This window comes from Monodon monoceros, unplaced genomic scaffold (genome assembly GCF_005190385.1).
Source record: "Monodon monoceros isolate NGI ecotype Baffin Bay Population unplaced genomic scaffold, NGI_Narwhal_1 Super_Scaffold_9, whole genome shotgun sequence".
NCBI classification, from domain to species: domain Eukaryota; kingdom Metazoa; phylum Chordata; class Mammalia; order Artiodactyla; family Monodontidae; genus Monodon; species Monodon monoceros.
The window spans coordinates 52,513,562-52,792,991 of NW_021703786.1; the positions used below are offsets into that span (position 1 = coordinate 52,513,562).

Consider the following 279,430-nt stretch of genomic DNA (forward strand, 5'->3'; position numbering starts at 1 on the left):
GTTTTTTTTTAGCATATGTAGTTTTTCTTAGATGTTAAAGGTATTTCAGAAAAATCTTAGATGAGGATAAGAAGGGCAACATAAACCCAAAAGTCACCCTGCCTCTTCCCTTTCCTTTTGGTTCCATCCTGCCTTCCTGGGCTTGATTCACGGAGGGAGGGGCAAGCCCTGGGGAGTGAGAAAACCACAGAATTTGAGTCAGTAGATGTGGTTTCCGTTCCTGGTTCACTCCCTTGCTGCAACTTTGAGAAGTTTGCATAGTTCTGATCCTCACCTGACCCCATCTATAAAATGAAAATCAAGAGACCTAGCTCACAGGGTTATTGTAAATAAAAGTGTATATAATGTATATTATGCGCCCTTAAGGGTTATTCAGATATGGTTCTCATCAAGCCCCTCCTGCAAGGCTACCCAGAGAACACACATGCATGTGCCATTCAGTTCCTCTAGCCACTGCCTTCCGCCACCAACAGACACACTAACTGTGTTAGAAACTGGAATGGAAGTGTCCTGGAATTTTCTGTATTGTGATGTTTCCTGAATTTTAAAAACGAAAATCTAGTGCTGGGGGTGTCACTTAGGCTGCTTTCAGCTGCAAGTAATAGAATATCTTCATCAACTGGGATTTCAGCAAGAAGCAGCACACTCAGATTATATGGGGAAGACTTTATAAAGGGACTGTTTACAAAGGTGTAGGACTGTAGTGGAATCAAGGAACTTATATCAGCAGGGCTGTTTGGTAATAGCTCCTGGGCCCAGAGAGGGATGGTGCAGTTACTAGAACCTGGGCGGAGACTCCTGGAGAAAAGGCACCTTCAGAGAGGAGCAGTAGCCTTCAGTCAGGGGACCCAGCCAGCCAGAGTGGCCCTGCGGGGAAGGAGCTACAGGACTAGAGGCCTGCCTTCACTCTCCTCCCTCCAGTCTCCTGCTGGGGCTCCCCATTAGCCAAACCCTGTGGAAGTCCAAAGACAAGGGGACCAGTGGAGGCGGTTCATACGTCAGTCTCCAGGGCAGAGAGCAGGGTAGAAAGGCTGAAGAGTGCATCGGCAGGAGCCAGCACCCAGCTGTAGGTAGTTAAAAAGTTGGACCATTTACCTTCTTTTGTAGCAAGAAGCACCGAAGTAGACTGTAATGGGCTCGGGGATGTAATCAGGGACTTTGGTGCTCTCATCTTCCTGCTCTACTTTGTGTTCTCCCTTCCTTAGTTAATAGCTTGGTCCTTGAATTTGCCTCATGATTGCCAGATATCTGCCACATGTCTAGGCATCTACATGTAAATTCCACCGCGTCTGGCTGAAAGAAAGGACATCTCAATTAGAAGAGAAGACTTTTCCCAGAAGCTCCCCACTAGACTGCCACCCACCCGCCCCACCCCCACAGGACCACTGACCAGGACTGGGTCATATTCTTAAAACCAAGCACAGGGTAGGCAAATAGAATTTCCTGGACTGGTTAAAACAAATTCACATTCACTCTCTGGTGCTAGGGAAGTGCCACATTCCCTGAAACTGTGGGGCAGTGAACAGTCAAACCAAATCAGGCCTCTGCCAGTAAGGAAAAAGAGTAGGAATGCCTCTTGGGTATATAGCTGTTAGGGTCTGCAATCTATGATGTGTTGTCAAGAAACAGCACTTGTAGGCTACCTGCCAGGCTGACTGCCGAGTAGATTGGGCCTCTCAGACTCTTGCCCAGCCCTAGAGTACTGCTCCAGGGTCTGTCTGCTTAGAAGAGCAAAGAAGGAGAAGCACCAGATTCCTGTGACGGTCTGAAGCTCTGTCAAGTCTTGCAGCTTAGGTCACCAAGAGAGGAAAGGCCTTGGGAAAATCCCACTCATTGTATTTGCAAAGAAATTCCATTTCCTCTCCAGGTGCTTAGATATCTTGTATTTCATATCTTCTCCCAGAAGGCACATGGTGGTTTTCCCAAAGAGATAGAGCTCTGATCCTAGCATTGTCAAGCACCATTGGTTGTCCAGAGTGGCACTGGGTGCTTAACGTGAGGTGGCAGCCCTCTGTTTGAGGGTATTAGCTTGGTATTTTGACCTCTTGGTAGAAGAAAAGTTTAACAAAGTGACTCTAGGCCCCTGTAGTGATTTATGAATTGGTTACAGTCTCTTAATCAGAATGTGAGAGGGTGGACCAAACAGTGACAGTCCCTCTGAAATACAAGAGACTTTTTGCATCTTTTAGTATGTCTTTAAGCCTCAGGGAGACTAATATTTAATAGTCTCCTTTAGACCTAAAAGTGAGGGTATCATAAAGGCACTGATACTGTTCATATCTAATTTTATTTTTTCTGTTTTTATAGCCGGGGGATGGGAGTGAGGGCAGGAGGAGGGGTGTGTGTGTGTGTGTGTGTGTGCATGTGTGTGTGTTGAAACCCTCCATTAAACTACCAGCAACCCTGTTTGTTATTCTGGAGTTGGATCGTTTAGATATCTGGCAGATTTATGTTCCATTAGACAAGTTCAGATTTCATGCATCTGCGAGCTGGACCATGTGTCTGAGATATTAGGTTCCAGTGTATAAGGGGCAAGGAAGAAAAACTGGGTGGTGGCCAGGGAGAGTTCGTGACACATGTCCTCATAGATGTTAGTTTTGATTGTTTGAATGTCCCTGTCACCATGGCCAGAGGAGACAGAGCTGTCTTTCACCCTGGCTTTGCTGGTGAAGACATTGAAGCCTAGTTAGCTGGTACATAATGGTCAGCCAGCAGGAGGGAACCCGAGAATGAGAGGACATGGATTCCTGGTCAGGTGACAGCCAATCACGCGTAAGGTTTAAAGGATTTTCTTAACAGCTTTTCAGTGAAATAATCTTCAAGTATTTAGGACCATGCACAGTGCATGAAAATGCTCAATTGTTGATGCTTCTTCTCTTCCTTCTCCTCTTCTCTACAGGCTGCCTAATGCCCTAAGAAGTAACCATAAATAGTCTGATTTTACTGCAACTGATACTCCATTTTTAGCAGTATTTTCCTCTATATAATTTTCTCAGAGTTGGTTCTTTACCAAACATATAACAATAAGAAAGAAAGTGGAGGCAAGAGAATGGGACATCATGTGCATCCTGTCATTTAGCTTTCCTTCTTGCTCATTTACTAAGTAAAAGGCCAGATTCTTACCCAGAATGGCCCAGTCATCTCACGTGTGTCAGTGTGTTTATGTGAATCCAAATTCAGGTCAGAGGCCACTCAAGGAGGACAAGAACCTGAGACTCGTTTGCATCATCCAGGCCACAAACCAACTCTGAAGTTCTTTTTGGCACTTGCTGCCTACCTGAAATAGGTCGCGGGAGTCAACTAAATATAAACATTAACAGTTTAAAATAACAGATATGATCTAATGTCTTATACCTATTCCTACCAGTGACAGAGCATTAGAATAAACTGGCTTGAGAAAGGGCTTCATTGGGGGACAGTTTGGTGATACCGAGTAAAACTCATGATGCACATATGCCTTGTGACCCACCTTTTTCCCCTCCTATATTTAACACCTTTGTGAAACCAAAGTGTGCACCAGGCACAAGAATGTCCATGGCAGTGTTGTTCGTAATAGCTAAAACTGCTTATCAACAGGGTGGATGAATAATAAATTGTGGCATATTCACTACACTCTATGAAATTACAGCTACACACATCGATGAGTCTTAAAACATGTTAGGCATAAAAAGTTGTAGAAGAATACATACAGTATGATTTCATTTATGTAAAATTCAAAACATACAAACTAAGCTATATATTGTTAGAACAAAATATGCGATGACACAATAAGGAAAAGGGAGGGAATGATAAGCACAAAATTCAGGTGATTGGTTACTAACCCCTGCACTGGGAGGAGAAGGGGGAATCAGGAAGGGCCACATGGAATAGCAGTGCTTCACAGGCTGTGGTAATGAGTATCATGACTATGTCAGAGAGCCGCCTGCCACTCTCCCTGCAGGTTTTACTGCAAAAATGAAAAAGGCAGCAGAATCAGACTTATTTTTGGATTGGGATTTTTCTTTCTCCTTTACAAGAGGTGTCAGTTTAATTCCAGAGCCCTGACCCAATACTTTCTGATGAATATCTTCCCCAAGAAGAGAAGGAAATCCCTGCTGGGTAAAGCAGCTATGACGTCAGCTACTTTCTCTGAGACTTGCACTGTTGGTGCCTATTAGCATAACATCAGTCTCTCGTTCTCTCTCAATTTATTAGTGATTTACAGGCAGTTTTTTAAAAACATACTTTGGAGGGTTCTCGGGATCATGAAAATTTCCCGTTTGCCTGTTGTCTGATGAGATAAGCTGTTCTTTACTATTAGGGTGAGAACAGCTACTCCCTGAGATATCTTCCCAGTGATTTGCATCACAGGACTTGTCCTGCCTTGGTGGGTGGCTGAGAGGACTTGGTGCAGGTTTGAACATCCTCATGATAGGTATGGGATGGAAACTGGAGAACACAGTCCTATTTAGGTCAGGGAACAGGGTGTCAGATGAAAAAGAAGAAGCTTTAAGGGGAGCACATTGGCACCCGTTGGTCACAAAGTACAGTTCGGGCCCACCTATCCAACCAGTCAGCTTGCCCCTCCCCACAGCCACTCACTCGTTTGGGGTGTGTGATACGTTGTCTCCTCCTAGGGGTGGCTGGAGTTCGTGCAGCTTGGAAAGGGGGAAAACCCCACCTTACACCCAGCTACTTGATTATAGCTTGTCTTCATAAACAAATTGACCTGCGCCCTACCCAGAAAAGCACCCTTCTGCTGGGCAGGCCTGAGTCAGAGAGAGCCCCACCCAAGCAGCAGGCAGGCGGGGGAGCTGAGAGCAGGTGCAGAGTTGAGCACAAACAGGGGTTCACATTAGTGCAGGCGTGTGACTCGGCAGAGATTCACAGGCAGCCAAGGCAGGTATGGCCCTGAGCCCAGGGTTAGTTGTTCTGGGCTGTTTCCATTCCACCCTGCGGCGAGGTAGCTCTTCATCAGCTTGTAAGTCATGGAAACCATACCCCCAAATGCCACATTTAGTGACCTGTTCCCTGCCCAGCCACAGGGCCACCTTTCTCTTTTTCATTGGAGCTTTGAGAACTGTGCTTCCTTGTTAGAGTGTGGTTTGAAATGAGATCTCATCAGACCTTCTCTCCATAAAATCAACCAAAGGATGGATGTGTGCATATAGTCTTTTTGGCCCACCTCCTTTTCCAGGGGTCACTTTAGCTTGATGGTTTTTATCCACAGATCCTTATGAAAGGGCCTGTACTTTACGTTTATCCTCTTCCATTGTGTTACCAACCTTTTTCTCCAGATTTACTAGCCTCATCTTTGCTTTCTCTTTTTTTTTTGGCTGCGCCGCATGGCTTGCAGGATCTTAGTTCCCAAACCAGGGATTGAACCCGGGGCCATGGCAGTGAAAGCACTAAGCCCTAACCACTGGAACGCCAGGGAACTCCCTATTCTTTGCTTTCTAATTCAAGAAAGATTACCACCCTCCTCACACTTCCACATCAGTGATTAATCCTATATCAGCTCTTTATCCCAATTATGAGAACTTATAATGGGCTCCAATTGATTATTTCTCTTTGTATTACTTGGATAATGTTTTGTGTTTTTTCCCCCCAGTTATTAATATTAATCAGGCTCATTTTTTTAATTCAAAAATTGTAGACATACTACAGAGTGTAGAATTGTAAAGCCCTCCCCAAAAGTAAAAGCCCTGCCTTCCTTGAAAGAAACACTGTTACCAGTTTGGTGATGTTCTGTAGATATTTCACTATACTTACTCTAATATGGGAACTATTCCAAGTGTGTTCAACATGCTTTTCACTTAATAGTGTACCTTGAATATCATTCCACTAAAATATTTGGCTGTTGTTTTTTTTTTTAACTTTAAAAAATATATTTATTTATTTATTTTGTCTGCACTGGGTCTTAGTTGTGGCACACGGGATCTTTTAGTTGCGGCATGAGGACACTCTTAGTTGCGGCATGTGGGCTCTAATTCCCTGACCAGGGATCGAACCCGGGCCGCCTGCATTGGGAGAGCGGAGTCTTACCCGCTGGATCACCAGGGAAGTCCCCTTGACTGTTTTTAATAGCCTCATATAAGTGTATGGACTATAATTTAAATAAATTTTTTTTGGTGTTGCAGTATTACAGTAAACATCCTTATATGTATAGCTTTGTGCACTTATGTAGTAGTATTTCTCCAAGTAAAAATTTTAAAGGGAGAGTTGCTGTTTAAAGGGTTAGATTTTGAGAGCTATTGCCAGATTTCATTCTTTAAAATTCTACAGTTCACACTCCTATCAACTGTGTATTATGAGAGGGCTAGTTTGACCAAACCATCATCAACACTGGCTGTTAACAACTATCTTAGCTCTTATAAGTCTGATAGTAAAAAATCAGATCTCATATTCATTTGTTTTTTTTGTTTGCTGTTAGTGAAATTGAGCCTCTTTTCAACTGTTGATTACCTACTTCCATTGGGCATTAACAAAGCATCTTGCAGGTTAAGTTTTAAGTTTATCTGGGAGCGGTTTCCTGGGAGGGTATTGATTGTTTTCACAAACCAGAGTAAGGCATTTCCTATGTATGTCCTCCACAGCAAACAGCGGCATAACAAGCTCTGGCGATCTCATTCAGATAGTGACCTCTCGGACCACCACGAGCCCATCTGCAAAGCAGGACTAGAACTCAACAAGAAGGAGATCACCACCTCAGCAGACCAGATTGCCGAGGTCAAGACCATGGAGAGTCACCCACCCATACCTCCCGTCTTTGTGGAACATGTCGTCCCACAGGATGAAAATCAGAAAGGCCTGTGTACCAAAGAAAGAATGATCTGCTTGGAGTTTACTTCTAGGGAATTTCATGCCGGACAGATTGAAGATGAATTAAACCTAAATGACATCAATGGATGCTCATCAGGGTGTTGTCTCAATGAATCAAAATTCCCTCTTGACAACTGCCATGCATCCAAAGCCTTAATCCAACCTGGACAGGACCCAGAAATGGCCAACAAGTTCCCAGACTTAACAGTGGAAGATTTGGAGACAGACGCACTGAAAGCAGACATGAACGTCCACTTACTGCCCATGGAAGAATTGACATCCCGCCTGAAAGATCTCCCCATGTCCCCTGATCCTGACTCACCGAGCCCCCAACCCAGTTGCCAGGCTGAAGTCTCAGATTTCAGTACAGATCGCATTGACTTTTTCAGCGCGCTAGAGAAGTTTGTAGAGCTTTCCCAAGAAACCCGGGCCCGATCTTTTTCTCACTCAAGGATGGAGGAACTGGGTGGAGGAAGGAGCGAGAGCTGTCGACTGTCAGTGGTCGAAGTAGCCCCTTCCGAAGCGACCGCTGATGACCAGAGAAGCAGCTCTCTGAGTAATACTCCCCATGCATCTGAAGAATCTTCAATAGATGAGGAACAGTCAAAGGTAAAAACTGTCTTTATGGTTCTATGCCTAATGAAGTTCTCTTTAATGACAAAATATTTGGGACTCTGCTATGTTCTCTCTATTTTTGATGTTGCTAAAGATTTAGGAAGGCGATGTGAGAGAGACAGTCTGGCGTGAAAATTTAGGGTTTAAATATTTTTCTAAATCAGTTGCCTTTCAAGGAATTTATCTTTCCAGGCTTTTGGTGTCATTGGAAGCACTTCTGAGAGGGGATGAGGGAAGAAGGGATTAGCCAAAACAAATGTCCTGCCTGACCAAGGAGAAGGTCCCCTGTGGACCTCCGCAGTTCAGATCAAATCTCACCAACAGTGAGGTGCCAGGGACTGATCTGTTGCCTGAGTGAGACGTGTGTCTCTCTGAGAGGATGGATTTGTTTGGGAAATTCTTTCTGCCTCAGAAAATTCGAAGACTAGACGTGTGTTAATAGTTGTTGGAGTAGCAACTGATTCCCATGCTGAGTTCTTGCTATTAATAACATCTCTGAATTGTTCCTCATTGCAGACGCTGTGGTATTCAAGAATTGAGGGGTGGTTTGGGGAAATGATTTGGGAGCAGACAGAATCCCAAGATTCGTCTCAGTGGCATGAGTTCTTATGAGCCGTCTCAGACCAGGGAAAGAATTACTATATATCATCAACTCTAAGACTCACACTTATTCTCATTTTGACTTTTGAAATGGGGTTGCATCTTAAACAATGGTATCTTATGTCAGGATAATACAGTAATTGGGAAGCAAGTGGGGACAGATTTACTCTAACATAAATGAAGTCATTTCACGATTTCAGTGGAGCTGACTAGATTCTTGACATCTCCTGATTGCTGTCTACTTATATTTACCACCTCGTTCAGTCCTCATCTGTTCTCTCTCTTCTTAACTACCCCAGGGCAGTTGTTGCCTCTGCTTCTGTCTTCTCCTCTCCCCAAAAGCTATGCCTCTATTTCGTTTCTACTGGGAAAATCAGAATGCCTGAGCTGTCCTTTGGACTAATGGATGTAGTGGCTCTGACAGAAATAGCTTTTCTGCAAAGTTCTGGTCATATGAGCACTCTCTCCGCAGCCCATGCACACACTGGGCCCGCTGTGGCTTCTCTCCCAGCCTTGGCAAGTTTGCCTCTGCCTGATGTCCCAGCAGATTTCTCCCAAAGGCATAACTGATCTTGTTAGTTTGTACTAGCTCTGACTCTTTTTGAAGGAGAAAGACAAGAACAATTCCTAGGGAAATACTGTACCTTGAAGGTTTATAAAAATGTTAACAAAGTAGATTGATGGTCATAATGATGTTGCTTTAAGAGATGTCCAAGGGCCATTTCTAAATTTTGAAATTCTTATTTTTTTACAGTAGGACTTGATTTTGCATTGGCCAGTTTTCTTTGGCCTTGTTCTAAACCCATCTGGGAATATGTAACTGGTGGAACACTAAAATGTCAGATTCGCAGTTTCTAAGTTTGCTCAGGCACGTGGCTGCATAAGCCAAGGAAGAAGCCATGTGAAACCTAGGAACTGTGCAGTCAGATATAGAGTGCCCCCATGTGCTGGGATGCGGCTGCTGGGAGAAGCAGTGGGAGGATGTGGACGAAAGCTGGCAAGACAAAGGACAGAAGAGAGCAGTGAGTCTCCAAATCAGACATCCAGCTTCCTCTAACACTGGGCATATTTAAGGTGGCCACTGAGCCCTTCAGTGGAACTCTTCCGCTTGAACCAAGTTAGGATCAAACTGGAAGGGGATAGGCTAGAGAGGAAAGGTTTCATTTACCCCAGTATGGCCTAAATCCTGAAGGCTTATGTTCTTAGGAAAATAAGGATTATAGGAGCCTCCAAGGCTACTTGCTGTTTACTTTTGGAGCAAGATACTGGATTAGAATCCTATTTGAGTCAACAGAACACAAGTTTACTAGACAGTGACACAACCTATGACTAATTTTGTATCTCTGCCTTTGATGAATCTGGTTTTTTCTTGTACAACAAAACAGAATACAACCCCAGGCAGAGGACAGTCCCAGGCACTCCATGATTTGTGTCCTCAGAGAGCCAGAAGGTTCTCCTGGATCAGAGGATTAGTAAGCAAAAAATCTGGCATTTTCAATTAGATTACAGTTTGCCATAACCATCTCACTGTTTTCTCTTCTTAGGCAATCTCAGAACTGGTCAGCCCAGACATCTTCATGCAGTCTCACTCAGAAAATGCAATTTCAGTCAAAGAAATCGTCACTGAGATTGAATCCATCAGTCAAGGAGTTGGACAGATTCAAGTGAAAGGCGACATCCTATCCATTCCATGCCATACACCAAAGAAGCACATCGTCCATGAGCTGCCCCTTGAGAGGGCCCAAGCCGCAGAGAACAAACCTGGAAATCTGGAGCAGAGTGGAGGTTCCTGCACAGCCCAGCCTGAACTAGCCAAAGACTCAGGGAAGTGGGAGCCAGAAGGGTGCCCAGTGGCACACTCATCCACCACAGAGTTGGAAGAAGAGGAACCAGCTGAGGGGGAACTAGAGCTCTGGGGCCCAGGGATGCCCCCGGGTGCCAAGTGGTGCCCCGGGTCCGTGAGGCGAGCCACCTTGGAGTTTGAGGAACGCTTGCGGCAGGAGCAGGAGCAGCACGGTGCTGCCCCTGCTTGTGCCTCGTTGTCCACTCGTAAGAATTCCAAGAATGATTCTTCTTCTGTGGCAGATCAGGCATCAAAAGGGAGGAGTGATGAAGCCACCCTAGAACATGCATTTGTCCCCAGGGAACCAGAGATGAGCAAGGGCAAAGGGAAATGCAGTGGGTCTGAGGCTGGCTCCCTACCCCATTCTGAGCAGCATGCCATCGTTCCAGCACCCGAGCTGCCGGAGTCTCACCTGTTGCCAGCTCCTCAGAAGTGCCCAGGGTCAGGTCCCAGAACACAGCAGGAAGGAGTCCTGAAGGAGCAGAGGACTTTGGTCTCATGCCAGGGACCTGAGACACCAGCAGTCCCTCTGCCTCTTCCCAAGAAGATAGAAATCATTGAATACACCCACACAGTCACGACACCTGATCACGGGCCAGAGGGGGAAACAGCCACCAGCGAAAAGAGTGGGGAGCAGGGACTGAGGAAAGTGAAAGTGGAGGAGTCCATCACTATCCTCTGTGCGCTGGATGAAAATCTGAACCAGACACTGAGCCCCGACCAGGCTTCTCTGCACCCCAGAGCGCTACCTCTGCCTCACTCTTCCTCTCCCGAGCCTGAGCACGGCAGGCCCGCCCACCCAGCCCCCACCCTGAGCAGCCCTGGAGACTGGGGCAACAGCCCAGCAGCTGCCCTGGAAACGGCAGCGCCTTTTGTCAGTCACTCAACCCACGTACTTGGTGACAGCTTGGCTTACCTGCATCCCCAGACAGTGGTTCACCTGGAAGGCTTCACAGAGCAAAGCAGCACCACAGACAATGAGCCCTCTGCGGAGAAGGGCAGCTGGGAGGAAAGTCAGGAGGGCCCCCTCTCCAGGGGCAGTGAAGTGCCATATCAGGGCTCCCAGTTAAGTAGCGAAGACCTGTGTTTAATTAGCAGACTCGGTAACAGTGTTGGGGAGCAGCAAGAAAAACTGGACCCATCACCTGTAGCCTGTCAACTCCCACACAGCCCTAGTAGTGATGGTATAAAGGGTCTCAGTCACAGCCCCAGTGGGGTGAAGGAACGCGCTAAAGAAATCGAGTCCCGAGAGATTTCCCAGGTAGGGCTCCCCAAACCATCGCAAATGAGGCGTTCAGCTTCCCTCGCCAAGTTAGGTTACCTGGACCTCTGTAAAGACTGTTTACCGGAGAGGGGGCCTATCTGCTCTGAGTCCCCTCATCTCAAACGGCTTCAGCCCTTCCTCAGAATGGGCTCGGGAATGGAGGCCCAGGAGCCCCCAGAAAACCCAGATGCTCCCCAGAACCTAGAGCCCACCAAGTGTTTCATAGAGCAACTCAAAACAACAGAGTGTATCGCACAGAGCAAGCTGGTGGAGAGGCCCCTTGTACAGTATGCCAAAGAATTTGGTTCCAGTCAGCAGTGTTTGCTCCCCAGGGCAGGACCTGAATTGACTAGTTCTGAAGGAGGCCTTCCTTTGGTACAGACCCAGGGACTGCAGGGTGCAGGCCCAGCTCCAGGGCTGGCTGTAGTGCCCCGTCAGCAGCACGGCAGAACTCACCCCCTAAGGAGACTGAAAAAAGTAAATGATAAAAAACGGACAACCAACCCCTTCTATAATACCATGTGATTCTGAGCCTCTACATGTGACTTTCTGAAAGAAATGTTTGTAAAAGGGGCAGGTGTAATATGTAAGGAACATGCACTTTATTGGTTAATTTTATAATACTTTGGTCATTTTACTGTTCCTGGCGCATGCAGGGTTTGGTTTTTTCCTCTGTGTGTGTGAGAGAGAGAGAGAGTTTGATTTGGACGGCAAGACCATTTTATCATTTTTTATTTTTGGAAAATGCAAACCTCAAAAAATACTCATTTTCAAAGAACACCTTTATCAAAGGCAAATTGCTGTTTTTCAGTCTACTGCCACCTGCTCCTCATTTTGCCCCCTGAGGGAAGGCATGCTTGCTTGCTTGAGGAAGGAAGCAGATGGGGAAGGTGGGGTTGAAGCTGGGAATTGGAAATGCTGCCCCAGGCCTGTGTGATGATGGTTAGGTCTCCAGACCTGATGCATTGAATTCACTGAAGGGGGCAGCCCAACGTCAGCGTGCTCTCAGACTTGGTCCCCAGCCCCAGCCCCAGCCCCAGCCCCTTGGAGTTGCCGAAATGGGCAGGTTCTGCTTTGCTCTCAAAGAGGGTCTTCCAGAATTCATTTCTCCTGGTCTCCAGAGTGTATCATTACAAAAAGGCATGATTGGCTGGCTTTGTAAACTTATCAAGCAAATACTTTTTTACCCCAAGCAAATAATTTTATTAAATTTAAAATGAACTCCAAAGGATTTTTGAGAGGTCCTCTCTAGAGGAGAGCAGAAGAAGAGAAGGAGGTGAAATTGGGGGTGGAGAGGCCACCACTGCCCAGTATCTTCCAGGTGGATGGGCTCCACACAGGTGGTCATCCTACCCCACCCCCCCCATCCCCTGGAAATGTGCCCTGCAGCATTCTCCCAACTAAAACACAATAGGGACAAGTTTGAAAAACAGCAGTTAAAAGTCAGTGTGTTCTTGTAAAATGAATACATATGTAGGGTTTTAACCCTTTCGTTACTTGAATAATTCTGTGGGCCTTCTAAGTTTAATGGCCATATTTTTTCCAATTTATTTTCCTCCCTCATGCTGTTTCTCCCAGTGCTGCCTATTTTTTTTAATTTTGTAGGTATTTGAATTGTTACATTACATATGTATAACCTCCATTGAATGCAAAGTTTTCTTTTTAATATTATCACTGTTAACACTTGACATAAGTTTTTGTTTTCCTTTTCCTGGAAGATTTGTCATTTCTCTAGTTTATACACAGTACTTATGTACATAATGTTGTCACTTTCTTACATTGTTTTGTTGTTAATGTTGTATGTTGTAGGGTCTTTTTGACTTACCCATTTTAAGAAATAGTAAAGCTGCAACTGGAAAACATACGGACACCACAGAAATAAGGTTGATGGGTGTTGGTAGGAATCTGCAGAGTGTATATTGATGGTGGTTTTTTTTAAAATGGAGACTTCTAATCACCAGCTCCTGCCAAATTATGTGTTAGTAACTTCCTCCTCAGAGAAACCCCTAAAGGCTCCCATTAGATCACAGTTTGACTGAAGGCTGATTTCTCTTTGAGACTGAAATCCCAGAACGTTGTTCACCACTAGCTGAACCAGAGCCAGGGAGTATATGTGAGTGTTACCGCTGCCCAGGGTGGAAGCTCCTAATGGATTAGGCTGAAGGGCTGCAGGGAGGCCTTGGCCAAGGGCAGGCACCCTTAAATGACCGCGTTTAGGATGCTGTTGCTTTGCTGCTATTGTGGAGGTCCTTAACACAGGAGCACCTGCCGTAAACAAGCCTATTTCAGCTTCTTACAGAAAACATATTTAGCTTGGAATGGAACACCACTGCAGCTCATCAAAACTGAAGAGGTTTGCAAATTTGCTTCCTGTTTGCTTTGGTGGTTGTCCCCATTGCTGAGAGGTTGACCGAGCACAGACCTAAGATTTAGGTTTGGGGTTCATCACAGCACTTAGAGGAAAAGGATGCACAGACTGTCAAAGTGATGTCAGAGGCCAGAGTTCGTTGAGGACAGGTGGTATGGTGACCCAAAGGAGAGAGAAAAGGTGGACTGAGGCCACTCGTACGTGTTCAAGAGGAGCTGTGAACCCAGTTGCCGGGTGGAGGCCGTAGTTGGGTCTGACATCGCTGCCAGGAGGCAGATTGGACAGAAACCTCCTGCTCTAAGTGTTTTTATGGTGTAGTAATGATATGTACCTGTGCTGTCCCTAAATAGTTTCCTTAAATGTTCAAATGTGTCATCCACACAGCTTTGTGACTCCAGGATATTTAATGTGTTGTAAAACGTTTTACTAGGTGGCATGTTCCAGTGTGAGGAGGCTTGCAGGACAGGGTTATGAATTTCCAGGGCTCATCCATCTAAACTGCCCTTTCTTGTTGAGGCAGTTCTGTCACCAATATGTTGGCGAAAGGAGAGGAAACTGTGGCAGGGGTGGGAAGAGGAGGCTTTGCATGGAGGTTAAGAGAGTAGCGTCCACTCAGTTAATCCCTTGAGATGGTGACATCCCTCACATTAAGAAGTACACACAGGGTCGACAGTGTTGCACTGTTCTCTCTTCTTTTCCCGGCCACTGTGTTTAATGCTCACTCTCACTGCATTAAAGAACAACAAAGATTGGGAGTGGGGGAACCTCAAACGCTGTGAAGAAAAACAAAATCTTTTTTTTTTTTTAAAGAGTAGAGGAGGTCTTGCTCTGCCTTTTTTTTTTAAATAATTATACTTTTTATCATTTAATTTACCTGCCTAAATAAACATTCTCTACACAAGGTCTGTAATTCAGCCATGCCATAGGGTTTTGCTAGCCCTCAGACTCCCAAAACTGTTCTTGTGCTATTTATGTAGCTGAGCACTGTCCAGGGGAAGTACATGACGGCCTATCAAGAACTTTCTAAACTTGATTCTCTTCAAACGGATAATCTCAGGTGGCCTGTTTCCCTTTTCTGTTCATGGAAAAGCCAGGCCCGAAACAGCAGGTCTGGTGGATTGACAGAGATGAGTAGGAAAAGTTTGGACCTCTCGCTCAGTGCCTCTCTTTATTTTGAAAACCACCATAGTCTGACTCAAAATTATTCTGGAGGGGTGCGTGTGTGTGTGTGTGTGTGTGTGTAAAAAGTAACACGGTGGTGCATGGGGTAAAAGCCCCAGGAGCACACAGATTTTGAGCTGTAATCTGGATGGTTACCTGGTCAGTAGGAAGGAGAGAAACCCCCTTTTTGATTTTAGAAACACTTAGGAGTAGTTTGTACTATAGCAGATACACAGTACCGTAGTGTAGTAATATTCATCTCTCCTCATTTTGGTTGCCTTTCAAATTCCGAATGTTTAGGATCATTCCTAACATCTCAGCCGCTTCAGGCTCTTTATCTAGCATTTTCCTGGTTCTGTACCTTTATCCCAACTGGTGTTTCCTCTTTCTCATTTTGGGAACTACCAAGAGCCCCAAGGACAGCCTGAGGAAGACAGCCCAGGCTCTGAGGTCCCTTCCTGCTAAAGGGCCCCAGACAGATGGCTCTTGGATAGACCTGAAGCTTCTGAGACATAGCAGCTCACAGAAATCTTCATTTGTTCCATCTGAGGATTTCAGTTCTGAAGTGATCTAGCCATGTTTGGTAAAGATGTTTTTGTGGGAACTGTTTCTCTCTCTCTCTATTTTTTTTTTTTTTTAAGAAAGCATTATGCAAAAAGGGTCTCTTTCAAGGGCATTTTAAATTTTTTAAATAAAGCCATTCTTTGGCTTTTTTGAACTGTTTGTGGATATTTTGTTTACATTGTGAATATTAAAACGTGCATCATCTTGATGGCCACTCAGATTCCTCCTCCAGGCACCCAGCCCTGGCCATCCTGTGAGTCCTCACACTGAGCAAGGTCAGCCTTATGGGTAAGTGGGGAAAACCTGGAGCTGACTTCCATCTGTGTCTTGCACTCCCATCCAACACTCTGTATGGAAATATTCATCATTTCCTCAGTGATGGTGTGTCTTATAGTGATGGTTGTAATGGTGAATGGCTAGTGTCGTTTTTGTCTAATTTTGTTTTGCTTTTTGATGGTAGATGAGATGAAATTTTAGCTATTTCAGCACCAATCCAACTTAAAAACATCTTGGATTTGTTTTCCCTTCCAAACTAAAAGATTAAGGCATGTATTAGGCATAAGTGTATTTGCTGCCACGACTCATCCGACGGCTATATCAGGAAAAAGCCTCCTGCTACCAAAGCAGGAAGCTGCACACTCCTAACCCTTCTCCAGGGCTTGGGGTCCCTGGATGCCATGGAGAGCTATTGCAAGGTGCTTCTGTACTTTTCTGGCCTGGAAGTGGAGGGTGCCTGCGCCTGGCTCCTGCTATGAAAAAAGAGAACCAGCCTCACTTTCTCAGTGCCCCAGAGATCTGGGACAGGATTTCTAAACTGGAATCATCCCTCATCAGCTTGAAGATGTCCCAAGGGGTGTATGACTAGTGCTGCCATCTGTGTCCTCACAGCAACACTGGCGGCAGCATCCTGTGCACACGTGGAGAGCTAACGCCCAGGGCTTAACTCAAGCTGGTGACCCAGTCTGGAAGCTGGGTAACTGGCCCTGAAGTGTTTCCCAATCAGTAAACCCACAGGGAACTGTTTGGTTTTTATGTTTTATTGGAATTTGGTTTGCTTGGCATAGCTTAAGGTGCCTTTTCTTTCTTTCTTTCTACTTTAATTTTGTAGGACTTGTTCTAAATGTAGAAAACAAGTCCAAAAGACTCTCCCACTGACTGTTACCTTTGCCCCAGGCCACCCCAAACTTTTATGCTCACATTTTATTAAATAAAGCAGGTGCTCCCTGGAATCTCTGGGACCTTTTTGAGGCATTTGAAGCAGAATATAAAGAGTGGTCTCATCTCCTTCCTTAATCTTCCTGGTGGTTGGGATGTTCCACTTGTATCATAGGTTTTTTTTATTACTGATGTGCTCCGCTGTTTTTAAATGTGAACTTGTGTGCAAACGTGCAGATTCAATGTTCTTGTTACAGATTGAATAAATTTTTATTTTGAAGATGAAACGTGTACTTGATCAAGTGCAACAAAAGAGGGGGTTGCTTAAAGGTGGAGGAATTGGAAGAGAACACTGATGGTAAACATGATGCAATTCCCATTGATTGATCTCCCTCCCTTAGGAGAGAGCTGAGCTCTGGGAAAAAATATAACTTTCTACCTCTCACAAAATGAAGACTGAATGGGAAATGGGATCACTAAAGATTATTTCAGACAGTGTGGCTCCAATCAAGTGACCACGCTGGGAACTTGCCTGGTCAAAGAGGCTCTTGCCAAAGCCACCACCTGAACGTTAGGAGAATGAATAAGCAAAGGGACCAAAATTCCGCCACCATCTGTGGTACAAAGTGTTCTGGGACAGCTGCCGCGACGCGCCCCAGCAGAGACTGGATTTCTTGGGTAGGTGACTTCTCTGGACATTAACAAGATAGAGTTCACAAGCTTTCGGCACAAGGCACCTCAGTTCACTGAAAGGTTTCTAGAAACAGGGCATGGCTTTCCAAAGAAGTATAAGCTTAACCCTCTCCCATCATTAGAAGAGAAGAGAAGCACTTGATGTCAGTGGTAGAGGAAGAGAGATGGGGCCAAACAGCAGTTCCCTAAAACGGGCGTGGGGGGGCGGTGCGGATTCCCTGGTGGTCCAGTGGTTAGGACTCCGTGCTTTCACTGCCGAGGGCGCGGGTTCAATCCCTGGTCAGGGAACTAAGATCCCGCAAGCCCTGCGGCATGGCCAAAAACAAAAACAAACAAAAACAGGCTGGGGGGGAGGGGTCTCCACTTCTCCCACCCCTCCACAGACCCATCATGAGATATTTAGTGGTGCCATCCATCACATATAAAGCAGCCCTACTATCTAGGGAAAGCTCAGTTTCCAGAGAAAACACTGCCTTGAACTAAAATTAAGTCAGCCTGCTTCAGTCTGGATCGTCCATATCAAATGAGATGGGCACACCACTGGTCTCTGGCTGGAGTGCCAGAGTGCATGATGGTGAAGGCAAGGTCATTTCACAAAATATTCTAGGGGTGCCTGGAGTCCCTGACCCTGATCAGTCATGGCTTTCTAGCCAAAGCAAATGGACCAAATCATGTCTAAGTTGCCAGGCCACCTCTTCCAGAAAATGGCTTTATGAAAGATGAAGTCTACGCCTATCTTTTATGGATTGCTATTCAGATGGGTAACAGTTCAAATGCAAACAGCAAGGGAAAGCACCAAGTCCAAGTAGCTTCTTCCACTGATTGGCTCTTTGTGCCTTGGCTCCACCTACCCCCAGCTCTGCCAGGCCTTGGCAGCCAGAAGAAGGCTAGAGGGCAGGGCTGAGCCATGCCAGCTCTAAACAACACCTGTAAGTTCCTGCTCTTGTACCTGGAGAGCAACCACCCCCCCACCCAGGTCATGGAACTGAAGGCAGAATGGATTGAAGGATTCCTGCTTCTGGGCTTCCCTGGTGGCGCAGTGGTTAAGAATCCGCCTGCCAATGCAGGGGACACGGGTTCGCGCCCTGGTCCGGGAAGATCCCACATACCGTGGAGCAACAAAGCCCATGCGCCACAACTACTGAGCCTGCGCTCTAGAGCCTGCGAGCCACAACTACTGAGCCCGTGTGTCACAGCTATTGAAGCCCGCATGCCTAGAACCGGTGCTCTGCAACAAGAGAAGCCACCACAATGAGAAGCCCACGCACCACACGCGTGCAGCAACTAAGACCCAACGCAGCCAAACATGGACGGAAGGGAGGGAGGGAGGGAAAGAAAGGATTCCTGCTTCCTAGTCCCAGACCCTTACCTCTAGAATGGAGTACCTGGCTCTCTTTAAAGAGGAGAAAAGGAGATGGGAGAAGAAAAACTGCCGTTTCAGGGTAGGAGACAGCATGTCAAATCCCTTCTCTGCCAACAAGTGGTGCAGACTTGAAAAGCACCTGACCCAGCCCTTTTCGCTTTACAGCCCAGAAAAGCTGAAAAAATAGGGTGACTGAGCAACGGCTGAAACTCCAGCTTTGTAATCAGCATAGGCATCCTTTCCTCTGTGCCACAGCGTATCTTTCAATATCAGCACTTGTGAGATAAGGTGGCCTTCAGGGAGAGACAAAAATGCATGGTGCTGAAAAGCTGGACACAGACACCAGACCTCTTGGGTAAGAATCTCAGCTGTACTACCTACCAGTTGAGTGACGCAAAAGCTATTTAACCTCTTTGTGCCTCAGTTTCCTCACCTGTAAAATAGGGGTAATAATGGTACCCATCTCAGAAGACTATTATCAGAATGGAATTAATATGTGTAAAGCCCTGAGTACAGTGTCTAGCTATTGTTATTAAGGAGCTACTGAGTCACTCAGGTCTTTTCCTCCTAATCATGTGCCTGGAATCTTCAGGTAAAAGGGAGATTCCTCATCTACCCTCATGCCCCCCCCCCCACCAACGCCATAATTATCTCTGGGGCACCTGTAACAGTTTCTGGTTCTGATCCCCACAAGCCACTGAATACTTGGACTCTTCCTGAGAAACAAGCCTTGTGAGGGCCTTTGAGGTTCCCACCACCTTCCCTCCCTTTACCCCCAATGCTAATCTCTACCCTCTGGAAGGCTGTGTTCCATTGATTTCCAGGTGTGTCCTGGAGAGTGAGAAGTAATAACCGGTCCCCTGCTGCTCTCCAGGGCCTTATGATCCAAAGGAAGAAATCCAGGCAGTGGGTGAGCACTGGAAAGACAGCAGCTACAGGGACTAGCTCTTCACTGGCTGCATTCTGATCAGGTTTCTTTTTGTCTCCTCCTTAACCCTGGTCAATACTCAGATCCGCGGGTCTGGAAGGGAGTGGGAGGGGGCAGGGGCTTCCCTGGAACACAGTCGGGCACCAATTCAAACAAGGCCCTCAAGACTTTAGGAGTCAGGCTGAGTGTCTAAAAGACCCGTGCCAGGGCTCCCCTGGTGGTGCAGTGGTTAAGAATCCACCTGCCAATGCAGGCGACATGCGTTTGAGCCCTGGTCCCGGAAAATCCCACATGCCTCGTGTCCACTAGAGAAAGCCCACCCAACGAAGACCCAACGCAGCCAAAAATAATAAATAAATAAAATAAATAATAAATTTATCTAAAAAAAAATAAAAGACCCGTGCCAGCCGCTTTCCCTTGAACCTGGTGTTCACTTTTTTTTCCTCCCACACCCCTATCACCGGTTTTTAGGCTGCTTTGTGCCCTGTTCCGTGGAATCCTCTCTAACGGGGTGAAGTGCCTAGTACAGTGTCAGTGGTCGCTATTGCTATTAATAACAGTAACATTCACAGGCCCCTGTCGGGTACCCTCACAGCTGCCCTGGGCCAGCCTAGGCCCTCATCCAAGGGCGCCCAGAGCATCTTCCAGGACCTCTCCTCAGGGGTGTCTGGACGTGCAGTCCCACAGCCCCGGCCCGCCGGTATGGTCTAAATTGGGAGTGTGATTGCAGCAGGCATGCAGCGTGAAGGCATCTTATCTTGCTCGGCCGCCGGTTCTGAGGGGAGCGCGCCCCCTCGTAGGCTCCCTCTCTCAGCGCCCAGCTCTGGGTCTGGGAACCTGGGCTTCCTCAGCCCACCCGCTAGGCGCGGAGCGCGGAGGAGCGCGCACAGCCGGCGCACACACGCAGAATTACTTTTGACGCTTCTCGAAGGCCCGCGGACTGGCCGCGCAGAGTCTGCAGCACTCGACTTTCCCGCCGCTGGAGGGGGCGGGGCCTATGTGACCCCGCCCCTGCCCTAAGTCCGCCTCCGCAGGTTGATGGCAGCGGCAGCTGGGACTGCAGCGACGCCCGGCCCCGAGAGTCGCAGGCAGAGGCCGGAGCGCGCAGCCGAACGCCCGGGCCCCAGACGCCGCGGACACCAGGAGAGGCAGTTCCGGTGCCCTGACGCCTCCCTTGGTCCCCAGCGCAGCCCCAACCCCCTCCGCAGAGAAGTCGCAGCGTGAGCGCCCCTCGGCCGGCTCAGGACCAGGTACCCACCCCCCCACCGCCGCCACCGCAGCCAGTGAAGCGGGCGGGGTGTTTGGAGGGGACAGAGGTCTGCGCCCCCTCCCCCCTACCCGCCGCCAAATTCGGTCCCGGGCTGGGCGGACTTGGTGTCTATATTTGGCCGAACAGCGGCCCGCGCGCCCGCAGGGCGCAGACACCTCGTCTCGCAAGAACGCACTGCCAGGGCAGGAGGCCGGAGAAGGGTGCGGGGAGGCCGGGCCTCAGGCCGGGAGCCGCAGAAGCGTCTTGAAGGGCACAAGGATGCCCGGGGCTGGGGAGGGGCTGGAGTCAGTCGCTGGGGCTTTGGAAGAGCTCGGTGTGTCTCCTGGGGAAGAGCTTAGCTCAAGCCCCAAGCGGGAGAAAAGGCACCTCGCCCTCCCTACTCCACTCCTGAAAATCTGGCTCTAAGCCGAGGGGAGGGGGGTCGAGGACCCCACCCCCAAGAGAATTTAGTAGGAGAGAGGACCCAGAGGAGAAGGGGGGCTGAAATATGGCCGGCAAAAGCCAGAACACACTGGTGAGGGCCTCTTAGAGAAGCCAGTGCAGAGAGAAGTGGGAGGAGGAGAGATCCACCTTACACTGTGTCCCCCCCCCCCACTCAGGGACCAATTGGGAGGCTCCATTCCTCAGTCAGGAGGGCAGTCTATGTGGACTGACTGCTCCCTGCTCCCCAATCACTCAGGGACCAATTGGGAGGAAAATGATGAAAACAGTAGCAGGAAGAACTCAGGTGAGCTAACAGGAGGAACTTCTCCTTGGCAGATTTTTAGAAAAAGGCAAAACCCCATCCACCTAAACTATGCCACAGATGCTGAGTTTAGGATCTTGAGTGGCTGCAGTCCTAGCCCCACAAATGGCCTTAAAGAGCCAAAGCCTCTGATTCTGGACGAGATGCCTCTGGGAGATATACCACTTCCGTGAAGAGATGCTCATCCAAGCCTGGCAGCGGGAGGGCAGCCTGGCATTGAGGCTCCTCCCCAAACCACTTCAACTTCCAGGAAGCTTTCAGGCCCAGTCAGGCTCCACTGTCCCCCCAGCCTGGCTGTCTAAGGAGAAGTCAGGCCCCAAATCCTAGCCCCTCGAACTAAGCAAAGAACTTTCCCATACATCACCTTGAAGAAAACTCCCTGCTTCTAGGACCAGACTCTGTATTAATTTATAGCTGACTCTTGGTCAGATAACCCTTCTCACTTGCCACTCCCCCAACTCTTCCTCCCTCCCTCCCACAGCTACGGGACTAAGGACCAAAATTTGGGCACCGAGATCCTCCATCTCTGCCCCCAGCTATGAGCCGGCGCGTGGTTCGGCAGAGCAAGTTCCGCCATGTGTTTGGACAGGCAGCAAAGGCTGACCAGGCCTACGAGGACATCCGTGTGTCCAAGGTCACATGGGACAGCTCCTTCTGTGCCGTCAACCCCAAATTCCTGGCCATTATTGTGGAGGCTGGAGGTGGAGGTGCCTTCATCGTCCTGCCTCTGGCCAAGGTGAGAGATGAGGGGAGGGAAGCAGGTGGAGGACACTGGCTGTGACTCCTGGGGACTCCTGATAGCAGCCTGTGTTCTCACCTAGTTCCATTCCTCAGTCAGGAGGGCAGTCTATGTGGACTGACTGCTCCCTGCTCCCCAATCACTCAGGGACCACTTGGGAGGCTCTGTCACCCCTCCTAGAACAGCAGCATCACATCGGCCCCCACCTACTCACAGCCCATCCCTTCTCCATGCAGCACCCTGTTCCCAGCAGGGACCAGGAGCGGGTGATGGATAGTTGGGAAGCAGTGGAGACAGAAGCTGGCCAGATTCTGTTCCTATCTCTCCTGATGCCACACCCCTTATGTTTTTGGTGTCAGGATTTTTGTATGCAGCCCAGGGTGAGCATTGGATTAAATCACACCCCGGAGCAGCACACTGAGGACAGGGTCAGGCTCTATCTAAGGAGTTCTTGGCCATCTCCCCCATTCTGGTTCTTGCAGTGAGGTAGAATGAGAGCAAAGGGCCAGGGGACATGACATATAAGGCCAGAGCCCCCTCTACTCCAGGGATGGGGGCCAGGCAATGACCAGCACCTTTACTGAGTAGCCTCAAGCCCCTCAGCCATCTCTACCCACAGGATGGCCACTCCAAGGCATGACCTTGACCTGGATTCCGGCTCCTACACCTTGTTAGGGGAGGCCCCACAGGTGGCAAGGTCAGGATGAGGCCTGGCAATAGCCAGTGACTCACTCCAGGACAATGCAGACACCATCCAAGGACATCATCCCCTGGGCTCAAATTTCAGCTGGAGCCACCTCCTCCCCCAGTACAAGTGCCATTCCAATGCCACACGGCCACCCCTCTCCCCTACTGCCTGGTCTGGGTTGATGCCAGCCCCTGCAAAGGCCTCAGAGCCCCCACAAACATACCATAAAGATTAAAAATAGATGGGCCCCAGCTCAGGTTGGGAGACGGCAGGCACAAGGAATGCCTGCTGCTTGTGGTTCCAAGGTAAAGCCATTGACAAGGGGGAGATCTGCCAACTGTGGCTGGGAAAGGACTGTCAAGCACTGCATTGCATCTTACCTTGACCTATTCCACCAGGGGCTTCCCCTGGACATTTCAGTTGGGGGAACAGGCCCAAGAACAGTCTCCTCCAAGTAGATGTTTTTAGAAGAGCGCTGGACTAAGTCAAGTCTTGGCTCTACCAGTATCTTGCTGTGTGTCCTTGGTTAAGTTATCTTACCTCTCTGTGTCTGATTCCCTGATGTGAAATGACTTCAACTCTGTCTTCCGTGAAGTAGAGGAAGTGGGCCGGATGGGGTTGGAAGAGCAGAAAGGGGGTGGGTTCTGCAAAGAGAAAACAGAAAATAGAGAATTGAGATGTAAACAGATCCACTCCCCACCCCCTGAAAACACACAGGACAGTGGCCCCACATCTCCCTCTCTGACCCCTGCAGACAGGGCGAGTGGATAAGAACTACCCACTGGTCACTGGGCACACTGCCCCTGTGCTGGACATCGACTGGTGCCCACACAATGACAACGTCATCGCCAGTGCCTCAGATGACACCACCATCATGGTAGGAGCCAGGCGGATGCTGCTGGGCTGTTGGGCAGGGGAAGCAGGGAGGGCTGCCTCGCTTTGCTGCAGAAGGTGGTGAGGGAGGTGCTGAGTTCCAGGGCCCTGCCCTGTCCAGCTCCCAGGCTATTTTTAGCTACATGTCCGCCCCCTCCCAGGATGAACTGCTTAGGACTAATTTTAGCCATGGCTACCTTGGGGCCTGAAGAGCAGGGGGGCAGTGCTTTGAAGTCTCCCTGCTCGTGTGAGTAGGCAGGTCTCTGGAAAGCTGACAGTGCCACCTCCTGGCTCCCAGCTGCTTCTGCCCCATGTGGGCACCATCACATCTTGTCCTGCACTTGACCCTGGGGAAGGGGGGTGGGGGAAGTAAGGGAAGAGCAGAGTGACAAAGTGGGCTCCTCACCCCACCTACCCTATGCCTTTTCCTTCTATCTAGGTGTGGCAGATTCCAGACTATACCCCTATGCGCAACATTACAGAACCCATCCTCACACTCGAGGGCCACTCCAAACGTGTGGGCATCCTCTCCTGGCACCCCACTGCCCGGAATGTCCTGCTCAGTGCAGGTCTGGGGGCCTAGGGAGGGGTCCCTACCATAGATCGGGGGGTGTGGGGAGTGGCAAAGGCAGGGCCAGGTGACGGTGCCTGGCCATTCTGGGCAGGTGGTGACAATGTGATCATCATCTGGAACGTGGGCACTGGGGAGGTGCTTCTGAGTCTAGACGACATACACCCGGACGTCATCCACAGCGTGTGCTGGAACAGCAATGGGAGGCTGCTAGCCACCACCTGCAAGGACAAGACCCTGCGCATCATCGACCCCCGCAAGGGCCAGGTGGTGGCGGTGAGTGTCTAGCCTGGCTGCGTCCCAACCCCTGCCCCAGGAAGCAGCTGTCAGGCCTCTGTACCCACAACCCCCTGAGCCCCTCGTCCCAGCTCTCACCTCCTCCACCTCAACCCCAGACACCAGCCCTGCCCCGCCGTGTCTGCAACCACAGCCCCTGCCCTAAGTAAGCCCCCAGCCCGCAATTCTCAGCCCCACTCCTGTTCCCTCCCCTCCCCTGCATCTCAGAAGCTCAGAGGAGGGCTGCTCGATTTGTGACTGAGGAGGGGAGAAGCTGCAAACTCTACCCTCCCACCAGACCTGCATGAACCGAACCTGCGCCCCCGGACCCCTCTCCTCCCAGCCGGCACCCAGCGCCATCTTCCGGCGCCTGAGCCTGACACTGGCTCGCGGGCAGGCCCCTTTCCAACCTAGTTGACCCGCTGGGCGGGAGATTGGAGGCAACCCTCGCGCGTTGTTTGCCCCAGCTGGGTGCCCAGGGAGGGCGGCGGCACCTGCCTCACCAGCCTCAACTTAAGGCGGGGCGCTGGATGCGCGGGGCACGTGCACGTCTGCGCGGAGTGCGCGCGGCGGGCGCGGCGGGAGCGGAGCGGGGCGGGGCGGCGCGGCGCGGCGGGCACTCTAACCCACTAACCCCGCGAGCAGGAGCGAGCCCGGCCTCACGAGGGCGCCCGCCCGCTGCGGGCCGTCTTCACCGCAGACGGGAAGCTACTCAGCACCGGCTTCAGCAGGATGAGTGAGCGGCAACTCGCGCTCTGGGACCCGGTAGGCCAGGCCGCGCCGGGCGCACGCGCTCGCTCCTTCGCTGGGTCAGCTGGGAGCGCTCTCTCGGACCGTGGCCCGCGCCCAAGACAGCTGAAGCGGAGCGGGGAGCTCCCGTCTGGGAAGCGCCTCTTTGCTCCCCTGGGAAGCCCGCAGGCATCCCCTGCTCTGAGGGCGCTTAAGGGCTCAGAATCTGCAGAGAGAGGCCCGCGCTCTCCAGGCCTGGGGCCAGCCAGGAGACGCCAGGAAACTGAATATTTAAGACCCCTTTTGTCTCCGCCCCCCACACCCAAGTCAGCAAGTTGGTTGCCCGGCCCTCCAGGCTCCCCAGGGCAGGCAGCTGGGTGACGCCTCTCCCTGTCTCCCCCTCCCCCCAGGAGAGGTTTGCGGCCCACGAGGGAATGAGGCCCATGAGGGCCGTCTTCACGCGCCAGGGTCATATCTTCACCACGGGCTTCACCCGCATGAGCCAGCGAGAGCTGGGCCTGTGGGACCCGGTAACGCAGCTGGACGTTTGGGGTGTGTGCCGCGGGGACTGGCATCACGGGAGAGGGGCCAGGCGCCCCCCACCCGCAGGGCATGCCCACCTGGACAGGGCTGGAGGCTGCTGCCCTCCTTGCAGCGCCTGCCATCCTCACACCCACCCCTCTGCCCAGTTTTGCTGCGTCGCCTGAAGGAGCCCACGCTGGCGCCCCCGCCTGGTGATGCCGAGTCCCTGGGGGTGGTTTGCGGTGACTGCATGCGGCGGTGCAGGGGATATAGGTGCGGGGGACCGAGAGTGGTGTCCAGGTCTGGGGTCTGCAGCTCTCTTCACCAGAGTTGCCTTGGGAATGCGTGGGTTTTGGGGAGGGCACGAAGCGTAAAGGAGCTTCAGGGGATCCAGAGCGGCACGGCGAGCGGGACAGGGCTGGTCACGCCTCCTGTGCTCGGGCAGAACAACTTCGAGGAGCCAGTGGCACTGCAGGAGATGGACACAAGCAACGGGGTCCTACTGCCCTTCTACGATCCCGACTCCAGCATCGTCTACCTGTGTGGCAAGGTGCTCGCAGCCGGGAGGGGAGAAGAGGGGGCTGGACCGAGATATCGGGGGCCCGCCCAGCATATCTCCGAACCGACTGGTTTTGCAGGGCGACAGCAGCATTCGGTACTTTGAGATTACCGAGGAACCACCTTTCGTGCATTACCTGAACACGTTCAGCAGCAAGGAGCCGCAGAGGGGCATGGGCTTCATGCCCAAGCGGGGACTGGATGTCAGCAAGTGCGAGATCGCACGGTCAGCAGCCTTGCCCTTCCCGCTCACCTGCTTCTGTTCCCAGGTCCCATCCGGGAAGACTCGGGGGCTTCCCCAATAGTGTAGTCTCTGGAAAATAGTGGGTTTTCGGGGGTGGGGGGTGTCATACGGGCTTGTTTCCAGTGCCAGCCCCAATGCTACAGGCTTGACATTCTCTGAACTTCAGTTTCTTCATCTCTTAATGATGATAAACACCCCATCAGAGGATGTTTAAAGTTCAATGCATGGTAGGCGCTCAGCAAGTGTTGGCCTCTAACCCCTTGGTCCCGGGCAAAAGTTAAGGGAGTCGGAGCCTGAGCGTGTGCCGATCCCCGCTCCCTTATAGGTTCTACAAGTTGCACGAAAGAAAGTGTGAACCCATCATCATGACTGTGCCCCGCAAGGTGAGTGGCTGGGAGAGGGGTTGGGCAGGGCTCCGAGGCGGAAAGGAGCGGAGCAGGCCTGGCACCCTGCTCGTTCTCGTGTCCTCCTACACCTGCAGTCAGACCTGTTCCAAGACGACCTTTACCCAGATACGCCGGGCCCCGAACCGGCCCTAGAAGCGGATGAATGGCTATCCGGCCAGGACGCCGAACCCGTGCTCATCTCGTTGAGGGACGGTTACATGCCCCCCAAGCACCGCGAGCTGCGGGTCACCAAGCGCAACATCCTGGACGTGCGCCCGCCCCCCGGCCCCCGCCGCAGCCAGTCAGCCAGCGACGCCCCCTTGTCGGTAAGGTCCCGCCCTGCTCCACCCAGGCCCAATCTTCACATCCCCCTACCGCACCCCGCCCAACGCCGCCTCTTCCGTCCTCTGCGTCCAACAGCAGCACACCCTGGAGACGCTGCTGGAGGAGATCAAGGCCCTGCGCGAGCAGGTGCAGGCCCAGGAGCAGCGCATTACGTCTTTGGAGAACATGCTGTGCGAGCTGGTGGACGGCACGGACTAGCGCATCGCGGCGGGGAAGCTCCAAGCCGGGAGGGCAAAGTGGGGCGGAGCGCAAGCACTCCCGCGCCGCCCCGGCTTTGGGTCCTCTGGACCCCGCCTCTCTGGGCCTGGGCCGGGACTAGGGGGGGAACTCCGCCCCTCGCGGGAGTCCTGGACAAATGAAGCGTTGCGGACACTCGCGTCCGTCTGGCGCCTACCGGGCTGTGTGCCTCGTACAGGACTCAGCAGGAGCTGGCCTTGGAAGGCCCAGGGTGACGGGGGCCTCAACAATGGTGCTGCACGGCAGGCAGTGTCCCCTTTGTTTCCCTTCCCGCCCACGGCAGGGAAAGTGCTTAGTATTAGCGCAATGCTTGGGGATGTTGGGGAGCTTGGGCTTGACCTCAAAGGGGTAGCGATTTGACGGGTCTCCCCAGACTGGCTGGGGAAAATTACAACGCTTCTCCCTCTAATCAGCTCACTTGACTCCACCACCCTGAGTGGTAAACTCAACGGGCGTCACCCGAGTTCTACGGACATACACAAACGTTGGCTGTACAGCCGGACCCACGGGCTACACCCAGCAGTCTACGGCAGAGGGCTCTCTTCCTTCTCTCCATCTGCAGGGGAGAGGACGGCTTCCTCGCGGCACTCCCGCAGGAGAACCAACCAGAGAACTGGCACGAGGAAGCAGGTTCACACCTCCCCCCTCCCAGACACACACACACACACACACACACACACACCAGCCCTCTGTTGCGGCCTTGACTCCAGGAGGAAAACAAGACGTACTGAATGAAACATTTTACCAAGTGCTCAGTCTGTGCCTCCTGCATGGGTGGGGATGCTAGACCCCCAGCCTCTGTAAATGCCACCACCAGACTCCTGGGGGCCCTGACAAATGCAACACTCGGCTCAGGACCCACCAGACATCCTCTTACTTCAGAGCCCTCCCCACACTGAGGTTCAGAAGGAACCCTCAACCCGCAGATGGGCGTTCTTCCCCAGTAAAGGCAGGTAGGAAAAGCCTCGGGTTTGAAGCCTCTTTTATTTGTGCCTCAGAATCAGTCTGGTGCCCCTGGCATCAGGGAAGAGGGTGAGAGGAACAGCTTCCCTTTGTTGTTTTCTTCCATCGCTTTCGTGTCCCTTCCAAGCCTCACTGGCTGAGCCAGGAAGGCCAGTCCGAGAGAACCCAGACAAGGGTGTGCAGTGGGCCCCTGCCCCTGGCGGGGTCTGTGCTTCTCTGGGTGGTGGGGTGGGGCAGGGGAGAGCCGGGGGTTAGCACCATTGGATGAAGGGTTTCGGAGTCAGCCCCTGGGTGGAGGGAAAGTAGGATGCACAACCACAGAGGGCTAGCAGCAGCTGGTGGGAAGGGATGGATGGTGGTGCCAGGGCCCTGGGCGACCCCTGTGTCCAGTCTGGTGTTTGCCCCACGCCTACTATGCCTCCCCATTCGCCAAGACACCACGAGGGAGCCAGGCCTTGCCCAGACCCGGGGCCACCTTGGGCACCCTCCCTGATCACAAAAACGTGCCTTGGGGATGGGGACTCCAACCTCTGGTCACCCAAAGAGAAGCTGGGACCACCCTGAGACCCGGGAGGGGTGTGGGGGCTGGGGGAGCCGGGCACCCCGCTAAGTGCACTTGACGCTGAAATGCCGGGGTGGGGGAGGAGCTGGGCCCTTGACGTGCTGGTTTGTGTCTAGGACGAAGCAGCCACACAGCACGTGGGGAGCTCAGCTACCCCCCAGGGGTGAAGAGCGGAGATGCAAAGGCTTCACGGGCAGTGTCCTGGAGTGGGGTCAGTGAGCAGAAAGGAGGACCGGCCAGAAGGAGCAAGGGATGGAGACAGTGCTCCTCTAAGGACCGTCTCCCCCTCAAACGGCTTGGCTCCGCCCTTGGATCGGTCAGAGCCCAGGGGAGTGGGGTGGGGTCAGGATACAGCAAAGCAGGGGAGCCGTGCCAGCTGCCTCCAGGAAGGTACCCCACGGCCGGGCCGAACCCCTCCCCATCTGGTGCCGGGTGCGCCGCTACGCCCCCGAGGCGGCGGTTCGGGTCTCCGGACTCAGCTCGGAGAGCGCGCAGGAGGGGCGACTCTCGCTCCGGGGCGGATCCCGCGGGGCGTGGCCAAGGGGCCCGGCAGTGGGCGCTACTGCTCAGTCAAAGAGAGCCGCAGGATGCGTTCTAGCTCCTCCTCCTCCTGGCGCGCGCGCCGCCGCCGCTCCTCCTGCTCCTGCGCAGACAGCTCCATGGCCAGCCGCAGCTGCTCATCGTAGCTCCGGAACACGTGGCCGCCTTGGCCTGGGCGCGGGCTGGGCCGAGGGCTGGGGACCGACGCCAGGCCCGCGGGGGTTGTGGACTGGCGCTGCGGCGTGGGCGGAGCGCTCCTGGAGGCAGGTAAGATACGTCGAGGGCTCCGGGCGCCCGTATGTGGGGCGGGAGACGGTGTGGAGGCCCCGGGACAGCGCAGGCCTCAACACTCTCCAGTGGAAGCGATGAGTCCCGCGTCACCTCCCTGGCTCCCTCCCACCCGGTAGGAGCTGATGCCAGCTCCTACAAAGCCCATCCTCCCAGTCTTCTAGAACCCCAGCCCCGACATTCTGTCTGGCGAGGGTCTGTGAACGCTCTAAGGCCGCGTTTGGAGTACTGCTCACCCACCCCTGAGTCAGGAACGGGTGGTGGTGGTAGACGCCATCTTGAAACCAGTAGGGTCCCTGATGGCGGTACCACGGTTCCTCTGGGCCAAGAGGGGTGCTCATGCGGCCGTGTCCATACGCACCGTGACAGGGCCCTGGTGTTCTCTGTGCACGTGTATGGGAGGTGGGGGAATAGGCGTCTCCAAACCCTCTCCGGACGGGCGGGCACTGACCTGTCCTGTCGGCGACCCTCGTAGGACATGGGGTGAGTGCCCGGTTTGCTGTTGGTTAGCGCCTCCCAGATGGTGACCTGGGCGGAGGCGGGGGTGAGCCAGTTAGCTGTGGCGGCACCGCAGTCCGGTGGCCCCGTGCGGCCGTGGGGACGCACCTGGTCATACTCACTGCCCGCCTCAAGCAGGCTCTGCTGGATGGCGAACTGCAGCAGGTCGTCATCGTCGTCGCGGGTGGCGGCCTCTCGCTGGCCGCCCAGCACACTGTAGCCGCGTGGGGCCTCGAACAACGCGGGGGAGATCTCGCAGCCGCGGCACGAGGCTGGGGGCGCCGGGCTGTGGGTCAGAGTGGACCAGACCTCCCCTCCCGGCCACTCCCGGGGAAGTGCTCGGTGGGGAGGGGAAGTGAGGGCGGGCTCAGGGCGGGACAGGGTCTCACTCGTGGAACTGGAGCTGCTGACACTGGAGGAGTCACTGCCTGGGGAAGGGGTCTCGCTGCTGGGGCTGCCTCGCACCAACGGCACCGGCTCATCGCAGCCATTGAGGTTCCCGAAGGTGATACGGGCGTTGAGGATGTGGAAAATCGGGATTTCTGAGGACGCAGAAACCATCAGGCCCCACCACCCACTCCCTCACACCTTGGGTACCCACTCTTTACCTCCTCTAAGCCCCATCCTCCCAGTAGCTGCTCAAGGGGAATGGGGGTGGAGCCTCACCAATCTTGACAGGGAATCCTGGAGGCAGGCGCAGGGTAATGAAATCCCGGAGCTTGGCAAAAAGTGCATTGCTGACGGCCATGAGGTCAATGATGGGGGCCACCTGCTCACACAGGGACAGGGGATGCTCCTCACACAGCCACAGCTTGGCCTTGAACCTGCACCCCAGATCCCAAGGGGTGAGGGACATTGTAGAAGCCATGGCCTCCCAGCCCTGCCCACCCCTCCCCAGCACCACCATGGGGCCTCACTTCTGTGTCTTGGTGGTCAGTTCCATGGGTCGGCCCATGTCACGGTTGCCAAGCTCAAAGTTGGGATTGAAGTACTCTTCTGCGGTGATGGCAGTGGGGTTGGCTTGGCTCAGAGTCTGAGTGATCAGGGTCTGTACCACACAGGGAGGGGCTTATGAGCCCTTCTCAGTCCCTGAGGCCAGGCCAGCCACTTGGTATTACAAGCCCCGGATCTGTCCCCCCGCCACTGTGGAGCTGACAGGGCCTTGGGCATTGTGGAAAGAAAGGAAGTCCCCACAGGGTGCCTCCCAGACTTCCTCCTGATCCCCATCCACACCCTTCCACAGAGGGGTACCCCTTGAACACACTCACCCCATTTTGGGGGCCCCCATGCTGCTCAGCAATTCCCAGGAAGGACTGCAGAGGTGTCTTACAGCCTGCAAGAAATATGGCATTTCAGAGGACACTACAGTCCTCAGAAGTGACAGCACCCAAGACCCAGGGAGGAGGCTGGTCCCCGAGGGGAGGGAGGATTGCTCGCCCACACCACACACCCAGGCACCTTCACCTGAAGGTGATTGAGGACTCCAAGGGGCAGGGGCAGGACCACCATAAGCACAGCTGGAATAAAAGTAGGCCTGGGGCTCAGGAGAAACTTCCAAAAGTATTTTGGGGTATGCATGTGTATGTGTTTTCCTTCAGGTGCATCCATGTTAACTTCATTTTGTTCTCTTGTGAGGTGGGAATTATGTCTATCCACTTTAGACAGACTAACTGGTGCCCAGAGAGTCAGTTGTAGTATCAGTGGGCACAGAGAATCAGTGGCAGGGCCCCTGTCCTTCTGCCTAGGGTATGTCCCACTAGACTAGAATGGCCAACAAGCAGTGTACATGACATTCCCCCCTGCCCCAAATCCAATGCAGATATTAGTAATCAATTGTAGCATTCCTTCCTGTTGAGCCCAAATGTTGCCTTAGAATCTTAACAGCACTCTAGGCAACCACTACCAATCACTAGGATTTGGCACTTGAATTGAAACCTATTTGCCTGAATAAGCTATCCTGGCTCTTGCTAGGATGTCAGAGGAAACACCGATGGAGGCGCTTGAGTGGGGCTGGTTCCTCCTCCCCACTCCCCCATCCACCTCTGCCTCATTACCTTTGACCTTGCCCTTGTGCTGTTCTGAAAGATGCTCTGTCCGTGTCCGGGTGATGAGCTCCACATTGGATGCCCCATATACCTGGGGACAGATGAGGAAAGGACTCACAGACAGCTTTGGTACCCCTGCCCTGCCCCTAAGGGCGTTAGGAACACTTCCTACAAAGAACGGTCAGGGGAGGGGGGTGCTGTCAGTTCCAATCTCCAGGCCTTTGGGCAAGTAATTATATGAAGTTATTCATTCAGTTCTCTTATTCATTCAACAAACATTTTGTGAGGAGCCTTTATAAGCCAGGCACTGAGGCAGCCATCAGGGATACAGTGGTGAACAAGCATGGCCAGACATGATCCTTGTCCTCTTGAGGCTCACAATCAAGAAGACAATGGACAGTAATAACACAGTGTAATACATGCTCTAATGGGGAGAGCACAGGACTGTGGGACCAAAAACCAGAGGCCATAGCCCAGCCTGTGAACCAGGGAAGGCTTCCAGGAGGAAACAACAATGACACAGAAACTTGCATTGGTTAGACCCTTCACCACATGGCCCCACATGGGTGATACGGGGGTCCCAGAGTGACTGCTGGGCGTCCCCCACAACAGTCTTCTTAGGGGTAAAGGCCTGGCTTTGGAGTCAGCCAGCTGGGTCTGAAGTTTAGCTCTGGGCAACCTTGTACTGGCCACTTAGTCACTCCAAGCCCCCGCTTCATCATAAAATGGGCCAGTACCCTACTTCACAGACTTGTGAGGATTAAATGGGAAATGGTGGAAAGGGCTCGATAAACCTCTGTAAAATGGGAATAATAATAGCATCTACCCGAAAGGGTTGTCGTGAGGATTAAATGAGTGTGTGTGTGAGAGACATACACACATATATACATAGGCGTGTGTGCATGTGTACACAGACACACACACATACATACAAGTACATACATTTAAAATGTCAGAACAGAGCCTTGAGCATGAACATAATATTTGGTGCCCAATAAATGCCGGCCGTTCTCAGTGGTTGCCTCTCAGTCTCATGACCTTTTGCCTCCACGCTGCATTGCCTCTGCACCTCCAAGGCCGAGAAAGCATGGTCAGGAAACCCCTGCCCAGCTCGCTGTAGGCAAGAGTGTGGTGGGGCTGGCACCCGGGACCTGTGACCTCACCTTGGCTTCATACCCATTCACCATCTCGGTCTTCTCGCTGCGCCAGCCCAGGATGCCGGTCTTGTTCCTAGGGAAGCAGCGTGGTCTCGGTGAGGGGGCATCCACTGGGCTGGCTCCAGGCTTCCGAGGCCATGCCCACTCACCTCTCAAAGGAGATGTTCTTGGTGTCGAGCTGCGTGGTGACGACGGGCGCGGTGAGCCGGCTCAGCACCTGCTCCTCGGTGGGCTGGGCAGCAGCCAGCAGTAGCTCACGGTCCTGCCCAGCCAGAGCCAGGGTCTCTGTGTACACCACCCGGCGGTCGTGGTCAATCTCCATGACCACGGCGCTCGTGTCTGCCAGCCGCAGAATAGCACAGGGGGTCAGGGGTCTCAGGGGGCTGTCCCCAGCCTCCCCACCCTGCCCCATCTCCCGCCTGCCTGACCTTGGCCCCTGAAGACAAAGCTGCGGTTCCCTCGCTGCCACGTCATGTGGTCAAAGCCCAGAAGTGTGGTGTCTACCCGAAGGTTCTGCCCACTCTTCCACACTTTGTAGGTGTCACTGGGGCAGATCTTGGACACCAGGGGCACTAGGTTGAAGAGAAGGTCAGAGGTGGCTTCAGTTTGTCTGGCCCACCACCCTCGGCCACCTCAGCACGGGGGTCAGGGTCAGGAGTGTGGCTGGAAAAGGGTAAGGGAACCGGTGGGAAAGCAGCCCCTGCCCCAGTTCCCCCCTACAAATGTAGACCACAGTCACTCAGAAATGAACAACCTGAGGCTGGGGACAGGCATGACTCAGCCACCACCAAGTCCCTAGTATCCACCATTTAATTCACTCACTCAACCTTTCATCTAGTCTTCCAACAAATATTTATTAAACACCTGCTGTGTGCCAGGCACTGGGGATACAACATTGAACAAGACAGGACCCCTGCCCTCTTGGAGCTCACCTTCTAGTAAGGGGTGACAGGTAACAAACAAATGAGCCAGTTATTACAAAGTGAAGGAAATAATGGAATCAATAGAGGCATTGTGGAAAGGCCTCAGGAAGAGGTAGCAATGAGCTGAGAGCTAAGAGGTGAGAAGGAGCCATGGGAGAGCGATGGGAAGAGTGCTCTAGGCAGGGAAGCAGCAAGTGCAGAAGCCCTGAGGTGGGAGAGGCCCCCGTCAGCCCCTCTTACCCCAGCTAGTGAACTCCCATTTCATCTCCACGTAGAAGTCCTGGGCCTGGAGGATGAAGAGGAGAGTGGCTAAGCCTACGGTAGAGATAGTGTTCAAAGACCGTGGTGGGGAGGCTGAGAAGCTGGACCTCACCTTGCGCAGCTTCTCCAGGAGCACAGGGATGCCTGCCAGCCGCTTCACCACCCGCTGGTAGTCCCGGTACCGCAGCACCAGCTGCACCAGCTCCAGGTCCCGGGTACTCACAGCTTCCTGAAGCACTGGGGGCGGGGTGTGGGCAAGAGGCGATGTCACAGGGCAGGACCCTGCCTAGGGCTCCCTTCAGCCAATCAGAGGTGAGGATATGATGCCGGGAGACCCAGGCTGTGGGGTAGGGGTGAGTAGGGGTGCCCACCTGTCCAGCCGCTGCGATTCTCCCTGCCCACATCTGCGCCGTGTGCCAGGAGCACGCGGGCACACTCGAGGTGCCCCAGGGTGGTGGCCAAGTGCAGGGGAGTCCGCCCACGGGGATCCAGCTGCTCGATGTCCACCTGGAAGAGGTGAAGAGGTTGCCCTGGTCACTTCTGAGGTAGCCCATCTAAGCCTAACAGCCGCTAGGCAGGCAGCAACCACCTAGCTGTCCTGTCTTGCCCATCTCAGAAGGCAATGGAAAAAACAGACACAATGAGCTGGGGTCAGGTGAAGGGAAAGGGGCTTGCAGGAGAGGGCAGGAAGTAACTCTGAGAAAGGGAAGGACTTCCTTTCCTGTCCACCTAGGTGCCCTGACTGGGTTCACTCTTCCAAGGCCCAGCGGGCTGCATGTGAAGAGTAAGCCTGGGGCCAAAGTGTGGTCTAGAAAGACCCTTGGCCAGGGAGGGCACCTGAGACAGGACCTATCCTAGGGGTCCAAGACCACACCTTCAGGAAGGGCCACCAATTTAGATCATTGACATTATCCCTGAGAGGTTTAGCAAACAGTTGCAGTAATACATTGATAAGAATGAAAGAATATGTTCATGGTACAACTTCAAACCCATGTCCTATGCCTATGGGACACTATGTATTAACATTTTTTATAAATACTATTATTGTTTTGTGAATAACACGATTATATTACATGAGATTTTTGTTGCATGATAAAAGCATATGTTTGTTAAACATAAATATTTAGATATATTTCAGGAAACTAGGACTTCTGCTTAAATACGTGAACTGACCACGTGTATGTAACTCCTTTTCTCCTCCCCAAAACTTGATTAAAATGCCAGGAAAAGGCTTCTACTCCAATATGATGAGATAACTGAATTACCCTCCCACCAAACAGAGAAGACTATTGCTTCAAAATATATGAAATAATTGTTTTCAGACATTAGGCAACAATTAGTCCAGGACTGTGATCCCTGAAGTAAGAGAAGCAAACAAGGTGGGCTCTATGATTGCCTAAGTTTCTACTTGGAGGAATATTCCAGACAGCAGTTCAGGCAGGGGAATCCCCAGCAGAGCATGATAGTCTTGCTGAGGAGTTAAGGAGAGAGATAGGAGTTCAGGGAGGCTGAGGTAGCTAGAAGTTGCAGGGCAGAGTTCCAGGAAGAAGTGAGCTATGTAAAAAAAAAAAAGAAAAAAGAAAGCTCCAGAAATCTGCCTATGGTCCCTTTGAGTCTTTGCTGAATACTAAACTTCACATGTGTGGAGTGAAACTCAACAAAACCAGGCAGAAAAGGAACAATAGGCTGATAAATTCTCAGAGCTCACCCATGGCAGGGAGACATTCAAGCTCCAACCTGCTAGAGTAGAGAGTCCTTGTTGATTACCCAGGGTATTCAAGAGACCCAAGAAGGGTTATACCTTAGGAGCAGGAATCCTATCCCAAGAGAAAAGGCTCACCCAGACCTAATCTAGTAAAGATTAAAACTAAGCTCCAAAGGATCAAACTGATTTGAAAGTAACTTAAGTTAGGCTGCCGGAACAAAGTCTAACACTCTCTAAAGGAAGACAACAATATCCTGATGCTTAACATCACAACATTTACAATGTCTAACATCCAGTTAAAAATGACTAGACAAGCACAGAAGTAGGAAAATATAAAACCCATAATCAGGAGAAAAATCATTTAATAGAAACAAAGATGAATGGCTCAATATGCTCAAAAGTTTAAAGAAAAACACAACATTCACAGGGAAAGAAATGGGAGATAAAAAGTACAATATCTGAAATGAAATTTTCACTGGATAGAATTAACAGTAGACTAGACACTACGGAATAAAAAGAAAATCAGTGAATTTAAAGATACAGCAACAGAACTGTACAAACTGAAGAACAGAGGAGAAACAAAGTATTGAAAAACATTCAAACAAACTCAGCAATCTGTGAGACACTATAAGGCATTCTAACATATGTATAATTGGAGTCCACAGGATAAGATAAGGAAGTGGAGGAATAAGACAAATTTAAAGAAATAGCCAAAAAATTTCCAAATTTGATTTTAAAAAAACTGTAGTAAGTTGAATGGTGGTGATCCCACAAAATATATGTCTGCATCCTAACTGCTAGAACCTGTGAATGTGGCCTTAATTGGAAAAAGGGTCTTTGCAGATATAATTAAGTTAAGGATCTTAAAATGAGATCAGCCTGAATTATCCAGGTGGGCCCTAAATCCAGTTTATAAAACACACACACAGAAGTTCCATGTGAAGATGCAGGCAGAGACTGAAGTTACGCAACCACAAGCCAAGGAATGCTTGGAGCCGCCAGAAGCTTGAAGAGACAAGGAAGGAGTCTCCTCTAGAGACTTTGGAAGGAGTGGAGCTGATACCTTGAATCTGGGCTTCTGAAATGATGAGAGAATACATTTTTGTTGTTTTAACCCACCCAGTCTGTGGTAATTTGTTGCAGAAACTAATACAATGATAAATCCACAGAACCAAGGAACTCAATGAATCCCAAGGAAGAAAAACACCAAAAACCTACGCCAAGGTCCATCATAATCAAGTGCTGAAAACTAATGATAAAAAGAAAATCTTAAAAGCATTTAAAAAAAATCTTTATTGGAGTATAGTTGATTTACAGTGTTGTGGAAAGCATTTTGAGAATTGAGACATGCTATGTATATAAGGACAAATATAGGAAATACTACATACTTTTCACCAGTAACCATGCAAGCTAGAAGACAACAGAATGAAATCTTTGAAGTGCTGGGGAAAAAATTGTCAACCTAGAATTCTATATCCTGTGAAAAATATACTTCAAAAATGAAATGGGGGAATAAAGACTCTTATGGAGAAACAAGAGCTAAGAGAATTTATCACCAGAAGACATGCAAGAAATGTTAAATGAAGTTATTCAAGTGGAAGGAAAATGATACCAGATGGAAACTTAGATCTATACAAAGTAATGAAGATTGCCTCAAAAGGTAAATGTGTGATGGACTTCCCTCGTGGTGCAGTGGTTAAGACTCTGCACTCCCAATGCGGGGGGCCCAGCTTCGATCCCTGGTCAGGGAGCTAGATCCCACATGCATGCTGCAACTAAGAGTTCGCATGCTGCAACTAAAGAGCCTGCCTGCTGCAACTAAGACCCGGCACAACCACATTAAAAAAATAAAGAAAAGTAAATGTGTGAGTAAGTATAAGAATGCCAATAAAATATTTAAAACCCACAAGAAAGTGGCTGGGGCATCACAGTTGACTTAAGGGAACAGCAGGTACTAGAACCCAAGCATTCACAGAGGGAAACCCCGTGATTAGCAAGCTAGATTCCCCCCTTAGCACCCTTGACAGGTGCAGAACATGCAGGCAGTAGGAACAGCAGGGGTGGGAGAAAGGCTCAGGACTGAATACAGGGGGGTCTGGTTAAAATTCAGAACCCCCTCCCCAATCTTGTAAAGCTGGGAGATGTCCCCCTTCCTCTCCACAGGATGCCAGGGGTGTATTCTTTATAGAAATTGAGCTTCAGATGTACTGAACTCGGACATTGGTCTGAGGATGAGGTCACGGGACTGAAAACTGGTGAACAGCGAAAACCCAGTCCCTTCCCTGCCTCAAGTCCTGAACCACGGGCAGCCAGACTGCACATAACACTGCCCCTATCCTACCCCTAGCAGGAGACTGGAGAATTCTTTCTTGCAGGAACCAGAGGCACCACAGACCTCTGGGTACAGAAATTTGGGGATCCTAACAATAAACAGGCCAATCATCTTAGAGCAGCACCCATTCGTTAATAAGCTCCACACCCCCCATCCTTAAATATGCCCCAAGAGCCGAGGGTGACTGGACACTTGAGGAAAGCTGCCAACCTGAAAGATACCAAAACATGCAAATAGATGCTAAAAACCCAGAGGAAACAACTGTCAATGCAGGAAACAGAAGAAAAAAAATTTGGCCGGGGGGGGGGGGGGGACAGTAATTTACACCCTGAGAAAAATATGGAAAGGAAATTGAATTCATGAAACAAAATGGGACGTTCTGACCTGTGACTTCTTTCCCTTGCTTTTTTTTTTTAAAATTAAGGGTACTTGAATTAATTAATTATTTATTTATTTTTGGCTGTGTTGGGTCTTCGTTTCTGTGCGAGGGCTTTCTCTAGTTGTGGCAAGTGGGGGCCACTCTTCATCGCGGTGCGCGGGCCTCTCACTGTCGCGGCCTCTCTTGTTGCGGAGCACAGGCTCCAGATGCACAGGCTCAGTAGTTGTGGCTCACGGGCCCAGTTGCTCCGCGGCATGTGGGATCTTCCCAGACCAGGGCTCGAACCCGTGTCCCCTGCATTAGCAGGCAGATTCTCAACCACTGCGCCACCAGGGAAGACCTCCCTTGCTTTCTTTATGCCAGCCATACCTGGACAGCTTTACCTGCCCCAGTTCTCCCATCACAGTAAACGGCACCTCAGTTCACTCCCTTTCCAGGTAAGAAACATTAGGACTGTTTTAATCTCTTCTTTTTCTCTCACCTTCCATATCTAATCCATCAGTAAAATTTGACCTTTCAGGCTCTAGCTTCAAAATAGATCCAAAGTCATCTTAGTTTTCACCACCTTCAGGCTACCCTCCTGGTCGTGGCCACCCCATCTATCACCTCATTCCGCCCACTCTTCTCTTGGTTCCTTAGGTCTGTTCTTCACAGGGCCCATCATAGGTGCTGTCATTCTGTGAAATATTCCTCAGGTCCTGACGCCCCTTAGCTCAAAATCTCTCCATGGCTTCCCATCCAGTTGAGAAAAGAATCCTGGACGTCTCTTTGAACTCACATGCTCTCCCATCTCTCCAAGGTCCACTCCTGCATATCAGCCTTCTCCGGAACCATCTTCTCCTGGGTACTAGGAGCCACAAAGCTGCTTCTCTCACTTCATTCAGGCCACCGCTCAAATGTCACCTCCTTAGAAAGGCTGGTCCTGACAACCCATCTCAAATGTCAGTTGCTATTTATCTATCTATTGTCCCTTATCCTGCTCTAGTTCTCTCCCAACATTAAAGTGCTTATTTATTTTTTCATTGTCTCCCTCTCCTAGACTGTAAGCCCCACAGAGGGACGGTCTGTCTTGTTCAGGGCTACATCCCCAGTCTCTGGACAGCATCTGGCACATAACTGGTGCTTATTAAACAAATGCATAGATGACTTTTTAAGGGACATGGGGAAGGAAGGCAAGGCAGTAAAGTGTAAAATTGATTAACCGGTAAATACTTGTAGAGGTATATTGCTTATAATTATGGAGGCAAATACCAGAACAGCCTAAAGAGTTCAAAGTGGTTGCCTCTGAGAGGAGTGGGAAAGTAGTGAGGACTGCTACCTTCTAGCAACAGTTACATATTTTAAACATGAGTGGGAACTCCTTCGTCAAAAATAAAACATTTAAAATAATTCAGATTTATATAATTTTTATAACCCTGTGTTGGCATTTCTTCATTTCTAAATATACTGGGAGCCTCAAAAAAACCCCAAAACTGTGCGTGGCCCCTGTGAGCGGCCCTCCTGCTGCTGCTCTACATGAGCTCCCCAGAGGGGAGGAGAGCCTCTTACTGGTTGAGCTGGGCCCCTCAGGGTCCGACCTGGGTGGGGTCCTGAGTCCTGGGGTGGGAGTGATGCAGGATCCATAGACCCTGAGCTGGCTGGGTCATGGGGGGTGTCAGGAAGAGGCCTTCCCATGGGGCTGCAGCCCAGCCACCCATGCCTCCCACCGGCCCCGCCCCAGATGCTGCTGCCGCTAACAAGGCCCCAGGGAGCCAGCAGGGCCCGGTCCCAGGGCTCCAGATGCCGCCTGCCTCCTTCCCCCTCAGGTGCCCCAGCTCCAGGCTCCACAGGGAGGCTGGCACTGCCTGCCAGGCAGGGGTGCCCTCCCTAACCCCACTCCACAGGAGCTCTCCCGACTCCCCAGGGTCCCCAAGACACCGCTGTCTTCCAGGGCCAACATCAGCCCTGCATACTGTCAGCCGAGCCCCAAAGGAGTTCCCCCTCACCCGTCCAAAGCTGGGCCTGCAGTGGCAGAGGCACCTTGCTGGGGGCCCAAGTGGGAGAATTCATTAATTTCCTCGGCAAAGGCCTGCTGCTATTTAATTGCTGGAATGAAAAGGTTTCCCAGGAAACCCAATAGCCAGCCCTCCCCACCAAGAGAGCGGAAACTCTGCACCCCAGCTGGCCTCAGCTGGAGCCAAAAGCAGGGGTCTTTCGAGCTTAGGAGCTGGGGCTCCCTGAGCAGAGTCTCCCTGCTTCCACTCAGGCACCTGCCTGCACACACACACGCGCACACACACACACTCGTACAGGTACCATAAGGACACACACTCCTGCCTCCACACTCACTGTACATGTGCACCCCTAAGTGTACAAGCACATGTGTGCCCAGCTGGCCTCTACTCATGTAACACACGTATTTGCCAGCACATTTGCACATGCACACTCCTTGAACCCACATGGGCTAGCAGGGTATTTTTCAAAGTTGTTTAGCATCAGTAGAGTCCTTTTGTTAGGTGAAATCGTATAAGAACATTTCCAAATGTATAGACTAAACACAGGTGCTGGAGAAGTAAGGTGAGGGGCCCAGAGCCTGGGGCCCCTTGCCTGCTCAGCCTGCGTCTCCGTTCCTTGCCCCGCTCCATCCCCCAGCCCCAGGGAAGACAGCCAGAGTCTGGTATGGCCACTGCTCCTCTGCTCTCCCACCAGGCAGGCCTGAGCTCACTCAACGGGGGGAGGGAGGCAAGATGCTTCCCCAAGTGGAGTTGGGCCAGTGGGGGTGGCACCTGCTGACTCCCCGTCCGCCCATGCCCTCCACCCGCCCCTCTGCCCACCCCCTCCACCTGCCCCTCTGCCCACGCCCTCCACCCACCCCCTCCATCCTGCCCCACACAGCCCCTCCCCCTCATCCCAGACACATTGATATTTGGTTTCTAGGGTTTGTGGCTCCCTCTCCTGAGCTTCCCAACTCATCAGCTGTGGTGACAGCCCATACCCAGGACTGCCTACTTTGCGAGGAGAAGGGATCACAGGTGCTCCTGGCACAACAGGTACTTAGGGTGAGGCAGCCTCTGTCTGAGTATCCGGGGGCCCCACGATCCCATCTCACCTGCCTCTAGGTCAGAAGGATGAACCAGGGAAAGCAGGAAGGAGGACCATGGTGGAGGCAGCCGCCGGAAGAAAGAAAATGTTTCTCTAGGACCACAGTCCAGCCCCCTCCAGAGTGCCTGTTGCCTGGGAAGAATCCTGCTCTCCTTGGCCCTCCCACAGGGAGCTATTCAGTCTAACCTCCACCTCCCACCCCCAGGGAACACCAGGGACGCGTGACTCCAAAACCAAGGCCATGCCCAGCTGTCTGGACCTCAGGCCTTGTGCCAGCCAAGGGGGAACTGGCACATCCACTACCCTACAACCCCCTGCCCCCTCCCAACCTGGCAGAGCAGGTGTGTGGCAGGAAGCAGGGCGCCCAGCAACCATTGTATTGCTGGGCATTGGCTAGGGGTGATCATGGACTCTTCCCTTCACCAAAAAACACCCGCTGAGCACCTCCCATCTCCCCGCCACTCCCTGCTTCCAGGCCCCATGAACCTGCTCAGAAGCCTGCCGTGCCATCCCCCTCCTCCTTGGCCAGCATTGCCAAGCCTGCCCACGGGAGGGCTTCTGCAGGGCTTTCTTGGAGTGAAGAAGAGGCAGCTATGACAAGTGAAGACCAGGGAAACCCAGCTGCTGTGTGTTTGAGGAAAACCCAGCTGTTTTCTGTGACAGTGGGTGCCAGAAGGACCAGAGATCAGGGACCCCCAGATGAGATGCCTGGTGTCTACCGGGTTTCATTATGATGTTAAGTGGCTGCCCCCAGGCCCATCACTGCAGGAAATGGCTGGGGTGGGCATCCTCAGTTCTCCCTGGGAGTCTGAGGCCCTGGGGACTGAGCAGTGCACATCTGGATGCAAGCATCACTCTGGGTCAGTCCTGGAGTCGAAATACAGCCAGGGGGCTCTCCCACCCAGACTGACTGGCATTCCCCTTCTTGGCACCCCTGACTCCTTTATGGTTGAAGAAAGGTTTAATCTCAACCAATGCCCTATATTCCCCCTGGCCTGGATCAGGGCAGGCAGTATCCGTTTCAGGAAGACAAAAACTCACCAGGGTGAGGGGATGAGTGGGTGGGGATGGGGTGAACCTGGTCCCTGGTTTCTGTGGCAGCCTGAGGGGAGCAAAGAGGAACACACTCAGTGGTCCAGACCACCCCTACCTGCAGCGGGTTCCAGTGCTCCCCATGCAGCCTCACCCCAGGAAGATGACTGCTGACCTGAGGACTGTCAATCAGAGAGGCCTGGGTGAAAAAGCCTTTTCTTCTAAGGCATTCTGCCTCTCTCCAATCTCTGCAAGAAAAGGACCACCCACCCCTTGGGCAAGGGAGTGTGACTGAGGTGATCCGGACATTCAGCCACTAGCCTTCTGCCTAACAATTCTTCGACCAACCATCAACCATCCCATTGGGAAGTTCCTCTCAGATCATACTTAAATCCCTCCAGCTGTAACCTCTATCAGAGGCTTGTCTTCTCTTGCCCTCAAGGGGAGGAAAGCAGAGAATGAGCCAGAAGAGGCTGGACTGTTTTAGCACCCTGCACATCACACTGTACTTCCCTGTTCACACTTGCTTCACCAGAACGGGGTTTCCTGGAGGGCATGGGCTGTGCCTGGTTTGTTCATCTTTGTCCCGCAGGATCCGCCACTCTGACCTCGCTTCCTTTAACAGTGGCTGCAAACCACTTCCTTTATGATGGATAAACAGAGATGTGGTCTGAGGAGCAACCTGGAGCATCCTTGTGAAAGCAGAGGTAGAATGGAAGTGGACACCCCGACCAGAGATGGAGGCTCAGGTCACCCCAACACTTCCTGGGACTGCTATGCAGAGCTGGGTGCTGCACTGGTCTGAGGGCTCAGTGGTGGAATTCAGAGACACACTCTGACCCTCACTTTGCTCACCATCTGGGGATGTCCTGCTCTCCACCTCACTCTTCCCTTGGGAAGCAGACAGCTCCTCAAACTGAACTTCCTGTGACTCAGGAAGTGGCCCTCAAAAGGCATATTCCCAAAGGGACAACGCCTTAGCAAACCACTCCCAGCCCAGGGCCCCAGGATCTCAGATCTAGGCCAAGTCTGCAGGCCTCAACTGGAGACAAACCAGGGCAGGCTGGGCCCAGCTCTCGCTCCTGCCTCCCCACCCTGGAGGGTTAGTCGTCCATGCCACGAGTGCCTACCTGTGCCTGAAGGCCAACGGCGGAGTTGGGAACTACTTGTGACCTGTGCCTGCCTGCCCTGGTCCTAAAGAACGGCCAGGAGACCCCATCCCTTACCTTATCTTCTTGGAGGCCACCGCCCAGCCAAAGCTGGCTGACCCACTCATTCTCACTGACTAGAGGAACCTGGTAGCCTGCTCTGTGTGCAAACCCTCGAATCCTGCCAGGGGCCAAAGGGCCCCTCGCTTCCTCAGCGCCTAGAAGCCAAGCCCCAGCACCAGAGGGCAGGAGAGCGCCTTTCAGCACCTGGACAAGGCCCTACAGGGCTAAACCCAAGAGGGTCTCTCTCTTTACTCCCCATTCCTGAGCCGGGTCTGAGGGATCCAGGGGCTCTGCCCAGTCTGAGCAAACAGATAAGCGCTCATCGTGAGGGTAGAGGGCACTGGGTGGGGCTGGAATGTCTGGGAGTGTCACAGCCTCTTGGATCCTTGACCCGTGACCCCCTCCCTACGCAGGCCTTGCCCACCTCCGCACACTCACGCGGGAGGTGTTGCTGCCGAGCTGAGCGGGGCGGACTCTCCTACCGCGTGGAACACAGATGGAGCCGGCAGCCCCTCCCCGCAGCCCTCACTGCCCCCGCGGAGGAGGGGCACGGCGTCCCCTACCCCAATCTGGGAGGGTCCGGAGCACGTGTGGGCCGCCAGTCCGGGCCGGAGGGAAGCGGGCGGGGGCCGCTCCCATCACCCTCTCCGGGTCAACAGCACAAAAGCGGCGGCTGCGAACAAAGAAGCGCTGCAAACTCGCCAGGGGGGCGGGACAGCCCGCGCCGCGCCCCCTCCCCAAGCCGGGCGGGCGTGCCCGGCCATGGGGTCCTCGCGGCGCCCCGACGGCGCTCTTACCTGGCCGGCGCGGACCTCTTTCTCCAGCTCGCGGTGGCGGTTGTGCCACACGAGGTAGTGCAGCGGGTACTTGCCCTCGGGCCCCTTCCTGGCGGAGGCGTTGGCGGGGATCATCGCCCGCTCCTCATGCCGGGGCCGCGGCGCCCGGCCCGGGAGGAGGGACCGCGCCAGAGCCAGGGCCCGGAGCCGCGGGGCGGGGGGCCAGCGCTGCTTGCTCGCAGGGCTGCGGCTCGGGCATGTGCTAGCGGCGCCGGCGGGCGGGGGTGGCGCGCCCGGAACGGTGCGGGCGGCGCGGGCCGCGGGCGTCCTCGCGAGGCGGCGGGCTGCGCGGAGAGGCCCCCACCCGCCCGGAGAGGGCGCGGGCACTCGGCGGCGCGGCGCGGACTCGCGCCTCGCCTCCCACACCCCCGCGTACAGAGACGCTGCTCGGCCGAGGGAGCAGGCGCCCGCAGCGGGCGCGGGGGCGCACGGGGCGAGGGCCCCAGGGACGCCGCCACCGCCGCCGCAGGGACGCGCGCCCGCAGCTGCATAGCCCGGCCCTCAGCCCGAGCGGTCGGCTAGGGATGCGGGGATGCGGGGGAGAGAGGAGGGGGACGTGGGTGCCCTGGGCAGTGCTTGTTATAACTCGGCCCCGCGGCATCATGGGGCTTGTAGTCCGCCTCGTGGAACTGGGGGTGGCGAGTGACCGGAGAGGGTCCCGCAGTGGCCCCCTGATTCACTGAGAGAGTGGGGAGGGAGTCAGGCCTGGCCGGAACGGAGGCAGTGTCCTGACGCCAGTTGGACTGGGGCGCACCGCCACCCGCTGGCATCTTGCCTTTTGCTGGGGAAGGAGGGGGTTACAGGCCTTGCTCAAGCCTTAGGGGTCGCGGGAAGGTGTGGCCTTCAGGATTGAGTTTGGGTCCTAGTGGAACGTGAGCAGGATCCAGATTCCAAGAAAAGAGTGACCGATGGAAGGAATCCTGAGAAAGGTGCGGGGCATTAGTAAGGGTCACTGGAGCAACCAGGAATCTGGCACCTGAAATATTGCGTAGGAGTCTTCCCTGCCTTCTTTCAAAATTCAACTCCATCTTCCACATTTGACGTTAGAAAGAGAATGTCTATTAAGGCTGGGAGAACAGACCCCTCCCCCCATACTCTGTCCTCTGCAAGGACCAGAGTGGGGCTGGGCAGAGACAGCAGCAGGTGGCAGCTCCCCACCTCCACCCCATGTGGTCCCCTCTGGAGAGGAAGTGACTGATTCCAGAGACTAACTCCTTCCTGAATAACCCCAGGGCAGAGAAGTCTTTCCAGAAGGGTGCCTGCAGATGCCGTGATAAAAGTGGAATTGCCCTCTGGGGCAGCCTATTGCAAGGGCTGGTAGGACCTGGAGTGGATAGGGATTGGGGTGTCTGAGAGAACCTGAGTTTGAATTCCTCCTTACTATCTGCCTGACCTTACGCAGATTGCTTAAATTTTCTGGTTTCTCGGACCACTCACCTCTAAAATGTGACACTAAATACTACCTCCTCGGGTGAGCTAAGGATAGTGACTGCCCTGGAAATGGCGCATCCCTCCCCCAACCAGGCGGACTGGGACAGGTGGCGGGACCAGGCACAGAGTCTTCTTGAGCCCACCTTATAACAAGACAGGAATTAGGGATTCCATACCAGCCCTACTTAGAACAATCCAGGAAGCATTTTTGTGGGAGGTGCTAGCAAAAGTTTGCAAACTCTCCGAGCCTCTCTCAGGTTTCTTTGTGTGGTCTTCCGTCCTTCCTCCTCCACACCCTACAGTGCCAGGCCCCGGCGGGAAAGGATGAGGGAGGAGTGGACAGCCTCGCCCCTTTCTCCAGGCTGGGAGGAGCCAGCTGGCGTCTCCCGCAGCCGGAGACCGCTGCCCACCTCCACCACGAGGGGTCAGCAGAGTGTCGTGGCTGCTGCCAGAGTTGGGGAGGAGGCGGGAGCGGAGAAGGGACGGCTAGGAGTGGCCGGGAGAATGCCTGTACATTTCCTCATTAAATTGTTTTTAGAGTCTTTTTGTGATCTCTCTTTAACTGTCCTGCTTCCTGAGGTGGCAAAGTCTCCAAAGGGAAATTCTGAAACCCTTTTATCCCTAGCCCCAGACCCAGAAGCTCGTCTGTGGCGGGGCTGGGGGCTTCGGGAACAAAGTTTGGGGAGTGGAGCCCTGCTTCGGCCACTCCCAGGTAGTCCCAGGGCCAACCAGGAGATGGGGCTAGCGGGGTGGGGGGAACGGGGTGACTTATCCTTCCTCCCCTGAAAAGGCTTGGAGCTTAAGGAGGCGGGGAGCTCAGCCTGGATTGGGCGGGCGGGGGGGGGGGGGGCGGGTGGCTATCCTCTGGGCAGCCGGAGTTTCTCTTTTTGCCAAGTGGCCCTGGACTCTAAACTCAGGTCGCTTTTCCTCCGGCCTGCGCGCTCCAGCTGCCACGTGCTCGAGACGCGCCCACACAGCAGAGAAACAAAGACAGCCAAGCAATGGGGTTGCCAGCAGCCGCCTCGACTTCTAATAAATGAAATTCCATAGCTGGGGGTCGATCGGGGGTGAACGGGCGGCCACAGCTCGTGGGCTGTGCGCCCAGGAAGAGCGGACAGGCCGTTCCTCCCATCGCCAGGGATGGGGCCACCAAGCCCATGGACAGACTCCTCGGTGGAGTGCAGCACAGGGCGGCAGGTGGTGTTCTCCCGCCCCCCCCCCCCCCCCCGCGAGGTATCTTAGCTCGCAGAAACCCTGCCAGAGGAGCTGCTGGCTATGGGGGGAGGGGTGCCTGCAAGAAGATTTTTTTTTTAAGGTGCGATTATAAATATACCTCGTGGATCGCAATCTCAAACAAACTTGTCAATCTGGGCTGCAGCGAAAGGCGATGGAGGCAGCTTTGCATATATTTCGGGTGGTGTGACTCATGAACATTACTTGTCTCCCCCAGGGAAGCAGCCTGCCACCCACAAGTCACTGCTGCTCTGGCACCGCTGGGATAAAATCAACCAACTCCTGCACCCCTGCCCAAGGACTCCCCTCCTGCTCCCTTGTTACACAGCAGGACTACATGCCGATGGGGAACCCTCCCCTAATCTGGGGAACCGTCCCTTAATCGTGTCACCACTGACCTGGCCCTTGGGCCTGGGCCTGGGCACCCCTGCCCTCTCCCCACAGAGCTCTGGCCTTTTGCTGCTGCAGGGATGGGGGTTGGGTGCACGTGGGGCACACGTGTATGGGGGAGCATGCTCAGTCCAGGGGTGCACCCACGTGCGGCCTGCGCCTTCTCTCCCTGTCCACCCCCGCCCACCTCCAATGAGTCTCAGTGTGAAGTCCAGGAAGAAAGGCCACCACAGTAAAGGTCCCTGTATGTTATATGCACACGCCCTGGACACACACACCCCTGGTGGCTCAGAAACACCGTTGATATATACAAGACCGATGCGAAGTGGATATTACTGCACACAGGCACGGTGGTCACTCCTCAGGAGGTCTTCAAAAAAAATTGCCCAGATTCTTTCCTCTCTGGATGAAAGCATGGAGGAGGAATAGATGTCTTTTTAGCCCGGTGGCAGGGGATACACTGCGTGACCTCTGGCACCTGGGCGTCCATATTGCTGGCGGTGTGCGTAGTCAGCAAGAGTGTGACCACGCATACACCTGGACACACAGGCGGACTCATGGGGGACCAGGATGCACAACTCACCCCAAACAGAGACAGGTACCCTGAACCACAGCCCCTTGATGAGGAAGGGGAGCCCGGGCCTCCAGCTCCTTACTCTCTTCTCTGATCCCCAGGGGTCACTGTCCCCGGAAATGAAGGGGATGGGGCTGTGAGGCAAACTCACACCGTCTGGGGACAGGGGTGCGCCGGAGCCGAGGCCTGGGCCGTAGGAGGCACTGCCGGCTCTGGCCTTGCGGCGGCCGTGGCCCCTTTAAGCGCCCCCGCCCCCTCCCGCCCGCGCTCTCGGCTTCCTTTCTCCTGGAGGCGCGGCAGGCAGGGCCTGGCGGCGGGGCGGGTGTGCAGTCTGCCCCTCCCCCGGTGGGACGGGCCTGCGCCGCTTCCTGCAGGAGCGGCCGGGAGCCGCGCAGGGGGCGGAGAGAGAGAGAGAGAGAGCGGCGAGCGGCGGCGGGGCTGCGCGGGGCGGCGCGGGGCGGTGCGGGGCGGAGGGCGCCCGAGGGCGAGCGGGCGGGCGGGCACGGCGGGTTCCGGGCCAGCCTCGGGGGCGGACGGTTGGCCGGGCTCGCGGAGCCTAGCCGAGGCCTTGCCGGAGCTGGGCCGGGCTGCAGGGGCCGTCGCCGCCCGGGCCCGCCGCCCGCGCCCCCCACGCTGGCCCAGAGGGCTGCGGCCGCGTCGCCGCTGAGGATGTCCCGGAAGGGGCCGCGAGCGGAGGTGTGTGCGGACTGCAGCGCCCCGGGTAAGCGGGGCCGGGCCGGGGGCGGGACCGCTCACCGAGGCACCGCCGGGCGGGCGCCGGGGCCTGGCGGGAGCGCTTTGCGGGGCCGGAGGGCGGGGCGGGGCCGGGCCGGGGGCTGCGGCCTCCGGCCTCCGGTCTCGGCCCCCGCCCGGGCCACTGCGGAGCCGCGTCCTTGGCGGGAGGGAGGCCTGGGGGGCCGCTGTTTCCTCGCGTCCGTGGACCGGCGAGGAAGGACATTCCCGGCGCCGCCTCCCACCCCTCAGTATGAGGGAGGAGGGCAGCTGGCTGCTCCCCCTTCCATCTCAGTATCCAAACGGAAGCGCCAGCCTGGGGTGGCAGGAGGGCTGTGGCAGAGGCCGGCCGGGTTTAGGAGGTGGGGGCGAGTGTGGTTTTGTGTCATCTCAGTGCCACCCCCGCGTCTTGCACCTGCTGCTCGCATGGTCTGCGCGCCCGCTGGGGTGGCGGAGGGCAAGGGGCAGAGAGCTGGGCAGATGGGCCAGGGGGGCCTGGATACTGTTTCCTCGGGAGCAGATGACGGGGTGGCTACTCCTAGGACTCCCTGCCCCGGGTTCCCAAGGCTCCTCGCAGGGCCTGGTGTTCAGGGCCACCACGAGCCTGGGCATCTTCCCCCGAGGCGTCCCCAGGCCTGGTGACTGGGAGCAACGAGACAGCTTTTACTGGGTTCCAGTAAGGCCTACTTGGAAGGTGGGCTTGGCGTTACCCCAGCCTGGGCACAGACCCCTCCCCATCCCCTAGCCCAGTCTGGCCAGAAATGGGTAGGGAGCAGTGCCGAGGGGTGCCTAGATTCCTGGGATCCACCTGGCTTCTTGGCCTGCCTCTTGGCTATATTTACCGTGGTGTTTCCCTTCTCCTTCCCAGCAGAGTCAGGTCCAGGCTGATGTAAACCGCGCCCCCCCCCGACCTACTGAGGAAGTGAGGATCAGTGACCCAGAGAGGCTGCTCCATTCTGATGTGGGAGGACACTGCCAGTGATGGGGCTCAGCAGCTGGCCTGGGGAAAGGAAAGCCCTGGCCCTTGACCGGCTTCTTTTTAGAAAAGGCACCATCTCCCTGGGAGACCTCTGGGCAGGCTCGGGGGAGGGTGGGGTTGTCTGTGAACCTCTGGGCACAAAATAAGTGTGAGAGTGTGGGGTGCTGTTTTGTGGGCCCGTAACTTGCAGCCACCCTTTGGACAGGACCAGGACCCCAACAGGGAACTGTGGGTGCCTGGCAGAGGCACGGTGATCTGGGTGGTTTTGACCCTGAGGCCTCCTCTCAGGGCATGTAATGGTCTAGAGGGCCTTGAAGAAACTATCTGAGGGGGGGGTGAGGGGAGGAGAGAAGGGGTGTCCCTACCCCTGATTAGTTAGAAACTCTCTCCTTACCCCAGCTGCAGGCAGGTCTGGGGATGGAAGGGCTGGGAGGAGAGCTTGCCTTCTGTCTGTCTGTCTGAGGCTGTTCTGCACCTCTGCTGGGCAGAAGTAGCAGTGGGGGAGGGCAGGTAGGACTGGGAGGGGGTTGCTTAGTAAACACTTTATCAGGGAAGCCTGGATTTTGGTGTTGTCTTTGTTTCCAGCTTACTCTGTGACTCATGGCAAGACTTTCCTCACTCTGGGTCTCAGTTTCCTCAACTCTGAGGCAAAGAAGTTGGAGTAGAAATGGTTTTTGAGGACTGTTCCACCTCCAAGTCTGTGGTCCGGATTCTGGGCCAGGGGGACACTGGGCAGCATTAGCAAGGCAGTTGTCCTTTCTCTGCTGCATTTGACTGTTTGGCTGGAAGCCTCTGGATGTCCAGTGGGCATGGGCAGGAGTGGTGTGTATCTGTTGTGTTGGGGTGCCCAGCTCCCTCCCTAGTCCTCATCCCACAGAGCCATTTGTGCCCCCCTGGAATCTCCGTTTCCCCTGATCCAGAATACAGATCAGGAAGAGGCAGGTGGTGAGGTCAGGATGGTGGGGCGTGCAGGGTGCTGATGAAGTCTTGCTCATCCCCCCACCCCAGCACCTAGCATGGTGTCTGGCACATCGCAGGCATTCTTCAAGTGTCTGGATGCTTCTCAGGACCCCAGCTGACTCTTTGGGGCTACCCCACACCCCGACACTATGATGCATGGCGTGGCATTTTCAGTTTGGGACCTGTAGCAGCCCAGGTAAGAGGCTTGAGGGAAACCAGCAGTTTGGAGCCCAGGCCCAGAGCCACCTCCTTGGTGTATGCTTCCTACCCAAAGTCATAGGCTTCTCACTGTGATAGGAGCCCTGCAGTCCCAGCCCTAGGAATGGGGTCGTGGCCTTTTTGTGGTTGGTTAATTTGCAGGGTCATGGAGGTGAAAGGTAAGATGCAGCCCGACCCAGAAGGGCCCTGTCCTCCCTCTGCTCACAGGCCTGGGCACTCGGGACAAGTGTGAGTATGCTGTGAGACGGCTGGGCATAGCATGGCTGCTCTAGCAGCTGGTGCCACCTCGTTAGGCACCGTCTGTGTCCCTGCCTGCCTTGGGAATCCAGGAGAGGGCCAGGGGTCAGGGAACCCTGGAGAATGTTTCCTGCCCCTCCACTCACCCTGCCGCACAGTCCTGGCTTCTCTGTCACGGGCCTGTGCCTCACACCACAGGCCTTCAGGCAGCCTTCCCACTTTGGCAGCCCCAGGCACAGGCGTGAAGACCTCAAGATGCCCATCCTGCAGGCACCTTGAGTGAGCAAGGCTGGCCACCAGCTAGGGACATTTGGGAACCTGCAGGCTCATTTGTCTTCATAATGTAGATTGTGGGGTGGGGTGAGTGATGGGCTTCTTCTTTTACTGAGGTATAACTTATGTACAGCAAAGTGCCTTTTTCTTAGTGTTCAGCCTGATAAGTTTTTACCTGTGTATATACTTGTGTAACCACAGCTCCGATCAAGAGGTAGAGCATTCCTATCACCTTATAGAGCTTTCTTGTGTCAACGCCCCCCAAAGGCAACCGCCATTCTGACCTCTATCCCCATGGATTACTCTTGCCTGCTTTCAAGATGGGGGGGCTTCTCCCTCTTGTCTAGTGAGGATCTGGTCCCTAGATAAGAAGAGGCTGGCTCCGGGCCCTGGAGGTCACCAGTGGCTTTGGGTGGTGACATGTATTCACCTTAATAGAGGCCTCCATGGGGTTGGTGCTGGGGAACATTATCCCAGGACCCCTCCTGCCACTTGCTCACACATAACCAGACGCCCCCCGCCCCACGACTGAGGCAGAAGCCCAGGGGGAAGGTTGGCAGGGTACTGAGGAGGAGGCCACATCCCCTAACCCTTCTGCCCCCTACCCTTCTGCCCTGAGTTTGGTCCTGGAAGCCTATTTGGGGGCAAGGTCCCTTAACCTTAAATTACAATAGCCATTTGACTTTCAGAAACCCTTCCTGGCCCTTTGGCTTAGGAACTGGCCTAGGTGGGCCTTGGGGGCTCCTGCTTGGGTAGGCCCAGGCCCCTTGGACATAGGGAGTAGGTAGTAAGGTGACCCATTTGTGTCATCCAGAACTGAGCTGGCACCAGTGTGCCCCAGACCAGGACAGTGTCCCCTGCCCACCCTTCCTATTTCAGGTCACCGTGGAAGAGAGGGAGAACCCCTCCCCCAGGCTGGGGGAGTGCTGAGCAGAGCCTTGGACCCCTTTCCCCAGATCCTGGTCACTGCCTCATTCAGGGGCTCACCGTGTCTGGTCTGGCCCTGGATATCTGGCCAGCCTTCCCAGGTCTGGCTTCTCCGGTAGGGCCACGGGCTTGGGGTGGAGGCCTTAGAGCTGCCCATTTATGATCCTGGACTGGGCGGCTCCCTCCTGACAGGAAACCCCACCATTTCAACAAGAGGAATTCAGGCTGCGTCATTTCCAGTTTCCTGCCTGGGCTGGCGGAGGGGGCTGGCAGGCAGACCCCTGACCCAGTGGTGTTTGGGGGTGGGGGGGAAAGGAGCTTTCCATGCCCCGGGGAGGGGGGGGCCCTCACCGTTTGGGTAAAGCCAACACTAAAGTTTGCTCTAGGGCTCCCCCTCTTGGCACAGATGGCGGGTCCTTTCCTCGTGGGCCCCTCAGCCTCCGAGGAAGGTGTATGGCGGGTACCTCCTGCATCCCTCTGCCCTGTTTTGGGGGGATCCCTAAAGAAGTCCAGACCCAAAGAACTGAGCCCTCCTCCTTTCACCTCCTGTTTCCATGCCATGGAGGGGACACTCACCACGGCAGAGCTCAGGCTGTATCCTGACTCAGTTTCCTCACAGTTCTCTGGCGAACACTGGTAGAAGTCCTTGCAGGGAAGGGTATGAGAATTGCCTTCTGGTTGGAGAGGCTCTCATTACCCCAAGCCTGTCCCCTCCCCTGGTGGGGGCCGCTCTGGACAACATGAGCACTAGGGGCGAGGCAGAGAGCCAGTCCCCACCCCCTCACCGCCCGCCAGGACGGGGCTTCGTGAGACAGGCCGGGGGCCTGGGCAGAGCACAGTGTCCTGCAAGAGAGGCTCCCTGCCCCCACTCTCCAGTGGCACACAATGGCTGCTTTCTCCCCCGTGACCTTTCTGCAGCCTGAGCTGTATGCAGCTGTCTCCTCCCCCTCTCCCAAGGGGCCTGGGATGGGTGGCATCTCCCCTGCCCTGGAGAAGGACCCCAGGAGTTCCCATCCTGCTCTGGTCCCCCTTCTTGCTTCTAAAGTTCACTTCTCCCCAAGGAGTGGAGAGTGGCTCCCATGGCCCTTGCCCACTTGGGGCTGCAACAGCAGCTGGTGTGGACATGGCATGGTCTCCAGCGTCTGAATGCCTGGGTTCACATCCCAGCAATCCCACTCATTAGCTGTGTGGCTTTGAATAAGCACCCTAACCTCTCTGAGACACTGTTTCCTCATTGGTAAAGCAGGGGTAGCATTTCCCACCTTGCCTGACAGTCAGAGGTACCATACTTATGGCACCCAACTGGTACACAGTGGGTACTCAGTCAGTGTTAGTTCCTTTGCTCTCTCCATCCCCCTTAAGAGGGGCTCCAGCTCACCCCATCACTGGTGGTGTCAGGAGACTCGGTCATGAAAGGGGCTCTTACCTGCCAGGATGAGGACAGAGGCGGGAGCCCCCAGAGGGGTGTGATGGGTCAGGCAGGTGAGCTAGTGGTTCTAAAAGAAGCCTGAGTGTAGGAGAAATGTGGCACTGATCCGGACGCAGGAGTGCCTAGAGATGTGTGGCGTGCAGTCCTTGGGAACTTCTGCCTCCCTGGGGCAGGGCTAGGGTGGCAGCCTTGTTCCCTGGGGAAAGGCTGTGGAACTGGTCGCAGTGGCTGCAGGACAGGAAGCTTTGCCCGCTGAGTAGGCCCTGGGGACCACACCTCCCCAGAGGGGCAAAGACATGTAGGAAAGGGCTTGGCTCTGATGGGAGTCCCTCCCACCTCCAGAGTTCAGCGTCCTCATCGCTGGTCCAGCTCCCAGAGCCTTGGGGGACTGAGTGAGCAAATGCGCGTGGAGTTCTAAGCGTAGTGCGGGCCCAGGGCGGTGTTCAGGAGGCCTCACCCGTGTCTGGCTGTGGCTGACCCTTACCCCCACCCCGGCAGACCCCGGCTGGGCCTCCATCAGCAGGGGTGTGCTGGTGTGTGACGAGTGCTGCAGTGTGCACCGGAGCCTGGGACGCCACATCTCCATCGTCAAGCACCTTCGCCACAGCGCCTGGCCCCCCACTCTGCTGCAGGTACGGGCTGTGCCGGGCCGTGCTTCCTTCCCCGTAGCGTGTGCTGAGCGCTGGCACGTTTCCCCCCCGCACCCACATACACAGCTGTCTGGATCCCGCAGCTTCCGGGGGCAGCACCCACCCAGGGCAGAACCCAATCCTGACCCTCTCCACCCGGGCGCCGGCCCACACGGAGAGGAGGCTTCCAGGACCGGAGTCACACAGACCTGGGCTCTCACCCCAGCTCTGCCACCTAGTAGCTCGGCCATGTAGTGTTGAGTTTAACGTCTCAGAGCCTTGGTGTGCCCACCATGTCACCCGAAGTGCTAAGCAGGACCCGCATCCTTGGCTGGGATGGCCTGACTGGGTAGGGGTGCAGCGGTGCCAGGCACACAGTAGGCCTTTTAGTACTGTGTCCAGCCTGGTGCTCGGAGGTGTTCCCCAGCGCGCAGTGGGCATTCTCACTCTGGCACCTCTTCCCTACAGATGGTGCACACGCTCGCCAGCAACGGGGCCAACTCCATCTGGGAGCATTCCCTGCTGGACCCCGCGCAGGTGCAGAGCGGCCGGCGCAAAGCCAACCCCCAAGACAAAGTCCAGTGAGTCGGGCTCGAGGGGTGGTGGCTGAGGTTGTGCACTCAGGGGCAGGAGCCTGGGAGGTCGCTGGGCAACTGGCCTCTCCCGCTCTGCTCCCCATTTCCTCCTGCGTGCTCCATACAGCCCCATCAAGTCAGAGTTCATCAGAGCCAAGTACCAGATGCTGGCTTTTGTGCACAAGCTGCCCTGCCGGGACGACGACGGAGTCACCGCCAAGGACCTCAGCAAGGTTTGCGGGGCCCCACAGCGGACGGCTGGGCCTCTCCTCTCCTCACCCACAGTGCCATCACCACTGAGCCCTAGGCCCCCAAGGCAGCCAGGTCAGGCAAGCATGGCGGGCACAGTGGAGGGACGAGATTGCATGGTCAGGCCGCGTGTGAATAAGGCCCCTCCGCTCCCAAGTGGATACACGAGGCTAAAATTCTTCAGCTGATGCCCGAAAGGCAGAAAACTCTGGGCAGTTTCTGAGCCTCCCAGAGCCTCGGTTTCCTTATCTGTAAAATGGGAAAGAAATAGCATCTACCACAGAGTTAACAGCTGTGGTAGGTGGTGACTGACTGCAGCTGTGATTAATGGGCATGAACTCCTAGTGGGAAGCCCTCTGTCTCCTCGACAACCTAACTTCAGCTGGGCCCCTTGGAGCTGGTAGGAGTCCCAGGTGGGCCTGGACCAGGGGCCGCTGGAGGTGGGACGGGCCCCCCCCCACACCCGTTTGTGGCACACTCTGCTCCTCACAGCAACTCCACTCGAGCGTGCGGACGGGAAACCTGGAGACGTGTCTGCGCCTGCTGTCCCTGGGTGCCCAGGCCAACTTCTTCCACCCAGAGAAGGGCACCACACCGCTGCATGTGGCTGCCAAGGCAGGGCAGACGCTGCAGGCCGAGCTTCTTGTGGTGTACGGGGCTGACCCTGGCTCCCCTGATGTTAACGGCCGCACACCCATTGACTATGCCAGGTGAGGGTCCGCTGAAGGGTGAGGCTCAGGTGGGTGTGGGGAGCGGGCTGCGGCTGTAGGGCTGAGCCATGCCCCCTCCCCACAGGCAGGCGGGGCACCATGAGCTGGCGGAAAGGCTAGTCGAGTGCCAGTATGAGCTCACTGACCGGTTGGCCTTCTATCTCTGTGGACGCAAGCCGGGTGAGCAGTGTGTGGGGCAGGCTTGGCTGGGCCAGGCAGGTGGGACCCAGACACACCCCAGCAGCAGGTGCCATGGTGACAAAGCCGGCTGGGGAACAACGTTGCTAGGCAACTGGCTCCTGTGAAATTGCTGCAGGCTCTGGGCTGCAGCGTGTTGGGGTAGGGAATGGGGGTGGGCATAACTTCCAGCCAGTTCCCAGGGCTCTTGGGGGTGGCCTGCCCTCCTCCCTTCCCCTGTCACTTCTGGGTGCCAAGCCCTGCTCGTGGCAGTGAGGTGGGCTCCCAGCTGCTAAGGCCACCCAGCACCAGTGACTTGGCATTTTTATTTTTATTCAGATCACAGGAATGGGCATTACATCATCCCACAGATGGCAGACAGGTGAGTGCCCACCTGACACCCCTTCCCAGAGGCGGCTGGATGCCCTGTGGGTGACTGACCCCCAGAGCCGCCCCCACCCCCCAACTCTTCAGCTTTAGGGGCCTGGGACCCCCACCCCCATTCCCCTTCGGGGCTGGAGGCACAAGCATATCGCAGTCCAGTCCTCACTCCCTAATGCTGGGCCCCAAGGCAGGTAAGAAATGTTGACTCAGCACACGGCCAGCACAGCCTAACCCCCATGGCTGTCAAGCACATGGGGTTTGAGTACAAGAAACAGCCCCCCCCCCAAAAAAAAAAAAAGAAACAGCCACCCTAGGAGCAGCGGATCACTGAGTTCTGTTCCCAGTGGCACTGACCCCAACTGTAAAATCTTTAGACAAATTTTTGCTCTTCAGTGAAAAGGTGGTGGGCCCCGGGAGTTTGACTAACTTTGGGATTCTGCCAGGCCAAAATTGGGCAGGGGCTGCGGGCCCAAGGCCAGTAGAGGTGTTTCTGCCTCTTATCCAAGAGGCCTCGGGAGCTCAGGCTCGGGGTGGGGGTGGGGGGTGGGGTCACCCAGCTCACAAGATGGATGCTGGCGCCACCTGGTGGCTGCCCGCGATGGCCAAGCTGTGCCTGCTGGCCTGGATCTGGAGAGGAGGCTCCCTCCCTCTCCAGAAGCCAGTGTGGCCAGGTGGGGATGGTCAGACCTGGGCACCTCGGATCCCTGAACGCCCAGATCTTCTCTCTGCTGGGACCCCAAGACACCCCGCTACTTTTCTGGTCTGATTTTGCCTGATGTGTCTGCCTGCTTGCGTGTGTGTTGTAAACGTGTTCTCAATGAAATGTTAACCGACCACCTTCCCAGTGCCAGCTGTTCTTGCCGCTGGACCCAGAGGTAACTCAGGCGTGATTCCCTACCCTTAAGGAGGTCACAGCCAAGAGGAGAGGCACCCTAGTCAGTTTGTAGTCCATTGTGGGGAGTGCAGCAAAAGAGGCAAAGGCATAGACGTCAGAAATGTTGTGCCAGGAACTATAGGCAGACTGTGTAGCTGAAGCATGTGAGAGGCAGGGAATCCCAGGAGCAGGACTGGAAGAGAGACGGGGCAAGAGAGTGGCCGGTCCTGAGCCCCGACAAGAGCTGAGACCACCCCAAGACCCCAAGAGCAGAGAGGTTCCAACACAGTCATGTGGAGTCTGCTCTGCCGCTTACTGGCTGTGTGGCTTCAGGCAGGCTCCTTAACCTCTCTGAGCCTTAGTTACTGCTCCTGGAAATAAGGGTGACTGTACCTATCTTTCTGGGCTTCTGAGAGGATTAAATGAGATAGTGCCTGCAAAGCATTTAGCGTTTTTATTTCGTTTATTTTTTTGGCCGCACCACGTGGCTTGCGGGATCTTAGTTCCCCAGCCTGGGCCCCCGGCAGTGAAAGCACCGAGTCCTAACCACTGGACCGCCAGGGAATTCCCTAGCATATTTTTAAGTGAGCTTTTTGTTGAAGTGTGCCATACATAACCTGTTACTATTGAAAAGTTCTTAAGGCGAGCGGTAGCGCAGCCAGATGTGTCAAAAATGCTTTGGCTTCTGGGTGAATAAAGGGGTGCAGGGGCAAGACTGAAGCGGGAAGATGGGTGAAGAAATGTTGCAAAAGACCAGGCAGGAGGATGGAATGGCAGAACCTGGGGAAAGCCTGGCTAGGGCTTGAGGGTGAGGGAGGTTGCAGGTGACCCCCAGGAGCTGCCGCTGGTGCGGTGGGTCACTGAGAGGAAGAGCGAGCCGGCCGAGGAGGGGCTGGGGGGAAGATGAGTTGGGCTTGGTACACTCTGAGTCTGAGCTTGACGTGGGAAGGCGTTTGCTGCCCTGCTTCTGGGTAATTGCTGCCTCTGTCCTGTTCTTCCCTCTGCTGCCTTCCTCTGGACTTAGATCTCGGCAAAAGTGCATGTCTCAGAGGTATATGGTGCCTGCTCGGGAACAGGCTCTGGAGGTTTGGTGGGGCAGGGAGGCATTTGGTGTGCAGCACCTGGGGTGTCGTCTCCCTGGGATCCCTGCATGTTTGGGAGGTCACTGGCAGGGGCCTGGCCACTGCTCACGTCTGGCCTCTCCCCTCTTCCCCATTCCCGTCTCCCTCCTTCGTCCACAGCCTAGACCTGTCCGAGTTGGCCAAAGCTGCCAAGAAGAAGCTGCAGGCGGTGAGTCTACTCAGGCTCCTAAGGCTTGGAGCTGCCCTCCATCTCTGACCCGCCCCCGTCCCTGCGATGGCTCCCCCTTTCTCTGACCTGGTGCCCTCTTCCAAGTCTTGGACCCGCCCCTCACTCTAGTCTCCTCAGTCACCTGTCCTCCACCTCCGCACCCCTCGCCTTTGACCCTGCCTCTGCCCTCCTAAGGCTCCCAGGGCACGAGGCGCATCTCTAGCTACCTGGGCACTAACCAGTCTGCTTTGGTCTCCCTCTGCCTCTCCCACCTCGGAGCTTGGCAGGCAGACCCCTACCCCAGTTGCCAGTTCTGAGACTGGGGGGAGGGCTGGGCGGCACAAGGGACACACAAGTCGTTTTCGACATCTTCTAAGATCCTGGTGAGCTGGCTTGCTTGGCACTGGGGGGGGCCAGTGGATCTGACAAAGCCTGGGTCCCCATCTCCGCCTCCAGCTCAGCAACCGGCTTTTTGAGGAACTTGCCATGGACGTGTATGACGAGGTGGATCGAAGAGAAAATGACGCTGGTGAGCCGGGAGGGGATCGAAGCCTTGGGCAGAGGGGACAGCGCGCCTGCCTGCTGGGGAGGGGCCGGGACCTGGTGTGGCTCTGGGGTCCTTTTACTGGGACTAGGAAGAGGTACCGGGGGCTGGTCTGCTCCGTAGGCCTGCACGTAAGCCCTGGCCAGCCGTGAGCCCAGCCCCGCAGGCGGAGCATGCTGAGCTGGAGGCCGCCAGCCTGCTTCTCCCCCAGTGCCCTGGGCTGGGGCTCCTCTGCTCTGGCTGCCTCCCACTTCGGCTCTCTCCCCAGTCCCACTCCGCCCCCTACATCCCTTCTTCCTGGCCACAGCCAGATTCCAGCACAAACTCCCGGTTGGCAGGGGCTGGCGGGAGGGAGTCGCCTCGTTCTGTTTGTCAGTCCCCAACCGGCCTCTCCCTGACCCAGCCTTACTTCCCCTGTCCGGAGACCACCCCTTTCTTGAACACCAACAATCGGTGGGCATGGGGAGGAGCTCGGAAGGCTGTGCTCCTCGCTTTCCCACCTCCACCCCGTGGGCCTGGCCACTGTGGACCATCCGCTCCCTGCCCCTCCCCCCCAGTGTGGCTGGCAACCCAAAACCACAGCACCCTGGTGACAGAGCGCAGTGCCGTACCCTTCCTGCCCGTTAACCCTGAATACTCAGCCACGCGGAATCAGGTGAGTGGGCTGGACCGGCGTGGGGGGGGGTGGGGCTGGGGCGACGATCTCCCCTCCTGGGGTCACCAGCTCTATGGGTCCTGCCCTTCCTGGCAGGCTGCTGTCTGGGCCGAGTCTTCCCCACTCCTGGCTGCGGCCTCTCCCTGGCCCCGCTGGCTCTGGGATTTGGGAATGGGGAGGAGGCTGTTCTTTGGAGCATTTGGTGAGCAGCCCCCTGGGGGGGGGGTTCCAGCCTCTTCCTGAGAGCTCCCCTAGGCACCCCGAATCTGTGTCATTCCCCACCCCCTGCCCTGGCCCAGCGAGCTGGTCTGGCACGTTTTAGCTGTGGTTAAGTCAACTGTCGGACGGCCTGGCTGCTTTGTCCCCATCTCTGTGTGTCAGCCCTAAGGGCCTTCTCACACCGGCCTGGCCCTTTCTGCCTCTCAGGGGCGACAGAAGTTGGCCCGCTTTAATGCCCGAGAGTTTGCCACCTTGATCATCGACATTCTCAGTGAGGCCAAGCGGAGACAGCAGGGCAAGAGTCTGAGCAGCCCCACAGGTGGGAAGGGCGTGGATGGGGGCGCGGTGGCGGGCACTGTTCCAGGATATTCTCTCATGGCTCCCTTGTGGGGGTGGCATGATAGATGGGCCGCGTGAGCCCTGAGTGACAGGCCTGTGCCCTCAGACAACCTCGAGCTGTCTGTGCGGAGCCAGAGTGACCTGGACGACCAGCACGACTACGACAGCGTGGCCTCGGACGAGGACACAGACCAGGAGCCCCTGCGCAGCGCCGGTGCCACTCGGAACAACCGTGCTCGGGTCTGAGCGCTGCCCCTCCCCACGCCTCCACCAAGGCCCTGCTCCATCCTCTCGTAGCTCGGGCCTCGGGGACCAGGGGACTGACTGACGGGCTCACGTCTCCTTCTGCAGAGCATGGACTCCTCAGACCTGTCGGACGGGGCCGTGACGCTGCAGGAGTACCTGGAGCTCAAGAAGGCCCTGGCTGCCTCTGAGGCAAAGGTGCAGCAGCTCATGAAAGTCAACAGCAGCTTGAGTGACGAGCTCCGGAGGCTGCAGCGGGAGGTGAGGACGGGGCCTCCCAGGGCCCCAGGGCGGGGAGGAGTTACTCCCTCCTGGAGGTGGTGGAGCTGCCTGGACCATCCGGAGTGTCTTGACACCACTCTCACCCTCAGATCCACAAGCTGCAGGCCGAGAACTTGCAGATCCGGCAGCCGCCAGGGCCAGTGCCCACAGCCCCACTCCCCAGCGAACGAGCGGAGCACGCGCCCGTGGGGCCTGGCGGGAGCACCCACCGCAGAGACCGCCAGGCCTTCTCCATGTATGAACCGGGCTCTGCCCTGAAGCCCTTTGGAGGCCCACCTGGGGATGAACTCACCACCCGGCTCCAGCCTTTCCACAGCACTGTGAGCTGCCCACGGGCCTCGGGGTGGGGGGTGGAGACGGGGCTGGGACCACTGCAGGGCCCTCCATGACGCCCACTGTGCCACCCCCAGGAGCTGGAGGATGACGCCATCTATTCAGTGCATGTCCCTGCTGGCCTTTACCGGGTAAGCAGGGCCTGAGGGAGGTGGGTCCGTTCCCACAAATAGATTGTGAGCCCCAGCAGGTGCCAGGCTCTATGCTGGACGCTGGGCACAGGGATGACTAGACACACATGGTCCCAGCCTCACTGCAGGGAAGCCGCAAGGGGGGTGGTGGGGAGGAGGAGACTGACTCCAGCCCTGCCTGGGTTTCAGGTCCGGAAGGGGGTGTCGGCCTCAGCTGTGCCCTTCACTCCCTCCTCCCCACTGCTGTCGTGCTCCCAGGAAGGAAGCCGCCACTCGGTAATGTGCATCTCCAGGGCCCGAGGGATGGGCTGAGTGAGATGTGTGCTTGGGAGGTGATGGGCGGAGGGGGGGCGGGGGGGGTCTGTGAACGTGCACCTTACCTGCCACCCCTTCCCTGTACCCCTCCAGAGCAAGCTTTCCCGCCACGGTAGCGGCGCAGACAGTGACTATGAGAACACGCAAAGTGGGGACCCACTGCTGGGGTGAGGCACCCGGGGGAGGGGGGTGAGTGGCCCCTGAGCGTCTGTGAGGGTGTAGGCAAGCGGCCTCACGGCTGGAATGCCTCCCTCTCTCCTCTCTAACCCCAGCCTGGAAGGGAAGAGGTTTCTAGAGCTGGGCAAGGAAGAGGACTTCCACCCAGAGTTGGAAAGCCTGGATGGAGACCTCGACCCTGGGCTTCCCAGCACAGAGGATGTCATCCTGAAGACGGAGCAGGTCACCAAGAACATTCAGGAATTACTGCGGGCTGCCCAGGAATTCAAGCATGACAGGTATGGAGGTGGGCGGAGGCTCGTATGGACTTCTGGGGTGTTGGAGAGGGTAAGAGAGGGACCAGTGTTCCACTGTCCCTGGGAACCTTCGCTGAGAGCCCTCCTAATTTACCCTCCCCTCCCCCCATAGCTTTGTGCCGTGCTCAGAAAAGATCCATTTGGCTGTGACTGAGATGGCCTCTCTCTTCCCAAAGGTACAGGGGCCAGAGAGGGGAGCAGCCTCTCTCTTCCCAAGGGTACAGGGGCCAGAGAGGGGAGCAGGACTGGGCGGTACCTCAGGGTGGGGCAGGGCCTCAGGGCGGGGCAGGTGTAGAGGATCTGACAACTACCTGAGTGGAGCCATGGACACACTGGGCCATATCATGGCCCGTGGTTTGAAATCCAAGGCCCAACTCCCTCTGCCCTCCCTCCAGAGGCCAGCCCTGGAGCCAGTGCGCAGCTCCCTGCGGCTGCTCAACGCCAGCGCCTACCGGCTGCAGAGCGAGTGCCGGAAGACGGTGCCCCTGGAGCCTGGCGCCCCTGTGGACTTCCAGCTGCTGACTCAGCAGGTGATCCAGTGCGCCTACGACATCGCCAAGGCTGCCAAGCAGCTGGTCACCATCACCACCCGAGAGAAGAAGCAGTGACCACTCTCCCTGCACCCTCACCCGCACCCTGGGACCTCACTGGCCATGGGAGCTGGGCCCCTCCAGACACTAATCCCCACCCCAACAGAGCCGCTGGCACAAGTGCCCTTAGTGCTGCCACTCTCACCTGGCAGCCAGGTGCCCTGGTGCCCGTCCCCCTCAAGCCCCCAAGGATGGGGAGGTGAGGTGGCAGGAGCTTCTGTCCCCTACATTCCATGCACCTCTCCCTGTACATAGCATCCCCTCCCCCTCTAGTGTGCCGGGGCCTACAAGGCGTCACTCCCAGCCCCTTGCCCTCTAGGGCACCCTCAGCAAAGGGTCGGGTGGGGACACTCCGAATGGGGTGGTTCCCTTACATGCACCCCACCCCCATGAGCCAGTCCAGCCCTATTGGGGGCTGAGCGGGGGCATCCCCCCCCTTGTACATAATACCTGTGGATGTCCCCACCCTGTAGCCACCAGCCCCCTGCTGCTCTCCTTCAATGCCAAACGGCCCCAGCCTAGGGCACAGGCCCCAACCTGTGCTCCTGGGGTCCCCAGCAGCAAACACTGGAAAAGTCTTTTTTTCTCTCTCTCCTCTCTCCCACCCCTTAACTTTAACGTTGTGGTAACTGAGTGTCCCTGCGTGCCTGTGTGTGAGCGTGCGGGGCGGCAGTGCCGTTCCGGAGGCCTGGCCCGACTGGAGTTTTGTGAGGGGGTGAGGGGACCAGAGCAGCGGGACCCGTGTTGGGCGTTGGCCCCTCCCCCCCCATCCTGGGGCCAGGGACTGCCGGGTAACCAGCTGGGGTCCTGCCCTCTGCCTCCCCTCATTGTTCCCCCCACTCATACCCTTTCACTATGAACGTAAAAGGAAAACCACTTGGCTCCATCTCTCTTCCCCTCCCTTGTGGAGGGGGATTGTGCTGGTTGGGGCAGAGAACTGAGCACCTGAGCCTGGGGCTGGCTCCCCGGGGTCCCTGACTCAGCTGAGAGCCCCCTCCCTGTAACCTCTGAGAGGCCAGTGCCTGCAGTATCTGGGTCCCTGGAGCCTGGGCTGCAGCCTGGGAAGGCTGAGAGGCAGATGGCAGCGCCCACCAGCTCCTCTCCCCGTCCCGCCTCTGTCCCGGGGGCCAGGCTCTACCTGTGTGGTGGTGGTGGTGGGCTGAGTGTCAAGATGTGTGTCATGTACATTTGTATCAAAAATAAATAAGTGACCATGTGCCCTTTCTGATGCTTAGGGAACAACTGTGGGAGGGATTGGGGAAGTGGCAGACGTGAAACGGAGAAAGACCAACCTGGCAAAAGTATGAAGCAAGTGAAGACCACGACTCTTCCAGCCCCTGTACTTGAGGGAAGGGAAGCCCCTGTCATCTCTTAGAGGAGTCCTGGAAATAACAATGTTTCAGTAAATACCACCACCATCCCCACCACCTGCTCACCCCTGGTGGTGGGAGGGGTCTATCACGCTACTAAACCCCAGTGTCCGAGGCCAGGCTGGCAAGAGGAGACAGGCCAGTGAGTGCCCAACTTGATACTAGAAACCCCCTACCTACCTCAAACACGACCCAAATGGCCTAGGACAGTGCCCTGGGTGGGAGGGAGTCTGTGTGGCAGATGCACAAGCTCAACTCCAGGCTCTACTAAAATAATTTAATAAGAAAAACGGAGTTTTTGCAACGGAGGCTGAGACAGCTCCTTTTTCTCTCCTCCCTTTCCCCTTCATCCCTCCCAGCAAACCACACACTAAGGACCAGCCCTTTTACAACGCTTAGGCAGGACTGCGCCATCTGGCCACCAGGGGGCGGCCCCGCGCGCGGTCCACGTGGCGCAGCCTCCCGGCGGGAGGAGGAGCCGGACCTGCCACAGTGGCAGGGCTGGGGCAGGTCACTCGGAGCTGTCCCCATCCGGGCCGCTGTCCGGCGTGGGCGGGAGGAGGGGTCTCCGGCGGGAGCGCTTGACCCGGCGAGGGGGCATCTGCAGCCTCCGCTTCAGCACCGCTAGGGGCAGGGTGGGGAGCTGTCAAGGGTAGGGAAGCCATCGGGGGCGGGGCGGGGCGGGGCAGGTGAGGAGGGGAGCTTCTCACCAGCCACTGTGTCCTGGCTGTCCACTGTGGGCTCCCAGTAGATGCTCTCCCCACGCCTGAAGTTTCGGTGCAGCCGCGTGCAGAGCGTGGCCAGGGTGAGCAGCACCAACAGGAAGGTCAGGGCCATGGCAGCCCAGGCGGCCTCCTCCGTGCGCGGGGTGGGGCCCCGGGCTGCCGGCGGATGCGCTGCTGCCCGAGCGGCCGGGGAAGCCTGACTTGGACAGGCACAGACCCCTGGGCTGCTTTGCCCTTTGGGCACCTGAGCCTCTAGCCTGGAGCTGACACTGCTTCCAGGCCCCCCAGGCAGCAGTGGGCCAGTGGGCACAGATGGGGCATTATCCCTTGCACCCTGGGGTCCCAACATAGGCTGCTTGGCCTCCATGCTCCGTGGGGAAACAGAGCGGAACCTCAGGGCTGAGGGGGTGGGCTGGAGACCAAGGGCAGCCCGCAGCCCACGCCTCTTGGCACCACTAGGAAAGAGCTGCCTAGGCCCTCTAGATGCCACCTCTATGCCTGGGGGCCTCCAGCTCCGCAGAGTAAAGGCCAAAGCCGTGGCCTAAGAGGAGAAGAGACAGCAGTCACCCCTTCCCTGCCCAGATTACCCAATGACACCACCACCCTGGGCCACCAACCCAATGACCATCAAGCCTGGCCAGCACCCCTCACCTGCACACACCCTCTCCGGCACAGCCTCCCTCTGCCCGGTGTTGGCACCAAGAGATAGGGCCCAGAAAAACTGTCAGAGCGAAACCATGCTTTCTCCTTCTTTTGCTTCCGCCGCCTCCTCCTCTTCAGCCAGTGGGCAGCCCAGGCTGGCTCTACCCATGCCATCTCCAGTGCCACCCCCCATGCTGCCAGTACCAGGGGCTATGAAAGGAGGTAACTGTTAGAGCTAAGACAAAGATGGGGAGCAAGCAAGAGGAGGCCCTGAATTCCCCTTGCCCTGCACGTGGGGCTGCAGCCCCTGCCAGTGCCAGACAACCACCTTTCAGCAGCCACTCACCCGATCCTGGGTGAGGCTGGAGTCAGGGACCAGTAAGGGCTGGGCCATGCAAATGTGGGCCAGGAAGGCAAGCTGGAGCTTCAGCCAGGGGTGGGCACAGGGATGGTAGAGGAAGCTGACATCCTCAGCCTGGAGGAAAGGCATGGAGACATCAAGCCAGGTCCCTCCCTAAGAATCCCAAGTTCTCCCATCCTGGGGAGCCAACTTAAAGGGACTCCCAGGATGGCCAGATGACCCTTCCACCTTCAGGGCTCAGGAAAGGACAAAGGGCCCTGGATACTGGCGTGCACCCCCTCTTGCCTCTGAGCATTCCTTTCATCCCTCCTCTCCATGCACTGCCACCCCTCAAAGCTCACAACTTCTGTGACAGCATGCGTGGTTAACCCTGCCAGACTCACACCACACTCTTTAGCTGTATTTCTCTGGACCTGCCACGGTGGCTCTACAGGTTCCCAGTCTAGACTGTAAGCACCCCCCAAATAGAGACCAGCTCTTCTATGTATTGCCCCATCTATATATTCAATCTCATCTCCCCAACGCATCCAAATACAGGGCACAAAGGCAGCAGGTGCACAATCTCAGGATGGAAACGCTTCATCAATTATTAATTATTCTTTGATTGAGCTGACCTAACGCTCAGCACTTGTGCCAGATGCTGTAGGAGATGCCAAAAGAGAACTCCTGGACTCCGCTTGCAGGGAATGCAAAGGAAACTCAGGGGAACAGAGCTAATGCAAATGAAAGCGCAAACTAATAAAACTCAAAGTGATTAGTTGTTAAATTACAAGAGATAGGTTATAAGCATTACACAAATTTGGAGAAGGTGATGAATAAATAAGGGCTAATATGATCAGGCAAGGTCTCAAGAGAGAGCTGACTCCTGTGCTGGGTTTTGAAGATGGATGGGGATGGATGGCGGGAGGGCAGGGAGCTGCCCCCTTCAAGTCAGGATACGCCAGGTGTTGAGGGGAGTAAGCAGGTGCAAAAGTACAGGGGTGGGAATAAGCCTCGAACTCATATGTGTGGTGAGCAGACCAACAAAACGAGAGGAACCAAAGATGTGGGGAGGTTGGATGAGGTTTACTTAACGAGGTAGAGCCTGAAAAACTAGACAGGGGAGTATGGCCATGATAAGGGGAGAAATAAGGAGCCACTGGTTTCTGAACAGTGGAATGAAAGGGCTGTTTGGGAAAAGGAATCAGGTGGGTGGCATGAGCTCTTTTGGCCTGGAGCTATTACAAGGATCAAAAAAAATAGATATTTCAGAAGGAAAACCAAAGGGACAGAGAAGCTATCCAACCACTGGCAATGAAAACAGGCAGCCACACAAGGTGAACCCACAGTTTGGTTGGTAACCTGAGGTACACACACTCCTTACAGCTTCCTATTTTCCAAAGTGCTGTCCCACACTATTTGTTAACTCCTCATGGGGAGGGACGTTACTAATAACCTCTCTTACAGAAAAATGAGGCCCAGAGAAGTCAGGAGACTTCCAAAGTCACACAGCAGAGCTGGAGCACAGGTTGTTTTTTCCTACTACCCTCAGAGTTTCCCTTGCAGCCTCCTGCCCACACAGCCAGCTACTCAACAGGATGCCTGACAAGCACTGCAGAGGACCAAGGCCTGTGGCTCACTGTCCTGGGACTAAGAACATTGCCTCTTACTGGGGGGAGTGGTAAAGAATGGAGCTGGTGAGCAGAAAAGGTGGAGAAAGCCTGCGAGGAGCTCGCTGTTTCCAGTGCAGACACTGAGGATGCCTCCTGCTTGTACTTACCTGCCGTGGACTCACCCGTGTGTAGGTCACTCTTGGCGACACCTATACAGGGGGAGAGAAGAGAGCTTAGAGGCCATGGGGGACTCTGGGGGGTGGGGGTGGGGAGAGAACAGCAGGCCCGTGCCGTCACGTTGGAACGGAGACGTTGGTGGCTTGAGGGCCGGAGGAACCGGCAGAGGTGCTCAGAGGGTGGCTGTGGAAGGTGCCGCGAGGCCAGGGCGGGACTGGGCTGCCCCTTCACACTCCTTTCTCCCACCGCCCTCCAGGCACCCACCTGTGGGGGCAGAGGCCATAGGCCCTCGGGACAACGGGCTCCCGCCTCCTCCGCCGGCTCAGCCACCACCTGTGGGTTCAAGGCGCAGAAGAGCTGGGGCGTTTGGCCTCGGCGCGGGCTCTGCCCTCTCCCTCCCAGGCCCAGCCCTCCAAGGGGAGAACTCCTAGTCCCCTCTCCGCGCACCACTCCTTCCAGCACGAACTTTTGGCAAAGCGCTTTGAGATCCCGGGCCGAAGCCTTCTCGGGAGCGGGTCGCCTTACCTCACTGGGACCCAGGAGCCCCGCCAGGGCCGCCAGGAGCAGCAGTTGGGGCGGAGGCGGAGGAGGCGCCATCCCGGCCCGCCCCAGCACTGCCCGCAGCCCAGCAAGCCAGGGAGCGCGCGCCGCCTGGCCCTGCCCCCGCGCACCCACGCCGCCCGCGTGCCCACGTAGACCCCGGGCTCGCGCGCGCCGTCCCGCCCCGACCCCAGACCGCGCGCCGCGACTCTCCAGGCTCGCGCGCCCCTCCCCTCGCCTCGCCTCGCCCCGCCCCAGTGCCCGCCCACAGCCCGGGACAGTGCGCGCAAGCGTCCTCAACCCCAAGCCGGAAAAAATTGTTCGGAAGCCCGTCTTCTGCGCGCAGCGCTGCGAGGCAGGCGGGACCACCTCCTTCGCCCGGGCACTCGTCTCAGCGGGTCTCCGCGGCCTGCAGGGCGCAGCTGCAGCTCCTGGGTGGATCTTGGAGCGGGGAGGAGGGCGGGAATTGGGATTCCACTGTGAACTGGGTGGCGCAGGAGGGGAGACGGGTCCGCTCCTTCGGCAAACCCGCTTCAGACTTATCAATGTGACCTGCATCTAGAAGAGGGACCGAAGCCTGAAGTCCGAGCTGCAGAAGGAAGAGGGTCCCCACTCTAGAGCTACACCTTCATCCCATCCCACTCTTGCCCTCGCAAATAGCGCCCGAACCCGGAGGAGTCTCCAAGGTCGCCACGCTCCCCAGACCCAGAAGTCCCAGGAAGCTGGAGCCGGGCTGGGGGCTGCTTTCTTGCCCACGTCCGCCTCCGCTTTCGTAATTAGCCCAGCGAGGACAAGCAGATGCCCAAGGAGACTTTGGTCACCGTGAGGTGGAGTCACAGGCCTCGCCCCCAGCAGGGAGCGCTGGCCAGACGTCACCTGCAGCGGGTGCCCGCTCTGCCGCCCTCTCCCCGGTGCCCTTCTCCTTGGCCCGGCTCAGGATTTTGAGGAAAGACGGGAAAGTGGGTGGAGGATGAGAGTTGAAATGCCCAGCCCAAAACTTTGAAATAGAGCAAGACCGTCTCCCACATAGCTGTGACTTGCAAGGGGTATTTCTTACCCTTCCCCCATTCCCCGGTAATTGCCAGTTATTGAGCTGATGAAGGGACTGCCATCTATCCCCTGACACGGCCGGGTCGCGGGGTGATAGGCATCCCCCTCCAAGGGCACCTGAGTGCGTCTTTTCCTCCAGCCTATTCTCGGAGGTTTGGGGCTGTTTCTTTTGGGGAAGTCCTTCCTGGGGAGCGGTGGTGAGGATTTCCTCTACCTGAAGCCAGGTTCCAGGGGAGACCCACGCTCCCGGGGTATCGGCACAGCGCACTAATGCAGGCAAGGGAACGAGCATTCCCCGGCACTCCAGCCTCCCGCTGCTAACCCGCGGTCGGGGCACGACGCCGGCCCTGGCCCTTGCTGGCCCTGAGCCGGACCCCCGCCCGGCCGGGTTATTGCGCAGTTGCGGGTGCCCGCGGGGCCGAGACAAACACCGAGGTCAGAGAGCACAGCCGAGCCTGGCGACGGAGGTGCGGGTGGTGGCTCCGGCTGCACTGCAGCCGCCCCGCGGAAGCCCGGGAGCCCGCGCCGGGAGCTGCGGTTTATTCACTTCTCCCTTTTGCTACTTCTCAACAGCGGCCCCTGAGGGCGCAGCGACGCAGGTCTCCCCGGTAGCTGCACACCCTACACACCAGGCGGGACGGAGGGGGTGGGGGCAGAGGATTCTGAGACTCATCCCCGTCCCCCAAGCCTCGGTCTCCAAGTCTCCCCACTTTTCTGCCCCCCACACCCCACTCCTCGGCTTGCTGCCCTCCCCGCTCCCTTCCGTCTCGCCGGCGCGTCCTCGCTCCCTCCCCGTGGCCTCCGCTCCTTTCACCTCTTGCTCCTGCTTGTCGCAATCACTGTACAAAGGGCCGTGGGCGGGAGTGGGGGGCGGGTGAGGGGAGCCGGGACCGAACTGGCTGTCTCTGCGGGGCCGCGGCCAATCCGGAGTGCACCCCCTCCCTCCCCGCGGGAGGGCCCTGGGCAGCCGCCGCGGCCCGGCGGAGCCGCGGCCACAGCGGGGAGCTCGCCAAGGGGACCTCCCCGCCGCTGCCGCCCGCCGGGGGCTCTCCGGCCTCGCCATGCCGCCGTGGGGCGCCGCCCTCGCCCTGCTCCTGGCCGCGCTCGCCCTGCTTGTCCTGCTCGCCGCGCTGCTGCGGCGCCCCGGGAGGCGCGCCGTCGGAGCGAGGACCCTGCCGGGGGCGCAGGGCCAAGACCACGAGGAGGAGGTGGACGGCGCAGGCCCCGCGGACCAGTTCAGCGACGGGCGTGAGCCTCTGCCCGGCGGGTGCAGGCTCATCTGTAAGCCGTCGGCGCTGGCCCAGTGCCTGCTGCGCGCCTTGCGACGCTCGACAGCGCTGGAGCCGGGCCCGCGCTCCTGGCTCTCCGGGCCCCACCTGCAGACCCTCTGCCATTTCGTGCTGCCGGTGGGGCCGGGGTCCGATCTGGCCCGGGAGTACCTGCAGTTGGCGGACGACGGGCTGGTGGCCCTGGACTGGGTCGTGGGACCTTGCGCCCGGGGCCGCCGGGTCACCAATGCCGGGGGCCTCCCGGCGGTGCTGCTGGTGATTCCCAATGCCTGGGGACGCCTCACCCGCAACGTGCTCGGCCTCTGCCTGCTGGCCCTGGAGCGCGGCTACTACCCGGTCATCTTCCACCGTCGCGGCCACCACGGCTGCCCACTGGTCAGCCCCCGGCTGCAGCCTTTCGGGGACCCGTCTGATCTCAAAGAGGCCATCACTTACATCCGCTTCCGACACCCCGCAGCCCCGCTGTTCGCGGTGAGCGAGGGCTCAGGCTCGGCGCTGCTGCTGTCCTACCTGGGCGAGTGTGGCTCCTCCAGCTACATGACCGGTGCAGCCTGCATCTCGCCGGTGCTATGCTGCCGCGAGTGGTTTGAGGCCGGCCTGCCCTGGCCCTACGAGCGGGGCTTTCTGCTCCACCAGAAGATCGCCCTCAGCAGGTGGGTAACGGCGGCTGCAGACGAGCAGTGGGGGAATAGAGGTTTGGGGCTGAGAAACGGCTCTGCCTGGTTTTGAATCAAACAGGTTTAGAGCAATTTGGGCGAAGTTTTCCTCACACACTTCCTGAAGCGTCCAAACCCTCTAGTCTGGACAGAATCAGGGAAGCAGGTTTAAAAGCCACAGACGGACTCAGCATCATTAGCTAGAGCAGGGACTCCTGACCTGGGGCCCTCTGGCCTCACTCACCTCAGCCCCACCCGTGTCCTAGCAACCTGAGCACCTGCCCCACCCGCCACAAGAGGCAGCACCTGACACGTACATCGCTTAGTCCATAGCTTGTCAAATCAGCAAAGAGGGCTCTGGAAGCAATTGTGACTGGTTATCTGTCCAGAATGTTTCCTCTGAGCCTGGAGGTGACAGGAATCAGAAATTTGGTGGTATTCGATTGATTAAAATTCTTTAGACCTGACAGATGTTTTGCATATTCCCAGGTATATACTCAATATTTAATGCAAAAATTTAAGAGTATTTAAACATTTTTTTTAATCTCCAAAAAGAAAAGAATCTACCACCAGGGTGATGGGAGAATTTTCCACTGAGAAGGCCTGAGTGACATTCCCACAGCAAATAACCAGGCCTCTGCTTACGCTGTTGTTTTCCTAGGAGATGGAAGAACGAGGTCAACGACATGATGGCAGCAGTGTGGTGTGGCAGAAAGACCTGGGATGTGGGGTCAGACCCACCTGGGTTCAAATCCTGAATTTCCAGCAAGTTAGCTAACCCCTTTGAGCCTCACTTCCCTCTTCAGTTAAATGGAGTTTATAATAACCACTTCCCAAGGTGGTTATAAGCATGAAATAAGATAATGAAAGTAAGGGGCCTGGCACCAATACATGGTGACAATTGTGATTTCTCTTTCCTTCCTTGCCCTATTTTGCCTCCTGTTCTAAGAAGGTCAACCCTGAGCTCAGCAACAGCCCATGTGCTACCATGGCAACCCAGAGCCGCTGGAACAGTCCAGGGGCAAGGTACTCTCACATGGCTTAACTGCCAGTTTCCATCCCCAAATGACCACCCTCAGTACTGACCCTGGGCACCAGCTGGAGGATAAGGTAAGGGAAGTGGAGAGGAAACCTGGGCCTTTAGGAACTGCCCTGCCCATGGAATTTTGGGATTGCCAACTTGGGGCAAGCCTCTTTGAATGTTTGCAGGAAACACCTATCCAAATTCAGCTGGCTAAGGCTGAATTAATCCAAATAAAGGACTGAGCTGCCCATCCTGGCCTCCTGGTCAGGGTGCCAGGCCCTCTCCAGGGAGGTGGAAACAGCAAAGATGTCCCTCTTTCCCAGAGCAGTTGCTCTCAGGCTCCCATTTGGGGCCTCACCCAATTAATTACACTCCCAGTCACTTCCTCCGCCACTCAGTCCTCTCTAGGAATACCTGCCCCACTGATCAAGGACACACTCATTTGTCATCAGCTGGATAGCATATTATCTTTTAAAAAAGCAAACAAACTAATACAACTTAAAGTAAGATGTTAATGTTGGGGGATGTCACTTGCTGGTTTGGATAGTCTGAGCCACTGAGTTCTTCCAAGAGAGGTTCAGGAGGTGACATTTCATAGCAGGTTCCCTACAGAGGGTCTGAAGATGAGGTCTGGAGGAGAGCTGTTGCAATAACTCAGCAGCTGTAAAGTCAAATGCTGCCCCAGGGCTGGGGAGGTAATGCCATGAATGACTGTCCTGGTAGAAACTGTAACACAGGAAGGAGGGAGGAAATACCCTGATTGTTGCCATGCCAGCCCATGTCGCCAGATCTCCCCAATCCCCTCGAGAAGCCAGATAGATGCATTTTACGTGAAATCTCCTGATTTTAAATGATGGCAATGACATGGAAGTTTTTTAATACATTATATGGCCAAAGAAAGCCTTTGTGGTCAGAATCTGGCCTGTGGGCTGCCATTCTGTAACTTCTGCTGTCAATTTATTTTCCAGTTCTTTCCTCTCTTTCCTTCCTTCCCCATTCAACTTCTTTCTGCCAGGTACGCCACAGCCCTGGAGGACACAGTGGACACTGGAAAACTGTTCAGGAGCCGCTCCCTGCGAGAGTTTGAAGAGACCCTCTTCTGCCACACCAAGAGCTTCCCCATCAGCTGGGACACCTACTGGGACCACAACGACCCCCTCCGGGATGTGGACGAGGCAGCCGTACCTGTGCTATGCATCTGTAGCGCCGATGATCCTGTGTGTGGGCCCCCAAACCACTTTCTGCCAACTGAACTCTTTCACAGCAACCCCTACTTCTTCCTCCTGCTCAGCCGCCATGGAGGCCACTGTGGCTTCCTGCGCCAGGAGCCCTTGCCAGCCTGGAGCCACGAGGTCATCTTGGAGTACTTCCGGGCCTTGACTGAGTTCTTCCGAACGGAGGAGAGGATGAAAGGGCTGAGCAGGCGCCGAGTTTCGTTCCTAGGGGGCCGGCGTCGCTGGGGAACCCTGCCAAAGCGGGAGGCCTCTCCCTCTTCCAACCTGGAGGAGATCTTTAGCTGGAAGAGATCGTATACAAGGTGAGACCTGACCCAAGAACCCACCAGCCCTGCGAGGAAGAAAGAGCTGGGCACGGCTGAGTCCTGAAAAGGCATTGAGGACTGAATGGGGCAGGCAGCTTCAGCTCTTTGCCCCTGATTCAGCCCCTTCTCTCTTAAACTGGTCTGTGGAAAGAGATGGAACTTCAGCAAGCTAGCGTTCATTAGCCCCTGAGCAGAACTCCTGCCCAGGCCCTGCTCTACACATGCCAGCTCATCCTGGTTCAGCAGCTGGGCATTCCCTGTCACTGTCCCCTGTCACCGACTTCATAAGCCAAAGAATATCTCCATGTATGTCCCTGGACTCAAGAGAAAATGCTCGCTCACAGCAAAGATACAAAGGAGATGAGTTTTGTGAGCCATTGGGCAGGTCTGTGCCACATAAATAATCAGCTCTGTGACGCTGGTTCTCAAGCTGGAGCCACTTGATGTAGTGAGGACAGGATGTTTGTGTCTCGATGCTACTTCCCTCGTTTTTTTCTGCGGCTGTGGCGCTCTGCTGACTTCATGTGGTGGCAGACGTGGAAGTGGCTCACAGAGCTAACGCGTCTTGCGTTGACTGTGAGATAGGCCCAGAGGCAATAAGTGCTGTGCTGAGACTGGGTTGGGGAGGGCAACCAGCTAGACAGTGTGAACGCCTGCGTCTGGAATACCAAGGGCCAGTCTTTCGGTTGAGTTCTGCAAGTCCTGACTGGGAGTGGGGCTGATCTGGGGCTTCAGCCTAGGACCTCAAGACTCACTAGAGAGATCCCAAGGATGATTTTAGGAAGAGGAAATCCTCGCAGGGTCTGCTTGACCATGGCTCAAGGAGCCAGGCTCTCAGACATTCTAGCTGCTCCCTCCAGTACCATTTCGGGGGATTACTCCAGAGAGTTCTAGCGAGAGGTGTTTTTCTCCTGAGATGTGGGCTTTCTCTAAGTGGTAAAAGTATAAACCTCATATCTTAGGTGTTTTTTTGGTTAGTTGCCCTCTTTTCTGACACTACTACTAGCCTTTCCCTCTCCAGACCCTGGAGAGACATCTGGGACCAGAGAAAGCAAACAAAATTTCCAAGAGATTGGCTAGAACTGACTCAGTGATTTATGAGTATTTCACATTACCATGCTTTTTCTGCTCAGTTATTCAAAAGGCCATCCATGTAGATGCAGGAAAAGCTTCCTCCTGGATCTGACCACTCAGTGACTGATAGGCTCTTTGGTTTTATGAGGACTAATGCTTAAGATCAGAGTAAAATAAGGCATTGTACAGATTGACCCACACCTTGGTTTGGATTAGGCCATTAAGCAATACAATAGGACATCCAGTTCCTCCCAGAAAATCTTTGCCCTGAAATTTTAATTGGTCATCAAGAAAGAAGGCACCTGTTTTGACAGGAAGCTCCATACTGGCCTCACAAATAGCAAAGCAATTTGAAGAAGGAGAGATGTTTACCAAAAGCCATATCCTAAGGCTTGGTATGAGGAATTTCTGGGGCCATGATTTTAGGTTTGGATAATTTTAGCCCATCCTTGTTCCTCTGGATCAAATAAAAAGAAACTCTGAACTATCCAAGAATCTAAACTGAAATGCAGACAACATTCAATTGTCTAAGGCACATTATCCTGTCATGAAAAAATTCCCTCCCTCCTTTCCCCACTTCTTGTTCCTCCTCCTCTATGTTCCTCATCTAACATTCTCTCACCATTTCTGAGCAGGAGAGATAATAAGGAAGTGAACCCTAAAGAAGCTGTTCTACTTCTGGTTAACGCCTGGGTATAAGGCTTGGCAAAGAAGAATTACTGACATCTGGCCAGCCCCCTCCCCCAGCATCTGGTACAGTGGGGATTTCAGCTTATTAGGTTTTGCAGTCCCATATGCAGGACCCTATAATCATTCAGAACTCACTGCAAAATGGGGAGCAGTCCAGTGGTTTTTAACCACCCCCACCCTCACCCCCCAGGATTAAAGGGCCCCTAAGGGCTAAAATCCAGATTGTTTCTCTAGGCCAGATACCACGGGACTCTGGTTAAGATAATAGCTTTGGGAGAAATCATGGTTCCTTTTTTACAGGAAAGCCAGCTTGTGGGGTGGGGTGGGGGAGGAGATATATATATATATTTAAAAAAAATTTTTTTTCCAGTTATAGTCTTAAAGCTCTGTGAACAGCAGAACAGCCCTTGTCCCTTGGATCCACAGCCCTAATGACCTAAACCCTAAAGTATTTCTCCTCCATGCCCCTGTGCCAGAGGTACTCATAGCCATTCTCAGGAAGCTACCTCTCTCTCATCTTCTCATCACCATTTGGTGACATCACTGCTTTTCAAGCCATTTTTGCCAAGAAAGCGTAGTTCCTGTTCAAGCAGGTCTGGGTGACCCTGTCCTTCAGTCTAACGATGAAGGAATCACCCAAATTGGCTCTGCTTTGGTTAATAGCTAATTATATGAAACCAGATGGAGGAACCCCAGACACACATTCTGAGAGAAGGCATGGCCCTAAAAACGAAGTGACAAATTATGAGTTTGGGGAAGCAAGAAACAAACAACAAAACAAACAAAACCCAAAGAAGTACCACTGAGTTGGGAGTTTTCCAGGTAGCAAGTCTTTAGCAATCCTCTCAGGTCTCATTCACTTGCTTGCCTCCCTTTTGGTCTCTTCATTATTTATAAACACCTTCAAATGGTAAAGGGGGAAAAGAAAACACAATCCAATTACAATAAAGGAGGCATAATCTCAGACCTGAGTTATCTGTCTCCACCCACTGGATCAGAATGCAGGAAGCAGACAACTGCTTCTCAAGGTTTTCTTGAGTCCTACTAAGTTCTGACCTCTGATACCAAAGACTGTGCTAAGCTGTAACTTAATTCTCTTAAAGATTTAGTATTTTATGTATTTATGCATAGGTTTCCAAGGTGGCTTGGCCAGAGATGACAATAAAAAAACATAGCACCAAATCCTCATTTTGAGATGTCATCTCTGTTTTGAGTGAAGATATCCTTGCTAAGACTTGAGTACTGTTAGAAAAGAGGTCTTGACACAGGAAGTGTCATCTTAGCTTTATATATAACCTCAAAACCACCCCAGAGTCAGAAGTTGCTCTGTACTCATCTTCCACCCAGACTGCAGGATCCTTTGTCAGTCAGTCACCCTCAGTAATGCCATGGTTTCTTCCTTTAGAAATGAACTTTAGTATAAAGTTCCCACCCTGCTTAAACAGGCAGAGATGCTTGGCCACTTTGGCAGAACTTGCCAATGATACCAATGATTCAATGATACCAATGATACCAATGATCCTACAGCCAAGCCACAAAAGATGGCATCAGAAACTGTTTTCCCTAGTTATGACAGTTTGTAGAGTTAAGATTAAGAAGTTATGCCTAGGGAGTGTCCAAGTGCCCAGGGATGGAACGAATGCCTTAGGAAGCAGAAGGTCCCACATCATTGGTGGTATACACAAGCTAGACTGCTCCGAGGCACATATCATGGAGGGGACATGTGCTGAGAAATAAGGGTGGCCTACATTAGATATAACGTCTCTTCTCAACTGAGAGTCGGTGACTGGAAATAATGCTAACGAGCTCAGTGGGCTGTAAAGACTTCTGGTTGGTTTATGGGCTTGAGGATCAGATCATAGACCTGATCCAAATTCTGGGAGTTGGGAGATGACATAAAGGTTTTAATGAAAATAACCCTACCAAAGTGACCAGAGGATGTTTTAAGACATCTAATAATTATGCTTTGAAGTATCCAGGAAGAGCTAAAAGTTTAGAGGAAAAGTAGAATTTCATTAAAACAAAAAAGATATTAACACTTAAAAAACAAATGTCTCTGGCTCCTCCAGCCTTCCTGTGTAATAAGGTATCTTGCTCTAGTGTCTATCACTAGTGAGACTGAAGAAAAAATTCTCTCAGCTTGTTTGCCTCTGAATAATAAATTGCAGTCTCCCTGCAACAATGGAATGTCATTCTTTTTTAAATCTCCACAAACAAATGTGCTGTTTGTCTTCTTCTTAAGTCCTCTATGTACTGAGCTGTGCTCACCTACCTGTGGAGTTAACGGAGCCTCACTGCACATTCTCTATTTGCTGGTTGTTGCTTCACTTCTATAGATCTAGGCTTGTGTCCCCTAACATTAACCAGCGGAACCTCTGTTTAATCAACAACCAGGCCTCCTGCTCTGGGCTAATAATTTCCCAGGAGGCTCAAAATTCCCTGATCATCAGTGGTACCTACACAGAGATATCTTCCAGTGGGCAATTAGTAATTTGTGTGTTGGATAGAACACTGAAATAGTTTGGAGATGTGGGTTCTAGTTTCTACTTCATTTGTGACTCGTATGAGTTTGGGCAAGTTATGAGTTGTTCCATATGAAAAGACTGAGACTGTGAATAGGCCTTAATTAAGGTCTGTTAGGCTATGATGAAATAGTAAAAGCAGATGGATCCCATTCTTCAAGCCCATTTAATTCCTCAACCAGAGCTCAAAGACCTCTATAATGAGGTGGCATCTGCTTTCAGATCAGAGTCTATATTCTGATTCTTGTAAGGCCAAGGATTTCCAGTTATTAATTCCACTGCAAAGTTGGGAAGGGCCTGGAAGAGCAGCACCTTTGAGCCTTACAAACTGGGTGCTGGGTTGCCCAATTGAGGACAAACTCTCCCCACCCCCTTCCCAAACACACACACACACACACACACACACACACACACACACACGTGCTCTCTCTCTCAGATAACCATGTTATGGCTAATAGGTTATACATTGGTTCATTTGTTCCAGCCAAAAGCTATCTGCTTTCCTGTTTCTTGTAAGTGATGGTCAGAAAGGATGTGACTTTTAAGATCTCAGTTAGCAGTGATGGGGCTAAAGACCAGAACCCTAAACCACTGCTCTTTATGCCATACTTTGCCTTTTCCTAGTCAATCACTGGCTAAGATGACAGTAAATAATGCTCATTTTAAACTCCATAATGTAAAGGGTGTTAACAAAAGGAGAAAGAATTTGTCTTCAGAGCTGCTGCACAACTCTTGTGGCAGAGCCAACATGAATCTATAAATGGCACCCCTAAAGTTATTACACAGCCTGCAATAAACAACACCCTCAGCAGCCTTGTCTCCCTCCTATCCGTAAGAACAAGTATCTGAAAGTATAATTAAAGTCACTAATTGCCTAGGACATATATAGGAAAACCCTGGTTTGGCAGCTGGCATCACTGAGATGTAGATGATAGCACTAACTTATAACCCTGGGGCTGTGGAGCTAGCCAACCACTGTGGTGATTTTTTAATTTATGTTAAAATTTCTTTTATAAAAAAAAATTTCTTTTATAGTCAGGTAGGATAGGCTTTAAACCCTAAGCATAACTCAGAGCATCTCTGATGTGTTTAGTCAATGACAGCATTTGTTTTGGGTTGCTGACATGGTAGAAGCACCTAACTCTCCATCCACTGTAGTTTGAACTGCTCAATTGTGGGGATAAAGCAGAAAGAAATCTTGTTTTTTAAACCCCCTTTTTAACTCAACCAAATTCAAGGTGGGATGTTGGGAAATGCTGGAGATAAAACACCTGGAATCAAATCTTGGCTCTGCCACGTAGTTGTTTGACCCAGGCAAATTAAACACTACATAAATGCTAATTAATCTCAAAATAGCTCAGCATCAACATTCTAGGAGTTTAGAAGCTATGTTAAAAAGTTAAAAGTGCCATTTTTCTGATAGTCTTCTATTCAATAAAGTAGGTAATCTCAACTATACTTTTTAAAATGACAACACTTAAAACTATTTTCTAATAGAAAAAAACATATAAACCCCAGCCCAAGAAACTCCTTCCCTCCAAATTAAGCCTTCTGACAAAGTCATTTTAACAGGACTGGATTAGATACTCTACCCCATTCAGGGCTAAAATGTGATGATTTTCAAATCTGGGAAAACGAACCCAGGTGAAACCACCTTGTGAAGCTTTGTACAAGGTCCAAGAACTGCATACATCTATGTGTCCATGTGTCTGGGAGGAACTGTAGTTACACAGACCACAACATATGTCTATATAAAACTTAAGAACCTGCAACAAGCCATTAGAAGCTAAAGTAGAATCATCTCACGTCCACAGCACAGTAGGCTACTTCACTGTCTGGGCACACAGAATTCGAGGCAATTAGTCTAGAGGGTTTTAGTCCACACTAGGGAGCTCATTCTTACCCATATCTTACTCATTTTTGTAACCCCCAACGTACAGCACAGTGCCTGAGATTCAGTAATTACCCAGTAAATAGTCACTGAACTGAAATATACTTTATCTTTATGGGAATACAATTACTTAAAAAAACTGAGCAGACACTCTGTGTACTAAAATTACTTTATTACAGTTGATTTTTTAAACATTTCCTTTGCTATGATACAAAGGATACTTACAAACAAAATATTACATATGACCTTGTTTTCGCTCTTATGTTCTGACAACTTGGTAACAGCTTTAAATGCACAATCTATACAATTAATACAGGTTATATGTGAACTATAAGGTATGTTGAACCAGAAGAATACTGACAATATACTGTACAATAAGCCTTACCAATTAGTGCTGCGGACCATTTCTACCAAAAGGAAAATGCACATCTGTACAGTCACCTTTACCAGCTGGTGCTGACAGTGAGGGAGAGGCTTCTTCCCCATTGCAACCCTTGATAAGCCTCCCCTGTGGGTGTCTGTTTGGTCCGAAAATTAAGAGGACTGTGTATATTTAAAATTAGTCTCCGGTAAAGTGGCAGAACATCACTTTCAACATGATAATCTCTTGCCAAAAAAATCAGTCCTAGTTTTAAAAGACCACAGGTCCTTTGTCCACCATGAAAACCCTACAGGCTCAAGGGCTTTAGGAGATGAGAAGATGAAGGCTGCCAAAAAAGGAGGCAAGAAACCAAGCCAAAATCTAGGTCTTGCAAAATCATCATTTTTCTTCCCTTCACCAAAGGGAACTAGAAATGTACAAATTCATTGATGAACCTCAATGATAACATATCAGTTAGCTGATAACCCTCATTTTATCTGGACCCCTGACTTGTGGGAATAACTGAAAGAGATTGTGAATAATATATACCACTTTTAGAAAAGAACCTCTTGCTTAGTTAAAATATTCCCTTTAGCCACCAAAGCTGGTCCTGGGCTATTACAGGTGTGCATTCATCTCTCAATGGTCTACTCAGAAATGATAAGGTTACAGCTTTTTTTCTTTTCTTTTTTCTTTTTTTAAATAAAAAAGCAATTGACTGAAGCATTTTTCTTTTTTTAGGTAAATAGCAAAAATAAAAATAAAAACCAACCCTGGCATTTGCACAAATAATGCAAATGGAGCGATATGGCCTTTAAGGTAATGGGTTAGTAGAAAGGAAGAGAAGTGAAGAAAATCCAGAGAAAATGATGTACTGATGTTTCTTTTTAAAAATTTCTACAATACATGTGCAAAAAAATCATGCTGGTTGAGGAAAACAAAAGTAAATGAGTATATAAAACTAAAATCATAAATAATATGTTTGGATGACTGGTAAAAGCAGAAACCAACCTGGGTTACAAAAAGGATTATACATTCAAGATGCTCTTAAACCCAGTGGGATAACTTATGTTAAAACTGTGTTAATAGTTAACGTTAAAAATCTCAAGTTTGTTTTTAAATCTTCACAATACAAGCAAAGCTGTTTTAAAATATACACTATACATATTTCTCATAGTCTCTCCAACCTCATTAATGCGCATTAGGCTATCTTTTTCATGTACTAAAACAAGGGGGTTTTGAAAGCTAAATTGCTCAGAGTAACTCATCCATTATTTAAATGTTTAAGTTTTAAATGGGTTAAAATTTTTAGCAGACTTATATAAATAGGATTTAGCAACACAAGTGTTAATGAAAAAAACTCTAAAGCATTTACAAATTATCAGGTTGAAATAGTCTCGGGAACTTATGTGCACTATACTTCAAAATGTTATTTACATCAGACCATCACTTTTGTAAAAATTTCCCTAAAAAATAAAAAACAAAATAAATTTGGAGAATTAACCCACTCTAACCTAGCAGAGAAGGATCATAAAAGGAGAGGTAAAACAATAACAAAATTATCTCTTAATAGAAATCCCACATATCCCTCTCTACTTGGATTTTGCCCTATGAAACCACCTGCAATTCCTAATAGGCTCATTTATCAAGTGGCAAGATAACGTGGTAAAATACCTTGTCAGATAGATTACTGGCCTCGAGTGGACTTCCTAAAAAAAATTTTCCTACCTGTGTCTCCTGCTTGGATTATTTTAGGACACGTGTATGTAATTAATTGGAGGGGCACTCTAAGTAGGCACAACTCCCATTTAATGTGGAATAAAAGGTCTGACATAAAATGCTGCTGGGAAGAAGGGGTGGTGGTTTCTTTGATATTATGAAATGCAAGAAAGCACATTTGGAATAGGCACCAAAAAAGAGCTTTCTGGCAACATACCAGGGGCAGCCAACATCTTAATAAACTAAATATACTTGTCTATGACCAAAAAAGGGTTAGAAGGGTTCCAATATTTCCCCCCAGGTTTGTTTGATATGTGCCCAATAGTCACATGGCCAGCTGGAATCTGCAAACATTAAGCAGTTCCATCCTTTTAAATCACATAATTCATTCCATGACCATGTGTAATTTATAGAAACAATAATGTTCATGCTGAGGCAATGTATTTGAGGGCTCAGAAAAAGCAAAATGTGCCACTGAGAGAAACCTGTTCCCATACAACTGGTCTTCATGCTTTCAAGTAGCCCAAATATACCCTTGATGCTAAGCCAAGCCATGCAAAAGCAAAGAGTACACACTTTTCATTAACACTGGTATCTCATTTCTAAACTTCACTGACCTCAGAGTTGCCAAAGAAACATGAGTAATGAAGGCATACAAATGAAGGTTCATGGATTAAAAAAAAATGCAATTCCCTCATCTATGTTTACCAGCTTTAATGACAAAGGAATTGTCAAAGGATTGACAAAGGAATACATGTAATTCTGGAAATAGGAAAATGCTCCAGAAATGGGATCAATGTGCCAGTAATAAGCATAGTTCATTTCATTTGAAAATTCAGCGAGAGCCCAATAAACAATTCCAAGCCATAATGTTATCACCTGCATAATTTACATAAACATTAAAACCCTTGCACTTTATAGACAAAACACACTTCTGTAAACATGGCCACTGGGGGAGGGAGGTTCCCTACCTCATTCATGATTGAGGACATGTAATCATTGTATTAAATAAAATGACTTTGCTTCAAAAGATTTTAAACCTGACCAATGGTTGAGCTTAATTTCTCCCTGTTTAACAACACTGAAGCATTAATTCTAAAAATGTTACCTAGGATGGTTTCAGGGTTAGATGCTAGGACCACAACTGGCAATGACAGCAACTCCTCTCTAGCTGGCACAGACTTATAAACTTTAGTACAAAAACAAAAAAATACAGAAACTAGGTCAATTTGTTAGCTAAATATTTACAGATAATTACATGATTTCTTCACTCACAATTGCTAAAAACTATGAGTGAAAAGGAAACTGTGCAGGTTGAATTACCCGTAATTTAGGGGGAATTCTGGGGTATCAAGATACCCTTTTCATTCATTCACAAGTCTCATCTTCTCTCTACTTTTTCATGGCAAACTACCTACAGATGTCCAGATTAGTATATCCAATGGGCATCCTGTTTCAGAGAGGATTAACCTTTTTCTCTATTTAAAGAAGACTCTCTTGTACATTTAAAAACAAAACAAACCCAACACAATCAAACAGATAAACACACAGATAAACACACACACACAGACACATACACACACACACAAGCTCTGAAACTTCAAAAAGTTCTGATTGCTGGGTAACAGTTAACAGTGATGGTGACATAGTAAATGGCTCCCCAGTTTTAATTCTCTGCCTTTATTTTCTTTAAAGGATATCTATTTTGGGGTGCGTGAGGGGGAAGTGCAAGTTTAAGAAACCCACAACAGGCAGATAAGGTGCATGCTAATTTACATATTTCTTATGATCTGAAGACTACCATTAGGCCAAATAGATTCTCTTCCCTTGCATGAGTGAAATTTTGGAAATCTGAATATAAACAAGGGAAGAATTAGTTAATGTGACTTTAAAGGGGGCTACCAGAATTCAGTAGAAAATATAAATGCACAATAAAGGAAGAGTTCTCAGCTTCACTTTCTTTTTCTAGACAGTGTTTAATAAAACTTCTTTACAAATTAAGTCACTTCCAATGTAGACTTACTGTAGTGATTTAATAAAAGTGCAGACAACATAACCAGACACACAGCAAAATAGACTTCAATCAGTAGTCCTTGCATACAAGAGGCAAGTCTGCTAAGTGTACAGCACACTCTTCATCCTTTAAGGAATCTGAGGATGGAAAATTTCCAGTTCTTAACAACTAAGAGTAAGTGAGTGCCTTTTAATAGGCAATGCTACAACCTGGTTGGGGGGCACTATCATGATAGATGAGGGAAAACAGAGAATTTGTTTCTCTTTAATAAGGATCTGTATTTTGGTAAGCAGCTCCAAGATGACAGCCCAAGTTTTAGATTTGTTCCTTAGAGAAAGCAGTTTTCTAAGAAATAAGAGCCTCCTCTTCCATCATTATAGGAGATTCACACTTATACACCTTAAATATATTATTTCCTGACTGGAATATACACTAGACACTTCACATTGTGAGCATGGAACAAAACGCAGGGCCATATAAACTACTTAGGAAAGGGTTGCAGTGTTGGGCCAAATCTGTGCTTGAAAAGTAGTGCCTCCGAAGGGGTGGAAGGTGCATGAAGAACTTACTATTAGCAAGCAAGAAGAGGCAGCTAAAAGGAGAAAGCCCCTTGCCAATACCAAATCCTTCTCTCCCAGTGGCCATTTCCTGTCGATTTTATAGTTTAGGAGAACCTTAGATGCTTTAGCAGTAATTCCTTTCTTGGATGTTTTGGTCCTTAGCAAAATTTATAATAATTATTATCAATGGAGTAAAAAGGGTAAGAGGATCAATGGCACCACTACTAAGAAATATGCATGGAGTGCACATGAAGATTATGTGTCTTATTGGTTCTTTTTATCTTTGCAGAGGAATCACCACCAGTGTTTTTAGTTTCCATGGTTCATTTCTCTCTGCATCACCTATCTTTCATTGCATCATGACACAAACTCACAGAAACACTAACTGGCTCCTTCCCCAGCACTATTTTACTGCATTGCAACTTATGGTTCCACATTTTACTTAACTTTCTTTCCACCCACTCAAGTGCTAAGAGGAGATTAAAATAGAAAAGATTGCATCTAATGACCACCTTCTCAAAAATATCAACCCAGAGTACTCATTGTTAAGAAACACATGCATTCTTGCCTTAACTGAGGACTAAAATAATGAAACAAAATAACAGAACCTTAAGTGCCCTGATGGAAATGTACAGTATGAATTATATTCATCAATCTATACACACATATAGACACTCATATGTATATACAATATATACATACAAATGGTAATAACTATACCAAAAATGTGCATATTTAACACAGTTTTTAAAAGCCAGTAGATTATGGTATAATACAATTTATTTCCACTAGTGAATGGCACAAATGGAGAAATGCAAAGGAGGTGTTTCAAGTACAATAAAGTCATTTTTCACACTGTGAAAATAAACAGTATTATTCCAGTGTCCAACACAATGTATTCTATAAAAGTTTAAAATGCCATTTAGTTAAAGAAGTAGAAAGCTACTAAAGTCTGCCTTATGGTCTGAAAAAGACACTCATAGCGTTTTCAATTTTTGAAAAGGGGGTGAGGAAAAATAGGTGGGAGTGGGAGAGAGTCAAGGACAGTTTCTTTAGTGTACTGAATGGTGTTTACCCGATGTCTAGGCAGCTGAAAATCATAATGACTATGCTAAAAAGTTCAACTTACCAATAAATCCTTGGCCTAGAGTACGAAGCATATCATATCTGTGGGTGTGGCTTCAAATGCAGGACTACTCATCTCTAGGCACAGAAATTACTAAAAAGAATGGCAGCTCTGAATAAAACTAATAAAAACATATTTTCCAACTAACTTTATCTATATAATGAAAATACTTTGATACTTTAATTCGGGGTTAGAGCTGACTTTAATAAGGGGAAAAATATGTGCAAAAGGAAGGGAACCCCATTAGGAACAATATATTTCAAGGTATGAGGTTTTGCATTTTTCTAATGCTAACTTAAAAAAGGGAGAGACAGTGAACACAAGAAACTTTTACTGCCAAGCTCTGGATACCAGACATAGCATTTACGACTTTCTGATATGCTGGACAAATATCCCATACTTTTAATTTTCTTAAACACATATATATCAAGTGAACACCAACAATGGGGAAGAGGTAGTAGTAATTTGATCAAATGTTGACGTCTGTACACTGATTCAGAAAGTGCCTGCTTCTTTCTTCAGAATCTCTCAAAACCTTTCAAATTTTCCTGCTACAAGCTTTACTCTTTGATAATTCCTACCATGTATGATATTCCTCAGAAGTTAGATCTTGCAAACACACACAAATCAATTAAGTTGAACCATTTTTGCAAACTATATATATTTTAATTAAAATGAACTTAATGGAATAATCCAGGTATAGTCATGGCCTACATGTAAAACTGGTTGCCACACAATTAAATCAGATACAAAGACCTACTGGATAGACATTTGGAGTCAGTATTCAATCACAATTTTACAAGTACATATGATCTGCATGAACTCAATAACTCAATTTGACTAATTTAAGTCCACAAGTGGACTTTAACATGTATTATTGGTAGTATTTTTTATTTTAAAGAGTTTTGTACGTAAAACTGAGCTGCACTCCTATTCCATGCCTCCAGTAGTATAGAGGGGCCAGACCTAATAAGAATTTTTTTAAAGGTATCAAATTCATTATATTTTTGGACATTAACTTTAAAGCTCTCTCCTATCATTTTCCTCCAAATAGGTAAATATCTCAATTTGTTTGAAATACTGTATAATAGGTGAATGCAAAATGACAGAAAATTAAAAGCTCCTTTCATTAGATAGACAAGAAGTACATGTCACGTTCACCTAAAAACTGGTGATCTCAAGCATGGCCAAGAGGACAATGTACCGGAGTGCTACCTGAAACACTGCCTAAAACTGTGTGTGAATTCTACTGTGATCTTGGTTTTTAAAAGATTTACATTAAAATATTAATTTTTCTTCTAGTTACCTTTAAATGAATGCCAGAAACTCCTAAAGGGGAGGATTCATGGAGATTAGACTGACATACCTGGGGAAGACTTAAATTTTGTTGAGAAAGCCAATATTTCAACAATTATAGATTACTGTTTGGTCATTAGCCTGGTCTAGGTGAAGAGTATCATTGAGAGGGACTCAGAAAATTCTACCTTGGAGTCCTCTGACTATTACAAAAAGCAGGATCCAGAGTCAGCAGCAAGGGTTCTTCAAGACAAGGGAGGGGTCAAGACAACTTGTAAGAAACTCTGATTTATCACTGAAAGGAAAGTTTTTTTCCTTCAAGTCATACTCACAGCTTCCTACCCACCTTCAACTCAATTTCCACACTAGCAGTGGAATACCAAGTAACATCTAACTTTCAGCATTGGGTTGATCCTTCATTGCAAAACAAAACAGAACAAAACAAAACAAAACACGCCCCTCTGTGGGAAAAAAAAAAGTTAGCGTTTGTCAAGAGATTCCCTGACCACTATAACTTACTTTACTTTTTTTTTTAAATTTGCCAAACTTGCTAGTTCCTTTTCAGTAGTACTTTAGCACTGAGGCTAGAGACTTCTGGAAGTGGTGTTTCCTGTTGTGTGATGTTAACATGATGCCAAATGGTCACTAAGTCTCAAGGAACTAGAAGTTTGTAAAGTATTGCAGCAACAAAAACAGCAATTAAAAAAAAAAAGAAAAAAAAAAAGAGGACCTGCACATGCAGCAAAATCTACAGTGGTGATGAGCATTAGTCAGCAGCTGGTAAAGTCATTGGCTCAGTGACTCCTGGTTCACTATGGCAACTAAGCATTTAAATAATTGGCTATTCTACTTGTAAACAGGAAATCCCATAAGCCAAAAGGGGTAATCAAATTATGTCTATGTAGTGTGGTGAGAATTCCAATAGATGGCAGTTTGCAAATATGGCATCATTCAAAACTCTCTGGCATTTGATTTGTATTGGCTCTATGTTCTTTGTTTCTGTACAAAGTAAAAGTACTGTTTGGGGTCTTGGGAGTTATAGAGCTTAGCTAGGATAAGATATCACAGTATAAGCAACAAAATGTCAGGATATAGAGGCTTCATCTCCTCACTATGCTGCTGAACATACCCACCATATGAACTTTCAGGGGTCTCTCTCACCCTTCTGGTCTTCCCCTTTAAAGGCTCACAGGTTCGTTGATGCAATTCCCACACAACTTGTGATCTCCTTACACCTCCCATCTCACCATGCCACAAAAAAGGCACAATTGAATGGACAAAAAAAAAACAACAAAAATCACTGACAAATCTATGCAGCATTCAGAAAAAGAACTAAATTGTTTTCTACTCTCTGAAAAAGTCAATGGAACCCTTTAGTGTTCATGGATTTCCACATTCTTTTTCACTCCAAATGAGGCTGAGAAGTCAGACCAATTTAATAAAGAAAATACATTGGTGAGGAGACACAGATGTGTTTCCATAATAACTTGTTTCAGCATATGCTGCCTGCTGTGAGTAGCTTATAAGAATTTGGGGTATGGAGAAAGGCTTTAGGTTTTTTCACGACCTTCTTAGGATATAATTGCCCCAAAGGGATGACTCAAGACACATTCCTGCATTCTATTTTTGCAGTGTTCAGAAAATACCCCCTAACTAGCCAATTTCTTGTAACCACATGCTTGAGATGTGTGTGTGTGTGTATGTGTGTGTGTGTGTGTGTATGTATATGTATACACACATACATATCTATTCCCCTTTTCAAAATTTCTCCGAAAGTTAAAAAACAAAAACAAAAAAACAAAACCCGGCAGCCAAATACTATGACATCTCAATTAGTAAACACAAAACAGAACGCTTTACAAAAATGAATAAAATATACCATATGCACTCAGCTTCCACACTGTAGTACCCAAGTGAGGAGGCTGCTGTGACGATGTCTGTAGGCAGTTTCTTTTGGCAGACAGCTCCAGCGGAATTGCCACTCTCAATTATTAAGTTATGTATAAGACATGTGTGACCCATTGGATATTTGTGAAGTGACACTCGTGCTTCTGCTCATGCCCTGCTCCGTCCGTCCCCCAGAAGCTGTCCGCCTTAGAGCCTGAGGGCTATTGCGGACTCCCATACTGCTACCTCGAGGTACCCCTTGCATTGGCCCTGAGGGGTGACCCCACGGCTGGGGTCCACCTTGCATTGGATGGCCCCAAGCCTGTGGTGGGCCACCCATGGGATGACCCCAGTGAGGTCCTGGACCCCCAGTAGGATTGTGAGACCAACCAGAAGCTCCTGGGTAGCTGTGGCTGAATGCCTCAGGGGAGAGATTAGAAAGGACCATGTTACTAAAACCTAGTCTCATGCTTTCAGAGTCAAAGGCTTCAATTTCTCTGGCTTGACGTTCCAGCAGGCTGCGTATTCGTTCTGTGCGTTCATTCTGCAAAGCCAACATTTCTTCTTCAATCTGATGGGGGTTAGGAGGAGAGAAGCAAAAAGAAAGCCGATTTATTTTTTAAAATCTACAAACTAAGGAAGTGATAATTACTCAGCTTTGAAGTAAATCATAAAAAAGTTCCCTCTGGCTATTTTATGGCTGTACATTCAAAAATCAAAGAGATGTACTGTAGAAATAATCCATAATTTATATTTCTAAAATGTGTAAAATCAAGTTCTTAAAAGCAAAGGCAATAACCTCTACTGAAATAATAAATCAAGGCAATTATCATCAATGGCTACTAAATCATTAGGTAAAACACTGAATAAAAAAAAAAGTGGGTGAAGGGAAACTAGCTTCATCAGACACAGCAAAATCTCACTCTAATAAAATAAATGTGGGGGACTTTCCTGGTGGTGCAGTGGTTAAGAATCCGCCTGCCAATGCGGGGGACATGGGTTTGATTCTTGGTCCGGGAAGATCCCACATGCCACGGAGCAACTAAGCCCGTGCACCACAGCTGAGCCTGCACTCTAGAGTCCCAAAGCCACAACTACTGAGCCCACATGCCACAACTACTGAAGCCCGCGCGCCTAGAGCCCGTCCTCCGAAACAAGAGAAGCCACCGTAGTGAGAAGCCCACGCACCAGAACAAAGAGCAGCCCCTGCTCGCAGCAACTAGAGAAAGCCTGCGCACAGCAATAAAGACCCAACGCAGCCAAAACTAAATAAATAATTAAATAAATAAGATTAAAAAATAAATGTGGTATTGGTGTAGGGACAGACTATTAGTGAAACAGAAATAAAGATCTCAATTTGTAGGTTTTTAAAGCAGGACAAAAGCATTAATTAATTAATTAATTCAATGGGGGAAAAGATGGATTCTTAAACAAATGACACAGGCACAACTGGCCAACCATCTGGAAGGAAATAAAAATGGCACCCCATCTTATACCACATTCCAGATAGACCAAAGCCTTAAGTGAAAAGCAAACAAACAAAAACTAAAATTTTCATTAAAAAGTTAGTTTCTAGGGCTTCCCTGGTGGCGCAGTGGTTGAGAGTCCACCTGCCGATGCAGGGGACATGGGTTCGTGCCCCGGTCCGGGAAGATCCCACATGCTGCGGAGCGGCTGAGCCCGTGAGCCGTGGCCGCTAAGCCTGCGCGGTCAGAGCCTGTGCTCTGCAACGGGAGAGGCCACAACAGTGAGAGGCCCGCGTACCGTGCAAAAAAAAAAAGTTAGTTTCTATATACCTAGAAATTAGTGGTTGGGTAGCCATCATCATCAGTTCTGAAAAACTGGAAGGTATTACAAATAAATGTAGTTGACTATACATATATTTTTTAAAATGTAAAATAATTCATAATAAAGTCAAGAGAATGAAAAAAAGTTGACGGAGAACTTTTTTATGACTGATCAAATTGATAATTGCCTAAACCCACTGATCAATATTAATGTCACTTAAAAGGGGGACAGCTAGACATTATGTATCTTTTGATGTGATGCAAAAGGAAGTACACAGTAACCCTCATGAAAATTCCTTGCAAAAATTAAAAACGGAATCTAAATATAATCATGCCTCTGGATCTCATTACCAGTTTATATAGGAAATATGAAGTAAAAATGAGAATACATTAAATGACACCATGAGGACGCAATCAGCCAAATCCAGATTTTGAGAATTCCTACAGAACAAATGATCCAATCCAAACGGGGGGAAAAAAAAAGTGTAGGGGAGAGGGCCCTATTATAGACTAATTAACTTAAAAGACAATTAACCAAAGCAATGTCTGGACCTTGTTTGGGCCCCAATCCAAATAAGCCAACTTAAAGAAGACATTTCTGAGATAAAAGGAGAAATTTAGGCATAGACTGAGTATGAGGTAATATTTAAATTTTATTATCAATTTTGTTAAATATTATGATGGACTTATGATTATATTAAAGTAAAAAAGTCCTTATCTATATTTAGGAGTGAAATGATGCTATGCTAGAATTTGCTTTAAAATATCCCAGACAGAAGGCAGAGGCAAGGCACTGAAGGAAAGATGGAAGACTACCAAGGAGACTGCTTTTGTTGTTGATGAAGTGAGCAACATTGTAAAAGAGGCCATAGAAAGAGCCATTGGTGGCAATGCCTATCAGCACAGCAAAGTGAATCAGTGGACCACAAACGTAGTGGAGCAAACCCTAAGCCAACTCACCAAGCTGGGGAAACCATTTAAATATATTGTGACCCGTGTAATCATGCAGAAGAACAGAGCGGGATTACACATGGCAAGTTCCTGCTTCTGGGACAGCTCTACTGATGGGAGCTGCACTGTGCGATGGGAGAACAAGACCATGTACTACATTGTCAGCGCCTTCGGGCTGTCCATTTTTTTTTTTTTTTTTTTTACGGTACGTGGGCCTCTCACTGTTGTGGCCTCTCCCGTTGCGGAGCACAGGCTCCGGACGCGCAGGCTCAGAGGCCATGTCTCACGGACCCAGCCACTCCGCAGCACGTGGGATCTTCCCGGACTGGGGCATGAACCCGTGTCCCCTGCAACGGCAGGCGGACTCTCAACCACTGCGCCACCAGGGAAGCCCCAGGCTGTCCATTTGACCACCTCGTCCACCCTGTGATTTTCTCCTTTTGTCCCAACGTTTCTCTACCATCTTCTAACCACCAGCCATCTAGTCAGTGATCACCTGTCTCACTCTCTTTAAGTGTGTTTTTGTGGCACTCTTAAAATGCAGAGAAAAAAACCAAATAACCACACTGTTCTGTGACCTGCACATCCTAAGTCAGAGGAATCATCACTGAAGGTAGTCAGGAGCCTGTCCTGACACTTGTCTTAACTTTGAATGGTTCTTTTCAAAGGTGCTAAAAGCCTAAATCTGCTAAGTGTGAAACTTTCTCTAATCTGAAATGATTCAAACACACTAATTTTCCATACTTTGTACTTTTGTTAGAATAATACATTATTCCAATTAAAAATATATATATATATCCCAGACATTCTTTCCCCCAAGAGTGTGTGTGTGTGTATGTGTGTGTGTAGGTAGTGGGGGGAATAGATAAGAAAAAATTAGCAAAATACTGATAAATGTTGAAGCTGGGTGATGAGTACTTGGAATTTCATTGTACTAAGTCTCCCTACTTTTGTATATGTTTGAAAATTTCCATGAAAAAAAGTTTTTAAAAGATAGGAAAAAAGAGAATTTGTAAAGGAGCATTAAATAATCATGCTTCAAGATATTTGAGAACTTAAGCCAATAGTCATATTGCTATCTGTAGAAATCTAGCTCAATAAATGTTTACTTTCTATGTGTCATTTTTAAGTGCCCTTAAAAAAAACACAGTTTAGCATGGAAAAAACACATGCAAATAAAAATTACAATAGAATATGGTAAGATGTAATAATAGATTTATAAAGTATAGCAGAAATACTAAGGGACGGAGTGATTCACTCTACAGGAGAAGGAGACTAGGGCAAAGAAGTCTTCTTAGAGGAGGTGGTAGAGACTGGATTCTGAAGGAAGAATACAAGTTTACCAGGAAGACAAGCAGAGGGGAAAATATTTTCAGCAGAGAGAACATGTGGAAAAACATGGACAAATGGTAAAAATAAGAAGTGTTTGGAGAATTACAGATCGGCCAGATGGACTCCAGTAAGAAGAGTTTGAAAATTATCGAAAGTTCTAAATACTAGTGTTACAAAGATTTAGAGAGGGCCATTCATTTGAAGATAGAAGGAGAACTTAGATTAAACATGAATGCTTCCTGTGAGGTAAAGACATCAAATTGTTAACTGTGGTGATTTCTGAGTGAAAGGATTAAGGACATTTCTGTTTCTCTATATTTGCCAGGTTTTAAAAAATGATTGTGTATTTATAAAATAATTTCCCCACTCTTTTCATATCTATAGATAAAATACCCAATTCTTTGGAATTAAATTTATCTCTAAGGATTCAGAGAACTTCAAATTTTTAAAGTATTTTATATGTAAAAAATTTAAAATCCATTTACTTAAAAGCACTTATTTTAATTTGAAGGATCTAATAAATGATGGGAAAGCACTTAGCATGTAACTGATCTGAATTCCTTGCATATACTCTGAAGGAAACTCATGATAAAAATATTAAACACATTAATGCTTATGAACCTTTTATCCAGTAAGTATTGCTTCAATTTCGTTTGCTGATTAGTTTTGCCATTCAAGAAACTCAGAACATTTTTCAATTAAACAAAAATAAAACCTAAGATTTGTGATAGGTTACACTAATCCCCATTTCTTTTAAAACATGTTATTTATTACTACAAATTAGAAAGGTGGTTTCACTGGGTAGATAAAAGTTACCATACTTAAGACTTTTGAGAGGCTCTCCCGACCTATCTTCTTTGAAATCAAATGTGATATTTTTGTGTGAATATTTTCAGTTCCACAAAGAAAGATCCTGTAAGATGTTCCAGTCGTCAATTCTCACTTAAAAACTACCAACCATGTTTGTTGATACTTAAGTGAAATACTGAAAGAAAATTAATTGAAATGATAAAACTAAAAAATGAAAACATTTATATTTTGGAAATACTGCCACTTTTCATGCACATATAAAATTCACAGGGAATCAACTAGGCGCCAATAAAAAATAAAATTTTTAAAAAATTTATAGGGAATTTAACATTTATAGTTATGTTGTCATTTTGCTGAAAATTTTAATGTAAATGAAATATGAGAAAAGTCATAAAAGGACCTTATGTGAGTCAAGTGAGGCTTACTTTTACTTTGTTGGTGCCTCAACCTACAGGAACAACTCTTGGTTCATTTCGAGATTAAAGCAAACTTCAAAGAGAACTATTCATCGTGAAACAAGTAATATTCACTCTGGTTCCACCTCTATTTATTTTCAGATTACTGTTTCTCATCTGTACAACGAGTAAGTGCCAAGTGCAGAAAATACAGCAGTTAAGATTTTTCAGAGTTTCTGTAAAGAGGATACCTGGGTTTGGTAGCTGCCAACTGACCCCAAACTGCTTTACATGCATGTCACTTGAAATGTAAATATTAGCCCTAGTAGCAACTCAAAGCACTATAGATTCATCACCCTACTGTTCCTTTATTATCTGTCATACTAAATAATCTTGTGTATTTTCCCTTATCAAAGTAATATAAACCACATTAAAAAAGTAAAATATAGGAAATTCCCTGGTAGTCCACTGGTTAGGACTCTGTGCTTCCACTGCAGGGGGCATGGGTTCGTCCCCGGTCAGGGAACTAAGATCCTGCATGCCGCGTGGTATAGTCCCCACCAAAAAAGTAAAATAGAAAAACAAACCATTCTATCATGTTAATATAGCCACTACTAGCATTACTTCAATTCACTTTAAGTGTGATTGGTCTTTTTTATTTTATTCAACACATCATAAGCATTTTTCTATATTAATACTGTCTTTGTAGCCATCATTTAAATGGCTGAATAAGATTTTATTAAGTGGCTTGGCCATAATTACTTAATTATATCTCTATCTTAGATGGTTATGTATTTTAAACCATTATAAACTATGCTATAATTACCATATTTAGCATCTTGCTTTTCCTATATTTGGATTTCCTTAGAATAAATTCTCAAACACTTAACATTTCCAAAGTACAATATATACTTCCAGAGGGAAGAGATATGGGGACATATGTATACGTATAACTGATTCACTTTGTTAAAAAGCAGAAAGTAACATACCACTGTAAAGCAATTATACTCCAATAAAGATGTTTTATATATATATATATATATATATACACACACACACACACTTCCAAATTGCTTTGCAAAATGTATTAACAATATATGAGAGTGCCACTGCACCTTCACCAATGTGTATCAGTTTTATGCCCATATTTTACTAGGCTCTGTAGAACATACAGGCTTGGTTCATATAGTGAAATAAGATTGTACCTAAGACACTAATCAGCCCTAACTCTGAACCACTAGGTGGAGCTAAAAATACAAATACACAGTCCTACTCCAGTATCCTTGGGGGAAGGGTTCCAGGACCATTCCTCAGATACCACAATTTGAGGATGCTCAAGTCCCTTATCTAAAATAGTGTAGTGTTTGCATAAAAGCCACACAGATACTCTCATACTTTAAATCACCTCTAGATTACTTACAATACTCTATACCATGTAAATGCTCTGTAACTAGTTGCTGGGGGCATGCAGCAGATAGCAGTTTTACTTTTTGGAACTTTCTGGAATTTTCTTTCCCCTAATACTTTCAATCAGAGGTTAGTTGAATCCATGGATGCAGAACCCACAGGTATGAGAGGGCTGACTGTAAATAGTACTAATATTTCTCTCACAACACTATAGGGAGTTTTCATTTTAGTGATAATTTTTTGAAGCATAAGAGACAGAACTTTAGGTTGAATTTTAATAAGCAAGTTGGAATCAGACAGATTTATGAAATCTGTACATGGGACAAACTAGATTTTTCTCAAAATTTATATGTGTTTATATCTTTCCCATCTTGAATGAGAAACATAAGTGAGACAATTTTTAGAGGCAAGTACCTCTTGAAGAAGCCAGTAATAAGAGCTATGCCAGAAGAAGAGTAACATCTTATTTAGGTGGGTTTTTTAAGAATGTATTTTTTAATTTAATAAGGAATTCTATTTTTATCACAAGAACTGCAGGAAACAGAGGAAAATCTATGGAGCAATGGTCTAGAAACCATGACAACTTTTATTAAGTTAGCCAAGTACTAACATTCAAAAGGATCAATGGAGCTAAGACTATCACCTGTTGGGAACTTATGGCTCAGGAATTCTGGAACATAGCTCTGAATCCTAGATACAATTATGTTCTACTACTTCTCATGGCAAAACTTTCCTCTTTATCTTTCAAAATCTAAAAATCTTCTGTCCATCAGTCTTTCCCCAAAATACACACACACACACACACACGCACAGCTATAATACCTTAAAGGATGGAAAGGAAGTGAATCTGGGGACTTTAGTTCTATTCTCTAATATATCTGGCAAAGAATAAGTGAAAAAAGAGAGAAAGAAAGAAAAAAAAGATACATCTAGAAGTAACATTTTCAGCTTCTGTAGAACTGGCTTTACCTTCTGTCCCCTAGTACTCTTCCACCAATCTGTATAGTTCCAGGCCCAGGATAGAAGAGTAAAGTATATATTCCAGATCCTTTGCCCCTGCCTCTCTCAGGCAATTACTAAAGTTCTTTTTCTTCACTATCCAAGTTTTTCTCCAATCTCTTTAGGTAGAACTAGGTACACAAAAAAAGTGAGGAACATGGAGCCAGAGCTACTCTCCCACAATTCAACTGTCTTCACATAACACCATATCCTTCCTCTAGCAATTACTACTTAACTACATTCCTCTGATGTTTAGAATTCATTAATTATAATAAGGTTTATTACTGAAACAATAATTTTAAAGAAAAACACTACCAAAACTAGAATTAAGGAAATATGGTATGGTGAAAACAATCTAACGCCACCTCTGTTAATATGAAAATGTATTTATAAAATGCTTCTGATGAAGGCAAATACTAGCACAATTAACTTCCTTCTATTATCTATACCTTTTGTTCTAAGAGTGCCCTGCGGAGGGAGACCCTCTGTTCAAGTTCCCGAAGCTCTCGATCATGTTGTGCCTCAGCCTGCATCTTGATTTTGCTCTGATATGCATTTAACAGCTCCAGTTCCTGCTGCAGCTGCATCTTTAAAACCTGGCACTCTGCTTCCTGTGCTTCATCCAAACGCAGCTGAAAGAGAGGAAAAAACCCAGATATATCCTACTGTGAGCTATTTACCCACGACCTATGGAAAGGAGGTGTGAGAAAAGACAGACAACTCTTTTGTAGGATACACAATTGTTCTCTCTTGTATCTTGGAGTAAACATCTCTGAAAAAGGAAGGCACAGTAACCAGTGATGGTAATATGAAGATAAAAGCTATTATAATCTATTAGGAGGATGCCTGAATAATTATATTTTTCTTAAGAAAAATCTAGAATCTGATTAGCTGATGTAAGACTCTCAATCTCTTCTCTGCAATGGAAATAACTACAGAACAGGCACCAGCAAACTATAGCCTCCAGAGCAAATGTGGACAGCTGCCTGTTTTAATTAATTAATTTGATAGTCCACTAGTTAAGAATGGCTTTTACATTTTAAATGGCTATATAAGTACCCACATAATTATCCTCAATTTTGTATCACGGACTACAAAACCTAAAATATTTACTATCTGGCCCTTTAAGAAAAAGTTTGCAAAACTCATATAGAAAATATTTTGTATTTGCCTTCACTAAAATGTGACCATTTGGATCCCCAATACAGTACTACTTTTTGCTCACTGCTTAACAAAGCTGCTGCTCTAATCCTCCTATACCGTTGGGATATGTGCTGAACACCTGAGGCAGTGGCAGAGAGCCTATTTAGAACCTCATGACTAAATGTATCAATGAGAATTCTATATAAATCATGCCTACCTCCAAGCAATGCAGAGAACAGGAAAAATATAGATAACCACCACCATCTCTCAAGCTGTAGGAGAGCTATCACTTCCAACCAGTATTTTAATTGCTGGGATTTCATTCAGGTGGTGGGATGAAAGGGGCACTGAATTTGTTTTGCTTAAATAAAATGAACTCACAGCTTGGGTGGACAGCATTTCATTAATGCTGTGGTCATACTGTTCAGCCAAGATGGCTAACTTCCGGGTCTGCTCCTCCTTGAGACGTTTCAGAACAGCTTTGTGCTCACTCTTTGGTGTAGTCTCCAGTAGGTGATTTCTTAATGCTTTGTACTGTCTGGTTTGGATTTTGCAGGTGTCCTGAAACTGCTTTTTTATTTGGAGTTCTTTAGACTGGGAAGGAAAAAAAAGATGTATATAATTTTTAACATATGGCATTTGTTATACCTTATGCTTATATGAAAATAAAGGCTACTAGGAGACGAGTAGATGAAAAACAGAAAGGTCAGACCATAAGGTTGCAGGTACAGTACTTTTCCACTTGGTTATTAGGTCAAACCATTAACATTCTATGTATTTTTATAACAAAATCTCTAATTTAAAACATCAGAATATCAAGAACCTTACTTTTTTCATAGGACTTCAGGTAATACTCATTATTTTACTAGCACATTTAGTTACAAGTAAATTTTTTTTATAGATTTTTTTTGATGTGGACCTTTTTTTTTTTTTTTTTTTTTGCATTACGCGGGCCTCTCACTGTTGTGGCCTCTCCCGTTGCGGAGCACAGGCTCCGGACGCGCAGGCTCAGCGGCCATGGCTCATGGGCCCAGCCGCTCCACGGCATGTGGGATCTTCCCGGACCGGGGCACGAACCCGTGTCCCCTGCATCAGCAGGCGGACTCTCAACCACTGTGCCACCAGGGAAGCCCGATGTGGACCATTTTTAAAGTCTTTATTGAATTTGTTACAATATTGCTTCCGTTTTATGTTTTGGTATTTTGGCCGTGAGGCATGTGGGATCTTAGCTCCCGACCAGGGTCTGAACCTGCACCCCCTGCACTGGAAGGTGAAGTCTTAACCACTGGACCGCCACGAAAGTCCCAGTGGCACCACTCTTAAATACTGTCCTTGGTTAACAAAATTCTTCCAAGTTAGCCAGGAATGGGACAATGACATTTAGACATTCTCTTCTACCTCTGCATAACAGCCTCTATTCTTTTAAAAGTTTTTATTTTTAAAACATTGTGCCAAGAAAACTAATTATTCCACATCACTAGCCTAATGAGGGAAAAAAAAAAGCTCCTTGAAAAATGTTTTTTCTATAAGAAGAGTAATACTTGTACCAAGAATAAACTATATCCCTCAATGTTTGACTCAAGTGAAAGCAAGATGAATGTAAGTTACAGTTGTTTCTACTCATTTAACACTGACAAAACATCATCTGGATGCCAGATGAAGAAACAACAGAGCAGGCGTATATCCAACCCATTCCATAGACATAGTACCCCAAACCCCCCACCCCAAATCCTAGTCAAATTACGTAAGTGCTAAAACTGAAGTCCCCCTACCTCCCTTTAAAGTCCTGGAAAAAGTTGGAAGAGGCAACCATTACTTAGGTAAATAAAAATGGATAACTTGGCATTAAAATCAAGTCAGTTTTGTTCAAATTGAGTAAGTAGATAGAAATACATAACTAAGAGGAACATGATGGTTTTCTTCCCTAGCAAAGTAACAGAACAATCTCCTTTATGGAAAATCTTGAGCTCATCTGTCATCAGAAGGAGACATTCTATTCTAAATCTGACTACAATTGTGAAACATTATTTTTTGCCTCACTTTTTGTATAGTATCTGTGAAGATTACACTAGTATTTACAAGCTTTCAAACTGAAAAGGCAAAAACAAAAAACAGGAATGGTTAAACATCAAACAACTCTATGCCAAGCCCTACAGAAATGCAGTCATATTAAATTTATGGTATGATGATAGAAAACTAACAAGCTTTCAGTCTGGTTTATTTCTGGGTGCTGCTGACTTTAAAACAGTCATTAATTTCACAGACATGTTACTTAACTAATCTTTTGGTGGGAAATTGTCTATTCTATAGCCAAAAGAGTATATACCTCTCCCCTACAAAGACAAAATAAATTTGAAAAATCATTATGAATTCCAATTTTCTAAGCAATGACTAATGAAGATTATGTGAGTAGTCAACATAAGCTACTCTGTAAATGATGTTAAATTAGCTGTTCGGAAAACAAAATGAAATTTTACTCAGGTTCACAAGGAAAGGGTAAAAACATCTTAACTTTGCTTCTATACTTTTGTTCAACACAGCTTGTTTGAATGGAGTTGAGTGGGAATCAAGAGGTACCATTCGGTGTGGTGTAGCTTCTAGATTTTGACACAGATTACCCCTGTGAATGAATTTCACTTCACTACAGGACAGTTATTCAGATAAGGGGGTAGGGTTTTAAAAGAAAATACTGTGTTGGGCTTCCCTGGTGGTGCAGTGGTTGAGAGTCCGCCTGCCGATGCAGGGGACACGGGTTCGTGCCCCGGTCCGGGAGGATCCCACATGCCGCGGAGCAGCTGGGCGCGTGAGCCATGGCCGCTGAGCCTGCGCGTCCGGAGCCTGTGCTCCGCGACAAGAGAGGCCACAGCAGTGAGAGGCCCACGTACCACAAAAAACAAAAAAACAAAAAAAAAACCAAAACATACCCCAACTACCACGCCATGGTCTCACCTACACTACCAAATACATAAAGAAAATAAGCAGAATGGGAGTAACACTGTGGTGATTCCACTATTCCTCTTAAGATAAGCACACACGATGAAGGGAGAGGGGGTAAGAAGGCATTTTTTTTTCATTCACTGGCTTCTGTACTGACAAGGAATTTACTGTCTTTTTTGGATACAAATCACACTAGGAGCAAATAAGATTCCAAAACTGTATTACTTGGAACAATAAAGAGAAGCCAACAGGTTAGTTAGCATGTTGACGTGTAGACTGTAATGTCAGCATTGGACATTTGGGTACATTAAAATAAGAATTTTGATTCTTATTTATGGCATTTCCTACAGTTAAAGTTTTTTCGGTACTCTACTGAGAAATACATGAGCAAAAGTCTGTAGCTACAGACACTCCATTAAACATGCTTAAAATGAAAAGAAAAAGGTTTATTCAATTTCTTTATGACAGATTTCTGTCTTAGACTTTTACTGCTTATATGGATGCCTTTTATCCCTATTCCCCTTTGTCAAGAAGCTTAGGCTAAAGGTACCTTCAGACTCTTAGGCTGTTGTCGAACCTCCATGACATGCTTTCGCCTTAGTTCTCTTTCTCTTCGCTTATTATATTCCAGCTGGTTAGTGAGCTCAGTTTGATGCTGCAGTCTGATCAACTCACAGCGCATCTTCTGAATTGTGTTGAGGTGGCGGAACTCCAGTTCTTGCATGGACTCATGTTGTCGCAGCAGCATGGCGTGCTCTAAGTCCTTTTGAGTCTGTCTTTTATTTAACTCCTAATCCATAACACAAAAGACAAAGGTATAATTTACAATGCTAGGAAAAAAACTCCTAAGAAATAGATTAATCAGGAAGTAGATGTAATCCTCAGATTCAATAATGACTGCATAGTAAATATTAGATTTTATGACCTTTACAGCAGTAAATGGGCAATTAGTAGCACCGATTTCCTTATTCTATTCATTTACTATTCATTAATACTATTTTATGCAATAAGCTTAAGACATAGCAAATCTATCTCAGTAGGCTGAATGTCCTTCCTTCTTTCTTTTCTTTCTTTATTGTTTCCCAATTTTATATCTGAAGAGAACTCCTAAGCCATTCTTTGAATTTCTTCAGAAAATCTATTCAATTCTATTACAGGCAGTATACCCAGCACAGTATAGTGAATAAGAACGTGGATCTGGCTCTGCTACCTACGAGCAGTCCTTGGGTTAATTGTTTAAATTCTCTGTGCTTCAGTTTCATCACTTTTCAAATGAAGATAATAATATTGCTATTTCACAGATTTAATGTGAGGATGAAGTGAGTTCACAAATGGAAAGTTCTCAGAACAACACCTCACACATGCTGCTCAATAAATGTTCTAATTCTTTTTTTTTTTTCAGATTAAAAAGAACAAGCATAAAACACACACACACATACAGAAGTCAAACCTACCCCCTTTGCCCCTGCAAACCCCTTCTCCAGAGGCCAACAGTTTGGTGCAAATGCTTCCCAACCTTCCCCATGCTTATCGTGAAACATCTATTACACAAAAACATACAGTTTTAAAAACTGAATAACATACATTATAGGCATATAATGTGCTTTCTTCACCTAACAATATAATGGATATACATCCAGATCAGATCAGTATATACAGATCTTTTTTTTTAAGTTTCATAGTAAGCTTCTGCTTTGCAATACCATAATTTTCCATTTTTTGCTTGATAAAGAAATTTTCATTAAATGTTTATTCATGATGCATCATATAATCATGTTATTATTTCTTTAGGATAGAGTTCTAGAAGTGGATTTGATAGATAAAAGCATATCTATCAATATATCAGTATCAATTTATATTCTTAGCAACACTGCACATTTCCCAATGCCACTATTAGGGTTCAATGTTGCTAGTCTTTTAAATTGTTCTTATTTAATTGATGCAACTGTTTTAATTTGAATTTATTTAATTATTAGTGAATCTGAACAATTATGCTATACTTGAAGTTTATTTTAAGCCGCTCTTGTAAATAAATTAATCTGTGCTCACAGGTATCCCTGATAGTGAGAATATGTTTTCACTGGCATAAGAGTTTCTACATTTGCCCGATTAATAATTACATGATTATAAAAAATGTGTTAAATGATAACACATACTTAATGGCACCCATTTCAGTTCAAAAGGTATAAAGTATCCAATAATTTTATGGTATTTAAAAATGAACACCCCTCTCATTCACAGATTTAATATGTATTTAATAAATATTTATTGAATACCTACTATGGGCCAGATACTAGGGGGATATAAAGACCAGAACAAAACCAATGACTTTAGAAAATTTCCATTCTAGGCAGGACGAGAAACTTACCCCCAAAAAGTGTGTATGTGTAAGAGAGAGAAGTGCAGAGAAGAACATTTAGAGAAGAAGGATTTGGACATTAGGGAAGGCACTTCTGAGGAGGTGGTATCTGAGGAGAGACATGAAGGGAGGGAGCAAGCCATGTAGGTAATCTAGGGAAGAAGAATTCAGGCTGAGGGAGGTACAAGTGCAAAGACCCTGAGTCTGGGAAATGATAAACATACTTTCAGGAAATATTCTCGTTTCAAACGTACCTCCCTGACAAGGTCCTGTTCCAAGTTATGGCGCCCAAGTAACATTCTTCTCTTGAAGCGACGGCATTCCAGCTCTAGGTATTGTCTCTGACGCCGTAGAAGATTAGCCTCTTCTTCTGCTTGGAAATGCTGTATATTCTCCTTCTGCTTTGAAAGCCACTCCTGTTTTTCTTTTTTTGGGGTGCTCTGATTTTCATTCAGCTCCTGGCAACATAAAAAACAACTCAGTTCGGGCTTCCCTGGTGGCGCAGTGGTTGAGAGTCCGCCTGCCGATGCAGGGGACACGGGTTCATGCCCCGGTCCGGGAAGATCCCACGTGCCACGCAGCGGCTAGGCCTGTAAGCCATGGCCGCTGAGCCTGCGCATCCGGACCCTGTGCTCCGCAACGGGAGAGGCCAAAACAGTGAGAGGCCCGCGTACCGCAAAAAAAAAAAAAAACAAAAAACAACTCAGTTCAAAATACATAAAAATTAATTGCATGAATATATCATCTGGTATTTGGTGCATTTAAATAAAAGTACTTAATCTGTGTCCTTTCTAATGCTCAAGGCAGGGCAATGACCTTAAGGAGGTAGGTAATATTTTCCTTTTCTTGAGTTAACCGGTGAAGTAGGACAGGAAAGAGAAATGTATGCTAGAAAACATGCATACCTTTTAGCTTTACACAGCTACATTTATGATAGTTACTAGCTTTAAAAGAACACAATATTGGTAAATGAAGTAAAACACATCATTCTTTTTTTTTTTTTTTTTTTTTAAAACACATCATTCTTTAAATGCTTCCCAAGAAGAGACATAAGGCAGTGCTTTCAGGTAAAAATTATTTATATGAATTAATATTAGGGCAAATATAAATCTAATGTGTCACTTCTTGGTTTCTGACATTCTAAATATTAAGTTTTTGGCAAAATTATGGATAGACTCAGTATAAAAGACTTAGAAATTAAATGGAAAATCAACAAAACCATGGGAGAATAGAAACCCTTTTTATGAATCGTATTTAACTAAACAAATCAAAACCAGTGCTTTTCTATAGCATTTAAAATATCACTTTCCACGGTCCTGTGGACACAAGGGGGGGGAAGGGGAGGGTAGGAAGAATTCGGAGATTAGGATTAACATATATACACTATCATGTGTAAAATAGAGAGCTAGTGGGGAACATGCTATAAAGCACAGGAAACTCAGCTCGGTGCTCTGTGAAAACCTAGATGGGGGAGATGTGGGGGGCGGAGGTGGGAGGGAGGTCCAAGAGGGAGGGGATGTAGGTATACATATAACTGATTCACTTCATTGTACAGCAGAAACTAACACAACATTGTAAAGCAATTATACTCCAATAAAAAAATAATAAAAGTGAAAATAAAATATTACCTTACATGTGGTACATATATACCATGGAATACTACTCAGCCATAAAAAAATGAAATAATGCCTTCAGCAGCAACATGGATGGACTCAGAGATTATCATACTAAGCAAAGTAAGTCAAAAAGAGAAAGACAAATACTATATGATATCACTTATATATGGAATCTAAAATATGACACAAATGAACGTTATCTACAAACAGAAACAGACTCACAGGTATAGAGAACAGACTTGCTGGTGGTGGTGGGGAAGAAAGGACTGGGAGTTTGGGGTTAGTAGATACAAACTACTACATATAGGATGGACAAACAACAAGGTCCTACTGCATAGCACAGTGAACCATATTCAATATCCTGTGATAAACCATAATGGAAAAGAATATGAAAAAGAATATACATATGTAGAACTGAGTCACTCTGCTGTACAGCAGAAATTAACACAACATTGTAAATCAACTATACTTCAAAAATATATATATATTATCTTACAAACTATCTAAGTGAAAATGCATTTATATTGGGCCAGATGAGAACACTGACAATGCACTCAATGAGGCAAACTCTAGGATGATAATTAATACTAATATATCTTCAACCTAAAAAGCAACAATGTTGCACAGTATATAAATAAGCCATCTTTCCTAGGTATAAGATAATTTTTCAAAGACTGCTAACTTTATGGTCCTTCCCCTGGTTTTCAAGAAAGAGATCAGTTCTTTATAACTTTAGTTCATAAGATATACAAACACATAAAAAAAATTTTAGTAGTTCTAAACTTAAGGGTATATGTGTACACACACCATGGGAAGAGAAAGGGCACATAAATAATCACCTGGGTATATTTTTCAAAATCTTTTGCCAGGGAACTTACCCACTAAGATTCTAGTATATCCCTTCCTCTATGCTAAAAATGATTGTTTTAAATGAACTCACACACATAAATACACACTAATTTGGCTTCTAAAAGAAAACGAATTTATTAGCTGGACTACCTGTTATATGCTTAAAGGATTACCTAAAGCAATGCACCCATAAAACTAAAATCTCATTTCACTGGGAAACGGATCTGTAAAACTGCATTTTGTCGGATATTTATTTACAGTTGGGGACCTATTTACAGTCTTTTCAAACCCAATGTGCCAATATAGAGTTTGGCTTTTGTATTACAGTCACAGGAATATATTACAGGTTATACCCTTTAGAGTTAGAAAAATCTTTTCAATGAAGCTCAGTTGGCAGCGTATATAGAGCAAGCTTTTGTGCCAACAATATGTCCATAATAACATTTAAATAAGTGACTATAAATTCCTACACAAACAAAAGCATTACTAGCAAAGAGATTACTATTATTTCATCAAGACCAAGTAATTTATCAGTGCCCTAATAATTAATTACATGGACTAAAAATTTCAGTCAATCAGTCTGTAAAAGGGGGTCTAAATTGAGACATATCATTTCTCTCTCCTGACTACTATCCTGAATAGTTACCCCCTTTCAGAAACTGCCTTGGAACAATCAAGGTGTTCTTCAAAGTCAGACTACATCTGCTTTTAAAAGAAGTTCAAAAATGCAGCACATGGAGAGCAAATAAATATGAAATCGTGGAATCGTAAATAAATAATCAGCATGTTTTGCTATTAAAGAAAATGTGATGAGCAAATATGCCTCTTATCCTTACTCTATGAACAAATTACTGTAATCTTCTGAGCCAAAAGTAAGAAGGTATGGTCTAATTTTTTCTTTTTTTTAAAATATATTTATTTATTTATTTTTGGCTGCGATGGGTCTTCGTTGTTGCACGCAGGCTTTCTCTAGTTGAGGCAAGCAGGGGCTACTCTTTGTTGCGGTACACAGGCTTCTCATTGCGGTGGCTTCTCCTTGCAGAGCATGGGCTCTAGGCGTGTGGGCTTCAGTAGTTGCAGCACACAGGCTCAGTAGTTGTGGCTCGCAGGCTCTAGAGCGCAGGCTCAGTAGTCGTGGCACACGGGCTTAGCCGCTCCACGGCATGTGGGATCTTCCCGAAGCAAGGCTCGAACCTGTGTCCCCTGCACTAGCAGGCGTATTCTTAACCATGAGCCACCAGGGAAGCCTGGTATGGTCTACTTTTAGAAAAAGAAATGTGTGGCTTCCTTTCACAGCTCAAGTATATTTTTGGGGGGACTCCCTTCCTCCCCAAAGTAGCGGCAGCTGGGGCAGGAAAGGGATGCTGCAGGTGACAATGAGGGCCTGTCCTCACCCTCCCTCTCTCAGCTGTCCCCGCCCTGCCAGTGCCCCACCTCGGCATTGTGGCTCCCCTGTAACCTTTAATCTCATCTGTCTCGAGGGGAGCTCTGTCTGTCCGCATTATTTATTGCTACCCCTGCCTGGTCTCTTGCCCCCACACCTGGCCCCAGGGCCTGTACGGAGGGACATGAAATAAATGTCCTGAAGCCCAATACCCGTCTAGATCCTGATGATTTCAGACCCGTCCTTGGGAAGCCTGCCACCCGCCTCCTTGCCCTTTCCTGGGTCCTCAGGGATTCTAGCCCTGAGCCCAGGCCAGCCATCCTTAAGTTGCTTCCACATCGATCACAGCTCAAGTATTTTATTTCTCATGAGTCAGTTATTTAGTAAGTGCATACGAAAACTATTATAAATAAAATAATTTATATTTTTAGGAGATGATTCTTTTTAGATCCTACTCAATTGAAGGTATCTGTTGAAGAGTAACTGTTGAAGAATAACTGATTAAAGTTTGCCTTCATTTAAACTGGTAAACATTTAGTGGCCACAAACAAAAGAAGAATTTATCCTAATGGTTCTATGAGTCAATCAACATCAATAGATAAAATCAAAAAGTAGACAACTGGCGTGAAAATTTTTATAAAATAGATACCTCCTTAAGCTGTTCTTTTCGAAGTTTATATTCTCTTTTCTGGGACTCCAAAAAGCTGTTTAGTTCTTTCTTCTGTTGGGCCTGAATATGTTGCTGAAACTTTTTCTCTTCATTGGCCATCACTTTAGCCTATGGGAAATTTAAAAAATGGATCAAATTAGTTAAGTAGATTCAAAGCAACAGTTTAATATATACCACTAAGGATATTTTTCCCCTTAAGAACATAAAATCAGTATAAGCATTACCAATACTAATTACTCAGCATCTTATTATTTGAATTTCAGAGAACCAGTAAAATGGAACTCATCTTTAATATGTTGATCTTTTACAGAATCAAAATGTTTTCACCTTTTTAAAAATTTTACATGTCCTCCCCCAAGAAAATAAAACAAATATATATCTATCCACAAATATAATTAAGTCATGACCTTTTATCTAGATTGATTTGTATATTAAATAATGTAATATACTCCTCTTCAAATTAAACCCTGACCTTTTTTTTTTTTTTTTTTTTGCGGTACGCGGGCCCCTCACTGCTGTGGCCTTTCCTGTTGCGGAGCACAGGCTCTGGACGCGCAGGCTCAGCGGCCATGGCTCACGGGCCTAGCCGCTCCGCGGCATACGGGATCTTCCCAGACCAGGGCACGAACCCGTGTCCCCTGCATCAGCAGGGGACTCTCAACCACTGCGCCACCAGGGAAGCCCCAAAACCCTGACCTTTAACTTATATATTAAGTAATATGAAAATGTTAAATATTAGATACATATCATACTGTTTTATTTTTGATTATATAGGCAATGCATATTCATTGTAGATCATTTAGGAAATACAGGAAAACACAAAAAAATCTTGTATGATTTTACCACCCGGAGATAACCAATATAAACATTTTGGTGCACACCCTATTTACTTCTATGCGTACATACATTTTAAATAAATCTGTAATCATATTGCATATCCTGTTTCATGATTTGCTTTTCTAAATATGTATCTACCTCTTCCCGAGTTATTAAAAATACTACCCAATGTCCAACAGGATTCTAAATATCTATACATTCTTTCATCAAATTACTTCAAAAGCAAATAATTATTTACTCTGTAAATTATTTTGCCAAATTCTCTATTATGAGAGAGTAGTTCTTCTATTTTAGGGGGAAAGGCTGAACAGGGTAACTATAATAAATAATGCCTCAATGTGGACAAGCCAGACACATTTCTAGATATTGTGTGAATTTACAGAGAAGCTTACATTTTACCTGACAAGTGTGACTATCAAAATAAAATTTAACTGATGGGACATCAAAAACATTAAAAGAAAAGGTCTCACGTAACAAGAATCCTAAAAAAATATACTTAAATCATATAGTAAAATGACACTCATTTGTAAAAAAACAAATGGGCTGGGACTTCCCTGGTTGTCCAGTGGCTAAGAATTGGCCTTCCAATGCAGGGGACGCAGGTTCAATCCCTGGTTGGGGAACTAAGATCCCACATGCTGCAAGGCAACTAAGTCCACGTGCCTCCACTAGAGAGCCTGCGTATGGCAAACTACAGAGTCCATGGGCTCTGGAGCCCACGTGCCACAACTACAGAGCCCACGCACTCTGGAGCCCATGCGCCACAACCAGACAGAAGCCTGTGAGCCGCAACGAAGACCCCGGGCGCCACAACGAAAGACCCCACGTGCTGCAACCAAGACCCAACACAGCCAAAAATGAAAAAAAAACACCAAAAAACAAATGGGCTGGGACTTCCCTAGTGGTGCAGTGGTTAAGAATCCGCCTGCCAATGCAGGGGACACGGGTTCGAGCCCTGGTCTGGGAAGATCCCACATGCCACAGAGCAACGAAGCCTGTGTGCCACAACCACTGAGCCTGAACTCTAGAGCCTGCGAACCACAACTACTGAGCCTGTGTGCCACAACTACTGAAACCCGCATGCCTAGAGCCCGTGCTCTGCAACAAGAGAAGCCCTGAACTGCAACAAAGAGTAGCCCCCGCTCGCTGCAATTAGAGAAAGCCTGCGTTCAGCAATGAAGACCCAATGCAGCCATAAATAAATAAATATTTTTAAAAAAAACCACAAATGGGCTAAATCTTAATCTGAACCTCTTTTATTATCTCTAACATTCTCTGTAATCTTCAATTATTCTGATATTAAAATGCTGCTATAAATTTAAGATAGGTCTCCAAAAATCACAGAGAAGAGAATCATGAATGATTTTTCGAGACCTAAATCACCTATTGATAGGTGATTAACAAACTCCTCACATAATCAGGGTGCCTAGGGCCTAGAATGGTTGCATGATTTACCCACTGTGATACTATAAAACTATCAGTGTCAGGAAATAATCCCACATCTGTTGCTTCCCAGACTCAGTACTTAATATTACACAATTTATATAAATGTTTCTTCTTTTCCCCAACTGATTTGCTTGGTTCTGGGGAAGATATATCCTAACATCAAAATGCCATCTTGGTTAATTCAGAGATGGTTACAATCTAGAGTAAATAAATTAGTAATATTGAATTGGCCACCTCTTTTTCCATAGCGGCCTGATGTTTCTTGATAAGTTTCTCCATTTCTGCAGCAAAATTGTTACGTTGTGTTTCAAGATCTTTGTCTAATCTGAGGCGATGTTCATCCATCTCAGCCTTTAACTTATTTTCCAGAGTCATCAGCTGCTTTTGATGTTGCCGCCTCATTCTCTTATAGCCAGACATTTGTTCTCTAAGCTCAGAGTCCTGCTCATGTTCTTGCATTTGCCTTGTAACCTAGACACACAAACAATGGAGAGAAAAGAATAAAATTAAGGAAAACATTTTTATTTCAGAAGCATTTTAGAGCACTCTACTACTTAGCCAAGTAGACAATCACTGTAAGAGATTCCAGTGAGCAGTTTCCAATTAAATTTCCAGGCGGTCTCCTAAAGAAATAGACACGCTGGTTCTAAAATTTATATTGGAAAGTAAAGGACCTACAATAGCCAAAACAATCTTGAGGGAAAAAAAGTTGGAAGACACACATTTCAGTAATCCAAACAATGTGGAATTGGTGGAAGAATAGGCTGAACAGATCAAAGGAACAGAATAAAATCTAGAAATAGACCCAAATATATTTAGTCAATTGATTTTCCACCACAAAGTCAATTCAAAGAGGAAAAAATGTGTTATCATCAAATTCTGCGGACGCAACTGGTTCTCTGTATATAAAAGCAAAAACAAAAATCTTGACTTCTGTATCACTCTATATACAAAAATTGAGAATGATTTGACATAAACACAAAATCCAGAATCATAAAGTAGAAAAAAAAAACAAAATATCTTCATAACCGTAGCGCAGGCAAATATTTCTTGGGCAGGACACAAAAAGCACTGACTATAAAGACAAAAATGTATAAACTGAATTTTTTAATTGAGGTGAAACTCACATAAAATAAAATTAATCATTTTAAAGTGAACAACCCAGCAGCATTTAGTATATTCACGATGTTAGGCAACCACCACCTCTATATACTTAAAAGACAGCTGTTATGCAGCTGCTCCCCATTCTCCCCTTTTGGTAACCACCAACCTGTTTTCTGTCTCTATGGATTTATCTACTCTGGATATTTCATATAAATAGCATCATATAATATGTGACCTTTTGTGTCTGGCTTCTTTAATTTAGCATGTTTTCAAGGTTCATCCATGTTGTATATAGCATGTATCAGTATTTCATTCCTTTTTATAGCTAAATAATATTCCATTGTTTGCATATACCATAATTTGTTTATCCATTCATCCACTGGTGAATATTAATATCTGTGTTGTTTCCACTTTTTGGGTATTGTGAATAGTGCTGCTGTGAACATGTGTGTAGTGTACTTGTTTGAGTAACTGTTTTCAATTCTTTTGGGTATATACCTAGGAGTAGAACAGCTGGGTCATGTGGTAAATCTATGTTTAACTTTTTGAGGCACCATCAACTGTTTTCCACAGCAGCTGAACCATTTTACATTCCTACCAGCAATATACAGGAGTTCCAATTTCTCTGCACTCTCTCCAACACTTGTTATTTTGGTCTTTTTCCTTTTCTTTTCCTTTTTAAATTTATTTTTATTTATTTTTAAAATTTTTTAAATTTCTTTTCTTTTGTGGTACACGGGCCCCTCACCGTTGTGGCCTCTCCCGTTGCAGAGCACAGGCTCCAGATGCGCAGGCTCAGCGGCCATGGCTCACGGGCCGAGCCACTCTGCAGCATGTGGGATCCTCCCAGACCAGGGTACGAACCCGCGTCTCCTGCATCGGCAGGTGGACTCTCAACCACTGCGCCACCAGGGAAGCCCTTTCCTTTTTTTTTTTTTTTTTTTTGCGGTACGCGGGCCTCTCACTGCTGTGGCCTCTCCCGTTGTGGAGCACAGGCTCCGAATGCGCAGGCTCAGCAGCCATGGCTCACGGGCCCAGCCGCTCCGTGGCACGTGGGATCCTCCCGGACCTGGGCACGAACCCGTGTCCCCTGCATTGGCAGGCGGACTCTCAACCACTGCGCCACCAGGGAAGCCCTCCTTTTTTTAAAAGATATTTGTACCTTCCTGTTTACTGCAGCATTATTATTTTTTAAAATTTATTTATTTATTTTGGGCTGCATTGGGTCTTCGTTGCTGCACGCAGGCTTTCTCTAGTTGCAGCAAGTGGGGGCTACTCTTTCTTGTGGTGCACAGGCTTCTCACTGCAGTGGCTTCTCTTGCTGCGGAGCATGGGCTCTAGGCGTGCGGGCTTAAATAGTTGCAGCATGCAGGCTCAGTAGTTATGGCTCATGGGCTCTAGAGCACAGGCTCAGTAGTTGTGGCACACGGGCTTAGTTGCTCTGCAGCATGTGGGATCTCCCCGCACCAGGGCTCAAACCCATGTCCCCTACATTTGCAGGCGGATTCTTAACCACTGTGCCACCAGGGAAGGCCCTCTTTTTTTTAAAAAATAGCCATCGTAGTGGATGTGAGGTGGTACCTCTTTGTGGTTTTGATTTGCATTTCCCAAATGACTAATGATATTGAGCACTTTTCATGTGCTTGTTAGCGACTTGTATACATTCTTTGCAGAAATGTTTATTCAAGTCCTTCACCTATGTTTTAATTTGGTTGTTTAAATTGGAATTTAAAACTAAATAATTTTAACCTCTCATCAAGACAACAGTAAAAAAAAGACTAGGTAAACCACAGATGAAGAGAAAACATTTGCAAGATATATATGAGATATTGGTATCCAGACTATACAAAGAACTCGTACAAATCAATATTATAATGTGAACATCTGAATAAGAAACCAGGCAAAAGAGTTGAAGAGACACTTCACTAAAGAAGATATATGAACAGACAATAAGCACATGAAAAGGTGCTTATTATGGTGACATCTTTAGTCACAGGGAAATGCAAAAAACAAACAAAAAAATCCACTATGAGATTCCATTTCACACCCACTACAATGGCTAAAAAAAGTGACAACACCGAATGCTGGAGCAGATATAGATCAACTGGAACTCTTACACATTGCTGATAGGTATGTGAAATGGTACAACCATTTTGGAAAACTTTTTTTTTTTTTTTTTTTTTGCGGTACGCGGGCCCCTCACTGTTGTGGCCTCTCCCGCCGTGAAGCACAGGCTCCGGACGCGCAGGCTCAGCGGCCATGGCTCACGGGCCCAGCCGCTCCACGGCATGTGGGATCCTCGGGCCGGGGCATGAACCCGTGTCCCCTGCATCGGCAGGTGGACTCTCAACCACTGCGCCACCAGGGAAGCCCTGGAAAACTTTTTGACAGAGGAAGTTAAACATATATATACCCCATGACTCAGCAATTCTACTCTTAGGTATTTACCAAAAAGAAATTAAAACATAATGTTCACATAAAGGCTTGTATAAGAATGTTTATAACAATCTTATGTGTAATAGCCCCAAATAGGAATCAAACCAAGTGTTCCTCAATAGAAGACTGGATTAAAAAATTGTGGTATATTCACACAATGGAAACATATTTACAGTAATAAAAAAGAATGAACTTTGATGAACACAATATAGATGAAATCTCAAAAACATTAAGCTGAGCAAAATAAGCCAGACACAAAAGAGTACATTCTGTGTGATTCCACCTATATAAAATCCAAAAACAGAACTAACAATAGTGAAGAAACAGAAAGTGGTGGTTATGAGTGGAGACTTGACTAAAGAGGGGTATGAGGGAGCTTTGTGGGATGACAATAAATTTTAATTTTTTTTTTTTTTAGTCAATAGTTAACATAATGTGTACCACTAAAAATACTTCAAATTGAATACCTAAGATCTACGCATTTTATTGTATGAAAAAAATCCAAGGCATAAGTCAGCCTGAGTTATGGTACGTGGTAATCATATTGAATAATACAGTTACTCATATCTTTGTACACAAATATACCTACTCTCTGAATGTTTTACTTGAAATAAATGGACTTACTAGGTTTAAGGATATGGATCTTAAGTTTTCTAAAACTTTTTTTTTTTTAATTTATTTATTTTTGGCTGTGTTGGGTCTTTGTTGCTGCGCACAGGCTTTCTCTACTTGTGGTGAGTGGGGCTACTCTTTGTTTTGGTACGAGGGCTTCTCATTGCAGTGGTTTCTCTTGTTGCAGAGCACGGGCTCTAGGCACGCAGGCTTCAGTAGTTGCAGCACACAGGCTCAGGAGTTGTGGCTCACAGGCTCTAGAGCACAGGCTCAGTAGTTGTGGCGCAGGGGCTTAGTTGCTCCACGGCATGTGGGATCTTCCCGGATCAGGGCTCGAACCCGTGTCCCCTGCATTGGCAGGCGGATTCTCAACCACTGCGCCACCAGGGAAGCCCTAAAGCCATAACTTTTTAAGACTGTCCTTACGGAACTCCCTGGCGGTCCAGTGGTTAGGACTCCTGGTTGGAGAATTAACATCCGCAAGTCACGCAGCACAGCACAACTAACTAAATAACTAACTAACTAACTAATTAACTGACTAAATAAATAAATAGTGTCCTTAATTAATTTGAGGGAGCCAAAATTTGAGACAGAAGGCTTGCTTGGGAAACACTTAATATGTGCCCAGTCACAAAGCTGTTTTCCCACAAGCTGGCCCCTGTCCAGGTATTTATTAAAATAGTCATGAAAAAATTAAGCAATCATTGTTTGCTACTTGCTCTGTTCAAAGAATTATTTACATGTTGTAGAATAGTAGGAATGACTTGACTTATGGTAGGGGATGGTGTTCTTGACCTTAGACATCATTCAGATTCATGGGCCACAGCATGGGATTTATAAGATCTGCTATGTAGCTGATAATTCAGATAACTCCCATATATTTTTTTCTTTCTGTCATATTTTCTAATAACCTATTTTCCCTTTGATATCTTAACGTATTTTCTTTCTATCCCTAGTAAGTATCCTTTATCATGTTTTGGACTTACATATCTGACCGATTAGGGTTATGAGTACCCCAGTATAACAACATCCTTGTAATGAACAAATAATCCATTTTTATTATTTGGGAAATCAGAAGAACTACATTTTGAGTACATCAAATTGGATTACTTGCTATTTCCCAAACATCCCCTCCCTCATTTTGGTCAATTCTTAGGTGGAAATTACATTTTTCCTCTCCTCCGTGCCTAAAACCAACTAATTATTAAAGGCTCAGATGATTTATTTTATAAATACTCCCTTTATGCCCTGATTCAAAGGTAATCTGAATTCCTATTTAGTACCTTTTAGCCCTCTCAAGCTAATTCAATATATTCTAATATATTACTTATTTGTGTACACATCTCTCAGAGTGCTTTGTATAATATCTTTCTCATAAGAGGTAATTAAATGTTAAATAAATGTTTTGCCCCCGAATAAAAAAAAAAAAAAAGAGATAATTATACTTGAGTATAGGTGCCAAGGTCCAACATGAAAAATATATTTCTAATTTGCAGTAGTACATACCAGTGATGCCGTCCGTATAGTAGCAAAGTGTTCTCGATTACGGTAGTGTGATTTATGACGAGATACTTGGGGTGGAGATTGTGGATCTGATGCCCTTGTTCTAGGATCTCCCTCTTCTCTGTAATTTTCTTCCTCCTAGGCAAAGAAACAGACATTACTACCTAAGGCCAACACAGTTCACGTGAACTTTCAAGAAAGTTAAAGTTTAAACACAACTTGATCAATAAATCTCAAAGACATAATCTTAAAAAGCAAAAACAAAAAATGGGAATGCTGACATTTTATTTTCAACACAATTTGAATCCGGAGACATTATTTCCTCAGTGTATGAAATAGCACACAGATTCATGATAAGGAAATGTTTATGGCTAGAGTTATTAACAGTCATTAAATGCAAAATTAAAAAGTTTTAACATAACTTAAAAACGAAGATAATAAAGCATGCAGCCAGTATTTTAAACAGTAGTAATAAAATTAATTACTCTAAGGCTCTTGGGCTTTAAAAGTAACAATATAGCTTAAAAAGATCTTTATAATACTTTTGCCATTTGTCCAAGTAAACAAAAAATAGTTATACAAATTTTGAGAACTTATGTCTTTCTTGACATATACCTTAGTTCATTAACTGAAAAGGAAGTCAACTAGCAACCAACTAATTGTGGTAATAATCTTTTTACAGCTAATCCTCTTACCTAAGAATATAAAAATTAAACATGGTTTTTCCCTAAATAACACTACTTAACTAAATCATTCTTGAAAACTGTGTGTTAAAACATTTGTAATATAAATTTTTCCATTTTAACCATTTTTACGTATACAATTCAGGGGCGTTAATTACGTTTTCAATGCTGTGCCACCATCCCCACTATTTCCCAAACTTTTCCATCACCCCGAATGGAAATTCTGTATCCATTAGCAAAAATTCTCCATTTCATCCTCCAGTCAGCCCCAGGTAACCTCTAATCCACTTTCTGTCTCTATGAATTTGCCTATTCTAGATAGTTCATATAAGTGGAATTATACATTATTTGTCCTTTTATATCTGACGTATATCACTTAGCATAATGTTTTCAAGGTTCACTAATGTTGTAGCATATATCAGAATTTCATTCCTTTTTACAGCTGAAAAATATTCATCGTATGTATATACCATGGTTTTGTTTATCCATTGATCTGTTGAGGAACACCTGGATTGGTTCCACCTTTTAGCTATTGTTCCTAATAACTTTCTAGGTAACACTAAGCTGTGAAGTTTAAAAGGAAGCATTCCTATTAACTGCTAAAAGGAGTTATCTGATCTTCAAATATTTTCAAGAAAATTCAAAATGTTGCATTTGAAAGTATGAAGACTAACGTACTAAACACCAGTATTTCCTAAACCCAGAATTTATATTTTTCCTTAATTACACTAAATCTTAAAGATGTAAACATTATGGATAACGCAAAAGTCACTTTTGGTCACCACCCATCCTAACCCATTCTCCCACTCTTCAAAGGCAACTGTTATATTATAATGAATTTCATTAGTAAACCTACTAGTTTTCTTTAATCTACTATTTTTAAATACTTTATTTTCCATCTAAGTAACTTCAAATAATACATTATATATAGTATTTCTGTATTTTTTCTTCTAAGATTTTTAAAAATATTCTTTTTGTATTCTCAAAACATTAGTTTCCCAAATGCAGACATTACATTGGGAATTAACAAGCCTACTGCCATTCTAAAATAAGTTACCTAAAATTGTTCAAAACTTCTGAAACAGCAAAGAAAAAAAAAGAAAAATCTCGAAGGGGATTAGGAACCAAGATGGAGAAGTAGAAGGACGCGCTCTCACTCCCTCTTGCGAGAACACCAGAATCACAACTAGCTGCTAGACAATCATCGACAGGAAGACACAGGAACCCACCAAAAAAGACACCCCACATCCGAAGACAAAGAAGAAGCCACAATGAGACGGTAGGAGGGGCACAATCACAGTAAAATCAAATGTCATAACTGCTGGGTGGGTGACTCACAGACTGGAGAACACTTTTACCACAGAAGTCCACCCACTCGAGGGAAGGTTCTGAGCCCCACGTCAGGTTCCCAACCTGGGGGTCTGGCAACGGGAGGAGGAATTCCTAGAGAATCAGACTTTGAAGCCTAGTGGGATTTGACTGCAGGACTTCGACAGGACTGGGGGAAACATAGACTCCACTCTTGCTGGAGGAATCAGACTTCCTGACTTCAGACTATACTACAAAGCTGCAGTAATCAAGACAATATGGTCCTGGCACAAAAACAGAAACATAGATCAATGGAACAAGATAGAAAGCCCAGAGATAAACCCATGCACTTACGGTCAACTAATCTATGACAAAGGAGGCAAGGATATACAATGGAGAAAAGACAGTCTCTTCAATAAGTGGTGCTGGGAAAACTGGACAGCTACATGTAAAAGAATGAAATTAGAACACTACCTAACATCATACTCAAAAATAAACTCAAAATGGATTAGAGACCTAAATGTAAGACTGGACACTATAAAACTCTTAGAGGAAAACATAGGAAGAACACTCTTTTACATAAATCACAGCAAGATCTTTTTTGATCCACCTCCTAGAGTAATGCAAATGGGACCTAATGAAACTTAAAAGCTTTTGCACAGCAAAGGAAACTATAAACAAGACGAAAACACAACCCTCAGAATGGGAGAAAATATTTGCAAACAAATCAATGGACAAAGGATTAATTTCCAAAATATATAAACAGCTCATGCAGCTGAATATTAAAGAAACAAACAATCCAACCCAAAAATGGGCAGAAGACCTAAATAGACATTTCTCCAAAGAAGACATACAGATGGCCAAGAAGCACATGAAAAGCTGCTCAACATCACTAATTATTAAAGAAATGCAAATCAAAACTACAATGAGGTATCACCTCACACCAATTAGAATGGGCATCATCAGAAAATCTACAAACAACAAATGCTGGAGAGGGTGTGGAGAAAAGGGAACCCTCTTGCACTGTTGGTGGTAATGTAAATTGATACAGGCACCATGGAGAACAGTATGCAGGTTCCTTAAAAAAACTAAAAATAGAATTACCATATGATCCAGCAATCCCACTACTGGGCATATACCCAGAGAAAACCATAATTCAAAAAGACACATGCACCCCAACGTTCATTGCAGCACTATTTACAATAGCCAGGTCATGGAAGCAACCTAAATGCACATCGACAGACGAATGGATAAAGAAGATGTGGTACATATATACAATGGAATATTACTCAGCCATAAAAAGGAATGATATTCGGTCATTTGTTGAGACGAGGATGGATCTAGAGACTGTCATACAGAGTGAAGTAAGTCAGAAAGAGAAAAACAAATATCGTATATTAACACATGTATGTGGAACCTAGAAAAATGGTACAGATGAATCGGTTTGCAGGGCAGAAGTTGAGACACAGATGTAGAGAACGTATGGACACCAAGGAGGGAAAGCCGCGGGGGTGGGGGGTGGGGATGGTGGTGTGCTGAATTGGGCGATTGGAATTGACATGCATACACTGATGTGTGTAAAACTGATGACTAATAAGAACCTGCTGTATAAAAAAATAAATAAAATAAAATTCAAAAATCCAGAAAAAAAAAAAAACTCCTCTTAAACTAATCAGATGAAGAAAATTATTTACCAAAGTTGAAATTTTTTTTCACTGAAATCCAAATACTCACAGGTTTTAAATGGATGACAGAACTATTAGACATCACTGTGTGGTCTCCCTCCATCATGTCTAGCTCACTCTTGTCATCCGAGGCATCTGGAAGACTGTTAACACTACTGCTTTGGCTACTGGCACTGATGGACATACTGGGAATAGACTGATTACTTCCAACACTATTCACTGTTCCTGTCCGTCCAACACCATGATCTTGTTCCTAAGGAAAAAGAGCGTTAGGTTCAAATATCTGTATCTCTTCCGATTTCTTGAACATAAGCACCAAGCACACTGCTTGGCACACAGTCTTTAGAAAGTCAGAGGTGTATCATGAGACATTCCCTTTATTTGGTGAGACCAGGAAGTTAACCAACTGCTAACAAAAAAATAAACAAATAAAAATGACCAACAGGTAAATAACAAAAACCAAACCAACTGTGTGAAAAAGGCAGTCTATCAGTTTTGGGTTATTTCCAAAGTACAGCATTTTCTCTAAATTGTTTGACACTTTTTGAAATCCATTTTTACCACACATCTCATGGGTTATACAGAGAGATTCTGCTCATTTCTCAATGATTCCCATGGTTAAAAGAAGCTTTACTATGTATGCCAATGTGCACTATGAAGGGACTGGATTTAAAGAACACAAAACCCTTTTTTGCCACCTGGGATCTTACACGGGAATTCCGTGTCAGTCCAGTGGTTAGGACTCTGCGCTTCCAAGAAACAAAAAACAAGCCCCAACCTTAAAAAAAAAAAAATCCTAGAAACAACTCCTTTTAGTTATTTTTTTGTTGAAGCCTTTTGAAGTGTATTTTTCTTTCTTATTTAAAATATAGTCTCTAGCCTATCCTTCTACCACCAAATAATTTAATTCCTATTTTTCTGTAAATTAAAAATTATGTATTACATATATATTTAATCACAATCACAAGAACGTTTTTGTGAAGTAACCAGGCAAGCCATGGTATCTGGGTACCAACATTACAATAGTCTTACCATACCAAAATTCTATAAGATATGCAGAATTTAATAAATATGGACACATGGTATATATAGAGGATCTTTTCTTATGTCTCTAGCCTAACAGAGATGCTGTTATAGATTAAACTACATGAGAATCTTATTAATTTCACAACTTTACTTTACCACAACTTTGTTTCATATATCTAGAATAACCCAAAACAATTTTCAAAAGACTATCAAAAGAACTAAAAAATAAAACAAAAATACCCAAAATCGTAGGTTAAGAAAATCTTGCATTTTATAGTTCATTAATTACGTAGCACTATTAAAAATAAAAGTAACTGCTGCTCCTAGTTTCAGAATGCAAAGTGATCTCTCTCACTGGAAAACAGAAAAAACAAATCAAAGCTCTGGAATTCTGACAGAAGCAAAGAAGAAAACAAAATATTTACAGTAAAAAAGATAGCTTTATATGTATATTTCCATGTGAGAAAGTTCTGTAACATATCCATTGCAAATTTATATTTCCATTCTCCCTAAAAGGCAACAGGGAAAGAACTTGACCTTAAGAGTGACAGCTATTTGAATTTGAACCCATATGGCTCTACCTACAGTGAGTTAACCACTGACCCTTGCTTTTACTCATTTGTAAAATGAGCATTTTAGAACTGCGTAGATGGAATCAAAGTATGCAGAACTGAAAAAAAGTGTCCCTGGAAGAATGCTTGGTAACTTTCTAATGACTTGTGAGTGAGTACTCTCAACTTCCAGAGTCTATAGTTTCAAATACTTTCAAAAGCATGTCCCACACAACTGGACACGCAGGCAAAAAAAAGGGTTCAGTGTCCAAGATATTTGAGAGGGACCAGGTTAAACAAAGTTGAACCGGTTTCTTTAATACAAGACTTCTCAGAGCTTTACTATGTATGCCAATGTGCACTATGAAGGGACTGGATTTAAAGAACACAAAACCCTTTTTTCCCACCTGGGATCTTACAGGACCAGTGTTAAGAAAACACAACCTGAGAACCACTGATGTAAGAGATTCGTGATGTAAAAGACAAGTTGCATAAGTAAAGAAGCCAATGAAGAGAGCTCAATATTTGCATCATTTCTAAATTATTACCTCTTCTTCTTCCTGTGCTTCTACTGCTGGTCCATTATGTGCCTCCTGGAAAAGGAGTTTCTTCATCTTTCGATACTGCAGATTGTCCAGCTCCCTTACTGCATCCTTTGTCCTCTGAATAAGATCTATTAACACCGTTTCAGGGCGCTCCCGAAGAACAAACATGTGCTGGATAAGAGAATGTAAAAGTCAAGTTGAAATCTATATATTTTTCAGTTAGTACAAATGTACCCCTTCTTAGACCCTAGAGATACTATCCTGAAAATCATGATAGATAACGCATATAATCTGTAGCTATTTAATTCTATTACATTTCTGACATCTTATATTTATGAAATTGTCATTTACATATATTCACTCTCTGCCTACGTAACTACCCCCGTACATTTTATAAAAACTTTGCACATCATACTTTTGTTGGTCAACTGAAAATGCAGAGTTGAAATGATAAAAGGGTTTAATTAAACACTAAGAGGTAAGTCCAATTAGAGCCCTAAACAAAGGCTAAATAAAGGTTTACATATTCTTATAACTGTTGGTTTCACAGAAAAGGCACGTCAGTTCTGAGTTTTATTAGGTTTCAACAGAAATGCATTTACTGATAGTGAATTATGTAATATAAACCTGGATATTATGGGTTTCTTTATATGCTGCATAAACAATACTCTTCATAAAACACTAGCAGTTGATTAAAAGCCATTATATTATTAGTGATTTTTACCACTAACATTTAATAAAGCTTAACGTTATCAAATAAAGAAAAGTAGAAAGAACAATTCCAACTTTAGAATATCACTGCTACATTTTGATACCTTTCTTTTCAGAAATTTTCTATGTATAGACTTTTGTTTTGTAGATACAGTTAGTATATAGATTGCAGAAAGATACCTTCTGTCCTTGAGTTCATGAGATACCCTTGAATTTTTGTAACACTTTTACGTTCTTTGTTAGCCAAATTTATTTCTTCTTATGCAGAGTCCTAACTATATCATATTTGATTCTACTTTCACGATCATAAGTATTGTTATTTCAAACTCATAAACATGATGCCTACAGAATATTTCATCAAATCTTTATGCCAAAATTATTTAACCATTACCCTAATTCTGGACAGTTTATTTCCAACTTTTAATTCTGAGATAAATAGCTTCATATGTAAAAAACACCTTTTTTCTATTAATTTTTTTCTTTATGATGGATTGTGAAAGAAACGTCATTAGGCCAAAGGGAAAGAAGCACTTGATAGCTACTTCCTATCGTTTCCAATAAGGCTGTGCCAATACACACTATGAACCAGGTAAATGAATACTATATACAGACTTGGGACCTAATCACCAAATACCAAATACCTAGGCCTGGTGGGTTGGGTTATACCCAAAGAGCTTCTTTCACCTATATTAGACAAGTGTAAGAAGCAAATCACATTCTTCCTTTTTCCTAAGCCTTAGCTTGGTATGTACCACTATTTGCAATATTCAGTCTTCTTACCCAAAAATAATATATCTTAGAAATATTTCTAAGTTTGACAGTTTTCTACATATAGATCTTGCTTATTTTTCACTAATATAATTCCTAGCTTTACTAAACCTTTTGTTGCTATTGTAAGTACCAATTTATTCAAGCTTTCATTTCTGACGGTATGAGTGTGCTTACTGCCTAAAATTCCCTAAGCATTACTGAAACTTTATACTGCTCTTCTACATGCTGAAGTTGCAAATAATACTATTGAATATATATAAGATCCTTTTAATTTCTTTGTATCTTTAATTGATGTGCGTTGGTGAAAATAAACTGAATCCCTCTGAAATTCTAAAACATTCATATAAAAATAGGCTACTTAAATTTTAGAGTGAAAAATCAACAAGATTTCTTAGGGTCACAAAGAGAATCAAATCTACTTACTATTGCTTTATGTAGATGTTTTAAGAACTATATTAAGTTCAACAATACTATTACTGCTATTAATAAGATAGTCAACTGCCAAATGAAATAAAATTTTTGAGAACAGGAAGCATATACCAATCATTTATTTAAATTAGGCAATGAAAGTTAGTGAAAACTGAATAGAATTTACATGATTTAAAAAATATTTTCATTGCTAAGTTAGAAAAATGTATTTCCAAAAAGGATAAATGATATCCATTTTAACAGTTTCTTTTAAAATCTCTTTTCTCCCACAATATTTTTGTAAATATATTACATGTCATTTCTTTCTTTCATATTATTTTAATACAGGACAGAAAAATACTAAAGTATGGTAGATATAAAAATTAGATCCAAAGTTAAACTATGCTTTACCAACTCTGAAATATATTGTTCCACATGAATTAAAATTTGTAATTATAACTCATGAATATATTATTGCACATATAAAAATTTAGCCATTTGGTACTATTTTGGATATTTAACTATATCCAAAATAACTATCCAGACACAGTAAAAATAATTAATCAATTTTCAAAAAATAAATGAAAAAATTTAGCATCTAAGAAGAGTCTCAAGAGAGAACAGTATACAAAATTAGCATTTTAATTAAAAACTAGTAGAGAATACTTAATACTGATGCAGAATCAAAGAAAAATAAAACACATTCTTAAATAATTTCTTAGGGGTAGAAAACAGAGTATAATTGAACTGACCTTTAAAAGTTCCTCTGATGTAGGGCGATCTTGAGGGATTTTCTGGAGGCAAGAATCTACAAAGTTGCGAAAATAATCAGACCTATTGTAAAGGAAAGTATCAAGTGAACATATTGCTATTTCCTTTAAAAACATCCACAAAACAAGGCATGTGCCTACTGGTGGGAGGGGGGATGGAAAAGAAATGATAAAAAAAGGAGATACTATATACATTTCATATATATCTATGAAAAGTTATCTAAAGCAACCAATGAATCTTCACCATTTTCCGAAGATAAATTTGCACAGATTATTTTAAAATTCTGCTCCCACATTTAAAATATCATAACTCATTCTATATTGAGGGAAAATTAGAAAAGCCAATATTTTCCTTTTGGCATTCAAATCTAAGATAACTTTATTTTTTTTTCCTTTCTATAAGCCACCTTTCTTTCTTCTTTGCCCCTTGGATCATCTTCTGTATAGAGTGATTCAGAATATCACTCCATTTGCTTTGAAGGGAGCATTTTGTATACCTAAGTATTTGGTGTCCTAGAGCAAATGGATAAAACTTCCATTAAATCCAGAAAACCAATTGAGATATTTTTTTAAAACATCAGAAGTCTTAGCACATTATTATTATATAGTGTTACTGATGAGAGTTCAATGAGTAAGCCAGTAATAATTTCTCCATCGATGTTTGTCTCAATATTCAAAGAAGACCTTAAGTTATTTACAAGCAAAAAAGGAACTCTTTTTTGAATCCCCAACGTGTCAAACACAGTATGAAGACAGTCTGTGTTCAATATATTTATTACTTATATGTACCATAATACTAAAGTCTGAGCCAAAAGATTCCTTCTATGTATATCTACAAAAGTACTAAGAACTATGAATGTGTGTTAATTAATCCTTAAAAAATAAAGTATTGCTAACTTATGCATCTACCTTTTTAAAAATATTTATTAAATATGCTACATATACCCCTGGAATTTTTCAAATGCTAGATACACCTGAGGAATTAATTTCCCAGTAAAATTTTCTATCTCTGATAAAAATCCTCATTTTCTAAAACTGTCAATCAGTTCTCCATAAACTTTTTTACATGAATGAATGTAATTTTATCACATCAAGGAAGCACTAGAAGAAAAAAAACATTAAGCAGTCTGAATAACAAATGTCATAATAACAATTAGAATGATTCCAAAGTTATGAATTATCTGGTAATTCTGATAAATCAAACCATTTTACCTATGTCTTATACTATATAAATTATAAACCATTCTCCAACTGAACTTCACTACAGGTTGTGGCAATCTATATTTTAGTTATAAAATATTATGTTTAAATCATGCTATTTATTATATAATCAGGGTTATGTATGTTCCTAAAGTTCAAAAAACTAAATATAATTTTTTTGTGAAAAGCAAATACTTTTTGCTTCCATGTGGCATCATCTATCCTTTGTTTCTGAACTAAGTTATATATATGCTAAGAAAGCAGACATAATAAAGGATAAACATGATATAACCTATTTTAATATGTTTTCAGGTAATACATTTTACCTAATTGAAATGAAATCACTTTGATAACATTTTGAAAAAGCATTTAATTTATACAATGTCGAGTAATATATCTCTTAGCAATACTCACCATTCATTAGACTGTAGTGTAGGGGATTCATTTTGGGCTATGTGATATAAGGCACTCATTGCATTCATATTAAATAAAGGAGGCTTCCTTTCCGCTGTAAAAGAAAGAAAACTTTCCTGTTAAAATATGTGCCTGTTATACAGGGACATACAAGTATTGTTAAAGTTTTTTTGTTTTTGTTTTTTTTTTTGAAATAATTTTAAACTTAGCAAAAAAAATTTCAAGTAGAGTTCAAAGAACTTTTTCAAGTGAGTCAACGTACAGTAAATTGCTGGCATGATGCCCCACCCTTCCTAAATACTTTAGTGTATATTTCCTAAACATATTCTCATACTAAAAAACCATAACACATCCATTAAACCGACCATTAATACTGATACATGACTATCATCTAAATCCTCAAACCCCATTCAAGTTTCAATCAAGTATCCCAATAATGTCCTCTGTAGCAAAAGTGTCCTTTGGTCATTTGCATCCTTCAAGGAAATTATCTATTTTATCTAACTTGTTAAATTTATTAACAAAGTTGTTCATAGTATTTCCTTATAATTCCTTCCTTCCTTCCTTCCTTCCTCCTTCCCTCCCTCCCTCCCTCCCTCCTTTCTTTTCTCTATTTTTTGGCTGCGTTGGGTCTTAGTTGCTCACGGGGCGGGGAAGGGGGGGTGGTCTTCGTTAAAGCGTGAGGGATCTTTCATTGCCGCATAGGCTCTTCGTTGTGGTGTGCAGGCTTCTCTCTAGTTGTGGCATTTGGGCTTTCTCTCTCTAGTTGTGGTGTGCGGGGGCTCTGTAGTTTGTGGCACGCGGGCTCTCTCGTTGACGTGTGCGAGCTCAGTAGTTGTCACGCATGGGTTTTAGTTGCCCCCACGGCATGTGGGATCATTGAACCTGCGTCCCCTGCACTGGAAGGTGGATTCTTTACCACTGGACCACCAGGGAAGTCCCTATAATTCTTTTAATACCTGTAAAATCTGTAGTGATGTCACCTCTTATTCCTGATATTGTGTCTTCTCTCTTCTTTTCCTGATCAATCTGGCTAGTGGTTTACCAATTTTATGAATTTTCTCAAACAACTAGCTTTTGGTTTCACTGATTTTCTCTATTGCTTCTCTGCTTTCTATTTAACTGATTTCTGCTTTGATATTTTATTCTCTTTCTTCTGCTTATTTTGGGTTGAATTTCCTCTTCTTTTTCCAGTCTCTTAAGGTGAGCTGAAGTCATGACCTTGACAATTTTGAAGTATAAAAGACTCTTGAATATCCGTCAATTTGGGTTGGTCCTAATAATTAAATTTGGGCTATACAACTTTGGCAGGAATATCACAGAAGTAAACGTTATATTTTTCTAATTTATTCTATAAGATGATGTATGATTTCAAATGGTTCCATTATTGATGGTGTTCACTTTGATCACTTACGGTGGTTTCTACCAGGCTTCTTCACAGTAGTTTCTCTTTTTGTCTTTAATAAGTATTTTGTGAGAAGGTACTTATATAAATATCCTGTTTTTCATAAAACTTTCATTTTATTCTTTATTATATGGACTTGTAGACTTCTATTTATTTAATAAGTTATAACCTGCTATTATCATTTATTTTGATGTTCAAACTGTCTCACATTTGAGCAGTAAGAACCTTTTTATGATGGCTTCTATTTTTTTTCACATGGCCCCATCACTCCTTGATCCTTCCTTGCTTTCTGGCACACTAAGATGTTCCAGGAGCATCTTGTACTTTCCCTACTCCAAGAAACTATGGCAACGGATGTACTCACTGCTACTGAGGTGTCACTGTTCTTAGATCCTCTCAGTGGATAGAGTTAGGGCATACATGCACATTAAACATCTATATTTGTTTATTGAAAACAACTGAATTCACCATAATATCACAAATCCAATCCAATACCATAGTATTTATTCCAGCTTATCCTCTTCCCATGATATGTAATACCCCTCTCTGACAATGAAAAACCTCACTCTCATTATCTTTAATATATTTTCTTATTTGATAAATTTCCCCTGTATGTAACCAGCTGATTTTTGTGTATGATATAAGATAGTGGTCCATTTTCTTTTCTTTTCGTTTTTTGGCCATGTCATATGGCTTGCAGGATCTTATTTCCCCAACCAGGAAATTGAACTCGTGCCATGGCAGTGAAAGTGCTGAGTCCTAACCACTGGACCACCAGGGAATTCCTGATACTGGTCCATTTTCACTCTTTGCATGTGGTTTTCCAGTTTTCCCAATACCATTTACTGAAGAGACTGTCCTTTCCCCATAGTCTATACTTGACCTGTTGCTGTAAATTAATTAACCATATAGGCATGGGTATATTTCTGGGCTCTCTATCCTGTTCCATTGATCTATGTGTTTGTCTTATGCCAATATCATATTGTTTTGATTACTAAAGTTTTCTAATACAGTTCAAAACAGAAGTATGATGCCTCCAGCTTTCTTCTTCTTTATCAAGATGGCTTTTGCTATTCAGGGTCTTCTGTGGTTCCTACAAAGTTTAGGATTGTTAGTTTTATTTCTGTGAAAAATGCCATTGGAATTTTGATGGAGATGGCACTGAATTTGTAGACTGCTTTGGATAATATGGACATTTTAACAATATTTATTCTTCCAATCCATGAGCACAAAATATCTTCCCATTTATTTGTGTTCTTTTCAATTTCTCTCATCAAAGTCTTATAGTTCTCAGTTTACAGGTCTTTAACCTTCTCAGTTAAATTTATTCCTAGGTATTTTATTCTTTTTGATATGACTGTAAATGGGATTTTTCTCTTTCTTATAGTTTGTTATTAGTGTACAGAAATACAACTGATTTTTGTATACTGATTTTGTACCCTGCAACTTGACTGAACTTGTTTATTAGTTCTAACAGTTTGCTGGTGGAATCTTCAGGGTTTTCTGTATATAATACCATGTCATCTTCAAATAGCGACAGTTTTACTTCTTCCTTTCTGATCTGGATGTCTTTTATTTCTTCTTCTTGCCTATCTGGACTTCCAATACTATGTTAAATAAAAGTGGCAAGAGTGGGCATCCTTTTCTTGTTCCCGATCTCAGAGGAAAATATCTTAGCTTTTCACTGTTGAGTATGATGTTAGCTTTGAGCTTGTCATATATGGTCTTTATTATGTTGAGGTATGTTTCCTCTATACCCACTTTGTTGTGAATTTTTATCATAAATGGATGCTGAATTCCGTCAAAAGCTTTTTCTGCATCTACTGAGATGATCATATGATTTTTATCCTTCATTTTGTTAAAGTGATGTACCACACTGATTGATTTGTGCATTTTGAACCATCCTTACATCCTTGGAATAAATACCACTTTATCATGGGGTATGATCCTTTTACTGTATTGTTGAATACTGTTTGCTACTACTTTGTTGAGGAATTTTGCATCTATGTTCATCAGGGATATTGGCGTGTAATTTTCTTTTCTTATAGTGTCCTTGTCTGGTTTTGGTATCAGAGTAATGCTGACCTTGTAAAATAAGTTTGGTAGTGTTTCCTCCTCTTCTTTTTTTGGAAGAATTTGAGAATGACTGTTATTAATTCTTCTTTAAATGTTTGGTAAAATTCACCAGTGAAGCCATTGGGTCCTGGACTTCTGTTTGTTGGGAGGTTTTTGGTTACTGATTCAATCTCCTTACTAATAATCAGTCTGTTTAGATTTTCTGTTTCTTCATGATTCAGTACTGGTACATTGAATATTTCCAGGAATTTGTCCATTTCTGTTAGGTTGCTCAATTTGCTGATGTATAACTGTTCATAGTAGTTTCTTGTGATTCTTTAGTATTTCTGTGTTATCAGATATAATGTCTCCTTCATCTCTTATTTGAGTTCTCTTTCTTTTATGGAAAGTCTATCTAAAGATTTGTCTATTTTGTTTATCTTTTTAAAAAAAACCCAGCTCTTAAGTTTCACTGTTCTTTTCTATTGTCTTTTTAGTCTCTATTTCACTTATTTCTGCTCTAATCTTTATTTCCTTCCTTCTACTAACTTAGGGCTTAGCTTGTTCTTTTTTTACTAATCCCTTGAGGTGGAAAGTTAGGTTGTTTATTTGAAATTGTTCTTGTTTATTAAAGTAGGCATTTATCACTATGAGCTTCCCTGTTAGAACTGCCTTTTTTTATCATTTAAAAAAATTTTATTGGAGTATAGTTAATTTACAATGTTGTGTTAGTTTGAAGTGTAGAGCAAAGTGAATTTGTTATACATATATGTATATCCACTCCCTCTCTCTCTCGTTTTTTTTTTTTTTTTAGATTCTTTTCCTATAGGCCATTGCAGAGTATTGAGTAGAGTTCCTTATGCTATACAGCAGGTTCTCATTAGTTATCTAGAACTGCTTTTGCTGCATCCCATGTTTCATTGTGTTTTTTTTTTGAAATCCCATTTATTACTTTGATTTTCCATTGTCCCTTAGTGGTTTTTTTGGGGGCTGCATCGGGTCTTAGTTACAGCATGTGGGATCTTCGTTGCAGCGCACGGGCTCCTCTCTAGTTGCAGTGGCGTGCGGGCTTCTCTCTAGTTGTGGTGTGCGAGTTTTCTCTCTCTAGTTGTGGTGCGTGGGCTCCAGAGTGTGTGGGCTCTGTAGATTGCAGCACACGGGCTCTTTCGTTGAGGCACGTGAGCTCAGTAGTTGTGGTGTGCGGGCTTAGTTGCCCCGAGGCATGTGGGATCTCAGTTCCCTGACCAGGGATCAAACCGGCGTCCCCTGCAACTGGAAGGAGGGTTCTTCACCACTGGACCACGAAGGAAGTCCCTGCTTAATCCCATATGTTTTAGTATGTTGTACTTCTATTTTCATTTGTCTTGAGATATTTTTTGATTTCTTCTTTGACCCACTGAGTGCTCAGTACCATCTTGTTTACTCTCCATATATCAGTTTTCTCCTTATAATTGATTTCAAGTTTCATACGACTGTGGTTGGAAAGGAAGTTTGATGCAATTTTAATAATTAAAAAAAAAAAAACTTAAAAAAAAAATTTTTTTTGGCTGCGTTGGGTCTTCATTGCTGCATGTGGGCTTTTCTCTCTAGTTGCAGTCAGCGGGGGCTACTCTTCATTGTGGTGTGAGGGCTTCTCACTGCGGTGGCTTCTCTTGTTGCAGAGCACAGGCTCTAGGCGTGCGGGCTTCAGCAGTTGTGGCACGTGGGCTCAGTAGTTGTGGCTCACGGGCTCTAGAGCACAGGCTCAGTAGTTGCAGTGCATGGGCTTAGTTGCTCCACAGCACGTGGGATCTTCCTGCCCAGGGATCTTACCCACGTCCCCTGCATTGGAAAGTGGATTCTTTACCACTGGACCACCAGGGAAGTCCCAGGTATTTTCATCTGTCTTGAGATATTTTTCGATTTCTTCTTTGACCCATTGAGTGTTCAGTACTGTTTTGTTTAATCTCCATATATCTGTGAATGTTCCAGTTTTCTTCTTATAACTGATTTCAAGTTTCATACGACTGTGGTTGGGAAAGAAGTTTGATGTGATTTTAATCTTCTTAAATTTATTAAGACTTGTTTTGTGGCCTAACATAAGATCTATCCTGGAGAACATTCTGTATGCGCTTAAGAAATACGTGTATTCTGTTGCTTTGACATGAAATGTTCTGTGTGTGTCTGTTAAGTCCATTTGGTCTAATGTGTCATTTAAGGTCAATGTTGCATATTGACTTTTTGTCTGTGATCTAGTCACTGACGAACATGGGGTATTAAAGTCCCCTACTATTATTGTATTGCTGTCGATTTCTCCCTTTAGGTCTGTTTATGTTGTTTTATATATTTAGGTGATCTTATGTTGGGTGCATAAATATTTACAAAAGGTATATTCTCTTGCTGAACTGACTTCTTTAATCATTATGTAATGCCTTTCTTTGTCTTTTATTACAGTCTTTTTTTTAAGTCTATTTTGTCTGACAAAACTATAGCTACCCTAGCTTTCTTTTGGTTTCCATTTATATGGAATATCTTTTTCCATTCCTTACTTTCAGTCTCTATGTGTCCTTATATCTGAAGTGACTCTCTTGTAGGCAACATACAGATGGGTTTTGTTTTTTTATCCATTTAGTCATTCCATTTCTTTTGATTGGAGAATTTAGTTCACTTACAATTAAAGTAATTATTGATAAATATATGTACTCATTGCCATTTTGTTTATCGGTTTCTGGCTGTTTCATAATTCCTTTGTTCCTTTCTTCTCCTCTCACTCTCTTCCTTTGTGAATTGATGACTATCTTTAGTGTTACGTTTGGATTCCTTTCTCTATATCTTTTGTGTATCTACTAGAGGTTTTGCTTTGTGATTGATATGAACCTTACAAAATATATAAAACAACATATTTATAATAGTCTATTTTAAGTTGATAACAACTTAAGTTTAAAAAAAGCTCTACGCAGGGCTTCCCTGGTAGCGCAGTGGTTGAGAGTCCGCCTGCCGATGCAGGGGACGCGGGTTCGTGCCCCACTCCGGGAAGATCCCACATACCGCGGAGCGGCTGGGCCCGTGAGCCATGGCCGCTGAGCCTGCGAGTCCGGAGCCTGTGCTCCGCGACGGGAGAGGCCACAACAGTGAGAGGCCCACGTACCACAAAAAAAAAAAAAAAAAAAAAAAAGCTCTACATTTTTACTCCCCACCACCATGTTTTATCTTTCGTTTGTTGGTTTTGATTTATGGGTTTTTTTGTAGAAATTAGAACTTTATTATATTATAAACATTTCCAGAATATAAACTGATTTTGTATCAAGACTTTTTGAAACATTTAAAACTATATGTAACTTAAGCTTATTATATAATGTATGTCATTTTCCACTTTCCAATCTAGAAAATATACTGCAAGTTAGATCTAATGAAGGAAAAAAATCTCAATGTAAACTGCTTCACAGAGAAAACTAATGAATATAAAAACACCCACCCCAAACTAACACCCAATCAAGAAATAGATTCTATAAAGCCTATTAATCCTCCAATTTAAAATAAATGACCTCCCAAGGGAAAAATACTTCCACCATCATAGCAACTTGATGAATAAAAGCAGAGCCACCCTCATCAAGGGAAATTACATTATGTATAAGAAAAATGTAGTAATGATTTTAGGAGCAGAAAAGTAATTTCCATTTTGGAGAGCAAGCACACTAAATGTTTTCTGTTCACTTAGCCTTTGTACCTGTTCACATGAAAAGAGCGATATGAACATAGACATCATAAAACCAAGCTCCTTAACTATTTCTTCAGTTTAACCTCAGGAGAACCAATGCAAGAGCTTCAAAATCCAAGGGCAGACTGGTCCCAAAGCATCTCCTCTTCTGTCCTTTCTTTCCCTTGTTCCTTTTTCTCTTTTCTACACTTATGTTCCTCTTTCTTAGAGGCTACACCTCAGCTTTTTTTCTCCTTTCGGTTCTTAAGCTTTTCTGTACTGACTCTGACTGTTTCCACCTCTGTTTCTTTGGATGCTCTTGTGTTTGTCTAAATCTATTTCCTCATAAGCTTTCTTCCTCTTATGCTTGGGCCACTCCTCCTCTGGTTTTTCCTAGCCTTCCTCTGGGTATCTTTCTCTCTTCTGATGTATCTGTTTATAACTAGCTTGATGGGCACTGGCACTGTTTTCTGAGGAGAGGTGCCTGTAAACTCCAGATCCTACACTGTATGAGCCACAGTTTTACTCTTGTTGACTAAAGTTCAGGGATACTGGTTTTCCTGAGAAACAGTCCCTGGTGAATTGACAGTAGTTCAGGGAGTCCAGTCTCAGCCTGCTGTCATGAGCTGATAGTCACTGAGGTAACCGCTTCTCCACTGCTTGTGAAATATTGCACGGTCTTCGGTAGGTCTGGACGGGTTCATAAGGGAGTCTTTGATCAAACATTCTACACCTGGGTCTAGAATTAACCTCTTATTTGTATCCACAGGTTTCCAAATAATCCTCTCTCACCTTTCTGAAACAAGTCTTTGGCTCTAAGCCTCTGGCTTTCTGCACTTTGATATAATCTTCAAGTTCATCTTGAAAAGAGTCAGATGTCTTCCTTGAATACTTCATTAGGTTGACAAAGGATTCTGCTTATCAGGTTGAGAACTTGGTGGAGAAATTTGATCATATTCACCCATTAATTGCTTCAGTTTTTTAGCACGAACTTTCCCCAAATAGTGAGACTGTGCAACAACTGAGGAGCTAAAAACCATGATGTAGAGATTAAAAAATCTATTTTTGTCCAATACTTCACTCCCATTCACCTCATAATGTGAAATCCATTGTGATTCAAATTATGGCACTATTCCTTATAAGGCTTTTATAAAAGGTATCTGTAAAAAGTTCATTCTTTGCTCATTCAATGTGGTATCTTCTCTGAGGCAGGGGTGGCCATCTACAACTACCGTCTCCCTCCCCGCCAATGCCAGCTGGTGGATAGGCCAAGGTGGAGGAGGCGGAGAGGCAGGGACAACCGCTGCCTCTGCCGCCACCGAGCAAGCGTGGTGGGAGCAGGAGGTGGAGATCGGACTTCCTGAGAGGAAGTCGCCACCACCACCAGTGGCTGAATGGACATCACCACCACAAGGCCGCCATAGCTGCAAGGTGCGCCACTGATTTATGTTTTTGATGTCACAGTTTACATCTTTCTATCCTGTGTACACATTAACAAATTACTGTAGTTATATTTATTTTGATTTATTTTCCTTTTACTCCTTTTAAAGTTCTGAAATTTTACATCCTCAATATACACTTTTATAATCAGAAAAAAGTGGTAAATTTATTTTTATAAACACAATTGTACAATCATTACTGAAAACAACAAACCAGGGATCTTTTCCATCAGATTAACTGTAATCAAACATATAAACTGACCTATGAAAAATCCTGCACTTTAAGATTTCTTGGTCATAAGACATAACCAACCTATGAGAAAATAGTTTGCTTTAATTCACTATCTTTAACTATTTTAAAGTAAAAGCATGTAACAGATTTAGTTCCCAAGACTACAAATCTAATTTGCATGCCTATAGCCCTGTACTGTCTAACAGGGTACCCCCTAGCCACATGTGACTATTTATATGTAAACTTATTGAAATGAAATACAATTTTAAGGGACTTCCCTGGTGGTCCAGTGGTTAAGACTCTGAGCTCCCAATGCAGGGGGCCCAGGTTTGATCCCTGGTCAGGGAACTAGTTCCCACATGCCAGAACTAAAAGATCCTGCATGCCACAACTAAAGATACCACATGCCACAACTAAAGATTCCGCATGCCGCAACGAAGATCCCACACGTGGAAACAAGGAGCCTGCATGCCACGACTAAGACCTGGCACAACCAACTAAATAAATAAATATTTAAAAAAAAAAGAAAAATACAATTTTAAGTTCAGTTCCTCAGTTACATTAGCCACATTTCAAGTGCTCAAAAGGCATGGAGACACAGAACATTTCTACCGATGCAGACAGTTTTATTTGCTTGTGCTCCTCTAGACCTTTCCCTTGGAACCCAAAGCAGGCTTAAAATATAGTTCCTGAACTTAGAACAACTTCATAATTCAAAACATTTGTAAGTAAAATTTTTTAAAGTGATTATGAAAGACTATTTATAAAAGTTGAAGATGCCAAATGTATGCCTAAAACTCTAAGAATTTCTTTAAGACATCTCACTCATTTGAAATTATCCAAAGGCAGTCACATCTTCTGAAGTTGCTTTATTATATAAGCATAAAAACTCTCACTGTGAAGTAATTCTATCTTGTAAACTACAATAAAAAGCTAGAAAAGTCTGGAAAAAAGAAACCATTTCACAGAAACTGCAGAGTTTAGAGAGGTTTCTTTCCGAGCAGTACAATTAGCCAATGAATACTTTCTAATCAGATAAATATTAAAATATATCAATGATATCTAACAGGACCATTAATGCAATTTCGCTATCACCAAGGGGCACATATATGCATCAGCCAGCATAAGAGTGTAAAAATAATCCATGGGCAGAATATATTAACCAGCTTTTTTACATTTATACCCAGGTTTCTTAAGAAAGTAATTAGGATCTACCAGTAGGAAGAAGAATCAAGAGAAAAAGAATTTAAGACACTTAAGGATACTTTCAAATGGAAGAAACATTTTGCAAACCTCAAACTGAGATGAAGAGATCAGAGGAGAATGGCATTATGGTAATCGCCAAATCTCTATTTACTGCTGTTATCAAACTTTAAAATAAATATGATTTGTCAAAATTACACATGGATTTTTTTTTTTTTTTTTGCAGTACACAGGCCTCTCACTGTTGTGGCCTCTCCTGTTGCAGAGCACAGGCTCCAGAGGTGCAGGCTCAGCGGCCATGGCTCACGGGCCTAGCCGCTCTGCGGCATGTGGGATCTTCCCAGACCAGGGCACAAACCCGTGTCCCCTGCATCGGCAGGCGGACTCTCAACCACTGTGCCACCAGGGAAGCCCTACACATGGATTTTTACTTTAATGTGTTTTCAATTCTTGGTCACTCCTAGAATGGTTCAATTAAATATTCTTGTTTTTAAATAAAGTTTAATGGAATGCTCTTATAAGAAGGAAAAAAGAAAAGGATATTGGGCTTGTGGGGGGAAGCCTGGGGAATCAAGAGCAAGAGGATGGCCATCATCTTCAGTTACAGTGACAGTTCAATTACCCACCTGGCTCACTTACATTGGGAATGTTAGTGAAGTTATGGTGGTCCGCTGCTTTAAGCACAGTTCAATTTATGGGCAACAGAATGTGCGCATAAAATTAAACTACTACAATATGTATGCAGCCTGACAGCTAATTCTTAAATCTAACTCAAAGTAATAAGTATCCTAGGTAAAGGTAAGTAACTCATAAATGCTTCAGAGACTATCTATAGATGGTAAATCTAGTAATCACATATATATTCCAAGTGTTTAACAAATACTCATTAATAATAAGACATAGATACCTCAAACTTAATTAATACTATAGTGGAAATCATTTTAGACCTAATTTAACAGAGCAAATACAATATACCTAAGCTAATATATATAAAAATTACCAGATAACCAAAATGAAAACTATGTAGTAAACATATTGCTCCCCTTAGCAACCAACATAAAAAATAAAAAGCTGTAATTTGGTATAGAAATTGAGGTAAAACTTTGATCAAAATTTACTACATAGTAATAAAGAACATGCTTACCTAGTTCAATACACGTTATACCAAGAGACCATACATCTACTTTTCCATCATACTGTCCTTCATCCATGGCTAAAATTACTTCTGGGGCCATCCTAAAAAATAAAATGTCATTTAAATTAAAGTTAAAAAAATGTATACTTTTCTTTTAAAATGTAATGACTATCTACATGGAGAACACCTGGTGTGAATTCCAGGCAATATATCTGGGCATTAAGAATTTTTATAATATGAAATAAATGTATTACAGGTTGTGAGGTAAATATTTACCTTTGCATATACAGTGTGAGACTCATTCTCACCATGTGTCATGATCTTATAACAGCATCCTAAAGGAAGGATGCCCTAGAGGAGGGCTGTATTCTGCATCCGTTCAAGTCTACAAATTCTAATACTGTATAGCCTTTAGGCCAGTGATTCTCAAACATTTTGGTCTCAGGATTCCATCTAATTTTTGCTTGAAAGACGGAATTTTACCATTGGCATTGAATACCATCAGTTGTTTCCCTTGAAATGACAAACTGACTCCATTTATTTCAGGAAGTACCTATCACAATATCCAATGCCGAATAAGCATAGCTTGTCAGCCTTTCTTTCAAATTAGAATAGTGTCCCATGATAAAAGTGGCTAGGGCAGCTCACAACTAAAACAATCACAAAATTATCAACTTTATAACCAACCAACGATGGTGTCTTGGTGATAAAATGAAACACAGGACTTCCCTGGCAGTCCAGTGGTTAAGACTCCACACTTCCATTCATTGCAGCGGGGGTGGCAGGTTCGATCCCTGGTCGGGGAGATCCCACATGCCACTCGGCGCAGCCAAAAAAACACAAAAACCAAAACAAAAAACCCCCAAAAAAGCCTACAAAAAACGAAACACTAATTCATGTCTTCAACTAGAGTCTGTGGTTCTTGATGATACTTTACCTTATACTTCATATGTATTTGGTATTAAGCACAGATAGGTACTTAGAACAGTTGCTGACGGCTTCAATAAGATTATTACCAGGTATCCCTGTGTGTGTGTTTGTGTGTGCGTGCACATGTGCATTTGTGTAAAGACATATAAATATGAACCTAGTTCCTGTGTTCCAAGTACACTATATACAAATTAACCAATATGTTTACTTTATTGTAAACTTTCAATTGTCAATGTGTTCTTTAAGATGCTGAAGGAAGTTTGAGAAATTATCAAGAAAAGTTAAACAAGTAATTTGTTTTTTTATTGCAGAACTTTTGAGGGCCTTTTTAATATCTAATATTCATCATTAATATCTAAAGAGGGGAAGCACTGAGAAATATTATACACTCACAGAACCCTTTTTTATGGGGGGGACTCTATCTAAACTAGGGTTTTACATAGAAATTTTTGGTCATCTAGAGCAGTGGTTTTCAAATTTTTTATTCATTTATTTACCTTCAATGAATTTATAAAAACTGTGTATCCCTTGCACACTTTTGAGTTGATATGTAAATTTTATAAATTTAATAGTTGTAAAGGATATAATGCACAGTGTATGTATGTATATTGTGTACGTGCTTTAAAGATATTAAAAACTTGGAGTTGCAGAATTAGTTCATTCAATTTATTAAAAACACTGCCCTATAATCTAGTTAGCAAAATCAGTCTTCATGGTCATATCAATCAGTCAAATCAGAATCACCTTCTGCCAGAAAAAAGTCTGAATTCAATGCAAATAACATGTTTATGTGTCCCCACGACAACCATGTCAGTTATGAATTCTGCACTAGAAAAAAAGGAGAGAAGGAAGATAATTGGGGAGAAAGAAAAAGCAAAGGGTAAAAGGAATGGAAGGCAGATGACTGGAAAGGTACAATGACTTGCCAAGAGTTTTGTCCTGACTCTTCAATATATCTGACAGATGCTACATCTTCTCAAATTGTTCCTCTGGTGTAGTTACTTTGAGGCTTTTACACCACAGAGCAATGCATCACTGTAATATTCAGGGTGGGTTAGAAGCCTTTCTTTTATGAGGCAAGAGAAGGGAGATTTGAAAGGCAGGTGAGAAAGATGACGTAGTGGGCCTAAGACACAGCTCTCAGCATACATAGAAAAAGAGGATACATTTGAAAGTTGAAGATCTGGAAAATTATTCCCTTCAAACTTGCTGACATTAATAATGAATTATTCATGGATAAAATTAGATGATGTCTAGAATGTTTCAAAATAACTGAGGGGAGAGGAACAAAGGGAGAGGTGGGTGCATAGGGCAGGACTGGCCATGGGGATAAAGTTGCTGGGCTGAATGAATGATTCGTAGGGTTCATTATACTTTTGTCTAGTGTTATATTTGAAATTCTCCATAATAAAAAATAAAAACAAAAAACCCCAGAGAACTCCAAGTCCACTACCAGTCTTTAGGTACTCCTAGTCTGAAGATCAATGATATATAGTAAATATAAATCTAAAGAAAACACACACATTTCCACTTAGCATTTCTATCTTTTCCCCACTTGAATTTTTATTGAATGTTTCCACTCCCACACCCAATACATGATGCAGATAATCATAGGAAGGAAACTGTAGGGGGGACAAATTTTAAAAATGGGGGATGTAAGGGGAGCACCCCAAATCTATATTTGAAACTAACTGTAATGCTTAAAGTTAAAATGTCCAAAATAACATAATATTTTCAGGAAAAAGACATCTTAAAGACGCACAACCACACACAATATCAATTATGAAGATCAAATCCAGATAAGATTATTCTTACCAATATGGCGTTCCCACAAAAGAATTGGCAGGAGATGCCATGGAAGCAGATCCAAAGTCAGCAAGTTTCACCTGGCCTGGCTCTGTCAGAAGGATATTTCCTGCTTTGATATCTCTGGGTTTAAGGAACACAGAAAATTATTTCTCTTTCCTTCACTGGATTGTGTAAAAAAAATGATAAAAATCAAATAAAAATTTGTAAAACAGAGAAGGAGAAATCAAAATAATTAAGTCCTAGGATAATCTCTCAATTGGGATGAGAATTAAGATCCAAATTAGAATACAAAAAATACAGAATTCATATATAGTAACAATTTTGTAAAAGAGAAGGCAAAATAGCAGTAAAAACAAGACAGAAAATCAGGTAATTAAAGTGTATAGTCTTCATCTGAGGTCCTGTTTATTGGTACAAATAATGGTTTTAAAAATTAAATTTAAATAGCAGACCACTCCTTCATAATTTTAAGATTTCTGAGTAACCTACTTAATGTAAAAAAAAAAAAAAAAAAAAGAATTTCATGCCCCCAATTTTTAAAAAAGGATTATTCATATCATTTCCACCCTTAGGATATGAAAACAAACATATGGATAATGTAATATCCATGATCCCAGAAAATTATGGATATTTATAAAATGGGACTGTATGTCCAACGGGCACCATAACATACACTTAACCTTTCAAAAACAGAAAAACTAAGCTTCCGAGCACTTGTCAATTCTTACTATTGTAATGGACATAATACTAAATTAATCTATTTTCCTTCCATTTGTTTTTTAAAAATGAAGAGATACTTTAGGGAATTCCCTGGCAGCGCTTTTACTGCCTTGGGCCTGGGTTCAATCCCTGGTAAGGAAACTAAGATCCCATAAGCTGTACGGTGCGAAGACCTTAGGTTATAATTCTAAATCTTCTATTCACTTACTTACTAGTATGTAAATTTCTCTTGGACCTTACAATCCTAATCTTAAAAAAAAAAAAAAATCACATTAACTCACAATTGACTCTACTATATAGTTTAACATGTATTGCTTGATTCACATATATAATCCAAAAATGTTAATTTCCTTCTAAAACAGGTAAAACCAATACCAATGCTAAAAATGCATTATGGAATGGCTTAATTTTACTATTCATTATCAAGGATCATCAAGGATCAATACTCAAAGCATAAAAAGTATTAAGTATCTTTTATTTATCCCTATCATGGAATAAATCTGGCATTATCAGTTACCAGGAAGACAAGATCTAGGTTTAGTTCTAGTCTAAATCCACCTGGCTTTGTAAACTTTGGGAAATTAGTCACAAATTGGGGCATCAGTTGCTTCACTGGTAAAATGAAAAAAGTAAGACTATATAATCCCTAATGTCTTTTCCATTCCCCAAATTAAATGATTCTACAATTAATTTCAATTAAATGTGCACAAATCTATAAAGTGCACATACAGGCATACCTAAGAGATACTACAGGTTTGATTCCAGACTACCCTAACAAACAGAATACACAATAAAGCAAGTCATATGAATCTGTTGGTTTCTCAGTGCATATAAAAGTTATGTTTACACTATACTGTAGGCTACTAAGTGTGCAGTAGTATTATCTCTAAAAAAACAATGTATATACCTTAATTTTAAAATATTTTACTGCTAATAAATGGCAAAACAATCATAATGGTAACATCAAAGATCAATGATCACAGATCACCATAACAAATAAAATGATGAAAAAGTTTGAAATACTGTGAGAATTACTAAAATGTGACAGAAACACAAAGTGAGCAAATGCTGTTGGAAAAATGGCACCTAGAGTCCTGCTTGACACAGGTTGCCACAAACCTTAAATTTGTAAAAAATGAGGTATCTGTGAAGTGCAATAAAGCAAAGCATAACAGAATGAGGTATGCCTGAACTTCGGAAAATCCAGCAACATGTGTAGACAAAGATAAAAATTATCCTAAACAAAGAGATCAAGTGTACCAGTATGTACTTTTAAACATGGACAATCTAAAAAACCTCAGTTTATAAGAAATGGTTTTATTTGGCTATAACCAACAAAACTTTCAGGGTTAATAAGTGAATAATGTAACAAGCCATTTGCTTGTTAATATATAATAATTTTCAAAGTGCTTACCTATGGATCATGGTATGAGAATGTAAGTAGGCTAATCCCTGGAGAGCACCATGTGTAATTGCTGCTATTTCCACTTCTTGTAATGGCTTTTTGTGAACTTAAAATAAGAAAGTTATTTGAAAGTATTTATTATAAAGAACATTTTTGTTTAAAAATACATACCTAATATATAGGGCAATTTTTAAAAACTAACATTTAGCAAGATGGGATTTCCTTCCAAAGATAATAAAATAATGCTATTGAACTTTTCAACTAGTATACAGTTGTGCCTAGCTGTTAAAGTATATAGTCCACAGCCAATTTTCCTCTAAGCTAACAACATTAAGCAATTATTTGGTGATTACAAAAACAAAAGTAATAAAAGTTCTCCCTTTATTCTAATATCTTCATTCTGAACAGAAGGAACAGATGGAGCTGAATGACAAAGATTCCAAAAAAACTTAAGTCAAAATGAGAGAAAAATCCCTTTTTTTATGCTATTACATTACATTTAATGAGGACAGTGCATACTATGCAGAGAATATAGAAAGGTTAAGATTTTTATTCTTTCTGGAAAATTTGTACATTACTTAAGAAACCTCTTATTGAATTCTCATTTTATTTTGCTAATACTATTTTTTCTTAATGATTAAAGGGAACCTACCTTCTAGTAAATCTGAAGCAGATCCTAAACAATATTCCATTACAAGCTACATGGGAAGAAAAATTATATAAGTATTAAAATAGATTATTAAAAAGATTCTACTTGAGATAAAATAAATTCACCAAGGAGATCAAGAAGACAGTTTGAAGTAAAACAAACCCTAGTCACCATTTACCTTAAAAAATGAGTATTTACGTATCTAGTAATATATTAAGTGCATATGTAAAGTTAAGCTAATGATACATTAATCTTTTACAATACCAACATATAATCATTTGTATAAGATGTGTATTTCATATATAACTACTACTAAAACTATAAAGGAATATACATATTCTGTTACTATTAATCTATAGTACTGAAGCAATACTTTAGTAATCGCTAGGAAGCAAAAAACTTTCCTTTGGAACTATATATACAAAGCTTAGGTTACAGTTAAAGCAAACACAGAGCACCTTCTATGTGCCAGATATTTTATATATATTAAAGCTAATTAAGGGACTTCCCTGGTGGCGCAGTGGTTGGGACTCCACGCTCCCAATGCAGGGGGCCCGGGTTCGATCTCTGGTCAGGGAACTAGATCCCACATGCATGCAGCAGCTAAGAGTTCGCATGCCACAACTAAGGAGGCTGCCAGCCACAACTGAGGAGCCCGTGAGCCACAACTAAGGAGCCCACCTGCCGAAACTAAGACCCAGTGCAACCAAATAAATATTAAAAAAAAAACTAATTAAATCCTCACAACCACCTTATGAGGTAGGCCCTATTACTATCCTTATTTTACAAATGGAGAAACATGAGAGACAGAGAGGTAATCTCCCCAATGTCACTGCTTTTTCTTTAACCACAGCCTTGTATTTAGGAATACTGCCATCACCACCAAAATTAAACTGGATAAAAATGCACCAAACATTACAAATCTAGGTTCAGGATACTAAAATGATAATTAGCTGTGACTTCTTAATTATTCAAAATAAGGGATCATTCCCATTTAAAGAAAATTTAGCCTCTCTCTTAAAAGATACAGTTATGCCCACAATGCTACAGTATTACTACCGTGTCACCTCAGCAGTAACAATGGGGCAAAATTAATCACCACTTCTTGTAACAAAGTGTCTCAATTCTCTAGCATTAGTATTATTCAGCCAAGGAATCATAATCAGTTCAAATTTCACCAGGACTCAGCAGGACTTCACCAAGATCTTTGTGGTTAAATAGATTACAATATGTTTATGTCAAAGATAGGCTACATTTCATCCTCAAGTAACAGGATTGCTTTCACAATGTTTGATAAACCATTTGAAGAATGATACTACTAAAAAATGTCAGAGAACATTTTACCATGTACCATGTAATATATTATTAAAAAGATTCTACTTGAGATAAAATAAATTCACCAAGGAGATCAAGAAGAGTGTTTGAAGTAAAACAAACCCTAGTCACCATTTACCTTAAAAAATGAGTACAAGAAATGTACATAAAGGTCAGCTAAATCTCTGCAGTAAACTCACAAAACATACATTCCCTCTCCTGCCTAGGAGTTCTAGGAAAAGCTGCGCTCCCTCTCAGAATGAACTAACATTTCAAGGTGTTTCTGCATGGCCTTACACAACCATTTTGAGACATTCTTGAAATAATTAACTCTAAACAGAAACCAACTAAAATTACAGCAAGCGGGAAGCATATACCTACCCATGCTGTGTGCTCACGTAAATAGCAGCCTTTGTATTCTATACTGTTGGGATGTTTTATTCTTTGTAGAAACTTGACTTCCTTAATAATATCCTGCCATTTCTATGGGGAGGAAAAAAACGAATAAAGGAAAAAATTATGAACAGCTGCTTTTCCTGAGAAAGTTATATAAGAAAAAAGTTATCAGATTAAGAAGGGTTATTGAGAACATTAAACTTCATTTGTAATATGTAAATATCAAAATAATAAATTAAAAAGTTATGTTCATATAGTTTATAACTCAATTACATAATTTATAAAATTATTTCATTCAAGGTAGGACAAATTTTAGTTTGGTAAAACTTATCATCAATGAGTCTTATTAAAATTTTATAACCACACACCATGCTGATGAAAACTATATACCATATTTAGTGATTTTTCTTCAAAAGTTCATCTTCCCTTCTTATTTGCAGCTTTTTGATGTATAATTTACATACCATAAAGTTCATCTATTGTGTTTTTGGGTTATGTGTTCTACCAAATGTTAAGGTTTTGTTTGCTTTTTAAATTCAAACGAAGATTTAAACCCGTAAGTGCACACTTCCTAAAATAAAATGCTAGAGAACAATTAGTTATTACATGGGAAAGTTCACAGAAAAAAAAAAAAACAGTATGAAAACATTTCCCTACATATTTTACTAAGAGCATTCCTCAATGACACCTACCAGGAAATACAGATAAACCTTCAGCCATAAGCTACTCCATGACAACCTTAGACACTTAGGCCATGTCCTAAACATAGTTACTCTTAAGAAGCAACCAGAGAACTCTAAAAATACTGTTTACTGGGTCTACACCCAGAGACTCTAGAGGCTTAGCAGCTGTGGGGTGAGAATGAGGAATCTATTTTTTGTTCTTGTTTTCGTTTTTTCAACCTTTACCACTGACTTGGGCCAGATTTCTAAAAGCAGGGAAACTGGCATAATAGGAAACTTTAAAAAATGTTTTGTACTAGAATGTAAGATCATATATCACCGATGTTATTTCACAAGCCCTCAACAAAATACAGCAAAATATGTTCACAGTGTTTTATATAAAACGTGTAAGATATAAGATGCTAAACTGAGAAAATGTTTCATGGCCTTTAAATTTCAAGTCTGAATGATATTTGAAACTTTCAAAACAAAACAAAACCCTGCAATTTTCAATTGAAAAAAATTTCATGAAAGACATTTAATATCAGATGTGAAAAGATGATGCCCTAAATGAAACTTTTTGTTCTAGGTGTGACTAATCAAACAGACTCCAACACAGTACAAGTTTGCCTATGAAAGCTTAGTTCAGAAGTTGTGCTACAGAACAGAATATAAATGAGAGTAATCCTGTAAGAAACTGAGTTTTTTAGGTATCAAAATGATGGAACAGTGATATAATCATAATAGTGTTATCATATTCATAGTATGATCATTACAAAAACAAGATTTATCATAAAATAAAGAGATTCCAAAAAAGTAGAAAAACAAACTCTTTAAAAACTAAAGACTGATCCAGCAATTTCAACTCTGGGCATATACCTAAAGTACTGAGAGACTAAGGACTCAAAAAAATATTTGTGTAACCCATATTTACAGCAGCATTATTCACAATAACCAAGAGGCAGTAGGAACCTAAGCATCCATTGACAGATGAATGGATGGATAAATAAAATGTAGTGTTTTACACACACACACACACACACACACACACACGAATATTAGCCTTAAAAAGGATAGAAATTTTGACACATACCACAACATGGACGAACTCTGAGGACATTATGTAAAGTGAAATAAGCCAGTCACAAAAGGACAAATACTGCATGATTTCACTTACATCAGATACTTAAAGTAGTCAACTTCATAGAGACAGAAAATAGAAGAGTGATATCCAGGGGGTGAGGGGAGGAGGGAGTGGGGAGTTATTGTTTAATGGGTAAAGAACTGCAGTGTTTCAAGATGAAAAGAGTTCTGGAGATGAATGGTGGTGATGGATGCAAAACAATGTGAATGTCCTTAAAGCCACTGAAGTACATACTAGAAAATGGTTATGATGGTAAATTTGTTATGTGTATTTTACCACAATTAAAAATAATTACATTGAAAAATTAAAGACTGACAGATCCTAGGTTTTAAAAGTAGACTATATTTCATAAAATAAATTTATGCAATTAAACAAAATAAATATACTAAAAAGCACTACTCACAATATTAGTGAACTAAAGTATACTCAGTGTAGTATCAATAATTGTATTTTTTTTATTTTTCAGACTAGATATATATTGTCTGCTCATTAAAGTTTGCTTAAATCAGCCCTTCATGTCTGAATCATTAAAAAAATTACATCCAATATAATTTACTGTTAAATGCATCTTATTCTAGTTTACTCTTTTAGAAACTGATAAGCCTTCTATGATAAAGATAAAGTAATATATTATACCACAGTTAAAAAATTAAAAGCAGGGGGACAGGTAGGCTTTTGGAATGCCAGTAATATGCTGTTTATGGCTCTAGGTACAAGTTAAAAAGGTACACTCAGTTTGTGAAAGAAAATACACTGAGATATATTCTTAATATTCATATACTTTTAGGTATGGCTACACTTTTTTGAAAGAATTCCCAGCTACCCTCAATTAAAAACAGTATGTCGGGCTTCCCTGGTGGCGCAGTGGTTGGGAGTCCGCCTGCCGGTGCAGGGGACATGGGTTTGTGCCCCAGTCCGGGAGGATCCCACATGCCGCGGAGCGGCTGGGTCTGTGGGCCATGGCCACTGGGCCTGCGCGTCCGGAGCCTGTGCCCCGCAGCGGGAGAGGCCGCAGCAGTGAGAGACCCACGTACCGCAAAAAAACAAAACAAAACAAAAAACAAAAAAAACCAAAACGGTATGTCTTTTTCTAACATGTCAAGAAGAATATAAATATTTCACCTACCTCAGTGGACTGCTTTCCACTATAAGACATTTTCTTGATAGCCACCACTTCATTGGTGCGCACATCTCGTGCCTAAAAAAACAAAGAAAGAACTACTGTAAAAATTAACAGATTAAATCTGGGCAATAATTTCTTTGAGAATAAAAGCATTTATGAGCTACCATGTCAAAAGGAACATTGAAACTGCCTTTAAAGAACATTAAAAACAAAAAAACCCAATAACCATATAGTGAAACGTATCAAATCATCCAGGAACTGGTACTTTGGAAAGAAATATAAAGCAGGGTTTATCTTTGAGAGATCTAGTTAAGAGGAAAAAACAGAAATTTGAATAGTACTATAACAGAGAGACAAAACAAGACTAGTATATATACAAGCCTATGCTAATCAATTTTGAAATCTCAATGAAACGGACAATTTTCTGGAAGGAATAAATTACTAAAACTGATCTAAAGAAGAAAATGTAAGAAAAACAAACAATGGTGGCAGACTGAAAAGAACACCAATGAATTGTCTTTAAAATACTCTTGAGTGGAGATTTCCCTGGCAGTCCAGTGGTCAGGACCCCGGCTTTCACTGCCGAGGGCACGGGTTCGATCCCTGGTCAGGGAACTAAGATTCCGCAAGCAGCAAAAAAGCAAAACAAAACATAGGGACTTCCCCAGTGGTCCAGTGGCTCCGAGCTCCCAGTGCAGGGGGCCTGGGTTCGATCCTTGGTTAGGGAACTAGATCCCATGTGCTGCAACTAAGAGTTCGCATGCCGCAACTAAAGATCTTGCATGCCACAACTAAAGATCCCACATGCTGCAACGAAGATCCCACACACAGCAACAAAGATCTCACTTGCCACACGAAGACCCAACTCAGACCAATAAACAAATATTAAATAAACAAACAAACAAATATAAAATACTCTTCAGTGGTGGGCTTCCCTGGTGGCGCAGCGGCAGGTTTGTGTCCCGGTCCGGAAAGATCCCACATGCCGCGAGGCAGCTAGGCCCGTGAGCCATGGCCTCTGAGCCTGCGCATCCAGAGCCTGTGCTCCGCAACGGGAGAGGCCACAACAGTGAGAGGCCCGCGTACCAAAAAAACAAAACAAAACAACAACAACAAAAAAACTACTCTTCAGTGGAAAATAGTTTTACCAGGTGAACTTTTCAGGATGTAAGGGGGGAAAAAAAGGAAAGCTAGCCCATTAATTTTAAGAAGGCAGTATAACCCAATAACTAAAACCTCACAAACAGCACAAAATAGAAAGTTAGGTATCAATTTCACTTGTAAATATAGACAAGAAAACTCTAAATAAAATTTTTAAAATATTATACAGCATTAAAATAATTTTTCATTTGGATAAAATACACTAATATATACAGTTTTTCATTTGGATAAACTTACAGAAATGCAAAAGATTCTAATACTAGAAAAAATTTTTCATAATTTACCACAATTTGTAAAAGTTAAAGGGGGAACAAACAAACAAATAACACACACACACACACATATATTTATAAATGCTCAATAAATCCCGAAAATGCAGAAGTGCCCAACTCTAAATGTATTCAATTGCAAAGAAGGCCAAACTCTTAGGAAACAAATTAGAAAGGTAATTCTTTAACATGATAAATCACCTCTATTGTAAACTACTGCTAATCAGGCTTAAGAATGCTAAAATGCTATCACAATTATTACTTAACATTGTTGAGGTAATTCTGAAAAAAGGTAATAAAAATGTAACAGAAACACGACAGTTAACTAGAAAAGCCAAACTTCCATGTGTTAAAAAAATGATTATATATTAAGAAGGCACATGAGACTAGCTGCAAAATATTTTAAATGGGTTCACTAAAAGTATCAAAACCACCTCAAATCATCTGTTGGAAGAACTCATCTTCAATTCAGATTTTTAATGAGTTCCCAAAGATAAAATGTTCTAAATTAGATTATGGTGATGGCTGCAAAACAGATATTTACTGACAATCGTTGAAATGTAGGCATTAAATTGGTGAACTTATGGTATGTAATTTATACTTTAAAACTTGTTAAAAAAGACAGCACATATGTAAATTTTATCTCAACAGAGTGGCTTGGGGAAAAAAAAAAAAAAAAAAGACACTCAGTTAAGTGCGCCCTGGGAAACTTAATCACATTCCAATTTCAATTACCGGTGTACTGGTTAGGAAACTGGCACCACTTATTGTAATGGGTGAAGCGGATCTATCCACAGACATCCTGCTTGAATATAAATTTATTTTTCCAAAATGTTCTCTGCTTATCTATCTACGAACCTCTTTATTTTAATCATGTCTAAAGAGCTATATTGCGCTCTTTTATAAGAGCTGAGATATAATTTACATGCCATACAATTCACCCATTTTAATGTGTACAATTCAGTGGCATTTAGAACATTCACAGATATATGCAACCATCATTACAATTTTAGAACTTTCATCACCTCAAAAAGAAACTCCAAATTGTTCATTTAGAAATGGTCAAATGGTAAATTTTATGTGTATTTTACAATAAAATTCTTTTCTTCATTAAAAAAAAAAAACCCATTCGGCCCTAAGCACCAACTAATCTACTTTTCCATGTCTCTAGAGATATGACCATTCTGGACATTTCATATAAATGGAACTATGTAATATGTGGTCTTTTGTGACTGGCTTTTTTCAAGATTCATGACTAATGATATTATCTTTTCATGTGCTCCTTAGCCATTTGTACATCTTTCTTTGAGAAATGTCAATTCAGATGCTTTGCCCATTTTTAAATTGGGTTGTCTTTTGATTGAGTTATAAGAGTTCTTTACATATTCTAGGCACAAGTCCCTTATTAGATATATGATTTACAAAATTTTTTCTCCTATTCTGTAGGTTGTCTTTTCAGTACTTTGAAGCACAGAAATTTTTATTTTTGATTAAGGTCTATTTATTTTTTTCTTTTATTGCTCATGCTTTTGGTGTCACATCTGAGTATGCTCTGCCAAAACTAAAGACATGCAGATTTACCCCTATGTTTTCTTCTAAGAGTTTTATAGTTTTAACTGTGACATTGAGGTTTTGATCCATTTTTAGTTAATTTTTCTATAGTTTCTATAGTATGAGGTAAGGACCTAATTCCACTGTTTTGCATTAAACAGCTACACTTTTAATTAGCCTAAGACAAAGCTTAATTTAAAAGTGGGTATACTAAATGCAATGAAGTATACTGGATTAGATTCTAGAACAGAGAAGAGACAGCGGAAAAACTGGTAAAATTTAGTACACAGAATATAGTATGTAGTTTAGTTACTAGTATCCTATCAATGTTGATTTCTTAGTTTTGATAAATGTACCATGATTACATAACATATTAACATTAGGGGAACTAGATGAAGATTATAGGGGAAAACACTACTAACTGTGAAATCTGCAAATCTAATATTATTTTAAAATACTAAATTAAACTAAAACTTGACTATTAAAATCCAAATGTACTAGTAATGATGATTAAAATTAAATGACCAAGTTAAAAGGAGATACTTTTGCTTATTCATGTTTTTAAAAAGCAAAAAGTAAAAATATTTAATGTTCACAAACATGTTTTTCCCTCCCTTCAGGATCACATATTGTGCTTACTTAGTCTTCTCTAATCTAGAACAATTCCATAGCCCCTCTTTATCTTTCATGATACTGACGTTTTTGAAGAATACACAGTGGTATTTTAGAGAATGTAACTAAATTTGTACTTGTCTGAAATTTCTTCAAGATTAGATTCTGATTATACACCTCTGGCAAGAATACTATAAGAGTGATATTGTGTCCTTCCCAGGGTATCATATCTGGAGGTATACAATGTGTCCACTCCTCATTGGTGTTACCAATTTTCATCACCCACTAAAGGTGCTGTCTGTGTTTTTCCAATGTGTATAGTTAAAGTTACTGTTTCCTACCTTGTATCTAACAATCTGTGGAGAGATACTTTAAAACCACGTAAACATCCTGCTCATCAAAATTTTCCCTTAGATTTAGCAAACATTAAAGATAATAGCCCAAAACAATCTTCACTATGACGATTACAAAATGCTCATTTCCTCCCCCCACCTCTACCATTCCCTTCACATTTATCAGTCAGGCATTCTATTATAAGGAAAACACCCCCCTTTTCATCCATCCATCCATCATCTATCATGGAAATTATGAAGTCCTATTTTATTAAATGGGTTATAATCCATTACTATCTTTATACTGATGTTCAAATTGTTCCAGATTTGGCCAGTGGGAGCCCCTCTAAGCTGGCTCCAATGTCTTTTTGACAGGCCCCATTTTTTTTTTCTTTTTTTAAAGTACTTTTAAACTTTCTGGCACAAGGTCTTCTAAGGATTATCATTTATGTTCCCTGCCCACTGCAACAAAATGAGACATTCCTCCAATAAGTTCTTGTTCCTTTGAGTTAGGAATTAAATTTGAGATCTGAGTGCTAAGTGTGCTCATTACTACTGGGTGTCATTACAAATAGAATCTTGCAGCAGACAGAGCTAGGAGATGCACACACACATATATGAGATATAATTATTTCATATTAACACTGTTAATTCCTATCCAATCAAACCCACAGGGTTCTTCCTTACCTTCTCCACTTCCATATTTCTTTCCATATTTTCACAGTTAGGATCCTGATCCCAAACAACATCAACATTATTCATTACTCAATCCTCCTTTTTTTTTTTTTTTTTTTGGTCACACCACGTGGCTTGCAGGACCTTAGTTCCCCGACCAGGGATTGAGCCCCGGCCACAGCAGTGAAAACGCCCAGTCCTAACCACTGGACCACCAAGGAATTCCCACTTAATCCTTTAACATATAGTTTCAGATCTGTCTCACCCATACAAATATGAAACAAGTCTATTAAGAAGGGTTCAAGTTTGCCTACAGTTTCCCTCTCCCAACCAGACTGAGAGTATACAGTTAAAATACTACGTACAAAAGTTACTCCTATTAGTTCTATTTTTCCCTTCAATGTGGTTATGTCTGAAATACAGTTGGGTTCATTGTTCCTGTTTGCCTTTGATGTCAGTGACAACCTTCCCCCCATACATATTAATTTTAATTTTTAAGTATATAAAGTATTTATTATCCAAAGAGGTATATTCAAACAAGAATCATTCCATCCTCTATCTCTTCATATCCATTCCTACAACTATCACCATTTTATATGTTGAACTGTTGGTTGTATAATTTATCTAATTTCATCAAACTATATATTTAATATCTGTATATTTATTATATATGAATTAAATTAAATAAAATCAATTTAAAAATTCCTACCAGCATATTGAATGGCTATTTTTCAGGGATTTTCTCAGTGGGGTTCTTTTATTGGGCCCATTTCTAAGATTCTATGTATATTTTTCCTTTTTTCTATATTTCTCTATATTAGTGTATTTGGAGAGGAAAGGTATAAGCATAAATTCAGACAAAACTGTAATATAGAAAAAGGGTTGTTTCTAAAATATCTATATCCTGGGTCCCTCTTCTCTATTTTGTGTCCAATCCAGAAACTAAACAAACGTGAGCAACATCAAACACACACATACACATGTGTACACAAAATTCTACAACTTATATACCTAAATGTTAATAGTAGCTGTCCGTGGGTAGTGAAATTATAGATGGAGTTTTTATTATTTTTGTCTCCAATTTATAATTGGGGTATAAACCAAAAGCTCAGATTGTTAAGAATTTGAACCATATATTCTCAAGGGAAATAACATTTTATTATTAATAAATTATTAAATTTATTAATAAATTGTAGTTTCATTCCTAAGGTGCCCATAAAAAAAGACTAAACCCATAATACTGCCAAAATATTAAACATCTGTACAATACTTGCTGTTTGAGGGGGAAAAAACAATTTTTATACAAAGAAGAAATCAATGAGTGGAGTTTTCCACTATAGATTAAGAAAGGAATACTCAGAGATGTTTTATGACTTTAGAATAGTATATCGCTGGCTCAATCTTAAAGTTACAGTCTTTAAAATACTAAAATATATTCCTTTAACTACCAATTTTATTTCCTAGAAATTTTAATTTCTAAAGTGTATATTATCTTTCTGAAGTAAAAAAAAAAAAAAAAAAAGAGTCAACAGAAACTTACATCCTCCCCACTTTTTGGGAAAAAGTCCCTTTCTGGTTACTAGTAAGTTAAAAAAAACTTTTTATCTTTGAAATTATTTTAGACTTTGGGAAACGTTGCAAATATAGTACAGAGAGTTACCACATACCTTTCACACAGCTTTTGCCTAATGTTAATATCTTGCATAATAAAATTATCAAAACTAAGAAATTAACACCGGTAAAATTATTAACTACTAACCCCAATCACTACGCCACCAGGGAAGCCCGATTTTTCCATTTTAATTAATAAATATCTTTGGGGCTATACTTGAGATTATGCATATATCCTGTTTCATCTCAAACTTTAACCTACTAATTTTAGCATCTACTAGTGGATCTTGGCTGCAACAATTATTTCCCTTAGTCCTTCTACATTTAATAAAAGGAATTTTTATTCTTTATAACTATGTGTATATCTGTGTGTGTGTGTGTGCGCATGAGAGAGAGAGAGAGAGAGAGGAGTTCCTACTGATACCTCCAATTCCAATCCGACATACAACAGGGTTGTTTCTAGCCTTCCTCATTTCCTTACTCCTAACTTCTTTCTTGGACATTAAGAAAACCGCTTCTCGGGATAAAGATGGCAGAAGAGAAGGACGTGGAGCACACCTCCTCCCACAAATACATCAAAAATACATCTACAGGGCTTCCCTGGTGGCGCAGTGGTTGGGGGTCCGCCTGCCGATGCGGGGGGCACGGGTTCGTGCCCCGGTCCGGGAGGATCCCGCGTGCCGCGGAGCGGCTGGGCCCGTGAGCCATGGCCGCTGGGCCTGCGCGTCCGGAGCCTGTGCTCCGCAGCAGGAGGGGCCACAGCGGTGAGAGGCCCGCATACCGCCAAAAAAAACCAAAAAACAAAAAAAATCTACATGTGGAAGAATTCTCACAGAATACCTACTGAACGCTGGCAGAATATCTAATACAACTAAAACTGCAAGAAAGAGCACCACATAACAGAGTAGAATGAAGAAAAAAAAAAAAAGGAATCAGGATGGGACCTGTGCTCCTGGGAGGGAGCTATAAAAGAGGAAGGTTCCCTCAGTCTGGGAACCCCTTTCACCGGTTGGGAGATCAGCTGGGACAGATACGGAGCTTCACAGGCTCAGAGGAGAGTGCAGCAACCAGACTGTGGGAGGCAGAACAGAGAGAAACCAGCACAGATGGTCCTGGACACCTCGCTGCACTTCCCAGCCCGAGATGCACATCTGCTGGTGCGTGCAGGGGCTGAGTGCTGCAACTTGGGCTTCAGTGGACAGACCTGGGGAAAGGGCTGGGGTTGACTGTGTGGAGACAGCCGGAAGGAGCTGGAGGGTGCTCTGGGCTGCAACCAGGGGTGTGCGCAGGATAGAGCCTGGGGCCACAATAGAAGCCACATAGTTAAACACACATGTAAAGGGAGGGGCGGGGCCCCATCATAGCAGCCTCATTCTCCACGAGCTCACTTGAGCTCACAGTCAATGTGGCTCCACCTCTACCACCTCTGTGCTGGTGGGTTGTCCCCATGCAGAGGTGGGGCTGAAATCTGAGCCTACCCTCAGGGGCTGTGAGACTGGTGGATTTACATGGCTACTGGCAGCTTTGTAAGCTCTGTGCCTGCGGGACATCCCAGTGGATTACTGTTGCTTCCAAGGCTGGGGTGGTCCTGTGTTAGTAGCTACAGGCTTTGCGGACACAGGCATGCAGAGGCAGGGCCAGGACCTGGGCTGATTCTGTAGCCCCCATGGAATGTCCAGGTGCCTGACTTCAGTAGATCTGCCCTACTGGCTTTGTGAGCACAGAGCCTAAGGGATATCCAGGCTGACTGCCTGCATTCCCTTGACTGAGGCAAGGCTGAAGGTAGTGCCAACAACAGTGTACTTTGTGAGTGCACATAACGTGACAGGCAACACCACAGAGTGCACTTCCTGGTGGACAGCTCCTGTAGAGGAATACTCAGTGGCTCCTCTCCCAGCGGAGGTGCTCCAGTACCACCTACCTCACATCACAGCTCAGAAACCGATCTAGGGGCTTCTATTACAACAACTGAGGAGCAGACCTTACCCCCGAAAGGGCTGTGACAATTACAGAGCAAATAGGAGGCCCCACTCAACATCCAGTGCAGGCTATCTGCTCACTACAACACCAATCACACCTCCTACCAAGAGGATAAAAGCCACCACACACTGAAGAAAGACATGGCAGGAACCCATATTAAAAACAGTCCTCGCACCAAAAATATCAGACTCACACAGGCTACACAAGGATGCTCCCACATAAAAACAGCCCTTCAAGACCACAGTAGATAAGGGTTTCTCTTAAATGCACAGAGTCAGAGAAATATAAGTAAAATAAAGAAGCAGAGGAACCACTCCCAATTAAAAGAACAAGAAAAATCTCCTGAAAGAACAAGCAATGAAACAGACCTCTCGAGACTTCCCTGGTGGCACAATGGTTAAGAATCTGCCTGCCAATGCAGGGGACATGGGTTCGAGCCCTGGTCCAGGAAGATCCCACATGATGCGGAGCAACTAAGCCCGTGCACCACAACTACTGAGCCTGCGCTCTAGAGCCCACGAGCCACAACTACTGAGCCTGCGTGCCACAACTACTGAAGCCCGCGCGTCTAGAGCCTGTGCTCCGCAACAAGAAGCCACCACAATGAGAAGCCCGCGCACCACAATGAAAAGTAGCCCCCGCTCGCCACAACTAGAAAAAGCCCACGCACAGCAAAGAAGACCCAATGCAGCCAAATAAGTAAATAAATAAATTAATTAAATTAAATTAATAAAAAAAGAAACAGACCTCTCCAGTCTATGAGATCCCGAGTTCAAAAAGTAATAAAAATACTGAAGGAATTAAGAAAGCTATTGATAAAAATGCCAACCACTGTAACAAGGAATTAGAAACTATAAAGAGGAGCCAATTAAAATTAGAAAACTCATTTGCTGAGATGAAAGCTGAGCTAAAGGCAAAGAATAGCAATCAGGGGCTTCCCTGGTGGTGCAGTGGTTGGGAGTCTGCCTGCCGATGCAGGGGACACGGGTTCGTGCCCCGGCCTGGGAAGATCCCACATGCTGTAGAGCAGCTAGGCCCGTGAGCCATGGCCGCTGAGCCTGTGAGTCCGGAGCCTGTGCTCCGCAACGGGAGAGGCCACAACAGTGAGAGGCCCGCGTACCAGAAAAAAAAAAAAAAAGGAGGACTGAGTAATGAATACTCAATACTGCAACTACTGAAGCCTGCACACCTAGAGCCTGTGCTCTGCAACAAGAGAAGCCACCGCAATGAGAAGCCCACCCGCCACAATAAAGAGTAGCCCCCGCTCGCTGAAACTACACAGAAAGCCCGCGTGCAGCAATGAAGACGCAACGCAGCCAAAAAATAAATAAATAAATAATAAATAATAAAATAAAAATTCATATATAAATATTATATTATTATCAAGCATCTTTCCCAACCACAACAGTATGAGACTAGAAATCAATTACAGGAAAAAAACTGCAAAAACACAAACACATGGAAGCTAAACTATATGATATTAAACACTAAGTAATCAGTGGGTCACTGAAAAAATAAAAAAATACCTGGAGACGAATGAAAATGGAAATACAATGAACCGAAAGCTATGGGATGGGCTTCCCTGGTGGCGTAGTGGTTGAGAGTCTGCCTGCCAATGCAAGGGACATGAGTTCGTGCCCCGGTCTGGGAAGATCCCACATACCGCGGAGCGGCTGGGCCCGTGAGCCATGGCCGCTGAGCCTGCGCGTCCAGAGCCTGTGCTCCGCAACGGGAGAGGCCGCAACAGTGAGAGGCCCGCGTACTACAAAAAAAAAAAAAAAAAAAAAAAAAAAGCTATGGGACATAACAAAAGCAGTTCTAAGAGGGAAGTTTATAGCAATACAAGCCCACGTCGAGAAACAGGAAAAATCTCAAATAAACAACCTATCCTTAAATGTAAAGGAACTAGAAAAAGAAGAACAAACAAAATCCAAAGTTAGTAGAATGAAAAAATTATAAAGATCAGAGCAGAAATAAAGGCTAAAAATACAACAAAAGATCAATGAAAATAAGAGGTGGTTCTTCAAAAAGATAAACAAAATTGATAAACTTTTAGCCAGATCCGTTAAGAAAAAAAGAGAGGGCCCAAATAAATAAAATCAGAAATGAAAGTTACAACCGACATCACAGACTACAAATGTATTACAAATGAGATTACTAGGAACAATTATACACCAATAAAATGGACAACCTAGAAGAAATAAATAAATTCCTAGAAATATACAATCTCCCAAGACTGAATCAGGAAGAAATAAAAAATAGGAAGAGACCGATTACCAGTAATGAATTGTATCAGTAATCAAAAAACTCCCAAGAAACAAAAGTCTAGGACCAGATGGCTTCACAGGTGAATTCAACCAAACATTTAAAGAAGAGTTAACACCCATCCTTCTCAAACTATTCCAAAAAGCTGAAGAGGAAGAAATGCTTCTGAACTTATTCTACAAGGCCAGCAAGATTTGACAAAAATCAACATCCATTTACGATAAAAACTCTCAACAAAGTGGGTATAGAGGGAATATACCTTAACATATTAAAGGGCATATATATGACAAACCTGAAGACAACATTATACACAATGGTGAAAAGCTGAAAGCCTTTCTTTTAAGATTAGGAACAAGGATGACTACTCTCGTAACTTTTATTCAACATAGTATTGAAAGTCCTAGCTAGAGCAATTAGGAAGGAAAAGGAAATAAAAGACATCTAAATTGGAAAGGAGGAAGCAAAATTATCACTTTTTGCAGATGGCCTGATACTATATATTAAAAAATCCTAAGGATGCCACCAAAAAGCTATTAGAACTCAACAGTGAATTCAGTAAAGTTGCAGGATACAAAATTAACGTACAGAAGTCTCTTGAGTTTCTATACAAATAACAACTATCAAAAAAAGAAAGAAATTAAGAAAACAATCCCATTTATGTAAAATTACGTCAAAAAAAAATACCTAGGAATAATTCCTCCAAGGAGGTAAAAGACTTTTCTCTGAAAACTGTAAGACATTGATAAAAGAAACTGAAGATTACACAAACAAATGGAAAGATGTATTTACTCATGGACTGGAGAAATTCATATTGTTAAAATGCCCATACTACTCAGGGCAACCTACAGATTCAATGCAATCCCTATCAAAATACCAATGGCATTTTTCACAGAACTAGGACAAATTATTCTAAAATTTGTAAGGAAACATAAAACCCCAAATAGCTAAAACAATACTAAGAAAGAACAAAGCTGATGGTATCATGCTCCCTGATTTCAAACTGTACCACAATGCTACAGTTACCAAAACACTATGATACTGGCACAAGACAGACACACAGATCAATAAGAGAGAAAAGAGAGCCCAGAAATAACCCACATTTATATGGTTAATTAATCCATGACAAAGGAAGCAAGAACATACAATGGGGAAAAGACAGCCTCTTCAATAAACGGTGTTGGGAAAACTAGAAAGCTACATGCAGAAGAATCAAATTGGACTACTCTCTCACACCATATACAAAAATAAACTCAAAATGGATTAAAACTCCTAGAAGAAAACATAGGCAGTACACTCTTTGAAATCAGTCTTAGGAATATTTTTTCAGATATGTCTTCTCAGGCAAGGGAAACAAAACAAAAAATAAACAAATGGGACTACATGAAACTAAAAAGCTTTGCACAGGGAAGGAAACTGTCAACAAAGTGAAAAGGCAGCCTACTGAATGGGAGAAGATATTTGCAAATGATATATGTGATAAGGGGTTAATATTCAAATTATACAAAGAAATCATACAGCTCAACATCAAAACAAACAACCCAATTAAAAAATGGGTAGAGGGCCTGAATAGAAATTTTCCCAAAGAAGTCATAAAGATGGCCAACAGATACATCAGGGAAATGCAAATCAAAAGCACAGTAAGATATCACCTCACACCTGTCAGAATGGCTATTAAACAGACAACAAATGACAAGTGTTGATGAGGATATAGAGAAAAGGGAACCGTCGTGCACTATTGCTGGGGATGTACACTGGTGCAGTCACTATGGAAAACAGTATGGAGCTTCCTCAAAAATTAAAAATAGAACTGCTAGACAACACAGCAATTCCACTTCTGTGTATTTTTTCACAGAAAACAAAAACACTAATTTGAAAAGATTATACACACCCCCATGTTCACTGCAGCTTTATTCACAACAGCCAAGATATGGAAGCTAGGTAACCTAAGTGTCCAATGGATAAAGAAGACATGCTGCATATATACATACACACATATATATAATGGTGCGTGTCTCTGTGTGTGTGTGTGTGTGTGTGTGTGTGTGTGTGTGTGTGTATAATGGAGTATTACTAAGCCATTAAAAAGAAGTGAAATCTTGCCATTTGTGAAACCATGGATGAACCTAGGGGATATTATGCTAAGTAAAATAAGTCAGACAGAGAAAGACAAATATATGATTTCACTTAACATGTGGAATCTAAAAAACAAAACAAACAAAATGGAAACAGACTCATAGATACAGGGAAGGTACAGGTGGTTTGCCAGAGGAGATGGGGGTGAGGGGATAAGTGAAACAGGTGAGGGAGATTAAAAGGTACAAACTTCCAGTTAGAAACTAAGTGAGTCATAGGGATGAAATGTACAGCATGGGGAATACAGGCAATGATACTGTAATAACTTTGTATGGTGACAGATGGTAACTAGATTTATCATGGTAACCATTTTGTAACATATAGAAATATCAAATCACTATGTTGTGCACTTGGAACTAACATAGTATTGTAGGTCCATTTTAATTCAAAAAATAAAAAAATTAAAATACTATTTAGAACAGAATTAAATGAGCTATGAGTAATTAAATAAGAGCACAATACTACATGTTATATCTTCTCACCATCTGAAAGTAAACGAGTAAAGGCAAAATTGGCTACAGGCCTAAGGACAAACTTCATGCTGTAAAGAGCAAAAAAAGACAATATATACAACCAATCATTTTGTTACAGACCAGGAAACTGTGAATATCCATTTGGGAGCTATTTTAATGAATTAATAAGAATGATCTGAAATCACCATATCAATTAATTATATGTAAATTGTCTTTCTATAATTCTTTCTTTTAAAGAAATTTATTTATTTATTTTTGGCTGCATTGGGTCTTTGTTGCTGCACACGTGCTTTTCTCTAGTTGTGGCAAGCAGGGGTTACTCTTCGTTGTGGTGCACAGGCTTATTGCTGTGGCTTCCCTTGTTGTGCAGCACGGGCTCTAGGCGCATGAGCTTCAGTAGTTGTGGCTCACGGGTTCTAGAGCACAGGCTCAGTAGTTGTGGCACACGGGCTTAGTTGCTCCACAGCATGTGGGATCGTCCCGGACCCATCGAACCCCTGTCTCCTGCATTGGCAGGCGGATTCTTAACCACTGCGCCACCAAGGAAGACCTCCTTTTTTATATTTGTATCTTTTTTCTTAAAACATTAAACAATTTGCTGTACCAGTGAAAATATAAAACTTGCCAGGCCCCTAAAAGAATACAGATTAATAAAATCTTACACTAGGAAATAAGAGGTAAATATTACATCTGTTTTTAAAATAAAGAAAAAAACTTTTACAAAGTAAATAAATGACTTCACTGGGATCAAACATGGTCTGCCACATTTGTTAGGAAGCTTGGTTCCAAAGCCAGTGTTCTATGGCCCATCTACAGACATCATGTTGGTTCTATGTAAGGTACTGGAAACTAAAAGAGAACGTTTATCTTCCTGGCAATCTAGAGATAGTGGTCCTTTTGGATATCTGACTCTTTGGTTTGGTTTCAAACACTTTATTATGATGCCAGTCCTTGATTAGCTTGTCTGAAGACAGCCAGAATACCTGGCTCAATTGAAGTATTTTTAAATTTAAGGTGACCCCTACTGTCAATTAATGAAAATTCAGACCTATATTTTAAGAACTATTTTTAGTCACCTAAAAAAATTTGATGAGAAGGTCCTTCCTGTATATACTCTATAGAAAGACACTGCACATTTAGCCCTGTCATGAGGCTGGGGTGAGAGAGCACATAAAATCAGAAGCACACTTTTAGGTGTGCACACTCACATATGCAACATACACACACTGCCACATGGGTTTAGCTGATACTACAAAATATGAATGTTAGTGACCTAGAAATAGAATGACAGCAAAGTTAGTCAGTTGTGAGCTACAGTTAAACTTTGCTCATCTATACGGTACATGTTTCCCAGACATCAAAACAATTAACAGAAAACACCTGCTCTGAGCAGTTGCCCCTGACCCCTCTAAGCTTCCATGCAATGGTTCCTCAGGTGGCCCTAACCAGAACCTAGGTTTCTTTTTATACATATATATATATATATATATATATACACACACATATATATATATATATATACATTTTTGGGGGGGGGCTGCGCCATGTCTTAGTTGCAGCGTGTGGGATCTTTTAGTTGTGGCAGGCACACTTCTTAGCTGCAGCACGCATGTGGGATCTAGTTCCCCGACCAGGAATCAAACCCGGGCCCCCTGCGTTGGGAGGGTGGAGAACAAGATATTAAACATTTTAGGCCTTGTGGGCCAAATACATTTCTTCTTTTTCTGTTGCATACTCTTCCTTTTGTTTTTCCAAATGTAAAAATCATTCTTAGTTTGAAAGCTAAATGAAAATAGTTCACAGGCTGGACCATGAGCTATACTATAGATATAGACCATGGCACCTACTATAGATAAATCCTTGGTTAACATTTTGCCACATTTGCTTTGAAACTCTTTATCTAAAAATATATACTGTTATAATCACATTATCATTCTTTTATTATTGAATAGGACTTGAGATAAATTCCTACCCTTGGTTCCAAAGAACTTCATATATTTCCTGAGAACAAGAACATTCTCTTGAAAAACAAAAGATCAAATTTAGGAAATTTAGCATTGATATAATACTATTATACAGTGCATATATAGTCCATATTCAAATTTCACCAACTATCTCAATGTCCTTTACAGGAATTTTTTCCCAATCCAGGATCACCCATTGTGTTTAACCACCAGGTCTCTCCTAAGCCAGCTCCTGATATCTAGCTTAGACCAATTAGCTTTTGTTGCCCCTGCTATACTTAACTCTGGGACTATGAGACTTTCTCTCCCAACCACAGCTCTCTGAAATAATCCAGCCTGGGTAGGACAAACCCAGAAATACTGCACAAGGAGGTCCAAGCACTAGAGAATCTCTCCCTGCCCACCACTCCCCCATCCTCAGTAAATAATTCTCTTCCGTGAGTGAGGTACCACAGTGAGGTACCATGAGTGAGGTACCACAGATAAGTACTCTTATCTTGTCAGAAAACAAGTTCTTTTGATTCTATCAATTTAAGCTTTAAATTCACTGCCACTGTCTAGTTTGAGCTCTCAGCATTTCTTTCCAATTATAAAATCTTGATAATCAGCCTCCCTTCTTTGATCTTTGACACTTGCCAATCTCTCTTCTACACTGCTACAAAAATAAACTTTCTATGTCACAAATGGAAATATAATATTTCTGTTGCACTTCAGTGTTCCCTCAAGACTTCAGATTAAAGCCTACATTTTTTAGTATTTAGTGGAGGAGGCTCCCTTCAGGAGCCTTGCTTGTCTTTCCTTTTTACCTTTCTCTGATCCCATCCTTAGCTCTCATTACAACCTTAATTCAAAACACACCCACTTCAGTTCTGGATTTTGGATAATGCAATTTTAGAGTTTTATTTAAAATTTTAAAATAATTGATAATTTGCTAATATGTGATTTAATTCAGTCCCTTTAACGAAAGGAAAAGGACAATAACATTCCTCACTGGATAGATCATATGGGCAGGTCTGAAGAAGACAGAAAACCTACTGAAATTCTCTACTTTTCAATATCAACAATGAAAGACCAATTGCTCCAAAAACACATATCTTGGGCTTCCCTGGTGGCACAGTGGTTAAGAATCCTCCTGCCAATGCAGGGGACATGGGTTTGAGCGCTGGTCTGGGAAGATCCCACATGCTGTGGAGCAACTAAGCCCATGCACCACAAGTACTGAGTCTGCACTCTAGAGACCACAAGCCACAACTACTGAGCCTGCACGCCACAACTACTGAAGCCCGTGTGCCTAGAGCCTGTGCTCCACAACAAGAGAAGCCACTACAATGAGAAGCCCACGCATCGCAACGAAGAGTAGTCCCCACTCACCACAACTAGAGAAAGCCCGTGCGCAGCAACGAAGACCCAATGCAGCCATAAATAAATAAATAAATAAATAAAAATAAAAAACAAAACCACATATCTTTAGAGTAGGATATATGAAAAGTCTACGCAAGTACAAATAATATCAAACATAAATCAAGGGAAACTTCACCACTAATTTTTGCCATGTTTCTGTTAGACTGTCCCGAAAGCCCAAACAAGAATCAAAGCAGTCAATGTATGTAAAACAATTGTATGAAACTACTGGAGAGCAACAAATGTAGTCAAAGCTTTAGAGACCAGAAGCCTTGAGAGAAGAACAGTATCCAATGTGAGCAATAAATTTACTCCAGCTTCATCCTTGAACTTGTGGTATTACAGGAAAACAAGAGTCCAAGGAGGAAGCTAGGCTGAGGAGAGAGGCCAGAGATAGGAGCTTCCAAAGTGTCTGGAACTTAAAAAGCACAATCATGGTTTAAGAAGATGTGGTATATATATGATGGAATATTACTCAGCCATAAAAAAGAGTGAAATATTGCCATTTGCAGCAACATGAATGATGCAGAAAATACCATACAAAGTGAAGTCAGACAGAAAAAGATAAATATTATATGATATCACTTATATGTGGAATCTAAAAAATAATACAAATAAATCTACATACAAAACAGAAACAGACTCACAGACATAGAAAACAAACTTCTGGTTACCAAAAGGGAAAGGGAGGGAGGAAGGGATAAATTAGGAGTGTGGGATTAATACATACAACTACTATACATAAAATAGATAAGCAACAAGGATTTACTGTATAGCACAGGGAACTATATTCAATATCTTACAATAACTTGTAATGAAAAATAATCTGAAATATATATAACTGAATCACTCTGCTATACACCTGAAACTAACATAATATTGTAAATCAACAATATTTCAATTTTTTTTAAAGGTTAATATATTGGAAAAAAAGGCATAATCACAGAAGAGGGAGCTGAAAAGAAGCAGCTCAAAAATCTGTGAATTCTCCTCAAGTAAACAGTCAACTCCTAAGTATGTACTGCCTAAGACTCCCAGAAACCCAAAAGAAAACAGCAGTTGGAAGACTAAAAAGATAAGCAGAGCTTTCAGAAGACAAAAAGTGCTGGAGAGGAGGTTGGAATTCAAACCCCACCAAACTGCTTGAGCTTTTTTTTTTTAATAAATAAATAAATTTATTTATTTACTTTATTTTGGCTGCGTTGGGTCTTTGTTGCTGTGCACAGGCTTTCTCTAGTTGCAGCAAGTGGGGGCTACTCTTCGTTGCAGTGTGCAGGCTTCTCACTGCGGTGGCTTCTCTTGTGGAGCACGGGCTCCAGGCGCGTGGGCTTCAGTAATTGTGGCTCTCGGGCTCTAGAGCACAGGCTCAGTAGTTGTGGTGTACCGGCTTAGTTGCTCCGCGGCATGTGGGATCTTCCCGGCCCAGGGCTCGAACCATATCCCCTGCATTGGCAGGCGGATTCTTAACCACTGCACCACCAGGGAAGCCCTGCTTGAGCTTTGATAAACACCCTAGACAGCCAGTTGGGATTCTAGAAGAGCCATGGTTTAAGAGTAAGGGCAAAGGCCTAGTAATAAGGGCAAAACTGACATCAACTAGCCCTAATAAAGCCTAAAACCAAGCCTCAAGGTGATTCAACACTATACTATCAGCTTACCAAGAGAAACCACAACTGTCTTTGAAGAAAAATAGAACCATCCAAAACATCTACAAATTCTCCTCTAAAAAGAAGAGTAACCAATCACAAATTGTAAGGCATGCTAAAAAGTGGACCAAATACTGAAAAGGAAAAAACTGGAAATATAAATAGGCCCAATGGAGACTCAAATACTGGAGTTACTGACAGAGTCTTAAAAAAAAGCGGCGGGGGGGGGGGGTACTTCCCTGTTGGTCCAGTGGCTAAGACTCCAAGCTCCCAATGCAGGGGGCCTAGGTTTGATCCCTGGTCAGGGAACTAGATCCCACAGGCTGCAACTAAGAATTTGCATGCCACAACTAAAGATCCTGCATGCCGCAACTAAAAGATCTCGCATGCTGCAACTAAAAAAAAAAAAAAAGATCCCTCATGCCTCAATGAAGATCCCACACACTACAACTAAGACCCAGAGCAGCCAAATAAATAAATAAAATATTTTTTTTTTACAAAAAGGGAATCAAATGGACATTTTAGAAGTAAAATGTATGAGAAAAACTGCACCCAAAAAAGGAGAAAGTTGAAATACTGTACAGGTTTTACATTGTTTGAGAAGTGGTAAAAGTGCTCATTTAAGTTAACTATAGTAAGTCAAGAATATATAGTACAATCTCTACGATAACAATTAAAATAATAATAAAGGACTGTATAACCAAAAGGTAAATTGTGAGAAAAAATATATTAATCATATCTTCTAAATTGCTGTAATCTGACGCTTTTGACAGCTAGGGCCTTGCTAACAGGAAGAGACTATACTCCCAGAGCTAGCTAATTCCTAGAGAGAAAAAACAAGCACTTCTTTCATATACAAACCACAAATCCAGAGCTTGTATCTCCAATGACTTCACACTATGAGCCCCTACACCATATTCTAATCACCACAGGGCCGAGAGCCAGACAACTAGGGACAGCCCCTCTACCCACGGCCTGCTGAAATTAAAGTAGTTAATCCAAAACTTGCTTACCCTGCTTCACTTGTTTATTCCCACAGAAACCACAAGGCTCTTGCCCATGCTTTTTCCCTTGCTTTCTCACTTATACCAGTGCTTCCCCAAGTGGCCCTCTCTGGCATGGCATGCCCTCTTCTCTTGGAATCTATGAGTATAATAAACTATCTTTTCTTTTTTTTTTAAAGACTTATTATTTTATTTATTTTTGGCTACATCGGATCTTAGTTGTGCAGCACTCAGGCTTCCCTCTAGTTGTGGTGTACAGGCATAGTTGCCCCACGGCATGTGGGATCTTAGTTCCCTGACTAGGGATCGAACCCGTGTCCCCTGCATTGAAAGGGGGATTCTTTACCACTGGACCATCAGGGAAATCCCTAAACTATCTTTTCAATGGCAGTTGTTACCTGGTCTTTGGTCTTTCCATACCTGAATTAAAACCTATATTTTAAAACAAATAAACACTTGATTAATTCAAAAGATGGCAAGAATGAGGAATAAAGAAAGAACAGATAGGACAAACAAAAATCAAACAGGAAAACAGACTTATGCTCAACTATGTTAGTAACAGCATCAAATATAGATGGGCAAAACACTCCAATTAAAACAGAGATAGAGAAAAAGCTCCATGACATTGGTCTTGGCAGCAATTTTCTGGATATGACACCCAAAGCACAAACAACAAAAGCAAAATTAAGTAAGTGGGACTGCATCAAATTAAAAAGCTTCTGCACAGCGAAAGAAACAATCAACAAAATGGAAAGGTAATCTATGGAATGGGAGAAAATATCTGCAAATCATGTATCTGATAAGGGGTTAATATCCAAAATATATACAGAACTCATAAAACTCAATAGCAAAAAACAAACAAACAAAAACAAAAAACCAACCTAATTAAAATATAGGTAGAGGACCTGAATAGACATTTTTTCAAAGACAACGGATGTCAACAGGTACAGGAAAATATCACTCATCATTAGGGAAATGCAAATCAAAACCACAATGGTATGTCACCTTCACCTTACGCCTGTCAGAATGGCTATTATGAAAAAGACAAGTGATAACAAGTGTTGGCAAGAGTGTGCAGTGGTCATAAACTGGTATGGCCACTATGGAAAACAGTATGGAGGCTCCTCAAAAAATTAAAAATAGAACTACCATATGATCCAGCAATCCTACTTCTGGATATATATCCAAATGAATTGGAACTGCGATTTGAAGAGATATCTGCACCTCCATGTTCATTACAGCATTATTCACAATAATCAAGACATGGAAACAACAATATCTTGAAGTGTCCATCAAAGGATAAATGGATTAAGATGTAGTGTGTGTCCATACAAACAACAGAATATTATTCAGCCATGAAAAAGAAGAAAATTCTGCTGTTTGCAACAACCTGGATGAAACGTGAGGGCATCATGCTATGTGAAATAAGTAAGACAGAGAAAGACAAATACTGTTTATTATCACTTATATGCGGAATCTAAAAAAGCTGAACTCAGAGAAACAGAGAATAGAGTGATGGTTACCAGGGGTTGGGGGTAGGGAAGATAATGGCCAAAGGGTACAAGTTATAAGATTAACAAATTCTGGGAATCTAATGTACAACATGGGGATTACAACTAATAATACTTTATTATATACATGAAAGCTGCTAAAAGAGTAGATCATAAATGTTCTCACTACAAAAAGGAAATGGTAATTATGTGGCAGGATGGAGGTGTTAGCTAATGATATAGTAGTAATCATTTTGCAATATATAAATGTATCAAATTAACACACTATACACCTTAAACTTACACAATGTTATATGTCAATTATATCACAATAAAGGCGGAAAAAAATTTGTGGGGGAAAAAACAACAAAGATGAGAAATACTTTAGAATAAAGTTCCAGAAATAATAAATGAAAAGGAAAAAGAAATACACTACATAAGCATTAACCAAAGAAAGCTATCATTAATATCAAAGTAGATTTTAGGGCTTCCCTGGTGGCGCAGTGGTTGAGAGTCCGCCTGCCGATGCAGGGGACGCGGGTTCGTGCCCCAGTCCGGGAAGATCCCACATGCTGCGGAGCGGCTGGGCCCGTGAGCCGTGGCCGCTTAACCTGCGCGTCCGGAGCCTGTGCTCCGCAATGGGAGAGGCCACAACAGTGAGAGGCCCGCGTACCACAAAAAAAAAAAAAGTGGATTTTAAAGCAAGAAATACTAAGAAAGGTAAAGAGTGGAATTTTAATGATAATGGGACAATTCAACAAGATACAATAATCCTAAATTTGTACATTCCCAGTAACATAGATCAGAAATGTATAAAGTAAAACAAGATGCAGCTAAAAAGCAAATTAGATAAATCCACTATCAGTGGAGATTTTTAAATACCTTTCAGTTACTGATAGAACACACAGACCAAAAACAAACTAGTAAAATCAGAAAGGACCCAAAAGATCTGAAGAATATAACCAACAAATGTTACCTACTTGACATACATAGATAATCACGCCCAATAAACTGCAGAATATATATAATTTTCCAGTGCACATACTAGAAGAAAATATTCACAAAACATATATTGATTGACCAAGTATCCTGGAAATTCTACAAACTCAATTTAAAAAGAAAGCCTGATTTTCAAAAAATGGGCAAAGTATTTGAACAGATACTTCCAAAGATACGTGAATAATCATTAAGTCTATGAAAAAGAGCTCAACAACATCAATCAGCAGGGAAGTGTACATTAAAACCTAACTGAAATACAATTACACACCCATCAGAATAACTCAAATTAAAATGACTGTCAACATCTATTGCTGGCAAGGATATGGAGCAAAAAGAATTCTCATACACTGTAGATGGGAATGTAAACTTTCTACTTAGTGAAAAAGTCTGGCAATTGGCATAGAACTAAACATACACCTGCCCTATGATCCAACAACTCCAACAAATCTTAGGTATTTACTTAAAAGAAATGAAAAATTGGGTCCACAAAAAGACTTGTAAATCAAGACTTTAAATCAAAAAAGGTTATAAAAAACAAAGGACATTATTTATTAATAAAGGTTCAATACAGCAAGAAAATATAACAATTATAAACATTTACACACCTATGGACAGATCAGTAAGTATATACAGTTCTACAATAATAGTTGGAGACTTCAATAACCCACTCATAATAAAGCAGAGGACAACCAGACAGAAGATAAGCAGGGAAATGGAGGACTTAACACAATAAACCAACTAGAACTAACAGAATACGCATTCTATACACAACAATAGAATACACATTCTTCTCAAGTGCACATGGGACATTTTTCAGGAAAGACCATATGTTATGCCAAAAATCAAGTCTCAGTAGATTTTAAAAGATAGATATCATACAAAGTATCTTCTCTGACCTCAATGGGATAAAGTCAGAAATCAGTAACGAAAATGGAAAAATGGAAAATTCACAAAATTGTAAAAATTAAACAGCACACTTTTAAACAACCAATGTATCAAAGAAGAAGTCACAAGGCATATTAGAAATACTGAGAGCTGAATTAATACAAAAATACAACATATCAAAACTTATGGAACCAAGTGAAAGAGTGCTCAGGAGGAAATTTATAGCTATAAACACATTAAAAAGAAAAGAAAGATCTCAAATTAACCTAACTTTACAACTTAAAAGCCAGAAGAAGAAAAACAAACTAAACACAAAGCTAGCAGAAGGAAGGAAATAATAAAGATTAAAGCAGAGATAAGTGAAAGACTCAAAAAATAGAGAAAATAATTGAAACCAAAAGTTGGTTCTTCAAAAAGATCAACAAAATTGATAAACCTTTACCTACACACACTAAGAAAAAAGAGAAGACCCAAATTACTAAAATTAGAAATGGAAGTGGGAACATTACTACTGATACTACAGAAATGAAAAGCATTATAAGAGAGTACTATGCCAACAAATTAGACAAAATGGGCAAATTCCTAAAAACAAAACCTACCAAGACTAAAGGATGAAAAAATAGAAAACCTGAATAATATTACTTATTATTATTACTTACTATAACTAGTAAAGAGATTGAATAAGTCATCAAAAATTTCCCAAAGGGCTTCCCTGGTGGCACAGTGGTTGAGAATCTGCCTGCCAATGCAGGGGACGTGGGTTCATGCCCCAGTCCGGGAAGATCCCACATGCCGCGGAGCGGCTGGGCCCGTAAGCCATGGCCGCTGAGCCTGCGCGTCCGGAGCCTGTGCTCCGCAACGGGAGAGGCCACAACAGTGAGAGGCCCACGAACCCCCCAAAAAAAAAAATTTCCCAAAAAAGAAAAGTCCTGGACCCACTGGGCGCTTAAATGAGAAAACAACCTGATTAAAAAAATGAGCCAAAGACCTTAACAGAGGTCTATATAGCAGGTATATATCTGTATATATCAAAGAATATATACAGGTGGCAAATAAGCATTTGTAAAGATGGTCCACATCATATATTATCAGGGAAATGGAAATAACAATGCGATAACACTACATACTAATTAGAATGGCCAAAATCTGAAACACTGATAGCACCAAAGGTTGGTTAGGATGCAGAACAACATGAACTCTCATTCACTGCTGGTAGGAATGCAAAATGGTACAGCCACTTCAGAACATTGTTTGGCAGTTTCTTACAAAATTAAACATACTCTTACTTATCCAGCAATAGCACTTGGTATTTGCTTAAAGGAACTGCAAACTTAACGTCTACACAAAAACCTGCACACAGAGCTTTTTTCAGGGCAGTGAAAATACTCTATATGATACTATAATGATACTTGTCATTATACATTTGTCCAAACCCAAAGAATGTACAACACTAAGAATGAACCCTGATATAAACTATGGTGAGTATGCTACGTCAATGTAGGTTCATCAGAACATAATTCATTGAACAGTACAAAACATTGCTAAACAAAATTAAATAAGACCTAAATGAATGTTTAGAAAGACATGCTGTGTTCATGGACTGTAAGACTTAATACTGTTAACATGCCAATACTACCAAACATGATCTACAGATTTAAACAATCCCTATCAAAATTCCAACAGGCTTTTTCACAGAAATGGAAAAGCTACTCTTTAAATTCATACAGAATTGAGAGGGGTCCCAAATAGCCAAAACTGTCCTTCAAGAGAATAATAAAGTTATTCCTGATCTCAAACTCACTACAAAGCTACAGTAATCAAAACATGCTAGTATGCTAGTGTGGTACTAGCATAAAGACAAATGGAATAGAACAAAGAGTTCAGATATAAATGTATACAATATGGCCAAGTGATTTGACAAGGATGTCAAGACAATTCAGTGGGGAACACAGTCTCTTCAACAGATAGTACTGGGACAACTGGATTTCCATATGCAAAGAATGAAGTTGGACCTCCACCTCACAACATATACAAAAATTAACTCAAAATGGATCAATTACCTAAATAGAAGAGTTAAGACCATAAAACTCTTAGAAGAAAACACAGGGGTAAATCTTTATGACCTTGGATTTGGCTATGAATTCTTAGACATGATAGCAAAAGCATGAGCAACGAAAGAAAAAATAGATAAACTGGACTTCATTCAAAGTTTAAACTTTTGTATATCAAACGACATTATCAAGAAAGAGAAAAGATAAACTACAGAATGCAAGAAAATATTTTCAAATCATGTATCCAATAATTTAATATTCAAAATACATAAAGAACCCTTACAACTCAACAACAAAGAGACAAAAAACCCAACTTTTAAAACAGGCAAAAGACTTGAACAGACATTTCTCCAAAGAAGATACACAAGTGGCCAATAAGCACGTGAAAAAATGCTCGACATATGTTATTAGGGAAATGCAAATCAAAACTACAAGATACTACTGCAGGCCTAGTAGGATGGCTAAAATCAAAATAACAGACAATAATAGGCATTTGCAAGGACATGGAGTAATTGGAACACTGGTACATTGTTGATGGGAATGGAAATGAAGCAGCCACTCTGGTGCAGTTTGGCAGTTCCTCAAAAAGTTAAACATAGAATTACTATGTAATTCAGTATTTTCACTTCTAGGTACATACCAAAATTTGAAAACAGGGACTCAAATAGATACTTGTACACCAATGTTCATTGTAGCATTTATTCACAATAGGCAAAAGGTAGACACAATCTAGTGCCCATCAACAGAGGAATGGATAAACAAACCATGGCATATACAAACAATGGAATATTATTTAGCTATAAAAAGGAATGAAGTACTGATACATGCTACAACATCAAAGACCCACCAAGTGATTATGCTACACATTATGCTAAGTGAAATTAGCTATACATGCAAGTACAAATATTGTATGATTCCACTTATATGAAATATCTAGACTAGGCAAATTCATAGAGACAAAAAGTAGATTAGAGGTTACCACCAGCTGGGTAGAGGGGGAAATGAGGAGTTATTGATAATAGATATAGAGCTTCTGTTTGGGGTGATGAAAAAGTTTTGAAAATAGATAGTGGTAATGGTTGTGAACATTGTGAGTACAATTAATGCCACAAATTGTACACTTAAAAATGGTTAAAATGACAAATCTGGTGTTTTGGGGGTTTTTTTAAGTACAAAATACACACATACGCACACAAGAAAAAAAACTTTGGTACATATCCTTCTGCCAAATAATAATCCTAGATTTCCACAAAACTAAAACTGACTCTGTATGGAACTTTACAGAAGTCAGTGTTCTGCAATATTTAACTCTATAGCAATGCAAGTCATATGACTCCTAAAAACAGTGTGCTAAAAATTCTAAACACTAAGTCAAAGTAAAATAATATTCGTTTCCATTTTTTCAATCCAAGAAACTCAATAAATAAAGCTATTTTCATATTATACACACACACACCTATGCAAGTGACTATATAATGGACTATGGCCTCTGTCTGTCTCTTTGTATTATTGTTTTTCATTTTGCCAGGACTGGATTTTAAGTAAATCCTGGTCACTGACATTAAGCCTTTAACACTTACAAAATACACTGCTCCAAAGCTTCCATGGCCAATTTCTCTGAGATCTGTGAAGAGCTTCTCTGGATCTTCTTTGAAGAAGAGCTCTGCAATTTCAGGGTCCTTCAGGCTGCCCGCACGGTTAGTTGATGGCATCCTGCTGGGCAATCAGCTGTCTGATTCTAATTTTATATTGCTATCCCAATCCTTGGTTCATCTGTATGAATGAAGCCACGCTGGCATAAACTATTGTAGAGAAATAAGAAAAGAAAAAAGTCAGGAAAACCAAAAGCTGCTAAGAATAATTAGTATAAGATCATTTTCTGATAGCATATATAAAATTATCTCAGGCCTAGAATTTCACTGAGAAGGAAGTGTGATCTACTAGTGCAGTAGTTCCTAAATCTGGCTCATCATCACGATCACCTGTGGTGCTTAAAAAAATGAGTCCTACTATACATAGAGTATTACTGTACATATACTTTTAAAAATTAAATAAATCTTTATATCTTGGAAGGCTTATCTAATCCTTATCTAATTCTGAGGTAGTGAGCCCATTGGCAAAAGAGATAATAGAACACACAAACCATTAAAAAAACATGCATGACAACTTAAGATGTACCAGTAATAGGTTTCTAACAACAGGAAGATTCCCATCTATTAATGATTTTCAAATATAAAAAAATACACGAAGGATTTAACTCAGTTAGCTGTCTTTCTTTTCCTTTCAGATACCATATGCCAGCGTTCAATCAACTCTAACACAAACATTACAAAGAAAAATGCAGTAGGAGAAAGTAATGAATTTAATGCAGACAACTGCTTCCCCTGTAAACCTGATTCACATTAAAATATGGCCTTTATCAAATCTGCTGCATTAGATAAGTAGACATTACAGATAACCAATAAATTCCCTGGTGGTTCTGCTATCAGTTCCTCTATATCAGATACCCAATTTAAAAAATGGCTGTCATTACTGAGAAACTTCAGAATCTAGGTTCTGGAATGTTACTACCTGGATATGAATCCTAGCAACACTATTTATAAACTGCGAACTTGAGTAGCCTTATTTTCCTAATCTGTAAAGTGAAAATAATATCCTACCTAATACAGTGGTTGTGAAGGTTAAATTAGTTAATAAATACAAGCATAGACTAGTACTCAGGCATAGTAAGCACTACATTAAATGTCAGCTATTTTAACCTAAATAAATTCACCAATCAAAAAAAAAAGAAAACCCTCCAAAATGTATTTCATTTGCCTCCTAATTGATTTCATTAGACTCTAGTCAATTCTCCCCCACTTCACACAACTTTTAAGCAGGTAACTACTGGTCTCATTTTTAATGAAGTCAACTGAACCAATTTTAATTTTTGGTAGAAAACTTCTTTGTAACTACATTAAACATATTTACATGTCTTTTGTACCTCCTTAAATTAACACTCCACTGCAATAAAAACATTTAAATTATTAATTTGTATTTCATTTCTAACACACTTTCTAGGCTGCTCCGTATACATTTACCAATTTTCCTGCTCTGCAAGTTCCCTGCAAAGTGTTTCAATTATAGTTCTAAGAATATGTGATCATAGAAGATTGAAGTAAATTCCATAAAATGTATTATTATTCAATTAATCCACCTATTTTTAAAAAACCTGCAGTGTTACTTAAGACTTATTTAAGAACTCTGAATGATCAAGTTATAGTACCTTTATTACAAGAATTATTTTACATTAAAATTCTCTAACCAGTTCCATGATTTGCATATTCCTATCTGCCTAACAAATTCCCACTCGAAATCTTTCAAGATTTAGATTAAATGTAATGTGTAAAATTTTAACTAGACAGGTAGGCACAATGTGTCTCATTCATCTTTATATTACCTGTCTACATCCTACACACCTCCAACAGTTAATATTACATAAATATTTGTTGAACTAAAAGAATACACTTAATTCTTCTCTAACACCCCTTAAAATGATTTCGTTTCCACAAATATTTACCAAATAGTATACATGAGAATATGATATGCGAAATATTAAAGTTAATAGTAGAGAAATAGAGTAAATTCATAAAATCCAGAAAATCAGAGAAAAAAGAAATGAAGGAACTGGAAAATCTGCTGTACCAAATACCAAAAGATAATACAAATCTATTGCTATCAGTAGAATGTTAAAATAAGACAAGTAAACCATTAATCTAAAAGAGTCCAGAAACAAACCCATGTATGTGTATCTCGGAATTCAGCATACAATTAAAGGAGAAGAAATAAATTTTGTTAAGAAAACTAAGAACCCATTCGGAAAAAATTATAAAAATTATATAATGATATCCCTATCACATACCTTACATAACCATTACTGCTAAATGGCTTAAACAAACCTCTCAAATCAATGAAGAAAAAAAAGTATTTGATAAAATAAGTGTTGCCGGGAGACCCCAATAGCTATTTGGAAAAAAATAAAATAACACCTGTTCCTCAAACTGTAATATCAAAATTACATATGGGTCAGAAATGCAAAAATTAGAAAAATGAAACTATATAAGTACTAGTAGGAAATGTAAGTTCCTCTGTAATCAGGGAATGTAGAAACTTTCCTAACTATGATCCAAATCCAAAACAATAAGGAAAAAGACAGATATATTTAACAGGTTAAAAAAAAAAAACTTGGGAGAAGGGGCCATGGAAAAACACACTCCAGACAAAAAGGACAAATTATAAACTTGGAAAAAAATGTCTGAAACTTACGTTTACAAAGGGTTACTATTCCTAATATGTAAAGAATTTCAAAAAAACAAACAAAAAAAGACAATAACCTGACATTCTTACATTCTTAATTGGTAGTTTCTAAAAACAGCACCCCCCCCCCCAAGAAAACACCACCACCAACAACAACAACCTGGAGGAGATATGGGTGGGTGGGTGGAAGGAAGGAAGGAAGGAAGGAAGGGAGGGAGGGAGGGAGGGAGGGAGGGAGGAAGGAAGGAAGGAAGAAAAGAAACAACCATGAAATCTATGAAAATACATTCAACATCACTCAAAGTATAAGAAATACAAATTAAAACTATCCTAAGATTTCATTTTGTACCTATCAGAATGGCAAAAATTCACCACACACTGATGGTGGGGTGGAAGAGAAATCTGCACTCTCATATAGTAGCCGTGGTAATGCAAAAACAGTACAAAACCTGTAGAGAAAAATCTAGCAAAATCAAATATGCACTTACCATTTCACACAAAATTCCCACTTAAAGAATCCATATCAAAAACACTTATACAAAATATAAGAAATGATAAATGTACAAAGTGAGGAACTAGGGGAATCCCCTGGCAGTCCAGTGCTTAGGACTCCTCACTTCCAACTGCAGGGGGCCCGGGTTTAATCCCTGGTCAGGGAACTAAGATCCCATAAGTCATGCAGATGTCCAAAAAAATAAAAAGATCAAAAAAAAAACAAAGTGAAGAACTGGAACTCATTACCTTGTTGATGGGAATTTGAAATGATACAACCGTTCTGGAAAACTGCTTAACAGATTCTTATCAAGTTAAATAAATATTTATTATGAGATGGAACAATTCCTTAACTAGTTATCACTTACTCAAAAGTAATGAAAACAAAGGCACACAAAAAGACTTGTACACAGCAGCTTTATTCATAATAGCCCCAAACTGCATATAATACAAATGTCTATCAACAAATATATGTATAATAAAATTGTGATACATTCACACAATGAAATTCTTTTCACAGCAATAAAAAGGAATAAAACTACTGATCCATGCAGCAACCCAGATGAATTTCAAAAGCATTATGCTCCAGCAAAAAAAACCAGAAACCAAACAGTAAAAACTGTATGATTCCCCTGAAAAATTCTCAAATAGGCAAAACTAGTATTGCGACAGAGTCACTGTTGTTTGGGGTCAGTTGGGGGAAGAAAAGGGGAACTGACCATGAAAGGGCTCACAAGGACTTTCTGGCGTAACAGAATCTTCTATTACCTTGACTGCAGCAGTGAATTACTCTTGTCAAAACTCCAACTATATTAAAACAGATGCCTTTATGTATATTATACCTCAATTAAAGTAATAACTTAAAAAAATTAATGTCTTAAAATCTAAGATAAATATATGTAGGGATTTCGCTGGTGGTCCAGTGGTTAACACTCCACGCTCACAATGCCGGGGGCCCGGGTTCGATCCTTGGTCAGGAACTTAAAATCCCACATACCGCAAGTAGAGAAGCCCACGTGCCGCAACGAAGACCCAGCACAGCCAAATATTAAAAATTAATTTTAAAGATATATATATATGTATATATAAATATATAAATATATGTGTATATATACATATTTATATAAGATATATATATAGCAAATTTATAAACAAGGTATGGAAGGATGTGTATTAAAATGTTATTATTTTCTCTGATAAAGTAGGGCTGTGAAGAACATTACTTGTTAACCTAGACATCTATATTACCTGAATTTTTACAGCAACCACTTTCAACGTTTTAAAAAATTTTAAATTTGAGAAAAATAAAATAGAATACTTTTTAAACTAGAAGAATACATACTCCGAATAGAGAGAACATCCAAAAGGCTATTAGTATTTTAACTTACAAAAGACTAATGCATTAAAAAAATCTGTATATCAAAAAATTGAGTTGAACGCAAAAACTGAAACATCCAGAGCACCCAAAATTAAGCGTTATTATTATTCCTTAAAGATAGAGATATCATCCAAATCACTAATCAAATACCTAATCCACCAAAATATAAATGGCCAAAGGATATATATCAACATGCCATAAACAGGCAATACAAATGATTGGGGAGAGAAGTCAAAACTTGAAGAATAATGGGTATGGCCACAAGTTTTCTGATTCCATTTTCCTCCTTTATCTCCCGTCTCTGACAGAAGAGTGTGGCCTCAGTTACAAAACTATGTTCAGGGTGCTGACAAGAAAACACTTAAAGAAATTATCCCCCTGTCCAAAGGACCAGGAAAAGGGAACCCTGTGATCTGGAGATTGTGGGGGGAAATGCCTTCTTTTGGTCTTTTCTTTTCTCTCCTCAGCCATAGAATTGCACTGCCCCAGTAACAGAAAAACCCGATGAGAAAACCAATCTCTCTGGCCAGAAAAACTGGGAAAACAGACTCTCTGTCATCCAAAAAGTATTAGGGGAATTCCCATTATTTTTTTTCCTCCTCTCTCTTCTTTCCCCACTTCACTTAAGGGCAGCCCCAGTTATGGCGAACTGTACAATGCAGAGGTGTAAAAGCTCTGAGAGAAACCTGTCTTTCTGGAACTGGGAAAAAGGCCACTGGAAACTGAAGAGTATGGGGGAAATCATGGAGAGGAGAGAGCTGGAAAAGAGATCCCCTAATTCTGTGTACAAACCAATACAAATAATGATTTACGTTTGTGTAAAACAGTCTCAAAGAGGTGCAGCAAAGGCTACGCTAAAGAGAACTAATCTATGATATAAACCACTGCCCAAGTCCCAGACTATCACTGAGAGGCACAATGCAGGGCAAATCCAAAGAGCACAACAAAGCTTTGTAAACAGAACTGATATTAGAGCCACCACCCACAGAAAGTGAGACAACTTGCCATCTAAACTGGTAGGTGTCTGCTAAAACAAACAAACAAATCAACACTCTCCAGAGGACAGTAACAGGATCAGAAATGACAATACTCAAAATGTCCAAGATAAAATCCAAAATTACTCTACATGCAAAAACAAATAAAGACACAAAACAGACACACACACACACAACTGGAAAATGTGACAAATTATCAAGGGAAAAGAGGACCAACAGATGCTTATTTTGAGATGATGCATGTTGGAATTATCACACAAAGACTTTTTTTTTTTTTTTTGGCTGCATTGGGTCTTCGTTGCTGTGCTCGGGCTTTCTCTAGTTGCAGCGAGTGGGGGTTACTATTTGTTGCGGTGCATGGGCTTCTCGCTGTGGTGGCTTCTCTTGTTGTGGAGCCCAGGCTATGGGTACATGGGCTTCAGTGCACGTGGGCTCAGTAGTTGTGGTGCATGGCCTTTAGGGCACGCGGGCTTCAGTAGTTGTGGTGTGTGGGCTCAGTAGTTGTGGCTCGTGTGCTCTAGAGCACAGGCTCAGTAGTTGTGGTGCACGGGCTTAGTTGCTTCATGGCATGTGGGATCTTTCCAGACCAGGGATCGAACCCGCGTCCCCTGCACTGGCAGGCAGATGCTTAACCACTGCGCCACCCGGAAAGTCCCTGGTCAATTGATTTTTGACAAAGGTACAACACAGAAAAAAGATAATCTTTTTTGAAAAACGGTGTCATAGCAACTGGACATCCATATGTATAAAAATGAACTCTGACTCATACCTCATACCTTACAGAAAAATTAAGTCCAAACATGGTTCATTTATCTCAATGTTAAAAAGTTAATGCTACAAAACGTTGAGAAGAAATCACAGGAGAAAATCTTTGTAACCTTAGGTTAAAGAGTTCTTAGATTTGACACCAAAAGTATAATCCATAAAAGTCAAAACTGATCATTTGGACTTCATCAAAATCAAAAACTTTTACTCTTGCAAAGGACACTTTTAAAAGAAAAGAATGAAGTCAAGCCAAAGACTGGGAAACATTATTTCAAGTCACATATCTCAAAATAGATAAAATATATAAATATATAAAGAACTCTCAAAACTCAATAATGGAGTACAGAGATGCATACTTGAATGATAAAACTATAAAGAAACTCCCAGATGTTATCACTATAAAGGTCATGATAGGACTTCCCTGGTGGCGCAGTGGTTGAGAATCCGCCTGCCGATGCAGGGGACACGGGTTCGTGCCCCGGTCCGGGAAGATCCCACATGCCGCAGAGCGGCTAGGCCCGTGAGCCATGCGCGTCCGCTGAACCTGCGCGTCCAGAGCATGTGCTCCGCAATGGGAGAGGCCACAACAGTGAGAGGCCTGCGTACCGCAAAAAAAAAAAAAAAAAAAAAAAAAAATCATGATAGTGGTTACTTTAGGGGAAAGGGGGAGTTGTGATTGGGAAGAGACACATGGAGGAAATTCTGGACTGGCTGGCAAAGTTCTATTTCTTGCCTTAGATATGGGATTTCATTTACAATAGTTCATTAAACAAATTCATTTATTTTGTGAATTTTCTATATCTGTGTTTGATTTTACTCCCCCAAAACTTAGCTACTGATAGCCTACTGTTGAACAGAAGCCTTACTGATAACATAAAGTCAATTAACACATACTTTGTATGTTATATACATTATACACTATATTCTTACAATGAAGTAAGCTAGAGAAAAGGAAATGTTATTAAGAAAATCATGAGGAAGAGAAAATACATTGACAGTACATACATGTATTTACTGAAAAATATCTGCATAGAAGTGGACCCGTGCAGTTCAAGTCCATGTTGTTTGAGACTCAACTGTAGTTTTTGCAAAGAGGGCAATACAACAAAATCATATGGATTATTTTTAGTTAATTATGGCTGGTATTTTGAAAAACATTCACAAGTCTATAGCTTTCTTACATTCCAAATTTTCAACAATAATCGTATGTTTGATTTCTACAACCAGGAAAAAAGATTAAAAAAATCCAACAACATTTGTGCATACTCTTTGGATTGTTAGAAGACAGAAGAGATGAACATAAAATGTATAAAAAGTGAGAACGCCAATGAAGTTAGAAATCCCTGAAATATATCATTACACTGTTAAGCTAGAGTTAATAGTATCCGCTGCATAACTGCTTCTTTTCTATACATCCTGAAATTTCCAAAAGTAAAGTACTTTATTATAAAAATCAGCATCATCCTGGTTGCCCTGTACCCATGCAGAACATTGCTACAATAGAGTCATCAATGTAAAACTGACAAAGGTACTTGATTTGAATCTTGTCCATTTTTATAAGCTGTCATGAAAAACTAGGAAAAGAAAACAGCACAGAGGAACTTTCACAGCAACCCTAATCATAAACTCCATAATTTTTGCTGAAAATGAATATTAGGTACATGAATACCCAAAGTACAGGACTAATACAGCTTGATAAACTACAGATCAGGCTTAAAAGATATAAATATTTGTAAAAAGTTCTTAAAGGTACTATGAGACTGCATATACAATCTTCTTCAAAGAAAAAACAAAAAATAGGCTATTAGGTTACATTTTAAAGATACCTAATCTGTCCTTCGGGGAAAATATCATTATTGTAACTCACCATATCCTTCCTACTAAAAGAGAAGAGTAAAAGACATTAACAATCCTATAAACAGCAAATGAGATCTAATTTGTTTCTGGTTCCACAAAAACAGATCAGAGAAGCATATCATTTATTAAGCTACTGAGGGCTGAATGTAAAAGATACATAATTTTTGTAGGTGATACCATTTTATTCAATCCTAAAACATAGATCGCTAAGAAAGCTGATGAAACTAGAATAAAAACCCAATATACTTTAAAATCTCAGACCCAAAAGGATTTTCAGAATTAAGTAACTGCTCCACATTTGCAAACCACAGTCAAATAATTGACAATAACATCAGTCAAGCCACAGAAAGAAGATGGGGGAAGGGTGCTGATAATCACAGCATATTCAGTATTACTTGAGGAATGCTCCTTGGAGGAACGGTGATGATGTCATAGTATTCCATCTTTTAAGAACCTTCAGATTTTCACAAAAAGGACATTGTTGGTCTTAAGCAACTGCTTCAATACCATAACGCGCTTTTCCCTACATGTTACTCAGAGGGTTCAGGCTTAGAAACCAGCCAACTTAGTCAAATGTTCAATTACTTTAGAGAAAGAAAAATTGTCTCATTACACAGAATCGGCAGAGACAGATTACACTGTCTACTATGTCTTCCCTCAAAAGAAACACACATATACACAAATCACTTTACCAATAACTGAGAAATGTCATCAGTAAGATAAATTTGACACTACAGGAATTCACATCAACCTTAATTGACAGAGAACTGATTTGATGCCTGGTGCTTCAACCTACTTGTAAATATTATACATTATAATTACAAAAGTTTAAGGTTGGAAGGAATTAAGAGAGTATTTGGTTTCAAAAAGGAGTATTTGGTTTCAAAAGGTCACATGCCTTTTCTCAAAATCACAGGGCAAATTAGTGGTGGGAAATACAGAATCAATTACCTGAACCACTGTTTACTACTTCAAACTGAAATGAAGAGAAAGGTGAAAAGCAAAAATAATATTATTAAAGAAGTCACTGGGTTGTTGGGTAGGAGAGAATGCATAGGGCAGTATTATGAATATTGCTTAATTTTGAGCATTGATAAAGATTCAATTTTTTTATAAAACAAGATATAGGTGTATAAGTAATATGTAACCATTTATATAAAAATAAAAAATATATCTGTATACACACAGGTAATCTATGGAGGGATTCATCAGAAATAGGGGTGTTTAGGAGACTTTTTTTTTTCCTATGAATCCTTTCTACCTTTCAAGTTTTCATTCCCCAAATGCATGTATTATTATTCTTTTAATTTTAAAGAGAGATACAGGTAATACTCTTTTCAAGAAAGGCCTTACAGGGACTTCCCCGGTGATCCAGTGGTAAAGAATCCGCCTTGCAATGCAGGGGACGCAGGTTCGATCCCTGGTCAGGGAACTAAGATTCCACATGCCACGGGGCAACTAAGCCTGAGCGCCACAACTACTGAGCCTGCGCACCTCAACCAGAGCCTGCATGCCGCAAACTACAGAGCCCACGTGCTCTGGAGCCCACACGCCACAACTACAGAGCCCACACGCCCTGGAGCCTGCGACAGAGAAGAGAAGAGAAAAAACAACTAGAGAAGAGAAAAAAACCCGCACGCCACAACTAGAGAGGAGCCGGCGCACCACAATGAAATAGCCCAAGTGCCTCAAAAAAAAAAAAAAACACAAACAAACAAACAAAAAACCCCCCACGTGCAGCAACTAAGACTCGATGCAGCCAAAACTAAATAAAACAAAATTTTAAAATGTATTAAAAAAAAAAGGTCCTTACTTACACAACCTTATTAGTTACTCCAATTAGACTAACCATGTGAAACTTTTGTGCACCTTTCACATCTTAGATGTAACAAGCACTTAAAATCTTTATAATTAAGATTAGGGAGGGACTTCCCTGGTGGTCCAGTAGCTAAGACTCTGTGCTCCCAATGCAGGGGGCCCAGGTTTGATCCCTGGTCAGGGAACTAGATCCCAGAAGATTCCACATGTTGCAACTAAAGATCCCACTCGCAACTAAGACCTGGCAGAGCCAAATATATAAATAAATATATATTTTTTAAATCACAATAAAAGAAAATTACAGACCAATATCCCTTATAAGTACAGATACAAAAATTTTCAACAAGATATACCATAAGCAAATGAGATTTATTCTAGGAATGTCAGGGTAGTATATTAAAATAAATCAGTGTACATACCATATTAATAAGATGAAAGAAAAAACAATCATCTCAACAGAAGCAGAAAAAGCATTTGACAAAATCCAACACCCTTTCATGATAAAAACACTCAACAAACTAGAAAAAGAATGGAATTTCCTCAACCCACAGGTATCATGATAGTTAATGGTGAAAGACTGAAAACTTGCCCCCTAAAATCAGGAACAAGACAAGGATGTGGCTCTCAATACTTCTATTCAACATTGTACAGGAAGTTCAAGTCAGGGCTTGACAAGAAAAAGAAATAAATGGCATCTAGACTGGAAAAGAAGTAAAATTATCTCTTTTCACAAATGACATAATCTTATACATAGAAAATCCTAAAGAATCCACAAAAAACTATTAGAACAAATGAGTTCAGCAAAGTTTCAGGATATATCAATACACAAATATCAGTTGTACTTCTATACACTAGCAATGAATATTCTGAAAATGAAATTAACAATTCCATTTACAATGTCACTAAAATAAAACAAATATTAATAATAATATATTTTAAAAGTACTTAGGAATAAATTTAACCAAAGTGCAAGACTTAGAAAATGACAAAACATTGTTGAAAGAAATTAAAGACCTAAATAAATGGAACAACATCATGTGTTCATGGATTGGAACACGTAAAATGGTAATACCACCTAAACTAATATATAGATTCAAAGTAATCCCTAACAGTTTCCAAGCTGTCATTTTGCAGAAATGAACAAGTTCTTTCTAATATTCATGTGTAACTGCAAGTGACACAGAATAACCAAAACAATCTTTAAGAATTTAGAACAAAATTGGAAGACTCACCCTGCCCAATTTCAAAGCATACTACAAAGCTACAGTAATCAAGACAGTGTGGAACTGGCATAAGGATAGGCATATATACCAACAGAAAAGAACTGAGAGTCCATATTTACAGTCAAATGTATGGGACAATAAACCCATACATATATGGTCAAATGATTTTCAGCAAAGGTGTCAAGACCATTCAGTGGGAAAAGAAGTCTTTTCAACAAAAGTTGGTGAGATAACTGGATATCCACATGCAAAAAAGAATGAATTTGGACCTCTTCTTCACACCATATATAAAATTTAAATACAAATGGACCAAAAATGCAAAAGCTAAAACGATAAAACCCTTAGAAGGAAACATGGGTGACAACCTGCAAGACCCTGGATTAGGCAACAGTTTTTCAGATATGATTCCAAATGCACACGCAAAGAAAAAATAGATAAAATGGACTTCATCAAAATTTAAAAACTTTTGTGCATCAATGGACACCAATCAAGAAGGTAAAAAGACAACCCACAGAATGGGGGAAAATATTTGCAAGCAATATATTTGATAAGGGTCTAGTATCCAGAACATATAAAGAACTCTTGGGACTTCGCTGGTGGCACAGTGGTTAAGATTCCACACTCCCAATGCAGGGGGCGCAGGTTCAATCCCTGGTCAGGGAACTAGATCCCACATGCATTCCGCAACTAAGAGTTTGCATGCCACAACTAAAGAGGCTGTGTGTCTCAACTAAGGAGCCCACATGCCACAACCAAGACCCGGCACAACCAAATAAATAAATATTTTTAAAAAGAACTGTTAACTGGGTTAATCCAATTAAATAACTCAATTAAAAATGGGCAAAGGATTTGAACAGACATTTCTCCAAAGAAGATACAAATGGTCAATAAGCACATGAAAAAATTCTCAACATCATTATTAATTACAAATCAAAACTACAATGAAATACCATACCACACCCACTAGAATGGCTATAATCAAAGAGGCAGAAAATAACAGGTGTTGTGGAGGATGTTAAGAAATTGGAACCTTCACACATTGCTGGTAGGAATGCTAAATGGTACAGCCACTGTGGAAAAGTTTGGCAGTTCAAAAAGCCAAACACAGAATTACCATATGACCCCACAATTCCACTCAGCAAATCCATCTTGCATTTCCCACCCAGGATAATGGCATGGCTATTCCTTGTGTCTCCGAGGTCAGAAAACTAGATGTGACCTAAAAAGAAACGAAATTGAGTTGTTTGTAGTGAGGTGGATGGACCTAGACTCTGTCATACGGAGTGAAGTGGTTCAGAGGGAGAAGGACAGATACCGTATGCTGACATATATATGAAATCTAAAAAAAAAAATGGTTATGAAGAACCTAGGGGCAGGACAGGAATAGAGACGCAGATGTGGAGAGTGGACTTGAGGACACAGGGAGGGGGAGGGGTGGGCTAGGACAAAGTGAGGGAGTGGCATGGACTTGTGTATACTGCCAGATGTAGAATGGATGGCTGCTGGGAGGCAGGCGCATGGCACAGGGAGATCGGCTTGGTGCTTTGTGACCACCTAGAGGGGTGGGAGGGGGGGGGTGGGAGGGAGACACAGGAAGGAGGAGATATGGGGATGTGTGTATGTGTACAGCTGATTCACTTTGTTGTAAGGCAGAAACTGGCGCACCATTGTAAAGCAATTACACTCCAATAAAGATGTTTAAAAAAAAAACCCAAAAAACTAGATGTGATCTTTTAATTTTTTTCCCTTCCTCTTTTTCTCCTCTAACATCAAGCTAATACATTGGTAAACCCAACAGACTTGCATCTCCTCTATTCACTGTGGGTAGCCTAGTTCAGGCCTTAATCATATCTCACCTAGACTAATGCAATACCTCCTATCTGGACTGTTTGTAGTTTCATTCTCTCCAGTTCATCTTTCTTACTGTTTCTCTAATTTTTTCATTAATATATATAAGCACAAACTAAGGCAGGAAATTCTTTTTTTTGGCCATGCTGGGCGGCATGTGAGATCTTAGCTGCTTGACCAGGGATCAAACCCATGTCCCCTTGCAGTGGAAGTGCAGATTCCTAACCACTGGACCACCAGGGTATTCCCAGGAAATTCTTAAGAAAAGTCACAAAATTATTGCTCACCTTTTTATTAAATTCAAATAATACCATAACACTTAAAGAATAAAGTTCAAACGGTATATAAGGCATTCAAGAACTCCACAATCTGGCCAAATCCTTCCTTTCCAGTCTTTTCTCTTAGTGTATCTATCCCTTAATCATAGCAATGTCCAGCAAAAGCCTCCATGACACCTGAAATACCGTCTACATTCTTAACCAACCTATCCTACTATTTCCAATACAGCTTCAGAACTTCAATTTGAAATTAGTGATTCCTTTCTCTTTACTATATAAATTTTCATTTTGTATCTCTATTTTAATACATATTTTTAATCTCGTTGTTTACATGCCTTATATTCCCAGGCGGTATCATAAGGTTCTAGAGCTCCTGCATACATAGAGCCTAACAGTTTTACACAGCCAATCAGAAAAAGAACAGTTTGTTGAATGACTACTTAAATACCCAATCATTTCATTTATTTCTAAGACTCTATGCAAGTTTAGGTAAGGGTAGATATTTTTAAACTCATTCCAATTATAAAAGCAGATAATTCATTTTTTAAAAAAATAAAAATAATTTTATTAAGCATATAACAGTTATTTCCATGTAGATTTCAAAATAACTTCAAATCTATCTGCTTCCTACATATTACCCATCTTGCTTCTGGTGTCTGCCCCCTACTGGATGAGGCTGGTCTAGAGGCTTGTGCAGACTTCTTGGTGGGAGGGGCCAGTGTCTGCCTATTGGTGGGTGGAGCTGGGTCTAGGCCCTCCGGTGGGCAGGGCCATGTCAAGGCCCGTGTCTAGAGGTGGCTGTGGGCTCAGGAAGTCTTCAGGCAGCCTGTCTGCTAAAGGGTGGGGTTGTGTTCCCACCCTGTTGGTTGTTTGGCCTGAGGCATCCCAGCACTGGACCCTACAAGCAGCTGGGTGGGGCCAGGTCTTGCTGCTAATGACCCAAGCAAGATGTCTGCCTCAAGCAAGAGTTCACAGAAGAACATTACCCGATATCTCTGCCACCAGCGTCCATGCCCCAGGGTGAGCCTCAGCCACCCCCTACCTCCCCAGGAGACCCTCCAAGACCAGCTGGTAGGTCTGGCTCCTAGGAAATCACTACTTTTGCCCTGGGTCCTGGTGTGCACGAGACCTTGTGTGCACCCTCCAAGAGTGGAGTCTGTGTTTCCTCCAGTCCTATTGAGCTCCTGTAATCAAGCCCTAATGGCCTTCAAAGCCAAATGCTCTGGGGGCTCCTCCTCCCAATGCCGGACGCCTAGGCTTGGGAGCCTGACGTGAGGCTTAGAGCTCTCGCTCCTATGGGAGAACTTCTGAAATACAATTATTCTCCAGTTTGTGGGTCGCCCAATCAGGTGGTATGGGATTTGATTATATCACAAGTGCACCCCTCCTACCAGCTGTCTCATTGTGGTTTCTTCTTAATGTCTTTGGATATAGAATACCTTTTTGGTAGGTTCCGGTCTTTTTTATTGATGGTTTGTTCAGCAGTTAGTTGTGATTTTGGTGTGCTCGGGAGAGGAGGTGAGCTCAAGGTCCTTCTACTCCACCATCTTGTCTCTCACCCCCACATATTACCCAGCATAATTGCTTGAATTACACTGAGCACGTACTCTAAGACAAAATTTTTCTCTAAGTTAAAATTTAAATTTAAATCTGTGATTACTTTCCCAAGATCAAATCTACCATTAAATTGTTTTGCTTACAAATACAGTCATGTCCCAAGGAATTACACTAATGTAAAATCTATATAATAGAATTTGCATAATTAATTTTGCAAAGGAGGGAATGGTGACTCAAATACTGTATCCTACTTTGCACAGTCAGTTCTGCTATAACATTTATTTTTAAAACAATTGTAGTACAATGTGAATTATTCATTTACTTATGTGCAATTTCATCCCTGAGAAACACTAGATGAGTGCAGCAAACTGCACCCAGCTGAACCAAGTCTATTAATTGTGTTTTCTTATTTTCTGTATTTTCAATGTTCTGGTCCTCTCAGGGCCAGTCAATTCTTAGAGACAGCAAACAACTAACCTGAGATCATATCTTTCATATGTAAACCAATCAATCCAAAATCCATATTTCCAACTACCTCTTTTACCTAGCTCTTACACTCCAGGCCAGTATTCCCCTGCCCTAATCACTCCAGGGCCAGGTACCAGACCCTTCCTTAGGACAGCCCCTATAGCTCAGAGACCACTGAATTATTAAAAGTAGCCAATCCTAAAACTGCTTAACCTGCCTCGCCCATTTCCTCCCACAGAAACCACAATAAAGGTTCTTGCCATATTTTCCTCCTGCTCCCTCTGCCTCCTGACCAACCTGATGCTTCCCTGTGTGGCCTTAGATGGCTTGGTGTCCCACCTCCTCTTGGGAACTGAAACAAACTATCTTTTCAATGACAGTCATCTTCTGAACTGTTGGTCTCATCATACCTGAAAAATAGTAAAACCTACATTTTAAAACACCAAGCCATATAAGAATAAACAAAACACACACACACACCTTAAACATATATTAGCTACCTTAGTTCACTGCATGTGTTATGCATGCCCAACCACATCTGGTGTTAAAGTTTTCTATCTGATTTTAGATAACCCGTCTTTTGTCACTTCACAATAACTCCCACTAAATCAACTTCCACAACAAACCTAAGGTCTCTTTCAGTAAGTTCTGTATTTATTGTAATATTTATATATTTATTAATCATTTAACATGTGTAAAACTATGCTGTTTTTATTAGGTTCCTATCTTTTTTTATGTGACACTAAAGTTTTTGAGTGTTGGGCTCCTAATCCCATTTTTCCCATAAGCCCTGTAGTTTTCACTACATAATTTAGCATAACATTGTGATTTTTTTAGGAACACACATGTTGTGTTATAGCAGAACTGACCATACTTGTATCTGAGGTTCAGTATTACTTTCTAAGAGATATAAGGACTCTGTAAACTGTATTTTCTTTCTAATAATATTGCAAATTCCTTAATCATAAGATACCAATTATATAGTTCTCTGGTATATATCAATAAATATTAATTTGCTACTGAACCCAAATAACTGTTCTAAATACCTTCTAATAGGGTTCACTGAGGTATAGTTTACATTCAGTAAGATCCACCCATTTTAAAGGTACAGTTCTGATATATGTATATACGGTCTTGATATCACCACCACAATCAAGAATATTTCCATCACCCCCAAAAAGTTCCCAATACCCTTGGTCCAATTTTTGTCACTATAGTTTTGTCTTTTCTAGAACTTCTTATAAATGGAATCATACGGCCTTTGGTGGCTGGCTTTTTTCATTGAGTATAATGCCTTTCAGATTCATCGACGTTATTGCTGAGTAGCATTCAGGTGTATGGATATAATACAATTTGTTTATCCATTCTTCAGTTGATGTTCACTTGAGTTTTTCCATTTTCTGGCTAATATGAATAAAGCTGTTATGAACATTATTTGTATGTGTCATTGTTAGCACATGTGTTTGCATTTATCTTAGGTAAATTCCTAGGATAGGGATTGCTGGTAAACATACATTTAACTTTCTAAGTATGAATTGGCCACAACATTTTGCTTTCCCACCAGCAATATATGTTGTTAACATCCTCACCAACACTTGGAGTTTGTTGGTCAGTTTCTTTTCATTTTAATATGAACTAAATAAACATTCTTTACTTTTCCATATAATTAATCTGATAAACCACTGAAATTAATTAGATGTCAAAGACTGCTAAAATGGCATCAAAGATACAAAAAGTAATCAACCTACAATAATTTAAAACTTAACCCTACTCCAGGGTTACAGAAATAGAATTTGGAACTGCAAGAAACCATGGAAGTAAAGCCTATACTTTTAGCTGAGGAAACAAAGACAAGAAGTAAAATTACTCAGACAATAATAATAATAGGGACTTCCCTGGTGCTCCAGTGGTTAAGACTCTGCGCTCCCGATGCAGGGGGCCCAGGTTTGATCCCTTGTCAGAGAACCAGATCCCGCATGCCACAACTAAAGAGCCTGCATGCTGCAATGAAGATCCCGCGTGCCGCAACTAAGACCCGGCACAGCCAAATAAATATTTTAAAAAAGAATGTATGAGAAATAAGAATGTATACTGATTCACATTTCTGGAAAGCAATGCAGGACAAAGTATCAAGAACCTGCAACGAAGACTCAACATAGCACACACACACACAAAAAGAACCTTAAAAATATTCCTGCCTTTTGACTCAATTCTACCTCTGGGAATTAAAGAAATAATCATAACAAATATGTTCATAACACCATTTAATGATCTAAAGGTCTATCACTAGAGAGGTGACTAAATGAATCCATTTGATGAACTTCTTTAAAGCCATTTAAAAATTTTCATTTTCCAAGAATATTAATGGCATGGGGATGTTGCCACAATAAAAGCTTTAATAACAGGTTGACTATATTGTATAAATGCAATTTTGAAAAAAAAATAAGTAATGTGCCTTAAGCACATTATTGTGCCTTAAGCACTATACTAAGTATATTACATCCATTATTTCATTTATCCTCTTAAAGGCACTAAGTAGCTCCTAAGTAGAGACGTTATAAAAATTAAGATTTTACATATACTTAGCAAAGTACCTGGCACAAAGCAAACAATAATGTTTACTTTTACTATCCCCACATTAAAGATGTGAAACTCAAGATTCAGAGAAATTAAGTGATTTGCTAAAATCACACTGCTAATAAGTGGTAGAACAGAAATCTGAACTCAGGAGGTTTAATTCTAGAATCCCCATTCTTAACTACTACCCTATATACTGCCTACATATTAAAGATACAGAGAAGCAATAGTAAAGGAAAAATACACAAACAGTGATATTTCTAGGTGGTAAAAAATCAGGTTTTTATCTTCCAAATGGTCTACATCTATACACGAATTACTTTTTAAAAAAATAAATTTATTTATTTATTTTTGGCTGTGTTGGGTCTTTGTTACTGTGCACAGGCTTTCTCTACTTGTGGTGAGCAGGGGCTACTCTTCATTGCAATGTGCCGGCTTCTCATTGCAGTGGCTTCTCTTGTTGAGGAGCACGGGCTCTAGGCGCGCGGGCTTCAGTAGTTGTGGCTTGCGGGCTTAGTTGATCCACGGCATGTGGGATCTTCCCAGACCAGGGCTCAAACCCGTGTCCCCTGCATTGGCAGGCGGATTCTTAACCACTGCGCCACCAGGGAAGTCCCTATACATGAATTACTTTTAAAACTACTTTTTTTCCAGAGAACTTTAAAATATCAGTAACACAAATGCCAATATTACAATACCTAGAAGTTTAAAAATCTGCAACAAAAGCTTAGTCTTGTTAGTTCAGTATCACAGTACTTTCAAGAGCGGCAATATATTTTCTGATAAAGAGGAACCACTGATCTAAGCTCAACAATAAAAATCTAACAACTTGAGAATAGTTTTTAACTTATTTAAGAACTATTCATCAGACCTCTTTTGTTTTCCAAGAAAATTTTAAAATAATTAAAATACCCAATATGCCCAAATATATAAAGAAAACTGTGGTGATTTATCAGCTCATCATCAAATGTGATGGGGAAATAAAGAAAAAAACACTTCCCTTCCGGTATAGCTATTCCCATTGCAGATCTACAGTAATTTGGGTAACCGTAGTTTAGATAAGCCAGGAATAGTTCCTTTGTTACCAAAAGGAAGGAAATATTTAACTTCAATATTGAAAACAGATTACTTTTAAATTGTTATTTTAGACTTAGATTAGCCCTTTGTGCCTTCTTTTCACTAGTCTTTCTCCAGGATCTATTCTTGGTTCTGTCATTCTCCAAAGGAGAACTGTCCTAATATACTTGCCTTGTGGCTTTCTAGACTGCAGAATCTTTCCACATTCTTTTATTAGCTCTAATGATTAAGAGTCAAACTCTATTTACTTTCTTTTTTATTACCAGTTAACTCAAGAGACTACAACTGTGATGAAGCCCTGAAAAAGTTATGTTATTAGGAACAAAAGAATGAGCAAGCTTATTTATTCACTACATAGAAAGTTCAAAGGTACTATTAACACCATGTGTTTGACATCTCCACTTGAATAACTCAAAGACACTTCTAACTCAACATAATCTAATCTCTTAGATTAGATAACATAATCAATCAACAACATAATCAATCTTCTTTCTGTGTGTCAAATATAAAATAAAATGAACCAATCTAATGTATCCAACTGGGCAATTCAGAAACCTAAGAGTTATTTTTTGACACTTCCCTTTCCTTCACTCATAACCCAATCCATCATCATGTCTTGCAGTTTTGTCCTTTTATATCTTTCTTAATTCGGTCCACTTTCCTCCATCTCCACAATCACCTACTTATTCTATCCAGGCTATTACTTTACCTTACCCGGGCTACTTATTATAACAAACTCCTAAAGGGTGCCACTGCATCCACTCTCGGCCCCCCTCCAATTCATTTCATCTACTACAACCAGAATGACCTTTCAAAACGCAAATCTGATTATGTCATTCCCTCTCTTTAAGTGCTTGATGCTTTTACACTTTACTTTGGTTGAAACAAAAATCCTTACCATTACATTCAAGAAACTGAATGGTCTGACACTACCTACCTCTTTAGCCTCATCTCCTTCCAACCTCCAGTGCTCTGACGACATGAGCCTCTCAGTTTATCACTATGCTCCTCTTTCTACAGAGCTCTGAACACACAGTGACTAAAAACACAGGTTCTAAAATCATATTATTTAAGTCCCCAAACTGGATCTGCCAACATACTTGCTGTCGGCAGTTAACTTGTTGGGCAAGTAACTTAATCTCTCTGACCTCAGCTTTCCCATCTCTAAAGTAGGGGAAATGATAATACCTATGTCATGGGGATTTTGTGAGGTCTGAATGAAATATGTGTAGAAAACACAGTGCTCAAAATTATTAAGTACACTTCATGCCAAACTCCTCTCCATTTCAATTTCTGCTTGTCATCTCCACTGGGAAACTTTTCCCAACCCAGTTCTTCTTCCAGGCAAAATTAATTGGTTTTCTCTGTGAGTGATACCTCCATTAAATTTGCTTATACTCAATTAGCACTTACATCATCTCACTGTACTGAATTATTTGTTTACATATCTATCTCACCTAACCACTAGGTGAGTTCCTTAAAGGAAGAAGCTACCTTATTTATCTTTGAATCTTACGTACCTAAAAATGTCTCTCATAGGGCTTCCCTGGTGGTGCAGTGGTTAAGAATCCGCCTGCCAAGGCAGGGGACACAGGTTCGAGCCCTGGTCTGGGAAGACCCCACATGACGCAGAGCAACTAAGCCCATGCGCCACAACTACCGGGCCTGAGCTCTAGAGCCCGCGTGCCACAACTACTGAAGCCTATGTGCCTAGAGCCTGTGCACCTAGAGCCCATGCTCTGCAACAAGAGAAGTTACAACAATGAGAAGCCTGTACACCGCAACAAAGAGGAGGCCCCTCTTGCTGCAAATAGAGAAAGCCTGCACACAGCAACAAAGCCCACATACAGCCAAAAATAAATAAATAGATTTATTTTTTCAAAAAAAGACATACCATGCAAACACTGTTAAGAGTACCAGGGTAGCCTTAGGTATATACCCAAAAGAATTGAAAGCAGGGGCTCAAAGATACACATACCAATGTTGGAAACAGCATTATTCACAATAGCCAAAAGGTGGAAACAACCCAAATGTCTATCAACAGATGAATGGATAAACATGTGATATATACATATAATGAAATATAATTCAGGCTTTTAAAAAGGAATGAAATTCTGAGACATACAACAACATGAATGAGCCATGAAAACATTATGCTAAGTGAAATAAGCCAAACACAAAAGGACAAATATTGTATGATTCAATTTATATGAGGTACCTAGAATATGCAAATTCAGAGACAAAAAGTAGAACAGAGATTACCAGAAGCTGGGAGAGGGGGAATGGGAGTTATTTTTTAATGGATACATAGCTTCTGTTTGGGATGATAAAGTTCTGGATATGAATAGTGGCTCTGGTTGCACAACATTGTGAGTGTACTTAATGCTACTGAATTGTACACTTAAAAATGATTAAAATGGTACATTTTGTGTTATGCATATGTTAACACAATCTTCAAAAAATGTTTAAAGATTGCTGGAGTAGCCATATTACCAAAGGACCTTCCAGAAAAGGAAAATTACCAAAGAAAAAAAGGGGTATTTCACAATGAGAAAAGGACAATTCATCAAGAATATACAACAATCCTAAATGGGTATGCACCTAATAACAAAGGTTCAAAATACATGAAGCAAAACTGAAAAGAAAAATAGAGAAATGAATAACTATAGTTGACATTTCAACATTCCTCTCTATAACTGACAGAACAAGTACAGAAAAGCAACAGGTGTACAGAAACTTAACACTCAAAATAATTTGACCTAATCCACATTTAAAAAGCACACCATCAATAAATGCAGAATACATATTCTTCTTAAGCTTTATGGACCATTAACCAATCTAGACTATACACTGGGCCATAAACAAACAATTTTCAGTAAATATAAAAGAATTAAATTCACACAAAGTGTGTTCTCTGACCACACAGAATTAAATTAAAAATTAAATTAGGAACATTGCTGCATATCTGTATATTAAACAACATATTTCTAAATGACACAATTAATCAAAGAGCAGGACACAAAGGAAATTAGAAAATATTCTGAACTGAATAAAAGTGAAAACATGATATATCAAACTCTGGTTCACAGCTAAAGAAGTACTTAAAGGGAAATTTTATAACATTAAATCCTTATATTAGAAAACAAGAGGGTACTTCCCTGGCAGCCCAGTGGTTAAGACCCCTCACTGCCAATGCAGAGGACGTGGGTTCGATCCCTGGTCAAGGAACTAAGATCCCACGTGCTGTGCAGTGCAGCCAAAATATAAAAGAAAAAAAAAAGGAAAAAAGACTTGAAATCAGTAACGCAAGCTTCCAACTTAAACAAACAAGAAAAGAGCAAATTAAACACAAACATAAAGAAGGTAATAACAGGGTTTTTCCCTGGTGGCGCAGTGGTTAAGAATCCACCTGCCAATGCAGGAGATACGGGTTCAAGCCCTGGTCTGGGAAGATCCCACATGCCATGGAGCAACTAAGCCCGTGTGTCACAACTACTGAGCCCGTATGCCACAACGACTGAAGCCCGTGAGCCCTAGATCCCGTGCTGTGCAACAAGAGAAGCCAGCGCAATGAGAAGCCTGCACACCACAACGAAGAGTGTCTCCCGCTCGCTGCAACTACAGAAAACCCGCGCAGCAACGAAGACCCAACGCAGCCCAAAATAAATAAATAAATTTATTTTTTTAGAAAGGTAATAACAGGGCTTCCCTGGTGGCGCAGTGGTTGAGAGTCCACCTGCCGATGCAGGGGACATGGGTTCGTGCCCCGGTCTGGGAAGATCCCACGTGCCGCGGAGCGGCTGGGCCCATGAGCCATGGCCGCTGAGCCTGCGCGTCCGGAGCCTGTGCTCCGCAACGTGAGAGGCCACAACAGTGAGAGGCCCGTGTACCGCAAAAAAAAAAAAAAAAAAGGTAATAACAGTAAAAACCAATAAAATTAAAAACTGAAGAAACCAAAAGAGAAAAATCAACTTCTAGTTCTTTGAAAAGATAAAACAGAGAAATCTCTCTAGCCTGACGGATACAGAAAAAAAGAGAGAAATGACACAAATTACCAGTATCAGCAACTAAAGAGAGGATATCACTACAGACCCTAAAGATGTTAAAAGAGTAAGGGAATATTATGAATAATTTTTACCAGTTAATTTGATAACTTAGGTGAAACAGACTTAAAGTCTGTTAAAATAAAGTCCTTAAAAAGCACAAACTGATTCAAAGTTAACTCAAGAATAAACAGATAATCTAAATAGCTCCGTTTCTATTAAATAAACTGACTTCACAGTTAAAAGCTTTGCAACAAAGAACATACCAGGCCTAGATGGTTTCACTGGCAAATTCTACCAAATACTTAAGAAATAACACCACCAAATACTTAAGAAATAACACCAGTTCTACTAAGTTCTTCCAGCATTTAAGCACTTACTAACTTATCTTATGAAGTCAACAATACCATGATACCAAAACCAGATATGAATAAGAAAACTACAGACCAATATCCTATAGGGATATAAATGCAAAAATTCTGAAAAAAATATTAGCAACTAGAACCCTGCAATTTATGAAAATAATAAATCATGACCAAGTGGAATTCATTCCAGGAGTGAAAATCAATCAATGTAATTCACTATATTAGACTAAAAAAGCATAACCATATGATCTCAGTAGAAGCAAAAAACAAATAAAAAACTGACAAGGTTCAATTCATTCGTGACAAAAACTTTCAATAAACTGAAAACAGAAGGAACTTCCTTAACCTGGTAAAGAATACCTGTAAGAACCCTACAATTAGTATCATATGTAATGATGAAAAACTAAATATTTTCCCCATAAGATGGAGAACAAGGCAAGGATATCCACTCTCACCAGACCTATTCGACTGTATTGAAAGACCTAGCCAGGGCAATAAGACCAAAAAAAGGAAAAGGCATTAAGACTGGAAAGGAGAAATAAAATTGTCTTTATTCTTAAATGATTGTCTACATAGAAAATCCCAAATAATCTACAAAACAGCTTCGAGAATAAGTGAATTTACCAGAGTTGCAGAATACAAAGTCAATATGCAAAAAACAGTTGTATTTTTACATATTAGTAATGAAATTAAAATTTGGGGGAAAAAAGTAACATTTACAATAACATCAAACATCATTAAATACTTAGGGATAAATCTAACAAATACATGCAAGATTGTAGGCTGGTAACTACAAAACACTGACAGAAATCAAAGATGACCCAAACAAATGGAGAGATATACCTTATTTACAGATTGCGAGACCCAATATTGTTAACATGTCAATGCTCCCAAAATGAGCCAACGATTCAACACAATCTCAAAAGACCAGTAGTCTTTTTTGTAGAAACTGATTCTAAAACTTACATTAAAAAGCAAAGCACCTAGGATAAACAAAACAATTCTGAATAAAATAAAGTTGGAAATCTCACTCCGACTGAACTATACTATAGTACTCAGAATGTACTATAAAACTACAGTAATCAAGATAGTGTGATCAAGACAGTGTGATACTGGTCTAAGAATAGAAACAAATTAATGAAACAGATAGAGACCAGAAGTAGACCCATACATATATGGTCAACTGTTTTTCGACAAAGGTGCAAAGATAATTCAATGAGGAAAGGACGGTAAATGTTATGAAATATATATGTTTTAACACACTTACCTCACCCTTAAACAAAAACTCAGTCAAAACAAATAACAGACCTAAATGTAAAACCTAAAATTTTAAAACTTCTAAAAGAAAGTACAGGACAAAAATTTTTTGTGGGACTCCCCTGGTGATGCAGTGGTTAAGAATCCACCTGCCAATGCAGGGGACACGGGTTCGATCACTAGTCCAGGAAGATCCCACATGCCGCGGAGCAACTAAGCCCGTGCACCACAACTACTGAAGCCCACGCGCCTAAAGCCCGCACTCAAGAAGAGAACGAAGAAGCCACCTCAATGAGAAGCCCAAGCATCACAACGAAGAGAAGAGTAGCCCCTACTCTCTGCAACTAGAGAAAGCCCGTGAGCAGCAACAAAGACCCAACTCAGCCAAAAATAAATAAATAAAATACATAAAAAAAATTTTGTGACCTTAGTTTATGGAAAAATTTCTTAGATATAAAACCAAAAACACAACCCATAAAAGAAACTGATAAAGTAGACTTCATCAAAATTGAAAACTTCTGCTCTTTAAAAGATACTGTTAAGAAAACAAAAAACCAAGCCACAGACTGAGAGATAATACTGGCCAAACATGTATCTACCTAATAAAAGGCTTATATACAAATAAATAATTCATGACTAAATAATAACAAACAATCATAACTAAATAATAACAAACAGCCCAATTTTAAAATGGAGATGAGCAAATAATTTGAACAGACACTTAGCTGAAGAAAAGTACAGATGGCAAGTAAGCACATGAAGAGACATCAAGGAAATGCAAACCAAAATCACATGAATCTCCTCCCCATTTAAGGGATGGGCTAGACTTAGTGACTCACTTCCCAAGAACAGAGTAGGGAAAGGGAATATTAGTAACTTTAGAGTGGTGAAACCTGGCAAACACTACATTAACCAAGCGAAGAAGGCTAACATCATCAGTGTTGTCATGTGGCTATCTTGTACCTCCAGATATGACGTGATAAGAAAGGCACTAAGGGACTTCCCTGGCGGTCTACTGGTTAAGACTCCGTGCTTCCACTACACGGGGTGCAGTTCGATAAGATCCCACATGCCGCGCAGCAAGGCCAAAAAAAAAAATAAAAGCACTACACCTCTATAGTATTCTTCCCCAAAACCCATCATTTCAGGCTAATCATGAGAAAAACACCAGACAAACCTAGACTGGCGGACATTCTTCCAAACAAGAAGGACATACAGGACTGAGAAACTATCATATTCCAGAGGAGACTGTGACAGAAAGAGAACATTAATGGAAAAACTGGTGAAATCCAAATAAAGTCTGTGAGTTAATAAGTAATATGCTCATGTCAGTTTCTTTCTTTCTTTTTTTAAATTGAGGTATAGTTGATTTACAATGTTGTGTTACTTCACGGTGTACACCAAAGGGATTCAGTTATACATATATATATACATATTCTTTCCCATTATGGTTTATTACAGAATATTGGATATAGTTCCCTGTGCTATACAGTAAGACCTTGCTGTTTCATGTCAGTTTTCTTAGTTTTGACAAAAGTACTATTAAACACACAGTCTCAGGATATTTATTAATTATAAAGGGGAAAATCATAGTAGAGCAATCCAACAGATACCACCTTAAGCAAAAAAACCACGTTACCATCAACAGTAAAACATACCAACATCATGTATCATATCCCTGATATGATGCATTGAGAAGGCCACAATACACTCTGCAATATTCTTAGCAAAAACATATCCTCAGTCTAATCATGAGAAAACACCAAAGCAGCCCCAAATTTTTGTTAGTGTTGTAACGTATTTTACTTTATTTATTTATTTATTTATTTTGCGGTACACGGGCCTCTCACCGCTGTGGCCTCTCCCGTTGCGGAGCACAGGCTCCGGACGCGCAGGCTCAGCGGCCATGGCTCACGGGCCCAGCCACTCTGCAGCATGTGGGATCCTCCCGGACCGGGGCACGAACCCGTGTCCCCTGCATCGGCAGGCGGACTCCCAACCGCTGCGCCACCAGGGAAGCCCCAGTTGTAACGTACTTTAAGTCAATGTGTGTATTTTAATTTTTTGGCCATGCCACGCAGCATGTGGGATCTCAGTTCCCCGACCAGGGATCAAACCCGTGCCCCCTGCAATGGAAGCACAGAGTCGTAACCACTGGACCACCAGAGAAGTCCCCAAAGAAGCCCAAATTGAGAGGCATTTTAAAAGTAACTGACCAGTACTCATTAAACATGGCAAGGTTAAAAAAAAAAATCAAGGTCATGAATGACAAGGAAAGACTGAGGTTCCACCAACAGACTGGAGGAGAACAAGGACTTACAACAAACTGCAGAGTGCAGTCCTGGAACAGAAAAGGGTTATTAGTGAAAAAATGTAAAATTCAAAGGAGGGCTGAGGTTAAGATCACAGGATTATAACAATGTTGATTTCTTTGTCTTGGTAATTATTTTATAGTTACGAAAGATTAGGGAAAGCTAGATGAAGGGCATACCTGAACACTCTACTAATTTTGTAACTTTTCTGTAAGACAAAAATTATTACAAAAATTTAAAAAATACATTACATGTCAATTATATCTCAATAAAACTGAGAAAAAATTACAAAAAATTCCTGGCCATCATCAAAACATCTACAAACAATAAATGCTAGAGAGGGTGTGGAGAAAAGGGAACCCTCCTACACCGTTGGTGGGAATGTAAATTGGTACAACCATTAGGGAGAATGGTATGGAGGTTCCTTAAAATACTAAATACAAAACTACCATATGATCCAGTAATCCTACTCTTGGACATATATCCAGAGAAAACCATAATTCGAAAAGATACATGCACTCCAATGTTCACTGCAGCACTATTTACAATAGCCAAGACATGGAAGCAACCTAAATGTCCATCGACAGAGGAGTGGATAAAGAAGATGTGGTACATATATACAATAGAATATTACTCAGCCGTAACAAAGAACAAAATAATGCCATTTGCAGCAACATGGGTGGACTCAGAGATTGTCACACTGAGTGAAGTATAAGTCAGATAGAGAAAGACAAATATCATATGATACTGCTTATATGTGGAATCTAAAAATGGTACAAATGAACTTATTTACAAAACAGAAACAGAGTCGCAGATGTAGAAAACAAACTTATGGTTACCAGGGGGGAAGGGGGGGATAAATTGGAAGGTTAGGATTGACATATACACACTACTACATATAAAATAGATAACTAATAAGGGCCTATTGCATAGCAAAGGGAACTCTACTCAATACTCTGTAATGCCCTAAATAGGAAAAGAATCTAAAAGAGTGGATATATGTATATGTATAATTGATTCACTCTTCTGTACACCTGAAACTAACACAACATTGTAAATCAACTATACTCCAATAAAAATTAAAAAAAAAAAAAAGAATTCCTGACTCTCTAGTAAAATCACCAAACTTATAAGCCCTTACCCAATAGCTATGTATTAAAATGATATTCCAGCATTTACTTTGATTTTTATAAATAATCCTATGGAAGAAATATTAAATTTTCACAATACCTATTCCTTTGTAGTTAATGAATTTTTATGGTATGCCAGAATATTAGCAAACTGAGAGATGCATTTTATTCTAAGCAATTATTGTAATACTTCTTTAAGTAAAAGGACGATTACCAAAAAAGAGGGGCAAAATATCCTTTAAAATGTGTAAAACTTTAGGGGGAGATATGTCAGTTTTGACCATACATTAAAAGATATAATTATCTTAGCAAATCATTAACAGCAAGGTATAATAATGCTCCAAGTGCCAATATCCAAATATATACAATAACTCATGTGGGAAGAGGAACGTCATGTAGATAAAGCATTCTTACTTGTCAAGCTTGAACCAACTTGCTTTCATTTGACACAACTAGACAACATGAAAACCAACCAGAAGGGCTTCCCTTGTGGTGCAGTGCTTAAGAATCCTCCTGCCAATGCAGGGGACACAGGTTCGAGCCCTGGTCCGGGAAGATTCCACATGCCACAGAGCAACTAAGCCCGTGTGCCACAACTACTGAGCCCGCAAGCCACAACTACTGAAGCCCGCACACCTAGAGCCCATGCTCCGCAACAAGAGAAGCCACCACAGTGAGAAGCCCATACACCCCAACGAAGAGTAGCCCCCACTCGCTGCAACTAGAGAAAGCCCACGCACAGCAACAAAGAGCCAACACAGTCAAAAATAAATAAATAAATAACTTAATTTAAAAAAAGAAAAAACCAACCAGTAAACCAAATTCATTCAATATTTACTAGGCCGCTACCAAGTCCCAGGCCCTGTCCTAGATGTGGGAATTCAGAAATGATTAAGTGGGAAGGCAAATATACGAACAACTGAAATTTCACTTAACAAATATTTACTAAATAATAGAAGACAAAAGATCACCCTACTTTGAAGAAGCATACCCCTTTTAGAAAATCAATGAGTTCAAATCTGCCTCTCTAAAGTACCAAACAAGGTAATGAATTTAATTCCAAAGAGGGAAACTAAAATCTTGAATCATTTTTTTAAATTTTACTCAACATAGTTTTTTTTTTTTTTTTTTTTTTGCGGTACGCGGGCCTCTCACTGTTGTAGCCTCTCCCATTGCGGAGCACAGGCCCCGGACACGCAGGCTCAGCGGCCATGGCTCACGGGCCCAGCCACTTCACGGCATGTGGGATCTTCCCGGACCGGGGCACAAACCCGTGTCCCCTGCATCGGCAGGTGGACTCTCAACCACTGCGCCACCAGGGAAACCCTCAGCTTTTTTTTTAAACTGAAGTTTAGTTGACTAAACAAACAAATAACACGACAAGAGAACATAAGGACATTTTTGGAGGTGATGGATACTCTGGTTGTGGTGATGGTATCACAGGTGTATGCTTATGTCCAAATTCATCAAAATGTATACACTAAATATGTGAAATTATTTATATATCAATTACACCTCAATAAAGCTAAAAAAAAGTAAATATCATGGATACTTTCAGTGTATTTTACTATAGCACTTATCTTAGTATCCTACCTTTATTTTCACCTGCTTATTTTTATTGTCTATTTAATGTATTATATGTTTTTATGTTAGTCACCTGAAATCAAGTAATTTGATATGCATAACTTCAAATGTTGTGCTTTTCTTCATGCACAAAATCAAACGAACATCTTTCGATGCCAAGTCAGAGGACAATATTCAAATATTTGAAGTGAGAAAAGCCCCCAAATTACTTTATCTGCATTAAAATTTATAATTGTACACAACGTTAGAAGGGGTTTTAAACTCAAAGTTTAAACTAGTCTCACCACATCTCCTTTTGTTTTTTTTGCGGTACGCGGGCCTCTCACTGTTGTGGCCCCTCCCGTTGCGGAGCACAGGCTCCGGACGCACAGGCTCAGCGGCCATGGCTCACGGGCCCAGCCACTCTGCGGCGTGTGGGATCTTCCCGGACCTGGGCACGAACCCGCGTCCCCTGCATCTGCAAGCAGATTCTCAACCACTGCACCACCAGGGAAGCCCCACATCTTTTAATTACCCATAGTATGTTGTATTTGTAGCAGTTTGGCACTTAATTATACAGTAACACCAAATATTTTACATCTTCAAAGATTTTTCTTGGTAACTAAAATATTCCTCTTTGAGAATCAAAAGTTTATATTTGTCCAAAGAAGATATGCAAAAGGCCAATAAGCAAATGAAAAGATGTTCAACATCATTAGCCACTAAGGAAATGGAAATCAAAAGCAAAAGAGGTAGCATTTCATACGCATGAGGATGGCTTATCATTTAAAAAAAAGTTAATGAAAAATAACAACTGTTGGAATGGATGTGGAGAAAGTGGAACCCCTGTGCATTCAGCCACTGTGGAAAATAGTTTGCAGTTCCTCAAAGTTAAACAGAGAATTACTGTATGACCCAGCAATTTCACTCCTAGGTATAAACCCATGAGAACTGAGAACAGGTACTTAAAGAGGTACACGTATACACGTTCACAGCAGCACTAGCACAACAGCCAAAAGGTAAAAACAGCCCAAATGTCCATTAACAGATGAACGGATAAATTGTGTATACAATTCTGTATACAACAGAATATTACTCACCCATAAAAAGGAATGAAGTACTAAATGTGGATGAACCTCCAAAACATTATGTTAGTGAAAGAAGTTAGATACACACGTTCTATGATTCAATTTATATGAAATACTGAGAATAGGTAAATCTACAAAGACAGAACACAGACTGGTGGTTATCAGGAGCAGGAAAAGGGGAAAAGAGGGAGCAACTACTTAATGTGTAAATGGTTTGCTTCTGGGGTAAGTAAAATACTCTGGAACTTAGAAAGAGGTGGTAGTTGCACAATACTTTGAGTGTACTAAACGCCACTTAATTGCTCGCTTTAAAATTATTAATTTAATGTTATGTGAATTTCATCTCAATTTTTTAAGTTTGTTTTAACCATCTGGGACAGAAACATTTCCTAACTGTATTAGAATTTTCCATACAGTCTTGTTTCTCTTTTTTTAAAGAAAAGCACACTGAACATAATATTTTCCTGTTGACTCAGGATCATCACTGTGAATAACAATGACTATATGAGTAAGCGTCTTATGTCTTAATTATCTCTGAGCCTCAGGTGTCTCATCTGTGAAATGTCATATTTTGGCTAGATCACAGGATATTTAACAGTTCTAGAGCCACAGATACCTGTGAAAATCCAATTAAGCTACAGATTATCACCATAGAAAAATGCACGTGTGCACATATATACATGGCAAATTACATACAATCTCAGGAAGTTCAGACCTACTGAACTCACAAAGGCAATTCCCATGGGTTCAGCATTAAGGAGGGGGTAAGAATAACCTAATTAAATTATCTCTATGATCCTTTCAGTTCTAAATTTCACATTCTACTGCAGTCTAATACACTGGAATAGCCTCAAGATCTACATAGATTCATGAAGATGTGCTTTTTACTTTGTGTAGTTTTTTTTTTTTTCTTTGAAGATGTTGGGGGTAGGAGTTTATTAATTAATGTATTTGTTTTTGCTGTGTTGCATCTTCATTTCTGTGCAAGGGCTTTCTCTAGTTGTGGCAAGTGGAGGCCACTCTTCATTGCGGTGCGCAGGCCTCTCACTATCGCAGTCTCTCTTGTTGCGGAGCACAGGCTCCAGACGCGCAGGCTCAGTAGTTGTGGCTCACGGGCCTAGCTGCTCCGCTGCATGTGGGATCCTCCCAGACCAGAGCTCGAACCCGTGTCCCCTGCATTAGCAGGCAGATTCTCAACCACTGCGCCACCAGGGAAGCCCTACTTTGTGTAGTTTTATAAATAGTTGTCCTAGTTCACTGTCAAGCTGTCTACTACAACTGCTAGTTGCTATCCAACACTTAGGAGAACTTAAACTTTAAAAATTCAATTAGATTCTCATCAACAATTAGTCCTATGTATACTATGTTAGGCATCATAAGGGAGAAATAGAAAATAACCACTGTCCCACTAAAGTTAAGACAATTAAGTAATTACAAAAAAGGAGAATATCTCATTAAGTACTAAACTGGGATACTGATAATGAGCCAAAAAGTACTTAGATAAGAACAAGGACAGGGAAAATTCCCTGGCAGTCCAGTGGTTAGGACTCTGTGCTTCCACCGCAGGGGGCACAGGTTCAATCCCTGGCCCAGGAACTAAGATCCCACATGCTGTGTGGTGGGGACAAAAAAAAAAAAAAAAGTACAAGGACAATATAAGCTGGAACAGTTGGGGACAATTTCATGGAAGAACACTTGAATGGACAGGGAGAAAAGGGCAGATGAGATCAGAAGGGCATCCAAGGGACATCATGAACACAGGCAGAGCAGATGCAATAAAATCTGTGTGCTGAGCAGTAATGGGAAATAAGACTGCACAGATATGGAGGGGCCAATCACAGATAAGCTTAAAATTAAACAAATAATTATTTGCACCAGCAAGAAAATAAAGACAACCTACAGAACAGGAAAAAAAATATTTGCGGGCTTCCCTGGTGGCGCAGTGGTTAAGAATCCGCCTGCCAGTGCAGGGGACACAGGTTCGAGCCCTGGTCCGGGAGGATCCCACATGCCGCAGGGCAACTGGGCCTGTGCACCACAACTACTGAGCCTGTGTCCTAGAGCCCGCAAGCCACAACTACTGAGCCCGTGCTCCACGACAAGAGAAGCCACCGCAATGAGAAGCCCACGTACCGCAACGAAGAGCAGCTCCCGCTCGCCGCAACTAGAGAAAGCCGCGTACAGCAACAAAGAACCAAAGTAGCCAAAAATAAATAAATAAAATAAATAAATTTATTAAAACAAAATATTTGCAAATCATATATCTGATAAGGGGTTAATTTCCTAAATATATTTTTAAAAACTCATACAACTCAAGAGCAAAAAAACGTACAATCCAATTTAAACATGGGCAGAGGATATGAACAGACATTTTTCCAAAGAAGACATACAGATGGCCAACAGGTTAATTGCTCAATTAACCTGTTGCAGCAGCTTTTAACCTGTTGGTTAACTGCTTTAACCAACAGGTTAAAAGCTGCTCAACATCACTAATCATCAGGGAAATGGAAATCAAAACCACAATGAAATATCACCTCACATCTGTTAAAATGGCTATTACCCAAATGAAAAGAAATGTGTTGGCAAGGATGTGGAGAAAAGGGAACCCTTGCACACTGTTAGTAGGAATGTAAATTGAGGCAGCCTATGGAAAACCGTACAGAGGTTCTAAAAAATTAAAAAGAGAACTACCATACGATCCAGCAATTCCACTTCTGGGTATTTATCTGAAGAAAATGAAAATACTACAAGATATATGCATCTCCATGTTCACTGCAACATTTACAACAGCCAAGATAACGGAAACAACCTAAGTGTCCATCAATTAATGAATGGATAAAGAAAATGTGCGATACATACATACACACATATATAAAATGGAGTATTATTCAGCCATAAAAAGACAAGAAAATCCTGCCATTTGCAACAACAGGGATGGACCCTAAGTGAAATAAGTCAGACAGAGAAAGACAAATACCATGTGATCTCACTTATATGTGGAATTGGGGTGTGGGGCGGAGCTCTAGATACAGATAATAGATTGGCAGTTGCGAGAGGCAGGGGCTGCGGGTGGATAAAATGGGTGAAGTGGGTCAAAAGGTACAAACTTCCAGTTATAAAACAAATGTCATAGGGATGTAATGTACAGCAGAGTGACTAGTTAATAATATTGTACTGCATACTTGAAAGTTGCTAAGAGAGTAGATGTTAAAAGTTTTCATTACAAGAAAAACGATCTGTAACTATGTATGGTGACAAGTGTTAACTAGAATTACTGCAGTGATGATTTCACAATACATACAGCTATCAAATCATGTTGTATACCTGATATTAGTATGTCAATTACACCTCAATTTAAAAAAGGACAGAGACTTCCCTGGTAGTCCAGTGGTTAAGAATCCGCCTTCTAATGCAGGGGATGCAAGTTCGATCCTTGGTCAGGGAACTAAGATCCCACATGCCACGGGGCAACTAAGCCCATGTACCACAACTACTGGGTCCACACGCCACAACTAGAGAGCCTGCTCGCCATGACAAAAGATCCCGCCTGCCACAACTAAGACCCGATGCAGCCAAATAAATAAATATTTTAAAAAATAAATGAAAAATTAAAAAAATTAAAAAGGACATATTTGCAAAAATAATCTATGGTAAAGAAGTCAAAACAGATGTGGGAGGAGTGGTTACTGAAGGGAAAGAGACAAGAGGGAAGCTTCTGTAATGTTAGAAACTTTTATAGCTTAGTCTGAGTGTTAGATACATTTGTAAAATTTAATTTGTACACTTTACTGTTTGTATATTTTACCACAATTGAAAAAAAGGACACACAAATAGTTGCCAAATAATACAGCAGCTTTATAGCTTTGAACAGGTAGCCAAAGAGTGGTGTGTTAGGAGATAAATCTTACATTAATATGTAAGAGGAACTGAAATGGGAGAGAAAAAGACAGCCTTTTAAGTAACTTAGAATTAAGGTAATCATACTAGCTAACACTGATAGAACACAACATGCCAGGTACTGTTCTAAGAGCTTTACATATAATAACGCACCTGATCTTCTTAACAACGCTATGTGACAGGTATTATTATTATCCCCATTTTACCGATGATGAAGCCAAGGCCCAGGTTAAGTAGTCACATAATGAGAATATCCGTGAAAAAAACCTTTCTTTTTCACCACTCACACTACATATATACCCATGAATATACAACAAAACAAAAATCAAAACAAGCTAAAAAATGGCAATCTCAACCTACCAACAAAAACAGGGACTAAAACAGTGCTTTACCAGGGATGGAGAGCATTCAGCAGCAACATCCCTTTTCCCCATCCTTCAATGTCAGTACCATCTTCTCACCAATTTCAGTCAGCATTTCCACCTGACTATAAACCTCACTCAGCAAGGACTCCATTTGCATAATCACCCTTCTATCACTTACTCCTAAAATAAGGCTTCAAGAAAAAAAAAAAAAGCTTCTCACAACACTGTTAAAGATCCCTGGAAATGGGCTTCCCTGGTGGCGCAGTGGTTGAAGGTCCGCCTGCCAATGCAGGGGACGCGGGTTTGTGCCCCAGTCCGGTAAGATCCCGCATGCCGTGGAGCGGCTGGGCCCGTGAGCCACGGTCGCTGAGCCTGCGCGTCCGGAGCCTGTGCTCCACAGCGGAAGAGGCCACAACAGTGAGAGGCCCGCGTACCGCAAAAAAAAAAAAAAAAAATCCCTGGAAAAGAGAACAAAAGGTTAAACATATTTCAAAGGAAGAAACCCCATGACTTCACAATATGTTGGATGAATACAGGTGAGGAAAGAGATTAAAAGAATCAAAACAGGGCTTCCCTGGTGGCGCAGTGGTTGAGAGTCCGCCTGCCGATGCAGGGGACGTGGGTTCGTACCCTGGTCCGGGAAGATCCCACATGCCGCGGAGCGGCTGGGCCCGTGAGCCATGGCCGCTGAGCCTGCGCGTCCGGAGCCTGTGCTCCGCAACGGGAGAGGCCACAACAGTGAGAGGCCCACTTACCGCAAAAAAAAAAAAAAAAAAAAGTCAACAACTGGAAAAGATTCAAATATCAATCAAGTGAATTAATATATTATGGTATATCCAAACTCAGGAATATTACTAAGGAACAGAAGAAATGAACTGCTGATACATGCAACAAAATGGATAAATATCACAGACATTATGCCAAGAGAAAGAAGCCAAGCACAAAACCACATATTGTGTGATTCCATTTCTACGAAACTCTAGGAAAGACAAATCTAATTCATAGTAACAGAAATCACATCACTGGCTGCCTAAGAATAAGAGTGGAATGCGACTGATTGCTAGGGAATTTTCAGATGAAATAAAAATGTTCTACATCTTCACTAGGTTGATGGTTACAGCCATTGATCTCTACGCTAAAAATGTGTGAATTTTACTGCAAGTAAATTATACCTTGGTAAAGTAAGCTGACTTTAAAAAAAAGTGTTATTAGCATTGAAACAGGTGGGTAAATAAGGGGAACCTTTTGCGAAAGGGGATGAAAAAGATGAGTTCATTTTAGATGTGTTGAACCTGATGTGCCTATAGATATCCAAGAAGTACAAGACATCTCAGATAGGCAGTTGGGTATATAGGATGGGGATGGGAGAGGCACTGGAAAGAGGAGAGAGAGAAAGAGGAGCAGAGAGAGAAAGAAAAGTATCAACTGCTGAGACATCTACAGTTAGGGGCAGTCAGAAAGAAGAATCAGTAAAATAAAATTTTTAAGAAGGAAGGAGATGGTAAATAGTGTTAAGTATTACAAAGAAGCAGAGGGCATAAAGGACCACACATGAATTTATTCTTGTGAATTTTAAACCTGTCTTTTATGAACATTTTTTTTTTCTAACACTGAACACAGTGTTTTGCAAACAGAGAGAGAGTCTCCCTCTCCGAGAGTCAAAGTCCTGCTCCCTGAAAATCTACCTAATAAACAAATTGATGTTTTAGGCACTTGAGATATTAAAAAACAGGGTCAGGAGGACTGACGTCACAAGTAGATTTATGCTCTTAGAAACTTTTTTTCATATGTTTTTGGACACACTAAATGACTAAGAGAATACTAATAACATTTATATATCCAATATTAGCTATGCACACACCATACAGTTAATTTGCTATGTATTTTTCTTTTTTCTCTTTTTTTTTTTTTTTTGGCCGCGCCTCGTGGTACGTGGGATCTTAGTTCCCCGAGCAGGGATGGAACCCACACCCCCTGCAGTGGAACCTCAGAGTCTTAACCACTGGACGGCGAGGAAAGTCCCATCTTTTTGTACCTTCTGAATTTTATATCATGTATTGTTATAACTTATTCTAAACAATTTAACTTTTTTCCATTATTTGAGGACTTTTAAATTTTTAAGGCAAAAGTTGATTTTCCAAAGGCCAACCATGGTCCAAGGATGCAAAGACAGCTTGGATGATGGAAATGCTTTGACTAACTTATTTTTCACAGACCTTGCCCACTACAGAGAGCTTTAGCTCTGCCCATTAACTTCATGTTGAAGTACTGTCAGCCTCTCAAAAATAAGCCCTTTCCTTCCACTGGAGGTAAGAAGACAGTTTTACAGATCAGATTTACTTGTTTCCTTTAATCTTTCCTAAGGTTTTCTTACAAAAATCCCTACTCCTGACTCAGCCTTCTACTTGAATTTTCTATTCCCAACAGCCAGACTCCCTCTTATTCTAATTACCAACATCCCCATGACTAGCAATTCACACACCTGAAAGGAAATTCTCACTAAGGGTAGTAATAGAGAGATAAATCACATACACTAGAATTTCACGTACAAAGAACTGACAAAAGATTCTCACACTCAAAAAATTAGACAAGGGCTTCCCTGGTGGCACAGTGATTAAAAATCTGCCTGCCAATGCAGGAGACACGGGTTCGAGCCGTGGTCTGGGAAGATGCCACGTGCCGCGGAGAAACTAACCCCGTGCACCACAACTACTGAGCCTGCGGTCTAGAGCCTTCGAGCCACAGCTACTGAAGCCCGCGAGCCTAGAGCCCATGCTCCGCAACAAGAGAAGCCACCGCAATAAGAGAAGCCACTGCAATAAGAGAAGTCACTGCAATGAGAAGCCCATGCACTGCGACAAAGAGTGGCCCCCGATCGCCGCAACAAGAGGAAGTCCACACACAGCAACGAAGACCCAACGCAGCCAAAAATAAATAAATAAATAAATTTATTTTTAAAAAATTAGAGAACAGGTTAAGTAGAGCAATATAGGCAGGAATCAGACAGAAGGCGGTAAAAAACAGAATAAATGAATAACAAACAGCAGCTTCTAATCTGTGAATCTTTAAAATGCAATTAAATAGTCTACACTTGTGAAATTTCAGAAAAATCTTGGAGGACAAAATGTTATTTACAAGAACAATACCACTGTTAATTCATTTAAGCCTAATTAACAACAAGTCGAATTAACAATATTTGATTGATTATTCAATCAAAGAGGTTTTGGGTTTTTTTCCCTCCTTCTACCCTACTGCCAAGAAGGTTCTACTCAACCAAATAGAGTACAACTAGCTCAGGCTTTACATACACTCCTGGCTATGTGATCTTAAGTTATTTAACCTCATGAGCATCAGTTTCCCCTCTATAAAATGCAACTGCCATCTACCTTCCAGGGATGTTGTAAAAAATTGAAATGAAAAATATATCTTAAAATACATAAAATAGTACCTGGCACACAGTAAATGCTCAATAAATGGTGGCTCTTGTTACTACTAAAATTCTTACCATAAATTTCAATATTATTCACTTTCTAACTGACTAAATAAGCTGTAAATCAAAACGACATATATTTACCATAGCTGAAATATTTCAGTTCTCCCCTTCTGGACATACTGCACTTTCTTACCCTCTCTGTGAAATCTCTTAAGACCATATGACTTGCTTTGGCCAATGAACAATAAGCCAAAACAACATGACCCTCTTCTAGGTAGACACTTTAAGAGCCAATAAGTTATTAGCAACAGTCTCCTTCCCATTGCCACGGAGATCATGGAACCATGTGATGGAGCCTCCATCAGTCTGAGACCCTACATAGTGAGAACAAACAGAATCCCCCACAAACCCACACTACACATACATCATGTCAAGCAAAAAATGTCTGTCCTGTTAAAAGTCACTGAAATCTTTGAACTGCTTGTTACCAAGAGTCATTCTCAACATATCCTGTCCCTTACCTCTAGTAAACCCTTGATTCCATCAATATTTCCACCTTAGTCTCTCTAAAATCCATCATGTCAGCTCTACTCCTTATTTAGACTTCTCTAATAACCTTATAACCAAACTCCCTACGTGTAATTTTTGCCCATCTACTCTCCACAACTCCAGAGTAATCTTTTTAAAACACAAATCTGATGATACCACACCCCTGCTTTTATATGATTTTCACATCAAATAGGAGCACAGCAATGGCCCTTCAAGAAATGTAAGAGATGCTAGAAATGTTCCATATGTTGTTGTGCACGGTGGCTACATGAGGATATACATCTGCAAAAATTCAACAAGCTTACACTTAATATTTATACACTTTGCTGCATTAATTATCCCTCAATTAAACAGTTAAAAAGATATGGCCCCCAGAGGGCAGACAGCAGAAGCAAGAAGAATTACAATCCTGCAGCCTGTGGAACAAAAACCACATTCACAGAAAGATAAACAAGATGAAAAGGCAGAGGGCTATGTACCAGATGAAGGAACAAGATAAAACCCCAGAAAAACAACTAAATGAAGTGGAGATAGGCAACCTTCCAGAAAAAAAATTCAGAATGATAGTGAAGATGATCCAGGACCTCGGAAAAAGAATGGAGGCAAAGATCGAGAAGATGCAAGAAATGTTTAACAAAGACCTAGAAGAATTAAAGAACAAACAAACAGAGATGAACAATACAATAACTGAAATGAAATCTACACTAGAAGGAATCAATAGCAGAATAACTGAGGCAGAAGAACGGATAAGTGACCTGGAAGACAGAACGGTGGAATTCACTGCCACGGAACAGAATAAAGAAAAAAGAATGAAAAGAAATGAAGACAGCCTAAGAGACCTCTGGGACAACATTAAACACAACAACATTCACATTATAGGGGTCCCAGAAGAAGAAGAGAGAGAGAAAGGACCCGAGAAAATATTTGAAGAGATTATAGTCAAAAACTTCCCTAACATGGGAAAGGAAATAGCCACCCAAGTCCAGAAAGCGCAGAGAGTCCCATACAGGATAAACCCAAGGAGAAACACGCTGAGACACATAGTAATCAAACTGGCAAAAATTAAAGACAAAGAAAAATTATTGAAAGCAGCAAGGGAAAAATGACAAATAACATACAAGGGAACTCCAATAAGGTTAACAGCTGATTTCTCAGCAGAAACTCTACAAGCCAGAAGGGAGTGGCATGATATACTTAAAGTGATGAAAGGGAAGAACCTACAACCAAGATTACTCTAGCCGGCAAGGATCTCATTCAGATTCGATGGAGAAATCAAAAGCTTTACAGACAAGCAAAAGCTAAGAGAATTCAGCACCGCCAAACCAGCTCTACAACAAATGCTAAAGGAACTTCTCTAAGTGGGAAACACAAGAGAAGAAAAAGGACCTACAAAACAAACCCAAAACAATTAAGAAAATGGTCATAGGAACATATATATAGATAATTACCTTAAACGTGAATGGATTAAATGCTCCAACCAAAAGACACAGGCTTGCTGAATGGATACAAAAACAAGACCCATCTATATGCTGTCTACAAGAGGCCCACTTCAGACCTAAGGACACATACAGACTAAAAGTGTGGGAATGGAAAAAGATATTCCATGCAAATGGAAATCAAAAGAAAGCTGGACTAGCAATACTCATATCAGATAAAATGGACTTTAAAGAATGTTACAAGAGACAAGGAAGGACACTACATAATGATCAAGGGATCAATCCAAGAAGAAGATATAACAATTATAAATATATATGCACACAACACAGGAGCACCTCAACACATAAGGCAACTGCTAACAGCTATAAAAGAGAAAATCGACGGTAACACAATAATAGTGGGGGACTTTAACACCTCATTTACACCAATGGACAGATAATCCAAAATGAAAATAAATAAGGAAACAGAAGCTTTAAATGACACAACAGACCAGATAGATTTAACTGATGTTCATAGGACATTCCATCCAGAAACAGCAGATTACACTTTCTTCTCAAGTGCGCACGGAACATTCTCCAGGACAGATCACATCTTGGGTCACAAATCAAGCCACAATAAATTTAAGAAAACTGAAATCATATCAAGCATCTTTTCTGACCACAACACTATGAGATTAGAAATGAATTACAGGGAAAAAAACGTAAAAAACACAAAAACACGGAGGCTAAACAATACGTTACTAAATAACCAAGATATCACTGAAGAAATCAAAGAGGAAATCAAAAAATACCTAGAGACAAATGACAATGAAAATATGATGATCCAAAACCTATGGGATGCAGCAAAAGCAGTTCTAAGAGAGAAATTTATAGCTATAGAAGCCTACCTCAAGAAACAAGAAAAATCTCAAATAAACAATCTAACCTTACACCTAAAGGAACTAGACAAAGAAGAACAAACAAAACCCAAACTTAGCAGAAGGAAAGAAATCATGAAGATCAGAGCAGAAATAAATGAAACAGAAACAAAGAAAACAATAGCAAGGATCAATAAAACTAAAAGCTGGTTCTTTGAGAAGATAAACAAAATTGATAAACCATTAGCCAGACTCATCAAGAAAAAGAGGGAGAGGACTCAAATCAATAAAATTGGAAATCAAAAAGGAGAATTTACAACAGACACTGCAGAAATACAAAGCATCCTAAGAGACTACCACAAGCAACTCTATGCCAATAAAATGGACAACCTGGAAGAAATGGACAAATTCTTAGAAAGGTATAACCTTCTAAGACGGAACCAGGAAGAAATGGAAAATATGAACAGACCAATCACAAGTCATGAAATTGAAACTGTGGTTAAAAATCTTCCAACAAACAAAAGTCCAGAACCAGATGGCTTCACAGGTGAATTTTATCAAACATTTAGAGAAGAGCTAACACTCATCCTTCTCAAACTCTTCCAAAAAACTGCGGAGAAAGGAACACTCCCAAACTCATTCTATGAGGCCACCATCACCCTGATACCAAAACCAGACAAAGACACTACAAAAAAAGAAAATTACAGACCAATATCACTGATGAGTATAGATGCAAAAATCCTCAACAAAATACTAGCGAACAGAATCCAACAACACATTAAAAGGATCATACACCATGAACAAGTGAGATTTATCCCAGGGATGCAAGGATTCTTCAGTATAAGCAAATCAATCAATGTGATACACCATATTAACAAACTGAAGAAGAAAAACCATATGATCATCTCAATAGCTGCAGGAAAAGCTTTTGACAAAATTCAACACCCATTTATGATAAAAACTCTCCAGAAAGTGGGCATAGAGGGAACCTACCTCAACGTAATAAAGGCCATATACAACAAACGCACAGCAAACATCATTCTCAATGGTGAAAAACTGAAAGCATTTCCTCTAAGATCAGGAACAAGAAAAGGATGTCCACTCTCACCACTATTATTCAACATAGTTTTGGAAGTCCTAGCCATGGCAATCAGAGAAGAAAAAGAAATAAAAGGAATACAAATTGGAAAAGAAGAAGTAAAACTGTCACTGTTTGCAGATGACATGATACTATACATACAGAATCCTAAAGATGCCACCAGAAAACTACTAGAGCTAATCAATGAATTTGGTAAAGTTGCAGGATACAAAATTAATGCACAGAAATATCTTGCATTCCTATACGCTAATGATGAAAAATCTGAAAGAGAAATTAAGGAAACACTCCCATTTACCACTGCAACAAAAAGAATAAAATACCTAGGAATAAACCTACCTAGTGAGACAAAAGACCAGAAAACTATAAGACACTGATGAAAGAAATTAAAGATGATACCAACAGATGGAGAGATATACCATGTTCTTGGATTGGAAGAATCTATATTGTGAACATGACTATACTACCCAAAGCAATCTACAGATTCAATGCAATCCCTATCAAATTACCAATGGCACTTTTAATGGAACTAGAACCAAAAATCTTAAAATCTGTATGGAGACACAAAAGACCCCGAATAGCCAAAGCAGTCTTGAGGGAAAAAAATGGAGCTGGAGGAATCAGACTCCCTGACTTCAGACTATACTACAAAGCTACAGTAATCAAGACAATATGATACTGGCACAAAAACAGAAACATAGATCAATGGAACAAGACAGAAAGCCCAGAGATAAACCCACGCACCTATGGTCAACTAATCTATGACAAAAGAGCCAAGGACATACAATGGAGAAAAGACATTCTCTTCAATAAGTGGTGCTGGGAAAACTGGACAGCTACATTAAAAGAATGAAATTAGAACACTCCCTAACACCATACACAAAAATAAACTCAAAATGGATTAGAGACCTAAATGTAAGACCAGACTCTATAAAACTCTTAGAGGAAAACATAGGAAGAACACTCTTTGACACAGATCACAGCAAGATCTTTTTTGATCCACCTCCTAGAGTAATGGAAATAAAAACAAAAGTAAACAAATGGGACCTAATAAAACTTAAAAGCTTTTGCACAGCAAAGGAAACCATAAACAAGACGAAAAGACAACCCTCAATATGGGAGAAAATATTTGCAAACGAAATCAACGGACAAAGGATTAATCTCCAAAATATATAAACAGCTCATGCAGCTCAATATTAAAGAGACAAACAACCCAATCCAGAAATGGGCAGAAGACCTAAATAGACATTTCTCCAAAGAAGATATACAGATGGCCAAGAAGCACATGAAAAGCTGCTCAACATCACTAATTATTAGAGAAATGCAAATCAAAACTACGAGGTATCACCTCACACCAGTTGGAATGGGCATCAACAGAAAATCTACAAACAACAAATCCTGGAGAGGGTGTGGAGAAAAGGGAACCCACTTGCACTGTTGGTGGGAATGTAAATTGATACAGCCACTATGGAGAACAGTATGGAGGTTCCTTAAAAAACTGAAAATTGAATTACCATATGATCCAGCAATCCCACTCCTGGGCATATAGCCAGAGAAAACCATAATTCAAAAAGACACATGCACCCCAACGTTCATTGCAGCACTATTTACAATAGCCAGGTCATGGAAGCAACCTAAATGCCCATCGACAGATGAATGGATAAAGAAGATGTGGTACATATATACAATGGAATATTACTCAGCCATAAATAAGAACGAAATTGGGTCATCTATAGAGACGTGGATGGATCTGGAGACTGTCATACAGAGTGAAGTCAGAAAGAGAAAAACAAATATCGTATATTAACGCATATATGTGGAACCTAGAAAAATGGTACAGATGAACCGGTTTGCAGGGCAGAAATTGAGACACAGATGTAGAGAACAAACAAGGGGGGAAAGAGGTGGGGGGGTGGGGGGGGTGATGAATTGGGCGATTGGGACTGACATGTACACACTGATGTGTATAAAACTGATGAGGACCTGCTGTATAAAAAAATAAATAAAATCAAATTAAAAAAAAAAAGATACGGCCCCAAAGTAGTTTTTCAGCTTCATTTTACTGAATTTCCATCCCAAACCACATAAATAGCCTATAGCCACAAACTATTACTAATTACATTCATAGATATTGATCTTTCATGCTCTCAGGTATATAATTCCCTTTCCACTCCTACTTTTCTTCAAGACCCATATAAAACTGCACTCCCTTAGGGGTCATTCCACCTAAACATCCCTTGACTTTATTTCACTTGTCTGATGACAGTTCTTTGTACCTTAGTATTCACTACATCAGTGAGTCTCAATAAGAGGTGATTTTACTCCCCAGGGGACTTTTGCCAATGTCTGGAGACATTTTTAAATTGTCACAACTGGGGAGAGGGAGTGCTCCTGGCATCTAATGGGTAAAGGCCAGGGACGCTTCAAAATATCTAATAATACACAGCACAAATCCACACAACAATAAATTATCCTACCTAAAATGTCAACACTGTCATGTTTTCGAAACTTTGCATTGCATTATTGTATGATATATTTATTTGCAAGTCCGTATCCCTGTTGAACTGAAAAAACAGGAGAGATTAAATCATACTCATTTCTGTATCCCAGCACAGTATCTAGCAAATAGCAGTCAAAAATGTATAATAAATAGATGTGTCATCACTGAACCTATTTTGATAAGTACAGTGCCTAGAATGCAGCACTCAAAAGATACATGATAAGTACATGTGTTATGACTGAATCTTATTTTGATACTAAAGCTATGTAGATAATGGTTAAACTGGTAGTCTTTAAATTCAAATTCCATCAATCACTATTTTGATTTGGTGTTCTCATAGTACATACCGACAGATCATAAATTATAACCTATGTATCTCAAAGTGTTAAACTGAAATTGATTTCTATATTAAGCTTAAACCAAATATGAGTAAACCAAATAGCTTAATGACTATGCTTCAAAAGGATTTAACAAAGAACACTTTTTCAAAAAAAAAATGTTATAATCTCATATCACAATGCCACCTGAATGAGATAAAGTAGAATAACAGATACTAAAATTTGGGATACCATTTCACCTAATATTAATCCAATATAATTCATGTTAAAAAAAACAGAATGGTGGTGTACCTTAATATATTAATTGTGAAAAACAATTAGACAGTTTTTGTATTATTTAATACACATTTCGTACGTCAAAAGCAGAACCATTATATTGTTAATGACTGGATTTACCACCTCAAAGATAATCATAAAACGCATTTTCGATGTTTGCTTACTGTATCTATTTCACCATTCCTCCCCTAATATATTCCATGCCATCTCCAGGAAGGTTGAAAGAAAATGCGTATTTACAAGGCTCTTAAATTAACCAGATGTCTTGTTAAATTTAGTTGTTTAGAGTAGACAGACTGTAAAATGTTAGGAGACTAAGTCTCCAACTTAAATTTTTGAGAGAATGATATATTATTAATACATCTACATTTCAAATCTGATAAAAATGAAAGTTCTTTATTTGATTCCTATTTAAAGTTCTCAAAACATTTAACTTCCAACATAGGTTCATTCTTGTTGACTGAAAAAAACAATTGCAAAAAAATCACATTTGGTCTTCCTTAAAGACACAAAATCTAATTCACTTCTGATACTGAAACTACTAAATGCAAAAAGAAAACAAAAAACAAATTTTAAAAAGCCCACCACCCTTATCATTTATTTGATTATCAAATAATAAACAACACGTATTTCACATGTATTCAATCAAAGAAAGAAAAAAATTCATTTGGTAACAATGCATTATTTAGGATTTTGGTATAACATCATTTACTACAGGAATAAACTCTCTTGTGAAACTTATTCTTCTAACTTATCAAATTATCTAATACATATTACAAAAACAAAATTCGTGGATCAATATTTTTGTTTTCCCCTAAAACCATGCTATTCTTGAAGGCAGTGGACCTCTCCAACCAGTTTACCATACATTTGTATGCATATGCATAGATCAGTTCAATCAAAATGCCACATAAACAAAGAAATATCCAAATTCTATACTTTCTATTGCTAGCATTCAAGTTTCTCTACTACAGAACATTTCTTTCCTAAACAGAAAATTTTCCCATCTTTTCCTTAAAATCTTTTTACTCTTGATTTAAGTTTTATGGCATTATTTCATAGAACTGAACTTTCACACATAATACACAAAAATATTTTGTCAGTATCTAAACTAAAGATAAAAGGATCTTTTCATTATGGTATTTTCAAATTACTTGTGCTTTTCTGGGTAATGGAAAAATTATCATCAGTAACAAGCACATATGTCAAAGTAAAGAATCTGAGAGTGAGCACATTATACTGTGCCCCCAGGACTCAAAACCCTTGAATTGTAAGAAACAAAACCAACTGAAATACTGCACTCCAATAATGTGATGTTCCCTATAAAAAACATCACAATCATCATCTACCATTTACACAGCATGAGCTTCCTTAACCGCAGTATATTAAATACTGTAACACATACTATACAGAGTGCAACAGTGAAGAGTAAAGTTTCCTTATCAAGTACCATTATAGGTTAATAAGTAATTTTAGTCTTTACAATCAAAAATATGGATGCTTTTGGCAAAGAGACAAGTTTTCCAATTTTGAGTGACACTAAATTCCCAAGTGTAAAAAAGGAAAAACCTTGACCTTGTTTAGTAATGCTGTTCATCAACTTTTTCTAAAACCTTTCTCTGCTTCAGTGGAAACAAACTGGAAAAAATCAATCCAAAATACAAACTAGAGACTCGTAACTACCACCATAAGTGAACTAAAAACATCAACCAAAATATAAGGATATCATTAGATGTAATGCACTGAAGCACAGTGAAATTTTTAAAAAGTACTTAATAGGGTGGCGCAGTGGTTGAGAGTCCGCCTGCCGATGCAGGAGACACGGGTTCATACCCCAGTCCGGGAAGATCCCATATGCCGCGGAGCGGCTGGGCCCGTGAGCCGTGGCCGCTGAGCCTGCGCGTCCGGAGCCTGTGCTCCGCAACAGGAGAGGCCACAACAGTGAGAGGCCCACGTACCGCAAAAAAACAGACAAACAAACATATATATAGTGCAATTAATAGTTTAAAATTTACATATGACTCAAATAAAAATAAAAGATATTTTCTTATTATGCTCCAAATAAAGTTTTCTTTTTAAAAAATAAATCCTGCAATTCATGAGAAATTGCCCTCACATACATAAGACGTGACATTAGAGCATGTGATAATGTGCTCCCCAATATAAAAACCTCAGAAGTTATCATCATACCCAAAACTGCTGGTATCCTGCCCAGGACCTATCAGTACCCCAACAAGCTTTGAGACCTAGGAAAGGTAAATATGTGCAACATAACTAACAAATAGACTAGAGACTAGAATCAGGAGAGATTGAAAGGAGAATTGTTGAAAGAAAAAGAAAAAACAAGCATATTCATACTTCAGAAATATGCAGTTAGAAGTAAAAAGCATGAGTTCAAAAAGAAACTTCAAAAAAATTTATCTGTGTACCCAGAACACATAAAAATAAAGCCAAAAAAAGTTTCCCATTACAATGCTCACCCTTACTTACACAACACACTCTGGTATTTCCCATTATTTTTTATTTAAAAAAATTGGTGTTGTGACCCAGTAAATTGAACTGACAAGTCACTAATGGGTCACAACCTGAAGTTTGAAAAGCACTGGCTTAGAGGAACTGACAACCACAGGAAGATCCTTGCTGTCCTCTGAATATCTGGTTTGAGAAAACTATCTAGGAAGTGGAAAAAGTGAGAAGACAGAATTCCTCCAGGGCAGGGACCAAACCTTACTGGCATGTAATCATTACTTAACATTTGCTGAATTAATATATTGTGGAATATAAAGCACTTTCAAGATGAGACATACCTACAAAACATACCTAAAAAAGAGGCTTAGGAGAACATGAGTACTTTGGATTCCCTCAAAGCCAGGGATGGTGAAAAGAGTTCCAGGAAGTACAAGTATGATACCAAAAGACTTAAATAAACAAATGAAGTACCAAAGGGGAAGGAAATTTTGTTCTTTAGGACAGGTTTTACATCCAGCAAAGGAAAAAGAAAATCTCTTATAGAACTACATAGTAGTCCATCTCAGGTACAAAAAAGTTTGTAAGCTATCCTTGGTTAGAAATTCGAACCATTTCTTTAAAAAATATACGTTGAGCTCCAAATGTATAAATCCAACTTCAAATCAAAATTATGGAATGTAATTCATTCTTAAATATTAGACTATTTTCATTTGTAAACATTTATTAAGTGGCTAATATGCGACAGCCAACAACTTATTGGGTGCTTACTATGTATCAAGCAATACATTAGGTACTTAACAAGGGTTATCCCATTTAAACCTAGCAACCTTATAAAGTAGGCATTATTTTCATTTTATAGACAGGGAAAGTGAGGCTTAAAAATGTTACATAAAGAAGTTACACAGCTAATAAATGGTAAAATTAAGATATATTAAGTGACAGTTGTATTATTGGTGGCTGCAGATCCGAATATTTTGTTCCATTCCAGTATCTGTTGATGTTTTTCTCAGAAACTAAACTTTGCATGTCTTTCTAAATGAAGTAATTCATCTACTTCTGAATCTGCACAACATAATCATATTGAATAATTTTATCAAAAAGAAAATTCAGCCCCTTCTCAGCTTTAAAGATAAGTTAGAGGCCAATTAAATGTAGTTATGCTTTTATAACAATGTCACTGCTACTGGCATTTTTAACAGGCTATATATTAATTATGCGAAGTACCTAGTAACCTGTACTTTTATTAACTTTATTTACATGCCACGTAAATTTTTTATATTGTGAAAAACCTTTCCACCTTTTATGGGCCACTTAATTTTGTCACTAGTTAAGAAAATGCAGCCTTAAACTGTATTTCAGAACAAAAAGTCTGCTTCTAGCACAAACAGAAGAGGCTGATATAGAAATAATTGTTACCAAATGTTAAAAGAACATCCCAATTGAAAGTAATTGTTTCTAGCCCCTCCACACAACATTTAAATTCATGTGGATTTTTTAAAAAGGTATGAAACACTTTAATGATATTAAATATCAATTTTTATCATTAAAATTAAAATATTTTCATCCAATATAATGGAATGAATAGAGGTTTGTATCTTTTACACTTACATTTTTAGAATTTGAAATCTTGTATAAAAAAATAATCCAGCCATGAACAAGTACAGAAACCTAAAGGCAGACGAACATACGTTGGCACTCTGCTTAATGGAACAATCTCAATTTTATGCAAGACTTAACTACAGAACTGACACTTTTTAGAAGAGATGCATTCATATATGATCCTGAACTGAATAGCAGCCCTTAACTTATACATAGAAAAAAGCTCCTAATTTCTAAAAGGTAAAATCAGTATGAGTACAATTATTACAACAGACTACTGATAACCAAAAAGATATACAGAGGAGAAATAAAATGATTTTAATATACAGAGCAGTCACATGAAAAAGAAAGAATTTATTAATTTGAATAACAGATTAATCTCAAATCTAATTTCAATGCCAACAGTTGGCCCCCTAGATAACTTCTGGATTTACTAAGTATTCATATCTACTAAGTACTAAGTACTAAGCAAATTCTTAAAATAAATTACACTTTTTATGGTTAGTTAAGAGTATTCAGTCCTAGTATTCTGTAAGTAATCAGTTTCTTTCTTACTACTGGGATGGCATCACAGCATGGGACCAAATATCATGTATATACCTTGATATAAAGAAAACTTGTTTTATATTAACATGGTCAGTTAACTGCCACATCTACAGTTCTCCCAAAATATATATTACAGAAAATACAATAATTATTTTCTATTCAATTCACTCATACTTTTGGTCCTGTATATTGCTGTATTTCTTTAAAACCTCTCAGTTTAAATCTGTTTGAGAAACTATCCTTTAATTTGGAAGGAAATTTAGTTACTGTCAAGATAATCCTAGACTATACAAAGCCTTTAAACCCAATTGATTCTTAGAAATTCTTCCATCTATAAAACATGAGAATTATAACCAAATTAACAAATCAGGTATCAGAATGCCAAAAATTAAGTCACTAAGAGGGAATTCAGAGAATCAGTTGTGAAAGAACAGGAAGTGATGTACACTGCCATTTTGTAGATAACTAGAAACCCAAGAGGTACCATATAATCTGGAATCAATTAACTCAGACTAACAGCTCTTAGTTTCTCTTTCTGACAGGGGCATCAGAACTCACCTGCAATAACCGGCAGACAGTTTTTCCTTAATAATGAATTTATCTAATTGGTCATGAACATAGTTTTACCACCTTTAACAGAATTCCTACCAACTACTGAAAAGGGTTTCTTCATAGTTGTTCTAAAGAGTACCTCTTAGTTCTAGTATGCTGATATATAGCAAGTAGTTTACCTATATCCAGTGTACATCCTTAAGTTTTGTAGCCCTTATTGATAAATCCCCTCTGCCTTCACCTTTCGAAGACAAAAACAGTCACTTTTTACTGAGCAGTATGCTTGGGTTTATACATGCTAGTATATATGAATTAATTACCAACAAGCCATAACACAGGAATTAGACTTTACCTCACAATTTGCCAAAGAGGGGAAAACTACACACCACAACATGCAGCTTTGTGCCATGAAATAAAGATTCAAATGAGAAGTGCTGTTTAAGTTAAAATGAGTTCAGATAAAAATCAAAAGAGAATAAAGTAAGGAGAATTCCATTTGCTGAGGAAAAATAATAAAAACTGATTTAACATACCATTAATGTGTCTCCCTATATTAAAATCATGAAATAAGATGACAGAAACTAAATTAATGCTTAACACCACTACTACTAACATCTTTAAATACCTGTCTTAAAACAGGTTTCAAAATGCAACAAACACCAAAAAAGCTCTGATGGACAATGTAATATGCAGATGGCATTTGGAAGTATTTAAAAACAAGTCACCCACTAAGTAAAGCTTAAACACCAAATACAACTTGCTAGTAAAATGTCAAGACAAGATCTCTGTAGTTAGTTTAGTCACCTTCATCACTTTGTATAAAAGTTATTTAATTATATGAATATTCATGTACGGAACATTTTGAAATCACTTCATCAGTAACTCTAAATACTTAAAGAAAAAAGTATCAACTGTAGATTTCAAGACTACTCTTTGGTCACAAGAACTTGGCAACACACTTACAGAATGTTAATTTTTTTTTTAATTTATTTCTACTCTACTAAACAAAACCAACAAGTACTACTGTAAACCAGATAAGATGATTTGTTTTAAACAAATGTGACATGAAGCAAAAGAAGTGGAAAAACGACTTACTGACTACAGAATACAGATCCTATCACAGTATCATTAGGCAAATTAATCTTTATTAATTTTTATTACATTAAGAAACAAGGCATTTTCAACAGAAAGGTTTGTAACCTAATCATTTTCGGAAAATTCCGATTTCAATGTATACAAAATAGTATTAACCCTAAAAATTCACAGCTCAGGGAGAAGGAATGTCCATCAGACAGCCTGTCTGTAAACAATAATCTTTAATAATTCTTCAAGAACTACAAAAGTCATAGGAAGAAAAAAAAAAGAGAGAAATGAGGGAGTACAAAATTATTTTATTTTAATCCTAACGAAAACCCAATATGCTCACACACAAAAAAAGTCAACCCAGTGTTTTGAAAAGAGAGAGTCATCAAAACTGTTCTAACATGGCAGGGTCTCTCTTGAGAGGCCGTAGCCCCCCAACAGTAACAGACATACTTCCCAGGGACAGATCTCAGGGGAAGAGTATTAAACCAGTACCATTATCGATTTAAAACCAAAGGAAAAGGGGTAACCTTTCTAAGGGAAGCGCCATTACTTCCCTCTCTTGCTCCCCCTCCCTTCAGTGTATACACGGGCCTGTGTATGAAGAACTGCCTTGGACTTCTGCAGCACTGCAGTAGACTAAAGAATGGGGAAGGGTTGGGGGAAAGAAACGCTTCCATCACCCCTAGAGAAGAGGGGTATAGATTTCCCGAGCGAGGAGGGAGGGTGGGAATCCACCCAGTAGACTACCCAGAGCGATCTCCCTTCCCAAGAATTCACAGACACTACAAAGGAGGAGAGGGAGGAGCAGAAGAATCAGAAGGGAAAGGGACCTCGCGCCTTTAAATCGGGGTGCACATCAACCCAGTCTCCCTAGGAGGGCCACACCTTCCTCGAGACATCCTCTTCTACCACCCCTTCCGGTAACCCTCAGGAAAGAGGAATGTAATTGCTCTTGCCCCTCAAAACGGGAGGGCGCCCAGCTCACCAGCTTCTTCACCCCACCCACAGAATCACAGACCCTCCTTGTCTCCCTCCCCCACCCCACCCCCACATCCCTTCTTCCGCGCAGCGGCCAAAGTGGGCCGAATTTCCCCGCCCCCTCCATGTCTCCCTTTCCCAAGGCAGGGGTGCCCTTACCCTTTCGCCGACAGGTCTGGGGCGGAGTAGGCAGCCACAGCCCCCTGCAGCGCTTGGGTAGCCGCTACGCTGGAGGGCGAGGAGTGAGGAGGAGGAGGGGGCCAGGCGACAGACCGCCGCCCCCCCCCCCGGGGCCCCCGCAAGCCCCCCACCCCAAGCCCTGCGCCAAGGGGGGGGGGGGGGGGGGGGCGAAGGGACTACCGGGGTCGAGGAGGCGCCCTCAGCGCTTGGACTCAGCTAAGATGGCGCGGGGAAGTGCCGGGAACCGCCGCCGCCGCCTCGGGGGAACCGGCCCGGGCCTCGGCCGCCTCCCGTCCTCACACAGCCGAGGCCCTCTCGGTCCCCCGCCGCGGCCCCTCGGCGGGCGGGCCCACGCACAGACCTCAGCCACCACCACCCCTGGGAAGGGGGCGCTCACAAAGGGAAGAGAGGCCCCGGGCCGGCCGGCCGGCGGGGCGGGGTCCCCAGGGGCTGGAGGCCTCAGAGGTTCGCGGGTGCCTCGCGCTCTCGGCCCGCGAAGGGCGCAGGCAAGCAGGACCCCTCCTCTCTCCTTAGGCAGGCGGCGGCACCGACTCACTCTCTTTGCCACCCTCCCTCCCTCTCTCTCTCTCCGAGCCCTGAAGCCACAGAGCCCGGCCGCTGCCCAGATTCCCCCCCCTTCCCAGACACCACTCCCCTCCTCCCGACAGTCATCCCAGTCTCCAATCTCGCGAGATTTCCCGCCTGACAGGCTCGACCCTGCGCGAGGCAAGACTGCGTACGCGTGCACGCCCTCACGGGAGCGCGCGAGTGCCTACACTGGGCGGAGTCTCCAGAATAGCCCAAAGTTCCGTCCTGTCTCCAGTCCGGCCTCGCTCACCTGGCGGAGCCGTTCTGCCACGTGGGCGTCAGGTACGTTCATTTCACCCTGAAATCTAAGAAAGAAGAGCTTATCTGCTCTTCTCCTTTGCTTTTCCCACTCCCAAAATATCCGTCCCCCCCAAAAAACCCTGCGAATGAGAAGCTTGCCCTGACATGTTGAATAGCCCCCTTCTTACACACCTTATTTCAATCCCTCCGTGGAATTCAGAGGTAAGCTGGTCAGCGTAATCAGTATATAACTGAGTTTTTCAGATTCTAAACGTTTATAATAATTTTTGGAACTGTAACAATAGTTGGAAATACAGAGCTAAACCATCCTATAGTTAGCGATGGTAGGAAAGGGACAAATTCTTGAAAAGTTTTTGTGGATTGAGTAGGTTGAGTAACAAGTGCAGTAAACAAACTAAAGAGTTCTAAGGGAAGAGGTAGTGCTTCTCATTTTTTTAAATGAAAAACATTTTTTTTAGGGGAAAACCCCTCCAGTGGGCCACAAGGAGAAATTTTATTCAAGAACCAAAAGGTATGCCTAAGGTGCAGTCATAAAAAATCTTGGTTCTTCAATCAATAAAACAACTGACATGAATAGATCTGTTGTGTGAGATTTGTGAGTGAAAATGTACACCAGAACAGTTGTTGGAAGTTACAATAAACTAGGGAAGTACATTGGCTGTGATAGAAAAAACAAGCTCTCTGCTTCAGCCGGATGTACATGTAATTTGTTCTAAATGTTCCCTCTCCTCGTAAGGGTCCTTGCTTTGCAAGTCAGTCAGTCATTACTCTTTTCACCTATATCGTCAACCATTCTCAAACGGCAACTTCCCCTCAGCATTAAAAACAAAACAAATAAAACAAAATAAAATAAAAAAAACAAGCCCAAGTTTCTCCTTCTCTGAGGGGAAAAGAAAGATTATGATCTTCACCTCTCCTGTCCTTCACAGACAAAGTCTTGGAAAATTTGTCTATCATCCCACCTCCACAGAAAATTAAGAATTTGATCTCGCCAAGGTCAAGAGTGTCCTCCTAGTTATGTCTAGTGGAGTATTCATTTTAATCCCTTCCTTCTTGACATCTACAATACTTGACACAGTTGATACTCCTTCCATCTTGAAACTTGTGTTCCTCTTTGGCTTTTCAGCACCACTCAAAACCAGTTTTTCTTGTACCTTCCTGTCCCTGAAGCCCCTCATCCTCCACCCACTCCTTAAATGATGCCCCTCCAGTCCTGATCCCATCTTCTGAAAGTGTTACAGCAAGAATGTTCTAGTTACTTCATACATTTGGGAATGGAAAGAGATTCATGCTTTCCCATAGTATTTGCTCTTAATCTTTTTATAGAAAATTTCACACATACAAAAAAAGGAGTCAGATAGAATAGTAAACCATGTGTCTATCATCCAGCTTCAGCTGTTATCACACTTTATCAATCTTGTTTCACCTATTCTCCCACAACCTTTCCCCTCACCCCATGTACTTTTAAGTAAATCTCTAATAAACCATCATAACATTTCACCTGTAAGTACGCACTTTAATACGTATCTCTAACAAATACTTTTGTTGTAACATAACCTTGATTTCATTATCACACCTTTACAATACTTCCTTAATATTATTTAATACCCAATCCATGTTCAGTTTTCCCCAATAGTTTCCAAAATATCTTTTCATAGCACATTTATCTGAATCAGGGTCTGAACAAATTCTCCACTTTGCATTTGATTGATAAATATGTCTCTTAAGTCTCTTTTCATGTTCCCCTTCCTTTTTTCTTCCTTCCTTCCTTTTTTCTCTCTTTTTCGTATGTAGTTTATTTGTTGAAGAAATCAGATTATATATCCTAAGAATTTTCCACATTCTGGACTTGGCCAGTTGCCTCCTCATGATGTCATTTCATATTTGCTTCAATGATTATATTTCTTATAAACTGGTAGTTAAATCTAAAGATTTGATGTTGTATGTGTGGTGTTTTTATAGTATTTTGTATCTGCCACTATCTCGTTCTCACACTTACCTCCACCTCTACCACAAATTGTAGTTCCCCCCGCCCCGTTTCCTCAGCACATGGGGCATCTTAAGAGATTCTGGCTGTCTCATTATTATTATTATTATTCCAGATCTGTGCCTATGGTCTGGTGCAAATAGGCCTCCCTCCTCAAATTCTTCAAATTTCACACACACACACCTACACATGGGCTTATCCCAATGTCAAATTTGTTCAACAGGAAAGTACTGTTAGTAGATACTGCAAAACATATCAGTTATTTAATTTTTAGAATTTATCAAAAAAAAGAAAATTACACTCATCGATGGTAGGAAAATAAGTCAATGCTTAGAATGGTTGCAGATATTGCACTTTCTGTGGATTTAACTCCTGAACACTTCTTGGATTGGTCTCGTTCTTCATCCCCATTGCTTCTGCTGTGGTGGTTCATACCTCAGTTTCTCACCTGAGGTACTGTAATTGCCTACCAACTACTCTCCTTGCTACCCCTCAGGATGCCCCATTCTCTGTCCTGAGCTAAATGGTTTTATTCTTCCTAAAATGCAATTTCTAAAAGCTGAATGTTTAATTTCTCTGCTTAAAACTCTTGCATGACTCCCCAAAGCCTTCCAAATTAAATCCAAACAAAACCCCTGCATACCTCTCTAACCTTAGGATATTCCTACCATCCTGATATTATTCACTCTTCTGCTAACGGCTAATATGCTTCAAGTGTCGCCTCCCTGAGAGGCCATCTCATATCTCAACTAGGTATTCTTTTGAGCCTATAAATTGGGGTCAGAAAGCTGTGGGAGATGAATGGGTACCAACCATGATTTGACCTTGACAGAAAAGTTACCCAAGCAGTGGCAAAACCAAGAATAAGCTCTTTCCAAACATTGTCTCATTTAATCCTCACAACAAACTTGTGCTGTACTATTATTATTACCTCTGTTTTATAGGTAAGGAAACCAGGGTTCAGAGAGTTTATGTCACTTCCCCAAAATCAAAAAACTAATAAGTAAGTGGTGAGCTAGAATTTGAACCCAGTTGTGAATGAATCCAAAGCATGCTCTCTTTCTACCATATTATACTCCTGGTACCACCAACCGAGGATAGCTTGATGCCATGTACACATTTCGAGTGTTTAAGAGATGCCTGACCGTGTAATGTCAGTGTATTTGTTGTTGCACATGTATCTGCGTGCAAAAAGATAGCTTGTCCATGTGTGGGTGGGCACACTGACCGATATGACATCTAGCTAATGAAACCATCTGTTCAGTATCGTCACTCATTAAAAGACCAAGTCATGTTCAACTCAATTTAACAAGTACTTGTTAAATTTGTTGACAGCTTGATGTCTGGTGGTCATACCTCATTCAGATGTGTCTACAAAAGGCTGCCTGATAGAAGCATGGTTTCACAGACTGCAAAGTAACACCCATCACATACAGAGTTGGTTCCTGAGCTCTGCCTCCCCGTATTAATCGGGTTCATTTTGCGAACGTTTTACAAATGCCACATTTGAAAATGCCCTGCATGTGGAGGCAGCAGATTATTCTATTTTAACCCGCAGAAATAGACAAATGCTGGGCCAAGGTCCCCTAAGGATGGTAGAATACAATTCAGTTCAAGGAAGTCCTGTCCTAGAAACCTTTCAGTCTCATGTATCTATCAGATAAGCATCTGCAGCAAGCCATGAATAAATTAAAGCTGCCGCACCGGAGTCTAGAAGAAAGCCAGCCCTGAAGATATCAGGCAGCGGATGTGAAGGTGGCACGGCCGTAGTTATAAACATTGACTGTGGAGTCCCACCTCCATCTCTTACTCCTGTCAGTGAGTATGTTACTTTGTGCCAGTTTCACAACCAGGCTGGGTGTTGCTTTCCTTATCTGTAAAATGGGGTTAACGTTACCTTCCTTACAGGGTTGTGTGAGGATTTAAATAAGATACCATGTAAAGTGCCTAACCCATGGGAAATGTTTTAAAGTGTTAGCTGTTATTGTGTATGTGTCAGGAGGTAAATATCCATCGCACTGCTCTGACACTACCCTCTGGCAGGCACCCATGATCAGTGCATCACGACTGTCTGGGACATCTGTGAATGTGGCAAGGGTTGGGCAGCATGTCTGTGGACTGAGAGGTTTTTGGAATGTATCTTCTGGACCAATTGGTGATTTTGTCATTCCCTTGTCTTTGGCTGACATCTGCCACAATTGAAAACACAAATTCCTACCAGAGTTCTGATATGTAGGATATGAAACAAACAGCTGGCAATCAAAACTTAAAATAAGTTGTTATTTTATTGGCCTAGGATTGTCTTTGGGCCTCCTCTTTAGCCTTCTCTTTGCTAGGTAGTAATATGATACTGGTAAGAAGTCTGGTTGAAAGTGACAATTGAAATCACCTTACAGGGAAAAAAAAAAGGAAGTTTATTAAACCCTGTAACTGAAAAGTCCAGTGCTTCAGGAATTAAAAGAATTTTGTCAGGTGTTTGCCTCTTTGTGTTTCCCGTTTTCAGTCTCTCCACGCACCATACCCAGCTCCCAATTGCTTGGCTATTTTTCTCCATAGATTGGATTTTGTTATAAGGTTGTCTGTGTTTGTATTGGAGCGGGGAATGCAACTGAGGATCCGGGTGCTTCCCACCGCTGCCATCTAGTTTAATATACCCCAACACTGAATGCTGCCATTAATACTGTCTATACACAGGAAACGAATCAAGGGCATTTCTAATATTGGTTTTAACCAGATGCTTCCTTTGCTGATATGACACTGTATTATGATCACTAGTGACAGGAGCCCCGTCCCAAAATTTAGGTTTATACAACCACTTAATCTCTCCTGCTATGTGGCCTTTCCTGCATAATCTGCTTTCTCTCACCTGTTGCCCAAAACCCCCGAGCAGGGGACAGAGGTCCAGTCTAGTGATCAAATGGTACCATATAAATGGTTATCATGAAACTCATCCTTTATTTCTCCCTCTTCACAAATGTTCTCAACACAAAAATATAACAATATTGTAAATGTAGAAATTGAAGTCACTTGGTACTTTGTGAGGACGAGCAGATCAGAATTTGGGTCTTATGGACCAGAGACAGTGTTTCCATGAGAGGTGCAAACAGGCTTCACATAGATCATATTAGATGAACTTCCGTCTTAGTAGTTTATTCATGTAGCAGAGGCATGGATGCTGGACTGAGGCAGAGGGCAGAGTGGAATGGGAGGAATGGCCACAGAAGTCCAGATTTACAGTTCATCCCAGTTTAGTGACCCTAAAGGCAAAGGAAAGGTTCTCACTCTCACCTAACAGTATATAATATCCAAAGGAACATCTTTGAGTGGCCCAAATTGGACCCTGTGTTATATGCCCTTCCCTGGGCTAGTCATTTCACCAAGGGGTGAGACATTTTGATTGCCCTAGCTAGGATTGTGTGTCCACTCTGTGGCAAGAGGCTCAGAGTAACAGTTCCACAAAACTACACAGAGTGATGGAGAGGAAATTCCTTAAAGGAATGTAGGGTACTTTCTGCCAGAAGATGAGGGAGAAATTCTGGACAGACAAAAACAACAGATGTTCACTACAAGAAGAATAGAACTGCTGGCGAGGCCAAATGATATGGTGTTGTGGGGATGCTAGCTAGAGTACAATATATTGGCACTTTCTGTGGCCAGGTAAAAGAAAGCAACTATCACCTGGACACAACAGAACTTACATATCTATGACCTCTTTTGATCTTCACCATAACTCTGAGAAATGGTCAGGGCATACTTATTTTACAGAATGCACTTTTGAGAGTCAAGCAACACAGAGAAGCACAGTGGAAAACACATGGTTCACATGACAAGACCAGGTATCTGGTATTTATGTATCTGGTATGTACGTCAGTTTGGGAGGCAGGTGCCTTCCCAGACATTCTTAGAACGTTAGACAATTCTGAAAGTATCTGGCATGTGCAGGAACCCAGAAAATGCCCAGCATCCAGGTACATAGTGCCAAGGTGACTGCAACTTCCTGGGAACTCTAGCACACATATGCATCTTTTCCTAGATTTCTCTATCACATTAACATTTATAGTTGCTATTCTTCCACATACTCCAGGATAACAGCCTTCATTCACTCACTTTACTTCCATCTCCCACATCTAACCCAATTTCTGACACACAGACAACCCACAATAAGTGTTTATGGAATAATGAATTGAAAGATAGCAAGCATTATTGAATGTCAGTTATGTGCATTATGCTAGGCTCTATGGATATAGAGATGAATGAGATACAATTCCTATTCTTGAGATCACAGCCTGATGGAAAAGGCCAACGAATAAACAGTCCTAAGTCATTTAGGACTCTTTGGCTGTAAGTGACATACACCCAAAGTAGTTTAAGAAAAAAATGGGAATATTTTGGCTCACACAAGCTAAAAAGTCCACAGTTCGGGCTGACTTCAGGCAGAGTTAGTCTAGGGCTTAAATGCTCTGGTTTCATCTCTAGGACTTCCACCATGTTAACTTTGGTCTGGAGGCTTCACAGCAAGAAGCATCAGCAATTCCAGTCCTTACATCCTTTCAAGGCAACAGACTGTAGTGGTTCAGAGTGAGAGCTGGTTTGACGCCTGGCCTCACCACATACCGGCTATGAGAACTTCAACAAGTCAATCGAAACACTCTGTGCCTCAGTTCCACCATTTGTAAAAGTGGGATAATAACTGTACTTACCCCGTATAGTTATTGTGAGGGCTAAAGAAAATAAATGGTGTTCAGAACTCTCCCTGGCACGGGATAAGCACTTAATAAGTGTTAACTATTTCATTATTTTTGTTATCATTATTGTCATCAAATTTCAGGAAAAAAATAAGAGAATTTTTTCCCCAAAATGCCAGAGAAAGTTTTATTGCCTCTCATTGGCTCTATCTGGATCATGTGCCCATCCCTGAGCCAGACACCAGGGAATGTCATACACTGCACACACTGGGGGCTTAGGCCTGATAAATGTGCTCCATCTCTGGAATGCAATGTCACAAGAACCACATAGACTATGAATAGAGGACAGGCTTGTTCCCAGCAATGGAGGTGGATGCTAGGCAGCAAAAACAAGACATGAGCAGCAAAATAGGCTTGATGGTACAGTCTGGCCAGTGCTGCGATCATGGTAAGTATGCGAGCCCATCTGAGGAGCTTCTGGGAAGAACTGATTTCTTTTAATCGACTACCTAGGTCCCCTAATCCAAAAGGGACTGTGGTAAAACATACATAACAAAATGTACCACTTTAACCATTTGAAAATATACAGTTCAGTGGCACTAAGTACATTCACATTGTTGTACAACCATCGCCACTATCCATCTCCAGAATTTTTTTCCTATTCCAAAACTGAAACTCTGATAGGCTATACTCCAATATAAAATAAAGAGTGAAAAAAATTTTTTAAGAAACTGAAATTCTGTACTCTATACCTATTAAACAACAACCTCCACCGTCCTGCCCACCCCCCGCCCCCAGTAATCTCTAGTCTACTTTCTATCGCTATGAATCTGATGACCCCAGGTACCTCATATAAGTGGAATCACATAGTGTTTGTCTTTTTGTGACTGTCTTATTTTACTTAGCATAATGTCTTCAAGTTTCATTCATGTTGTAGCATGTGTCAGAATTTCATTCCTTTTTAAGGCTGAATAATATTCCATGTATGTATGTATCACATTTTGTTTAGGCATTCATCTGTCAATGGACATTTGGGTTGTTTCCACCTTTTGGCTATTGGGAATAATGCTGCTATGAACATGGTGTACAAATATCTGAGTCCCTGCTTTCAATTGTTTGGGTGTGCAGGGGTTGAGCTTTTTAAGAACAAAAGAAAAAGCAACTTTATTAGCTAATTTTTTCCCTCTCTTTTTGATAGACTATGTCAAATTCCCAAACTCCCATGCCGCCTCTGACTTGGCCCACTCCCACTCTATTGCCCAATTATATGCCCTTACTGCTGAGGATATACATGAATACAGAGGTTTCCCCCATCACCACCACGGGACCCAAGAGTCTGCTTTGGAATTGGATGATGCACTGAGAGAGCTATCCTTCCACTCACATCAGACTCTTTGAATGATAGGAGGAGCTTAGGATTTGAGAAACTTTGCTTTCCAGGGAGGGAACATGCCAGCTGTGAAAAGCCCACAGGTGTAAACTGTCAGATGGTGACTGCCTGTGAAAACTGTCAAGATTCCTGACAGCTCAGCTGAGAACCTAATTACCAGTTACAAAGAAAGACAGGAAAAGCGTGTTGTCAGAGAGCACCTGGTCAGAGAGAATGAGGTACGGTGTCCTGGCCTCGTCATCAGCCTCCTTGTTTCAAATAGAGCAAAGCACATTAGTATAATTGACATTACACAAGTTTATTATCGGGAACAAAGGGACCATGTCAAACCACAGCCCTGTATCAGCTGAGTCTTTGGTAATCACATAAATTGAACAGTGGCATTTGACCTGACTGTACAAACACTTCTGGTATTCTCAGTGCCAAGGATAATACCAAACCATACTTAACTTTTCTCCTGGAATTTACACAAACTTCAACCAATCCTCCTCCTTTCCTGAACTGAAGAGGAGCAGTGATCCTTTGTTCTGCTGAAGATTAGAGAGGGATAAAAACTTACCTAATCAGCAACCCAGCATCTTATCTTCCAAGGAAAATAAATTAATATCAACCACACTGCAGCAGCAACATGAGGCAACCAGCAATCTTTACCAAGAATCTTTAAATTGGGGGAAAGCAACATTAACGTATTCACATGCTAGTTATTACAAAGTCTTGGTCCTCTAGTCTTGTAAAAACACTCACACACACCTCCCACTCGCCTTTCTTTCTTCAATTGCAGCACCTGAGCATGGATGCTAACTTTCTCAATGGGAAAAATTTTCTTCAGATTCTTGAAAATCAGGGACCTCGTATTTATTGCAACAGGAGACTGGAGGAAAGAGTTAACATTTACGGGGCACATCTATTACGTCCCAGATACTATGTTTTACCTCTGTCTAATTTAATCTATAAATCAACTGGCAAAGTAGATACTATTATACACATCTTCAGATGCCATATCTGCAGCTCAGAGAGGTTAGGTAAATTGCCCAAGATGACGCAGCTAGTAAATGACAGAGCAGATTTTTTTAATGTATTTATTTATTTCCTAGGACAGAGCCTAGAACCCACTTTCTGGCTCCAAAGCCTGTTCTCTTTGTAATTCATTATGCTGCCTCAGTAGAAGAAACTAAAGGGATTCCCAAGAGATAAAACTGATAAATGCATTTCTAGTGCATTTGATTTTCTTATACATGTATGGATTACAATTGCCTGATTAAATAGAAGACATTCAACAAAATACTCCATCAGATTCAAAGATGCTACAGAGAATAGAGAACTGGGAGGGAAAAGAAGTGGATGAGAAGAAAGAAGGACCAGAAAGAAGGACCAGGAAGATGCTTGGGAAATGTAATGGGTAGCAGGAGGTTAAGGTTGTTCTCAGATCCAAGATCCTAAGATCCAAGGAACCAAGCAAAAGCTGATACTCCTTTTTTGCTTCATTCACCATTTATTTCCTCTTCTCCTATAAAAGGATTAGCAGGATGGGCTCAGTGGGAAAGGAGGCCCCTGTGGGATCCTGTTACCAGCCATCTGTGTTCTGTTCTTTACTTTTGAACAAGACAGCTCCAAAACTCTGAACTGGAGAGGGAGTTGGAGCTGCATACAGATCAGCAGAGCTGTTGCTAACAGCTCTGACGCCTGCAGAATGACTCAACCCTCTGTGCCTGGCAGAGTCAGCTGTGGTCCCCTGGAGCCTCCTACTCTTGGGAGAAATCAGAGATGTGGGAAAGTGGCTTGGGGAAAAGATCCAGATTCTGCATCTTGAGTAGGAATTCAGGCTGGAAGGATAGGTAGGGGCATCTTCATTTAAGAGTACCTGCTGGGGACTTCCCTGGTGGCACAGTGGTTAAGAATCTGCCTGCCAATGCAGGGGACACAGGTTCGATCCCTGGTCTCAGAAGATCCCACATGCCATGGAGCAACTAAGCCCGTGCACCACAACTGCTGAGCCTGCGCTCTAGAGCCCACGAGCCACAACTACTGAGCCCGAATGCCACAACTACTGAAGCCCGCGCGCCTAGAGCCCGTGCTCCGCAACAAGAGAAGCCACCACAATGAGAAGCGTGCACACCGCAACGAAGAGTAGCCCCCACTGGCCACAACTGGAGAGAGCCTGCACGCAGCAACGAAGACCCAACACAGCCATAAATAAATAAATAAATAAATAAAAGAGTACCTGCTGATGATGGGGGAGGGGGTAAAGGTGACGGTGAGGGAAGCACAGTTCTCTATACATTTTAGCTGCTCTGCAAAAGGAATATACTGTCTGGAGGATGGCAGTCAGCAAAAGCCATATGGCTGTGTCACCAGGAATTCAGCCCAAACACAAATCGCACTCACTTCCTGGGGAAATTTTACTCAGGTATAGGCATCTCCTGCCGTTCCCTCACTTTCTGGGGAACCTAAAGACTCTTCCTGTTCTTACACAGCACCATTACTATTTAAGAACATTCTCATGCTGAACAGTTGCTACTGTCAGACCTCTCCCCTGGTAACTCAGATCTCTGAGATATAGGCAATTAGGAGGAAGTTACTTGTGTATCTCGCCAGGAGGCATCTGGATTTACCCTATACCAATACATACACACCCTGCTCCACTACCACCCCAAACAACACCAGGCCTCCTCAAAGAGTTTTCCTTTCAGTTGGCTCCTTACCAATCGTCAATATATAGCCCCCGAAGTTCGGCTTCCTGTTGTCATGGTAACTCAGAAGAAATGGTTGCAGCTGCCAATATAGGCATCTGCAAGAGTCCCTAAACTCAGACTCCTTTAAAAACAATAGCATAATGTGGAATCACCACTCTATCCACCCTCCTCACAACACCAAATACACACTCTCAATTGTAGGTTTTTTGTTTTTTTTGCGGTACGCAGGCCTCTCACTGTTGTGGTCTCTCCCGTTGGGGAGCACAGGCCCCGGACGCGCAGGCTCAGCGGCCATGGCTCACGGGCCCAGCCGCTCCGCGGCATGTGGGATCCTCCCGGACCGGGGCACGAACCCGTGTCCCCTGCATCGGCAGGCGGACTCTCAACCACTGCGCCACCAGGGAAGCCCTCAATTGAAGGTTTTATAGACAGACTCAATTCTTGGAATAGCTGAGAAAATGGCTGTTTTGCCCCAAATGAAAGGTTTCCATATTCTAATACAATTCTTTCTTTGGACACTAGCCTAGAAATCTGACCAACCTACCAAGTATTAACATCTCTAAAGGTCCATGGAGTTTACAAAATACATCCATATGTACCCTTTACTTATACTTCATTTTTTTCTGTGCCTGTAGGGAGAATCTGGGCATTTAGTATTTCAGGGCTAGGACTGCTGGCTAGTTTCGCACAAAGGGTGAGGGGACTTCTGATGTCCTCGTATAATACATGTGGAAGTTCTTTGTACCCTGTAGAAGAGTGCTCAAATATTCATTTTTAACTACTCTTCCATGCCCACATCCCCCTTTAGTTCAAAGCTATATTGCATAGGACTCTGGTGCCAAACTTCCTAGTATGAATTCCTTCTCTACCGTTTACTTTGCCCTTTTGGCAAGGCTTTCTCTGTGCTTCACTTTCCCCATCTGTGAAATGGGGAAGATAATAGTACCCTGTTCAATATACACACTACTATATATAAAATAGATAACGATAAGGACCTACTGTATAGCACGGGGAACTCTACTCAACACTCTGTAATGGCCTATATGGGAAAAGAATCTAAAAAAGAGTGGATATATGCATATGTATAACTGATTCACTTTGCTGTACACCTGAAACTAACACAACATTGTAAATCAACTATACTCCAATAAAAATTTTTTTAAAAAAGAACTTCTATCAAATGACAGTCAGAAAAAGTAGGAGAAACTAAAATTACCAATATATGCTAAAAGTTCGGGCTACAGTTTGCTAAAGCAAAGCATTGAGAGTGTGGTTTTAAAAAATAAATCCTTGGGAATTCCCTGGTGGTCCGGTTGTTAGAACTCCACGCTTCCACTGCAGGGGGCACGGGTTTAATCCCTGGTCAGGAGCTAATAGCCATAAATAAATAAATAAATAAATCCTCAATATTATCTATAGAAAAAATAGTACCCTGTTCAGAGGGCTTCCATGAGGATTAAATAAATTAAAATATGTAAAGTACTTTGATCAGTACCTGGTTTTATATATCAAGTATGCCTCTGGACAGAGTATGTTGCTGAGAAACACAGACAAATTACCTGACCTCAAAGAGTTCAAAGGCTGATATCCATATGACACAGATAGAAAAACCAATAATTACAGGTAATGTGACAAGTACTTCTCTGAGTGGAGAGACAGAAGAGACAAGAGGGCCAGAAATTCAACCTTGAAGGATGTCTGGGTTTTCCTAAAACAAATGGCTTATTAGTTAGGCACTTTGGGTTGCAAAGGATGACTCACCCCATTTAGCTCAACAATTTTGTTTTAAAGATATATGTCACAAGAAACCCAGGAAAACTAACAGCCCAGAAGAGCAAGAGACAGCATCCTAGGAATTTTCATCCTGATGCTCAGGATGCTAGTGACTATTAGCACGACTTAGCTATCCTCCAGGCAGGACCTCTTTTCCAACTGGTTCCTTATTCTTCGCTTGGTATTTATGTTCTCTAATTTATAGTTTCTATATCCTCACAGCTCTAGCTTGCCTTGACCCCTCATGACTCTGAGTTTATCTCATGACTTCTTTTTTTTATACAATTTAAAAAAAAATTTTATTATTATTTATTTTATTTATTTTTGGCTGTGTTGGGTATTTGTTGCTGTGCGCAGGCTTTCTCTAGTTGCAGTGAGCGGGGACTACTCTTTGTTGTGGTGCGTGGGCTTCTCATTGCCGTGGCTTCTCTTGTTGCAGAGCACGGGCTCTAGGCGTTGGGCTTCAGGAGTTGTGGCTCGCGGGCTCTGGAGCGCAGGCTCAGTAGTTGCGGCGCACGGGCTTAGTTGCTCCGTGGCATGTGGGGTCCTCCCGGACCAGGGCTCGAACCCACGTCCCCTGCGTTGGCAGGCAGATTCTTAACCACTGCACCACGGGAAGCCCTCATGACTTTTCTTTACATGTCATTTTAGTTCTTGTTCCTGTCATTAACAGCCACATTCTTGGGCTTCCCTGGTGCCACAGTGGTTAAGAATCTGCCTGCCAACGCAGGGGACGTGGGTTCGAGCCCTGGTCCGGGAGGACCCCACATGCCACGGAGCAACTAAGCCCGTGCGCCGCAACTACTGAGCCTGCGCTCCAGAGCCCGCGAGCCACAACTCCTGAAGCCCGAGTGCTACAACTCCTGAAGCCCGTGTGCCACAACTATTGAAGCCCACGCGCCTAGAGCCCGTGCTCCTCAACAAGAGAAGCCACCATAATAAGCCCGCACACTGAAACAAAGAGTAGCCCCTGCTCACTGCAGCTAGAGAAAGCCCGTACGCAGCCAAAAATAAATAAATAAATTTATTTAAAAAAACAAGCACATTCTCTCCTTTCTCTAACTCATGTTTAGAGAGTAAGAGAGAATCTGATTGACCTAGTCCTTTTTTGGTGCCAGGTATGTTGTAAGTTGCTGGCCAGGTTCTGGATTGTCCACCATTGCATCAGATGCCAATTCTGGTCTAGTCAGCTAAGGCAAAAGTACCTCCATGAACTGTACATGAACTATGGCTACCTAGGGCTGCCTCTTCAACAGTGGCTGTAGGTGAGGAATTTTCCCTTGGAAAGGAAATATGGATGTAGCAGTCATGAAGTTCTGTTTAGAACAGAAAGAAGAAATAACATAACAAAGAGCATGGGAAAGAGAAGGGCAGTGGGTGTAGAGTTGGTTCAAGACATTTATTTACTGAGGCGTTGCTAAATGTCAGTCACTGTGCCAGGAGCGGATAACAAATGCCGTGATAAATGGTATATAGGGCGCTATGGGTCCTATATGGGTCCATTGCAGGGTCACCTGAAGCAGACAGGGAGTGTCAAGAAAGCCTTCTTAGAGGAAGTAAACTCTACACTGGGACCAGAAAGAGGAATGGGGCACTTCCCTGGTGGTCCAGGGGTTAAGACTCCGAGCTCCCAATGCAGGGGGCCCTGGTCGGGGAACTAGATCCCACATGCATGCGGCAACTAAGACCCAGCGCAGCCAAAATAAATAAATAAATAAATATTTTAAAAATAAAAAAGAAGTAAGAGGAATAGGAATAAAAAGGAGCATAGCACATTCCAGGATCTGAAAGTAGCTTAATGAAGCTGCCAGAAATGAGAGGGAATAATAAGAGACAGGCAGGAACTACATCATTCAGGACCTAATAATTGTAATTACCATTTATTGAACACAGAACTGAACACTATGCTAAGCATTTTATATATATGAATTGGCTTATTTAACCCTCCCAATAACCTTATGAGGTAAGAATAATTACTGTTCACATTTTTTAGATGAGGAAACCAGGATTCAGTGGGATTTAATAATATTCTTATGATCACTTAACTAGCAAGTGCCCAAACTGCTAAATTATACTTACTGTATGGGCCATATTAAGGGTTATTGTCTTTATTTTAAGAGCAGTGGAGAAGCCATGGAGGGATTTTAAGTGAATTTGCATTTCAGAAAGATTGCTCTGGTTGCAGAGCATAAAACAGGTTACAGGGAATAAAGGGGGGACACAGGGAGACTCTTTGAGTTCTTATTGCAGACCAGGTGAGAGATAATAGTAAGTTGGACAGGACGGTAACAGTGACATGGATGTATTCATTCATTTATTACTCTGATCAATACATATTTAATAAGCTCCTACTATGAGTGCTAGGCACCAGGGATATAAAGATGAACAAGGCAGATGGGGTCCTGCCTCACAGAGTTTATCTGTGATAGAATAGACAGGAATTAATGGAGTTGGATGTGAGAGTAATGGAAAAGAGAGGGTCTGGGATGATTTACTGGCTTGTGATTGGCTCCAGCACCCTCACCCTTTCCACCTCACTACTCCCTCTAAGGTTGTGTATGTTCAGGTGGGGAACAGGGAGTTAACCAATAAAGTTAGGAAGGAAGACCAAGGATAATTAGGAAAGAGTTTTGTATGCCATTCTCATCAGCTCAGACTTTACTCTGGAGACTTTAGGAAGCCATTGAAAACGTGTCATCAGGGAAATGGTTTTACCAGATATACATGTTAGCAAGACCAAGATTTAGCCTTTCTGAAACTTAGAATTCCTCCAGGGCTGTATAGCCAGTTTGAAAGGGTGATGAAGCTCAAATCTTCTTTTCATATTCTGTCCTCTAGTGGCAAGAGGATAATTAGCAAGTTCTAGCTCCACAGGTTTATAAGGAGCAGCCAGCTTTGATTTGCCCTGAATGTCACAGCTCTTCTATCTCTGAGCAAGTTCTGTTGCTCCGTCTTCAGCAAAGATCATCCATTTATTCCAGGATTCCCCCAGTTCCATGGACACAGCTCTGTCTCCCATTTTAGAAAGCCCTCTTCTGAGAACTCTTACCAGCCTTGTTCCCAACCTCCCATCCCCACCTCCACACTCTTCCTCTCTTCAGTGCCCTTGAAATGCAGATCTGGCAGTGGGCAGCCCTAAAGAGGCTGCAAAAGCTAGCACTGCTGCCCTCAAGTGGAGACCTAGGGAAGTGTGCATTGCATTTTTCCCGGAACCACTCCCTCTCAGAAAGTCAATTCCTTAAACTTGGTATCTTATGGAGCCTCCGTTTCATTTGCATCCGAGTTATAAAAAGACAGTGCCCCCTTCTACTCTAGGACTCAAACTTAAGGAAGCAATGTGGAGGAGGAAAAAGCAGGAGCTCCTCCCTTCCATGAATTCAGCATCGTCATCATCACCATTACCAGTAACAGACTTGGAAAACAACTTATCAAAGGCTTGAAAACAGAGTAGGGCAGATATAGGGTAGCCTCGTCAAAGACATCTCCTGCTTTCCTTGAAAAGAGTTGTTGTCTTTCTCTCAAACCTTAATTCTTGTCCTTTTGTCCCAGAGTCCCCACGCTTCTAAAATGGAGTTCTGATAATGCCCATCATAATGAAAGAGTCACATCCAAGTGTATGGATCGTGGAAATAAATACTGGAATCGCTTCTCAAAAATCCGGATTGATTTAAATGCCCTCTGGCAACGTTCCTTTGGCATCCTCACCAACGCTAATGAACTTAGGCCACAGTCTCCCCCACTCATTGACTCAGCACTTAGTGGCAAAGTGACCCTTTAAGTCTCATCTCAGCTAAGACAGCTCCTCTACCTGCTAAAAGGATGATTTTGTGAATTAAAAACTGATGCTGTTTTTCTGATTTAGCACATACACACCACCCACAGGCAATTTATTCCAGAGTTTCTTTTAAAGCCAGAGGCTTTAAGATTTCTGACCAACAGATCCCTCCCCCATTCAGGCCCTCTATTCACCCAGGAATTTGAGATGGAAATAGTACTGCTGGCTAGAGTAGAGCCGCATACCAGTGCTGCTGAGAGCTGAGTGGCCGTTGCCATGGGGGCGAGAGTGTTTTGTATAGAACTGCCTATACAAGGTGGTAGGCTTGAGGGCTGCTTAGCTTCGGAGGATTCTAGAACTGAGCCAGCTCCCTCATTTTACAGATGAGGAAATTGAGGCCCATAGCGTCAATTCAATGACTTATTTAGGGTCCTAAGGCAAGTTAGAGACAGAGTTGTGCTCTTTGCGATATTACATCACCTTTTTCCTGAAAACACTCATGCTGCTTGAGTAGGTGCTCCTCCACTCATTTCCACTAATGCCACTGTGCTATTCCAGCACCACCAGTTTCAGATGGAAGTGCCAGGAAATGTGGGACTGGCAACAATGAGCACGTAAATATCCTTGCATATGTTTGCATTAAATTACATGTGCACACCTGTGGGTGACTGAGCTAACTAGGTATCCGTATAGCTCTCTGATTCCTGGAATTCCTCAAACCTCAGTTTCTTCATGAGTGAAATTCAGGTAACAAATAGTACCTATCTCAAAGGATTAAATGAGATAAGGTATTTAAAGTACCTAAGCACAGTAGCTGGCATATATTAAGTGTTGGATATTATATTGTTTCTATTATGTTTTTCTGTAATGGAACGTGTCAGGGATTGCCTTTAAGGCACTGGGTTAAACGCTTTAATTTTTTCATTTAATTTTCACAATAACCCTTTGAAGTAGGTTCTTTCATTTTCTATATAGCACTGATGAGAAAACTAGGCCTAGAGAGGTTGAGTAACTTGCATAAAGTCACAGGGCTAGGAAGTGGCCGAGTAAGAATCAAAACCAGGTCTGTCTAACGTTAATGCCCTCAATCTTAATAATTAGGTTATAGTAACTCTCCTATAGAAAAGTAGAAAATCAACTGGTCTATTCTAGTGTCTTTGAGTTTGTTTCCTAGAACTCTAAATCCAGATACTTTAGACACATATTACATGTGTAATGGGCTGGCTCATCCACATATATATATATATATTTTTTTTTTTTTTTTTTTTTTCCAGTACGCGGGCCTCTCACTGTTGCGGCCTCTCCCGCTGCGGAGCACAGGCTCCGGACGTGCAGGCTCAGCGGCCATGGCTCACGGGCCCAGCCGCTCCACGGCATGTGGGATCTTCCCGGACCGGGGCACGAACCCGTGTCCCCTGCATCGGCAGGCAGACCCTCAACCACTGCGCCACCAGGGAAGCCCCACATAAATATATTTTAATTAAACCCACTGAAACTGTAAGCAAAGAATTTGTTTTCACTCCCCTTTAATTACAGTTCTTTATAGAGACCCTACTTAGCCATTTTGTACAAGAGACAATGACTGAATGCCATTTTATTCAATATTCTATTGTTTTAAAAACACCTAGTTGGTCCTGGCAAGACCTATGTAAAAAACACCAATCTAATTGAAATCATGTCCCCAAATGCTTGAGATCCTGCTTATCTAGTAGGCTGTCTATTCTTAAAAATCTCTTTGGGCGTAAGAGATAGAAAATTAAACATCTTTCTTTAACAGATATTCTCCCATTCTTACTAAAAATATCAACTTTAAGATCTTCCAGAGTCTAACTCAAATTTCTCTTGTGGTCACACCATTCAGTTTATGTCAGATCAATTCCAATCAGAACTTAGTTGTTCTTGGCTGTTCCCTTTTCCTTCTCTCTCTTTTCTCCCTCAGTGGTTTCATCCACTCCTATACCTTCAACTACCCTTGCTAGATAGAGAATTACCACATCAATCCTATTCATTCAATAAATTTAATTAACTACTTGCTATTGTTAGCGTCAGTTTGTGAGCCTGACACACAGTGAGGCCAAACAAACTGAAATGTCGGAATTTGAAGCAGAGAAAGGTTTATTGCAGGGCTATGCAAGGAGGTGGGTGGCTCATGCCCTAAAAAGCCCTGAGCTCCCAGAAGGGTTTCGGCAAAGCATTTTTTAAAAATATATTAATTTATTTCTTTAGCAGTGCCATGTCTTCATTGCAGGGTGGGGGGCTTTAAGCTGCAGCATGTGGGATCTAGTTCCCTGACCAGGGATTAGAACCCAGGCCCCCTGCACTGGGAGTGTGCAGTCCCAGCCACTGGACCACCAAGCAAGTCCCTCAGCAAAGCAATTTTAAAAAACAGGTGAGGGAGGGAGGTCACAGGGTATGTGATCCGCTCATGCACAATTCTCTGATTGGCTGATGGTGAAGTAACAGGGCGGTGGCACAGGTGTTAACATTATCAGTCCTTAGGCTCCAGGAGACCTGGGCCTATGTGCTCACGGTCACCAGATAGTTAACATCTTCCATTTGGTGGGGGTTTTTCACACCTGTAAAACAACTCAGGAAATGTACCTCAGATACTATTATCTAGGTACTTCAGAGAGGAGCTAAAGCAGAGGATATGGGGGAGAGGCCTGTCCTGGGAAGGCCCCGTAGGGTCCTTCTCGGTTACATGATGTGCTACAACCTGGATCTTACTGGTCTAGTCCAGTTTGTGGAACATCGTCAAACAGGATAATGTGAGGTATTTGACAGCCCTGTAAAAGTAGCTCTGGGCAGAAAAATACCTTGGCTTCTCTGTACTCCAGTCAAGGCATTACCTCTCTGACCCTTCTTATCCTTACTTTAGCTGTCCACAGTCTGTGCAATTCTCTATACTGACTCTACAAATCTCCTTATCTCAGTTCCACTTGGAGCTATGCTAGAAATAACTAATATATAATGCCCCAAAGTCAACAAAACCTAAACCTACATCATCAACTCCTTCACCAAACCACTCTGTGCTCTTAATTTCCTTCAGGATTTCATTTGACAGAAGCATTAGTCCTCCAAAAATTTCTCGAGGCCTCCTGATTGCTCTGACACAATCCACTCCACTTTCAGTAACTAATGTTGAAACACGAATCCAGTCATGTTATTCCCCTGCTTAAAACTAGTCTACAAGTTCCTATTGCTCTAAGAATGTAATTCAAATTCCTTACCAGGGCCTAGAAGAAACCCTGAATGATTTGGCCTCTACCCAGCTATCTATTCTAACTTCACGCCACTCTCTCCTGCTGTGCTCCAGCCACACTGGCCTTCTTTCAATTCCTAGAACAGGCAAAACTCTCTCTTGACACAAGCTTTGGCAAAAGCTCTCTTCCCTCTGCTCTTGTCATGTTCTATTCCTTATCCTTTGAGTCTTGGTCCGAGGCTATTCCCCTTCTCCAACCTGGCCTTCATCCCTAACCATTCCTTTACATGATAACATTTGTTTCTTCATACGTTTATCTCAACAATAATGTTATATATTTTTAGAATACACCTATTGGTTCTCTGCCTCCCCTCCTAGACTGGAGGCTCCATGAGGGCAGGGACCATGTCCACCTAGTTCATCAATGCATATCCTGCATTTAGCACATTGCCTGGCACATAGTAAGTGCTCAGAAATGGTAACTGCTACCTTCATTCCTAGTGAACTCCCTTTCTCATTCTGTAAAACGGCTGTTTCAAAGCTTTACTACTCTCTTTAAACTACATCTTCTAATCTCTATCTCCTCTAAAATCTAACCAGAAATTACCATCCTATTCTCATTTTCTACAGTTTCCTTAAATGCCCTACATTTGAGTGACACTGGACCACTCAACATTCCATCACATTTCAGCCCATTGTTCACATTATTTATCTGCCAGAAATACCCTCTCTACCCACTCCCGTCCCTTGTTATCATTTGTCCTTAAAGCCCAGTGCTAATGGCATACTCCCTCTCCAGTTTTCCCTAATAGCCTATAATTAACTGCTCCCTTATGAGCATTCTCAAACCTTTCACAATATTTTTACATAAAAGTTTCCACTTTTTATCTGTGTTATTTGTGTGGGTCTCTTACCCTGGAGGGTGAATTCTTTAGGAACAAAGTATTTGTTTTCTTCTTTAAATCCCCACCACCCAGCACAGCTCTGGATATACAGTCAATATATCGTAATCAAGTTAATAAATCCAGGGACTTCCCTGGCTGTCCAGTGGTTAAGATTCCCTGCTTCCACTGCAGGGGGTGTCGGTTTGATCTCTGGTCGGGGAACTAAGCCTGCATGCCGCACGGTAAATCAATCAATCAATCAATCTGGAACAGAACATCTCTACAAGAAATTCAAAGCTTGCCCCAGAAACTAGTAATAAGAGACCTGATAGGACTCTGAGAAAAAGTAAGAGCTGTGTTAACCATGCTTCAGATACATGTTTTCTTCAGAAGTCACAGAAATAATCAAAGAAGTATCTCTTTGGATTTTCTTCCTATATGGAAAAACAAAGAAATCCAGGAATGAAGTGAAAATTGGGTGAATCAGGGCTCCTTGGGCTTTATGAATTTGGGTACTCATTACTTAGGAAAAATGTGAATGCTACCTCTTTCTAACTCTCCTTTATTCTATAATGAAGAACTGGGCCTACCTCCAGATACGCTGACTTAATTGGTCTCTCATATAGACAATGATATTTTTTAAAAGCTCCCTAGATGATTAATGTGCAGTCAAGATGGAGAACAAATTCCTAGAATGAGGTTATGGACTGAATGTTTGTATCCCCCTCAAAATTCATATGTTGAAGCCCTAACTTCCAATGTGATGATATTTGGAAGTGGGACCTTCAGGAGGTAATTAGGTTTAGATAAAGTCAAGAGGGTGGGGCCCCCATGGTGGGATTAATGTCTTTATAAGAAGAAGAAGAGACCAGAGTTTTTCCCTTAACCTCCATGTAAGAATACAGTAAGAAGGTGGTAATCTGCAAGCCAGGAAGAGAGTCCTCACTGCAAATGTGACCACGCTGACAGCCTGATCTTGGACTTCCCAGCCTCCAGAACTATGAGAAATCCACGTCTGTTGTTTAAGCCACCCAGTATACATACTTTGTTATAACAGTCCAAGCTGGCTAAGAAAATTGATAATCCATTGGTCTTTCATACAGATGTACTGCTGAGCAGTGATTCAACAAATAATCACAGGACTTCCCTGGTGGTGCAGTGGTTAAGAATCCTCCTGCCAATGCAGGGGACACGGGTTAGATCGCTGGTCTGGGAAGACCCCACATGCCGTGGAGCAACTAAGCCCTTGTGCCACATCTACTGAGCCTACGCACAGTAGCTACTGAGGCCATGCGCCTCAACTACTGAAGCTGGTGCACTCTAGGGCCCATGTGCCACAACTACTGAAGCCTGGGCACCTAGAGCTCATGCTCTGCAACAAGAGAAGCCACCACGATGAGAAACCCGTGCACCACAACAAAGAATAGCCCCCGCTCACTGCAACTAGAGAAAGCCCGCATGCAGCAACCAACACCCAACACAGCCAAAAATAAATAATTTTTTAAAAAAATAATCACAATCTTTATCATAAAAAGCACTTTGGAACACTGCCTGGCACATAGAAAATGCTCAATAAATGTTTGCTATTAGTATTAGCATCATCATCACCATCATCAAGCAGATAACCAGGGGTTGTTACATACTTTACTTCCTTTAACTTTCAATAAAGAATGAAAGGCAGATTATTTTTCTGATAAAGAGATTAAGATTTAGGAGATTTAAGTGGTTTGACCAAGGTTTCAGAGTCAGGACTGAAATTATGTCTTTACACCAGGTTAATGGCTGGAGAAACAGATTCCTGTTTAGAGTTACTCAGAATAACAATTCCCAAGACAAATATTACTATTCAATATTTATGCTTACTTTGTTTCCTTGGACATCATCCACTTAAAAAAAATAAATTTATTATTAATTTTTGGCTGTGTTGGGTCTTCGTTGTGTGCGGGCTTTCACTAGTTGCGGAGAGCAGGGGCTACTCTTCATTGCGGTGCGCGGGCTTCTCATAACACTGGTTTCTCTTGTTGTGGAGCACAGGCTAAGCATGCGGGCTTCAGTAGTTGTGGCTTGCGGGCTCTAGAGTGCAGGCTTAATAGTTGTGGCACATGGGCTTAGTTGCTCCGTGGCATGTGGGATCTTCCCAGACCAGAACTAGAAGCCGCGTCCCCTGCATTGGCAGGCAGATTCTTAACCACTGCACCACCAGGGAAGTCCCATCATCCACTTCTGTTTTCCAGATTAAGTCCTCCAAGAAAGGCTTAAATAGCAGTCAGTATGGGCTAAAACCAAACACAAGTGGGCAGAATTTTTGGACCTAAAAACCTAATGGTTTCACTTTGGAACAATTTACTTTATTTACAATTCAGAGCCTCCAGCTCTTAGGCTATCCTCCGGGACTGAAGAGATCAGATTGCTAAAGATGGCCTTTTTCTAGAGGTTCATTTGTTATCTAGTATTCATGCCCTTGTGCCCTTGTTAATCTCTACGACTGTTCATTTCCTAAAAACTCAGAGGATAATGCCCGGAAATGAGTCCAGAGAGGGAAAACGTGAAGAGAAGTGCTGTTGTTAACATTATTCCAACATCCCTAGGAACTCAGGTCAATCCAGGACAACTTTGTGCCCTGATTATTTAACTGAGTCCAAAATTGGATATGGTTTTTTGACAGTCTGACTTCCTTGAGGTGAGAGAAAAACCCAGAGATAGGCCAGATTCCTACCAGGAAGCCCAACATTTCACTTGGCTAATATTCTTTCTTAAAGAACCAAATCAAAGTCATCTCTTTTGTGACAGCATGATTGCATTTTCCTCAGTGGTCCCACGTTGGAACTACCTTTATTACAACACTTAACATTGTATTAGAATTATTTGATTACCTATCACTTCCCTTCCTCTTGCTATGAACAAATAGAAGGATCTTATTTACCTCTAGTATCTAACAATAGCAATTACACAGTTGCTGATACATTGGAGGTGCTCAATAAATGATAGTTAAACAAACCGATGCATAAATAGATAGTAGGCTTTTGGGTGTCATGTAAGCCTGAAGTGATGACACAACTGCAGAAGATGTACTTTTGCATTATTTGGGCCTGTATCTGTGCCTTGTACCAGATGATTAAATAGAAGATGAACTTTATTTTGCTCTATTCGACTTGGTATCTTCCATATCAGTTTTCAAGAAATATATGTTGAGGATCTGTTCTGCTCAGAAATTGAGTAGAATTCACATGTTTTAACTGGGGCAAAGTCCATGCATAAACTTAATAAACATGTTTTGGATTTTTGCTGTATGAAAAATATAATGGGAGGGACTTCCCTGGTGGTCCAGTGGGTAAGACTCCACGGTCCCAAAGAAGGGAGCCTGGGTTTGATCCCCAGTCAGGGAACTAGATCCCGCATACATGCCACAACTGAGTTCTCCTGCCGCAACTAAGAGTTCGCATGCTGCAGCTAAAGACCTCGCATGCTGCAACGAAGATCCTGAGTGCTGCAACTAAGACCCAGCACAGCCTAAATTTAAAAAAAAAAAAAAAAAAGGATGGAAGATAGGATGTATAAAAGGTTGGGCCAGGATTAGTCCTATAGGGGATGCAAATCTAGAAATAGATTTTTTAAAATTGTAAATTTGGGATCATAAAATAACAGGGCATTTTAGGTTATAGGAAGACTATCAAAAGCAGAAAGGCAAGAATGAGTATGGCATATTTGGGAGGCATTAACTTTGTAGTCATGGGTTCTCACCAAGGAAGATATATGAATGGCTAACAAGTGCAGGAAAAGATACTCAACATTGTTAGTCATTAAGGAAATGCCGATTAAAACCACAATGAGATGCCACTTCGCATCCAATAGGACGGTTATAATCCAAAAGACTGACAATGCCAAGTGTTGATGAGGATATGGAGAAATTGGAACCTTCATACATCATTGGTGGGAATATAAAATGACACAGCCACTTTGGAAGACAGTTTGAGAGTTTCTTAAAATGTTCAACATAAACTTACTCTGAGTCAGAAATTTCACTCTGAAGAACTACCCAAAAGAAATGACCATATACGTGTCCACTCAGAAATTTGTACATAAATGTCATAACGGCATTATTCATAATAGCCCCAAGGTGGAAATCACCTAAATGTACGTCAGCTGGTGATGGTTTATGATACCCATCATAAACCACCCATCCAACAGATATTGTTCAGCAATAAGAAGGAATGAACTACTGACACACTATGCAACATGGATGAACTTCAAAAACATCATGCTGAGTGAAAAAAGCCAGACACAAAAAGTTCCTCTTAGATGCAATGTGGGATTCCAGTTACATGTGTTCCACAAAGGGCAGCTCTATAGAGACAGCTGATGAGTAGCTGTCTGGAGCCAGGAGTAGGAGCAGGGATTGACTGCAAATGACCGCAAGGGAGCTTTTTGGGCTTAGGGAGATATTTCAAAACCAGATTGTGGCAATGGTCATACAACTCTATAAATTTACCAAAAGTCATAGAATTGTATATTTACAATAGGTGAATTTTATGATATGTAAATTATACCTCAGGAGACCTGTGGGGAGGTGGTGGAAGGTTTAAATCAAATCCTGGCTCTATCTAGCTATGAGACTTGGACAAGTTATTTTAGCTCCACAAAGTTCTATTTTTTTCATCTGTAAAATAGGGATGATAAAAATAGTGCTGTAGCTACGCAGTGAAGACTAGGTAAGGTCATTCAGTAAAGCACATAGCACATAGTAATTACCCAGTGAATGTTAGTTCTTGTCATTATTAGTGTTATCAGAAGGTGGTGAGGAGATCTGCCTGATAGGATGAGCACATGGCCCATATAGGGAGCATGAGCACTGGGGTGCAGCAAGCCAGGTGGGACTAGATGATGGAGACTGAGTTATGTGTATTTATTTTCAAAAGGTGCATGGAGATTTAGAGAGAAGAGATCTCAAGTCCCAAGAAGGAAAAGAATTAACTCCGGGGCTTTTCAGGAGATAAAACAAAGAAGCAGATGGTAATAAAAACACAGATGAGGGCTTCCCTGATGGCGCAGTGGTTGAGAATCTGCCTGCCAATGCAGGGGATACGGGTTCGAGCCCTGGTCTGTGGAAGATCCCACATGCCGCGGAGCAACTGGGCCCGTGAGCCACAACTACTGAGCCTGCGCGTCTGGAGCCTGTGCTCCGCAACAGGAGAGGCCGCGACAGTGAGAGGCCTGTGCATCGCGATGAAGAGTGGCCCCCGCTTGCCACAACAAGAGAAAGCCCTCGCACAAAAACGAAGACCCAACACAGCCAAAAATAAATAAATAAATAAATTTATTAAAAGAAAAAAACAAAAAACACAGATGAAAACTGAAGATAGGCAAATAAAGAGGGGAAAAAAGATAAGAAGTGATCACTAATTGGATGAGTAGAGCGTTACTGAGAACCCTTTACTAATAATAAATTAGACTTGCGTACAGGTAAAAAATTTAAGTTTCTTTACTCATGTAGTCACTCATTCATTCATTCAACAAAATGTACAAATCAGACATAATAAGAGTACCTACCAGGCTTCCCTGGTGGTGCAGTGGTTAAGAATCCGCCTGCCAATGCAGGGGACACGGGTTCAATCCCTGGTCCGGGAAGATTCCACATGCCGCAGAGCAACTAAGCCCATGCACCACAACTACTGAGCCTGTGCTCTAGAGCCCGTGAAGCACAACTGCTGAAGCCAGCGAGTCACAATTACTGAAGCCCGCATCCCTAGAGCCCATGCTCTGCAACAAGAGAAGCCACCACAATGAGAAACCTGCGCCCAGCAATGAAGACCCAATGCAGCCAGAAATAAATAAATAAATTTATTGGAAAAAAAGAAGAGTACCTACCAGGGTTGTCATGAATTAAATTGGTTAATTCTTGTAAAGCATAGTTCATAAAGATTTTTGTATATCATATTAGGAAATGGAATTGGATTTGAGCTTCAAGAGTTGTTTTCAAACTGTTAATATTAAGACTGTAGATAACTGGCAGCTCAGAACTGTTGTACTCCAATTTCTTATCAGAAATATATTCTAGAACACACTGCCATTCCATACTTTTCAATAGCTTAACTGAGGGACTTCCCTGGTGGTGCAGTGGTTAAGAATTCGCCTACCAATGCGGGAGACACAGGTTCGAGCCCTGGTCCGGGAAGATCCCACATGTCGCAGAGCAACTAAGCCAGTGTGCCACAACTACTGAGCCTGTTGTGTCACAACTACTGAAGACTGCGTGCCTAGAGCCCGTGCTCTGCGACAAGAGAAGCCACCGCAATGAGAAGCCCACGCACCGCAACAAAGAGTAGCCCCCACTCACTGCAACTAGAGAAACTCCGTGTGCAGCAATGAAGATCCAATGCAACCAAAAATAAATATAAAATAATAAATAAATTTATTTTAAAAAATCTTACCTGAGAAAAATAAGCTTTGTGGAGAATATGCAATCGGTTCATCCATTCCTTTCTAAAAGTCTGAAGTTCTTAACCATTTTGAAGTCTTGGACTTCTTTGTAGTTTAATGAAAGTTCTAGAGCAGCAGTTCTCAGACCAAAAAGTCTTAAAAATTAATGAGCTTTTGTTTATGTTGGTTATATCTATCAGTAATTACTGTATTAGAAATTAAAGAAATAATGATTTCATTTTAAAATAGATGTAAACTTATTAGTACATGTTAACATAAATAATATATTTTTATGACAAGTAGCTATATTTTCCAAAAAATGTAATAAGAAGACTGTCAATGTTTTACATTTTTACAAATTTCATTAATGTCTTCTCTAGCTAGATTCCCATATATACATGCACATTGTCTGTGACAATATATTGTTTTAGGTGAAGTATATGAAGAATATTGGACCTCACACAGCTATTTGGCTGGAAAAAGGAGACATACTTTAATAGCCTTTTCAGATAATTGTGGTTATTTTTTGATATTTTATGGAAATTCAACAAGTAGTCATTTCTTAAAGGTTACTTGCAGTGTAGAATCTGAAACCATATCAATGAACTTTTTGTTCTCTGTTTCATTAAAATCCATTGGTCTTTCTTGCTCATTGAATGGATCTTTTAACCATGCATGATTTAATATGCACTGGTCATTTGAAAATATTGGTTCACTGAGCTATGCAGATCTTCCAACTGTTGACACATTTTATTGTACAATATTTTTAAAAATACATTTATCACCATCAGAAAAGTCTTTAAAGTATTGGGAAGCTGCTGAGCTCATGGTGGTAAAAACAAGTTTCCCAAATTCCTAATTTTTGTTTGAAAACTCAAATTTTATCAATGGCAAGGAAACCCGTCAGTTATTTCCCTTGACACGCAGGCTCACTTTGTTCATTTTTCAGAAAATTTCAGCCGAATTCACAAGTCTGAATAGCCAGAGTTTGTCTGTTAGTCATTCTCCCAAGTAAAACTGATAGTCAATGAGAAAAGCAGCCAGCTCAGATCACAACTCAATGAATCACATAAATGTTTTTCCTCAAGACAGCCATCGATCCTTCTTACACATGCAGCACAAAAGTGCTTCATGCACACTTCCCATTTTGTCATACAAAATAAAGACACATGTACCGAGGGGTCAAGATTTAATAAAATTCATAATTTTTACTGCATCGTCATTTATTCTTAAGTAAAACTGCACTTTTTAAAAAAATTGCAAGCAGATGGCAGTAAAGAATACAATGAGTACTAATACGGTTGGTGCTACCCACCTCGATTTGTGCTAAGGCACCAGCAGCTTTACTCACCACTGTTTTGGCACCGTTAGTGCAAATGCCAACGTAGTGAGAAAGGCAAATAATATCTTGGTTTTGTTATGCAAATAAGCCATTCCCTCCACCTTAAGCATCCCCAGATCACACTTTGAATATTACTGCTCTAGAGCCTTACTACCGAAAGTATGTTCTGAAGATCAGCAGCAGTAGAAGCTTTTTATAAAGGCAGAATCATTGTAAATCAACTATACTTCAATAAAATGAGTTAAAAAAAAAAAGAAATGCAGAATTTCAGACCTAACCCCAGATATACTGAATCAGTATCTGCATTTTCACAAAATCGTTAGGTGTTTTGTATTCACAGCAACCTTGCACATTAGAATCACCTGGTGAGCTTTTAAAACATGGCCATGTGCAGGCTCCTCAAGATCAATCAAATCAGGATACCCAAAGTTCCCACCATTATAGTTTTAAAGCTCCCTAGGTGACTCTAATGTTCAGTTACGCTTAAGAACTACTGCTCTAAACTTTTTCCTAGGAAAATGCATTCACTCCTGGACATAATTTTTTTTCTTAAGACTTTACCTTTTTTTTTTTTTTGCGGTACGCGGGCCTCTCACTGTTGTGGCCTCTCCCGTTGCGGAGCACAGGTTCCGGACGCGCAGGCTCAGCGGCCATGGCTCACGGGCCCAGCCGCTCCACGGCATGTGGGATCTTCCTGGACTGGGGCACGAACCCGTGTCCCCTGCGTCAGCAGGCGGACTCTCAACCACTGCGCCACCAGGGAAGCCCGAGACTTTACCTTTTAAGAGCAGTTTTAGGTTCACAGCAAAATTGAGAGTAAGATACAGAGATTTCCCATATACTCCCTGCCCCACATGTGCATAGCCTCTCCCATTGTCAACCTTCCCCATCATAGCAGTACATTTGTTGCAACTGCCTAATCTACCTTGACATGTCATAATCCCTCAAAGTGACACAATATTTTTGCATACAATTTCAGAGAATTTAAATACTCTAAAGGTTGTCCATGAACCTTAGATTAAGAACTTTCACAAGAGATCCCTTAAATAAAAGAAGCATAGATTGAATAAACCCAGGAGAGTTGCTTATCTTCTGGGCATCATGATGATCGTCATCATCGTCCTTTGCCTTTACTGAACTATACATGGCTGTCATGTTCTCAGCCTTTATTATAGGCACTATAAGAAACAGCCCTTCAAGATGTATCTCCATGCTTACTATAAGGAGGATGCTGCTGGAGGTGACATTGTTCACAAGATTTGCAGTCAGAGAAAGCACAGCAGAAATTTATGTCAAGTTTTGGGGGTTTTTTTGAATTTTATTTATTTTTTATACAGCAGGTTCTTATTAGTCATCAATTTTATACACATCAGTGTATACATGTCAACCCCAATCGCCCAATTCATCACACCACCATCCCCACTCACACGTGGCTTTCCCCCCTTGGTGTCCATATGTTTGTTCTCTACATCTGTGTCTCAACTTCTGCCTTGCAAACCAGTTCATCTGTAGCATTTTTCTAGGTTCCACATACATGCACTAATATACGATATTTTTTTTCTCTTTCTGACTTACTTCACTCTGTATGACAGTCTCTAGATCCATCCACGTCTCACCAAATGACCCAATTTCATTCCTTTTTATGGCTGAGTAATATTCCATTGTATATATGTACCACAACTTCTTTATCCATTCGTCTGTTGATGGGCTATGTCAAGTTTTATCTCCAGGAAAGGTGGTGATTTCCTTAAGTAACCAGACTGTTTTTGCCTATGAACACTGCAAATATTGTTGCAGCTGATCACATTCTCATCTTTTTTTCAGGTTGCCAGGGAGCTTAAAATCAAAATTGTTTTTTGCCCTTATTAGCAAGTGTATATAAAACTTCATGGTATGCACTTTTTGAGATTTCCTCACTCTTGGCTCCATTTTCCTACCCTTATAGTCCCTTTGCTTTACGTTTCTTATATGGAATATATTTTCTCTTGCTATATGTTTTTGCAACTTACTAAGCCACCTTAAGGTTTTTGTTGTTGTTGTTGTTTGCCGTATTGTGCAACTTGTGGGATCTTAGTTCCCCGACCAGGGATTGAACCCAGGGTCATGGCAGTGAAAGTACCGAGTCCTAACCACTGGACCACTAGGGAAGTCCAAGGTCTTGTTTGCAAGAAGACAAACTATAGATGAATGAATGAATGAGTTCAATTAAAATCAGGCAATTCCTTGAAGCCCCATCCTTGAATCTCCATTAAAGACAGACCTAGTCATTTTTCTTTCTTTCTTTTTTTAAAAAATATTTATTTATTTGTTTGGCTGTGTCAGGTCTTAGTTGTGGCATGTGGGATCTTTAGTTGCAGCTTGTGGCATCTAGTTCCTTGACCAGGGATCAACCCCGGGCCCCCTGCATTGGGAGTGCAGAGTCTTAGCCACTGGACCATCAGGGAAGTCCCTACTCATTTTTCTTAGATGGGCTTTTAGATAAGATACTCTAAATATATTTGGTACTCATAAAGTAAATATTTATTAAGGATCTACTGTCTGTCAGGCTCTGGGTTGGGCAGGTCATCAGGAAGGGAAGGAGCCCACTTTTCTTTTTTAATAGAAAAGCTGACTATGAAGAAAGAGAGCAAACAAGTCCTCCAAGTGAGCCTAGAAAAAAGTTATTGATGGCTTTAAAAGTTTTATATCCTTTGACCCAGTAATTCCACTTTGGAAAATTATCCTAAGAAAATAATTTAACAGAAGAATAAAAAAATATATGTGTGAACATGCATTATCTTGATAATAGTAAAAGTAAGTTTTTAAGCAAACATGTTAGGTGAGCAATAGTAACAGCTACTCCTTAGAGAGGTGTGATGATTAAATGAGATAATGCATGAAAATTACTTAGTGTAGTGCAAGGTACAAAGTAAATGCTTAATAAAAGGTGGCTGTCATGTACAGTCAACTAATATTTGACAAGGATCCAAAAACACTCAATGAGGAAAGGATAGTCACTTCAGTAAACAGTGTTGAGAAAACTGGATATTCACATGCAAAAGAATGAATTTGGACTCCTATCTCACACCAGTCACAAAAATTAACTCAACGTGGAATAAAGACTAAAATGTAAGACCTGAAACCTTAAAACTCCTAGAAGAAAACATAGGGAAAAATCTCCTTGACGGTGGTCTTGGCAATAATGTTTTGGATATGACATCAAAAGCACAAGCAACAAAAGCAAAAATAAACAAATGACACTATATTTGTAGAGGGACTACATCAAACAAAAAGCTTCTGCACAGCAAAAGAAACAATCAACAAAATGAAGAGGCAACTTACAGAACGGGAGAAAATATTTGCAAACCACACATTAAATAAGGGGTTAATACTGAATACTTAAAATACGTAGGGAACATGTAAAACTCAGTAGCAAAGACCCAAAAGATCCAATTTAAAAATGGGCAGAGAACATGAATAGATATTTTACCAAAGAAGACATACCAATGGCTAACAAATACAGGAAAAAATGCTCACCATCACTAATATCAGAAAAATGCAAATCAAAACCACAATGAGATGTCACCTCACACCTCTTACAATGACTATTATCAAAAAGAAAAGAAATAACAAGTATTGGCAAAGATATGGTGAAAAGGGAACCCAAGTGCAGTATTGGTGGAAATGTAAATTGGTACAGCCACTATAGAAAGTGGTATGGAGGTTCTTCAAAAAATTAAAAATAGAACTACCATATGATCCAGCAATCCCACTTCTGGGTATTCATCCAAAGGAAATGAAATCACTATCTTGTATCTGCACTTGCATGTTCATTGCAGCATTATTCACAACAGCCAAGACATGGAAACAACCTAAATATCCACTGATGGAAGAATGGATAAAGAAAATGTGATATGTATTATATATATATAAAAATATATTATATTTATATATATACACACAAAATGGAATATTATTCAGCTATAGAAAGAGAAGAAAATGCTGCAATTTGCAACAACATAGATGGACCTTGAGGGCATTATGCTAAGTGAAAAGTTCAGACAGAGAGACAAATACTGTATGATCTCACTTACATGTGAAATCTAAAAAAGTTGAGCTCATAGAAATAGAGAGTAGATTGGTGGCTGCCAGGGGCTGGGTGGTGGAGGAAATGAGTGAAGGTGGTCAAAGGGTACAAACTTCCAGTTATAAGAGGAATAATTTCTGGGGATCTAATGTATAGCATGTACTGTCTAACAGTACTGTATTGTATACTTGAATGTGGCTGAGAGAGTAAATCTTACATGTTCTCACTTTAACAACAACAACAAAATGATAATTATGTGAAGTGAAGGATGTGTTAACTAACCCTATTGTGGTAAACATCTTGCAATACATACGTGTATCAAATCATCACAATGTATCAACTTACACAACGTTATATGTCAGGTGCATCTCGATAAACCTGGAAAAAAGGGGTGGCTGCTATGAATGCTAGGAAGCAATCTCACCAACCCTCCATACTTAACACTTAACAGAGACCTGTACACTTGAAAAGCTGCCTTAGGAAGGCAGGAGAACCATATGAAACCTCTGCTTCCTCATCTCTCCAGTGGGTCCCTACCACCTCAATTCCCCAACTTTCATATATTCATTACCTTAGAAGTAGAACCAACAATACCTGCAGATAGATTTCTTGGGATATACAAGGTCAGAGAAAGAAAAGAATCAAGAATGGCTCAGGGGACTTCCCTGGTGGTGCAGTGGTAAACAATCTGCCTTCCAATGCAGGGGACGTGGGTTCGAGCCCTGGTCAGGGAACTAAGATCCCACATGCAGTGGGTAACTAAGCCCGCGTGCCCCACCTACTGGGCTTGAACGCCCTGGAGCCCGTGTGCCACAACTAGAGAGAGAAAACCCGCACGCTACAACTAGAGAGAAGCCCGTGCGCCACAACGAAGACCCTGAGTGCTGCAACTAAGACCAGACACAGCCAAAAAATAATAATAGTAATAAAGAAAACAAAAAGAATGACTCAGGCTTTTCGTAACTGAGTGAAAGGTAGTGTCACTTACGAAGAAAGGGAAAGCTAAGGGAAGATGGGTTTTGTAAGAAAATCAAGACTGATAGTGAGGAAAAGAGGATTCAGGATCAAATCTCAAGAAGTAACAGTGGGCTTCCCTGGTGGTGCAGTGGTTAAGAATCTGCCTGCCAATGCAGGGGACATGGGTTCAATCTCTGGCCCAGGAAGATCCCACATGCAGCGGAGCAACTAAGCCTGTGCACCACAACTACTGAGCCTGCGCTCTAGAGCCCGTGAGCCACAAGTACTGAAGCCCACGCACCACAGCTACTGAATTCCGCGTGCCTAGAGCCTGTGCTCTGCAACAAGAGAAGCCAGGATGATGAGAAACCCGCGCACCATAAGGAAGAGTAGCCGCAACTAGAGAAAGCCCTCTCAAAGCAACGAAGACCCAATACAGCCAAAAATAAATAAATAAATTTATTTTTTAAAAAAGAAGAAGTAACAGTGTGCCAGGTATTTGCTGTGGTTTTAAAATATATCCACAAAATCTTTGACACTCCTCTCTTCAAGAGATTGAGCTTAATCCCATTCTCCTTGAGTGTGGACTGGACTTAGTGACTTGCTTCTAATGAATGGACTACAACAGAAGTGATGGTGTTTGACTTTGGAGATAGGTCCTAAAAGGCATCACAGCTTTCTCTGACCAGTCACTCTGGAGAAGCAGCTGCCACGTTGTGAAGTGGCACACACAACAGCCCCGTGGAGAAGTTCATGTGTCTGGGAACTGAGGCCCTCTGCTATCAGCCATACGAATAAGCCCTCTTGGAAGCAGATCCTACAGCCTTCAGAGGACCACAGCCCTCACTGACATCATGATCTCAACTTCATAAGAGACCCTGAGCCAGCTAAGCAACTCACTTCCATATTTCTGACCCCTAGAAACTGTGAAATAATAAATTACTGTTGTTTTCAACAGTTAAATTTTGGGATAATTTGTTGTACAACAAAAATAATCAATAAAATACTTTTCCTACATTTTTTCTCTATTTTTACAGCACTCTAGGTAAATGGTATTATTTACACCCATTTTACTAAAGAGAGAATTGAGGTTCAAAAACATTAAGTGGTTTGTCCAGAAGCCTCTTAGCTAGTAATTTTTGGAGCAGATAGTAATTTATGGAACTAGAATATGAACTCAATCTAGCAACAAACCCTCATGTTTTCTGTGTGGTGTGTTTGTGTGTGTGTGTGTGTGTGTGTGTGTGTGTGTGTGTTCTCAGTTCCTTTTCCTTCACCCTCTCTTCTTTCCCTCTACCCTCTCTTCTTTGTGTAATTTCAACTCTCCCTCTGTGAATGACCCCAAATCTTCGTATTTCATTTCTCTCCTGAATTCTAGTCTTATGTCTTAACCTGTTCCAGACTAGAAACACTGGCTCCTCACTCAGCACCCCCAAGTCTGTCCCAAGAAAAAGTTCATCCTGCTGAGTTCCCTTTTTCTGTTCAATGACAACATTCTAGTACCCTTACTCAAAACTCCAATATCATTGCTTTTTCTCTAACTTTTAAAAAACTGTATTAATGGTACCTGCCTATTCCTGAAAATGTGGAAAGCAATAAATTTTTTAAATTCAAAATTATCTATAAACAATAGTATGATAACAATAAATAACAAACTTTTGAAATAAGTCATGAAATTATTACATCCATACAGTGGAATATCATGCAACAGTTTAAAATTTTTTTAAGAGGAGCAAAATTAAAATTTTATGTTACAGATAAAAGTCAGTTTTTTAAACTATCTGTAATACTTGCAGGGAAATCCTCTTTTCCAGAGATGTAGGCAGAAAAATAAAATAAATGGGTATTTAAAAAAAAAGAAATGGGTGTATACTCTTCATGCTCACAGACTTGCTTCTCTTACGTTCTTTAGCTTGGAGAATGGCAGTACCATCCACCCAGTTGCCAAAGCCAGAAACTTGAAAGTTATCTCCAAGTACTCCCCCTCTTTCACTGCTGCAGTCGATAGGCAACTTCTTTCATAGCTCTTTGTTTTCTTCCATACCTCAACAGATTCTTTGTGCCTCTTGCCTAGGCAACCGCAATATCATTGCAGATCTCCAGGATTTAAGAATCTCTGTCTTCCAAACTATCTTCCACGTTACCATCACAGGTATCAACCATGGACCCGAATAATAAAAGGTAATTTTCTGCTGTTTGCTTCTAAGACCTACAGGAGAAAGTTTAACTAGATAACAGATTCTGAAAATGCCATGTCTTTACTTATGCATGGTATAACTGTTTTTTTTCTTCTTTGCCGGGAAAATTCCATTTCATCTTTTAACACAGCTCAAATGTCACTTCCTCTCTGGCTCTGCCAGCATTACTCTATCCTCTGTGCTTCCAAAAGCACTTTGCATATGCCCTTATTTTTTTTAAGATTTTTTTTTTTTTTTGGTGTGGACCATTTTTAAAGTCTTTATTGAATTTGTTACAATGTTGTTTCTGTTTTATGTTTTGGCTTTTTGGTCACAAGGCATGTGGGATCTTAACTCCCTGACCAGGGGTCAAACCTGCACCCCCTGCATTGGAAGGCAAAGTCTTAACCACCAGGGAAGTCCCTGCATATACCTCTTTAATGACATATTATGTTGTACTACCCAGCTGAATGCTGCTTATTTAAGACTTATCTGTATCTCACTTTTAATTTTACTTATTTATTTACTTTTAAAAATATTTATTTATTTTGGGTTGTTGCATTGGTGATCTGATAGACTGAGTTGACTCCTGGAATTTGCAGTGGTCTGAAGTGCTGAATGATGGTGAGAATTAAAAATGGTGTAGCCACTGTGGAAAACAGTTTGGCAGTTCCTCAAAAAGTTCAGGTTAATTATCATACGATCCAGCAAAAAGAAAAAAATTCCTTTTTTAGGTGTATACCCAAAAGTATTGAAAGCAAAGACTCTAACAGATATTTGTACACCCATGTATAAGCCAGTCACAAAAGGACAAATCTGTATGATTCCACTTACATGAGGTAACGAAGGTGGGCAAATTCACAGAGACAGAAAGTATAACAGAGGTTCCTAGATGCTAGGGGGAGCAGAGAAAGGAGTTATTGTTTAAGGTGTACAGAGTTTCAGTTTGGGATGATGAAAAAGTTCTGGAAATGGATATTGGTGATGGTTCTACAACATTGTGAGTGTGCTTAATTCCACTGAATTCTGTACATAAAATGCTTAAAATGGCAGATTTTGTGTTGTGTATATTTTACCTGCACACACACAAATTTTTTTTTTTTTTTTTTTTTGCGGTACGCGGGCCTCTCACTGCTGTGGCCTCTCCCGTTGCAGAGCACAGGCTCCGGACGCCCAGGCTCAGCAGTCATGGCTCAAGGGCCCAGCCGCTCCGCGGCATGTGGGATCTTCCCGGACCGGGGCACGAACCCATGTCCCCTGCATCGGCAGGCGGACTCTCAACCACTGCACCACCAGGGAAGCCCCACACAAAATTTTTTCAAATTAGCACAGAGTTAAAAAAAAAACAAAAACCTGCCATCTTCAGTAGATGTGCCAATCATTGTCTCCTCACTTGAATCCCATCTTTAGTGAATTTGTTCTTCCCATATTCCCTAGAAGAGAGGGTAACCTGAAGCAAACGAGACCAATCAGATTCCCTCTCTCAGGAATATGGAATTGAGAAGCTGAGAGACCAAGGCAATTAGCAGGTGGTGGGTGCTGGAATGAAAAGGTACTATAGAGGCTAGGCCACAGTAGATCAAAACCATGTGAGGGTTAAAGTTTGGTGGATGCACAGAAACTCATCTGCAGAGAAAATGGAGACAATAGACCAACCATTACTATGAGAGGTGGAGCAAGGAGCCCAGATTACCACTCCATAGGTTGATTTGTTCTAGCTGGTATATTTAATTTTAAGTGATAGCATTTGTCTTATACTTCCTTGATATCATAAATCTGTTCAAGTATCTTCATTACCATTGTTATTACCCCAGACTAAAGCCTCATCATCTTTCACCTGGATTGTTCCAATAGTCTGCTCATTAGTCTCCTTGCTTCAACTCTTGCCCAATCCATTTGCCACCTTACAGCAAGCTTTAGAAACAAATTAGATCATGCTACATCTCAGCTTAAAATCCTTAATGGCCTCTATTGCTTTAAAATGAAAACTGAGCTTCCTTATATGACTTCAAGCAACTATATGATTGGGCCCTTGCCTCCCTCTCCCATCACATCATATATCACTCCCCTCCACATGAATAATCTTCATATCTATAGTCTATTTGTGTGTGTGTGTGTGTGTGTGTGTTCTGTAATCTACTTTCCTACCTGGAATACACTTTGCTAGTTCTGAAGGTTTATTTATGTCTTGTCTTCCGGTTTCAGCTCATGTCACAAGTTCAAAGAGGTAGTACTTTAACACACTGGTTGTCAACTGGGGGTGATTTTGACCCCCAGAGATTTGGCAACGTTTAGAGCCATTTTTGATTAACACAACTGGAGGGGTTTGTTACTGGTATCTAGTGGATAGAGGCCAGAAATGCTACTAAACAACCTAGTATACACAGGACAGCCCCCTGCAAGAAAGAATTATCCATTCCAAAATGACAATAGTGCAGAGGTTGAGAAACCCTACAAACAACACTTTAAAACACCCTATTTAAAGTGACTCTATTTCATTGCCCTGTTTATTTCCTTCACAGCACTTATCACAGTCTGAATTTACATTTTTTTGGCTGTGCCATGCGGCATGCAGGATCTTAGTTCCTCAACCAGGGATCGAACCCGTGCCCCCTGCAGTGGAAGTGCAGAGTCTAACCACTGGACCGCCAGGGAAGTCCCTGAATTTATCTTTTTGTTTGCTTGTGTGTTAATTCTCTGCATGTCCCATTAAAACATAAGCTTCATTAAGTCAAGATCCTCATTTGCCTTGTTCACTGCTGATTGAATGAATGAATGAATTTCATGCACATGTACCTACTCAATATACTTTCCCCACTATTTAACGTTTTATTTTACAAATTAATCTAATTCATTTCCAAAAGCATCTACTTTTATTCATTACTTCAACCATTATTTTTTTGAGCACCAGCTATGTGCCAAGCAATGAGCTAGGTACTGGGTAAGTAATAGGGAACGAGACACGGCCCTTGGTCTTAAAAAGCTTATAAGTCAAGGGTTTGTTGGGGAGGGATACATGTAAGTAAAAAGGCCATTTATAGTTTGGGATGCTATAGGGAATCAAGGAGAATATATGTTCTCTGCTCTCAAGGGGCTTAATCTCTTCTGGGGGGAAGGTGAAGTGGATGAAAGATGTACACAAACAACTACAAATACCAGAGACGAACACAAATAAGGAAAGCAAGAAATGTACTAGCTATGGAAATCAGAGAAGGCTTTGTGGAAGAGGTGTTATTTGATTTGAGACATATAGGAAGACAGACGTGAGTTTGATAAAATAGAAGGAGGAAATTGAGAGAAGGGGAAAGGGCATTCCAGGCAGAGAGATGGGAAGAGCCAAGGCACAGAAGAAGTTGTGTGCCAGGAACACGTAGACGTGTTTGGCTAAAGCACTGGAGATCAGTGACAGCTTAAGCTGTAAAGGGAGACTGGGTCCAAACTGGGTCAGTTGAATACGAATACAAATGACCCAAATCTTGCTCACATTTCCTAAAATTTGGGGCAGCATTTACCCCACGCACACTGGGAAAGGGAAGCTTAGAGAAATCTGGTGACTCACAAGTCATTAGTAGACCTTCATTGTTTCGACTGTCAGGATTTGGGGGAAGTTTCTGGCTTACCATACCTCCATGATGACACTCATGGAGGGACAGAGTTTCTGTATAATACGGACACTTCCCATCTCAGTGTATGAACAAACAAGGTGTTACCAGATTTTATTTGGTGGGGGGGAGTAAAAAGTCTCAAAAAGGAATACTTATCCTTTTCTTTCCAAGGTATGATAGGAATGAGTGTACACTAATGAAGGGAGAATAAGGAAACAGGAGGGGAACCAAATAACGGAAAGAATAGGTCAGTTTGTTTGAGAAACAAGCTATGCTGAAGTATTTATTTGCAAAATTCCAGTTGCCATAGCAATTGGATGCTGCTCTTTCCTCTGTTCCTCCTTTTATCCTTTGCATGGCCTTTAAAAAAGTCATTTCCTAGGCAGATGTAGTCCTTGCCGTTTAGCTTAAAGAAGATTTTGGAACATTTCTTTCCACCTGCTTTTCCTTTTCCTTTTTTTTTTTTTTTTGCGCAGTCAAAATCCAGCCACTCACCTGGGAAGAACCGGATGGTGCTGGCCATTTCAGGAGCAGGATCTTAGGATCAGAGGAGCATAATCAAGCCAGATCCAAGTGGAAATGCCCAGCTGTTTCTTTCTGTAGCATTTCAGCATATACATAAGTGATAAGTATAGGGATTAAGTAAAATGTAGAATGGCTTAAAAAAAAAACCAACCCTAAAACAGCTTGCAGGTTACAGACAACATAGTCAAAATTCTCTAAAACTCAAAGTCAGAATTACTCCCTATTGGAAGGGAACAATAATTATTATGAGTATCACACTATCTTATCCCACTGGATCCTCACAGCAACACTATGAGCCAATCATAGCTAATATTTACTGAGTGCTTACTTTGTACCGCAGACTCTTCACATCTAAGCTCTCACTACAACCTTTGTTGCAGATAATTATCCTTATTTCAAAATTGAGAAAAGAACATAGATTTAACAATTACTGAACATACAGTGGACCCTTGAACAACACATGTTTGAGCTGTGTAGGTCCATATATACATGGATTTTTTTCAATAGTAAATAATACTTTACTACACGATATGATCTGCAGTTGACTGAATCCCTGGATGCAGAACTGTGGATAGGGAGCACCAGCTGTAGATTATACATGGATTTTCCATTACATGAAGGGTCAGTCCCCTTAATCCCCACGTTGTTCAATGGTCATCTTACTATGTGTCAAGGCACTGTGCTAAGCCCTTGAAATGCATTTTCCCAGGACAAACCTCTGAGGTGGGTCTCTATTTTACTGAGGATAAAGAAGGTTAAATACCTTGCCTAAGTCTAAATATCAAAGAAGAGAAAGAAGCAATATTCAAAGCTTGGTTTTCTTATTCCAAAGCTCATGAGTTTGAGCACTCCAAAAATAGAAATAAAAGTTCAGAGAGTTTAAGAGACTTGCTCAATGTTACACAGCCAGCAAATCACAGACTGATATCTGAATCCAGGTTTGCCTGATTCCAGAATTAAAATGTTGACATTTTGCAGTAAGAAAAATAATTTAGTTCTCTGATCTGAAGCTAGTTCTGAAAGCAGAGCAATCTAACTGGGTTTTATTTCATTGTACTCTTTGAATATACTTCCCTTAGAAGTTAGTTTGTAAATCGATAGCCAGACTTTTCGTTATTTGACTAAACTGTAGACTTATAGGGCAAATGTTTTCTATTCTAAAGGTGTTTACACCCTATTTAAGGGAACTAGACATTTAAAAAGAAGAGAAGGAAGGGAGAAGAGGAGGGAGGCAGACAGGCATATAGAAAGGGAAGAAGGAAGTGAGGGAATAAAAATAATAAATAATAGCATGTGAGGTGAGATAGATGAAGTATTTACTTTTATCTTTAACTTCTGGAGTTAGTGAAGAAGGATTTTTACTACTTACATTTTGTAGGTGAGACTAGGATGGATTTTGCCAACAAATGGTGAATGTTCAAACTCAGTGCTTTTTAAACTTTAGCGAACAGATGAATCACCTGGGGGATCTTGTTAAATGCAGATTCTGATTCAGAACATCTAGGGTGGGGACTGAGATTCTGTATTTCCGACAGGATCCCAGAAGATGCTGATGCAGCTGGTTGTGGATCATACTTTGAGTATCAAGGCTCTAACTTAAGAGATGTGATTTATTTTAACTTAAAAATTATGAACATAAATATTTAGAAGGAAAAATCCTAATTCACATTAACCTCTAAGTATTGATATTTACCCTATTATTTAAAGATCGTAGTGAAGGTCTGCTTCCTCCAAAATATAATCTCCACTGGCCTGACCCAACATCCAACATTTCTCACTCTTATAGTTCTCCTTCGGGTTAGAGTACTGTCTCTTAAAAGGTAAATATATGGCTTGAATGCTTTCCCAACTGCCTTCTTGCCTGCCTTCCTGCCCTTCTGGCTTCCTCTCCTTCTGAATATTCAATCCAAAAGCCATTATGGGGGGTGCAAGCAAGATAGGTGTCCACAAGGAAGGGGGATGAAGAGCAGTGGCAACTGGGTGCAGGTTGTTGATGTATGAGTGGGAAGAAGAGAATGTTTGCCTGAGGAGGGAGCATCATGAATTTGGGCAATTAGTCACTTTGGAGAATATGGGGGGAATTGACTCAATGAGTAAATATTGAGGATATTTTACTATGGGAATTACAAATATGGAAGGGGAGAAAACTAGAAAGGCCTTCTAATGTTATATTAGAATTGAACTTATCAGTGTGAACTCATGGTTTAAAATACAGAGAGAGACATAAAAACAAATATAGATATAAACGTACACATGCAGGGCTTCCCTGGTGGCGCAGTGGTTGAGAATCTGCCTGCTAATGCAGGGGACACGGGTTCGAGCCCTGGTATGGGAAGATCCCACATGCTGCGGAGCAGCTGGGTCCGTGAGTCACAACTACTGAGCCTGCGCGTCTGGAGCCTGTGCTCCACAACAAGAGAGGCCACGATAGTGAGAGGCCCGTGCACCGTGATGAAGAGTGCCCCCGCTTGCCACAACTAGAGAAAGCCCTCGCACAGAAACAAAGACCCAACACAGCCAAAAATAAATAAATAAATGTACACATGCATATACATATAATACATATATAGGTACACAATATTATACATTGTATATGACATATATGTGTACATAATTTATATTTACATATAGATATAGATATAGATATCCATTAGCTTAGAGGGCCTTAGAGCAGCAACAATCCAATAGCAATGAGTACACAAGTGCCATATCTTGGTTGCTAAATAGTACTCTCTGTTAAACGATATCAGGGATGCTGGGAGAAATAGCTTATTCCAAACTATTTGGAATATGGAAAGCACAAGATAAGCTTGGAACATCTTTTTGTACACACAAAATAAGGTAGTATTCAAAGAATGATGAGAGTACATCAAAAGGATACAGAAGCCACCTCAAGGGGGCTAAATCTGGGACAATTTGGGTATCAGAATAAATGATGATAGTAATGGATTATATAAACAGCAATGCATAAGTCTACACTGATATAAATAAATACATGAAAACCAATGGGAAGACTAGAAAGATTTTCTTTACACTCGAACACTAATACATGTAGAAAGAATACTGGAATTAGAAAATCACCATTTGGCAACCTGTAGTAATAGTTAATTAAACCAAGAAACAGTGTGGATACTAAAGTTACTGGGTGAAAATTTGATGAGGAACAGGATATTTACATAGTCTCAAAATACCTCCTTACAAAATACTTAGTTACACAGTGAAAAAGAGTAACTTTGGAATGGAGAAACCTGGCAAATATCACATTAGCCAAGTGATCAAAGTTATCATCAGCAGCAATGGGACAAACTGAAATTGTGTACCACCTGATAGGATGCAATGAGAAAAACACAGTATCACTTTTGTGATAATTCTGCCAAAAATGCATTACCTGAATCTAATCATTAGGAAACATGAGAGTAACCCAAATTGAGGGATATTCTACAAAATAATTGGTCTGTAGTCTTCAGAAGTGTAAGGTATTGAAAGTCAAGGAAGATTGAGGAACTACTATTCCAGATTGAAGGTCACAACTACACAACATAAGATCTTGGATTGAATTGTATACCTACAAAGGACATTATTGGGACAATGGCTGAAAATGGAATAGATTCTGAGTATTAGGTGGCGGTCACATATCAGTTTTGATGGTTGTATTGGGGTCACATAGGAAAATATCCATGTCTGTAGGAACTACACTCTGAAGTATTTCTGGATAATGGCTCATCATGTTGGCAATTTTTACCCAAATGGATTGGGGGTGGGGAGGAGTTATTTGTATTATTCTTGCCACCCCCGCCCCCACAAAGTAAACCTATAATGTTGAAGAAGTGACTCATTACAGAGCTCCATTATCAACGACATCTCTCATGGGTATAGGATATTAGTATTGGCCAATGGGTATGATAACATCAAATAATAGCTAGTTAGCAGTGTGGTAGACCTGTTCGTTGCCTACCCAACTGTTGTCCCTTTTCCCATTCTTGTTTTCTAACAGAACCCCAGTTTTATTAAGATATGGATATCTGGGTCCTTCCTGTCTCCAGGATGTGAATTTTTATTGATCTAAGCCAATTGTGGTTTAGGCATGAGCATGTAATGTAATTCTAATTAATGATATATGAAAGGAGGTCTTCTGGGTGAGGGGGGAATATTTGGAGGAATATTTTTCACGTGAGTGCCTTATTATTAAAAAGAAAAACCATTAAATTTCTAGAAACATCATGTTAAGCTTCATGTGTGAGCTAAATAAGTGATCAGTTCACTATCTTCTTCCATGAGCTCAAATTCCATCCAAATTTGTGGAAATAGGGTACATGTTAGTTTGTCTAGGCAGAGGGCAATTTCTCTTAGGAGAACTATATCTGTCTTTGAAAATCAGTGAGCTAAAAATTTCTCTTGGCAGACTTTCTCAATTAGGCTGCTTTTGATTACAGGTAACAGAAAACTCCAGCTCAAATTATTTAAATAAGGAAAATGTATTATCTCACCTAATAGGAAAGAGATAGAATAGTTACTAGGATGGTTAATTTAGCAGCAAATAACGTTATCAAGGATGTAGGGTTTTGGTTTTTTTTTCCTAACTTTCTGCTCTTCAGTGTGTTGGCTTTTGTCCTCGGGCTTATCTCCTCATGGCTGCAGGATGGCCGCCGCAGTTCCAGGGGACCACATGTAGACATAACCATATAAAGTGATCTATTTAATGCCACGTTTTTTGCATTTTTGCACTTTCTGTTGGTGATTTTACTACTTAATATGACCCCCAAGCTTATTGCTAAAGTGTTGTCTATTGTTCCTAGGTGCAAGAAGGCTGCCATGAAGAAGAGATGGAGAAAATAAACATTAGATAAGCTTCATTCGGGCATGAGTTATAAGGCTGTTGGCTATGAGTTCAACGTTAAGGAATCTACAATATATAATAAATATGGTGTCTTTAAACAGAAACACACATAAAACAAGGTTATGTGTTGATCAGTTGATAAAAATTTTATAACCAGAGGGTTGTAGGAACTTAACCTTGTGTTTCCCTTAGGAGCAATGGTTTGATAGTCATTAATTCAGTGCTTGTGGCCACTTTATAGAATATAACTACCAAAAATAATGAGAATTGACTGTGTCTCATAGGGTTGTTATAGCAGGGCTTAACTGAAAACTATTGCATGCAAGTGTTCAGCATTGTGCCCAGCAAGGGACTTAGGACCAGTGCAGGGTTGGGGTGGGGGTGAGACTCTGGATATATTATTGTCAGTTTGACTCTGACACTTATCTAAGTACCACATGGTTCAAAGCAGGAGTATATTTGAGTGAAACACATGTTGATTTAGAGACTTCACCGTGAAGCTCTGAGGCTAAGTCACTGGATTCCTCTTGAGAAAGCTTCAAATAGACCATCTTCTTGCAAATAACAGTTTACTTTCACAAAAATAGATGACCTAGCTCATGATCATAATTAGCCTTCTGGAATTAAATGACAATTGCAAATGAGTGAATATAGTTCTCTCTTTTCACTTTCCTAAACCGGCGGGTAGCTCCTACTCTTTTTCCTCAGAATGTGCATTTTAATAGTAAAAGTGCCACATTTTGTCAATTATTACATTACACATATGATTATGTAACATCATAAAAAGGGCAAGTATTTTACAGATGAAATATAATGAAATTTCACAAGAGGTTCAAGAAGGAACTCCGTAATTCTCATTTCAAAGATGCTGAAAAAAGGCCCAGACATCAGGTTAAACAGCTAAGTGACAGATGTGATTAAGACCTGTGCTGCTGCCACCTGTGCGTTGTCTCATTGCATTGTGCTCTGTTCTCACTGGGATGAGGAAAAGTGGAGCCTAGACATGCTTTTCCATAGGAGACTGCAGTGGTCTTGCAATTACTCCTAAGGCTTCAAGCTTTTTTCTGCCTCATGGCATTTGCATATGCCACTTTTCCTTCCTAGAATACTCTTCACCATTCTTCCCCTAACTCTTACTCATCTTTTGACTGAAATGTCACTTACTTAAAGAGGTCATGTCTGACCACTCCCTTCTCCTACCCTAAAATATCCCTTCCCCCAATTCTCTTTCAAAACATTCTGAACTTTCCTCCATAGCACTCATCACAATTTGCAACTGCATGTCTGTTAGTGTATTTGTCTATCTTCTCCACTAGGCTCTCAGCCCTATGCAAGCAGAAACCTCACCTGTTTTGTTCTCCACTGTAAACCCAGTGCCTACCACAGTGCTGCATGCATAATAGGCTCCTAAATAAATATTAACTGAAAGAATAAATGAATGAATGAAGTGTTGTTTATCGCATACTACTCTGGTAAAAGATAGCTGAGGTGGGAATGGATGTTACTAACAATATTTAAAAGATTGGTGTTTGGTTTCATCATCCTGTACTCCCCACAACCTCTACCCTCAGCATCAAGGAGCGTTTGTCTAAAACATCCAATCTCCTAGTGCCAGACCTAGACTCTCTAAATTTGGAGACTGGTTTCTGGAACAGATACATGTACTAGGACTGATTCAATTTGTAGGATTTTAGGCTTAAAAGTTATTACTGAAATAAGGTTTGATTTCATATTATTTTGGAGTAACTCCAGGCATTCACCATTCAATGTGAATAATTCAATATTATTCTGGAGTAACTCCAAGGCATTCACCATTCAGAGGAAAAGACTTTTGTTTTGTTTTGCTAAAACTGAACCCAAGCTACATGAAAGACACTGCTGTATTTATAGATAATTTTGTGCCTTTTAGGTATCTAAGAATGGATATTGCTTTTGGGCTGTTATAATATATTTTTCTATCTGTATTGCTATCCTACAAAATTTTACTATGTATTTTAATTTTAATTAATCTTTTTAATGATTGTAAAAGCAAGCATATTCTTTGTAGAAATTTTGGAAAATGCAGAAAAACATCAGGGAGAAACAAAAAGTATAAAGAAACAAACAAAAAAAATCACTCAAAATTCCACCACCTAGAGATAACCATAGTTGTTTTTTTTTAATTAATTAATTTATTTATTTTTGGCTGCATTGGGTCTTCATTGCTGCGCGCGGGCTTTCTCTACTTGTGGCAAGTGGGGACTACTCTTCGTTGCGGTGTGCGGGCTTCTCATTGCGGTGGCTTCTCTTGTTGCAGGGCACGGGCTCTAGGCGTGCGGACTTCAGTAGTTGTGGCACGTGGGCTCAGTAGTTGCAGCTCGCGTGCTCCAGAGCACAGGCTCTGTAGTTGTGGCACACGGGCTTAGTTGCTCCGCGGCGTGTGGGATCTTCCCGGACTGGAGCTCGAACCCGTGTCCCCTGCATTGGCAATTCTTAACCACTGCGCCACCGCGGAAGTCCCACCATAGTTGTTTTTAACTGAAGTATAGTTGATTTACAAAGTTGTGTTAGTTTTAGAGTTAACCGTTGTTAAAACTGTATAGGGGCTTTCCTGGTGGTGCAGTAGTTGAGAGTCCGCCTGCTGATGCAGGGGACACGGGTTCGTGCCCAGGTCCGGGAACATCCTACATGCCGCGGAGCAGCTAGGCCCGTGAGCCATGGCCGCTGAGCCTGCGCGTCCGGAGCCCGTGCTCCGCAACGGGAGAGGCCACAACAGTAAGAGGCCCGCGTACCGCAAAAAAACAAAAAACAAAAAAAACTTCTGTATATTTCTTGGCCGTATTTCTACGTGTATGTGTGCATAGGCACACATCTATATTGTATATATTACACACAATGCATATATACACATGTTACATATGTATATTTGCGTATATAATATGTATATGTAATATGTATGTATAATGTATATTCTATGTGTATATATACATATATATTATATATAAATAATATACACACATATATAATAGTTATCATTTACTGTGTATGCCAGATATCTTGATTTCCTTCTTATACAGTTTTTCTCTTATAATCCTTTCAATAGTTCTATGAGAAGATACTATCATTCTTACTTTACAGATGAGCAAATTGAGGCTGAGAGTATTCATTTGTTTGCCTGAGGTCATTAGTTAGTAAATGGTAGATTTGAGATACAAATCTATATCCAATTCTAAAGTCTATCATCTCAACCATTATGACTGCCGGTACATTTCCATGTCTTAAATCAAATTGGAATTACTATAGAAATAATTTTGATTCTGCTTTTTGACTTTTTATTATATTTTCTATATAATATTTCACTATCCTCTACAAACCTAATTTTAATGGCTTTATGATATTCCATAAGATTATTGAAATAATCGATGAATGAATGAAATATTGTTTCTCACACACTGCTTTGGTAAAGAATGGATTGCTTAGATGCTCTGATGTTTCAGACTCTTTCTGTCATCTTATTTTCTTAATTCTTTTCATATTCTGAAACGATTTTCTCTTTTTCTTGTCTCTTACTATATGAACTATGTATTCTTTGCTTTTCAAATCCTGTGTCATGCTTTGGAAGGTATACATCCTGTTTTTATTCTAAAAATGCTCACCTTTGGATTAAAGAAAAACACCTTATTTTCAATATCACAATGAAATAATATCTCTTCATTTCTCTTGTGCAAGATGGTGTGTTTAGCACACTATTTCTTTTTTTTTTAATTGGGGTATAGTTGTTTTACAATGTTGTGTTAGTTTCTACTGTACAGCGAAGTGCAGTTCCCTGTGCTACACAGCAGGTTCTCATTAGTTATCTACTTTATACATATTATGTCAATCCCAATCTCCCAATTCATCCCACCTCCCCTTCCCCCCTTGGTATCCATTTGTTTGTTCTCTACATCTGTGTCTCTGTTTCTGCCTTGCAAACCAGTTCATCTGTACCATTTTTCTAGATTCCACATATATGTGTTAATATATGATATTTGTTTTTCTCTCTTTCTGGCTTACTTCATTCTGTATGACAGTCTCTAGGTCCATCCACATCTCTGCAAATGACCCAATTTCGTTCCTTTTTATGGCTGAGTAATATTCCATTGTATATATGTACCACATCTTCTTTATCCATTCATCTGTCGATGGGCATTTAGGTTGCTCCCATGACCTGGCTATTGTAAATAGTGCTGCAATGAATATTGGGGTGCATGTGTCTTTTTGAGTTATGGTTTTCTCTGGGTATATGCCCAGTAGTGGGATTGCTGGGTCATATGGTAATTCTATTTTTAGTTTTTTAAGGAACCTCCATACTGTTCTCCATAGTGGCTGTATCAATTTACATTCCCACCAACAGCGCAAGAGGGTTCCCTTTTCTCCACACCCTCTCCAGCATTTATTGTTTCTAGATTTTTTGATGATGCCCATTCTAACTGGTGTGAGGTGATACCTCACTGTAGTTTTGATTTGCATTTCTCTAATAATTGTGATGTTGAGCATCTTTTCATGTGCCTCTTGGCCATCTGTATGTCTTATTTGGAGAAATGTCTATTTAGGTCTTCCGCCCATTTTTTGATTGGGTTGTTTGTTTTTTTGACGTTGAGCTGCATGAGCTGTTTGTATAGTTTGGAGATTAATCCTTTGTTCATTGATTCATTTACAAATATTTTGTCCCATTTTGAGGGTTGTCTCTGTCTTGTTTATGGTTTCCTTTGCTGTAGCACACTATTTCTCCTCATTCTTTACCTCCCACTCCCCACATCCTCTCAGCTTGGTTTTTGTTCATGCAATTTGGCCTTTTCTACCTTGATTATCCCTCTTGGAAAGAAAAATTTATTTTTCTACATTATGCATTTTCTCTTATGAGAGTTATTTTAGACAATTAAATAAAGGTCTTTTATGCATACATTTTTTGTGGTCTGACTTTCTTCTTCCTCACTCTTTTTTTTTGGCTGCGCCACACAGCGTATAAGATCCTAGTTCCCCGACCAGGGAATCGAATCCTCTCCCCCTCTAATGGAAGCATGGAGTCTCAGCCACTGGACCGCCAGGGAAGTCCCTTCTTCCCTATTCTTGACTTCTTATTCAGCAGTACATGTTTGAGAAGTTTTTTCTTTCAGGGCAGATAACCTGCGTAGTGTCACTTTTGAGCCCTTTGTATCTCAGTACTTATTTATGAGGCCTTCACAACTTCATGACAACTTTGCTGAGTGTAGAATTCTTAAATTATAAACATTTACTCTCAGAATTCTGCAGGATATACTTTATTGACTTGTGTCTTAGAGTGCTGAATTCTGAGGCCAGTTTGAGTTTAGTTCCTTTGGAGATAATCTGTTCCCTCCCACTCCCCTGCCTGGATTCTCGAAGACTTTTTGCTTTATCCCAGAAATATTAAAAAATGTCACCTGGCTAGTCTAGGTGTTGATTTCTTTTCATTCATTTTGCCAGCAGGCTTAAGTATTAGGAAAATTATTTAATTATTGCTTCTATTCCTATTCTGTTTCCGCCTTCTGAGATTCCTAATGTACTCAGTCAATTTATTCAACAACTATTCTATGCTAGGCACTAATTTAGGTACTGGGGATACATCATTAGGGAACATAAATGCTTACATTTTTGTTGATTGGATCTTCTGACTCTGCTCTCTATATCACCCACCTTTGTTCTGATTTTTCAAGGAAACCTCATCCTTTGAGCCTCAGCATATTTTCATAGTCCTATGGGTTTTTTCCGTTTGCTCATCTTAACATAGAGAGGTCTGTATGTGTCCAGCTTTGGTTAATATTTAAGTAGGAATGGCAGAGGGTTCTGTCAGAGATTGAAGTGGGTCTGAGTGTGTGCCCTGACTAGCTCCCCATCTGCCTTCATCTAGCCTTCGACCTTGAGTAAGGGGATGCTCATGGAATTCTACTGGGGTGATAATATATTTTACAAAAGTGGAATATTGAACTGACCCTTCCTCCTAATTGAGCCCTTTTACATTCTAACTAGAAGACATCCCTCCAAGTTTCTGGCATATGGAAGGTTTTTCCTCTATTTTTATGCCTTTGATCTTTTCTATGTGAATTTAGAATGAGGCAATTTAGAAGCCTGTCCTCACAAAGCCATTTTTATTTAAAAACGGCAAAGTAATATTTTTTTCTCTATGTTAAGAAGGTTAGAAAAAATGCTCAAGACTCATAATTATATGTAGTTTTGAAATTTTTCATAAAGGGTCTCAAACCCCTTGGGAAACTACATGGTCTAGAGAGAGCTGGGAGAATGGAGTCTGACTGTGATATGTAATTTCATTGTGGCTTTGAACAAACTATTTGAACTTCAGGTTCTCTAATCTCAGATCTTCTTACGTCATACCATGACAGGGAAAGAACCAGAAAAAAATAAATGTGGAAGTTCTTTGAACTGTTCAAAGATAGAAACTAAGGAAATCTGAGGACTTTTTGTTGTTGTTTGAATGCTATTATAGCTTTGAGTACTTTCAAGCTAGCCTGAAGACTGTCTGCTTGAGGCGTAACAAATGATGTCTGGTTGTTGGGAAGCCCAGGTATGCAAAGCAGTTCTGAAGTGTAGCCAAGAAGCAACACTGCTTTGGACACTGTCGTGTGGTGTAAGATGCAAGAGAGTGTTAACTGCGGACCCATTTTCCTGTTAGGTCAAATTACTATGCCCGGCTTATCTGAAATTAGTTTGCTTCTCCTCTTCATGGAAATGAAGGCCTCTGGGTGGGTGAATCATGCCTTAATAAACAACTTTTGTACTTCTGGCCAGCATAGGCAGCAGATGTTGTCTATCTTTGTGAGATGACTTGGAAGTGTGCAAAAAGAAACATCTGTATTGTTATTTCAGAAGCTTAAAGAAAATATTTTACTGCCTCAGGGCCAAATTTTCCAGGTTCTATCCCTTCCTACCGTTAATCTTTCCTGTATTTTATGATTCAATTTCTTTTTGAAATTCCTATAAGATTCAATATTAAATTTCCCTAATCGTGGGAAAAAGGATTGTCTATATTAAGATCCATGACACTGCAGCTGTTTCAGCACTGTGGAGATAAATAGCTCTCTATATCACTGGTCTCAGACAAGTGACTTTTTTTTCAGTAATGGACATGAAATGGAGGAATAAGAATTTTTCCCTTTTGAGCAAAATATTAGCAAACCGCCAAGGTAGAGGGGGTTTTGGGGAGGGATGGACTGGAAGTTAGGAGTTAGTAAATGCAAACTATTACATATAGAATGGAAAAACAACAAGGTCCTACTGTATAGCACAGGGAACTATATTCAATATCCTGGGGAAAATCACAATGGAAAAGAATATAAAAAAGAATGTATATATGTGTATAACTGAGTCACTTTGCTGTACAGCAGAAATTAACATAACATAAATCAACTATACTTCAATAAAAAATA

At 42.6% G+C, this 279,430-nt stretch overlaps 6 protein-coding genes and 2 pseudogenes across 21 annotated transcripts in view; 4 read left to right on the forward strand and 4 right to left on the reverse strand.

Annotated features, from left to right (window-relative positions):
• SSH2 (slingshot protein phosphatase 2) overlaps nucleotides 1-16,651 on the forward strand; it is a 245,111-nt gene extending 228,460 nt beyond the window's left edge. For 3 of the 5 annotated variants that reach the window (XM_029210906.1, XM_029210908.1, XM_029210907.1), the window contains 2 exons: nucleotides 6,576-7,410; nucleotides 9,561-11,648. In XM_029210906.1, coding sequence (XP_029066739.1) covers nucleotides 6,576-7,410; nucleotides 9,561-11,648 — 2,923 coding nt within the window. Of the gene's footprint in view, nucleotides 1-6,575; nucleotides 7,411-9,560 lie in introns of all 5 variants that reach the window. The other 2 variants (XM_029210905.1, XM_029210909.1) reach the window with 1 other exon arrangement.
• A 3,744-nt stretch (nucleotides 16,652-20,395) lies between these two features.
• On the forward strand, nucleotides 20,396-28,500 carry CORO6 (coronin 6). 3 transcript variants are annotated; one of them, XM_029210917.1, is made up of 12 exons: nucleotides 20,396-20,605; nucleotides 21,852-22,106; nucleotides 23,552-23,674; nucleotides 24,110-24,239; nucleotides 24,336-24,517; nucleotides 25,163-25,282; nucleotides 25,657-25,798; nucleotides 25,936-26,318; nucleotides 26,407-26,552; nucleotides 26,896-26,953; nucleotides 27,052-27,282; nucleotides 27,377-28,500. In XM_029210917.1, exons 2-12 carry the CDS (start codon nucleotides 21,909-21,911, stop codon nucleotides 27,497-27,499), a joined length of 1,836 nt encoding a protein of 611 aa, XP_029066750.1. In that variant the 5' UTR covers nucleotides 20,396-20,605; nucleotides 21,852-21,908; the 3' UTR covers nucleotides 27,500-28,500. The 3 variants fall into 3 exon arrangements, with proteins under 3 accessions (XP_029066750.1, XP_029066748.1, XP_029066749.1); XM_029210915.1 differs by lacking the exon at nucleotides 25,163-25,282 and having other exon boundaries at nucleotides 25,657-25,776; nucleotides 26,214-26,318; XM_029210916.1 differs by lacking the exons at nucleotides 20,396-20,605; nucleotides 21,852-22,106; nucleotides 23,552-23,674; nucleotides 24,110-24,239; nucleotides 24,336-24,517 and having other exon boundaries at nucleotides 24,792-25,282; nucleotides 25,657-25,776; nucleotides 26,214-26,318.
• A 3-nt stretch (nucleotides 28,501-28,503) lies between these two features.
• On the reverse strand, nucleotides 28,504-45,898 carry ANKRD13B (ankyrin repeat domain 13B). Of its 4 annotated transcripts, XM_029210912.1 has the most exons (15): nucleotides 45,313-45,898; nucleotides 35,147-35,282; nucleotides 34,888-35,012; nucleotides 34,755-34,800; nucleotides 34,020-34,163; nucleotides 33,741-33,930; nucleotides 33,598-33,664; nucleotides 32,444-32,525; nucleotides 31,658-31,722; nucleotides 31,307-31,437; nucleotides 31,056-31,213; nucleotides 30,779-30,931; nucleotides 30,498-30,661; nucleotides 30,343-30,419; nucleotides 28,504-29,860 (listed from the first exon to the last, which is right to left on the reverse strand). In XM_029210912.1, the coding sequence occupies exons 1-15, from the start codon at nucleotides 45,424-45,426 to the stop codon at nucleotides 29,623-29,625; spliced, it is 1,890 nt and encodes a 629-aa protein (XP_029066745.1). In that variant the 5' UTR covers nucleotides 45,427-45,898; the 3' UTR covers nucleotides 28,504-29,622. The 4 variants fall into 4 exon arrangements, with proteins under 4 accessions (XP_029066745.1, XP_029066744.1, XP_029066747.1 ...); XM_029210911.1 differs by lacking the exon at nucleotides 28,504-29,860 and having other exon boundaries at nucleotides 30,027-30,419; nucleotides 45,313-45,426; XM_029210914.1 differs by lacking the exons at nucleotides 28,504-29,860; nucleotides 45,313-45,898 and adding an exon at nucleotides 43,423-43,595 and having other exon boundaries at nucleotides 30,027-30,419.
• Nucleotides 45,899-49,442: 3,544 nt separating this feature from the next.
• On the forward strand, nucleotides 49,443-64,966 carry GIT1 (GIT ArfGAP 1). 3 transcript variants are annotated; one of them, XM_029211109.1, is made up of 20 exons: nucleotides 49,443-49,700; nucleotides 55,234-55,367; nucleotides 55,833-55,945; nucleotides 56,067-56,172; nucleotides 56,681-56,898; nucleotides 56,984-57,078; nucleotides 57,415-57,457; nucleotides 59,575-59,623; nucleotides 60,080-60,152; nucleotides 60,725-60,822; nucleotides 61,249-61,360; nucleotides 61,487-61,620; nucleotides 61,732-61,884; nucleotides 61,995-62,225; nucleotides 62,316-62,369; nucleotides 62,559-62,645; nucleotides 62,778-62,851; nucleotides 62,957-63,139; nucleotides 63,270-63,333; nucleotides 63,553-64,966. In XM_029211109.1, exons 1-20 carry the CDS (start codon nucleotides 49,649-49,651, stop codon nucleotides 63,763-63,765), a joined length of 2,286 nt encoding a protein of 761 aa, XP_029066942.1. In that variant the 5' UTR covers nucleotides 49,443-49,648; the 3' UTR covers nucleotides 63,766-64,966. The 3 variants fall into 3 exon arrangements, with proteins under 3 accessions (XP_029066942.1, XP_029066944.1, XP_029066943.1); XM_029211111.1 differs by having other exon boundaries at nucleotides 49,657-49,675; nucleotides 63,553-64,963; XM_029211110.1 differs by lacking the exon at nucleotides 49,443-49,700 and adding an exon at nucleotides 49,894-51,846 and having other exon boundaries at nucleotides 63,553-64,963.
• Nucleotides 64,967-65,373: 407 nt separating this feature from the next.
• On the reverse strand, nucleotides 65,374-71,723 carry TP53I13 (tumor protein p53 inducible protein 13). Of its 3 annotated transcripts, none has more exons than XM_029211115.1 (7): nucleotides 71,019-71,723; nucleotides 68,879-69,712; nucleotides 68,605-68,646; nucleotides 66,831-66,959; nucleotides 66,494-66,694; nucleotides 65,828-66,383; nucleotides 65,374-65,741 (listed from the first exon to the last, which is right to left on the reverse strand). In XM_029211115.1, exons 1-7 carry the CDS (start codon nucleotides 71,481-71,483, stop codon nucleotides 65,629-65,631), a joined length of 2,340 nt encoding a protein of 779 aa, XP_029066948.1. In that variant the 5' UTR covers nucleotides 71,484-71,723; the 3' UTR covers nucleotides 65,374-65,628. The 3 variants fall into 3 exon arrangements, with proteins under 3 accessions (XP_029066948.1, XP_029066945.1, XP_029066946.1); XM_029211112.1 differs by lacking the exon at nucleotides 71,019-71,723 and having other exon boundaries at nucleotides 68,879-68,947; nucleotides 69,140-69,350; XM_029211113.1 differs by lacking the exons at nucleotides 68,605-68,646; nucleotides 68,879-69,712; nucleotides 71,019-71,723 and having other exon boundaries at nucleotides 65,381-65,741; nucleotides 66,813-66,956.
• A 9,320-nt stretch (nucleotides 71,724-81,043) lies between these two features.
• On the reverse strand, nucleotides 81,044-226,988 carry TAOK1 (TAO kinase 1). 2 transcript variants are annotated; one of them, XM_029210720.1, is made up of 20 exons: nucleotides 226,825-226,988; nucleotides 173,882-174,103; nucleotides 147,803-147,874; nucleotides 144,856-144,957; nucleotides 143,164-143,209; nucleotides 142,521-142,617; nucleotides 140,393-140,506; nucleotides 137,657-137,748; nucleotides 126,503-126,596; nucleotides 124,871-124,952; nucleotides 122,232-122,399; nucleotides 120,156-120,359; nucleotides 116,434-116,568; nucleotides 111,010-111,246; nucleotides 108,472-108,600; nucleotides 104,228-104,431; nucleotides 102,165-102,404; nucleotides 99,059-99,271; nucleotides 97,984-98,166; nucleotides 89,770-90,424 (listed from the first exon to the last, which is right to left on the reverse strand). In XM_029210720.1, exons 2-20 carry the CDS (start codon nucleotides 174,011-174,013, stop codon nucleotides 89,963-89,965), a joined length of 3,006 nt encoding a protein of 1,001 aa, XP_029066553.1. In that variant the 5' UTR covers nucleotides 174,014-174,103; nucleotides 226,825-226,988; the 3' UTR covers nucleotides 89,770-89,962. The 2 variants fall into 2 exon arrangements, with proteins under 2 accessions (XP_029066554.1, XP_029066553.1); XM_029210721.1 differs by lacking the exon at nucleotides 226,825-226,988 and having other exon boundaries at nucleotides 81,044-90,424; nucleotides 173,882-174,087.
• On the forward strand, nucleotides 91,972-94,254 carry LOC114888896 (annotated as a pseudogene). Its single transcript, XR_003791910.1, has 2 exons — nucleotides 91,972-92,013; nucleotides 92,413-94,254. The product of XR_003791910.1 is annotated as a dynein light chain Tctex-type 1 pseudogene (transcript).
• On the reverse strand, nucleotides 133,372-134,718 carry LOC114888554 (annotated as a pseudogene).
• Nucleotides 226,989-279,430: the final 52,442 nt, after the last annotated feature.

What these genes read in the sequence shown, in the direction of transcription:
- TP53I13 (XM_029211115.1), bottom strand. Translation starts at nt 71,483, where the DNA reads ATGAGCCTGCACCCGCCGGGCAGAGGCTCACGCCCGTCGCTGAACTGG. An exon ending in CCAGCCTCACCCAGGATCGG is followed by an intron (nt 66,695 to 66,830) that starts GTGAGTGGCTGC and finishes CTCCTTTCATAG; the next exon opens with CCCCTGGTACTGGCAGCATG. An exon ending in CAGCCAGGACACAGTGGCTG is followed by an intron (nt 65,742 to 65,827) that starts GTGAGAAGCTCC and finishes CCCTGCCCCTAG; the next exon opens with CGGTGCTGAAGCGGAGGCTG.
- ANKRD13B (XM_029210911.1), bottom strand. Translation starts at nt 45,426, where the DNA reads ATGATCCCCGCCAACGCCTCCGCCAGGAAGGGGCCCGAGGGCAAGTAC. An exon ending in GAATCGCAGCGGCTGGACAG is followed by an intron (nt 35,013 to 35,146) that starts GTGGGCACCCCT and finishes CCCCGCCCCCAG; the next exon opens with TGCTTCAGGAAGCTGTGAGT. An exon ending in GCACAAGGGCAAGGTCAAAG is followed by an intron (nt 31,723 to 32,443) that starts GTAATGAGGCAG and finishes TATTTCTTGCAG; the next exon opens with GCTGTAAGACACCTCTGCAG.
- TAOK1 (XM_029210721.1), bottom strand. Translation starts at nt 174,013, where the DNA reads ATGCCATCAACTAACCGTGCGGGCAGCCTGAAGGACCCTGAAATTGCA. An exon ending in AAGCACAGGAAGAAGAAGAG is followed by an intron (nt 120,360 to 122,231) that starts GTAATAATTTAG and finishes CTTTTTCCTTAG; the next exon opens with GAACAAGATCATGGTGTTGG. An exon ending in GAAAAGAACAGCTTAAGGAG is followed by an intron (nt 104,432 to 108,471) that starts GTATCTATTTTA and finishes TTATGTTGCCAG; the next exon opens with GAGCTGAATGAAAATCAGAG.
- GIT1 (XM_029211109.1), top strand. Translation starts at nt 49,649, where the DNA reads ATGTCCCGGAAGGGGCCGCGAGCGGAGGTGTGTGCGGACTGCAGCGCC. An exon ending in CCGCCAAGGACCTCAGCAAG is followed by an intron (nt 56,173 to 56,680) that starts GTTTGCGGGGCC and finishes TGCTCCTCACAG; the next exon opens with CAACTCCACTCGAGCGTGCG. An exon ending in TGGCCTCTCTCTTCCCAAAG is followed by an intron (nt 63,334 to 63,552) that starts GTACAGGGGCCA and finishes CCCTCCCTCCAG; the next exon opens with AGGCCAGCCCTGGAGCCAGT.
- CORO6 (XM_029210917.1), top strand. Translation starts at nt 21,909, where the DNA reads ATGAGCCGGCGCGTGGTTCGGCAGAGCAAGTTCCGCCATGTGTTTGGA. An exon ending in TCGTCCTGCCTCTGGCCAAG is followed by an intron (nt 22,107 to 23,551) that starts GTGAGAGATGAG and finishes TGACCCCTGCAG; the next exon opens with ACAGGGCGAGTGGATAAGAA. An exon ending in TCATGACTGTGCCCCGCAAG is followed by an intron (nt 26,954 to 27,051) that starts GTGAGTGGCTGG and finishes CTACACCTGCAG; the next exon opens with TCAGACCTGTTCCAAGACGA.